At 46.8% G+C, this 288,358-nt stretch overlaps 2 protein-coding genes and 1 long non-coding RNA gene across 4 annotated transcripts; all 3 read left to right on the forward strand.

Moving 5' to 3' along the window:
• Nucleotides 1-102,187: 102,187 nt before the first annotated feature.
• LOC126531931 (uncharacterized) lies at nucleotides 102,188-212,345 on the forward strand. Of its 2 annotated transcripts, XM_050179652.3 has the most exons (9): nucleotides 102,188-102,408; nucleotides 142,314-142,515; nucleotides 147,521-147,624; nucleotides 148,770-148,972; nucleotides 153,389-153,557; nucleotides 161,511-161,786; nucleotides 173,922-174,066; nucleotides 207,634-207,903; nucleotides 212,195-212,345. In XM_050179652.3, the coding sequence occupies exons 1-9, from the start codon at nucleotides 102,286-102,288 to the stop codon at nucleotides 212,320-212,322; spliced, it is 1,620 nt and encodes a 539-aa protein (XP_050035609.2). In that variant the 5' UTR covers nucleotides 102,188-102,285; the 3' UTR covers nucleotides 212,323-212,345. The 2 variants fall into 2 exon arrangements, with proteins under 2 accessions (XP_050035609.2, XP_072144085.1); XM_072287984.1 differs by lacking the exons at nucleotides 207,634-207,903; nucleotides 212,195-212,345 and adding an exon at nucleotides 174,622-174,849.
• Nucleotides 212,346-218,467: 6,122 nt separating this feature from the next.
• LOC140217182 (uncharacterized) lies at nucleotides 218,468-224,348 on the forward strand. The gene has a single exon (XM_072287581.1). It carries the CDS (start codon nucleotides 218,610-218,612, stop codon nucleotides 223,014-223,016), a length of 4,407 nt encoding a protein of 1,468 aa, XP_072143682.1. The 5' UTR covers nucleotides 218,468-218,609; the 3' UTR covers nucleotides 223,017-224,348.
• A 38,851-nt stretch (nucleotides 224,349-263,199) lies between these two features.
• On the forward strand, nucleotides 263,200-270,032 carry LOC140217406 (uncharacterized). Its single transcript, XR_011893970.1, has 2 exons — nucleotides 263,200-263,290; nucleotides 269,882-270,032. It is a non-coding gene; the product is annotated as an uncharacterized lncRNA (long non-coding RNA).
• Nucleotides 270,033-288,358: the final 18,326 nt, after the last annotated feature.

Below are 288,358 nucleotides of genomic sequence, written 5' to 3' on the forward strand. Positions count from 1 at the left end.
CGGCTGTTTCGGGGTGCCTTCTCTCCAACAGGCATCATGACCTCTGCCGCGCAACTCATCAAAACAGCCAGGCTCGCACATCAGTCGAAGACTAGCAGCTGAGTCAGCCAATGACTTTAACGGATAAACGTCGCACTTATCGTCGTTAAAGCATTTTACTAAAATGTGCGTCATGATGACCGAAAAGAAAAAAATACTTTTATCAGAAAGCACGAGGCGTGAACCACCACGCAACGGCAACCAACTAACTGAGTCCGAAAGCCGTTCACAGCTTCACTATCGTATGGAGTTATAAAAACCTTTCAAACACAAAATAACCGCACGGGAAAACCACTAATTATTTTTAATAATTTTTCATGCACTAACCTTCATAAAGTTTTAAGAACAACCTCATTTGTAACGTAAACTATAAATACTACGACCAAAATATTCGACTACGAAACTAGCGGTAACGATGTGTACTGTTGAAAAAGTGTGCTCAAAACGAAGCTACAACGGTACCAACCGCGTGCGCGCACACACACACACCCGAACGCTGCCTTGACGTTCGTAGCACCATCTAGAAGTAAACATTACTACTAATTTTTTTATCTTTACAAAAGTAACGCTACTAGAATAGTTTATTGCGCCTTTGCAGATGATGAGGTGACAAGTAAGGTGTGATAAGAGTCCGCTACCTGTATTTCTTTCATTTCCCTTTGGTGTTCTTCTATTTAACTGAACATACGGGACCTGTCCTGCGGACGACAGTTCGGCAAGGCCCAAATAAATCGCATGCTTCTTGCAAGGCGAGAGTCGGGAGCAACCGCAGATACAGCGATTAGCTGCGATACTGTTGCGGCTGTTTCTGAATCAGAAGCTCTTTGAAGTCAATGGTTATAGCGGTTGCGCGCTGCGATCTCAAAGCGTGTTCGTTGTTTAAACTCTAGTACCACGGCCGTTGGATAAAAAAAAAGCTATATTTACTTTCCGGACTGAGGGTGCGTCGCAGGAAATTCGAAGATCTCTCACGTGTATGTTTGCAGCATGTGCGCCGCTTGGATCCTACGGTTCCCACAGCGCGTTAGATGCTCGAAGGTAGTAGCGTCGTCGCGTGTCGGCGCCTGTCTTATCGCCGGCCACGCTGCCGCCGTGTCTACTTTTGGGGAACTCCACATGCGCGTAGTCGCCGTGTTTGCGAGTGAACTTCGCATTCTTCTGCTCCCCGAAACGTGCTCATTTTGGATCGTACCAATTGCTATGTCATCTAGTGTATGTTAAAACGACGATGGCATTTGTACACCGGCGAAGAAATAAATCGTTATGAACTTGGGCGATCATGAAGCTAGTCTAACGCTGCAGTTTTTACAGAGAGAAAACGGCTACGAAAGTGGGGCAGTCCCGGAGATAGGCGCTTGAAAGCGTCAGCTTTAGCGACAGCACGAGGAAGTGGCACGCTGCGCACGCGCCAAGCCTTTCAGCACTTACTGGCTTTCGAACGAGAGGAGCATGCGCGCGTTCGTGGGCTAATGGTTAGAGCACCGGGCTTGACGGCCGGCGTTCAATGCCACCCCATCGGTCACACATTATTTTCTTTTTATCAAAACGAGGCGAAAGAAGAACCTACCTGCCGCAAAGTGACAGCAATGAGGTTGGAACGCTTCGCATTTAATTTTTGGTATGTCTTCATATGCGAGTCCTAATTATTGATACTGGACTCAACTGCCGCACAACAAAAAAACAACTACAAAAATCAACAAAAATTACCCAATAAATTGTTTATTGAGAACACTCAACGGTAATATTGTTGTGCAAGTGTTGAGCGAACTCAATTGCTTTTGAAAATTTGTTGAAGTCCGTTGTTTCAACAATTCCCCAATAATATATCAATGGTTATTCAACAGTGATTTTTGCACGGGTTGAGCGATCGAAAAGCGCGTTTCCCCCTCGTGGCCGGCGGAGAGGGGAGGCTTTGTTTCCGGCCGCAGAGGCCTCCACGTATCAGTAAGGTGCCTGGTGGTGGTCTCGTGCCGACGATGCCCTCTCGGTGAGAGCATATTCCCCCCTCATCTTTTACGAGGTTCAATACTTACAAGCATTTGTCTCGCAAACCATATTTATTTCATGGGAATTTTCCGCGTCTCAATAATTTCTCTCGTCGTATTCGAATGCTGATTGCCGTGTTATCGTTTGATAACGAAGCTTTCCGCTCAAGTCTAAATATTTTAAGGCAGTTTGTCGTGTGCGTATCCTGGCCACGCACGCTTATATCGCCTTCCGTTTGTCTACCACGGTTGCGCTTTAAAACCACGGCGCTGCAATTTTGCTTCAGAGAGTTTCCTTTCCTTCCTTCTTCTCCGCCCTTAAACTGCCTGTGTTAACCACTACACGCTGAGACAAAGCAACAGCGCGCATTAGATCCCATAGATGAGATGAATATTTGCAATTATTATTAGGGTTATAATTATATTCGAGTGCTGATTGCTGTGCTATCATTTGATAACGAAGCTTTCCCTCAAGTCTAAATGTTTTAAGGCAGTTTGTCGTGTGCGTATCATGGCCACGCACGCTTATATCGCATTCCGTTTCTCTACCACGGGTGCGCTTTAAAACCACGGAGCTGCAATTTTGTTTTCCTTTCCTTCCTTCTTCTCCGCCCTGAAACTGGCTCTCTTAACTACTAGACGCAGAGACAAAGCAACAGCGCGCGCATGCGATCCCATAGATGAGATGAATATATTGTCACAATCTGTCTTGAACCACGCCTGCCGCGGAGACAACCAGAAGAAAGAAGAGATCGACGTTGGCCAAGCTGCCGCGAGACCGCTCTTCAACAACCGCGCCTATCAACCAGATTCATCTGGTTCTGCGTTAAACACCTCGTGTGTAACATTTGGTGGAGCTGTGCGGGGTAACTTCCACGACCTACAACGGAACCACCAGCACAAGAGCTACGCCGAAGCCGTCGCCTCGCCGGACTTTCGCCGTCGCTCTCAATCATGGCTACAGAGCAAAATACCCTCACCAGCAGTGCCTCGGCAAGGCAAGTCCCTATCCAGTACTACCGAGAGCCACGCACGTTCTCGGCGAAGGCAGAGGAAGATGTGGACGAGTGGCTAACCCAGTCCGGAAGGGTAAGCCAATACAATAACTGGAATGCTGCCAGTCTGCTTAGGAACGTTGTTTTCTTCTTGGCCGGCACGGTGCTGGTATGGTATGACAACCACGCGGACATGTTAACTACATGGACACGCTTTGTTGAGGAGATCAAAAAGTGTTTCGGTGACTCGGACGCAAAGAGGAAACGTGCGGAACTCACATTAGCCCAGAGAGCTCAGGTACCCGGCGAGACTTGCACTACCTATATCGAAGAAATTTTGAAGCTGTGCCGAACCGTGAACCCTCACATGACAGAGGAAGATAAAGTGGGACACGTGGTAAAATGAATAGCGGAAGACGTGTACAACTTCCTCATTGGTGAAGAGAACTTGCACACTGTATCAGAACTGATACGGCACTGCCGTACGTTCGAGGCGCTGAAGACTCGCCGAATTACACCAAAGTTTGGACAGCTGGCCAATGTAACAACTGTAGCAAGTGTTGACACGAGTCCTCCGCTCCCAGTCCTTTGGTCCGCCATCCGCCAGATAGTCCGCGAGGAGCTACAGCGACATGACGAACAGGCACGTTATGCGGCGCCACGTTGCAGCTCCTCCGTTTTCCAAGACACTCTTTGGGAACCCCCTTCGGCTACTTGGAACCACTCGGTGAACGTCGCGGATCTTAACGGCTCCAGAGACGAATCGCATTACATTACGACCGAACCACCACGCAATGATTCGCCCCCTCAACGTTTTGATCCATGCCCACGCAACTTTCGTCCACGAAGACTCGCCGCTACCTACGACTTTCAAGGGGAAGAGCCTCGTTACCCTCAACCGATGTCTTCGGCAGAATACTTCAATCCGCATTCTGAAGTTTGCCCTTCGCCAGTGTGTTACTGCTGCGGCATGCCTGGCCATATAGCTAGGTACTTTAGCCGACGCCGAGCATCGAACTACGGATCGTCAGTGCCGACTATGCGGTCTAGCGGTCGTAGACTGCGCACTCAGTGGCCAGGAGACTCCACTTCAGGAAGCCACTTTCGAGAGGACCGATGCAGCGCCCAGGAGACTAACCTTGGAGAAGAAAGAACCCGGAACCGCTACCGCTCTCCTGCCTCCGACCGTACTCTGAGGCCACCACCAGCCTTCCGAGCCTCCCGATCACCATCCCCTCGGCCGCGATTCACGTCACCATCGCCTCGGCGCCGTTTCGTGTCGCCCCCGCCGGGAAACTAGCCAGCGCGGCCGATGGAGGTGAGGTCGCTGGAAAATGTGTGCTGCCGACTCAACTGCCTCCAACTATTTTCATGCTAAAGAATAAGGTTCATGTACTGATTGATGGGGTCTCTACAATGGCTTTAGTCGACACGGGAGCAACTGTCTCGGTCATGAGTGCGGGGTTTAAAGGCCTTCTGGGACGCAAGGTTATGTTTCGTTGGGACCAGTGCACAAGTTTCCGTGGAGTCAGTGGTGAATCATTATACCCCGTTGGTGTGTGTAACGTGGATGTGTCATTGGGTGGGAAAGTTTTTAATGCAGAGTCTACTGTTCTTCCTCGCTCCTCGCATGACGTGATTCTGGGGATTGACTTTTTGCAATTGAGTGGTGCGAATGTAGACTGCCGGACGGGAGAACTCAGTGTCGACACCAGTGTTTCACCTGTGCTCTTTGAAGGTGAAGCTTGCCCGGAGAGTGTGCTGTGCGTGTCTGAGGATACAGTTGTGCCCGCCTTATCCGCGATGCGTGTTGCCGTCGCCCGTTCATCTCCGGCTCCTATCTCGTTGGACGCTGCAGTGGAACCTGTGCATCGGAACTGCCTCAAGAAAAAACGTGTTAGTTCCGCACTGCGTAGTCTCAGCGACCAATGGATGCGCGGGGCTGTGGGCGCTAAACTGTTCCACTGAAGCGGCAGTGCTACCTCAAGGCCTAAAGATTGCCACGTTTCAGGAAGGCTCACCCGTATCGGTGGCAGTACTTACAGAGCTCCCCGATGGAGGAGCCACCAGTGTCTCGAGCCCCGGGAGCTCGAAGATACTTTCCATGATTGACAAGTCACTCAGCGATCACGAGCGTCGAGTTTTGATGGCCCTGCTTACGAAACATACCTCGGTATTCGACTTTGCGCAGCACGATGGCCCGCCATCAATTCCTGCGCCCAGAACTCGTCACCGCATCAACACAGGAGCCGCCCAGCCAATCCGACAAAAACCCTATCGTGTATCTACGTCAGAACGCATGATAATCAGTGATCAGGTCCAAGAAATGCTATGCAAAGGCGTCATTCGAGAATCATCTAGTCCTTGGGCAGCCCCCGTGATATTGGTGAAGAAGAAAGACGGTACGTGGCGGTACTGTGTTGATTACCGTCGCCTAAACGCCGTCACTAAGAAAGATGTATATCCGCTCCCACGAATTGACGACGCCATCGACTGTCTCTTTGCGGCATCTTACTTTTCCTCAATCCATTTACGGTCAGGTTACTGGCAAATTCCTATACACAAGGACGACAGAGAAAAGACAGCATTTGTAACACCCGACGGACTATTCGAGTTTAACGTGATGCCTTTCGGGTTGTGTAACGCACCTGCAACGTTCGAAAGGTTCATGGACACGATATTACGCGGCTTAAAATGGGAAGTTTGCATGTGCTACTTAGACGACGTTGTGATCTTCGGGCGAACGTTTAGTGAGCACAACAAACGTTTGGATTTGGTCTTGAACTGCTTGGAGAAAGCGGGCCTTGTGCTCAATTAAAAAAAATGCCGTTTTGGGGAACGACAAGCTCTTGTGCTAGGCCATCTGGTCACTAAAGAAGGCATCCGACCAGATCCACAAAAGACTGCGGCCGAAGAAGCATTTAGAGTACCCAACTCTGTCAAGCAGTTAAGAACTTTCTTGGGCTAGTGCTCCTATTTTCGCCGATTCATTCCCCGGTTCGCTGACATGGCTCATCCCCTTACACGCCTTCTCCAAAAAGGCGTTCCCTTTGAGTGGACTGCAGATTGCGACTCATCGTTTCGCCAGCTCAAGTTCCTGTTGACATCCCAACCAATTCTTCGGCACTTTGATCCTTCATCACCAACTGAGATTCACACCGATGCCAGTGGCGTAGGCATCGGTGCTGGGCTAGTTCAGCGTGTTGACGACAGTGATCACGTGATCTCTTACGCTAGCCAGTCCTTGAGCCGCTCCAAGCGCAACTACACAGTCACCGAACAAGAGTGTCTGGCGGTCATCTTCGCCGTGCAACGGTTTCGTTCGTATCTCTATGGGCACCCCTTCACTGTGATAACAGATCATCATTCGCTATGCTGGCTTGTGAATCTGCGGGATCCCTCAGGACGACTAGCGCGCTGGGCCCTCCGTCTACAGGAATACGATTTCGTTATTTGCTACAAAAGTGGCCGGCGACATGCTGACGCTGATTGTCTCTCTCGGATGCGACTTCAAACAACTGAATGTGATGCGGACAATTTTGATGAATACATCGTTTTTGTGTCCCCGGAATTTCCGGATATGGGTACCGTCATATCCGAGCAGCACAAGGACGAGAGCTTACAACCGCTCTTCGCGGCAGCACAGCAGTCACCTGCAGGCAGTCGCTTTCGCCTACGTGATGGTGGCGCGCTGTATAAGAAGAGCTACTCGACCACCGGTGCACGCTACCCTTTAGTTGTCCCCAAGAAGCTTCGCCACCAAGTATTACACGCCATGCACGATGACCGAACTTCCGGTCATCTTGGTTCCACGCGTACACTCTACCGGGCTCAAGAACGCTTTTACTTGCCTAAGGTGCGGAAAGATATCGAACGGTACGTCGCCAGCTGCTCTCAATGCCAGCGCTACAAGCGTCCGCCACAAGCGCCACATGGCCTGCTTCAACCAGTTCTCCCTTCTAGCGTCCCCTTTGAGCAAGTTGGTATAGATCTTCTGGGCCCTTTCCCGCGATCCTCCAAGGGTAATCGTTGGGTTATCGTTTGCGTAGATCACCTTACCCGCTATTGTGAGACCGCCGCATTGCCATCGGCCACAGCTACAGAAGTTTCTATCTTCTTGCCGGCTAACGTTATACTCCGACATGGACCTCCTCGCATAGTAATCTGCGATCGTGGGCGACAGTTTACCGCGGACGTTGTTCAAAAAACCCTTCGTCTGTGTCCATGTAGCTTCCGTCATTCTACGCCCTGCCATCCACAAACTAATGGTCTGGTCGAGCGCACAAACAGAACGCTTGCCAACATGCGGTCCATGTACGTCGATTCAGCACACAAGAATTGGGACAGTATCTTGCCTTTCATTACCTATGCCTTCAATACCGCGAGACACGAGACCACTGGTTACTCACCATTTTTCCTTCTGTATGCTCGTCCGCCGCGCTACACCCTCGACACCATATTTCCCTACTTCGCTCATGACAACGAATCAATTGATGAGATCCTATGTCGAGCAGAAGAAGCGCGACGCCTCGCTAGGCTACGCACCTTACCATCGCAGGACCGGTCCAAGATCCGCTATGACGGGCGTCACCGCCACGTTTCCTTCGATCTTGGTGACCTTGTGTGGCTCTGGACGCCGTTGCGGAAGCGTGGCTTGTGCCAGAAGTTTCTCGCCCACTACGTCGGCCCTTACGATATTCTGGAGCGCCTCAGCGAAGTAAACTACCGCATTGCGCGTCTCACGAGCAGTGGACGACGCTCGGCCAAGGCTGAAGTAACGCACGTGGCGCGTCTGAGGCGTTACAACCCACGAGATGACTTACTCGCCCGGCGGGCTTCGTCTGCAAGCAGGGAAATGTCACAAGCTGTCATGAACCACGCTTGCCGCGGAGACAACCAGAAGAAAGAAGAGAACGACGTTGGCCAAGCTGCCGCGAGACCGCTCTTCAACAACCGCGCCTATCAACCAGATTCATCTGGTTCGGCGTTAAACACCATATATATATATATATATATAGAGAGAGAGAGAGAGAGAGAGAGAATTATCAGTCATAGCTCTCGTAGTATAGCCCTCTGGGGCGTTTCCTTTTTTCTTTCGAAAGTAGTCCTATTAGGGTTAATATAATTACACGAATGTATTTCGCCCTCGTCAGCAGCAGTCCTTGTGATAGTTATTCTGGCGGCTAGCTTCCCACGCTATGCGTCCCGCCCCCGCACGTGGTTAAGCTGTTCCTAGACGCTAGAGTTATACTATGTCCGCGCAACCTTGAGCGATCGGAAAGCGCGTTTCCCCCTCTTGGCCGACGGAGAAGGGAGGCTTTGTTTTCGGCCGCAGAGCCCTCCACGTCTCAGTAAGGTGCCTGGTGGTGGTCTCGTGCCGACGATGCCCTCTCGGTGAGCGCGTATTCCCCCCTCATCTTTTAAGAGGTTCAATACTTACAAGCATTTGTCTCGCAAACCATATTTATTTCATGGGAATTTTCCACGTCTCAATAATTTCTCTCGTCGTATTCGAATGCTGATTGCCGTGCTATCGTTTGATAACGAAGCTTTCCGCTCAATTCTAAATATTTTAAGGCAGTTTGTCGTGTGCGTATCATGGCCACGCACGCTTACATCGCCTTCCGTTTCTCTACCACGGTTGCGCTTTAAAACCACGGCGCTGCACTTTTGCTTCAGAGACTTTCCTTTCCTTCCTGCTTCTCCGCCCTTAAACTGCCTCTGTTAACCACTACACGCAGAGACAAAGCAACAGCGCGCATTAGATCCCATAGATGAGATGAATATTTACAATTATTATTAGGGTTATAATTATATTCGAGTGCTGATTGGTGTGCTAACATTTGATAACGAAGCTTTCCCTCAAGTCTAAATGTTTTAAGGCAGTTTGTCGTGTGCGTATCATGGCCACGCACGCTTATATCGCCTTCCATTCCTCTACCACGGGTGCGCTTTAAAACCACGGCGCAGCAATTTTGCAAACCACGGCGCTGCAAATATCTTAGGGCAGTTTTCCTAGTCTCTAACGCCGCTCGAGTTCGCTCTTCTCCTCGGGCGGCCATTTTTCCAAGAAAGTATGCCTTCCGACTACTTTCTACCGACTATCGCGGACAACATCAGTCCCTTTACATGTAAGTATGAGGCTCGAAGCAGGAGCTATGGCGCTTGAAAGTAACCTGGGGCTTGACGAACCAACCGACTGAGCTATCTTTCCGGGTAACATCCAACGGTCACGAGTTCAAATCACGTGTTACGTTCCGTTTTCTTTTTCCTTTTATTTCCTTTTTTTCTTTCTTTCTAATGTCTTTTCCTTTATTTTATCACTGTACGGGAGCCCTCCTAATATAAAAGAAAGAAAGATATGTATCTTCAATTATGTGTGGCCACACATGTGGAGGTCATAAATACCAGGTTCTCTAGCCGAGTGCCATCCGTGCGGTATAACCGAGCTCAGATTGGTCCACCTTGACTGATCAAATAGGGAACAACAGTAGCTTAAATGAGGCGTACAACTCCTGCGGGGCCCGCCGTGGTTACTCAGTAGCTATGGTGTTAGAATGCTGAGAACGAGGGCGCGGGATCGGATCCCGGCCACGGCGGCCGCATTTCGATGGGGGCGAAATGCGAAAACACCCGTGTACTTAGAATTAGGTGCACGTTAAAGAACCCCAGGTGGTCGAAATTTCCGGAGTCCCCCACTACGGCGTGCCTCATAATGAGAAAGTGGTTTTGTCACGTAAAACCCCACAATTTAATTTTTTAATTCAACTACTGCGCGGACGGTAGAGTATCCGTCTCCCGTGCAAGAGGACCGTGGTTCAAATCCCGGTGCCGCGCAATTCTCCACCGGGAAATGCAAAAAAATAAACCGTGTGTTGAGAAAATTGCACCAACAGGCCTGGAGTGCGGCCTGATCCCGGCGACCAGAACCGGTAACGCACTCTCTCACCAGAGCAGGATTGGCCACCCTGGTGCAGTACTTGGCCACAGCCTCCTATATGAACCCCACAATCAAACCCCGGCCCTCAGTCACCTGCAGCTGCGAAGCAACTGACCACGGCGGCGGTCAGACCTGCGACGCTGCAGAGGGCGCTAAGAATCCCTGGCTCCGGACAGGCCGCCATTGGAATATGAACCTGGCAACGTTTAACGCTAGAACGTTATTTAGTGAGGCGAGTCTAGCAGTGCTATTGGAGGAATTAGAGGGCAGTAAATGGGATATAAGAGGGCTCAGTGAAGTCAGGAGGCCAAAAGAAGCATATACAGTGCTAAAAAGCGGGCACGTCCTGTGCTACCGGGGCTTAGCAGAGAGACGAGAACTAGGAGTCGGATTCCTGATTAATAAGAACATAGCTGGTAACATACAGGAATTCTATAGCATTAACGAGAGGGTGGCTGGTCTTGTTGTCAAACTTAATAAGAGGTACAAATTGAAGGTCGTACAGGTCTACGCCCCTACATCTAGTCATGATGACCAGGAAGTCGAAAGCTTCTATGAAGACGTGGAATCGGCGATGGGTAAAGTCAAAACAAAATACAGTATACTGATGGGGGATTTCAATGCCAGGTTAGGCAAGAATCAGGCCGGAGACAAGTCAGTGGGGGAATATGGCATAGGCTCTAGGAATAGCAGAGGAGAGTTATTAGTAGAGTTTGCAGAACAGAATAATATGCGGATAATGAATACCTTTTTCCGCAAGCGGGTTGGCCGAAAGTGGACGTGGAGGAGCCCGAATGGTGAGACTAGAAATGAAATAGACTTTATACTCTGCGCGAACCCTGGCATCATACAAGATGTAGACGTGCTCGGCAAGGTGCGCTGCAGTGACCATAGGATGGTAAGAACTCGAATTAGCCTTGACTTGAGGAGAGAACGGAAGAAACTGGTACAAAAGAAGCCAATCGATGAATTAGCGGTAAGAGGGAAAGTACAGGAATTTCGGATCAACCTATAGAACAGGTATTCGGCTTTAACCCAGGAAGAGGACCATAGTGTTGAAGCAATTAACGACAATCTTATGGGCATCATTAAGGAATGCGCAATAGAAGTCGGTGGTAACGCCGTTAAGCAGGAAACCAGTAAGCTATCGCAGGAGACGAAAGATCCGATCAAGAAACGCCAATGTATGAAAGCCTCTAACCCTACAGCTAGAATAGAACTGGCAGAACTTTCTAAGTTAATCAACAAGCGTAAGACAGCGGACATAAGGAACTATAATATGGATAACATTGAACAGGCTCTCAGGAACGGAGGAAGCCTAAAAGCAGTGAAGAAGAAACTAGGAATAGGCAAGAATCAGATGTGTGCGTTAAGAGACAAAGCCGGCAATATCGTTACTAATATGAATGAGATCGTTCAAGTGGCTGAAGAATTTTATAGAGATTTATACAGTACCAGTAACACCCACGACGATAAGGTGAGAGAGAATAGTCTAGAGGAATTTGAAATCCCACAAGTAACGCCGGAAGAGGTAAAGACCGCCTTGGGAGCTATGCAAAGGGGAAGGCAACTGGGGAGGATCAGGTAACAGCATATTTGTTGAAGGATGGTGGGCAGATCGTTCTAGAAAAACTGGCCACCCTCTATACACAATGCCTCATGACCTAGAGCGTACCGGAATCTTGGAAGAACGCTAACATAATCCTAATCCATAAGAAAGGGGACGCCAAAGACTTGAAAAATTATAGACCGATCAGCTTACTGTCCGTTGCCTACAAAGTATTTACTAAGGTAATCGCAAATAGAATCAGGAATACCTTAGATTTCTGTCAACCAAAGGACCAAGCAGGATTCCGTAAAGGCTACTCAACAATAGACCATATTCACACTATCAATCAGGTGATAGAGAAATGTGCGGAATATAACCAACCCTTATATATAGCCTTCATTGATTACGAAAAAGCATTTGATTCAGTCGAAACCTCAGCAGTCATGAAGGCACTACGGAATCAGGGTGTAGACGAGCCGTATGTAAAAATACTGAAAGATATCTATAGCGGCTCCACAGCACCCGTAGTCCTCCATAAAGAAAGCAACAAAATCCCAATAAAGAAAGGCGTCAGGCAGGGAGATAAGATCACTCCAATGCTATTCACAGCGTGTTTACAGGAGGTATTCGGAGACCTGGATTGGGAAGAATTGGGGATAAAAGTTAATGGAGAATACCTTATTAACTTGCGATTCGCTGATGATATTGCCTTGCTTAGTAACTGAGGGGACCAATTGCAATGTATGCTCACTGACCTGGAGAGGCAAAGCGGAAGAGTGGGTCTAAATATTAATCTGCAGAAAACTAAAGTATTGTTTAACAGCCTTGGAAGAGAACAGCAATTTACAATAGGTAGCGAGGCACTGGAAGTGGTATGGGAATACATCTACTTAGGGCAGGTAGTGACGGCGGATCTGGATCATGAGACGGAAATATTCAGAACAATAAGAATGTGCTGGGGTGCATTTGGCAGGCATTCTCAGATCATGAACAGCAGGTTGCCATTATCCCTCAAGAGAAAAGTATATAATAGCTGTGTCTTACCAGTACTCACCTACGGGGCAGAAACCTGGAGGCTTACGAAAAGAGTTCTACTCAAATTGAGGACGACGCAACGAGCTATGGAAAAAAGAATGATAGGTGTAACGTTAAGCGATAAGAAAAGAGCAGATTGGATGAGGGAAGAAACGCGAGTTAATGACATCTTAGTTGAAATCAAGAAAAAGAAATGGGCATGGGCAGGACATGTAATGAGGAGGGAAGGTAACCGATGGTCATTAAGGGTTACGGCCTGGATTCCAAGGGAAGGGAAGCGTGGCAGGTTGCGGCAGAAAGTTAGGTGGGCGGATGACATTAAGACGTTTGCAGGGACAACATTGCCACAATTAGTACATGACCGGGGTAGTTGGAGAAGTATGGGAGAGGCCTTTGCCCTGCAGTGGGCGTAACTAGGCTGATGATGATGACTGATGCGTTGTCCCATACCTTTACAAGAATTCATCACGGAATCCAAATAAAACTTGTGTTTACACCTTGTAATTTTCTGACTACGCAAGTATACTTGCGTAGTCATGAATGAGTTTATGGAATATCAGAAATGAGACATTCCATGGGCTCAGACAGAAGATCTTTCTATCGAACGAATTTCCTCGATTGCAATGGGGAGGTTGCGTCCTTCCTTCAAATACACATGGTGGGGATGCCCATTGCACATCGTGTATGTCATGAAAGGCGTTGTACAGGGCATCGTCACAAGCGGCCTTATCATCCTCGGCATGTTAGCTTTAAAGGGTTAGTGTAGTGATGTCACGTGCGGTCGTTGTCAGTGGCGGTTGGTTGTAAAGGGAGAGACTTCAAAGAGAATGAGCACTGTCGCCTGACGTCTATGCCTGGTTCTCAAGACGGAGAAACGAGCGAGGGAGTGAAAAGGCACAAAGAGGGAAAAAAGGACACCAAGAGGCAAAAAATAACAAGAAAACGAAAAGAAAGGCATGCAGGGCGTTGCGGAAGCGAGAGGTTAGGGAGCATGCAGGGGTGTCGTTCCCGAGACGTTTTTAGGGCTTTAGAATAGCCAGTCAGGCGGTCAGTGCGCCAGTAAAAAAAAAGACCCAAAAAGACAGAAGTTGAAAGAATGATATAGAAAAAAAGAAAGAAAGGGATAAGAAAAGATCACATTGGACGAGGGAACAAACGCGAGTTACTGACATCTTAGTTGAAATAAAGAAAAAGAAGTGGGCATGGGCAGGAAATGTAATGAGGAGGGAAGATAACCGATGGTCATTAATGGTTACGGACTGGATTCCAAGGGAAGGGAAGCGTACCAGGGGGCGGCAGAAAGTTAGGTGGGCGGATGAGGTTAAGAAGTTTGCAGGGACGACATGGCCACAATTAGTACATGACCGGGGTTGTTGGAGAAGTATGGGAGAAGCCTTTGCCCTGCAGTGGGCGTAATCAGGCTGATGATGGTGATGATGATGATGATGATGATGATGATGATGAAAGAATGACTTGAGTAGCGTAAATGTAATGCATCGGGTAATTTTGAAAGGGTTAAGATAACGATAAGGTGTCTGCGGGGCAATGTATGGGGTGGCTGGAAAGCAGTGACATCGCCTTTCAATGGACGTTACCGCAGTAGTTCAGTGTAAGTCTCATCACGGCGGTATGCAGAAGTGGGAATACGCTGTGTGGCTGAGGCGCCGAAAAAGGTATCCTGGCATCTTCGATTTTGGAATGTGTAGGTGAGGCTGTTTTAAAAAAATATAATAAAAACAGGCATAAAAGGGGGCTTAATCGAAACCAGAATAGTAGGGTGGCATGGGCAGAAGCAAGCGGGGGCTGGTGTACATGGGAAAAGGGGTCGCACAGTTGATATAAACGTAAAAACATTAAAGAGTGTAATAAATTGAGTAGAAGGCAGGAAAAAAATTGGAAATGGAGGAATAGGTGTGGTTAAGAATTAATGTTAGTTGGTGGCACAATGTGTTTTGTGCTTTGGTTGATGATATGAGGATTTTAGATTTAAGGTCCAGCTTTTAAAGATTCTAAGCTGCCACGTGCCAAATTCATTCCCGTCGGGTGTGCGCATTTAAATTGTGTATGAGCCATGATACCATTGTTGTGAATCGCACCTCTGGCACGAGTTGTTGGAACCTCAGTGCTGATGCCCGTTATTGCAAATGGGTCGCAAGCCCCAAGGGTAGCGTTGGCCTGGCGGCCTGGGGCACTGGAAGCATCCGAAGGTCCCGGCAAAGCATGAGTCGACTGGTAACAGAACAACTGGTTTATTCTAACATCGCAAAAGAGCGCGCGGTCAGGTCGACCGAAGTGGAGAGACGGGAGAGCACGTAACTCAACGGATGAAATCGGAGCCTCTCTCCTGGCGTCCGGGGGCAGCTGCTCTTATACTCTCGGCGTCGCGGGCAAGAAGGAAGGTCACGGGATGAGACCACGTGACGGCGGAGCTCGGACGAGCTGAGAGACAAGTTGAGACGAGTGTAGTGACGCATCGCCTGGCCGGCGCCTGTCAGACCTCCTCGCTTCACACTTGGGGAGCTCCTCTCCCCGGCTGCTGCGCTTTGACAAGCGTGGCACACACACACACACGCACACACGAAGACACGTGGCACTGAAACACGCCTGGACGCGCTTGGCGGGGAGGCGTATCGGCGGCGCTGAACGGGCCAAAATGTCCGCTGCTTGGAACGAAGCCCCGGCGTCCGTTGCATCCGCGCCGGCTATACCGCGCGCCGTAGGCGAAACGTAACAGACCGCCCCGCCGGGGGAAGGAGATCCCGATGGTCAGGGGACTGCATCCGCTGTCCGGAGGGATGTCGCTTGATGATGCTCATAACCGAAGACGGTCGTCCTTCGGCGTTTCTTGAGCGCAGCGCACAGAGAAGGCCTCGTTCTCTCGTTCAGGTTCATACAGGACACTGCAAAGTAACTTAGGGAGAGTTGACATTTTTGTTCTCGTTCCCGGCAAGCGTTAGAACTACGCCGAAACTCAACCGCTCAGTCAGCAAGCACGAAACAACCCTCACCAAGTCCTGCCAGGCTCTTTCCCCTTTTATACCACTGCCTAGTTCCTTACAGTAGTTTTGCAGCACTCAGAACACATCCACAAATTGAAAAATTGCACTAGAAAGCACGTCATCACTTTAAAACACTACACAAAAGCAATAGGTTAAAAAAAATCCTGCCTCAGGAAGAAAAACATCAGTAACAAACAATTTTGAGGCTGATTCCCACGTTAGGGGCTTCGACTTAAGCCATCGGCGTTACCGTTGAGACTCCCCTTTTTGTAACGCACCTCAAAGGAATATTGTTGCAAAGCGAGGCTCCAGCGCAGGAGGCGGCCATTTGTGGAAGAGATAGTCTGCAGCCATTGGAGAGGGCAGTGATCCGTATCGAAGCATGCGAAGCGGAGAACGCAGCGAGCGACCGTACACTAGCTCAGCTGGCGAAAACCCCGTAGCCGCATGCGGCGCGGTCCTTAATGCAAACTTCACCCCAGGCAGACACAGCTCCCAGTCAGTTTGTTGTTCAAACCACAATGCTCTCAACACGCGCTTCATGACGGAGTGGAGCTTCTCAACGGAATTCGACTGTGGGTGGTACACTGAGCTGTCTAACAGCTTTACCCCACACCTTTCGAGAAAGGCTGTCGTCAAAGCGCTCGTAAACACCGTGCCCTGATCTGACTGGATTTCCGTAGGAAAACCAACTCGCGCAAATATGGACAGTAGTGCATTGACTATCTCAACTGAGCTTAGTTCTTTAAGCGGCACTGCTTCAGGGAACTTTGTCGCTGGGCAGATCACAGTCAAAATGTGTCTGTACCCCGTGGTTGTTACCGGCAGAGGTCCCACTGTATCAATAACGAGCCGTCTGAAAGGCTCCGTAATGATAGGTACCAACTTCAACGGCGCCCTCGATTTGTCCCCTGGTTTGCCTACCCGCTGACAGGTGTCACATGTCCTCACAAAGTGGTCTGCGTCCCGAAAACACCCTGGCCAATAGTACTCTTGCAAGAGACGGTCCTTAGTTTTCTTAACTCCTAGGTGTCCGGACCACGAACCCCCATGCGACAAGCGCAACAGATCCTGACGGCAGCACTGAGGCACGATCAGCTGATCGAACTCCACTCCTCTGCGGTCTAGATACTTCCGGTACAGGACCCCACCTCTTTCCACAAAGCGAGCATTTTTCTTGGCGATACCTTCCTTGACAATGCAGCGTATGTTTTCTAGGCTGCCATCCTTCTTTTGCTCGGCTATCAAAGCCGACCGGCTGACTTTTAGCAACCTGTTAAGTCCATCTGACGTAGGCGCGATGAGCAAATCTGCAGATAGCTCTTCTAACTTTCCCGTGTCGGGCATTTCCTCTCCAGTATCTGGTGCCTTCAACGCTACAGGCTCAATTTTATTCAGTTCGGGCGTGCTCTGAATACCAGCTTGCTGCGCTTCTGACTCTTTCTCATTGTTCGACAACGTCGGCCCCGCAACTACTGCCTTTGCAGCGAGCTCCCGAACCTTCGATCTGGTTAAGGCCTGAACGCTAGCCTCACCAAACAAAAGCCCCTTCTCGCGCAGGAGGTGATCGGACCTGTTCGAAAATAGGTACGGGTACTGGGGGGGCAGCATAGATGGCACTGCCGCCTCCGTCTCAAGCGCTCCGAAAGGTCCTTCAATCAGCACTTTTGCTACGGGCAGACACACGCTGTGAGCTTCCACGGCTTGCTTGATCCATGCGCACTCGCCCGTGAACATATCGGGTTCTACGTAAGAGGGGTGAACTGCATCCATTGTAGCTGCGGAATCGCGAACCACTCGGCACTCTTTCCCGTTCACGAGGAGGTCTCGCATGTAAGGCTCGAGAAGCTTCATGTTCTCGTCAGTGCTGCATAAAGACAAAAACAAGACTTTTGTTTTTGTTTCTGGACACTGCGCCGAAAAGTGACCCGGCTTCTGACACGTATAACACACGCGCACTTGCCTCGTCTCGAACCGCTTTCTGCGTTCGGCTTCGGTTGCCGCCGTCTCCTTACGTTCGGTCGGACTGCTTTCACTCGCATCCGAACTACGTGTGTCCCCCTTTGCTCTCATGGGTGTGAACTTTGGCCTCTCAAACTTGGAGCCAAATTCACCCTTTTGACCGTCCTTAGCTCCGCGAGCCCGACGCGTCACAAACTCCTCGGCTAGCTCAGCGGCTCGAGCCACCGTACTAACGTCTGGCCTATCCAAGACCCAGTACCGCACGTTCTCAGGTAACCGACTATAAAACTGTTCTAGCCCGAAACACTGCAGAACTTTCTCGTGGTCACCAAACGCTTTCTCTTCTTTGAGCCACTCCTGCATGTTTGACATAAGCCTGTACGCAAACTCTGTATATGACTCACTTTTGCCTTTCTCATTTTCCCGAAACTTCCGACGGAACGCCTCCGCGGACAGCCTGTACTTTTTTAGCAGACTCGATTTCACTTGGTCGAAATCCTCTGCCTCCTCTCTTTTCAAGCGAGCGACTACGTCGGCCGCCTCGCCGGGTAACAAAGTGAGCAAGCGCTGTGGCCACGTTTCCCGAGAGAACCCCCGCTTCTCGCACGTTCGCTCAAAGTTAACCAGGAACAAACCAATGTCCTCTCCAAGCTTAAACGGCCGCATCAGGTCAGTCACTTTGAACAATACTCGTTCTCCTGCACCGTGTGCCTGACTTCCATTACGAGCGCGTTCCATCTCTACCTCGAGACGCTTCATTTCCAAAGCGTGTTGACGGTCGCGCTCTTTTTCTTGTTGCTCTCGCTCTATCTGTTCTTTACGTTCACGCTCTTCTTTTTCTTTCTGTTCTTTTCGTTCGCGCTCATCTTTCTCTTTCTGTTCTTTAAGTTCGCGCTCCTGTCTTTTTGCCCGCTCCTCAATGGTCTCAAGGCAATCCGACAGCTCGTCATCCTCAGCTTCTAACTCAAGAATAGCCCTTAGCAGTTCTGGTTTTCTGAGTTTGTCTGAGACATCCAGACCCAACTCTCTTGCAAGCTCCAGCAATTTCGGTTTGCGCAACGACTTCAAATCCATGGCTGCTCTGAATGCTGCTTTCTCTACTGCCTACTATTGTCTTGCCGCAAACTAACCCGGCAGCAATGACAACCACAATTACCAGCTCTGTTTCTGACACTAACAAAAGCCTGGCAAAACTCAGAAGAAGAAAGTCCCGCACTCACCAAACCTCGCAGCCAAGAATTCAGCGCAGTCGTTCCGCTGCAGGCAACCAGTCATCACACAGGGCTCGTTGCACTGCTCCCGGATGGTCGTTGTGCTGCTCAGCATTCAGTCAACTGCATATCTTCGCTGCTGGCCTCCGTTGTCGCGATCTCACCGCTGGCAGACAGTTGATAGAATCGCACCGCTGCCACCACCTGTTGGATATCGCACCTCTGGCACGAGTTGTTGGAACCTCAGTGCTGATGCCCGTTATTGCAAATGGGTCGCAAGCCCCAAGGGTAGCGTTGGCCTGGCGGCCTGGGGCACTGGAAGCATCCGAAGGTCCCGGCAAAGCATGAGTCGACTGGTAACAGAACAACTGGTTTATTCTAACATCGCAAAAGAGCGCGCGGTCAGGTCGACCGAAGTGGAGAGACGGGAGAGCACGTAACTCAACGGATGAAATCGGAGCCTCTCTCCTGGCGTCCGGGGGCAGCTGCTCTTATACTCTCGGCGTCGCGGGCAAGAAGGAAGGTCACGGGATGAGACCACGTGACGGCGGAGCTCGGACGAGCTGAGAGACAAGTTGAGACGAGTGTAGTGACGCATCGCCTGGCCGGCGCCTGTCAGACCTCCTCGCTTCACACTTGGGGAGCTCCTCTCCCCGGCTGCTGCGCTTTGACAAGCGTGGCACACACACACACACGCACACACGAAGACACGTGGCACTGAAACACGCCTGGACGCGCTTGGCGGGGAGGCGTATCGGCGGCGCTGAACGGGCCAAAATATCCGCTGCTTGGAACGAAGCCCCGGCGTCCGTTGCATCCGCGCCGGCTATACCGCGCGCCGTAGGCGAAACGTAACACCATATATTTCCTCTCGCGACGGGAACAGATATTCGACAGCCTTGCCTTGTCGAATATATGACCATGTTCAATAAAATCTTTAGGTAAACTGTGATGCTATCAACGTCGTAACACAAACAATTCGCTCAAACGCACACATCACTGTACAACTGTCGCTCCCCACCTATAAAACAAACACCGCCCACTAATCCACCAAACTAACGCACTCATAAAACACAATGAGGAGACCAGCAAACTCAACTGATTATTTTCTAGCTGGAACAATTCCACACGATCGTTGACGCGATGCCCCACGCAGAAATACACGAAGCACCGCAGGAACACCTAGCTTGGGACGACTTCCAAAAAAACCGCAGAGGAATGCAGCTGGTTTCTCAACACATGAAATCCTTTATTAAGGATAAGTACTGAACTACACTTTAAGTCTACCTGAGAAACCAACCCCCCCCCCCTCCCCCTACTCTTCCGACCGTTCCACCGCGAACAACCGAACGGCGACAGTCAACTCAGGAACACTCGGAACACAGGCAGCGGAATGTGACGCAAGCCATTGCATAAGTGCAACAGTCACCTCAAGAACACTCGGAACACAGGAAGCGGAATGTGAAAAGAGCCACAAGACACACACTACACCAAAAACGGCATAAACGAGAGTGCAAACAGACACAAATCTAACAGACGACAGAAAATCCACTACCGAAGTGTTTGCACAAACACTGACATGCCCGCATGCACACGCACAAAGTCAAAGAGAAACCGAGCTGGAATTAAAGATGGCTTGAGGGACGAAACGTGCCAAACATAAACACATCCCGCGCAGATCAACCCACAAAAATACAAATAAATGACAGCCATCGCACGTCCACAACTTTTCTCTGCCATGAAGCACCGAATTCCTACAGGCTAGAAAGCTTACCAAAAAACGTGCGAGCTTCACCTGCCATCTGAAAACGTACACAGTCTACGCAGAGAACCATACAATCCCTGAAGGTCTAACACTGAAGGAAATACAAGCTCTAGGAACGCTCCCACCCCACCATGGCGCAAACTGACAAACATTGAACAATGCCTCACTTTCACTTTTGAATATCATCAAGGAACACTGCGAACAATAACTCAAAAGCTTTAGCCACAGACTTCAGAACACAGTTCTGACAGCGGATGAGAAAAAAGATTTAGAGCATTACGAAGCAAAACAGTCTGGCAAATTGGTTCAAAAGCAATGAAAAAAAGCTGACTATCATCAAAAAACAACCTTCAAGGAAAACAGCCGCCTCACGCCAGCATGAGGGACTTCAATCCTAGAAATGCCAGACGTGGCGGAAGCTTCCACAAAACTAAACCAGTCTATTGTTGTAGACATTTCAAAAACATTAAGTAAAGAAGAAATAGCCGTGCTCACTAAGGGCATCAAATATTGTCCGACAAACAACATAATAAATGCATTCGAGCTTCACAAAGACCTTTCAGAATTTTCCCGACAAATGCGTATGAGATACTTTTTCGCAGACAACCCACCAGACATGGGGAGGACACCAAATGGAGACCAATCGATTTTTCACTATCGAACCAAAACAAGCCATAGAACTTCACCTTTATCTTAAAGCTATTCGCAAAGAAATTATAAGACACTCCAAGACATCTAAGCGACTTAAAACATACCTGCGGCGGATTTGAAATCCTAGTTGCGCGAATGACATTGTTATTAAGGAAGCAAATAACATTGGAAGTATAGTTACTTGGCCAGTAGAAAAATACAACCACGAGGTTTACAGACAACTAAACAACGCAGAACCTCACCGTAAGCTAGATAACGATCCGACGTCATGTTAGTACACACTGACAATTACCAACAGGCTGAAATCACTTGTGGCTGATGAATTGACAACACTGTCCAAATACAAATATCTTAAACCAAGCAACAAAAGTACCGGGCGCTTCTACCTCCTTGCGAAAATTCATACCTTTCCATGCACGGCACAATAGACCCCTAATATCCCAGGCCGTCCGATAGTAACAAAGAACAACACTCCAACGGAGAGTATCTCCACATTCCTTAACCACTTCCTTGGTGACTTTCCAAAAATACTTCCGTCATTTGTACAACATAGGCCCAACCTACAGAAAATGATGGAGGAAATTAATACTAAAGGCACACTAAGCCAAAACCTAATTCTAGCTACACTAGACGTCATGGCCCTGTACACCAACATTCCAATCCCCGATGGTTAATCTTCGATTAAACAAACGCTATCCTAACACAATGCTCAACACTTTATTGAAGTCTACTTGTCTGTCCTTGAAATAGTTCTAAATAGTTATTACTACTGGACACAGAAGAGAGCGGAAACACGAGCAACTAAAAGTTTATTGCATTCAAGCAGTTCAGAAATAGAAAAAGCTGCGCGCGGTAATTAATAATAATGCAGATATACTGACTCGCCCAGCTGGCTACCATACTACAGCATCTTTAGGCAGCTTTCAAGTGTAGTTTGAGTCGGCTTATTCGGTGCAAAGAGGCTCCAGAGGACCGAGTAGGTGCATGAGCCGCAGCAGCTGGATGCGTTTCCTGTGGTGCGGCACCTCGTTCGCCACAAAGAATTCCTGCATGCGGTCTGGATACGCTTGGCAGGGACCACAGTGTGGATCTAACGGGTCGAGGAAACCATACTTTGGCACATTTTAACTTATGGAGTTTTACCCTCGTCACCAAAATGTGTTGCAATCTCAGCCTGCAGAATTGGTACGCACGACCATACTTGCTAGTGCTGATGCTCAAAGGGCCCGCCCAGATCTATCTGTTTCGTGCCCAGACCTATCTCTCGTGCACAATTCTCGCGCTAGAAGGGCGCCACCAAACAACTACACATATTTAACAACTTCTTTAGATGAGTTCTTGTTCCAAGGTAATATTCCAGAACTGAAAGCTAAATGCATCGCTATCAAGAATTTTTTTTTCTAATACGAGCCCCCTATGGTACAACGCACATATGAAACATATTTCTAATATAAAAAAAAAACTATTCTTGAGCGCTGCTGTCGACGCTCGGTCTGATAAACGTTGGTCAGCCTATGAAGCTATAAAGTCTTCTTACTTATATGAAATAAAACAAGCAAATGTTTTCCTTTTCAATCAAACCCCTTCCACCTATGCCTAACCTATTCGAGAAGGCTTTAGAGTGTTCTACGAGACAACGAACGCAGCACAATAGCACTTTTGTAAAAGAACAGAACCTGGACCTCGTAACTTAAGCAGAGTATGCGTCTGTCTTATATTTCCGATTTATAAGAGCGTTTGCTCGTCTTGTAGGTACTGCAGTAATCACTTCATGCCATTACCCGTTATATTATACATTGACGCCATTGTTATCGGTTCTGAAAATGTTTGGGGCGTTATCAACAACCTTAAATACTTATCGTCTTGTGACGTGGATAGTGTCCCCAGGAAATTCGGCAAAACAAACGCTGTGGAATACTATTCGATCATATTTGTATGCACATTTCCACTTTCTTTACATCATTCTAACCTTCTGGATAACTAGGTGACAGGTAAAGTTGTCTTTGAGCAAAAGTCTGGGGTCACACACATTCCCTCACATTTCCGTCCAATCTCGCTAACATCTATTCGATGTGAATTTATCAAACAAAATATTTCCACCCCCTTTGTTAACATTCTTGAGTGCTATCAGTTTTTGGCAGCCTCACAACATGTCCTCCACAAAAATTGTTTACTTAAACGCAGCTTCTTGTCTGTGCTAATGCCCTGCACCTGTTAGTCGACTCTGCATTCCTACATAACTTATTACCTTTTAAGCTTGATCAATTAGGTATTTTTCCGCTAAGGATACTGATTGCCCTGACCAGTCGTTGTTCTCTCCTGTTCCACGGAAATCTCTCTGGCGAGCCCCATTTTAACGTGACAGCGTTAATGAGCTCGTGTCGCAGAAAAACCGGTGTCGTCAGTGTCGGCGTCAGCCGTGAGCGATAAATCCCAGAAGGCACTTCATAAAAAAACCATTCTTGCAAGATGGGCTGGCGGGAATCGAACAGCAGTCTCCGGAGTGTGAGACGGAGACGCTACCACTCAGCCACGAGTTTTTTTTTTCTTTATTGCCGGCTTTGACATACACAAACAATACAGAAAAAGGAAAAAAACCTGTCAACAAGGATTTTGCTGGCACGACATATCAAAATTTTTTCAATGCTGCAAGTTTATCTAGCATGTCAATCCATGTTGGTTGTTCAGGGAGTGCCCGATGGACATCCCTGAACCGTACTACAGATTCAATGAAGTGATCACGTGTAGGTCGCGAATTGACATCGGCATTTTTGAATTGAGTTCTAGCTTTCCACAAACTGTGGAGGCCCAGGAGCATTAGAGCGTCATACGGAAAAGCCTGCGTTTCTACCGGTAAGAATCTTATTCCATGTGGATCTAAAGGTAACTCTTTCGTTAAAGTCCTTTGTAGCACATCCCAGAAAAAGATGGGATCCCAGCAATCTAGAAAAGCATGCTCTATCGTTTCAGGTTTCTTGCATAAGAAGCAGTTAATGGACCACGGAACAAAAATACCCCTGTTATGCATCCATGTTTTAACTGATAATGTGTTAGTGTGTAGTTTAAAGAAAAAAGTTTTTACCGAAGGGTGTACTGGCATTCTTTTAACCCTTTTGAGGACATCTCCTGGGCCTCCACGGTTTGACATACGGTAAATCGGTACAGGGAGCATAGTGTCAATTAGGTCCTTATACAGTTTTTTCCTAGTAATATTGGCGAGATATTGCACAGAAAACCGCACATGCAACATTCTGTACGCAAGCACGACTTCTCGCAGGTAACCTTTAACGGAACCATGCATTGCTTCACACGAGCATACAACAAATCCTGGAAGGTGACGACATAAAAGCACTTCCATGACTGTGCGAAGGAACACATCATTCTTATCGCGAAGGTACATTAAGCGCGACACAACTTGTCGCACAAATAAATGTGCCAACCCAAGGCCCCCTTTCTTTACTGGCAAGAACAAGTTGGTGCGGCTGGTCCTTTCCCAAGTCGATGCCCATATGAAAACGGCGAAGATACGGTGGATTTTTTGGATGTTGATCCGCGAAGCACACAGCACATTCATGACATACCATATCTTGGACGTAAGAAATAGGTTACAGACCGTGGCGCGCGAGAAAATTGACAGCTGTCGCCCCTGCCACGCGTTAGTCTTTTCCTTTGCTCTCGCCACTTGTTCATTCCAGTACGGCTCAGGGTCGCGATAAGAGTCGAGAGGCACGCCTAGGTAGGTTGTTGCGGTGGTTGACCACCGAAGTCGAGCGTAGCAGTCTGGCGTTTCTTCCCATTCACCATGCCAAAACCCATAACTCCTGTCCCAGTTTATTTGCGCCCCGGTGCACTTGCAGAAGGATTCAACTACCGCCAGGGCCTCACAAATACTATTTCTATTTGAACAGAATATGGCGATGTCATCGGCATACGCCAATATTTTCACCTGTGTGGACTGTAACCTGAAGCCAGTTATCCGTTCATTGCTTTGGATGGCCTTGCACAAAGGCTCAAGGTAAGCCGCGAATAGCAGGGGCGACAGCGGACATCCCTGCCTCACAGAAGACAGCACTTGCACGCTGTCTGTCAGGTCCCCGTTTACAATGACCCGAGTTGAGCAGTTAGCATACGCCATCCTGACACCGTTTGTTATTACGCTTCCCACGTTGGAATGCTCTAATATGGCGAAGAGAACATCGTGGGAAACACGGTCGAAGGCTTTAGCGAGATCTAGTTGCATCATAGCCACTCGATCGCCAAATACATCGCAACATTCTAGCACACTTCGAGCTACGTGTATGTTCGTGGCGATGCTTCTACCCTTTATACCACAGGTCTGATGCGTGCCAACAAGCCTCGTTATCACACCCTGCAATCGTTTGGCCAATACCTTCATAAATATCTTGTAGTCGACGTTGGTAAGGCTTATCGGGCGATAAGACCCCACCAACTGACTTTTTTCAGGTGTCTCAGTTTTTGGGATGAGAACGATGTGCGAAGTTGTGAAGGACAGTGGCATATGTTTTTGCTGATACGATTCGGCGATAACTTTGAGTAGAATCTGGGCTACAATTGTTTTGAATGTTTTATAGAATGCTACTCCTAGGCCATCAGGGCCGGGTGCCTTGCCGACAGGTAGTGCATCTATTGCATCCTCTATTTCTTTCATGGAAATTGGCTGTTCCAAACGCGTTCTTTCTTCTTCTTCCAGCTTTGGCAGTAACGACAGAAATTCTGCTTTAAAGCCCCCTATAATGGTGCGCGGTTGACCGAGCAATTCTTTGAAATGATCAGCGACGACGCGTTTGATTACATTGCGGTCCTCCGAAACGTCATTACCGTTTCTTATTTGCCTTATTTCCTTATTACAGGCGTATTGTTTTTCGTCCGATAACGCACGTTTTGTGGGCGTTTCACCGGCCCACAGCTTCTCGGCGCGTGCACGGATAACCGCCGCTCTGTACTTTTCTGTATCAATTCTCTCTAACTGAATTTTTATGTTTCTTAATTCGTTGGTGTAAGTACCTGGTTGGGAGCATTCTATACCCGTAAGAAATTCAAGTTGCTCACGAAGCAGTGTTTCGTTTCGTTTGTCTTCATAACGCAATGTGCTACTTCTTTCGATGGCTTTCATTTTTACTAATTTCTTAAACTCCTCCCACTCTACACCAATACATAAAGATTGCACTGTGAGTAGCTTCTTTAGCTTCTCATCTACATCCTTAACGAAAACCTGATCCTCAATCAATTTCGCATTAAGTTTCCAAAGTTCCCACTTGAAGTACTTTTCGTATTCTTTTTTACCAAAGGTTGCAATAACTAGACAATGGTCACTGAAAGACACTGGCTTAACCTCGTACGATGTGAATAGTGGCACAAGTTCAAGCGACACATACAGCCTGTCCAATCGTGCATGGCTATCGCCTTGAAAATGTGTGAATTGCGGACGCGCACCATTTGTGACAACACTTCCGATATCTTCAAAGTTGTGGTCGTGAAATACAACATTCAAGACCTCCGCACTCTTATCTCGCACTGACAAACCTTTTACACGGTCTACCGAACGACAAACACAATTGAAGTCACCCAACAAAACTAGTACTTTTTTACAATCAAGATACATCTGAAAACGCTCAAAAAACTCTTTTCTCTCCGCCTCTACATTTGGAGCGTAAGCACAAATGACACGGAAATTCAGACCATAGTATTACGATATGCTCAAGCGATGCTCAAGAAATTAGCCGCCGCGAGAACGACGACGAAGTTGGTCGGTGCGCTTGGCGCGAGCGAGTGTCAGCCTGGCTGCCTGGCTCCAGTGTAAATAGCCTGTAAATAGCCTCTTCTGTCTGTGTCTTTAAACACGCAACATTCTGGTGGAGGTGCCGCGAACTCGAGGCCACCTGTTCGCCAGCTTTCTCCACGACCCCTCCCGATCCGCCAGCAACCACCATTGCGATGATCCAGGCCGTCGTCCGACAGGAATTTCAGAACATGGGTCTGAACTCTGTGTGTTCCACGTCTCAACCCAACGTTTCCCGGTTCTCTAGCGGCCCTCTTCGTCCTCGGCAGTCTTTTTCCGCCACATCTCGCCGCAACCCGTCCGATTGGCGTACCCCTGATGACCGGCCGATCTGCTTCCACTGCTGTCGCATCGGCCACGTCGCTCGTCACTGCCGCAACCGATGGCCACCAACTCCTCGGACATACACCGCCGCTTATTCCCGCACCGTTGGACCTTCCGTTCCCTATACCAGCCGCCATGAATCCACTGCCGCTGATGCTCCTGCTCCGAACCTTCGGTACAGCCGCTCGCCCTCACCTCGACGCCATCAGTCTCGTTCGCCCCAACCCCGTCGCTTCTCTTCGCCGCCTATCGCCTGCCGGATCCAGCCGGAAAACTAGGCACTGCAGCTTCTGGAGGTGAAGCTGCATTATCGACCCTGCCCTCAAATCCTCTGCTCACGTTACCCACGAACCGAAACCTTCTTGACGTTGACGTTGACGGCTATCCTGTCACGGCACTCATCGATACAGGAGCACATCTTTCAATTATGAGTGCTGCCTTCCGACGACGACTCAAAAAGCTCCTCACCCCAGCGTCGGCCCGCGTCGTACGCGTTGCGGATGGCGGTACTGTGCCTATCATCGGCATGTGTACAGCACGCGTCAGCATCGCCGGCCGCCACACTCCTGTCCTCTTCACCGTAATTGCTCATTGCCCCCACGACCTCATTCTCGGCCTCGATTTTCTCTCCGCACATTCTGCTCTTATTGACTGCTCTTCCGGTACCCTTCGCCTTGAGTTGCCGATGCTCGCAGAACCTTCTGACGCACCCCACTGCCGCTTACGTCCCACCGGTTTTCTTCGCCTGCAGCCAAAGTCAATAGCCTACATTGAACTGTTGTCTTTCCCACCAGTTCCTGATGGCGAGTACCTCGTCACTCCTCTGCCCGACATTCCAATAAGGTATGACGTTACAGTGCCTCACAGTATACTTAATATTACTGGCAACCGCACTCGAATGCCTGTCTGTAACTTTGGATTGACAAAGCAAATTCTACCGCAAGGTATTTGCCTTGCCACCGTTGATTGTCTGGACGACCAATACGTGGCAGCGTTATCGGCCGATGATTCTCGCGAGCTTAGCAGGCCCCTCGCGCCAGCCTCGGGTGCCGATCCCAATATAAAGAAAATGGTTGCAACGGACCTGTCCTCGGCGCAGGCTGAAGAGCTTTGCCAAGTATTATCGTCCTACCGAGATATTTTCGACATCGACGATCGCCCTTTAGGCCAGACGCTCGCGGTCAAGCATCGTATTCTTACTGGCGATGCTACGCCTATTCACCGACGACTGTATCGAGTTTCTGCGTCGGAACGCCGAGTAATTCAAGATGAAGTCAACAAAATGCTCGATAAAAACATCATTGAGCCTTCTTCGAGTCCCTGGGCGTCGCCTGTGGTGTTGGTTAAGAAGAAGGACGGCACGTGGCGCTTCTGTGTAGATTACCGTCACCTGAACAGCATTACAAAAAAGGACGTCTACCCGCTCCCACGTATAGACGACGCCCTTGACTGCCTGCACGGTTCCAGCTATTTCTCGTCTATTGATCTTCGTTCGGGATACTGGCAGATTGCTGTTGACGATATGGACCGCGAAAAAACCGCGTTCATCACACCTGACGGCCTATACCAATTTAAAGTAATGCCGTTTGGATTATGCAACGCCCCTGCCACCTTCGAGCGTATGATAGACTCCTTGCTCCAAGGTTTCAAATGGTCCACATGCCTCTGCTACCTCGACGACGTCATCGTCTTCTCGCCAACGTTCGACACTCACCTTGAACGTCTCACAACTATACTTGATGTATTTCGAAAGGCGAAGCTGCAACTTAACTCATCCAAATGTCGTTTTGGCCACCGGCAAATTATTCTTCTGGGCCATCTCGTTGATGCTTCCGGAGTACAGCCTGATCCCGACAAAACTCGCGCTGTCAGAGAGTTTCCGGTTCCGAAGACAGCCGCAGACGTTCGCAGTTTTGTAGGGCTATGCTCGTACTTTCGTCGTTTTATTCAAGATTTTGCGGCCATTGCTAGACCCCTCACTAATCTTTTGAAGAAAGGCGTACAATTCTCGTGGGGTACTGCAGAAGCCGCCGCCTTCTCTCGTCTCGTTACTCTTCTCTCCTCACCGCCCATTCTCGCCCACTTCGACCCTGATGTCCCTACAAGAATTGCGTACAGATGCCAGCGGTCATGGCGTAGGTGCCGTCTTAGCCCAGCGTCAGCGTGGCCAGGATCGCGTCATTGCTTATGCGAGCCGCCTCCTCACACCATCGGAGCGCAACTATTCCATTACGGAACGAGAATGCCTTGCTGTAGTCTGGGCGGTTGCGAAGTTCCGACCTTACCTTTACGGTCGCCCTTTTTCCGTAGTAACTGACCATCATGCTCTCTGCTGGCTCTCTTCGCTAAAGGATCCTACAGGTCGGCTTGGTCGCTGGGCTTTGAGGCTACAAGAATTTTCATATTCCGTGGTGTACAAGAGTGGCCGCCTGCACCAAGACGCTGACAGCTTGTCGCGTTACCCTGTTGACGACTCTGACTCCTCTAATACTGCCAGTGCTTCTTGCGTATTCTCTGTATTACAGCTGCTTCATTTCGCCGACGAGCAATGCCGTGACGCCTACATCAGAGCACTCATCGACCGTTTTGAGCACTCTCCGGCCGATGCTACTCTACGCCTCTTCGTCCTCCGCGACGGTACTCTGTACCGTCGTAACCTTCATCCGGACGGCTCTGAGTTCCTACTTGTAATACCTAAACACCTCCGCTCCATCGTTATAGAAGAGCTCCACGACGCACCAATGGCAGGACATCTCGGCGTATCTCGAACCTATGACCGTGTACGTCGCCGTTTTTTCTGGCCTGGTCTTGCCCGTTCCGTACGACGTTACGTCGCCGCTTGTGAAGTTTGCCAACGACGCAAGAAGCCTTCCCAGCTCCCCGCTGGTTACCTGCAGCCGCTCGACATTCCTGCCGAGCCCTTTCATCGTGTCGGCTTAGACCTTCTCGGCCCATTTCCGGAATCTACATCAGGAAACAAGTGGGTTGCAGTCGCGGTGGACTACGCGACCCGCTACGCCGTAACCCGTGCTCTTCCGACCAGTTGCGCAACTGATGTTGCGGACTTCCTCCTACATGATATTATTTTGATGCATGGTGCTCCGCGTCAATTGCTAACAGACCGTGGCCGTACGTTTTTGGCCAAAGTCATCGACGACATCATGCGTGCCTGCTCAATACGTCACAAATTTACCACCTCCTACCATCCCCAAACGAACGGCCTCACTGAGCGCTTGAACCGCACCCTTACAGACATGCTATCCAAATACGTTTCCGACGACCACCGTGACTGGGACCTGGCTCTACCTTACATTACCTTTGCATATAACTCTTCCCGTCTCGAAACTGCTGGCTTTTCCCCGTTTTACCTCTTGTATGGCCGCGAACCAACGCTACCACTGGACACTGTGCTTCCGTCCGCCACAGCTTCAACTAGCGCTTATGCCCGTGATGCAATCGCCCATGCTGACCACGCTCGCCAACTTGCGCGCAGTCGTCTGCAAGTGTCTCAAGACAAGCAGAAGCAACGCTACGACCGCCGTCACCGTGATGTCCATTTTGTGCCCGGCAGCCTCGTGTTGCTTTGGTCACCTTCGCGTAAAGTTGGCCTATGTGAAAAACTCCTTTCTTGTTACACAGGCCCATATCGCGTGCTCCGCAAAGTGACCGATGTCACCTATGAAATCGTTTTAGCCACGCCCACTACGTCCTCCGCTGTGACAACCAGGGACATCGTCCACGTCGCCCGACTCAAGCCCTACAACTCTCCACGCGCCTTAGATATTTAACAGCGCCGTGACGGTGCTTTTGCCGCCGGGGGGTAGTATTACGATATGCTCAAGCGATGCTCAAGAAATGAGCCGCCGCGAGAACGACGACGAAGTTGGTCGGTGCGCTTGGCGCGAGCGAGTGTCAGCCTGGCTGCCTGGCTCCAGTGTAAATATCCTGTAAATAGCCTCTTCTGTCTGTGTCTTTCCACACGCAACAATATTGCAAAAAATCGGCAACCAGGAGGCGTCCACTTTGGCACGAAAAGAGCAATTGCACAGTTATACCGACACTATTGCGGATGAAAAGGGCACAACCACCAGAGGCACCGACAGAATGACACACACAAACATCGTAATGCTGACGGAAAGTGGACACCATTCGATCAGTCGCTTCCTGGCTATCAATTTTGGTTTCTTGGATTGCCACCACGTGTAGATTATTTTCTAAGAGAAGGCGACTAAGTTGACACTGTCGCCTTCTTGCTCCAAGACCTCGTACATTCAGAGTCGCTACACGTAGTGCTTCAGGAAGGTGGATCGCCATATCGAGAGAAAAGAAACCCTATCTTATGGTGTCCACCCTCACGACAACATCGCACGCCCCCATACCCCATTTCGGGATCTATAGCACGTTACTATGGAGGCGGTTTCCCGCCTGCCGTGATTCGGCCGGAATGTTCGGCCGCAGTTTCCAGGACGCTCGCCTCATACCTGCTGCTTTAAATGGAGGCTCATCACCGCCTATTTCATCCGGTTGCGACGCCTTGCTCACGGCCTCCTCGTGCGACCGCTTTCCGGCCATGTGGCGGACCCTTCAGGGGAAAAGTCCATGGGCTCCGCCACCGGTTGGGTGGCGTTCTCCGAAGACGCGTCAGGCGTTTCCGCTGTGTTCTTTGACGCCGCCCCGGCGTCCTGTGCCGGAAGTAGAGGCGTCTGTCCAGGAGATGCGCGAGCCTTGGGTTGCGCATCCAGCTGATGCGCCCTAGGAGCAGCCGACGTGGTCTCCTGCACCGCTGATCCGCTAGCTTCTTTCGATGCCTCCTCCGCGTCGGCCTCATCCATGAGAAGTGCTGACGTCTCATCACTGCTCACTGGCCCGGCGACGCTGGCGTACGTCCGTGCGCAGTGGCCCTCGTCGTGTCCAAATCGACGGCACGAACCACACCGTGGAATTTTACAGTCACGCCGAATATGACCTGTGCCACGGCAGCGAAGGCACAGGGGTGGCCTGCCCGATACGACAACAAGCGCCAGCTCTCCAGCAACGTTCACCTGGTGCGGCAGGTCGTCGAGCTTCACGCCAGCGTTCAACTTCAAGGTCACCATCCTCGTAGTTGACCCCTTATCAGACACGCCGTGAGCGCGCCACAGCTCTCTTGAGACGTCCGTCACCTTCCCAAATGGCGAGAAGGCAAGACGCACGTCCTCGTCTGGTATGCTGTGAAGGAGCCAGTGCAGCTTCATTCGAACATCCCGGTTTGCAGGGTCGATCGCGAGACATCTCGCATTCTTCGCTTTCAACTCGCCGATGTTGAGAATCTTCTTCGCGGCATCGGCATCCTTGAATGTAACCGCCCACACATGAGTCATGCGGTACGCGCCTAAGGCGATAACTTCCGGCAGGAGCGAAAGTGGAGCGAGCGCGTCACGAAAATCTTCCACCCGGTATGGGCGGGCACTAATGTCCCCGTGCAGGAAAACGGTATTTAAGACAAGACGACCTGTAGGCAAAGTAGGCAGTACGACCTGGTATTCGTTGTCCGATGCAATAGCCCTGTTTCCGCGACCAGGCATGGCCGCTGTAGCCGCTCCGACGGAGCCCGTCATCGCACGTCCGTCACGCTCGGTGGCCGGAAGTAGACTGCAGCCACGAGTTCATTCCTTCAAAACGGGACAAAATCGCCTCTAGTGAAGGCGGTGTTGCCTTAGAAACGTGCCGTAGAAAGTTATACTGTAGTGTATTTCGGTAATTATGACCATGTAACTTGCAGAAGTCGCAGTTTCACGAATAGCGAAGTACGTTTCCCCTACATTTCTTCTGCGCTTTCCGCACACGCAGAGCCATCTTGCGGCAAACACAGAATAGCCCCTCCTCTCAATGTACAGCGCTGCCCCGACAGGTGGCGCGCCACGCGCTCATTGTGGCTGTGCGGGGACCGGTGCGAGGCGCGTCGCGGCCCGGACCCCCTCCCCAGGCGACGCTTCGCCATGCTCCCCCACGGGTTGCAGAATCAAGCGCCCTTCCTTTCTTTAGATCACTATCTGTTTATCTCTCTGCCCGTGCCGATCACGACTTTTGGCTGGCGTACATCGTTTCCCCCTCCGCCACACCGAGTTCTTTGGTTCGTTCCGCTTGCTCAGGCGCACGTTTTCTTGCCGCGCCGAACGCTGCGTTGCTCGACGCTCACCGCGTGATTGGTGGGTGCAAAGTCCGATGCGGGGCGCCGCGTAAGTGATCCGCCGTAGCGCATTGTCTTACGCCCCTTGGCGGGTCGACGGGAACGCTATCCCGTTCCAGTATTGAAGGCGAAGCTCAAGCGTCCTCCATTTTTTTTTTCTAATCTTTACCAATGACTTACCTGCTAACATCTGACTAAATAATTTCCCGTACGGGGATGACTGCATGATTTACACTAAATTACTTAATAAAGACTACGTTGCTCGTCTTCAGATAGACCTAACATCGGGCCCTATAACGTAAAACTGTTCCAACATGTTATTATGCCAATATCCTGACTTCAAGTTAGCGTAACCGCCGACGCAAGGATCGAGCGTTCACCGCCAGGGTTGTCTCAACACCTCAATCAAACGGTCATCTCGTTCATAGGAGGTATCTTTTGTTAACTCGAAAAACTAATAACATTGCCCACACTGAGGGGCTTGTCTTATCTAATTTGCTCACCAGAGGCGAGAAGCACGCTCAAGTGGAGATCGATTCAATGGGGCCGAGCCACTACACTGAAAATCGATAACCGGATGAGGAGGGAGAGAGAGATTCTTGTTGAAGGAAAAATTGGGGTAAAGTGCAGCGCAGTAACTGTCTCTCAGGTGAGGACACCTCAACCGCGCTGCACAAGAGGGAGAGGGAATTGAAAGAAGGGTGAAAGAGACGCGGCGGCAGCTGCCCAAACAGCGCGCGTAGGCAAGTTGGTGCCGGCGTCGGCGATTGGTCCCCATTTCCCTTACTTCGCTTACGGTGGCTCTTCGACAATCGCGGCGTCATGCAACGGAATCTTAAGAATGACGCTAAAACGGATCCTCAGCAAAGAAGGGTCGGCAGAAGGAGGTTCTAAACGTGCCGAAACTGCTCGAAAATGGTACACGGCCACGCAAAATGTTTTATAATACGCAGATAAACCCATGCTCTCCAGCAGGTGCGAGTAGCCAGTGCGTGAGCGATGGGCGGTAGGCATCTTTTATTCCTTTCGGAACGGGGCAGCCTCCGGCTATTCAGAAGAAAATTCAGGTTTGTTCGGTATATTAATGCATCTTTAACGCATACACGTTACTTTTATACGGGGAGTTTTTGCGGTTTTAGGACGTCGCGTGACAGGCAAGTGAAGTAGGCGCAGCCCGAAAACCTTTGACCAATAACCGAGCGCTAATGCGAAAAGGCGTCGAATGAGAAACAACTATTTTTCTTTCGTTCGGTAAAAGCATACATAGTCAGTATGTACACGTGATGTCAGATGGAGAGCTATCGCGATTTTCGTGATGTCGCGTGACATACAGGTGAAGTGGGGCTGGTCCAAAAAGTGTTCCACCAATCGCAAAGGGCTCATTTCAGAATTGGAATAGAAAAGTTTGGAATAGGTTTACGTTAGAGCGCGCATACTTGCCTTACGGAAATCACGGGACATGAAATTAAACATTTCTGAATGCAACTCAAGGCGCGTTTCTCGCCCCTCATTAACACATATCCGCACCGTACCCTTGATAACGTGTCTCTTGAGCCGTTTTCTTCTTACAAATATCTCGGTTTCCATGCCCCTGGCAACCTGACATGGAACTATCACGTCGACTACATCATCGCCAACGCAAAGTGCGCACATTTTCACTTCCGAATAAACTACGGTGTGGAACCGCTATCGCTCAAAAGCTTCTGTACAAAACTTGTATTTGCCTGTCACTTGAATATTTAAGATTTCGGTGGCACAACAATAACATTGGAACTAAAAGCAGTGCGGAATCTTTCCATTTCGTTCACCATATCAAATTATAGCCGCAGGGCCAATGTTACCTTGATCAAGTCACAGCTCACAGCTTAACGTTCCAGAAATTACTTTGTGGAGTAAAACAGCCCGACTTCGTATTTTCCATAAAATTATTATCAAAAGAATCATGTGCGAGAATTGCTCATTGAACGTCCTTCATTCATATCATCTACACTTGACACACTTACAAAAAGTTATGTAAAATTGTGACCTATTCTACAGAAATATTGCTTAGAGCTACTTCTGAATTAGATGAGCTACCAGGAGTACTAACTTCTATCATGCATACATCTCATTTGACAAGTTTTTTTATTAACATGCATATACCTGTTCGATGGTGTTATTTCATTTGTTCTTTATTTGTTCTTCTGAATGGCCTTTTTTATCTCTTCTGGATACCGAGCGCGCACTGCTACGCTGGTACTTTTGTTTTTGTTGCTTTTGTCCGGATGTACTCTTGCGCAATCGTGCCAATTTTTTATCTTGGCTGTTGTGTGAAGCGCTTAATATATGCACTGTAATATGTCACTTCCTTCTGCAATGCCTAAAACCTGAGGATAAAATAGATAAAAAAGGCTCATTACAATAAATTGTGGTTATGACGTTAAAATATTACCGGGAAGGTTAGACCTCGGTGTTCTCACAATTGTGCTCCACGTAAGCTCTGTTTTCAGGCTGTTAGATTATTCATGTCCAGCCAACTATCTCAACCCTACTCTTACATATATACTGAACAACGCTGTTCAATTACGCCGTGCGCAGTGTCACCGGAGCGAGGGCACTGTGATAGACTTTGTATCGTTACACCCTGACGCAGCCATTGGTCTCCTGTAATACATCGCTGTACCAATGCACTGTCTTCCCTTGACCCCGCATGTGTGCCCATTACTTTCATCCGTGTCCATTTCGTTTTATTTCACGCAGCTCTGCTGCAGGACCCTCCTAATTGTCGACGACAGGGTCAGAAAAAAACCTCGACAGAGTTGTGAGACGTTGGATAATAGAGTCAGAGCGTATTGTAATGAGCAGATTTGTGCCAGGTATATCAAATTACCCTCCTAATGACCTTACGAAGGAACTAAAATGATAATTTTAATGCGTGCCGGTATGTAGAGGATTTGCATGTTCCTGTGGTGAAGCAAAGAATTATTGAAGAAACCATCTCAGGGTGACAGTTAACATCAATGTAATTAGCAATGAAGCAATGTAATGCCACATTGCATGGCTCTCCTCGAAACAGGTCATGTATGCGGTGTGTACTGCAGCCGGGTGCCTCTTTCACTACTCTTTCTGTGAACGCTGCGCCACCTAGCCACAGCGCAGCGAAGTTGGCACCTCGCGCGCGTCGGTATATCGACTTATACAAGACAGTCCGAATATAAGCGACACGGGTTTGATTTCTCCAGCATGAGTGAAATTTTAAATAATTTTTTGTGACCTAACCATGGCACATAATCGGTGGCACACACCCTGTAACCCAAACTGTTGTCAAAGATGTTCGTTGAAGAGTATACTTCTAATGGCAGATACCGAGTGACTAAATATATTTTGGAAGAGGTTCATTAGGAGTGGTAGGGACCCGGTGAGACCGAATGGATCATGTTAGCCAAACGGTTTCATTTCAAATGAGGTATCCTCAGGGCCGCAGGCCGACGCTCCGCTTCTTATACCGTGGACTGCGACGTGATGCTAGTTGCCAAGAAAGAGGTTAGATACGGGCAAACAGATAGGCAAACATACCGCAAACTGGGTTCGCAAAGAATGGTAACCTCATTAATAGCAAGAAATCCAATTTATTGAAACCTAAATATCACTTACTAGGCAGTAACTTCTGCCTGTCCATTGAACTGTCTCAATAATGTCAAAAACGTTTTATTGCATACATTATTTACAGTCTTCTGACTATCCTCCATTTTTATTCTTACTCTGCCCTCACTGACGCCTTTCGTCTTCTTTTTTTCCGATACCTCACATATTCTCGGACCCTTATTTTCATCTATCCTGAGATGATGAGGCACAGCGTTTGCAACTGTCGTTATTTCGATGTCACCGTTTGAAGCCAAACAATAGCTTACCTTCATGACGCCTTGTTGGCTGACTGTTTTTACCACTGTGTAAGGTCCTACTCGAAACACGAACTTTCCCTTTTGGCACAATTACAAGCACACGCGTGGCGTGTTGTCGGTGGTAACCTTTTTTCAGGTGGACTTCTAGCATACAAGCTGCTGCTGTGTTTTCTGCTGTTTCGGGAAGCCGACTTTCAGTAGTGCAAAAGCTGCAATCTGCCGGTAACCGTGATAGTGGACCGAATGCAGCAAAATTGGACTACATGCTAAATTAGTCGTCTCGGAGTAATTATGTCGCTTGACGGCAGCTCATAACGCGCCATGCACTAACCACAGACGTTGTGGTAAAGTGAGATGAACGTCGTATACGTTTTCCAGGGAGTCAATTTCCGTCGGGGTGATAGGACACGGAGAATATAAAATGTGATGAGCGAATTTCCTGAGTTTCTTTCTGGGGAACGCTGCGACGTTACCGAACACCATATTTTCCTTGAAGGAACTTCATTGCAAGAGGAAAATTTTCGATGGGCTAGTTGGTTCAGAATAATCAACACTGTTGCGCTCAGGTGTCGTGTCTTGTATTCTCGCGTAAGTCATGCCCAATCACGTAAGTCATGCCAGTGTTAATTATTCGTTCCAATAGCACGATGACCAAGTTCGCATCTTCTTCCACCATTTCACCATACGTGTGCACTCTAAGAACTAGGGAGGGTATCGCAGGAGTGGAGCGGCCAATTTACTTTTCAGGGCGTTCTTCTACTCACCCAAAACGCGGAGTGCAGTGAAATTCTAACTGAGGTGCACATTCTGCGTGTATGACATGCTATCGCCAGTAAGTCATCGCTGCGCTTAGCCGATGCGGTTGGAAACGGACTAGGCAAGTGCGCTGTGTCTCTCCAGCCAGTCGTCGCGGTAACTGCATGTAATTTTATCACTTGCCGCTATCCGTAAGTGCTATGAAAATCGCAAACGCTGCCACAACGGTGGTAGGTTGAATAGGACGTGAAGCGAGAGGACGCTTAAAATGCTTTGTTGACCAGCCCACGATTCCGAGTCTATGCGGAGCGTGCATAGCGTGCGTTTTGTGAGTTTGAATTTATTTACTTTGGCAGTCTACTGTGTACGGAACGATGTTGAAATAAGGAGTCACGTAACAGAAGGCGTCATTTTGCTGGCGGCATGTTTTCGTTATAAAAAGCTGCGCTCTTGACGGTGCCTCGCCCATGGGGAATCGGCGACCACTGAAGTTCGTGCAGCACCAGTGCTAGTTAGAACTTTGCCTCAGGCATTCAGCTGCATGCTGTAAGAGGTCAATTGGTCGCGTTATCTTGAAGTTACTGCAAAATGCACTAGGAAGCCATGTTTCCTGCTGAAAAACGTATAAACCCCATATAAGGGAACTTGCGCGCGCGACAGCTACAAGCGATGCGATGGAGATGGCTGTTGGTTCGCTCGTCCCCTACAAGTCGTACTCCGTGCGAGCGGCAATATTGAGCGACGTCTCCCCGGTTTTGCCGGTATGAGGGCTGCAAATACGCGTCGAAACTAGCGTGACGCGTGCTTTAGTAATTAAACTGTGATGTATTTTACTATAAAAAAGTAGCATAAAATATTTCCGAAGGTCTTGCAATAGGTTCTTATTCTTGCACGTATAAAAAATTCAATCGTTTGCTCGTCCCGCGCGCCAATCGGTAGTATTTGAGCGACGTACATCCAGTTCCAGCTTCGCGCTATTGGCTAGTCGCTCATAGCGTTTTCGGGGGACGAGCGACGATTTCTAGGTTTCCAGACCCAAGCGATCTGTTCAAGCGACACCCCGTATTGTCGCTCGAAGCCCTTGCTCGTCGCTGTCGCGTGCTAAATCGCTCTTATGGTGTTTAGCCCTAAGATTGAACGGTTTTTGCTCAAGTATTGAAATTAGGTGACTATATATCCGATTTTATGTTTCCTGTTGCAGTTTTCGAGCACGGTTCGGATCTGAAAGGGTGCTTATGTCTACGACCTCGGTGAATTGTCAAGCAGTGAGTTATGCATCGGCACCTAATATAATGGCTGCTGTGTAGAAATAAAATTGCAGGGGCCATTAGCATACGCTTATTCTTTTGGACATGCCTGTGCATTTGCTAATATGCGTTGGCGTTTCAGTTATGTCATACGAACAGCAAAATCACCCTTGCTCTGGGGGTTATAAATGTAATGTGTGCATCTTGCTACTGTATCGCAGATCAAAATGTGTATATCGCTTTAATATTTTTAGTGGAGAAATAAAGTATCAAAATAAAACATTCCTTGAATTCCGCGTTACCAGTCGTTTGTCGTACACAAAAGAAAGAGTTGGTCTAATAAACTAATAACTGCGGTCTAACTGCAACATTTACATGCCTTCAAGAAAGTAAAATGCTAGATTTCAAATTGCAGTAGTAGTCAAGTCTGTCAAAAATGAACTCCATTGCGCACCTCATCAACGAAAATAAGTTCATGCCTTTTAGTGAGCTTTGGTGCAGGCCGCAATGAACTTTCTTTTTATTATTGAAATGTGCGTAAGCTTGCCATAAAAAGGCTTGTTGTGCTTTCTTATAGGCACACCCAGTCGTATCCATTGAGCTGGATGACCATATTTGCATCGCTACTGAGCATCATGCTTGCAGATATGATCCTCAAATTATGGCTTAAGCAGTGGCACAACCAGAGATAATGCGGGGGGCACACTGGGCACGTGCTGAGGATGCGTCACAAGTGGTGATTGCGACACACCAGACTAATGACAGACTTAAGACATCTGACAATGACCAATATTCTATTTACATGAAGCAGTATTTTAACATTGGTGCAGAATGAGGATGAACTGTCGGTTCATTCTTTTGTGTTTAAATCTAAAAATTCAAGTTAGGTGAGCAGTTCACTGCTGCAGTCATTTAGATGTTGCGCATGCATTTCAGTAGGAAGTCTAAGAGCTAAGACTTTCTTTTAGTGCCATGGCCTTGACTGTCTTGATGTTGTTTTACACCATGTCCTCGTGTTTACCTTTGCACACGATATGTTTCAGGCACCCGCTTTATATCTCGCAAGAAGGCCGCTGCAATGACCCAAGGATGTCAAAGCGCGACTTCACATAGTGCAGATGAGCGCACGCCAAAGAATCAAAATACATTGCCATGCAATTTGCCCAAGAAAACTAGAATGTGGGTATATTGGGTGTACCATTTGACTAAATGTCAACAAAATAAGAATACAGCATATCACACCTAGACGAAAATTGTCATGTGCTCTTGGCAATCATCTTAACATGGAATATTTATGTGATGTCTCTGATGGGAAAATCAAAATTAAGGAAGCTCTCTGAAGACAAACACATAGGAGCAAGTTCCATCGGAAAGTTACAATCTGTTTTAGAAAAAGCTGATAAGTTGGGGAAGTGACTGCTTTTTGTCTTGCTTTAACGTATATATACATGTGGTAAAAAAATAGTGGCGCAATGAAATGGCATATTTGCTTAGTGATATGATGCGCTTGCAATGTGCATGGTGACCGTGTTCACCATAAAAAGCAAAAGCTCAAGCTTGGTAAGGTGCTTACATGCATTTAACGGCTTTAGTAGCTTACATTTAGCAGCACGTGAATGCAAGGCGCAAATACAAACTACTGTGATTCTGTATTTTAAATGCTGACTTGAAGGAGGCAGATTTTCATGTCTTCCATTTTATCTATTTTTTACACCCCAGTTTAGAATTATGGCTTTGTTTTAGGTTCCAGAAAGGGGAAGCATTGTGAGAAGCGAGTCCCATGTTTAAGAAGTCATTATCGTCTACGTGCATGCTCAAGAAACCAGCTCATTAGAACCGCTCGTGCCTCCAGAAGCGAAAGCAAGGAGCAATTCAGGCCTTGAACTGTGTAAACCGTGGTGCACACCTTACGTCTTAGAAGCCGGAAGGGAGGAAGGAAGGTAGGAAAACTTTATTTGGTCCTGCAAGTAGTGATAATTAATCACTAAGCGGGCCGCTCCCACGTCGGGACCGGAAGGCCAAGCCTCACGGCCACATCGTGAGCCCGCTGGACAGCCCAGAATTGTTCATGCAGGTCCGGGCTGCGAAGTGCAGCCTCCCACCTGGACGCATCCTTGATCGCCGAGTCTTCAATTCTTTCGCAAGACCAGAGCATGTGTTCGAGCGAGGCTAAAGCACCACAATCTTGGCAATAAGGCTTTGTATACGTCTCTGGATAAAACATGTTCAGTCTCCGTGGGCAAGGATAAGTACCTGTCTGTAGCAGCGTTGCCATCTGGTAAAATTGGCCACCAGAATTCGGAAATCTGGTGAAAATGTAGAGCTCCTGGTGGCCAGGCCAACAAAGTACTACACCAGACAAAATCTGGGGATATCTGGGGAAAACCACTCTACCGAAATTACCGTCTACCCGCGCTGCTCTTCCAAACATTTACCACTAGGTAGCGCCTGCGGCCGCCACGATTCTAAGGCCTATATTTGTATTTGTTTATTCCTCATGAAATCCCTGTGTTGCTGTGCTACTGCTAGGGTACATCGAACTATATAAAGCTTACTGTAGCTAAGGTTTGTGCTAGTGTGTGATGGGCTAGCGCTAGGTTTCAACGCACGTATAGTTATAAGTCGTTTCAATAGACGGCACCAGCTGTTCTAGTGGAAGAATTAATTTACCGTGGGAAGCACGGGAAGAGCAACGCCGGGCCACCGGCAATGCGTCAAGTGGCCAGCCAACACACGTGCTGACGCTCCGCTCGTTTCGTTGTCACAAAAACCTGTTGCGCAGGCCGTCTTCGACGGAAACTTCCTGAGGATTCTGCAACATTCTGGGCTAGAATTTTCAAGTTTAAGAATGCCATGAGGGAAAAGCCCTACCAGGAACTTGCATTGTATGCACTGGCATGTCTTTCTTGCCCAGTGTCGAATGAAGTGGTGGAGCGTGTCTTCACTCAGGTCACGTGTGTTAAGACGAAGTACAGGAACAAGATGCCGCTGAAAACTTTGGATTCCATTGCACGAATTCGCACAACGTTGGCCTCCAGAGAGGGGTGTTGCGTGAAGTTCACTATCACAGACGATATGCTACGCAGGTTTCGTTCAGGCGTCTACGATGCTCCAAGGGATAATTAAAGGCTTCTCATCGTGATTTTATATAAATAATAAGATGAGTGCTTGACGAATGTTAATTCTTGGTCATTTTTGTGCATTTTAAGGCAATTGTATTTTCTGGTGAAATCTGGGGAAACTTTAGCGAGTTTCTGGTGTCGTGCCGACTTTCCAATCTGGCAACGCTGGTCTGTAGTAAGCGTAATGTAAGTGCCTGAGCCCTGTTTAGTTTAGGATGCTTCAAACTGTAAACCCTGCGATTAAGAAGGTAATACTTCGTGATGTCATTGTATGTGGAAGGGAAGTCTCTATTCTCGGGGAGTACCCCCACGCCGTTACGCGGGGCAGAGCGGAGGGTAAGATCTCGCGCTACCTCATGAGCGGACTCATTGAGATTCGGAGGGGCTCCCTCGATCATCCCAAGGTGAGCAGGGAACCAACACAAGTAGTGTTGAGAGATCTCGCATGTCTGCATAATTTTAAAAGCAACCTTAGCCACCGAGCCCTTCTCAAAGGCCCTAACGGCCGACTTTGAATCGCTATATACAAAAGGCCTGCAGCTGTCAACCAAGGCGAGCGCAATAGCCGCTTGCTCCGCCACCTCTGGCCTATCAGTCCGAATGGTAGCAGCGTTAACGAGACTGCCCTCGTTGTCCAGGACAACTATGGTAAACACCTTTCTCTCCTCGTTAAAAGAAGCATCGACGAAGCCAACCTTCTGATCCTCATCACGAATGAGTCTCAGTAGGCAAGCTCCCATGGCCTTTCTTCTACCAACATTTCGCTCCGGATGCATATTCCTGGGAACAGGCTTGACGTGATACCGATTACGGACTTCACGGGAATACCGACATGAAGCTGCGAAATGTTCTCCTGAGGAACACCTAACTCTCTCAGAATCTGCCGACCCGTGCTAGTCGTAGAGAGACGCACCATCTGCGTCCTCTCCTGAGCCTCAGCTATCTCATCCAAGGTATTATGAATTCCCAGCTGGAGAAGTCGGTCGGTGCTGGTGCACATTGGCACTCCCAACACTTTCTTCGTGATCTTCCTAATCTTTGTGTCAAGCTTCTCCTTCTCCGATGGTTTCCACTTGTGCATGGCCGCCACATAAGTAAAGTGACACAATACAAATGCGTGCATAAGTCTAATGAGACTATCCTCCTTGAGCCCCGTCTGCCTGTTGGCCACCCTCTTCACTAGGCGTACCGCATTTTCTGTCCTGGCAATGATCTTCTGGATCGTGAGCGTGTTGGCGCCGTTTGACTCAATAATCATCCCCAGAACCCTGATTTTATCAACCCTAGGTATGAGATCGCCATTTCTTGTACGAAGCTGAATGCTCAGCTGGTCCACGGGGATCCATCCCCTTGGCTTGCGTCCCCTTCTAGTGGGACTGTACAGCAACAGCTCCGACTTGGAGGAGGAGCACCTTAACCCCGTCGGGTCCAAATAATTCTCAATTACATCTACTGCCTCCTGTAGAACACTTTCGATATAGCCATCACTACAACCGGGACACCATATGGTCACGTCATCTGCATACATGGTGTGCCTAATCCCCTGAATCTCGAAGAGCTTCTTGGTCAATCCGACCATGGCCAGATTGAACAATGTGGGCGAGATGACGGCCCCTTGAGGAGTGCCCCTGTCTCCAAGATTGAACATCTTTGACTCCAGCTCAGCAACCTTCAAGGTAGCCTTCCTGCCTGACAGGAAGGACCTGACATAGTCATAAAAGCGCGCGCCGAGGCCAAGATCCGAAATCGAGTTAAGAATATAAGAGTGCCGAACGTTGTCAAAAGCCTTCTCCAGGTCCAGCCCTAGGATGGCCTTAACGCCCCTTCCATCTCCATCAATGACCTGATGCTTCATGAGCTTCATTGCGTCTTGAGTCGACAGCCCGGCCCTAAAACCAATCATAGTGTGGGGGTATACCTGGGTCTCCTCAAGGTACCTTGTAAGCCGATTAAGCACCGCATGCTCGGCTACCTTGCCCACACACGAAGTGAGCGAAAAAGGCCTTAAGTTATCGATGCTCGGGACTTTGCCAGCCTTGGGAATCGGCACCGTGAGAGCTGTCTTCCACTGCTCCGGTACCACCCCGTCTCTCCACATAGCGTTAATCTCCCCGGTAGAAGCCGGAGAGTCACTTGAAATTGAAAATTATTTTTAAAATGTAAAATTGTGGTTTCTCCTTCTGTGAAATAGTCAGATGATAGATTCTGGCAGGTATTTGATATTTTGATTAGGGTGACTCAATCTACTGGACATCCAAGTATGCTAGAGGAGGTAGAGATGCGTGCAATGCAATGAACTGAGAGCATCTGAGTAGAACACTTGTTCGTCAATTGACGGATGTGAACATATAGTGTTAAGCAAGATCCCCGTAGTTTCGTGGCTTCTGTAGACATAACTTTTATAAGGCAAAATAAAATTAAAACATTTGTTACATGGTAAATTTCTGGACTTAAGATAGCGTGCACAGTCAGGAGATACATTAATTTTCCTAGACATATATGTACTTGTTTTGAGACGAAGATTCTGTGAAGTGGGATAAATTATTTTACTCACTTTAGCGCATGTTAACCACTTCGGTAGAAATAAAAGGTTTGGTTTTAGGTAGTTGGTTCATTGTGCAAGTATATGCATAGTCGCATGCAAAATCAATGTGCACAGAAAGGATATGTGAAACAGGATGGTGCCATTATCAATTTACGTTTTGCTTCTTTGTTTGTCTTTTTCGTGCACTGCCCTGCCTGTTCTTATGCGCATGTCGCCTTTGATGCATCATATTCATCACAACTGATTTTTGGTCCACATCTGAAGCCATGCTATAGTTTAGTTAGATTGCATACTCAACGAGTCACAATAATTAATCATGTAATTATGCAAGCTGCTCCTCATAAGTATGGCATTCTTATCGCAATGGGATTGAAAAGTTACCATATATGAGAAGAAATTTGATGCGAAAGATTCTAATGCCAATGCTCCTGGCAGTTTTATACTCATTTGCTACACACAGTACCGGGAAACTACTTTCGTGAAGGGGCCACCCGAATAGAAATTATAATACGCCTCTGTACCGGTTTGAGACCAGGCAGGATATTGCTGCAGAACCCCGACAAGACACACTTCCTGAGGTATCCTGTTGTCCAGGGCTTTGTAGGGTTTTGTCGCGGCCGAGAACCAGTGAGTATCCTGTGTTCGGCTGGTACACTTTGAGTAGATGCTTCCAGCTTTGTTTCTAAATCACCGGAAAACCAGGGTTAGGTCTGGTATTGGAAGAGTCGGGTTCCAGTTGATTTCTGCAATCTGAATAATGAAGTTAGTGGCGTGAAAGTTAAGTCGTGTTATGCCGCGTTGGTACGGTGGTTTGATAGATTTTAATAAAACGAGCACGAGATAGTTGTCCAATATGGGAACGGCGAAAAAGCCAGCGCATTGCTCTAGGTAAAAGGTTGATAATACACTGTCCGTTAATGAGTTAGATCATCCGGACGGAGGACGTCTTGTGGGTACAATTATTAGGGAATCTAGGGCATATCCTGCATAGCAGTTGCTGTAATTGTAGCAATGACAATCAGAGGGGTTAGTAATATCTATGTTTACGTTACGAAGGATAACGACATTTTTGTTTTCGCTTCAATGATCTTCAAGATGGCATCTAGTTGGGAACAAAAACTAACGAAACAAGAAGATAGGGAAGGATATACTGATCCAATATTGTATTTCTATTGTTAGCTGAAAGGTAAGATTTATCGAATTCCAAGCATACAAATTCAACGTTAATTCAAGCAAAAGAAAGATGTTGGCGACGACGATGTGGCTGGTTATCTTGAACGAGAGAGAGACAGAAGAAATATGAAAGGCAGGGAGGTTAACCAGATGCGAAGGTTCGGTTTACTACCCTACGCTAAGGAGAGAGGGCAGGTTAAGTGATAGCAAAGTAGAGATAAAGAAAGAAAGAAGCATAGACATACAATCACAGTCGGTAACGGTCACCGCAAACCGTCACCGCAAAGCACAGTAGCATTTGCAGCACTATGGACATCTGTTCAGGCTACAGCCGTTTGTCCAATTCTGCTGCCCTTAAAAAGTGCAACATTGCCCTCATCACCCTCCGTTGCTTTGGCTTGTCATGTCGACATTCCAAAACAAGTTCGTCTGTTATAGGACATTGTTCAAAGCGCGCTATCGCGATTGCGAGCGATCGTCTCTGTAAATTGTAGCGAGGACAGTCACAGAGAAGGTGTTGAAGAGTGTCCTCGCTACCACAGCCAACACACGAGGCGTCGTCCGCCCATCCAATTCGGTATGCAAAAAAAAAAAAAAACTTAGTGAAGGCCAACCCTAGCCATATTGGACTAAACAGGGTAGCTTCGCGACGGCAGAGTCCAGCTGGAATGCAAATGCGTAAACAAAAGTCTAGGTTGCGCAGCCGGTTGTTTTAAAAACTACCTCTGTTCCACAAGGAGAACGTGACATCACGAGCGAGCATTGGAAGTTTTCTAGCCGCATCTGTTCTTGATAAAGGTATCGGCTTGTCTTCGTCACCTTGAAGAGCCGACCGAGCAGCGTTATCGGCGTGTTCGTTCTCTATGACGCCGCAGTGACATGGAAGCCACTGAAGTGTCACATGTTTTTCTTTCTCAGGCAAGGCACTGATTTCTTCTGTAATCTCGAATACCAGTTGTTCGTGCGGCCCACGCTGCAGGGCTGATAGCAAAGGCTGCAGTGCTGCCTTCGAGTCTCTAAATATTTACGATCTCCGAGGTTATTCTTGCCGGACGAGATGAAGTGCAGCGCGAAGAGCTGCTAGTTCCGCAGCCGTCGGTATCATTGGGTGACACATCTTGGAACTGATGGTGGTGGCCTTCGCTGGGAAATCCACGGCTTCAGAGGAATACTGGAGAGTTGCTAATCCATCAGTATAAATATGTACGTGATTGGCGTAACTCTCGTGCAAAAGGAGCAGAGTTAGCTGTTTAAGAGCAGGGAATAACAGCTCAGATTTTTTCCTGATTCCTCGTACGTTGAGGTGCACTGCAGGTCAAGTCAAACACCAAGGAGGAGTCAATGGCTTACTTGCGGGGGTGAAGCCTGATTGAAGGTGGGTGTAATAATCCGAATTCGTAGTACAAAATGATGACTGCGGCTTTTCTGGCGGTAGTGTTGGCAGATGATGGGAACGGGCACAGGCAAAGTGCCTAAGGTGCAACCTGAACACTTTCACAGCAATGTGTGTTTGTATGCGTTGGTCCCGGGTGATTGCAATAGCTGCCACTGTCGATGTGCATTTTGGCATAGCATGACAAACCCTGAGAGCCTGAGCTTGAATAGCCTATAGAGCACGAAGACTTGCCTCTCAAGTTTTGGTCAGTACGGGCACACTGTATCTCAAGAAACCCAGAAAAAGAGCCCTGTACAATTCCAACATTGTATGCACTGACATTCCCCAAGTCTTTCCGCTCAGAAAGTTCAAACGCTGGTAGATTGCTGTCAGACGCTGCTTCAAATCGGTCACGTGCGGGCTCCATGAGAGATCTCTACCAATGATTATGCCAATAAATATGCGAGTCTTTTCATAAGAAATTATCTGGCCATTTATTGAGATGGCGTGGGTGTCTTGGACGAGAATTGCCGAGCTATCATACCGAACGTCCTTACGTACACATACTTCTCTTGTGTATCCGGGAATACCAAATAACTTGCTATGAGCGTTAGTCAGGCATATTTCTTATAGGCAGATGATAGTGAAATCTATATTTAGGTTAAAAAACGCGTCGGTCGTGATATGATAGGTAATTAAGCTGCTACGTACGCTAAAGTGTATCAGATATTTATTAGTAAGCCTGGTGCTATTAAGTTAAAGTTTTATTTCTTCTGAAGTATAATGCATTGTCTGAAATATTTATTTGATTAACTATTAAACGGTACGAACCGCTACGAGGTGATTAGCTAAAAGTGGTGTGTGCTAGAAAGGACGTACACGCGGCTCCCTTCTGTGTTTCGTGCTTTGATCCGGTGTTTCTCCGTCCATAAGAATTTCCAGTGGTGCTGTGTTTTATGTTGGTGGGCTTGAGCAAACAGACATTTGTTGTCTTGTGTTCAGTGGTCGTTAATAAAGACCTTGGTATGTGCAGACCGGTGGAAGGAGGCAGTGTTAGTGTTTAGTCGTGCTTTCTGGGCTATGCTTAAAAATTTAGCCTTTTTAGTGCGGGAACAGAAGCGCGCTATATTATGCTTATCCTCCTTTGCAGGGACGCGGTGAACAATGTCTATGTCAGATGGTGCCACAGGCGACTAATCTTGTCCCCGATTTCTTGCAGAACAGCGGCATAGTTATTGCCCTATCACACGCCACACCCTTGACCTAGAGAGTGTTTGTACGATAATACTGATCGAGGTCCGCCACCCTTCTAGCCAGCATTTCGTAATATTTTGCGAGCGTCTTGCTCTCCGCACTCACATCGTCTCATTTTCCCCTATGTTCTTGATATAACTGGTTGGTGATGCGCAAACTTGCACACATTTCTACGATTTCTCGCCTAAGGGAGTCAACATCGCGGGCGAGTTGTGCATTACTAGACATGGCTAAAAAACCGCGGGAGTCACCCTGGCAGCAGTAGGCGTGACAGAACCGACGTGACAAATGCCGCATAAAAGCGAATATTAAGCCGCCCAGCCAATGAGTACGGCTTAGAGGCGTTTTAGAGGCCAATGAGGTAGCTATAGGGGCTTCTTGGAACGCCATCTTCTCCTTTTCATTTTTACCGGAGTTTTTTCACGTGTTGTATGACGTTTCGACCATGTATATAAAGCGACGAGAAATGCAAATAAATCTATTGTAGAAAGTTAGTGTTGTATACATCAGACGTGCCTTTCTGTGGTCCTTGTTCAGCTTGCGCTACAATAAAATAAGCTATGCTGCTGCCAAGTGAAGCATGAGCCCAGGCAGATCCTTTATTGTGGTGCTGGTAGCTCCACATCGAGATCAGTGGTAGCGCTGCAAAATGTCACTAGGTGTTCCCGGTGATGTTAACTGGTGGTGCTGGTGGGCGTGAAGTCCACGTGCCAAGATATTTGAATACATGTCACCGCAACGGTGGTGGAAATCAGCGCTTGCCAGTGACCGCGCTCCGATGTGCGCAACCAAAAAGTATGACTTAGCGTAGTTTCCTTGTTGCGACGGCTGCTGCTGCTGCCAAGTCTGCAATCATAATATGCCTATTACGTGCGCTACACATTCCATGGGCTGGCCAAATGTATGTCTTCTTCGTAATCTTAACTAGAATATCGGCTATAATTCCAGTAGGTATCTAATCCACACCACGGTATTTTTGTGGCGTCTATTATTTCTCATTCCATCGGTCCTCACCTAATTCTGAACTTTTAATTCTGAACTGCTTCAACCCGTACATTTGTACCAGCAGCATGCAGTGACCTTACACTTCCCTTTTCAAGGATAGCGGTTAACTGCCAGTCGTCACTTGGTAATGTCGTCCGTTGTCGTTCCAACGCATTTATATTCGTTTGTACGCTTCCTTCTCATAATCACAAAAGCGTAGTAGAGGACGGGTAAGAATGTGGCGTAATGAAATTTTGACATTCCAACGCGTATTATGGGGTCAGCTAGCACAAGAGAAAGGGTAATTGAGATAATTAGTAGATGCTTCGTTCAGTACTATACGTAAGTACGCTGATAATGATAATAATGATGATGATGTTATACTCTGGGCATACTCATGAGAGCACGAGCTTTAGAATACACCAAAGAGCCATATTAGCTAATTATGTAACGTAGCTAGGGCTTGGCGTTGTCGAGGCCGAACATAGGCGACCAATTGGACCAGCACTCCGAACCACCGATTCTCTCACTACAGCGCTAGCCTAGAACCCGGTCTTGGCACTGAAACGTGTGGAAATAAAGCTAAACGATAAATAAGGCGGCGAGGCCTCTTCACCAGAAAACGGTTATATCACAATTTTTGTGGAATGCAAGCATGAATTAAGGCTCATGAAAATCATAATAAAATAGTGGTTGCATAATATCAATAATGCGTCACTTGCACTGACAAGCCCAAGTGCACTGCGCCTCTTGCTTTCAGCAATAAAGAACTTGGTGGCATTGGTGGTACATCGCAATGATGTGCGCGTTCAACGGCTCGGTGGCAGGTCAGCGACACTAAAAAAATTTTCCATGAACGGTTGTAGTTTCAACGCCACGCCAGCAAGCACTTTCTGGAGAGAAACTGAAGATTACTATGCCGGCTCTGCCGTTAGTGCTGCCTTAATACAAACCTTAGAATGCGGAAATTCACCCTGATAAAAACCGCATTAAAAGTTTTCTCAACGACATAAATTATTGAGATGGTAACTGTTACAACTGCAGACTCGGCACAAAGAGCGCACTTTGGTACCGATGGTATTTTGAAGGCCTTAGGTTCTTATAAGCTTTGGCAAAAGTTTAAGGCAGCTTTCTCAATAAACTTTCTTTTTCAATTTTGCAGGCAGCCTCGCTGTGCAGAAACACCTCTACGGCGGCGTTTACTTCGTGGACTCTCTACCGAAGACTGAGACAGCGAAAGTGAACAGACCGGCACTGGTTCGCTCTCTCATGCGAGCCTAAATCTAGTGTGACTTATGTCGAATAAAAGATTCGGTATGACAATGCTTAACACGTTAGGATGAGTGGCGCAAAGATGACTGTACGCTGCCAACCACTCATCGGATGTGGGTATTATCGCGTCTAATAAAGGGAACAACATACTGGGTCTCTATTGAAGCGTCACCCTGGCCAAGCCGTATTTCCTCTTTTTTTTCTATAGACTGGCACTTGAGGATGAGCATCCGGTGGCCAGAGGAGGCAAAGTGACAATTCAGCATGTTGAAGGAGTTGAAGAACAAATTCGGTGAACATTTTAGGGCTTTTTTTTTTCAGTGAAGGTAGGTGGGGTTTCTGGTCGTACTATATGATGCTGTGTGCTGCTGCTCCGGTAATTATATGTATTTATAGATATATATGCGATAGGTATGTTTATGCCTCATGAAAATATCAGCGAACCGGTTTACGAAACCCATGTAAGGTCCGCTTACAATGACGCAATAGTAAGCGCAGCTCTTTCTGTTTAGCATTCGAAAGTGTACCGGCCTGTTAATAAATAATGAAATATATTCAACAGCTTTTATATATATTTGACTTTCTTTCAATTCGCCATTTGGTATGTGCAACTGGTTCTGTATTATTTCATGACCATATCATAATGTCCACTAATAAGGACAAGGACAGGAGGAGAAAACACAAAACGATGACACGGGCGGTAACTTTCAACTGATTGAGTCACGGCAACACATGCCAATATATAGACAAAAATAGCATGCGCAGAACGCAGCACCAAGACCACTCATCAGCCTAGCGGGGTATTCTCTTATGAAAAAATTGATCTCGTATTTTTTATTGGCTCGTAACACCAGCAAGCATGCTTCGTGGTGAACATGAAATTGTTATGTAAGATTTGCAGCTTATTTTTATTGGGTTGTTGAAGTTGAAAGTCCGATGAAATCTTGTCTCGCCGTGAAGGGTCACGGCGCTAATGAAAACTGTCGCCAAGCGAAGTGAAAAATTATTGAAACGCTGGACTTTTGCGCTCCTGCACAGCATCCTTGATTACAATCTTTTCACTATGCCAGCCTGTGCAGCATGCAATAAGGCTAGTCCTTTTTCGTGCAAATAAAAAGAAGGATCTAATCTACCATATTCTCATGCATGATATTATTGTGAGGCTGTAAAAGAACTATAACATTGTGAAGAAGAAGACGCGCCTCGCGGCACAGCCGCATCGCCAACACGCGGCTCGTCTCCGCTCGCGCTGTTGATTGCTGGCGTCCGTTTGGACAGTGCTTCGGGCTGCCTCGCCGTTCCCGGTCGCTGTGCCTTCGCATTAGGCGCCACCAATAAACCTTCTCACAATTGGTGGAGGTGCTGGGACTCAAACCCCGTCGCTTGAAACCCTGGAGCTAAGATCAAGAACGCTACCGCCCGCCATGACCGACAGCTCATCCCAAACGGCACCGACGCCACAGTCCGTCACCTGCACCGGCGTTCCACGACAACGGGACCCCAAGATCTTCAGCGGTGCAGACGACGAAGACGTAGAAGACTGGTTTGCGTCATATGAACGGGTGAGCGCACACAACAAGTGGGATGATCCAGCCAAGTTAACGCACGTCATCTTTTATCTGGCTGGTGTTGCCCAACTGTGGTTTCACAACCACGAAAGTGACGTACCCACATGGTCACTCTTCAAGACCACCTTTACGGAAGTGTTCGGCCGACCCGCTGCTCGGAAGCTGCGCGCCGAACAACGCTTGCGCGCCCGAGCACAGCAGACGGCAGAAACGTTCACAAGCTACATAGAAGACGTCGTGGACCTTTGTAAACGAGTCAACGCCGCAATGCCCGAAGCTGAGCGAATTCGCCATATACTGAAAGGCATCGATGACGGCGCATTCCAGATGCTCCTAGCCAGGAATCCGCGCACTGTGTCTGAAGTTGTCAGCCTATGCCAAAGTTACGATGAGTTAAGGAAGCAATGGGCTTCGACTCGGCGTCCTCTGGGAAGCGACGACTTGTTGGCGAGCCTTGACAACATGTACGACCCATCCTCATTCCTTCAGCGAGTCAAGGACTTCGTGCGTGAGGAAGTTGCCCGCCAACTTTCTCTAGTCCCCTTCACTCAGGAGCCCACCTCCCGTATTCCAAACACGCTCCGCACCCTCATTTCAGAAGAGGTCGCCCAAGTTGTCCCTTCCGCACACCATCAGGCGCCTGCAGCCGCGAATCTCAACTCTGCGCTGGCAGTGCAGCCTGTCGCCACGCCTCTCACCTATGCGCAGCCAGTCCTGCCTGTGGCCGCGCCTCTCACGTACGCGCAGGCAGTACGCAGGCCTCCACAGGCGTCTTTCGCGACCCAGTCCCAACCGCTGCCACCGGCAACCCATGCTGCATCTTGGACCACACCGCGAGCTAATCCTTGGAGGACACCTGACAATCGACCTATCTGTTATTCTTGCTGCACTCCCGGACACGTCTTGCCGCCGTCGCCCTCAAGCGTTCGGCGACGCCTCGCGGCCCTTCCAGTACGGCAGCCAGCCATTTCGACAATACGCCGCTCCTTCCCCCCAACCGTACGCTCGTGCTGACATCCCAGAATTTCCTTCACGTCGCTCGCCATCCCCTCGCCGACGCTCGCTCTCCCCAATGCGTCGGCGACCCGCACCACCTGACCAGGAAAACTGAACGTCGCAGTTCAAGAGGCAAGAACTGCGCCCCATTCGAACTGTCTAAGTCCTCGCGCCTCTCCTGCTAACGTGGTCGAAATTTGTGTAGAAGGTGTTCCTGCATTCGCTCTTGTGGATACCGGCGCAGCCGTTTCTGTGATAGCCGCCAAACTGTGCCGTTCGCTGCGCAAGGTGACCACGCCGCTTTCTGGACTGTCGCTTCGTACGGCAAGCGCGCAGCACGTCACTCCGCACGCAGCCTGTACTGTACGTGTGCTTATTCACGGCATTGTTTACATCGTCGAGTGTATTGTCCTTCCCACCTGCTCACATGACGTCATCCTCGGATGGGACTTCTTATCCAGCCATAAAGCCGTGATCGACTGCGCACGCGCCGAAGTTGAATTTTCCCCTTGTGACGCGCCCTTGGACGAAGATTGCGACCGCCCTTCTAAACTTACCGTGCGCGAGGACACAGATATTCCACCTGGCTCCTTCGCCCTCGTACCTGTCTCTTGCGATGTCATTACTGATGCAACGGTCCTCTTCACACCGTCCGACGTCTTCATGAGCCGTAAATCTCTCCCACTACCCTTCGCGACGCTTGACATGGCTGGCGGCTGCAGCAATATATACTTTTACAATCCCCTCTGTGCGCCTATTACGTTGCTCGTTGGCGAATGCCTTGGCTTCGTGGAACTCCTCGACTCTTCGTCTTTGGTTGACGTCCCCGGAGACTCTTTTGATGTCGACTCCGGCCAACCGTCTTCGATGTCCGCGCTTGAGGAAACGTCCAGGGATGCGTTCTCGAATGCCATCGCCGATACCCTCACACCTGCCGAGCGCGCCGACCTTCTTGATCTCCTGCACAAATTTAGAAATTCATTCGACGTTTCACAACCTCGCCTGGGCCGCACGTCGGAAGTGCAGCACTACATTGACACCGGTTCACATCAGCCGTTACGTCAACGACCGTACCGCGTTTCTGCCGAAGAGCGTCGTGTCATTACCACCCAAGTCGAAGATATGCTGCGCCGTGATGTTATTCAACCTTCGCACAGTCCCTGGGCATCTCCTGTCGTTCTCGTTCGCAAGAAGGACGGGTCTATTCGCTTTTGCATCGACTACCGTCGGTTAAATAAGGTAACGCGCAAAGACGTCTATCCTTTGCCGCGCATCGACGACGCCCTCGACAGTCTTCAGGGAGCAGAATTCTTCTCGTCCCTTGACTTGCGTTCAGGGTACTGGCAGGTCCCGATGGCTGCTGCCGATCGCCAGAAAACCGCATTCATTACACCTGACGGCCTATATGAATTTAAGGTGATGCCTTTCGGGCTTTGTAACGCCCCTGCCACCTTTGAACGACTCATGGACAACACGCTGCGTGGCCTCAAGTGGTCTATATGTTTGTGTTACCTCGACGATGTCGTGGTTTTCTCGCCTGATTTTCCTACTCACCTGCTCCGCCTCAGACAAGTTTTGACCTGTCTAACGAACGCTGGCCTTCAACTCAACCTCAAGAAGTGCCGCTTCGCCGCGCGAGAGCTTACCATTTTAGGCCACGTTGTGTCCAAGGATGGCGTTCTACCCGATCCTGCAAAACTTCGAGCAGTCGCTGAATTTCCGAAGCCTCAGACCATCAAAGAACTTCGAAGCTTCGTGGGCCTATGCTCATATTTCCGGCGCTTTGTTCCAAATTTCGCATCGATTATGGCGCCATTGACTCAGCTTCTACGCGGCGACGCCGCCCTCTCCTGCTGGTCCCCTGCATGTGACTCCGCCTTTGCGACGCTGCGTCGTCTTCTCATCTCCCCACCTATTCTTCGCCATTTCGACCCGTCAGCTGCAACTGAAGTACATACAGATGCCAGCGGGGTTGGTCTCGGCGCCGTCCTCGCCCAACGAAAGCCGGGCTACCCCGAATACGTAGTCGCCTATGCGAGTCGCACGCTGACGAAGCCTGAGGCCAATTACAGCGTGACCGATAAAGAGTGCTTGGCTTTAGTATGGGCACTTGGCAAGTTTCGACCATATCTGTACGGGCGCCCATTCGACTTGGTCACAGATCACCATGCGCTTTGTTGGCTCGCCAACTTGAAAGATCCCACTGGCCGCCTAGCCCGTTGGGCACTACGCATTCAGGAGTACGATATTCGTGTCGTATACCGCAGCGGACGCACACACTCCGACGCAGACGCCTTGTCTCGTTCACCTTTACCTCCAGACTCGGCCTGCGGAACAACCTCCGCACATTCCGTGTCATCTCTCGACATGGACTCCTTTGTCACCGCACAACGTCGTGACCCGTGGATCGCTTCTCTTTTCGACTATCTTTCTGGATCATCGACCATCCCTGTATCCCGAACCCTCCGACGCCAAGCAGTTCATTTTGCCATTCGCGACCAGCTGCTGCACCGACGCAATTACACCCCTGAAGGTCGTCGGTGGCTCCTGGTGGTTCCCCGCAGCTTAAGGTCTCAAATATGTGCCGCCTTCCACAACGATCCGCAGTGTGGCCACGCCGGAGTCTTCAAGACGTACGAACGAATTCGCCACCGCTACTACTGGCGCGGCATGTACAATTTTGTACACAAGTTTGTTCGGTGCTGTCTTGACTGTCAACGCCGCAAATCGCCGCCTTTACGCCCGTCTGGTGCCTTGCAGCCGCTCCCGTGCCCTGCCGCACCCTTCGATCGCGTCGGCATCGACCTATACGGCCCGCTTCCTATGACACCAGACGGCAATCGGTGGATCGTAGTTGCTGTTGACCATTTGACACGCTACGCCGAAACTGCTGCTTTACCAAGTGCTACAGCGCGGGATGTAGCCTCTTTCGTCCTACATCGCTTCGTGCTTCGACACGGCGCACCTCGAGAACTCCTCAGCGATCGAGGTCGCGCCTTCCTCTCCGAAGTCGTCGAAAGTTTGCTTTCGGAATGCCACATTATTCATCGGACAAGCACGGCATACCATCCACAGACTAACGGGCTCACAGAGCGATTTAACCGCACACTTGGTGATATGCTCTCTATGTACGTGGCATCTGATCATGGTAACTGGGACCGCATCCTTCCATTCATCACGTTCGCGTACAACACCGCGATTCAGGCCACTACGGGATTTTCACCTTTCTTCCTCCTGTATGGCCGCGAGCCCACGCATACCATCGACACGCTCCTTCCATACCGTCCTGACGCCTCCGAGTGTCTACCTGTGTCCGACGTCGCCCGACAAGCCGCAGAATGCCGCCAGCTAGCGCGCTCCTTTACGGCAGAGCAACAGCAGCGCCAGAAAGAAAACCGCATCGACACGCGTCCAAACACCACCTACGCTCCAGGCGTTCTTGTGTGGTTGTCGGTCCCTTTCCAAACGCCGGGGCTTTCCTCCAAACTCGTCCCAAAATTCGAAGGGCCTTACCGAGTCTTGGAACAAACGTCCCCGGTGAATTTTCTCATTGAGCCCCTGTCACCACCTGAAGACTTGCGCCGGCGTGGACGTGATATTGTCCACGTCTCGCGTCTCAAGCCCTACCACGACCCTCTACCTCCCGATTCTTAAGGCGCCAGGATGGCTCTTTTTGTCCGGGGGGAGATTGTGAAGAAGAAGACGCACCTCGCGGCACAGCCGCATCGCCAACACGCGGCTCGTCTCCGCTCGCGCTGTTGATTGCTGGCGTCCGTTTGGACAGTGCTTCGGGCTGCCTCGCCGTTCCCGGTCGCTGTGCCTTCGCATTAGGCGCCACCAATAAACCTTCTCACAACATCTATAAAAACACTTTGAGAATGAGGACATTTTATAATATCTGACGATGTAATGTCAGAAAGCACAGCAGAGTATCAATGCCCATGCTGCAAACGCTTAAAGTGCAAATGCAACGAAATTTCATTTTGGCTAAATAAGCAATAAAGGAGCAGTAGACACTACTGAGTAATGCGGAGATTTGGGTCTGTTGGTACATATATAAAGATGCCGAGGTTTTCTGACGAGTCATTATCTTACCAGCAAGGACTGTTCACCTGATGTTGTAAAAACTTCTCTTAGTAAGAACAGTTTAACGTGTGTGGCACGTGAAATCGCAGAATGTGAAGGGATTTCTGGACTCGGGCAGGGATATGTCAGCATGCCCGCTTTGACCTTCTCAGGTAAAGAGGTGACCTATTAGCACATGCGCCGATTATTACCCCTGGCTACAACGGCATGTACATTTTCTGATTGCGTTTTCACTGGTCGATTCGGAGTAAGATTTCTTGCTTCGTGGCAACGAATACAAATTTCACTTGTCGATCTGGAGCGGGTTCGTGCTTCCCGCTCGTCGTTTCGGATCAACTCGCTCCGCGCCGGATCGCTCTCACTTGCTCCATCACCTAGGCGCGGATTCGGGCGGAAATAGCTCGCGTCGCTTCCGTCTTCAAGTGAAGTCGGTACTCGCTGGGTACGCAAATATTGTGTTGCTTCGCTAAATGGCTACGTTCGGCGGTGCTACAGAGCTCGCGCTTAGCGATGAATGCTCGCACGACAGCGACTACAAGGTGACCCACATGCTGTATGAATCCTTCTATGCCCGTTGTGAACGTGGGACGGTGTCTTTGCTCGTCGTGGAAACGTACAGAGCGGAAGTCGGGCATGGTTTCCGGAACCGGTTTGTGTCACGTGTACGCACACTTCTGGTGTGATCCTCCGCGGGGCGTTCTTGCGCTCCGCTGGCCGATTTGGATTTGTGAAACCCAGAGTACATTCTAGTGAAACCCGAGGGCTGCTCGAGGATTTCAGCCGCCGCTCCAGATCGACCAGTGAAAAACGCCATGAATCATTTACAATAAAAGTTGTAGGAAGTTCCGCGCTCATCGTTGTCCCCTCGTCTCAGTCCGTATTTTGTTACGCTGATGCCTTTTCAATTACTATTGATACCCGGCAAGTAAACATGAATTCATGATTGCTAGTCATCCTCTAGAGTCTGTACACGAGTACATTTATCTGAGTCGATTACTAACAGGGGAAGCTTACCATCAGAAGGAAATGTGCAGAATAATAAATATGGGTTTGGTTGCACACGGCGGGCATTACCACATCACGAGTGGGAACTCACCACTGTCGTTGAAAAGAAAAGTGCACGATAATTGCATTCTACCCGGAATGGGGCAGAAACTTGCAGGCTACTAAAGGACATCGAGAGGAAGTTAAGAACCATGCAAAGAGCGACGTTGAAAGAGAGAAACGATGTTTCGTGAATCAGAGAGCGAATCGGGATAGCCGATATCATAGTTGACATTAACAGAGGAAAAATCAACTAGGCAGGATATGTAATGTGCAGAGTCTATAACCGGCGAACCGACAGAGTTACAGGATGGGTGCCACAGGAATGGAGGCACTGTCAGAGAGGGCAGAAAATTTCATTGGGTGACCAAATTAGGACATTCGCAGGAACTGGTTTCAATCAGACAGCGCTAGACCAAGGTAATTGCTGGTTATTGGGACAGGTTATCAAAATAAATGATGATGTTGAGATACTGCTCAAGCAACTTTGACAGAGCCTCTGAACTAAACGTAACAGCGCAAACAACTAAGACGATCCACAAAAAAAAAAAGACACGACACACACTGGCGCTGACTAACAACTTCTTTTTTTCCTTTCGTCGTCGATGCATATATATACCTAGGCCACACAACCGCGCAGGCGCAGGGAATACATTACTGACATCTGCCAACTTATCGTATACGCAAATGTAGGAAATCAAATTCTGATGGGTGTAGGGAGAAAGATGCGTCACTAATGCAATTATTTCCTTGCCTTTTTATGAGATAGGCCTCTAAGGCAAGCCGCGCTTGTTCATTCTTGCTTTTTCCAAGGATTATCGTCCGATCAAGTCGCGCCTCACAATTGCTCCAAGAGTTTATATGCGCAACCAGGTGCACTCCTTTATCTACATTTTTGTTTACTTTTTGCGCATGTTCCCTGAGTCGCTCATGAGAGTGGAATGCCACATGAGAGTGGAATGCCATAAACCACGCCGACAGCGCACGACACGTATGAGGCATCATGCCGAATTTGGCATCCTCCTCTGCTCTCTCCGCAGGTGCGAGAACATAGCTTTGAAAGCTTGTTTGGCGCAGAAATTGCCAAAGGAACACCATGCCTGCAAGCAACTTTCTTGAGTTTATGGGTCACCTTATGTATATAAGGGACCACCGCAGGCCTTCGCGTTTCACGTTCGGCGGCCGGCCTTTTGGTGGTTTTACTTCTCTGGATCAGAGCTTCAACCACTGCAGTCAAAAGCGACATAGGGAACCCAGCTGCCAAAAGTCGGCTGATCTGATTGTCAAAACTTTCTTGAAGCAAGATGGAATTGCATGATAAAGATTTTGTGTAGATCTGGTGCAAAAATTACCCTAGATGAAACAAAAAGTGTTAAGGTGCTTGGTAACGCTGTTCTACCTGATGACGTTAACCGTTTGCTAGTGAAAGGCCCTAAGTTCTGTGTTCCTTCTAGTGTCCATGCTCATGAACTCATAGCTATTAATAGAAATGTTCCTTCCAAGGCGAATCAAGAAGACCGCGATCACTGCTTTCTTGAAGATGTCGAGCGTTTGGAAAACGTAGTACCTAAAGGACCTTGACGCTGTTCTGACGTCAGTGTTCGACAAACGTTGTCTTTCCTAAAAGATAACAAACTGAGCCTTTTGGAAGCAGATAAAGAAGGTGGGTTTGTTGTCGTCGAGAAGGGCATCCTTAACGAGAAAGCGTTGCAGGCTGTGCTAAAAAACTTTGTTCCTATTAAGAAAAGTGCGCAGTTTGGATAAAAACGAAGTTTGTTGACTTTTGTAAAAAACTGGAATTCATGCCGCTTGCAAAAAACATAGTGAATAGTAGAGGCAGGTGCCTATCGGTATTCTTTACGGCTAAGACCCACAAGCCAGATTCACCATTCAGGACCATTATTAGTGAATCTGGTTGTTGGCAGAAGAATGTGAGCCAATTCCTGAAAAGGAACCTAAAGTTAATAACAGTGAACCACCCTTTCCGAACAAAGAATTCGAATGACGTGGTGCAGTTCTAGCTTGGGAATAAGTATGTAGGTTAGGGTTTTTCTGTTTACGTTGAAGATTTATTTTATTCAGTTCAACAGCGTGAACTCCTGTATTCGGTACATGAATGTATTGAGTATAGTGGTACGATCTCGTTCCAGAATCATGCCGGACTTTCAGTGGGAAATTTTTAATGTCTTTTAGAATATTACCTTCGAGCTACCTTTATTGTTTTTAATGACCAACCGTATTTACAACGGAATGATATTTGTATTGGATCATGTGTTGCTTCCGTCCTTGTGGATATTTTTTGTCTAGTGTGAATCATTCTTCAGACCATGCTTTTATTGAGCGGAAAGTTTTAAACGTTTGATGATATGTCGATGATTATTTGGTATTTTATCGCTTGACTCGTCCTACCAGGATACGATATAAGGTTTTAGAGGATTTTAAGGTACATGGACAAGGTCTTATGTTTACCCAGGAGAGTCCACAAAACTGTGTATTGCAGTTCTTGGAACTGAAGCTTGAATTCTGTGAACGCCATGTGTGTTGGGTGTATCAACCCCGTGCGAAAAAGGAACTGTTGTCCTTCAGGTCTGCGCACTCGAAGATTGTGAAAAGAGGTATTGCGTCGTCATGTATAGAATTGGCACTTAATAGTTCGTGTGTGCACAAGATGCAAGAAAAATTTGACAATCAGATCAGCCGACTTTTGGCAGCTGGGTTCCCTATGTCGCTTTTGACTGCAGTGGTTGAAGCTCTGATCCAGAGAAGTAAAACCACGAAAAGGCCGGCCGCCGAACGTGAAACGCGAAGGCCTGCGGTGGTCCCTTATATACATAAGGTGACCCATCAACTCAAGAAAGTTGCTTGCAGGCATGGTCTTCCTTTGGCAATTTCTGCGCCAAACAAGCTTTCAAAGCTATGTTCCCGCACCTGCGGAGAGAGCAGAGGAGGATGCCAAATTCGGCATGATGCCTCATACGTGTCGTGCGCTGTCGGCGTGGTTTATGGCATTCCACTCTCATGTGGTAAGACATACGTTGGCCAGAAAGGGCCTTGCCTCAATGAGCGACTCAGGGAACATGCGCAAAAAGTAAACAAAATGTAGATAAAGGAGCGCACCTGGTTGCGCATATAAACTCTTGCAGCAATTGTGAGGCGCGACTTGATCGGACAATAATCCTTGGAAAAAGCAAGAATGAGCATGCGTGGCTTGCCTTAGAGGCCTATCACAAAAAAAGACAAGGAAATAATTGTATTAGTGACGCATCTTTGTCCCTACACCCATCAGAATTTGATTTCCTACGTTTGCGTATACGATAAGTTATCAGATGTCAGTAATGTATTCTCTGCGCCTGCGCGGTTGTGTGGCCTAGGTATATATATGCATCGACGACTAAAGGAAAAAAAGTTGTTAGTCAGCGCCATTGGGTGTCGTGTCTTTCTTTTTGTGGATCGTCTTAGTGGTTTGTGCTGTTACGTTTTGTTCAGAAGTTTGTACGAACTAGGCCCAAATGAAGTGTTATTGGCAGAGCCGAGGGACTGGTAACTAATTTTCTTTTTCGCAGTCTTTTAATACTACCTTTGTAGCTGACACATTCACCTGGTGGGTAGTGGCGATGACCCGAATCCTCGTCGCATCCATGCTTTTTATAGCATCGCAGGCAGCTGCCGGCGATCCTTTATCTCAATGCCAACGAGCGTGTTGTGACTCATATCCTCGTTTTACCAAGGTAAAATGTAGCACGAAATCTATCCTGTACTTGCACTTTTGATAAATGTTTCCAAGCCATCAACATTATTTCAGTTGAGCTTTATGCCCTTAAAAGCAGCAACAGCTAACAGTGCCCAGTTTAAGCAGCTGTAGTTTGTGCCTCATGTGCGACAAGTTTCCAACTCACTGAAGTAGGTTGCCGAGAAGTATGGCGTTTTAGTTGTGGGGCCGCACGTTGCGTTGCTAATATAGAGGGCGCGGGATCAAATCCTGGCCGTGGCAACCGCATTTAACCGCAGTTAAATGCGAGGACGCCCGTGTACCCTACATTGGACGCATGATAAAGAGCCCCTGGGGATCAAAATTATTCCAGAATGCTTCGTATTACTTGCCTCATGATGTTATCGCAGCTTTGGCGCGTAAAACTCCAGAATTTAGTTTATCACTTAGTGCACTTTCATTTTTCAATCGTTTCTTCTTCCTTACAAAAGGTCTGTTGTCCCTAGAAATGAAGAATTTGTATTTATGAAGACTAAATTTAAATATAACTTAACTCTCTTTTCCTTTAAGGTCGCTTTAACGTGCGCTAAGAGCATGTACCATGAATGCTTTTGCACTAATCCCTATTGAAGTCGTGCTGAAACAGCTCGATGTCATAGGCGCTGAACTACTATTGTACGCTTCAAGATATTACGTTTCCATACAAAAGCTTGTCTTTTCTGTTAGAAACAAAATCACTTATACCTGGTCTTCTGTTTCAGGTATACTGCCAAGCAAGGCATCAAGTACTTCTATGAGATTTTGCAGGGATCAGTTAAAGTTGTGTTCAGTTTTTGCTCCCAAGAAACTGAACACAACTGTACGTTATAATTGCAGGAGTTAAAAATATGAATTCAAGTGCACTTCACCCTTTCCCCACTGAGGACAAGCCAGGTTTGCCGTCGAAATTTATACCTGTCCTACTGAAAATAAGCTGGACCCAACAGAAGTAAAACCTGCAAATATAAGTTTGGCTTAACCGCTGATAAAATTGGCGTCCTTGCATGCTTTCGTCTTTTGATGCACATAGGTGACACCACAGTGCAGCATGTTTCTATACTTGCAGTAAGCTTTGCAAGATGACGTCATCGTCTTGTAAAGGCTCTGATTAGCAACTCCCGAACTCAACCTCACACACAAAAAAAAAGCAGAATGCAAACCCTTCGCACCTCAAGTCACCGGTGAAAAAATATTAAATTCTACGGTTGTAAGTAGCAAAATCACGATTTGATTGTAATGGACGCCATAGTGATAGACTCCAGACTAGTTTTTATCACCTGGGCTTCTTTACCATTCACCCAATGCAAAATGCGCGAGCATTTTTGCATTTGACCCTCATTGAAATACAGCGGCCGTGGAAGGAATTCGATCACACGCCCTCGGGATTAATAGCGCTACACCACAACGTCCACACAACCACGGCGAGTATGTCACTGCTTCCCACTGGCCACTTTTTCAAGTGCATTACGCGGACAGCTAAAAATCGAAAGCGAAGGAGCAGATACTTCGTGTGCTTAATGTTCCTTGGGTGATTGAAAGAGAACCACTTGCAAGCAAATCAAGACAAGGTGCGAACACTGCGGCATGATACTGTGCACTATGTCTTACGTTTAAGTTTTCAGAGCAGTTGAAGCCAGGTTACCCGGGCGTTCATCGAAGTGATTGTATTGCTGCTTTAGAGCAAGGAACCCAACTTTTCAGATAACCTTACAAATTGAAGCTGCGCAGTACAGTCTTTATTAGCACTGCGCGGAAGCAAACTCACTTTTCTTTTTTCAACATAATTTTTTTAAAGGCCTCCCTCTCAAGTAAATATATAGGCGGCATATTTTATGCTATTTCTTTATGTTTACGTTTGTTTCAATGACTAAAAGCAATCGGAGGATATTTGGGTGCTTTTCCCAGGGAGTGCTCAGTGTTGCAAGGGTTAACAGAATCTTGAGACGAACTGGTATTAAAATATATTCCCCGAAGCTTCCTGAGTATGGATCAATATATCTTGTATTTTTCAAATATTGTGTTTCTTAAATTACCGAGAAAGGCTTTTGAAACATAATTAACTGAACCAATAAAGTGATTCATGGCATACTTTGGGGACGGATATCTCCCCGCTGGTTCTAGTCTAAGATTCTGCGTAGCTCATGTGTTTGACTTCATTGTTGCGCAGCTGAAATTCCTGTGAACGGGTTTTATATTTTTTCTACCTGAAATATACCCACTGGTGTGTATTCCGTCCCCTTCATTTGCGTTCATTGATGCGCACAACCAACCGAGTGCGTTAGAATGTGTATGATGCACTGCACTGATGCGAGTTTAAGACTCAGCGTAGACATCCCGTTTCTCTAGGCTCAGACAAGTCCCGTCTCATCTTGGTCGGCTGTGTGACAGGAAGGAGTGCCCTCTTAGTATCAGATTCCTTAGATATTCGGGAGAACACCAAATGAATTGGTGGACGAACAGAGCTCGCACGAGCAAATGCTCAGATTGACGCCAGTTCACTCAAACTTCAAACCGATTCAAAGGAGTCCTTGCCCTTGACAAGAAGGAAATTAATGAACCCCGACGCGTTCATCACACTTGAAGTGTATAATGGGCCAAGCTGACTAATGAACAGCACGGCCCTCAGCAAATGCTCTTCCGGACAACCGGCCATTCTAAACCTTTTTTTCACGCTCTGCCCCCGTTTCATATAAATGTGAAATGACATGCCAGAGGTGGAATTATACCCCTGTCGCAAACATTTCTGCTGATGTGTCAAAAACTGCATCACACGGCATAGCGTGACTCGTGATGATGTGTACATCACAATACAATCCACAATATTTAATTGCAATGGTTACAGCAAGCGTGCGTCAGTCCAAGAAAGCCCGCCCACTTTTCCTTAATGTATTCCCTTTCTCCTCTAGCCTTCCCTTCAGTAATAAATGGCAATATGGAAATTAATGTTTTCTATTATATGAGGTTTTAGAGATACGGGCAAAGAAAGAGAAATCCTTTCTTTTGCCCACCAAAATGGCGTAGACATTCTTTTCTACAGGAAATGAATTTTAGAACACTGCGTGATGTATTAGAACTGCAAAGCAGATGCAGTGCTGTAACATTTTTCTCCCTGACTTATCCCCGCTGCTGCTGTAGCGGACGTATCTTTATATCAAATAGACACAGAAAACGTGCACACTGCACATGAGACAAAAGGCCGGGTAATTACCGTTGACATCGTTTTCACCGCACGAACAGCGAGGATCTTAAACGTCTACGCACAGCTACTACAACTATGACCAATACCTTCCCTAAACAGATAAAAATAATAGATGTTTAAGCTGATAGCATAGTAATACTGGGATACTTTGAGTACTAGACTCAATTCTTGACATACGAGGTTTGCGACAAGGCAGTTCTACTTCTATCGCAAAAGAACTCAAGAAATTGCTGATGCGCAACCAATTGCCGGATGCATGGATTACCAAACGCGGAAAGAACTTTGCACCAACAAGAACATTGCAATATACAGCAAGCAGGATAGACAGAATTTATACATACCAAGCAATAACTCACAACTTAGAAGACTGTAGCTTACCCTCCGTACCACAGGAACTTTTACACATAAGTAATTACTGACCCGTAGCATTACCAGTAACAGGAAAATCGGGAAAATTAGGTAATCTAAACAAACGCAGCAGTCCCTAATGGGGAAGTTGAATGCAGCTCTATATGTGTTTTCATTTCGTGTCTGATCATTTTGCATTATTATTATACAGATACACCGTATATATCAGGAATAAAAGGCTGCGAGTAGCGTAGCTCGCGCGGATAATCTGTCTCGCATGGCACATTGCAAATGAAGCGAAGTGTGGCGCGACTGCCTCGCTAATGGGAGATTGGGAGAGTCAGCGCGTTGGTGACGCGTGGGCGCCATGCACAGCAGCCGCAGCAGACAGACCTCCACTCATGCAGCGTTTTGTTTTCATACAGGTGACGGGCGCTACTCTGGCGTAATATTGTGGCCATCGTCCGCACAGAGCCCGTCTTGTTCAATACTATGCTTTTCTTCTCAAGCTTTCGTCCCACCAACGACAAGAGCGGCCCTTCATTGCGAGGAAATCGAGCCACCAGTGTAAGCGGCAAGAACACCCAAGGAAGCGTCATGCCAAGCCTTACTTGAAGCCGCTGGCCATCGCCCCTTGCAGGAGCAGTGATCCCTCTTACACACACTCACACCACTGAAGAGCGCCTCCTTCCACCCCTTATGCCAAGCCTTAAATAGTTAATTTCAATGTTTATAGCAAGCGTACGTCAGTCCAAGAAAGTTAAGGGGCGTGGCGTGAGATTTTTTTGCGAATGGACGTGTTTTCAAGGCTCCGTGGCGGCAGCGAAATCATAGGTTGCAGTGCATGCTTTGAGCTTGCTTCTGTTTATTACTTGCTGATTTTTTTACACTTTAAATAATAATTGGGTAGCTTTTTGTCTCTCTTTTTACGTGTGTGCGGGTGTGTTTCGTGCACATTTGGTTTTGCAGGACAGTAAGAGCGTCCTTTCGCGCCACGTTCTTCAACACGTGCAACCGGCTAGGATATAAAGTATTTTTAACCTTTAAATGGTAGCTTGGATGTAGCAAGAATAATAGCTATTAGTGATTTTACTGTGTGTGCTTTGGTATCGGGAATTTTGATTTGGTAGCAAACTGAGCGCGTGGCCGCGTGGTTGAACACGTGCGAAAACATGTCACACCTTAAATCTCAGCGGCATTGTTTGCTTTTAAAACATTGCTGACGATTACTTTGCGACATTTTAAGGATTTAGATCCTTTGTGTATTGGTTTTTGCTAGAAGTCACGTACTCTGCGTTATTATAGTATTATAGGATTTGCATGAGAAAAAGCCGTGCAATACATGGCAAGAAAGCCAGGAAAACGTGCAGTGTAAGGGGTGGGGGGGTGCCTCAAGGCAGATGAGGAGAGGGAATCAAGTCAATCGACATACATGGTGATGCCGATGCTAGGGTAAAGCAAGTGGAGGCTTTCCAGGATGACCTTATCAAAAAGGTTGAAGAGCTCAAAAACAAGATAAATAGGGAGCGTGGTTCACGGAAGGCAGTGGAACAAAGAATTCAAGCAGCCGAGGGAAAGCTAAACAGGGCCGTCATTGGGAACTAGAATGGCCGTGCCAATGGAGCGCAGTCCCCCGATGTGATAGAAGAGGGAGTGTCAACAAAGAACGTGGAATGCATGCAAAGTGGGGAGGAGGTAGCTGTAAAGTGCGGCACCTACCTTGAGGCGGCCACACACAAAAAGCAGGAGTGCAGGGATCAGTGCCCCTTGTCGAGTCCGAATCACGCGGAAAAGGTCATACGAAAGCAGTGAGAGGTAGGAGAGAGTGAAATTGTTATTATCGCCGGTGACTCAAACCTGGCTAAGTGCTCAGAAGCAATTGTGGAGAGTGTGAAAGGCGATAAAAGAGTACCGGTAGGGACATTTACAAGGTAGACACTGGGTTCTGTCATGAAGAGAGCAAAAGCAAAGCTGACATCAAACAGGTAAGCGACTGGACTAGCCCATCGCTTGGCGAAGGGGGTGGACGACTTGCGCCAGCTATTCCCTCAGGTGCAGATCGTGGTGTGCATGGTGCCGGAAGTGCCTGTACGTCACATTTACGTACAAAGAGCCGGAGTGGCTGTTAATGAGGCGATAAGGAAAATGACCCGAGATAAAGCTGCCGAGGTTGTCGAACTAAACAACGAAGTAAAATGGTGTGGTGGTTTTGAACGAGACGGGATCCACTTCAATTACAGGCTTGGGTGAAAACTGGGCTGGCGACTTGCGGGTCACACTGTTGTTTTTTAGGGGGCCCTCAGGCACTCAGGAGGCCAGAGTAGGTAGTAATAAAGAAGGTCCTCAAGGGAACCTCAGAATAGTATCGCCGTCAATAACAGGAAAAGTAAGAAAGCAAGAAAGAAAGCCCGGCATGCAATAGGCTACATAAACACGCAGGGCCGCAGATGAAAGAAAAAGTGGGCAGAGATTTAGGAGCAGTTAAATAGAAACCAAAGAGGGGTGTGTGCGGTTACAGAAGCGCAGCTTAGAGACTCAGAAAAGCCGCCAGTGATTGAGAAATATGCTTGGGAAGGATGCAACAGAACTAAGTCGGAAAGAAAGGAAGGGGGATTCAGAATGCTCATCCATCGGGGAGCCACATGGAAAAGAATAATTCAAAATGTGAAGAGCCTCTTTGGTTATTAGGTACAGTGAGTGGGAAAACAAACTTGGCAGGGCGGTACGTCTCTGTTGACAAGAAATAATTGCACAGAGAAGAATCAATTTTATTAGAGAATAAATTATCCTATTAAGTGACATGAATGCCCACATACAGCATTTAGATGGTTATACCGACAACAACGGGAAGTCAATTCTATACCTTTGTGAGCAACATAGCTTCGGTACCATGAATACAGGGCCTAAGTGTGAAGGGAAGATCACGTGGGAAGTGGAAAAGCGGAAATCGACCATTAATTACTGTCTGATGACAGAAGGAATTCATAATAAGTTGATAGGAATAGTCATTCACGAGGAAATGTATACCACCTTAGGAAGTGACCACAAACGCATGGTTTTGAAAATTGGATATGTAGTTGGGAAAGAGAGCAAGGAGTGCAAAATAGCCAGTCCAAATTTGAACGCTCAATAAATAACAAATATAGTCACTAGAGTAGAGGAAGAACTTGGCCAAGGGCCCAGAAAAGAGTGGGAATATAGTGAGCGTCTAAGCGCAATAACGACAGATATACAAAAAGAAAAATAACATGGTCATTGGAAAGCAAAAAAAAGGAAACCAAAAAACTGGTGAAATAGGTACATGCGAGAAGCGATCGCTGAACGACAGAAAGCACCCCGAGAGCACGGGCAGGCAAAGAAGGCACAGTTGCCGGAGGATGAAGTAGCCAGCAAATCGGAAATATAGCGGTAGAAAAAGTGCAGGGTTCAAACACTGGGGCGAGCGAAGATAAAAGGTGAAAGTGAACGTTGGTTGTCAGAAATACGTGAGAAAAAGAATGACGCACCTAGAATATTTTGAAACCACATAAAATTATTAGGCAGGAAGTCAACAATACAACAACATATCCTGGGCGAAGATGGAAACAAAATGGAAGGGGAAGCGGCCATAAATTACATCCGAAAAATGACAGCTGAATCTTTCCAAGGCAATGACGAGGTTGTATTTGAAGAAGAGAAGAACATGAAAGAGAAGCAGATGGAAAAGGAGCTGGTGCTGACAAATTTCAACTGGATGGAAGCCGAAGAGAAAACTCCAAAGGGCACAGTCACAGGGCTAGACGACGTTCCCGTTAGGATGAATAATTACCTCGGACCAAAAAGTAAGGAGCGGTGGTGAAAGCAGTGGAAAAAAATTTAAAAGACAGACGAATGCCAGACAGTTGGCGATAAGTAAAGTAGAATTGATTAATTTATGAAGGTAATGTTGAGAACAATAGAATTCCCTCGTATAGACCGACGGATCATTACATCGGTAATATGCAGGCCAGCAATGCAGGCAATCAAATTAAAGCTGCAAGCATAGGCCATGAATAATGACATTTTGGAAGAACTTCAGAACGGCTTAACATTAGGTAGGCGTTTGAATGATAACTTATTTGTTCTTACTCAATGTATTGCGATGTTAAGAGTAGAAAGCAGACTGTTATATGTGGCATTTTTAGACATCAAAGGGGCGCATGATGACGTGAACCGCAACATTTTCAGGGATATTCTGGAAGGGGAATGCTTAGCTGATAATTGTCTGCAGCTTTTGAGAGAGATTTGCCTCGAAAATACCATTTGCGTTAAATGGGAAGGGATGAGGAGCGAGGACAAAATTGATATCAACAAGGGACTGAGGCAAAGGTGCCCTTTATCCCTACTGCTGTCTATTATGTACGTGGTGAGAATGGAGAAGGCGCTAATATTCTGGAAGGGGAATGCTTAGCTGATAATTGTCTGCAGCTTTTGAGAGAGATTTGCCTCGAAAATACCATTTGCGTTGAATGGGAAGGGATGAGGAGCGAGGACAAAATTGATATCAACAAGGGACTGAGGCAAAGGTGCCCTTTATCCCTACTGCTGTCTATTATGTACGTGGTGAGGATGGAGAAGGCGCTAGAAGGAGGTAATACCGGGTTTAATCTTTCATACGAACAGGCGGGTTCAGTAATAGAGCAGCACCTTCCAGGTTTATCTTATGCCGACGACATTCGTGTTGCCAGCTAACAAGCAAAGTTATTTGCAACGTCCTGGCTGATATCTGTGGACAGTGGTGCGAGAATTTCGTTTGGAAATACAGTGTTAGAAAATCAGCTGCTATGGTTTTCAATATAAACAATGAACAGATAGTCACAACACAGGGCCAGGAAACACCTGGGGTAAAATATTATAAATACCTTGGTATAGTCATAAACGAAGGCAATATATATATGGGCACAGGAAAAAAGAATAACAGTAAAGAGGAAGAGCAATGTAGCCATAATGAAGCACAGAGCGCTATAATGATACAATAGTGGCTTGGTGCTCCTGGGTAAGTGGTACGGTATAATGGTTCCAGCACTTACTTTTAGAAATGCGGTTCTTTGCTTGAAATCAGGGGTACAACTGGGTGTCGATGGGCGCCAGAGGTCAGTGGGACGCCTCGCATTGAGCGCTCAAGGGAAGACTAGAAATGAAGCTGTGGAGCGTGGTATGTGCTGGACTAGTTTTGAAGTGAGGGAAGCTCGCAGTAAAATTGATTATGAAGAAGGACTGAGGAATATGGAAGAAAGTGAAGGGGCTGTGAGAGAGTTGAGTCATCTGCAGGAAAAACATTGACTCAAAGTGAAGGTAAAGAACTAAGAAACTTATGAGAAAGTATGCGGCCTGTAGGGTGGGCAACACAGCAACAAAGAACGTCAAGCGGAAAGTCAGAGAGGCTAAACACTCTCATGGGTGGCGGCAATGGAAAACAAACCTGCCATGAGTAGCTACTTAAGAGGAAAAAACGAATTCATGAAAGAAACAATTTATGATAACTCAAAGGAGGCTCGTTGCTTTTCAAAGCGAGATCGGGATGCCGTAGAACACGCACCTATAAAACGAGATATAAGAAGGAAGAAGAAGCATGAGCTTGCTTCGGTAAAGCTAGGGAAACGATGGGGCATGTTTTATCAGAATGTGAAGACGTCTGCCCAGCAGTCTATTTAGACACCACTGGCCTCTTTGAAGCCCTTGGGTTCAGCGTGAGTAGTGGAAAAGTAAACATGTCCGCAATAGAGATTAGTCAGAAGCGATATGAAGATTAGTGGAAGAGAAGTAGGGAAATGACAAAGAACGGAGACGTACAAAAGCAAATTTCGCAATAAGGCTCCGAAAATTTAGTTGGGGGAGATCGTGTCTTTTTTTTTTCCTTTTAACCTAGGTAGGTCATTAGGCAGTATATTAGCTAGAGCTTTGTGGTGGAACCCACCGTTCCGTTTCAAAGGGGACGTTCATAACATCTATCCAGCCACGCCTCCCCCCTCGGAAGCGCAGGTGAGATCTCCCCCGCGGCTGCGGATGCTGTGGCTGCCGGTAACTCAGCGCATGCGTAGGCCGTCTCCCCTCCGCTTCGCCACCGCATTCCGCCTCATGCTTTCCCTGCAGTTTCCTCATCCACTTTACTCCTCGCAATCTTTCTTTCAACTCCCCTGCGCTCAGCGTTTACTTTAAGCTTTCAGCACGTTGGCACGGTTACGAGGTGCAACAACGCTAAGGCACGCCTTCGATCAACGCTGAAACGGGCACCTAAGTGCCGTGCTCTCATAAAACACAAATACCAGCGTCCACTCGAAGGCGAAACGCAAGACAAAACTAAAGAAAGGGATGAATTCAAAAAGAAATGGCAAGACATGTTACAAAGAGTTGTAAAAACAGATGTAAACGTAAAACAGACAGGCCGTCAGAAATACTAAGAATAAGTATAATAAAAAGTGGCGGATAACCTACTTTCACAACTCAAGAATACCTCGAGTGCATGGGACTCAAATATTACAAAGCACTAAAGCCGTGCACAAGCGACACAAAACACGCAGGAAAAACAAAACAAGCAACGGCACAACGGCCAAAAAATCCGAACGCGGAAGAAACACTTACAATAGACCCCCAAAGGATTCAAGCAATATTCGTTAACCATTTTGTGAACACATTCCAAATTGAAAAGAAAGCAAAACTTTAGAATGAAAAAAATATATGAATTCCGAAATTTTGATTCCCAAGTCAAGATAGACAAAAACGCCTTATGTGCGCTTTAGAAGGCTAGAATTAGGAATGGTCCAGAAAGCAATGAAACAAACCACCTCATCACGTGCTGGTTGCATCTCGACAGGTTCTTCATTTCTTCGAGGAAATAGGAGACACGCTGTTAGAAATGTTAAACCACTTCATACTTAACAAGCCCAAAGTAAAGTCTACCAATCCAGGACGTGCCACTCTAATACTTATAAAAGGACGAGGCCCCACTTACACTGGAGTGTGGAGACCATTCATTCTATTTAATACTATCTGTAACATATTAACAGCACTTTATTCTCAATGACTTGCCAAGTTCTTTCCGAGCATTATATCTCTTTACCAAGTATCATCGGTCGCGTGAGGGTGGATGTTCGCGATATTATGACTCCCTACAGACAGTTTCGCTTATAAGCAACACAAGGATCTGAACAATTTGTGTATTACTAATGATGCAAAGACAGCTTTCGGTAGTGCACGGTATTATTGCCTTATCATCATATTAGAAGTGCACAGGCTCCTGCCAAGGCTACCTGGAAACTAGCCACAATATAACTTTACACCTAGACAAGTCTCAGAAAAAGAAAACACACCAAAGAAATGAAACGTTCCTCAGCATCTTACTAATGATTTTTATATCCAAGGAAGTTGTGAAGAAGCGACAACAAAACCGCTCAGAGCCACCTTCCCAACTGCGCCGAAAACAAGACTCCTTATGTGCGCATCAAGCCATAGCGCATCACTGTAGACTGTAGCGCATCACAAGACTGTAGCGCATCAAGCCGCCCGCATTCATACCTGAACAAACATGCGAGTTTGAGCGCGGGCGTTTTGAACGCTGGGTGGTACGAGTTACACCGGCTGCGCTTATCAGGGTGGCATTTTTTGGTTGGTTCGTTGGCTGGTTATTTGGGGTTTCATGCCGCAAAGGCTACTCAGGCCATGTTATGCCAGTCACAAGTCTGCAACGCAACGCAATGTTAAATCAGGTAAACCTACCGTGCACTATAGTTGACTTAAATAGCCAGTAGTCTCTAAAAAGTCAAACAAGTTAGTATATGGCGCTAGCGGGTCATGTGCAAGTAATAGGACAGGGTACAAAGGTACATCTAAATTATATAGGTTTTGTAAGAGCTTCCGTCTCTGTGTTTCAAAGTGTGGACTTGTCATAAGGATATGTATTGCTGCAAGAGGTTCACTGCATTTTTCGCATGTCGGCGGGTTTTCTTTTCGGAGGAGAAAATTATGTGTTAGATGTGTGTGTCCAATCCTAAGTCGACACAGGATAACCTCATAGAACCGTTGCTGGTTAGTGCACGACTTCCACTCGCCAATCATTTGTTTAGTAAGGTGAAGCTTGTTGCTCATACAATTGTGCCATTCTTGTTGCCATTTTATTATGAACGCCTTCCTAATAGCAGTGATACCATCCTTATATGGAAGCGTTGTGTTTTTTCTGTATTCGTGCGCTGCCATTGATGCACATCTATCTGCTGCTTCATTACCCGGTATACCAATATGGCTTGGTACACAGCAAAACCTAATTGATATGACGTATTGGTTTGACGTTACCATGTTTAAAATATCCCCTAACAGGGGTTCACATTCGGATTTCACGTGTAGAGCCTTTAGTGTGATTAATGAATCAGTGTATATTACTGTCTTTTCGTGTTTGTCCGCGGTGATCTTTTTAACTACAGTCTATACTGCGTAGTCTTAGGCTGTGTAGACAAAAGCATGTTGTGGAAATTCAATACTTATTTACCAATGTTCCGTTACGGCCCCCATACCCACGTGTTCTTTTGTTTCAGAGCCATCATTGTAACATTTTTGAGATTTTTTTCCTGAAGAGCGCGGAATTCTTGGTTAATATGTTCGTGTGGGGTGTCTTTCTTCATTAAATGTGTCAATGTCCTGTCACATTACGGTGCGAAACAGTACCACGGGGGCAAACGCTATGGCTATCTGGCCACCTGGAGGACTTCGCCAGGAATGTCATAGTCCCGAATATATTCCTCATATCGCAGGACAAGCGGCATAATCATGTTCGGTTTGTTTGCATTGTCTAAGCGTGAGTTTCACCGTGTGACAATGTTGAAGCATGTGTGTTGAGGTGAGGAGCGAATTCTGAGCACGTAAGAAAAAAGATAGTAGACTCTGCGCTGCTGTAAAGGAGGTTCATTACATTCAACATATAAACTCTGTGCAGGAGATATTCTATAAACTCCACTTGCCAGTCGTAGCCCAAGGTTATGAACTGGGTCAAGTCGTCGGATGTGAGAATGTCTGGCTGAACCTTGTATGATGAAACCACAGTCTAATATACTACGCACCAAAGTACGGTAGATGCGTAGCAGGCATTTACGGTCAGAGCCCCAGTGCTCCCCTGACAGGACTTTGAGGGAGTTAAGTGCATTGTTCGCTTTAATTTTAAGGCCATTTATTTGCTGCGAGAATGTTCAACATTTTATAAAACATATTACCCACAAACTTCTGTTCTTGTTTTACCGGCAGTGTGGCTTCCTGCAGCTTAAGGATGGGGTCTGGTTGTAGGGCTCTTTGTTGTGTAAAGGCAACACTGATAGATTATTTCACTTGAGAAGCGAAACCCGTTTTCAAACGCCCACTGTGTTAGCATGTTTAATGTAATTTGAATTTGCCGTTCGCAGGTTGCCAGGTTCGATGCCCAACACGCAATTTGTAGATCATCCACATGTAATGAATGCATTACAGAGGATGGAATTACATTATTGACCGAGTTCATTTTCAGCACAAACATTGTTGTGCTTAATACGCATTCCTGTGGCACACCATTTTCCTGAAGGAGTACACGTGACAGCACCGTTCCTAAGCGTACTTGGAATGTTCGGTCCGACATGAAATCGGCTAGACATTTGAGCATTCTACCGCGGATTCCTAAATCTGCTAAGCCCCTTAAAATACCAAACGTCCATGCTGTGTCGTGCGCCTTTTCTAGATCAAAGAAAGCAGTTAGACAATATTGCTTGGGTGATCAGTTGTAGAGCAACCTTTCTTTTATTCACACTTAAATTATGGGGTTTAACGTGTCAAAACCACTTTCTGATTATGAGGCACGCCGTAGTCGAGGACTCCGGAAATTTCGACCGCCTGGGGATCTTTAACGTGCACCTAAATCTAAGTACACGGGTGTTTTCGCATTTCGCCTCCATCGAAATGCGGCCGCCATGGCCGGGATTCGATCCCGCGACCTCGTGCTCAGCAGCCTAACACCATAACCACTGAGCAACCACGGCGGGTTTTTATTCACACTAATGGTTATCTAGCAGGTTCTGCATTTCAAGGACGTATGTGTACCTTATGTTTATAATGGCTTAATAAGACTGTGCAAGGCAACTTGTGAGTGTTATAGGTTTGTAGCTGGTTGCTGTTGTGGGAGGTATTCCAGTTTTCAAGAAAGAGATTAGGATGGATTTCTTCCACTCATTCGGTATTTTTCCCGTTTCCCAGATTATATTAAGAAAACGAAGCAAGGTTTCAACTGCATTAGGAGATAGGTGAGCGATCATAGCGTCATGTACTCTATCCGGACCAGCTGCTGTTTTTTATCACTGGTGAGTACTCTCTTGATTTCCGGTAGTGTCAAGGGGGCATTATGCGATCTCTCTGAACTTCCTGTGGTGGGAAGGTTGAGTTTTTCTGCTGATTGCCTATATTTTAGAAATGTAGCAGAATAGTTTATTGAGCTTGGTATATAATGAAAATGCTGCCCTCGTGTGTCTGCTTATTCTACTAAATTTGTTTGTGTCCCTGCGGCTGAAAGTATGGGAATTGTATAAGGAGCGTAGTCGCCTCTAAACTTACTAACCTGATCCCACATTGTATAACAAGTTATCGAGCTATGTATGGGCGAGACGTAATTTTTCCAGGACTGCCTTTCGGCTCGTCTGCGTGTGTACTTGGCTTTCGCACTTTCTTTTTTAAGAGAGTAGATTATCTTGTGTTGGGTATCGCCGACAGATACCCCACGCTTTGTTTTGTAGTTTTTTTGTCTGCGTACATTCCTTCGTCCACCAGAGCTTTAGGTTTTCCTTAGGAAGCCAGAGGATTGTGGGGTTGTCTGTTCTACTGCAGCAAATATGCGTGCGATAATCTTATCATTCATTTCGTCTGTGGTTAACTCATCTGATATGTTATCCAGAGTGGCCTTTTCAGTAAAGAGGGGCCCGTCTGCTAGACGGAGTTTCCAACAGGGTGGTCTTATGGTACGGTAGAAAGGAGATTTTTTTTAATGATAGCACGCATATGGCCGCTACCATAGGGGTTATCAATAACACTCGATTGAAAATCGCCAAAGAGAGATGGAGAGCATACTGCCAAATCTAGTCAACTCATAGCTCCTGTGCTTGGGGAGTAGTATGTTGCCACAACAGTGTTTGAAAGGCATATTTCGTTTGTTAGTACAAAATCTTCAAGTATTTGACCCCTGGTGTCAGTTGTTTTACTACCCCATAACGTGTTATATGCGTTATAATCACCGCCTATTAAAATAGTTCAGGTAGCTGGTTTAAAATTAACTCTAGATCTCTCACAGTAAAATGCCAATGCGGCCGAATGTATATTGAACAAATGGTGACGGTTTTGTGAGCTAGAATGATCACAGCAAAAGCTTCTAAGTATTTTAACCTTTAGTTAGCTTGGAAGTGGCAAGAATAATAGCTATTAGTGATTTTACTGTGTGTGCTTTGGTATCGTGAATTTTGATTTGGTAGGAAAGTGAGAGCGTGGCCGCGTGGTTGAACACGTGCGAAAGCATGTCACACCTTAAATCTCTGCGGCATTGTTTGCTTTTAAAACATTGGTGGTGATTACTTTGCGACATTTTAAGGATTTAGATCCTTTGTGTATTGGTTTTTGCTAGAAGTCACGTACTCTGCGTTATTATAGTATTATAGTATTTGCATGAGAAAAAGCCGTGCAATACATGGCAAGAAAGCCGGGAAAACGTGCAGTGTAAGGGGTCCCTCAAGGCAGATGAGGAGAGATAATCAAGTCAATGCGGCATACATGGTGATGTCGATGCTAGGCTTTAGCAAGTGGAGGCTTTCCAGGAAGACCTTATCAAAAATTTTGAAGAGCTCAAAAATAAGCTGAATAGGGAGCATGATTCACGGAAGGTACTGGAACAAAGAATTCAAGCAGCCGAGGGAAAGCTAAGCAGGGCCGTCATTGGGAACTAGAATGGCCGTGCCAATGGAGCGCAGTCCCCCGATGTGATAGAAGAGGGAGTGTCAGCAAAGAACGTGCACTGCGGGCAACGCCGGGAGCAGGTAGCTGGAAAGTGCGGCACCTACCTTGAGGCGGCCACATATAAAAAGCGGGAGTGCAGGGATCAGTGCCCCTTGTCGAGTCGGAATCACGCGGAAAAGGTCATACGAAAGCAGGGAGAGGTAGGAGAGAGTGAAATTGTTATTATCGCCGGCGACTCAAACCTGGCTAAGTGTTTAGAAGCAATCGTGGAGAGTGTGAAAGACGATAAAAGAGTAGCGGTAGGGACATTTACACGGTAGACACTAGGTTCTGTCATGAAGAGAGCAAAAGCAAAGCTGACATCAAAAAGGTACGCGACTGGACTAGCCCATCGCTTGGCAAAAGGGGTGGACGACTTGCGCCAGCTATCCCCTCAGGTGCAGAACGTGGTGTGCATGGTGCCGGAAGTGCCTGTACGTCACATTTACGTACAAAGAGCCGGAGTGGCTGCTAATGAGGATATAAGAAAAATGATCCGAGATATAGCTGCCGAGGTTGTCGAAGTAAACAACGAAATAAAATGGTGTGGTGGTTTCGAACGAGACGGGATCCACTTCAATTACAGGCTTGGGTGAAAAGTGTGCTGACGACTTACGGGTCGCACTGTTGTTTCTTTAGGGGGCCCTCAGGCACTCACGAGGCCAGAGTAGGTAGTAATAAGGAAGGTCCTCAAGGGAACCTCAGAATAGTATCGCCGTCAATAACAGGAAAAGTAAGAAAGCAAGAAAGAAAGCCCGGCATGCAATAGGCTACGTAAACACGCAGGGCCGCAGACGAAAGAAAAAGTGGGCAGAGATTTAGGAGCAGTTAAATAGAAAACAAAGAGGGGTGTGTGCAGTTACAGAAGCGCAGCTTAGAGACTCGGAAAAGCCGCCAGTGATTGAGAAATATGCTTGGGAAGGGTGCAACATAAATAAGTCGGAAAGAAAGGAAGGGGGATTCGGAATGCTCATCCATCGGGGAGCCAAATGGAAAAGAAATAATTCAAAATGTGAAGAGCATCTTGGTTATCAGGTACAGTGAGTGGGAAAACAAACATGGCTGGGCGGTACGTCTCTGTTGACCAGAAATAATTGCACAGAGAAGAATAAATGTTATTAGAGAATAAATTATCCTACTAAGTGACATGAATGCCCACATACAGCATTTAGATGGTTATACTGACAACAACGGGAAGTCAATTCTAGACCTTCGTGAGCAACATAACTTCGGTATCATGAATACAGGGCCTAAGTGTGAAGGGAAGATCACGTGGGAAGTGGAAAAGCGGAAATCGACCATTATTACTGTCTGATGACAGAAACGAATTCATAATAAGTTCAGAGGAATAGTCATTCACGAGGAAATGTATACCACCTTAGGAAGTGACCACAAACGCATCGTTTTGAAAATTGGATATGTAGTTGGGAAAGAGAGCAAGGAGTGCAAAATAGCCAGTCCAAATTCGAACGCTCAACAAATAACAAATATAGTCACTAGGGTAGAGGAAGAACTTGGCCAAGGGCTCAGAAAAGAGTGGGAATATAGTGAGCGTCTAAGCGCAATAACGACAGAGATACAAAAAGAAAGATAACATGGTCATTTGAAAGCAAAAAAAAAAGGAAACCAAGAAACTGGTGAAATAGGTACATGCGAGAAGCGATCGCTGAACGACAGAAAGCACCCCGAGAGCACAGGCAGGCAAAGAAGGCACAGTTGCCGCAGGATGAAGTAGCCAGCAAATCGGAAATATAGCGGGAGAAAAAGTGCAGGGTTCAAATACTGGTGCGAGCGAAGATAAAAGGTGAAAGTGAACGTTGGTTGTCAGAAATACGTGAGAAAAAGAATGGCGCACCTAGAATATTTTGAAACCACGTAAAATTATTAGGCAGGAAGTCAACAATACAACAACATATCCTGGGCGAAGATGGAAACAAAGTGGAAGGGGAAGCGGCCATAAATTACACCCGAAAAATGACAGCTGAATCTTTCCAAGGCAATGACGAGGTTGTATTTGAAGAAAAGAAGAACATGAAAGAGAAGCAGATGGAAAAGGAGCTGGTGCTGACAAATTTCAACTGGATGGAAGCCGAAGAGAAAACTCCAAAGGGCACAGTCACAGGGCTAGACGACGTTCCCATTAGGCTGAATAATTACCTAGGACCAAAAAGTAAGGAGCGGTGGTGAAAGCAGTGGAAAAAAAAACTCTAAAAGGCAGACGAATACCAGACAGTTGGCGACAATTAAAGTATAATTGATTTATTTATGAAGGTAATGAGGAGAAAAATAGAACTCCCTCGTATAGACCGACGGATCATTACATCGGTAATATGCAGGACAGCAATGCAGGCAATCAAATTAAAGCTGCAAGCATAGGCCATGAATAATGACATTTTGGAAGAACTTCAGAACCGCTTAACATTAGGTAGGTGTTTGAATGATAACTTATTTGCTCTTACTCAATGTATTGCGATGTTAAGAGTAGAAAGCAGACTGTTATATATGGCATTTTTAGACATTACAGGGGCGTATGATGACGTGAACCGCAACATTTTCTGGAATGTTCTGGAAGGGGAATGCTTAGCTGATAATTGTCTGCAGCTTTTGAGAGAGATTTGCCTCGAAAATACCGTTTGCGTTGAATGGGAAGGGATGAGGAGCGAGGACAAAGTTTATATCAAGAAGGGACTGAGGCAAAGGTGCCCTTTATCCCTACTGCTGTCTATTATGTACGTGAGGATGGAGAGGGCGCTAGTAAGAAGTAATATCGGGTTTAATCTTTCATACGAACAGGCGGGTACAATAATAGAGCAGCACCTTCCAGGTTTATCTTATGCCGACGACATTCGTGTTGCCAGCTAACAAGCAAAATTATTTGCAACGTCCTGGCTGATATCTGTGGACAGTAGTGCGAGAATTTCGTTTGGAAATACAGTGTTAGAAAATCAGCTGTTATGGTTTTCAATATAAACAATGAACAGATAGTCACAACACATGGCCAGGAAACACCTCGGGTAAAATAATATACATACCTTGGTATATGCATAAACGAAGGCAATATATATATGGGCACAGGAAAAAAGAATAACAGTAAAGGGGAAGGGCAATGTAGCCATATTGAAGCACAGGGCGCTATAAGGATACAATAGCTGCTCGGTGTCCCTGGTTATGTGTAACGGTATAATGGTTCCAGCACTTACTTTTAGAAACGCGGTTGTTCGCTTGAAATCAGGGGTACAATTCGGTGTCGATGGGCGCCAGAGGTCAGTGGGACGCCTCGCATCGGGCGCTCAAGGGTAGACTACAAATGAAGCTGTGCAGGATGATATGGGCTGGACTAGTTTTGAAGTGAGGGAAGCTCGCAGTAAAATTGATTATAAAGATGGACTGAGGAATATGGAAGAAAGTAAAGGGGCTGCGAGAGAGTTGAGTTATCTGCAGGAAAAACATTGACTCAAAGTGAAGGAAAAGAACTAAGAAACTTATCAGAAAGTATGCGGCCTGTAGGGTGGGCAACACAGCAACAATGAACGTCAAGCGAAAAGTCAGAGAGGCTACACATTTTCATGGGTGGCGGCAATGGAAAACAAACCTGCCATGAGTAACTACTTAACAGGAAAAAACGAATTCACGAAAGAAACAATTTATCATAACTCAAAGGAGGCTCGTTACTTTTCAAAGCGAGATCGGGATGCCCTAGAACACGCACCTATAAAACGAGATATAAGAAGGAAGAAGAAGCATGAGCTTGCTTCGGTAAAGCTAGGGAAACGATGGGGCATGTTTTATCAGAATGTGAAGACGTCTGCCAGCAGTCTATTTAGACACCACTGGCCTCTTTGAAGCCCTCGGGTTCAGCGTGAGGAGTGGAAAAGTAAACATGTCCGCAATAGAGATTAGTCAGAAGCGATTGGAATATTGGTGGAAGAGAAGTAGGGAAATGACAAAGAACGGAGACGTACAAAAGCAAATTTCGCAATAAGGCTCCGAAAATTTAGCTGGGGGAGATCGTGTCTTTTTTTTCTTTTTAACCTAGGTAGGTCATTAGGCAGTATATTAGCTAGAGCTTTGTGGTGGAACCCGCCGTTCCGTTTCAAAGGGGACGTTCATAACATCTATCCAGCCACGCCTCCCCCCTCGGAAGCGCAGGTGAGATCTCCCCCGCGGCTGCGGATGCTGTGGCTGCCGGTAACTTAGCGCATGCGTAGGCCGTCTCCCCTCCGCTTCGCCACCGCATTCCGCCTCATGCTTTCCCTGCAGTTTCCTAGTCCACTTTACTCCTCGCAATCTTTCTTTCAACTCCCCTGCGCTCAGCGTTTACTTTAAGCTTTCAGCACGTTGGCACGGTTACGAGGTGCAACAACGCTAAGGCACGCCTTCGATCAACGCTGAAACGGGCGCCTAAGTGCCGGGCTCTCATAAAACACAAATACCAGCGTCCACTCGAAGGCGAAACGCAAGACAAAACTAAAGAAAGGGATGAATTCAAAAAGAACTGGCAAGACATGTTACAAAGAGTTGTAAAAACAGATCTAAACGTAAAACAGACAGGCCCTCAGAAATACTAAGAATAAGAATAATAAAAAGTGGCGGATAACCTACTTTCACAACTCAAGAATAGCTCGAGTGCATGCGACTCAAATATTACAAAGCACTAAAAGCCGTGCACAAGCGACACAAAACACGCAGGAAAAACAAAACAAGCAACGGCACAACGGCCAAGAAATCCAAACGCGGAAGAAACACTTACAATAGACCCCCAAAGGATTCAAGCAATAGTCGTTAACCATTTTGCGAACACATTCCAAATTGAAAAGAAAGCAAAACTTTAGAAATAAAAAAAAAATAAATGCATTCCGAAATTTTGATTCCTAAGTCAAGATAGACAAAAACGCCTTATGTGCGCTTTAGAAGGCTAGAATTAGGAATGGTCCAAAAAGCAATGAAACAAACCACCGCATCACGTGCTGGTGGCATCTCGACAGGTTCTTCATTTCTTCGAGGAAATAGGAGACACGCTGTTAGAAATGTTAAACCACTTCATACTTAACAAGCCCAAAGTAAAGTCTACCAATCCAGGACGTGCCACTCTAATACTTATAAAAGAACGAGGCCCCACTGACACTGGAGTGTGGAGACCATTCATTGTATTTAATACCAGCTGTAACATATTAACAGCACTTTTATCTCAATGACTTGCCATGTTCTTTCCGAGCATTATATCTCTTTACCAAGTATCATCGGTCGCGTGAGGGTGGATGTTCGCGATATTATGACTCCCTACAGACAGTTTCGCTTAAAAGCAACACAAGGATCTGAACAATTTGTGTATTACTAATGATGCAAAGACAGCTTTCGGTAGTGCACGGTATTATTGCCTTATCATCATATTAGAAGTGCACAGGCTCCTGCCAAGGCTACCTGGAAACTAGCCACAATATAACTTTGCACCTAGACAAGTCTCAGAAAAAGAAAACACACCAAAGAAAAGAAACGTTCCTCAGCATCTTACTAATGATTTTTATATCCAAGGAAGTTGTGAAGAAGCGACAACAAAACCGCTCAGAGCCACCTTCCCAACTGCGCCGAAAACAAGACTCCTTATGTGCGCATCAAGCCATAGCGCATCACTGTAGACTGTAGCGCATCACAAGACTGTAGCGCATCAAGCCACTCGCATTCATAACTGAACAGAGTTTGGGCGCGGGCGTTTTAAACGCTGGGTGGTACGAGTTACACCGGCTGCGCTTATTAGCACGGCATTTTTTTTGGTTGGTTGGTTGGCTGGTTATTTGGGGTTTCATGCCGCAAAGGCTACTCAGGCCATGCTACGCCAGTCACAAGTCTGCAACGCAACGCAATGTTAAATCAGGTAAACCTACCGTGCACTATAGTTAACGTAAATAGCCAGTAGTCTCTAAAAAGTCAAACAAGTTAGTATATGGCGCTAGCGGGTCATGTGCAAGTAATAGGACAGGGTACAAAGGTACATCTAAATTATATAGGTTTTGTAAAAGCTTCCGTCTCTGTGCTTCAATGTGTGGACTTGTCATAAGGATATGTATTGCTGCAAGAGGTTCACTGCATTTTTCGCATGTCGGTGGGTTTTCTTTTCGGAGGAGAAAATTATGTGTTAGATGTGTGTGTCCAATCCTAAGTCGACACAGGATAACCTCATAGAACCGTTGCTGGTTAGTGCACGACTTCCACTCGCCAATCATGGGTTTAGTAAGGTGAAGCTTGTTGCTCATACAATTGTGCCATTCTTGTTGCCATTTTATTATGAACGCCTTCCAAATAGCAGTGATACCAGCCTTATATGGAAGCGTTGTGTTTGTTCTGTATTCGTGCGCTGTCATTGATGCACATCTATCTGCTGCTTCATTACCCGGTATACCAATATGGCTTGGTACACAGCAAAACCTATTTGATATGCCATGTTGGTTTGACGTTACCATGTTTGAAATATCCCCTAAAAGGGGTTCACCTTCGGATTTCACGTGTAGAGCCTTTAGTGTGATTAATGAATCAGTGTATATTACTGTCTTTTCGTGTTTGCAGGCGGTGATCTTTTTAACTACAGTCTATACTGCGTAGACTTCGGCTGTGTAGACAGAGGCATGTTCTGGAAATCGAATACATATTTCCCAATGTTTCATTACGGCCCCCATACCCACGTGTTCTTCTTTTTCAGAGTCATCATTGTAACATTTTTGACATTTTTTCCTGAAGAGCACGGAATTCTTGGTTAATATGTTCGTGTGGGTTGTCTTTCTTCATTAAATGTTTCAATGTCCTGTCACATTACGGTGCGAAATAGTACCACGGGGGCAAACGCTGTGGCTATCTGGAAACATGGAGGACTTCGCGAGGAATGTCGTAATCCCGAATATATTCCTCATATCGCCGGACAAGGGGCATAATCATGTTCGGTTTGTTTGCATTGTCTAAGCGTGAGTTGCACCGTGTGACAATGTTGAAGCATGTGTGTTGAGGTGAGAAGCGAATTCTGAGTACGTAAGAAAAAGATAGTAGACTCTGCGCTGCTGTAAAGGAGGTGCATTACAGTCAACATATAAACTCTGTGCAGGAGATATTCTGTAAACTCCACTTGCCAGTCGTAGCCCAAGGTTATGAACTGGATCAAGTCGTCGGAAGTAAGAATGTCTGGCTGAACCATATATGATGATACCACAGTCTAATATGCTACGCACCAAAGTACGGTAGATGCGTAGCAGGCATTTACGGCCAGAGCCCCAGTGCTTCCGGGACAGGACTTTGAGGGAGTTAAGTGCATTGTTCGCTTTAATTTTAAGGCTATTTATTTGGTGAGAAAGTTCAACTTTTTATAAAACATGTTACCCACAACCTTATGTTCTTGTTTTACCGGCAGTGTGGCCTCCTGCAGCTTAAGGATGGGGTCTGGTTCTAGGGCTCTTTGTAGTGTAAAGACAACGCTGATAGATTATTTCACTTGAGAAGCGAAACCCGTTTTCAAACGCCCACTGTGTTAGCATGTTTAATGTAACTTGAATTTGCCGTTCAAAGATTGCCAGGTTCGATACCTAACACGCAATTTGTAGATCATCCACATGTATTGAATGCATTACAGAGAATGGAATTACATTATTGACCGAGTTCATTTTCACCACAAACATTGGTGTGCTTAATACGCATCCCTGTGGCACACCATTTTCCTGAATGAGAAAAGGTGACAGCACCGTTCCTAAGCGCACTTGGAATGTTCGGTCCGACATGAAATCGGCTAGACATTTGAGCATTCTACCGCGGATTCCTAAATCTGCTAAGCCCCTTAAAATACCAAACCTCCATGCTGCGTCGTGCGCCTTTTCTAGATCAAAGAAAACAGTTAGACAATATTGCTTGGGTGATCAGTTGTAGAGCAATCTTTCTTTTATTCCCACTAATGGTTATCTAGCAGGTTCTGCATTTCAAGGACGTATGTCAACCTTATGTTTATAATGGCTTCATGAGACTTTGCAAGGCAACTTAAGAGTGTTATAGGTTTGTAGCTGGTTGCTGTTGTGGGAGGTTTTCCAGTTTTCAAGAAAGAGATTATAATGACTTTCTTCCACTCATTCGGCATTTTTCTCGTTTCGCAGATTATATTAGGAAAGCGAAGCAAGGTTTCAACTGCATTAGGAGATAGGTGAGCGATCATAGCGTCATGTACTCTATCCGGACCAGCTGCTGTTTTTTATCACTGGTGAGTACTCTATTGATTTCCGGTAGTGTCAAGGGGGCATTATACGATCTTTCTGAACTTCCTGTGGTGGGAAGGTTGAGTTTTTCTGCTGATTGCCTATATTTTAGAAATGTAGCAGAATAGTTTATTGAGCTTGGTATATAATGAAAATGCTGCCCTCGTGTGTCTGCTTATTCTACTAAATTTGTTTGTGTCCCTGCGGCTGAAAGTATGGGAATTGTATAAGGAGCGTAGTCGCCTCTAAACTTACTAACCTGATCCCACATTGTATAAGAAGTTATCGAGCTATGTATGGGCGAGACATAATTTTTCCAGGAATGCCTTTCGGCTCTTCTGCGTGTGTACTTGGCTTTCGCTCTTTTTTAAGAGAGTAGATTATATTGTGTTGGGTATCGCCGACAGATACCCCACGCTTTGTTTTGTAGTTTTTTGTTTGCGTATATTCCTTCGTCCACCAGAGTTTTAGGTTTTCCTTAGGAAGCCAGAGTATTGTGGGGTTGTCTGTTTTACTGCAGCAAATATGCATGCGATAATCTTATCGTTCATTTCGTCTGTGGTTAACTTATCTGATATGTGATCCAGAGTGGCCTTTTCAGTAAAGAGGGGCCCGTCTGGTAGATGGAGTTTCCAACAGGTGGTCTTATGGTACGGTAGAAAGGAGATGTTTTATTAATGATAGCACGCATATGGCCGCTATCATAGGGGTTATCAATAACACTCGATTGAAAATCGCCAAAGAGAGATGGAGAGCATACTGGCAAATCTAGGCAACTCATAGCTCCTGTGCTTGGGGAGTAGTAAGTTGTCACACCAGTGTATGAAAGGCATATTTCGTTTGTTATTATAAAATCTTCAAGTATTTGACCCCTGGTGTCAGTTGCTTTACTACCCCATAACGTGTTATATGCGTTATAATCACCGGCTATTAAAATAGTTCAGGTAGCTGATTTAAAATTAACTCTAGATCTCTTAGAGTAAAATGTCAATGCGGCCGAATGTATATTGAACAAATGGTGACGGTTTTGTGAGCTAGAATGATCACAGCAACGGCTCCTATGTGACTGTTAGTGGGAACTTCTCTAGCTGCAATACCACCCTGCAGAACAGTGGCTGCATCACCTGGGAGCCGGTTCGCCTGCGTACGGTCTCGGCGTACAACAGTGAAACCTGTTAAAATGTTTTGTGTGTCCACCTAGATTTGTTTCCTGTAAGCAGAGGGCCACAGGAGAGAAGTTCTTAACATGTCTTCGATGTCACCCAAGTTGTGTAAGGGATATCTATCCTTCCACTGGATAATAAAAGCCATTCTGTATCTGAAAGATAGGAAGGGGCATTGAAGAACGAAAAGATAATTGATAAGATGTTAGGTGACTGATTTAAATAAAACTAATACAAATGGGCAATAACCTTTAGGTTATCGCTTTCTTAGTTAAGGTGGTTATCCGGAGTTCAACCCTCCTTCCGCGCACGAAGGAGCGCTTGTCCTTCGGCGTCGATGGCACCGGGGTTTTCGGGTCGATCTCCATCGCTCTCTGAAACACCGGAGGACCGAGAGTTCGGCGCCGAGACACGTGTGTCGGGCCTTGCGGATCGTTTGATTTTAGGGCCCTGTGGAACTGGTGTCTGCAGGCCCTTCGAAGAGGATGAAGCTGCACTGGCTTCTGCACGCCCGGGGGCGGGAGGGGTCACTGCGGCACCATTGTGCTGGGCTCAAAGGACTCCTAAGGCCTCTGTGACGCTGCCCCCTTCTGCGTCACATCGGCATACCTTCTTCAACGAATGTACAATAGTCGGTTTCTGGCTTCATAGCACGAGATGTTTTCTTTCGCAGTTAGCGCAATTACTTCTTTTTTCTTTTTTCCAGCAAGGGCAAGACCGCGAGAAAGATGGATTGTCTCGTTTGCAGTTATTGCAATGTGGGGAAGATGTGCAGAGCTCAGATTAATCATTAGTTTCATTTAGCACAAGTTGTTTGGCCTCAGTATGCATGTGAAGCATGTCCGAACATTTTGCACTTAAAATACCGTCTTGGGTTCAGGATATATGGTCTGACGTTCACTTTTACGTACCCTGCATCTGGCGAGGTAGGCATTAGGCTTGTTCCAAAGGTGACATGTTTTGTCGGGATTTCTTGGTAATTTCTACGAATGACAATTCTTTGTACTTTTGTCACCTTTTGTTCCTGGAAACCCTCAAGGAGTTCGTCATCGCTCAGGCCAATAAAATCTTCCTCTGATATCAAAGCCCGGCTTCTGTTTAGTGTTCTGTGTCGTGAAATTGTCGTTGTCGCGTCGCCAATACTGGTGAGCTCCGACGAGAGCTTTTAGGTCTGATCTTTGTCATTTAGTTCTAGGAGGAGGTCCCCGATAGATATTTTTTAGACTTTGTATGTCGGTCCGATTTTGTGTTTCACACACTTGGTCACTAGGAGTAGAAAGAGCTTCCTTACTAGTATGTTGTTTTCACTGTGCACTACATAATACTGGGGAAATGATGGGACGTTGCTCCGAAAGGAGAACTGGAACGGTGCTTCTGTGCGGCATCTTTTCAGACGCCCATCATAGACAGAAGTTTGCGCTGCCATTTGACAACAGCGCCGACCGCCCACCACGCAGCCAAAGAGGGGACGCAGCAGAGCTTGCGTACAAGCCTGCACGACGCCAGTCTTACGCCGCCACTATAGTCAAATATGTTGTACCCAAAGTAGGATAGCCACACAGGGTTAACTCTTGCCGTCAGGGACAAAGGAAGTAAATGGAAGAGAGAAGAAAACAGAATGGCCAGAAAGTCAGAGAGAAAGACCAAGATTTGAGGAGAGAGAGACAGGAAGAGGCGATTGCCGATTTCCCCCAGGTGGGTCAGTACGAGGGGGGGCGTCTACGTGAAGGAGAGCGCAAAGAGGTGTGTTGACTCCACCGGGGTGCCTTAAAGGTCCGAGCCCCCAGCATCGCCTCAACCCCCAGGATCCCCCTTTCCCCGGACACGGCTACTTCGCGCCCGGCTACACGCGGGAGGGTCCAACCCTCGTGTACTCGTGTACGTGGCTTCGCAACGCACCAAACACCTGTTAACGCAGACGCCGCTGCGGTTTCTTCTTTGTTTTTCTTTTTTATTCTGCGGCTCACCTGCGCGCGGTCTTGTTATGGAATTGTTTTATTATTTAGTACAAATGATTGCGAACAGTCTTTACAAGCTTCCATCGAATCTGTGCCACGTGCAATTTCCTGAAGTAGACAAAAGACGCCTTCTGAAATAAAAAAAAATATTGTTTTGCTTTACATAAAGGCTGGTTCTGGGCTTTTCGTGCATTCATCCAACGTTGTGGCATCCAACATTGTAATTCCCATACGAAGCTCCGCCGGAAAGCATCAGCTGAAAAAAATTTAATTACGAGCGTGTGTCATTTTGGTATTTAGACCTCACAGCAATGCTGCGTGTAGAGGCGAAACGCGAGAAGCCGGTCGATGGGTGGCATTATAAAGAAAAGCAATTCGCTTTTACCTACATGGCGTAGAATTTAGCCGACTTATCCGCAACAATACGATAAAATAACAAGAAAACATCTGATTTTCAAGCATTCCCCCAATACTAGGCATTATTTCCTGCATTTTGGGAGCACAAGTACATGGGCGCCAGAGCTTTTCGAAAACAACTTGGCCTTAGCCGACGTAACTGTACCCTACGCAGAATGAGGTCGCCACAACACAGGCTCTTAGCCAGACATTGGTAGACTATCGTAGAATGCTTTCTACTCGCACTCTGGACATATGCGTGGGTGTAAAGCCTACTTTAAGTCGTTGAAACGAATGAAATCTCGAGTTACGAGTTCCTGGTTTTGGTGCTCCTGGCATTATCTTATTCCTGTTCTGCCGGCGCATGCAACACACTCCCGTGATATCAATCTTGACAATCACTGGTTGCCATTTCGACAAGCGCGAGTATACCGAAAGGAGGTTTATGTTGTAGCGGACCCATAAAACGTGCCACAAACTTTTCCCACTCAGATTCAGTACACGCCAAACTTTGTCACCGTGGGCGAGCGTTTTGCTAACTGCATCGCAACCACAGGAGCGACGAGCGTGCCTTAAAGGTATCCCGAAATGTAACTAAATTATTTACCATAATGTTGGGGGTGAGAGAAAGCGTCACCAACTTCTCCCAGTAACATTCAGTACGCGTGAAACTAACTGCGTGAACCGACCAAGCTACTTTTCGTTACCTGCGTCACAAAGCCGAGTGCTGCGAGCGCGCCGAAAAACTACCGAAATAAATTGAAATAATGCTGGGGCGCGTAGAAAACGTCACAAACATCACCCAGCACAAGTCATTACCTGAAATTACCCGCGCCAGAACGGCCGAGCTGTTCCTCGTTAACTGCGTGACAAGTCTTGGTACGTGCAGTAAGTCTAAATTGTTTGCAATGCGTCGCGGGCAGTCAAACAATTTTCTTACCTTGCCATAGTCTAATAGTGTAGTGGTGCCGCGTCGAAGTGCAGAAGGAACGCCAGAGTACGTCGGGAACTCAACTGACGAGGCGACATCAAAAATGAATAGCCCGTAGATCCCACGCTTTGTGGGAATCGATGTTATGCTTAGCAGGGTGGGGGCAGCCTGCCAAGTTAGGAAAACGACCATGAGAGCACCAAAATGAAGGTGGCTGTTTCATGACCTACATGACACGTACGTCATGACATTCATGTCATGGCCTATCATTTAAGTTTGTCATACATTCTTGTAATACTATGTCTCGCTCGCTGCTATGGTTTGTCTGGCGCATGACGCAGGCATCTGGCGCATGTGGCGCACCGATATCTCGTGCCTAAGTGACACAAGAAAACGAAGTCGCAAAGTATCAGCTCATTTACAGTAAAAACTTTTTTAGTTTTAGCGGGAAGGAATGAAAAAACTAAAGCAATGTCGGCTAACTTTATTTCACATTCTTTTTTTTTTCGATGCTTGCGGCAGCTAACGCGCGGCATTCATACTAGCGTGACGTATTTCTTGTAGCCAGTTTTCGCCTTTTGTCCCCTCTTGTTGAATTTCTTTCTCTATGCACAAAATCTGGATGCAGCCTGGAAAACTAGGCGCACTCTAAAAATAAGCAACGAGGCTGGAAGCGTTTAGTGGCGTGTAACATGGTTATAGGCGTTCTCTGGCCTCGCACCGTACGTGTACAACCACCGGTGGTAGCTCGCGTTGCCGGCGTCAACCCGTCAAGACAGAGGTAAGCCCCTGACTTTGTTCGCATCGTAGGTGACGCGGATTATCCAGCGGACATACTTCACACCGTCCAATTCGAACCAAAGTGCGGCGTTTCACGTAGGAAACACGCGCCGGAACTGCTGGCGATGGTGCTACAAATAGCAAACTCGCAACGGAAGATGCGAAGAGCAGCTGTGCTTACCAGAGATTAGACGTCTTTGAACGCTTCATGTGGTATAGTCGTACAGTGTCGTTGAACAGAGTGTCTCACTTTCTTGACTGTCTGGAATAGCCGCCTTTGTGTTCTTTCGGAGGATAAAGACTATGGGTATTGCCGTTTTTCCTCATGACGTGTTCCGAAAGAAAGCTGCCGAAGCCACAAACAGGAATTTGAGTTAGATGGGCCAAGTACGCCTTAAAAATGTAAAGGATGTAGTAACGATACTCTGCGGACGGTAAGGAATGTAATCATTTGTTAAGCAAATGCGCGACAAGAAAAAATAAACTTGTAAAGTTGTTGTTTTTCTACGCAGACTAGTAAGGAAGGCTGCCCGTTTGATGCGATTATTTCAGAGAAGAAACATAGCAAAAATATTTGTCTTTCTTCTTCTGCAAGATTAGTTGGCCATGCTTAAGATTGAAGACCCATTCATAGTTGAGGATTCCCTGCAGGTTAATAAATGTTTGCGGTAGCATTAGAATGGAAATTTGTCGGCCTTTTCGATTCATATAACAGACCTTCTTTAACTAGTCTCAGCAAGATATCGTGAACTACTATTGTGTGCTTAAGAGGTCATTGACAGGTTAAGTGCCGTTCCCCTTCAAAACTGTTGTGGAGTGCTCATTAGTGTTCCTTTTGGAATTGATTGGCGTGTATATGAGATCTAGCGTTGCCACTTGGGACGTACGCAATTACCTGCAAAACCTCAGAATTGGCACTGGGTCATGTATTTCCCCTATCCTTAGCGAAATGTGCTTGCGACCCGTGTTTTCGGCTCCGCTAAATACTTCAATCAGTTGTGAAAAAACAAACCCTGCAAGGAGAAAAAATCTTGCATGAATCGACATCACATTGATTTTGTCTCTTGCGATCAGGGCGGCCTATATGGCGTGTCGTTGTCTTGCGGAGGCGAATAAATTGGGCAGACCGGCAGATTCAAGAACACCACACTAAAAGACCACAAGAGCGATATAGGTGACGGTAATCAGAGCCTGCTTAGCTTACACTGCCGTAATTGTGGTGATGCGTCTACACGTCATCGTAGCAAGCCATGCGTACCTGAGTTAAAAAAAGCGGGATTGTTTCTTGACACCGCAATCAGTGCTCGAGAGCGATAATCGAGGCGATCAAGGTACTTGAAATACTTGTAATGAAGGGCTTGAGTGCGTGTTTGCTTTTATTGCTCAATTACCTTGCTTTAGGCTGAGCTTCGGTGTGTGCAAGTATTGGACCATCTGTGTTATAGACGAGGTGCAATGTTAGTTATTTTGCCGGCAAACTGTATTTATTAATATGAGTATTACAAGTACAGGCTATTAATGCTAATTAAGTACGAGCTGGTGATCCCCCTTGCGATGAAGCGTGTTATTAAGTTTCTGGTTTCTATAAATGAAGGTTCTCTGCGCTCCTAGTGTATAGAAATATCGTCCTAGTACTCATTGTTCATTTCTGTATATAGGAACATGACGCAAAGTATGACGATAGACAGATTATATGCGCCTGTAAGCGCTATAGAAATAGGCTCCATCGTTCACATGTAGTTCAAACAATGATAGCCATTATCAGCTATTTCCTGTGCCTGCGGATGCCTGTACCCAGTTTGAAATTCTTTTAGCCCTTACTTCTCATACTGTCAATGAAATTCCTGTATCTACTCTACCTTCTCTATGTAAGTCACAAAATGTGTCGTGGTCATAACACACGTGATAGTCAAGTTCCGTGTGACCAGCCCGTGATCGTTAATTTTCGCATTGGTTTCGATCTTGAATCTATGCGCACTCATTATTTACAAACTTTAGTTTAGATGAAAATTGCTTCTGCCGATTGAAGCCTTTGCACTGCGCGGAGGTCAGTCTCTTTCCAGCAAGGAATGCTCGAATAAACACAAAGAAACTCAGTGACCTTCCACTCTGTGAAGGAGAATGACCACCGAAGCTGTCTGTGTATGTGGGCCCCTTAATGACGAACTGCACCTCCGCCGAGGGACTGCCCGGCATTGCACATGTTCAGTATCGGCCCACATATGGGGAGTGCTTTACGCCTGCGTCACCTCCACCGCAGGTCGGGCCGGTATTGCACTATTTTTGAGATCGTCCCACGTATGGGGAGTGCTTAACGCCTGCGTCACCTACGCCGCGAGTAGGCCCGTCATTGCACTAATTTCGGGATCAGCCCACGTATGGGGAGTGCTTAACGCCGGCTTCACCTCCGCCGTGGGTCGGGCCGGTAATGCACTACCTCCGGGATCGGCCTGCGTAGGGGGAGTTGTTCTGCTCACGACGCGGAAATTTCCATAGAGGGTAGAGGTAAACGTTCCACTTTTACTTGTGTTGAGTTTTGGCTGACTGAGAAATCGTTCAGCTGTCGTTGATCCACTTCACCACACAAGAACAAAATTAACAATTGATGGTGTCCGGAAGGTATTTGCGTTTTACTACCCCACGATATCTGTGGACTACTTAAGCTGTAGCCCCTAACTTAACCCCACGTTTGGAATTTCAAAGCGGCTACTATCACGAAATGACGAAAGGTAGGATATTACCTGCGAAAATAGGTAGCTCACGGTGGTTTGGTGGTGGTGGTAACAACTTTATTAACAATCCGGCAAATTCGTGGCCTGGGCCTAGGCCACCTCCGAGGAGGTCCGGAGATCCTGTCTCACGCCTCACGGCCTTGCTGGATGGCCCATAGTTGATTTTCGAGGTCTGAGCTGCGCAACGCGGCCGTCCATCGCGCCGCAGCTTCATCAGGGGAAACTGCATTTTCTTTGCATATAATTTCACATTCCCAGAGAATGTGTCTAAGAGATGCGTGAGCCCTGTTGCATAATTTGCAGTTATCATCTGAGTAGATGTCCGGATATATCCTTCTGAGATGGACGGGGATGGGGAAGGTCTTTGTTTGTAGCTGCCTCCAGTCTACCGCTTGGGCCCTGTCCAGTTTGAGGTTAGGAGGCGGATAAACCCGCCTTGAGTTTTGATAAAATTTTGTAATATCACAGTATCTGGTCATTCTGTCCCTCTCTGTCCATGCCTCCGTTGGGTTTCCAACCCCAAGGGAGGATCCTTGGGTTGGAAACGTGAGATCTCGCGCTACGCAGTGGACCTCCTCGTTGAGGTTGGGTACGGGGGTGTCGGGGGATGTGTGAGCCGGGAACCATATAATGTGCCTTTCCTCCGTCTCCTAGGAGGTGACATAGTTCGCGTTGGCTTTGAGTATAGCCTCAGCCTTCGGCGAAATTCCGCCTTGTGCATAGTTTCTGACCGCCGTCTGCGAGTCACTGAGTACATATCTACAACTGGAGTTAACGATGGCTAGGGCTATCGCCACCTCTTCCGCTACCTCAGGGTTTTTTACACGTATGCTACAAGAACTGACCAATTGTTTTCCGGTATTGAGGACGGCCACTGCAAAAGCACGTCGATCCTCGTATTCTGCCGCGTCTACGTACAGCGCTTCCTTGTCCCTACCGAAGGCTTGGAGTATAAAGCCTTGGCTCTACTCTCTCTTCGACCCTGATTGAATTCGGGGCTCATGTTCTTGGGTATATTAGCCACCTACAGCTTTTCCCTGATCGCGCTTGGAAGGGATGTCTTGTCGCCGTGCTGCTTGTGATAACTTATACCGAGTATGCCCAGGATACTCCTGCCCGTTCGTGTCTTCGCTAGTCTTTCGAGTTGCGAGATTTGGTGTGCCTCAATTAACTCTTCAAGCGTGTTGTGGACGCCCAGCTGTAGCAGAAGTTCCGTGCTGGTGCTGTCTGGAAGGCCCAGTGCCATCTTGTGTGCTCTTCTAATGAGGGTGTTCAGTTTGGCATATTCGGCCGCGTACCAGTTGTGGTAGGCGGCCACATAGGTAATGTGGCTAATAACGAAGGAGTGTATGAGTCTGACGACGTTGGACTCCCTCATACCCTGATGTCTGTTGGTGATTCTTCTGATGAGCCTCATCGTATTCGTGATCTTATACTCCAAATGCCTGACCGTTTCTCCGTTGTTGCCGTTCGATTCTATGATGAGTCCGAGCACCTTAATCTGCTTCACCCTGGGTATTTCTTGTCCGTCTTTGGTGCGTATGCAAATTTCTTCGTATGCAGCATGCTGGATGTAAGCCTTGGGGGGTCTTCCCCTAAGCGTCGGGCGGTAGAGGAGGAGTTCCGATTTTTCTGGCGAGCAGACGAGACCGGTTCCGGCTAGGTACTCTTCCACCACCTCGACCGCGGTCAGTAATCGCTGTTCGATTTCTCCGTCGCTTCCCTCGGATACCCAGATCGTAACGTCATCTGCGTATATTGTGTGATGCACTCCCCCGATGGCGTTGAGGCGCTCGGGTAGGCCGATCATTATGAGATTAAAGAGCATCGGTGAGATGACCGAGCCTTGCGGGGTGCCGACGCTGCCTATGTTCCTGTCTTCGGATGCGAGTTTGCCCAGCGTTAAGGAGACTTTCCTGTTTGTGAGGAAATCCTGAACGTAGCTGTGCGCTCGGTTTCCTAGATTTAGTGTGCCAATGCTGCGTAATATGGCTGCGTGAGCTGCATTGTCGAAGGGTTTCTTGAGGTCTAATCCTAGAATGGCCCTGGTACCTCTTGTCTTGTTGTCGAGTATCTGGTGCTTGATTTGCAACATTGCATCCTGCGTGGAGAGATGAGCTCGAAACCCGAGCATAGTGTCTGGATACGCTTCCACGTCGTCCAAGTGTGCGTTGATCCGGGTGAGGAAGGCGTGCTCCATCAACTTGCCGACGCACGACGTAAGGGATATTGGTCGATGGTTGGCCAGATCGGGGGGTTTCCCTGGTTTGGGGATGAGCACCATTTTTGCTCTTTTCCACTGGTCGGGGATGCATCCTCGGGTTCAGCAATCGTTAATGTACTTGGTCAGGTCGGAGATGGTCTCGTTGTCCAAGTTACGAAGGGTCTTATTAGTTACGCCGTCCGGTCCCGGGGCCGACTTGGTGTTGAGCTTTTGCAAAGCGGCCCGGATTTCCGCCTCGCCAAAGTCTCTGTCCAGAGAGAAATTGGGATTTCCCGTGTATTCCCCGTGTTGAATAGTCGGGCTGTGCGGGGCGTATCTATCGCAGAGTTCGGAAAGGATTTCTTCCTCGCCCTTGGTGTGTGTGTGTATTAGCTTGCGCATGGTTTCCCTATGTGTTGCCTTGGTCTTGGTCGGGTCTAGCAGGTGTCGGAGCAGGCGCCATGTGTGACCGGTGCCAATCCGTCCGTCCATCTCGCTGCAGATCTCATCCCATTGTTGTTTACTAAGAGTTTTGCAGTGTTCTTCTATTTGTTTGTTGAGTAACGCTATGCGTTTCCTCAACTTCCTATTGTGTCTTTGTTTCTGCCACCTGGCTTGAAGCGATCGTTTGGCCTCCCACATGTGCACCAGGCGGCTGTCGATCTTCTCGACGGGAAGTTCTGGCGTCACGGTCTTTGTTACTTCATTGACGTCAGCCATCACTTTTTCTGCCCATTGTTGAATGTCTGTGATGGGCACGTGCGTCATTCCGGCTCGATTCTTGCGGATCTGGTCCCAGTCCGTCCATTTGAAGGTTTTGTTGGGTTCGACCTTTATATTCTCCAATAATTTCGTTTCGAGAATTCTGTGATCACTACCAAGGACTTCGAATGTGTTATTCCAACTCACTCCTCTTGCGTTCTTCACTAATGTTAGATCGGGCGTGGTGTCTTTTTTCAGCCCTGTTCCCATTCTGGTGGAGGAGCTGGGGTCGGTGATGAGGGTCAGGCCTGTTTCCTGTATATCCTGCCATAAAGCCTTGCCTTTCGCTCTCGTATAGGCATAGCCCCACGCTCCGTGCGGGGCGTTAAAATCTCCCCCGATTAGTAGGGGATGGGAGCCCGCAATGTCGGTGGCCCTCCTAAAAATGGTTAGAAAGCGCTGTCGTATGTGCGCTGGCTTGCTGTATAGATTGAGGATAAATGTGCTGCATGGGCTCTTGCTTTTAGGTATAATTTCTACGAATACTTCTTCAATCTGCGCTACCTTAATGTCGTGACGAACGACCACTAAGCCTTTCCTGACCAAAGTAGTTACCGCTTGGTTCTCCCCGGATGGGGGACCGATGGCTTGGTAACCGGGTAGTTTTGCTAATTCGTTGTCTCTTGTAGCATTATTACATCGGGTTTCGATTTGCTTTTAAGGTGTTGTTGCAGGACCGCTTTTTTTGCCGCGTAACTCCTGCAATTCCACTGCCATATCGTCAGCGCGCCTCTTTTACCGTGCTTGCCTATTTTGGTCTGGTCGTGGGATGGAGGTCTGAACGACCCCAGATGCTCCTGCGGTGTTTACAAGGGTGTCGTGGAATTGATTAGATGCGACCCCAGTTATGGGGGCCCCTGCGGTGGTAACTGGCTGCAGCTTGGCTACTCTAAGACTTAGGTTGGCAACGTTGCTTTCGAATTTGTCAAGTCTCGACATTATGGTCGAGACCGCCAGCGTGAGGTTGCCGACGGCTTCCGCTTGTTCTTTCAGTGCATTTTGCATTTCTGGTAATTTCTGCTTTAGGTCTGCCAGTTGTGATCCGGTTTGGTTGCTAACGGCTGGAGCCTTTCTCTTAGGTGGCGGAGGGTTGTCGTCCTCCTCCATGCTATTATTAGGAGCTGTCGCAGCTGCACCTGAGCTACAAGTACTGAGACGGGGCGATATCTCCACAATTCGACTATTCTTAAGTTCCTGGATTTCTCTCGTGAGGTGTGAGATTAATTCTCTCAACTGTGCATTTTCCCGTCTCATTTCTGCTATTTCTTTAGAAGCTGCAGTCTCCTCAGTTCCACCGAGGCTCGACGAGCCTTTGACCGCGTCTGCCCAGCTCACCTTGTTGGTGGCCTCTTCTACCGCCGGGAACGTGAACGCGTACGGCTCCTGGATCTGGTTCGGGCTGGTCCGGGTGTGCGGCTCCGTGATCTGGACTTTCTGGTTCTCGAGCGGGCCCTCGAGCGTGAACGGGGCCTGGTCTCTCGGGAAGGGCGTCCAACTGATTCCCTCGTAGCCTCCGATGCCAGAAATTCTCCCTGTTGTCGTTGTCTTTCCCAACGTCGTCTCTTGACTATATATGGCGTCTTGAAGCGAGCCTTGCAATTCTTATCGGCCGTTAAGTGCTCACCCCCGCAAAGTTGGCAAAGGGGGTTGCACTGGTGGTCCAGATCTGGGTTGGCCGTGCCGCAGCCTCTACAGATGCGGTCCTGCGGACTGGGACACACGTCCATGCGGTGGCCCAGTCTGCCGCATTGGAAGCACAGGTCAAGTTATTTTCTGTACAACGCGCACTTGATGAGAGCGCCTCCGTAGGGGATGAAGGAGGGAACTTTCAGTCCGGAAAACAGCACGATGACCGTGGTGGTATTGCTGAGTCGTTTCGCAGCGATTGCCGTAGGATTCTTGGGGGTAACGACCTGGGCGCTGATGTCCCGGGGTGAATCCTCGAGTGGTATGCCCCTGATGACTCCTTTGGAAGTCGGGTGCCGATTCATATGCGTTGGTCTCCTAGGCCTGGCCGATGACCACGAGGCGCTTGACTCTTCGGTATCGGTCTGCGTTGGTTTCACTGGGGGTACTCACTACGATGATGTTCTGTTGTACGTTGAGGCACACGGTGTTGTCTTCCCTGTGCTCCCTGGGTATGCCAGCAGCTTGGTAGACGCACGAGGCTACTCGGGCCGCTCCTACTTCGCCAATCTTGAGGCCTCCCTTTGGGCGGATGATAATCTTGAAATCACCCTTCGGTAGATATGGCATGCGGCTGGCCTTGATTAACTGCTGTTTCAGTTTCTGCTCGCGCTTCTTCCTTGCGCCGGTGCCGAGGTGGGCGCCGAAACTGTTCGTATTGGATCTCTCAACGGCTTGCTTTTTCGAGCCGACGGTACTCCAGCCCCTGCCGGCCTCAAATTATTCTTGAGAAATGTTCTCCCCTCGCACGAGAAACTCCATTTCTTCCGTCTGCGAGCGAGCGTGGGCGCGCGCCACGTGTACTTTTTTTTTTGCGTGGGCGCCTATATTCCTAGGCTCGCGGCAGCCACCGCCGCGGCTGCCGGTGTGGCACAGACGAAAATTTGGCGTAGAAGTTCAAAAATTGGGATTCCCACCTTGAAGTTGATATCGGCAGAATCTTGGTAACTTGCTGCGTGAGATGGTAGCAAAAACTCGATGATTTTTGGTGACTTCCCTGCGAAGTCATTGAACGAAGACGGAGCCGACGTGAAGTGCATCTACCTTCTTCTGCCACCTCTTGTTCCTCCGGTGGTTCGTGTATAAATATTTTTCAGGATAATTTCTTGGCACTGGTGCCAGCGAGCGCTTTCCCAGTGCTTTCAAGGATGAAGGGAAGCTTCCAAAATAAACGCGGTAGAAAAAAAAAACGCGCTTCTTAAACATAGCACTCTTCAGCGGGTTCTGCTCCGCGATTTGGTCAACGTCGCCAAGAGACCAGCAGACCTTCAGGAGAGAACGTAGACAGGCCGCTTGCATGCGATGTGAGAAAGGAGGGCCTCGCAAGAATCCTCCTCCTCTCGGCGGGGCGCCCTCTCCCTCTACCTTCGGATTTCATCAGTTACGTCATGGAGGAATTTTTTTGTTTGTGAATTATTTCCATCCGGATATCCGCCAACTAGCACTGCTGGAAGCCTCGCTGCCGCCGAGTATCTGCATGGAACCGAGGTTCCAAGGAACATGTAGGGAGTTTCTGCACCCTACTTAAGCGGAAGCTTTAGCTCGGGCACAACTCCGACACGGCCTATTCAAATACATGTAAATCGCAAGAACGTTTTTCTGAGGTAACCCCTGGAGCGATATTAATGAAATTTGTTAGATTTGAGAGACCAAGTTAAATTATCGGATTTTCGATTTAGGGTCTGAATTTAATTGAAAAGTTTCAGAAATTCGAAAGTTCGAAAAAAAAAAACAGAAGCACGAAGTTTACACATCGATAGCTCTCCCTCAAGAACAGATATCGCGATTCTGTAAACGGCGCTCAATAGATCATTCAAAGCGGTCAAATTCAGTATACCAATTTATAAGCTACGTGACTTCGTTAAGTCCTGTACGAGTGTTCTGCAAAGGCTGTATTTCCGTATTACTAAACTTTTGGTGATTCATGTGTAACATACCAATTTAGTCCGCTTTAGATTTGCTATGGGTGCAATTCACACAAATGTGACAACATTTTTCATTGCGGAGTGACAGAGTTGTGAACGCGAGAGTTTCGTTTTCTGAAAATTTGCGGCTTTGCCAATTTTTAATAAAAATGTACGATCTAAATCAAAAAATAAAAACCAACAGTTACTAGATTTTAAGCTTTTCTTTGAAATGCAACAAACCTCGTCAAAGTCGGCGCATTGGTTGCCAAGAAAAACGAATTCTCCTTTTGCATTTATTTATATAGAAGCAACCGAGCTAAAGCTTCCTCAAGGTTATTGCCTTAATATTATTTGGTCTAAAAAGTGCCATAGAAAACTTGCACACCTGCTAAGAGTAAGAGAGGTATAAAAGCTTATAAAGGTACGTATTTCTAACAAACGTGCGAAATCATAGCGTGCAGGTATTTACTCGCGTGTCTGTTCATCGCTATGGGAACTACATAAGTGGGCGGCAAAAAGTGCGATTCGTATTGAAGTTTATGATGGGCAATGAAACGGTTCAAGTTGCTTGAAGTGTTAAGGCGAAAGGACAATGTGGCTCGCGGGTCGAAAGACCCGATATTAGGCTTTATCTAAAAATTCACCGTGCCGCGTTCTGGCACCAATATTCACTTGGTCGGTGGCAACTTTATAGTTCTGTAGAGCTTTCGCCGACGGGGGCTTATTCAACGCCATCAAAATTTATAGAAATCGAACCCACGACATTTGGGGTTAATTAAAGCGGAATGAATTAAAACAGTTAATTAAGATATATTAATTTAGAGCACTTCAATCCACGACTTTTTTTGGGAGAAACCATAGGAAGTAATAACACATTCGAATGAGAATGTCAAGTAATTTACTAAATGTCACTTGAACACGATGCTTTTTGCCTTGATGCTCTTGAGCGTATGCAAAAGCGACTGTCAAGCTTTTGTGCATGCGTAGTTTGTAGGCGTGTCTATGTTGGGGGGCTGAACACTAATGTTCCAACCGTAACACGATCCAAGGGGGCAAGAGTTCCGGTTCTTCACACTGATAGTGTATGAATTTCAGTTTTTCCGCGATTTATCCCTGTATAAACGTAAATCCTAAAATATCGAAGATAAACACGCAAATAAATTGTTTTACACTTTGAAATCACGTCCTCTCGCATCGACAGACTGCACCGGAATTTACGCTTTTGCCTGTCATATTAAGTGCCAATTCAAACGACCACGATAACACAGAGCTAAGGAAAGCAATCAATGCCGAAAGCGCGATAAGGGGTTCATTGCTGTGGCGCGTGTTATCACTGTGGTCCGCACAGGCGAGACGAGAAACCTGACCTTGAAGTTGCGTTCCGCCGGTAGGGCGTCGCGAACCCAAATAACAACTGTTCATATTCCTCCTCGCCGGTGTGCTAGGTTTCCCCGTCGGTAGCGGCTGTGCCGAGTTGTAGTAGGCAAAGTGCAGCAGAATCAGTGCAGCCCCGACGCAACATGAAGGCGCGCATAGAAAACGGCGTCGTGTACTCACCTTTTCCGAGTGTAGATATTCCTTTGTGTTCGGCCTACACACTCATCAAGGATGCTCTGTCCAAATCTCCGGAACGGGTGGCATTCGTGAGTGCTTTCATGACATAAATTGTCAATGTATGTTCAGGGCGTGTTGATTGCTACCTAATTGTTTCACGCCACAAATTTGCTGGAAGCTTAAAACGAAATATCGCACTGAACTTTAAACATTTTCAGTGTTGCAGCGCACCACAGGGGAAATTCCAATTTGTCTGAATTTGTGTGTGTGTGTGTGATTGAATTCATGGTATTATGTAACAGATGAACGGGCTAACGGGAGCCATGACAACTTCACCAACAAGTGCCACAATAACAATGATAATCAGAGAGAACATGCGTGAAGAAAACTGTGTTTAACCACTTTGTAAAAAAGGAAACATGCCAACTCTGCTCAGGCAATCTCAGTCTTTTGAAATAAATTACCGAATTTAAATTAGCTAACAAAGCGCAATTTCCTTGGAAATAATGTTAAATCATTTCAGTAAAAAGCACCCCAATCAAAACATTTCGCGCCGGAAAACTAGGCACGCGTCCCCCCCCCCCCCCCCCCAGTTCAGCTTTATCAATAAAAACTACCGCCTTGCGTGCCAAATTCGTTTCAATAGGTGTTATTTCTTGCCGGAGGGAAACGGACTGGATCGCCTTATGTGCAATACAGTGTGCGCGGACGCTGGAAAAGGCTGCACGTGGTCCAATGTTTCGGCGCCATTCAGAGAGTTCTCGTAAAATTCACTACGCATACATTATGACCTTTGGCTCTTCTTCCGCAAACCTGCAAACTGTAAAACAAGATGGAGTTCCAACGCAATGTTGGAATGGAAATGGCAAAAATTTGTTTGAGTTAGCGAAGTGGCAGCAGTATTGGATGGCACGACAACAGTTTCGTGTGTACCGATCAGCTGCAGGCGTAAATGAACGCGGCGTAAGACGTTTGTCGACGGACGTAGCTTGATGAGAGACAACAGCACACAAGTGCGACGCATATTTTGATGCATTTATGGCTTCGTAAACCATGTCGCACAATGTCATATTCATTCTGGGAAATTGGCCTAGAATGGGCACATACTCGTCAGTCACTCGTCTGGCGAAGCCGACACGACCCCGATTTTGGCCTGCCTACTGCGTGTGGCCGCGTTTCTTGTTCTTTCGGCGCCACTGTCACACTGCATGGACGCAAACACTGTGCAGACGAATCGATCACGGCAGGGTAAGCGGAACGTCTCGGCGAATGCAATGGTGAGCAGAGAGTCGGGTGATTCTCTTCTCACAGAGCATGGACATCGCCCTTACACGATGGTTTAGCGTGGGAAGCATGGCGGCGACATCGAGGTGACAGCCGGTCATGTCAGATCTATTAAGGCATCGTCCTCTGCTATTTTGTCCGACCACTCTCTTATTTGTATTTGCTTTATATTTGTGTAATGTTGTTTGGACAACAAACTATTAGCGACAACTGGGCGCTGTTTCGGAAATCCGTTCGTGGCTTCTTGTCGCATTACGCTTAACAAAGGCGGCTGTGTTAGCTGGACATAGCCTCCAAGATTTTATGCGCCATTATAGGTTTCAGACTCCCTAAGTTACGAAAGTTCTCTTGCTTCTTGTGCGAGTACTATTGCCACCACTTTCGCGTTGTGCTAATAACGATTTAGTGCAGCCACGCACGGGGGAACATTTCTTTCTACTGGCAGCTATGCGGCGGTCGCTTGTGATTTGCTTCAAGTGCAGTGGACACCATGCAGCGCTGACCTGAAGTATTGATGAAATGTTGCGAAACAACGATTTGAGCATATGATTAGCGTCGCAATACACAGACACAAGCTGATAGAACGGACGGGCGTCGCAAAGCGCAAGCCCTCGGTCCCGCTCTCGTGCATATATATATATATATATATATATATATATATATATATATATATATATATATATATGTGTGTGTGTGTGTGTGTGTGTGTGTGTGTGTGTGTGTGTGTGTGTGTGTGTGTGTGTGTGTGTGTGTGTGCGTGTGTGTGTGTGGGTATGCATGTGTAGTTAAATATGAGTTCCTGGCGACTGTATAGTTATTTCAAGAACTCGACGTTCAAAACAAACTTAATTTCGACGTTTCAATCGGTGACCCACCTTTACAATAATGGTTTAGACTAGCTATGACAGCGCTGTTTTATATATTTCGGTTACATTGTTGTTGAAACATTGCGCAATAAATAGTTTGCTTGTAATGCGCCGTGCGCCGTCATATTCTCGTTCTGAAGTAGTTATGGCGCAATACCAAAATATTTAAAACAGTGGTCGTTATGCGTGCGAAACCACTTTTCATTAAGACCGGGCCCCGGCCGGAATGACGGAACTAAATTTGTCTTTCAACGCAGATTTCGGCGAATATTTAATGTGTGTTTATGAGTTTACATTATGTATATATCGTCATGTTGTCGCGATGGCGAAAAGTCGGACCGTGACATAACTGCGAGTATCAAAACTAACTCTTTATTGGGCGAACCTGTAGCTACAAGACAAAAGTACTTGCTCCAATCATGCAAATCCCTTCTGTGGGTCAAAGGCGTTGGCTATATATGGATGACCCGTCGGGGATTACAGCGAAATCAACAGGGCTCGCGTGCATCCACGAATGCACAACGCAATGGGCGTGACATATTTGAGATCATTACATAAGGCTGGACGACATTAAAAACAGATGGAATCGGTCATATTAATTAGATATTTTCTATGCACTCCTAAGCAACACACGACGGACCACGCGCAAGGTCGAACCATGTACCTCGGGCTTTATTCACTTTTTCCGGACGAGGCTTTCACTTGCCCAGCATCGAGGCTGCCAATGGCTTACATGGGTATTCTCATGGGCGACTGCCATTTTCTAGCTGACATCAAAAAAGGTGTTAAAATCAGTGCGTTTCTTCCTACTCTGTGTACAATTGTTGATGCAGTAAACGTGCCGAGGCAACTGAAAATGTGCGTTTCGAGTTACGATAACCATGACGTACTAATACTGATAACCGCCGACCCTACATCCTGATTACACAGGTACCGACAACAGCCTCCTAGACGCCGAATTTTCCATCGAAGAGATACGCCGGGCTCTCCACGAACTAAACGGCCGTTCCGCCCCGGGCCCCGATGGCATAACCAACAAGCTCCTGCGGAACTTAGACGAGCCCTCGGTCGTGTACCTCACGGGCACCATCAATGACGTGTGGAGGCGGGGCGAGTTACCTGATGCCTGGAAACTCGCCCAGACGATCCTCATTCCGAAACCGGGCAAGGCGCCTGGCCTCGATAACCTTCGCCCCATCTCGCTCACGTCGTGCGTGGGTAATGTGGCCGAGCATGTCGTACTCAACAGAGTCGGCCGGTATCTCGAAGACCAGGACTGTTACACACACCACATGATCGGCTTCCGACCCGGGCTCTCTACTCAGGATACGATGCTTCTCCTGAAACACCAGATCATAGACGCCGGGGCTACTTGGGGCACCCGCGCCATACTCGGACTTGACCTGGAGAAGGCTTTCGATAACATCCAGCACTCGGCAATACTAAAGGCGATCACGGCCTTAGGGCTCGGGCGCCGGTTCTACGAGTTCGTCCGCTCCTTCCTAACCCGTCGCAAGGCCGTGCTCCGTGCCGGAGACCTCACGTCGGAAGAAGTCGAGATCGGACAGCGTGCCACCCCCCAGGGCTCCGTCCTTTCGCCGACGCTGTTCAACCTGGTGATGATTGGGCTCTCCGAACGCCTGTCGAAGATACAAGGCCTCAACCATACGGTATACGCGGACGATATCACCATCTGGTGCTCCGCGGCGTCGGACGGCTTCATCGAATCCGCTCTGCAGGTGGCAATCGAAACTGCCGAATCCTACCTCGACCACACGGGCCTCAAGTGCTCCTCCGCCAAATCGGAGCTGTTGTTGTACAGCCCAAAACGACAAGGCAAAAGGCCTAAGGGATGGAAACCACCGACCGAGCGCAACATCACTATCCGCACCAGAGACGGTCGCCCAATCCCCAGGGTCGATTCCATCCGAGTACTGGGAATGATTATCGAGGCGGGCGGATCAAACATCCAAACGGTCCACAAGCTGACGACAAAGACGGACAACGCAATACGACTTGTACGCAGGGTGGCCAACCGTCACCACGGCCTCAAAGAAGACAATCTGCTGCGTCTCGTACACGCGTTCGTCCTATGCCACTTCACCTACGTCGTAGCAATGCATAAGTGGAAACAATCGGAGCGTGACAAGCTCAATGTACTCAGACGAAAAGCAGTGAAGCGGGCCCTTGGGCTCCCGATCACGACGCCGACGTTTCGACTCCTCGAGCTCGGTGTGCACAATACCCTCGAAGAGATCGCTGAGGCTCAGGAGAGAGCGCAGATGATACGTCTGACGATGACGAAGACTGGCCGTCACATCTTGCGCGAGCTGGGGTACTTTCCACCGAACACCCAGGATCCACCGGAGCTTACGCCGGTTCCCCGCGAGCTCCGCGACCTGATCACAATCGCACCCATTCCGCGAAACGTCCATCCGGAACACAATCGAGGCAGGCGCCTAGCCCGCGTCACCGCGTTCCTCAAACGAATAAACGAGAAAGCGGACGACGTCGCTTTCGTGGACGCCGCCGCCTACCGGTGCAACCGAGCCTACGCCGCGGTAGCCGTCTCGTCCTCGCAACGGACTTTAAACGCCGCAACGGTACGCACACGTGATCCCGAGGTGGCGGAGCAAGTGGCCATAGCCCTGGCAATGCTCGACGATAAGCGAACGACAATATTCAGCGACTCGAGACCGGCCATCAAAGCGTTCGAGAGAGGAGTCGTCTCCGTCAAGGCGTTACGCATTCTCCGCGGCGCTGATCCAAGCACCCTGAAACACCACACCGTCGTCTGGTTTCCCGCCCACCTGGGTCGGATCCCGGGTGCCCCGCCCAACCTCAACGAGACAGCCCACGACGCTGCGCGCGCGCTTACCGTCCGCGCCGTCACCCCCGGGCAACCACGTCTCGATGAGTTGGAGGCGAACAGGGACGCCCCAGTAACCTACAATGAAATAACCAAACACTTTTACTTGGGATGACGTCTCTTTCCGCCCCCGCACCCGAAACTAAACAGGCCACAGGCGCTAACGCTACGCTTATTACAGACAGATACCTATCCGAACCCCGCCACTTTACACATCATCTACCCGGACGTCTACCCAGACAATGCGTGCCCCTCGTGCGGGGTCACGACGACACTCGCACACGTGCTCTGGGAGTGCAGAAACGCTCCGCCCGACTCTACGTCCGACAAGTGGGAGAGGACGATACGAAGTCCGCTCCTAGAAGATCAGCAATGGGCCTTCCAGCAGGCTCCCGCAGCGGCCGCCAGGTACTCCCTGTCGGTCCCTGCGTGGGAGACGCCCACTGCGCACTGACGTGCGTCCTGCAGGACTTCTATTAAAGTTTTTCCAATCCAATTCCGGAAGAAGCCGACTATCGTCTGCTCAAGCTGGGCCGCGGCCACCCACGTAGGAATGAAGCTATCGCCAAAGTGCATATACCGCTGTCATAGCCGTCGGGTCTCGCAACATTCAATTTTTTTTTTGTGAACGCTCAACTAGCCTCAAGCCATGTGGAGCTCAACTCATTAGCACCCAGCGTACTTTTAAAGCTACAGTAACATTTTCATTTGAATTAGAAAACATTCTAAGGTGGTGTAATGTTAACATGTCATCTATTAATATAACTAAGACTAAATTTGTTGTATTCTCTTCACATCAGCGAAACAGAGCTTCCATTCCACCTATCAGTCTTGGTCCCTACTGCCTTCATCCAAGTTCATGTTCATCTTTCCTTGGCATTCTACTTGATTGTAATATGAAATATCTTATTGCTCCCATAAAAAAGAAAATAGCTTATGGTATAGGCATCTTAATTAAAGCGCGCCCTTACTTCACACGTACCACATTGCTCTCTCTTTACCACTCTTTCGTTCACTCTCACATTACCTATGGTATAATATGTTGGGGAAACACCTATAATACTCATATTGCGTCTTTACAAACAGTTTAGAACCGAGCCATCAGAATTATAACACATAGTTTACGGTTTTCAGTTGCCAATTCCTTACTACACGAGAATAACATCCTTACTATTTCTGGGCTCACTGAATCGAAGCAACCATCGATCACATTTTTACCATCTAACCTGACAACTCATAGTACCACCAGATTCGCACTGAATAACAATTTTCTTTGACCACGAACCCGCACTAACTACGGTACACAAACCATGGAATTAACTTGCTTATCAGTATGGAACACTCTTCCTCTCATCATGAAAAATACATCTTTGCACCAACTCAAAAAGGAACTAAATATGCATTTAATATTGACAAAAAATTTTACTGTAACCGTTCGTGTCCGTTCGTTCTTGCTTTTATTTCTCTTTTGTTTCTTTTTGTTTTAAATAAACTACTGGTATTTTCTTCCCATAGAATTCTTTATGCTACCATGAGATAAGCTATACCTTGTTATTATTTGTAATGATTTCTGTATTTTGCGCTGTAAACGTTCATTTCCTGTTGCATGTATAATGCCTTATTATATGCTGCTGTTCGTTTCAGATGTCAATTATCATAACACTTCTTGTACAGGAAATCCCGATACAGCCTTTGACTATGGGACCTCCTCCTGCATACTAAATATTCGTAATTTGACCCACCTTCTAACAATAAATTTGATTCTGATTTTGATTTTCATTTGTGATATGACCTAGTGGCCACAAACAAGAACACCTTTATTCACAAAGCGCATACATTTTATAGGCAGGTGTGACGTCACACATTAGATAGTATCGGCGCAGTTTACATACACCGCACGTTATCACATGTCCTTCCATCTAACATTTATTTGTCCATTTTGCAAAGTCCTCTTGCTTGAAATGGTCCGGTGGCTTGCGGGTGCGCGTGCTGCCCCGTAACGGTTGTCTTTCAGCTGGCGGTGTAGCTAACCGTGCCTCCGGCTGTGACATCGACATTAATGGTGTAGATACCGTTGACGTTGTCGGGCAGTCTGTGCGGACAGGTTGGATAGGCTGTTGAGCTTGCTGAACCGGATGCGTTGGCGCTGCGTTTTATGCGGCCGACGATCTGCTCTCTCCTGCAGTGTCGCTGTGCTGCGTCAAAGGATGTCCTAGTCTCGACTCGGTTTCCAGCCTTGCTGCCGCGTCATCATAACACGAGCGCAACTGGTCGGCGTGTGTAAACCGCAGTTGCTCGCGCAGTTTTACAACATAGGTCACAGCACTCACAACCTGGTGCACAACACATTCCTCCCACGAGGCAGATTCACCGCGCACAGTTTTCACAAACACTGGGTCACCAACCTTAAACAAGCGCTCACTCCCGCGACACTTATCTCGCTGTTCTTTGAGCTCCTGCTGCTTGGTTAGCATTGCTCTCGAAAGGTCTGGTTTCAACAATGCAATTTTTGTGCCTGGCTGTCGCTTGAGAAAAAGCTCAGATGGTGTCATTCCTGTCACACTACTGGGTGTGTTGCGGTAGGGCAACAAAAAACTGTCAGTACATTCCTGGAACAAATAACGTGCACCTTATCTATATAAGGCTCGCCTTATCAGAGCACGTTTGACAGTTTGCACGTTTTCTTCGGCTGTGCCGCTTGAAGCTGCATGATAAGGAGGAGTGCGAATGTGTCTCACGCCGTTGGTGGCCATGAAGTTTGTAAACTCGACTGCAGTAAATTACAGCCCATTATTGCTTACCAATGTTTCTGGGAAACCGTAAGCTGCAGAAGTACTTTGAATTTTTTTCAATTGTCTTTGCAGTAGACGTGGGCGACATTGGCCATACCTCGACACACTTAGAAAATGATTCAAGAACAAGAAACAAATTCATACTCGTTTGAGCAAAGTCTACATGCACGCGTGACCAGCATCTAGTAGGATAACTCCATAGATGAAATGGTACAGGCTGGGCTTCGGGTTGCACTGCCTGGCATATTTTGCACTTCCTTACGTACTCTTCAGAGGCTTGGTCAATTCCACGCCACCAAACAAAACTGCGGGCCTGCATTTTCATGCGACTTGCCCCAGGATGTTCACTGGGTCACAGGTCGAGCACGCAATACCTCAGCACTTCAGGGATAGCAACCCGGACGTTTGGTGTGTTGCGACCCCACATACCCGAGCACACCGGGGTTGGCCCCTCCCGCGTGTAGCCGTGCGCGGCTTAGCCATGTCTGGGGAAAGGGGGATCCTGAGGGTTGAGCCAATTCTGCGTGCTTGGACCGTTAAGGCCCCCCGGTGGAGGCAACACATCCCTTTGGCCTCTGCTTCACATAGACGGCACCCCCAGAATGGCCCACCTGGGGGAAATCGGCAGTCGCCTTTTCCTGTCTCTCTCTCTCTCCTCAAACCTTCGTCTTTATCTCTCACTTTTTCACCTTTCCTGTCTTCTTATCTCTTCTATTTACTTCCTTTCTCCACGGCGGCAAGGGTTAACCTTTTGTGGCTATCCTACCTTGGGTACACCATATTTGGTTATAGTGACGGCGTACGGCTGGCGTCGCGCAGGCTTGAACACAAGCTCTGCCGCGTCCCCTCGTTGGGCTCCGTGGTGGGCGCTCGGCGCTGTTGCCGCACATACACATTTTTCTATGGCAGCGCAAGCCTCTGTTGTCTATGATCGGCGTCAGAAAAGATGCCGCACCGAAGTACCATTCCAATTCTCTTTTCGAAGCAACGCTCCATCTTTCCCCAAATACTATGTAGTCCACAGCAAAACCAACATGGCAGTAAGAAAGCTATCTCCATTCCTTGTAGACAAATGCCTGAAAGATCAAATCGAACCGACATGCAACGTCTCCAAAATGTCTAGCGGGGACCTTCTCCTAGAACTGAATGGTAAAGATCAAGCAGGGAAGCTCTCTAAACTTACCAGTATTGGCGACGCGACAATGGCAGTTTCAGCCCACAGAACACTTAATACAAGCAGGGGAGTAATATCTGGAGAAGACTTTATTGGTTTAAGCGATGAGAAACTGCTGCAATGTTTCCAGGAACGAAATGTTACTAAAGTACAAAGAATAGTAATCCGCGGAAACGACCAAGAAATCCCCACCAAACATGTTATACTCACCTTCGGAACAAGGGTAATGCCTATGTCACTCGATGCAGGTTATGTTAAAGTCAATGTGAGACCATATATCCCGAACCCCAGATGATGTTTTAAGTGCGAAAGGTTTGGACATGCTTCACATGCATGCCGAGGACAAACAACTTGTACTAAATGCCGCTACAACGATCACCAATCTGGGAATTTATTTATTTATTTATTTAAAATACTTTCAGGGCCCAAAGGCACTACAGAAAGGAGTGGGGAAGAAATGGCAAGGCGTGCAGCAAACAAACAAACAGAAGTATTACAAGGCGTCTTGTAAAGCGATCTTGAACTGGTGGTCATCAGCAATGCTGGCGATTGTGGAGGGAAGGTGGTTCCATGCGACACTTGTTCTAGAAACAAAAGAGTCATTACACAATTTTGTGCGACAAGAAGGTAGCCCCACCTTGAAGCGATGATCGGTCCTTGAAGATATGTAATGAGGTGGATGGAACAAAACGTCCTTCATCTCGTTGTTATAATAATAGATTTTATGAAAAAGGCTAAGGCGAGATGACTTTCGACGCAACGAAAGGTCAGGCAAGTTTAGGGTTTTCTTCATAGATGTGACACTGGAATGACGTGAATAATTCGACAAGATGAATTGCACCTCTTCATCACATTGTGTTAACTGCAAAGGAGATCCTCCCGATTACTCGCGGTCTTGCCCTAGCTGGAAAAAAGTAAAAACGTGTAATTGCACTGACTGTGAAAGAAAAAATGTAATTCTTTGAAGCCAGAAAGCGACTGTCGTACCTTTAACGACGTAGTTATGCCGGTGCGACGAAGGTGGGGGCATCGTCACAGAGGCCTGAGGAGTCCTGCGAGCCCATGCACAGTGGTCCCGTAGTGGCGCCTCCCGCCCCCATGGTGGAAGCAGCCAGTGCTACTCTATCATCTTCGAAGGCTCTGCAGACACCAGTCCCACAGGGACCGAATATCAAACGAACCCCAAGGCCCAAGACACGTGTTTCGGCGCCCAACACTCGGTCCTCCAGCGCTCCAGAGAGAGCGATGGAGATCGGCACAAGAACCCCGGTGTCATTGACACCGAAGGACAAGCGCTCTCTCGAGCGCGGTAAGAGGGACAAAATCCCAATAACCACTCAAAATGAGAAAGCGATAGCCTAAAGGTTATCGCTTATTTGTATTAGCCTTTTTCAATTCATGTCACCTAACATCTCACCTATTACTATTTCGTAGTGCCATTTCTAATTACCTTTTCTTTTCAAAATGGCTTTTATTATCCAGTGGAATTGTAGAGGTTTCGTACAAAACCTGGGTGACATTAAAGACATGTTAAGTAACTTCTCTCCTGTGGCCCTGTGTTTACAGGAAACAAACCTGGGCGAAAAACAAAAACATTTTTAAAGGTTTCACTGTTCTATGGCGCGACCGTACTCAGGCGAACCGGCTCTCAGGTGGTGTAAAAAACTATTTGTGTTGTCTTTACACAAAAAAGTGGCCTACAACCAGACCCCACCCTTAAGCTACACGAAGCCACACTACCGGTAAAACAAGAACACAAGTTCCTAGGTGCTCTGTTTGATAAAAAGTTGAACTTTCTCGCGCACATAAATATCCTTAAATATAAAGCGAACAATGCTCTTAACGTCCTCAAAGTCCTGTCCCGGAAGCGCTGGGGCTCTGACCGTGAATGCCTGCTACGTATCTACCGTACTTTGTTGCACAGTATATTAGATTATGGTGGTATCATACACGGTTCTGCCATACAGCCGACGACTTGATCCAGTTCATAACTTTGGATAAAGACTGCCAAGTGGTGCTTACGGAATATCGCCTGTCCAGAGTTTGTATGCTGACTGTAATGAACCTCGTCTACGGCAGCGCAGGGTCTACTAACTTCTTCTTACGTACTTATACTTCAGTCCTCACCACAACACATATGCTTCAACATTGTCACACAGTGTAACTCGCGCTTACGCTGTACAAACAAACCAAACATGATTAAGCCACCTGTCCTATTATATGAGGAATATGTTCGGGATTATGACATTCCTCGCGAAGTCCTTAAGGTTGCGAGAAAGCCACAGCGTTTTCCCCCGTGGCCCGATTTCGCACCATTATGTGATTGGACATTGACACATTTAAATAAGAAAGACACCCCCCACGAACATATTATACAGGAATGCCGCTTTCTACAGGCTAAATATCAAAATTACACGGAATTTTACATTGATTGCTCTAAAACAAAAGAACACGTGGGTGTGGGGGGCGTAACAGAAGATTGGGAAAGAAGTATTCGTTTGCCACCACACGCCTCTGTCTACACAGCTGAAGTCTATGCAATATGGACGGTGGTTAAAAAAGATCATTGCTGAAAAACACGAAAACAAACATATACACTGATTCATTAAGCACGCTGAAGGCTCTTCACGTGAAATCCGAATGTGAACGCCTGATAGGGGATATTTTAAACATGATAACAATAAACAAATACGGCAGGCCAATTAGGTTTTGCTGGGTACCAAGCCATGTTGGTGTACCGGGTAACGAAGCAGCGGATAGATGCGCATCGATGGCAGCGTACAAAGACATAATAAACACAACACTTCCATATAAAGATAGTATCCGTGCCATTAGGAAGGCCTTAACGTCAAAGTAGCAACACGAATGGGACCATTGTACCGAAAACAAGCTACATCTTATTAAACCTGTAATTGGCGAGTGGAAATTATGCACTCACCAGCAACGGTTCTACGAGGTGATCCTGTGTCGACTTCGAAATGAACTCACACATCTGACGCACAATTTCCTCCTCCGAAAAGAAAACCCGACAACCTGCGAAAAATGCCTTGAACCTCTTACAGTCATGCACACCGTAATAACATGTCCACACAACGACACACTAAAACGGAGGTTTTTACAAAGCCTGTATAATTTGCACACTCCCTTACAACCGGCCCTATTACTAGCAGATGAGCCCCTAGTGCCATTTGCTAACCTGTTCGACTTTTTAGAAAAAACTGGTGATTTACACCAACTATAGTATAATACAGGTTTACCTGCTCTAACGTTGTGTTTCATTTTGTCTTTTGTCTGGCGCAGCATCGCCTTAGTTGCCGTTGAGCCATTAACCCCAAACTAACCAACCGACCAGCCGGACTCCCCACTTTACGTAGCCCTGCTCCAGTGACAATTCATCTCGGCGTACGTAATACGCCTTGAGCTCTTCTGAGTAGCAACTAGGCCTACCCCTGAGAGTAAAGTCAGCTACACGGCTTAATATCAAACATCTTCTGGACGCTTTGGCAATTTTGTCGGCTCTTAATGGAAGACATTGAAACGCTAACAAACATTCTGCCTACTCTTCTTCAGCCGGCACTACTTGAGGTAATCTGGACAAGGCGTCAGCCACATCCATGTTCTTTCCCTTACGGTACTTAAGGCGGTACCTGTAGGCGGCAAAGGTCATTGCCTAGCACTGCATGCGTGCTGCTTTTAAAGCTGTTGTAGGCTTTTCTACGCCAAAGATACAATGGAGCGGCTGGTGGTCAGTGTATATTGTAAAGTTCCGCCCGTACGAATAACGGTTATACTTTTGAAGTCCTAATATCAAAGCCAACGCTTCCCGTTCACACTGTGCTTACTTTCTCCGCGGCGCTGAGAGCTCGCGTAGCAAACACGATAGGCCTTTCTTCTCCATCAGCAGTTTCATGAAATATGACTGCGCCTAAGCGGTAGGACGACGCGTCACAAAGCACTCCAATCGGTTTTTCAACGTCGTAGAACGTGGTAGAACGTGGTTTTTCAACGTCGTAGAACGTGCTGTAGCATGTGGTGGCCCACATGCTACAGCGACCACCTGGAAAGGCGCTTGTCCCGGGTTGGAATCCTGTACCAGGACGAGTTTTTTCTCAACTGTGAAGCGGTTTTTCTGAAAAACCCGTGTGGATTTCTTTAGTAGCTTCGTGCTACATTCGGGTGGATGACAGTTCTACCTTTCATGAATGATTCCTCCGCCATGACGGAGTTCGCAGAACTGATTTGCCGTTAATTTATTAATAGCCGATGGACCTCAACTGTGGCACAGATTTTCGGGGACTGCAGCTGGTACGATGATAGCCGCTGAATTCTCAGGTGCAACGCACCGTGGCCGTGAACGTGCCATCAAATGAAAGGGATGCTAGTGCTTGCTTTCTCAATCTGATGGCGCAGCTGTCAAATTTACGGCTTAACAAGCTGTACTCCATCATGTGTGAAATAAGGGCGAACAAGACAGCCACGTGAAGAATTTAGTATGTTACACCTGCAAATGGTAGAGGATAATGCACTTACAGTCAGATGGCAGAGTTCCTGCAAAATACAATAATGACAAACTCTTAAGGGAACATGTCATCTTAAGCCACATTCCTACAAACTGACTGCTGCCTAGCCCAAACGGAAGATCGAATCTATAAGGCACTTCACTGGAATAATATCTTGGTATTAGTGACACATATGTTTCCTTATAAGTGAAGGCTGACAAGAGTGGGCTCCACGAACTACAGAACTAAATAAGGTGGATACACAAAGGAACGAAAAATTTGCTTTGGGCAGCTCTGCCAAAATTACAATGTGACCACACATATCCGTTGAGGAATAATTGCTTGCAAGAATGCTCAAGTATTTCTCCGAGGAGAACATCGACTCCCTCTAACATATTTACGATATCTTCTCGGACAGTTCTTGGCATTTACGTGTTCTTTTTCACACGCATATGATTCCTATCAGAAAACGCAAACTTGCAAATAATGAATAGGAATCTTCCACTTATATTGACACGTGTACTTGTCTTTATCGGGCAACACGTTTCACCGCCTAACGAATGTTATATCACAGCGCAGGACGCACCTGCATGTATGGGAAGTTTCTGGAATGTTATCGATGGTTCCATCCGCTGTGTGTGACCGAACATTGTTTAATCTGATTGCATGTGTACGCGGCGCGAATAATGTAGAACTTTGTGGAAGGCACGCGGGTCTCAGCGATTACTCTGGAACATTCGACGACTGATGTATAAAAGCCGACGCGCTTGACCCGCTCATCAGATTTTCGACGATCGCCGATCGTGTCCTCCGCTTTGTGCTATAAGTGTAGCCTGTTGTTGTGGGCAGAGGTTCGCCTGATAGAGTTAGTTTTGTGTTACACAGTATTGCTACTGTGTTCTTCAGCGTCACCACCGCGTGACAATATGCTATAATGATTTCGATAATGTATGGGGTTTTGTGACTCAAGGGCCAATGATGACCAAAGCACAGAAGGTATAATGGAGTCTATAGATCGCTCAATAAAGAATGGTAATTGTGAAATGGCTGTATATTTGCGTAAAATACTCTATTGAAACAGCGTTAGATATGCAAATAATGTATTAAATTTGTGGCGATGATACTGTCACGTGGTGGTGACGTTGAAGGACACAGTAGCAATACTGTGAGCGACAAAACGAACTTTTTTTGGGCGAACCTGTGCCCACAACACAGGCTAGACTTATAGCAAAACAATAGCGGCGAAAACGGTCGGCGATCGTCGAAAATCTGGTCAACGGCTCAAGCGCGTGGACTTTTATACATCAATCGTCGAATGTTCCAGATTAATCTTGGGGACCCGCGTGCCTTCCACAAAGTTCTACACCATTCGCGTCAGGCAATGAAATCAGATAACATAAGGTTCGGCGAGAACAGACAGCGAATAGAAGCATCGATAACTTTCCAGAAACTTCGGATACATGCAGGCGCGTCCTGCGCTGAGCGATAACATTAGTTAGGCGGCGAAACGTGGTCACCCCATAAAGATAAGTACACGTGTCATTACCCCCTCTTAAAAAGCATCGACCCAATGCTGCAAACAAACGAAAGTAATAAAGAAAACCACCAGTAGCAAGTAAAACAACAAAATAAGGAAGTTCGTCAGCGTCCGTAAAAGGGGTTTAAGGTGCACCACGTGGACCACTTCAGATCGTGCGCGGCGCAGCTGTGAATGCGAAATGCCGTGTGTCACGACCTCATAGTCCAGTGCGCCAATACGTCGGATGACCTTGTAGGGTCCGAAATAGCGTCGCAGTAGTTTCTCACTGTGTCTTCGTCGGCGTATCGGGGTCCATAACCAAACACGGTCGCCGGGCTGGTACTCGACGAAGCGTCGTAGGAGGTTGTAGTGTCGGCTGTCGGCCCTCTGCTGGTTTTTGATCCGCACGCGGGAGAGCTGTTGGGCTTCTTCGGCGCGCTGGAGATAGGTAGCGACGTCAAGATTCTCCTCGTCAGTGACGTGCGGCAGCATGGCCTCGAGCGTCGTCGTCGGGTTCCTGCTGTAAACTAGCTTAAATGGCGTGAGCTGTGTTGTTTCTTGCACCGCCGTGTTGTAAGTGAATGTTACGTATGGCAGGACCCCATCCCACGTCTTATGCTCGACGTCGACGTACATTGCTAGCGTGTCGGCGAGGGTCTTGTTCAGGCGCTCCGTGAGACCATTCGTCTGCGGATGGTAGGCAGTTGCCCTCCTGTGAATTGTCTGGCTGTATTGCAGAATGGCTTGAGTGAGCTCTGCTGTAAAAGCCGTTCGTCTGTCGGTGATGAGGACTTCTGGAGCACCATGTCTCAGCAGGATGTTCTCGACGAAAAATTTCGCCACTTCGGCTGTACTGCCTTCCGGTAGAGTTTTAGTTTCAGCGAAGCGGGTGAGATAGTCAGTCGCCACGACGATCCACTTATTTCCGGAAGTTGATGTCCGAAACGGTCCCAACAAGTCCATCCCGATCTGCTGAAAAGGTCGGTAAGGAGGCTGGATCGGCAGTAGTAATCCCGCTGGCCTTGTCGGTAGTGTCTTGCGTCGCTGACAGTCTCGGCATGTCTTGACGTAACGGGTGACATCGGCGGTTAGGTGCGGCCAGTAATACTTTTCTTGTATCCTCGATAGCGTCCAGGAGAAACCGAGGTGCCCAGCGGTCGGATCGTCATTTAGGGCGTGCAGTACTTCCGGAAGCAGCGCCGACGGAACAAGAAGGAAGTTGGCGCGGACTGGTGAGAAGTTCTTCGTCACGAGTAGGTTGTTTTGAAGCGTGAACGAAGACAATCCACGCTTAAATGCCCTAGGGACAGCGTCGGTGTGCCCTTCCACATACCCGACTAGGGCTTTTAGGTCTGGGTCTCCTCGTTGCTCTTCGGCGAAGTCCTCCGCACTTATTATTCGAAGGAAGGCGTCGTCATCCTCGTCATCTTGCGGCGGCGGGTCAATGGGGGCGCGTGATAGGCAATCGGCATCCGAGTGTTTTCGTCCGGACTTGTATGTTACAGTGATGTCGTATTCTTGTAGTCTGAGGCTCCACCGTGCCAGCCGTCCTGAAGGGTCCTTTAAGTGAGCTAGCCAACACAACGCGTGATGGTCGCTGACCACTTTGGATGGCCTGTCATATAGGTAAGGGCGAAATTTCGCTGTAGCCCAAACGATGGTGAGGCATTCCTTTTCGGCTGTAGAATAATTGCCTTCCGGCTAGCGTAAGCTATCACGTGTTCATGTCCATCTTTTCTCTGGACTAGGACGGCACCGAGGCCTAGGCTCGGGCGTCAGTGTGTATTTCGGTATCGGCGTCCTCGTCGAAGTGTTCAAGTACCAGCGGCGACTGGATGCGTTGTTTGAGTTCTTGAAATGCATCGGCCTGTGGCGTTTTCCACTTGAACTCGACATCACACTTGCTTAGACGTGTTAGCGGCACCGCGATGCATGAAAAGTCCACGACAAAGCGCGTGTAGTAGGCACACATGCTAAGGAACCTACGCACTGCCTTCTTGTTGATGGGCTGCGGGAATTTTGCGACGGAAGCTGTGTTCTGCGGGTCGGGGCGGACTCCAGATTTGCTGATGACGTGGCCTAGAAACAGAAGCTCGCCGTAAGCGAAGCGGCACTTTTCTAGGTTCAGAGTGAGCCCTGATAACTTGATGGCCTCTAGTACTGTCGCAAACTACCTAAGGTGATCGTCGATATTTCCGGCGAAGACAACGACGTCATCCAAGTAAACGAGAGAGCTCTGCCACTTCAATCCTGCTAAAACCGTGTCCATCACGCACTGGAACGTTGCAGGCGCCGAGCGCAGTCCAAATGGCATCACCTTGAACTCGTAGAGGCCGTCTGGGGTGATGAAGGCGGTCTTTTCGCGATCTTTTTCGTCGACTTCTATTTGCCAATAGCGAGACTTGAGGTCCATCGACGAGAAGTATTTGGCCTTGCAGACCCGATCCAATGCGTCGTCTATCCGTGGGAGGGGTATACGTCCTTCTTCGGTGATCTTGTTCAGACAACGATAATCGACGCAGAAACGTGGAGTTCCGTCCTTTTTCTTCATCAGGACAAGAGGGGATGCCCACGGGCTTTTCGACGGCTGGATGATGTCGTTGCGCAGCATTTCGTCGACTTGCTCTCTTAAAGCTGCATGTTCTCGCTGCGAAACTCGGTAAGGGCTCTGGCGGAGTGGTCGAGCGCACTCCTCGGTGATTATGCGATGCTCTGCGACTGGTGCTTGTAGAATCCTCGACGACGTCGAAAAGCAGCCTTTGTATCGTCGGAGCAGACTTCTGAGCTGCTGTTGCTTAATCACGGGGAGACTTGGATTAATGTCGTAGTCTGGTTCGGGAACCATGGTCGTCGGGGTAGATGCGGCGGAATCCGAGAGGACAAACGCATTACTGGTTTCCAGAATGTCCTCGATGTACGTGATCGTCGTGCCCTTGTTGATGCGATTGAACTCCTGGTTGAAGTTTGTCAGCAACACTTCAGTTTTCCCTCCATGCAGTCGAGCGATCCCTCTTGCGACATAAGTTTCACGGTCTAGCAGTAGACGTTGGTCGCCTTCGATGATGCCTTCTACGTCGGTAGGTGTTTTGCTGCCGACGGAAATGACAATGCTGGATCGAGGCGGGATACTGACTTGACTTTCGAGCACGATTAAGGCATGGTGACTACGAGAGCTCTCCGGCGGTATCGCTCGATCTTCCGACAGCGTTATCGACTTCGACTTAGCTCGCTGATTGCACCGTGTTGGTTCAGGATGTCCATGCCGAGAATGACGTCTCGTGAACACTCTTGAAGGATAACGAAGGTGACAGGGTAAGTCCGATCATGAACGATAATTCTTGCCGTGCAGATTCGAGTCAGCGGGATGAGGTGTCCTCCAGCGGCCCGAATATGAGGGCCTTCCCATGTGGTCGTAACTTCCTTCAATTGGGCGGCGATGTGTCCACTCATTACTGAGTAATCAGCCCCTGTGTCCACTAATGCGGTAACTGCATGGCCGTCGAGAAGCACGTCGAGGCCAGTCGTTCTTTCCCTGGCGTTGCAGTCAGGTCTGGGCGTCGGATCACGGGTTGAACTGAAGTTAGAACGTCGCGTCCTCAAGTCGTCTTTCGTCGGTGTAGTCTTGGCTTCCTGACTACGTCGGGACGGTGGCGTGTCGTTATCATGTTGTCGAGATGGTCTCTTCGTCGTCTTCGTCGGCGGCGGAGGGTCTTCGTCAGTTCGACGAACAGCAACCGCACTGTCATCGGTTGCTACTGTTAGTTTTCCGGATATGGGCTCGCAGAGCGGCCCCGGGCTAGGCCGGTGTATGGTCGGCGCTGCGGCGACAGGTAGCGGCCTAGTGACGGCTAGGTAGCGGCCTAGGTAGCGGCCGTCGAGGGCTCCACTGAGTAGCGACAAGGTACTCGGCGATGTCACGAGGGCGTTCACCTTCCCGAGGGCGCCGTGCGCTGACGGCGTACCCTCGCAAACCCGGGTCGCGGTATGGGCATCGGCGGTACACATGGCCGGTTTCCCCGCAGTGATAGGCGAGCGGGCGGTGGTCAGGAGCACGCCAAACGTCTGTCTTCCTCGGGTAGCTGCGCTGGGCGACGGGTGGGCGTGCTGGCGGCAGGGGCGGTGGTCGACGGAATTGCGGCGTTACAGGGTCGTGGCGCGGTCATGGAGGGGGACCTTGACCGCGGTCGACGGCGGCGTAGGTCATCGGTTCTGGCTGGGGCTGCGATGATTGTGGTTGTACCTCGGGAACTCCGAGCGATCGCTGGACTTCTTCTTTGACATTTTCGGCGATTGAGGCCACTTGACGTTGCGATGAAGGGAAGATTCTTTGAAGCTCCTCTCGTACTACAGCCCGGCTGGTCTCCCGCAGGTCGTCAGTGGCCATTGATTGAACTCCGGCGTAGCTTGTTGGCTTGGTGCGTCGGTCGAAATGCCGGTTCCGCAATTCCAGTGACTTCTCGATGCTCGTAGCCTCACGAAGAAACTCGTCGACGGTCTTCGGTGGGCTTCTTACCATTCTGGCGAAAAGTTCCCCCTTTGCACAACGCATCAGTAGGCGGACTTTCTTCTCCTCGGACATTTCCGGGTCGGCGTGGCGGAACAGACGGCTCATTTCCTTAGTGAAGATCGCGATCGTCTCATTCGGCAGCTGCGCTCTGGTCTCCAGTAGAGTTTGGGCTCGGCTCGCTCTTTTCGCATTACGTTTGTAAATGTTTGCAGGAAGCCGGTTCGCAACAGGTCCCACTTCGTAGAGGTGGCTTCTCGCCTCTCAACCTATGTCTTGGCGGCGTCCTCCAATGCGAAATGGACATGCCGCAGCTTGTCGTCGCTTGCCCCTGTTAACCGTAGCGACCCTCTCATACGTTTCCAGCCAGCTTTCGCGGTCCTCAAATGTGGAACCGCTGAACGTCGGTGGTTCACTGGGCTGCTGCAGCACGATGGGGGACGCTGGGGCTGCCATTGGGGTTGCCTTGGCCACAATCTTCTTGGTCTTCTCAGGTAGAAGTCCGTGCTTCGTGGGCAGCTGTTGAAGACGGCGGCTTGCTCGAAGGTCCGGGACTACGTTGGTGTTCTCTTTGTTGTCCGGGCTTGGATCACGGCTTCTCGGGGGCATCCGGTACATGAACAAAAGCAGCTACACCAGATGTCACGTGGTGGTGAGGTTGAAGAACACAGTAGCAATACTGTGAACGGCAAAACTAACTTTTATTGGGTGAACCTGTGCCCACAAGACAGGCTGCACTTGTAGCACAACGATAGCGGCGAACACTGTCGGCGATCGTCGAAAATCTGATCAACGGTTTAAGCGCGTCGGCTTTTATACATCGATCGTCGAATGCTCCAGACTAATCGTTGGCACCCGCGCGCCTTCCACAAAGTTCTACACCGTTTGCGTCAGGCGCTGAAATCAGATAACATAAGGTTCGGCGACAACAGACAGCGAATCGAAGCATCAATACCTTTCCAGAAACTTCGGATACATGCAGGCGCGCCCCGCGCTGTGCGATAACATTTGTTAAGCGGCGAAACTTGGTCGCCTGATGAAGATAAGTACACGTGTCAATACGAAAGTCTGCTCATCTGCGATGCCACAGGTACCCGCACTAACAGCTTGCGTGCTTGGGCACCAGCAAAATCGCGCAGTTTAGGTCGTTGTGAATGGAAGCTGCTTGTATCCCCGAAGGTAAACATTTTTACTTAGCTTAATCAAACGATGCATCTTATGATTCCTGATGTTCACACCAATTTCAGCACGACAAAATTCAAGGCTGCTTTAAATTTGTATTCTTGCTACCAGAGCTATAAGGCGTGTCGTGGTTTCACGACACGTGGTATGAGGAAACTTTTGCAACACCAGTTTTCTCTAAAAATGTCTTTAATATAGTTTATGTTCTTATGCAACCACACGCGCTCTTATACCTATCACAAGAATAAACACGGCTCTAGCTTGCGCACCTGAAAGCTTAAGGTTATCTTGTGGCATACATGATACTTGGTGAAATCAAAACTGCAAGTTTTGGGTTAATTTTTTAATCCTTTTTGAACAATAATATGAAAGCGAAGTATTATTTTTTGCTTGCATCAAATATATGGACGTCAAAACATATTTTATAGCATTTTGGCAATATTTTGCTTCACGGTCTCTTAAGGGGCACTTCAACGGCCTCATTTGGGTGAGCATGCTAAATTGAAAACCATGTATGGCATAGCTCATTAACTCAGCCAGGCTAGATCACTGAACAAGCCATCTATAAAAGAGCAGCAATCACCTTGAGCGATCTTCAGGCTCAGCGGCTGCGCCACGACACAGTTATCGAATCTGGCTTTATTCATCGTACAGGTTAGTCAACGCGCAGATTTTTGCGACAAATATCCTGTAGATATTTTCTGATAGCGCTGCCGAGCACTCAGTGCTTGATTGCTGTTGATGTGGAATGCTTTTACAGTGTATAGTCTTCGTTACTGCTTGCTGGTTACATCGAAGCAAACCCTGGACCTGACAAGTTGGATATCGCTCTGGTTGAATTGAAAAAAACCTGTCTGCTGGCCAGGGAATACTAATCAATGAATTGCAAGAAACCAAGGGACACATCCTTTGCATAGACAGAGTGATATCTGACTTCAACACTCGCATCACCGAAATTGAAGAACAATCCCAGGCTAAACACTAAATCGCGACTGTTACCGACCGACCGATAATAGTACCGACTTCCTCTGTAAACGGAAGAATGTTTTGTTAGGAATAACGGTCAAGTATCCAAACGCGCGAATTATTCTCTCTGGTGACTTTAATTATCCCTCTAATAACTGGTGCCCTCTGCCTCATGTTTCGATACTAAAGGTGCCTCGTGAATTTGTGAGCCTTTCTCTAACTTTAATCGTTCCCAAACAATAACCGAACAAGCACGCGTTACGGACACATGAAAATAGATTCTATACCAGATTTTATCTTGCCACCCTGACACTTTAGCTTTGATTTCTTGCCTTAGGGAAATCAGCAGCGATAAAGTAAGTAAGGCCGAATTTAACATTACTACAGGACGAAGGATCGAAAAATGCGCAAAAAAGAGGGCTCTATGTTTATTCTGACTAAATCGCAATAAATAATTAGTTAAATTCCTTTTCCCGAGATGTAGAACTACACCGCTGTCAGAACTCAATCCACTATAATTGGTCGACCTTCAAACTTAAAATTAGTTATCGAATAAACATGTATCACTTAGCACCATAACGCTGATCTCAAAAATCCTTGCTTTACCAAAACCCTCAAAAGAAATATAAACACGAAATACCGGCGTATACCGCGCAGCGAATGTTAGGCCGAGTTCTGTTGCGTCTGAAAAATGCTATGCGTCTGAAAATCAATATTTATATCCGCTTCATTATGTGAAAAGGCCATTCTTTCACCAAGACTTACCCCACATGATACCCAATACCTCAAGAAAATTAGGCAGTCAAAAAATCCGCATCAATCATGAAACATCACTTTTACCAACGATAACGGTGATACTGAATGGGATGCTCTGTGTGCCGACATTTTCGACACGGCGCTTTCATCAGTATTCACAAGTAAACCTGAAAAACCCCTTCTTTTGTTGCCTTCTACTACTGAGTGGGCGATGCCAGCCATCATTTTTCTTGAAAATGGGATTTAGTATATAGACATATGAAATTTCGTCATAATCCGGAATCGGTGAATTTAATCAAAAATTTCTCAAGAATACCAAGGACATTTCTTCGACGTTTCTGTCCTTCGTGTTTTCCTAGTCACTCGCCACAGGTATAGTCCAAGAAGACTAAAAGATGGGAAGGTCGTCGCTGTGTTCAAATCAGATACCTGAAATTCGCTGCTCCACTACCGATCTATTTCACTATTTGGCATCCTTACAAACTCTAGAGCACGGCATCTACTCTCAGGTTATGCAGCATCTAGATTTAATACTCCTTTCTACTTCATCCAACAAGGATTTCGAAATGGCTTGTCGTCAAAAACGCAGCTTCCCATCTTCCTTCACGATATCCATTCTAATATTGTTAACGTACAAACTGCTGCCATATATTTTGGACCTTGCCAAACCATTCAATAAGCTAACGCAAAAACGCTTACTCTTAGGCTTTCCCAACTTGCATGCAGACATTATTGCATGAATAACAGAATTCCTCACAAATTGCTCACAGTCGGTTGTTATCAATAACTCCTACTCCAACAGTTTACCAGTAACATCATATGCTCCGCAAGGAACTGTGCTTGTACCCTTCCGATTCCCAATTTATATTTTCGCGTGAAAATGACGGCGAAGAAAGCAGCCAAACAGCGAGTGACGAAACATGCGTTTTATTGTGCCAAGCTGTGCCCTCAAAAGTAGGCTACGTTCAAGAAACTACGACAGCGGCGAACACCGTCGGCGATCGTCCAAATTCTTATCTACCAGTCAGGCACGTCGGCTTTTATACACGAGCCATCGAACGTGCCAGAGTAATCCCTGGTGTCTTCGTGTCTTCCAGAAAGTTCTGCACCACTCTCGTCGCGCACATATGCAGTCAGATTACGCAGCGTTCCGTGACAACAGGCAGCGGATAGAACCATCGATAACATTACAGAAACTTCCAATACAAGCAAGCGCGTCCTGCGCTTAGCGATGAAGTTACTTACACGGTGAAAAGCGTTTACCTGAAAAGGATGAACAAGTCCACGTGTCAATGCCCTCCACTCAAAATGCATCCCCCCGCCCTATGCAACAAACATAACAGGAGAGCGAAACACAAAAGGACGCTTATCAAAGTCCAAGGTAACACAGTCCTAAAAAATTATGCATCTCCCAGGAAGTGCGGGATACGATGTAAGCGAAGCTTTTCGTGCTGAATGCTTTGATTGACAATAATAAGTGGTGAGGTTGACGGCTAAAGCTTAATTTGTTCAACGTTTATTCTAACACGAGAGTGGTGAGTTGATGTTAAACGTTACCTTCCGTGCACTGCTGCTGTTTGTCTGCATAGTACACAGAACACAAAGGGAGAGGTGTTTGCTTGAGGCGTTGTTGTGCGCCATATTTGATAACCTCTGAGTGGGTTGAGCGTTGTCATTTTTTTGCATAGCACATCGCATCGTGGCAGAAGTAATACAGTTGAATTGGATTATGGGGCTGTACGTGCCAAAACCACACTGATTATGAGGCATGCCGTAGTGCCGGACTCCAGACTAATTTTGACACCGCGATGTTCTTTAACGTGTCCCAAAATTTAGGTGCAGGTGCGTTTTCTATTTCGCCCCCATCGAAATGCGGCTGCTGTGATTCGGATCAAATCCACGACCTCTAGCAATGCCATAGCCGCAAAGCTAACGCGGCGGGCATATAAGTGTTGATTGGACGGTCGACCGCTTTCGTAGTGTCTTCTGGACCCTGCGAGTGCTTAAATAACTCTACTCTGCTTCTTTACGCCCAGGATAAGTTACCCGCTTGACATATTTACATGACATCTATTTTTCAGAAATAGCAGCTACATACTGTACCGTACCTTGAACTTAACCTTATCACCGAGATAAAGTGTCAATACTGAAGGCTTGTCCGAAACTAAAAGGAAGTGATTATTCAATATCAGAGGACTCTTCAAAAAGCGGGCGCGAAACAAGAAAGAAACTTTGGCTTAGCGCAGTAGGAAAACGAGCTGAAGGCGCGAGAGTTAAGCTGGTCTTCGACAAGGTAATCCTGAATGGCGCACTGTACGGGAGGAATCAGAAGGGAGGGCATTTCAATGTAGCAAAAAATAAGACCTGACCTATAATATTAGATAGGCGCAACATCACCATCCTTAATGTTAACTGCCGCAGCATCGTTAATAAAATCGAGTGCCCCAAAGCGCTGTTGGTCTGCCACGATCCTGATTGAGTTGTGCTCACAGAAAGGTGGTCGAGGGAAGAAGTTTTTGACAGTGAATTCGTTCCATGAAACTACAACGTTTTTCGAAAAGACCGTGATTGAAGAGGAGGAGACGTAGCAGTTCTTTCAAATGTTCATTACATGTTATAGCAATGCCTGACGTAACAGGCGTGGAAATCCTATTTTGCTAACTGTACATAAATAAAGCCTGCTACCTTTTAGTAGCAGTTTACAGGCCTCCGAATTCATCTGCCAAAATATTTGAACAGCTAAACGAGTATATGCATTGCCACGTAAAGCCTGAAGACAATGTGATTCTGAGAGGTGATTTTAACCTTCCCAATCTGCTCTGGAACACCCTTTTGATAACCAGTACCAAAAGTGTCGAGAATGAAACGTTAGACATTGTGTTCAATTTTGACCTCTTACAAGTTATAAATGAGGCAACCTGAATTCAAAACGGTTCTGATTCAATCCTTGATCTTTTCCTTATAAGACGGAATATTAAAGACAGAGTGATCTGCAGCGTCCCCTCTTGCATTTGAGATCACAAAGCACTAGTCTTGACGTTAGAGGGCGTCGCATTGGAACAGCGAGGCGATGTCAAGTTGTTTCCTAGTTTTTCTAAAGCAGAAGACGAATCAATTCTTGATGCACTCAGATTTAATTATGACTCTTTCAGAAACACTTGTTCGGTGAAGTCCTCGTCGCCGTATTGGGGTCCGAACCCAAACACGGTCGCCGGTCTGGTACTCGACGTAGCGTCGTAGAACGTACTGTCGGCGGTTGGTCCTCTGCTGGTTCTTGATCCACAGGCGGGTGAGCTGTCGGGCGTCTTCGGTGCACTGTAGATATGTGGCGACGTCGAAATTCTATTCGCCGGGAACGTGCGGTAGTATGGCGTCGAGAAAAGTCGCCGGTGTCCTGCAGTAAACCAACTGAAACGGCGTTATCTGTGTTGTTTCTTGCATCGCTTTGTTGTAAGCGAAGGTTACGTACGGCAGGATGGCATCCCAGGTCTTGTGTTCGACGTCGACATTCATTGTTAGGGTATCGGTGAAGGCCTTAATCAGGTTCAAGAGGGGGGACCTTTGGCCAGTTGGTCCGACATGTTTAAAGAGGAAAAGAACCGTGACTTCAGACGGGACGTGACGAAGGAATGGACAGGGTTCATGCTAGATACCGCTCGTCCTGGTCACGCCTTCAACACGTCCCGTTTGAAGTAGCGGTTCCTTTCCTCTTTACAGAAGCCTCGATCAGGTGCTGCGTGAGACCATTCGTCTGTGGGTGGTAGGCAGTTGTCCTCCAGTGGTTTCTCTGGCTGTATTGCAGAGTGGCTTGGGTGAGCTCCACTGTCAAGGCCGTTCCTGCGTTCGTGATGATGACTTCTGGGGCGCCATGTCGCAGCAGGATGTTCTGGACGAAGATTTCGCCACTTCGGTTAGGCTACCTTTTGGCAGAGCTTTCGTTTCAGCGAACCGGGTGACTAGTCCTTCACCACGACAGTCCACTTATTTCGTGATGTCGACGTCAGAAAGGGTCCCAACAGATCCACCCCTATCTCTTCAAACGTTCGGCAAGGAGGCTCGATCGGCTGTAGTAATTCCGTTGGCCTTGTCGGTGGTGTCGTGCGTCGCTGACAGTCTCGGCATCTATTGACGTAACGGGCGACGTCGGCGCTCAGGCCTGGCCAGTTATACTTTTTCCTGTATTCTTGATAGCGTCCTACCTAACCTATGGAGCCCAGTGGTCGGATCGTCATGTAGATCATGCAGTACTTCTGGGCGCTGCGCTGAGGGAAGAACAAGAAGGTAGTCGGCACGGACTGGTAAGAAGTTCTTCTTTACGTGTAGGTTGTTTTGTAGCGAGAAGAAAATTCTCGCTTAAATACCCCAAGGACAACGTCGGTGTTCGCTTTCAAATATTCGACGAGGCTTTTTAGCTCCGTGTCTGCTCGTTGCTATTCAGCGAAATCTTCCGCACTTGTTATTCCAAGGAAGCTTAGGGTCTTAAGCCTCGTCATCTTGCGGCGGTGGGTAAATGGGGGCAGCGATAGGCAATCTGCATCAGAGTGTTTTCGTCCGGACTTGTAGATTACAGTGATGTGACATTATTGCAGTCACAGGCTCCACCGCCTATGAATCCGGCAAACAGTTGTTCTTTGACACGCCGCATCAAGAACCGAACTTTCTTTTCTTCAGACATATCGGGGTCGGCGTGGCTCAAGGGGCGACTTATTTCCTCTGCAAAAATTGTGATGTTCTCGGTTGGCAGCTGCATGCGGGTTTCCGGTAGAGCTTGGGCTGCCTCTTTGCGTAGGATGGTCGTGAAGCCTGCAGGAATCCGTTGCGAAACAGGTTCCATGTAGCCAATGCCGATTCCCGGTTTTCAAACCACGTTCCTGGTGGCGTCCTCTAAGGCGAAATACACATGCTGTAGCTGGTCGTCATAGTTCCAGTTGCTGAAAGCAGCGATCCTTTCGTATCTTCCCAGCCGGTTTTCAAGGGTCATCAAACGATGATCCGCGGAAGGTCGGTGCCTCCCTGGGCTGTCGCAGAACGATGGCAGATGCTGGGGCCGCCATTGCGGCTGTATTGGCCACAATCTGCTTGATCGTTTCAGGCAGAAGTTCGTGTTCCATTGGCAATTGTTGTAGCTGGTGGCTTGGTAGATGGCCTGGGATGACGTTGGTATTGTCTTTCCAGTCATGGGTTGGATCACGGCTTATCGGGAGCGTCCGGTACATGAACGAAAACCACCTGCACAAGATATCACGCGGTAGTGACGGTGAAGAAAGCAGCGAAACAGTGAGCGACGAAACTAGTGTTTTATTGGGGGAACCTGTGCCCTCGCAAATAGGCTACACTCCAGAAACAACGACAGCGGCGGACACATTCGGTGATCGTTAAAATATTATCAGTGGGTCAAGCTCGTCGGCTTTTATACATCAGTCGGCGAATGTCCCAGAGTAATCGCTGGTGCCCTCGTGTATTCCAGAAAGTTCTACACCATTCGCGGCGCCCATGCATGCAATCAGATTACACAACGTTTGACGACAAAAGATAGCGGATAGAATTATCGGTAACATTCCAGAAACTACCGATACATCCAGGCGCGTGTTGAGCTGAGCGATAACATTTGCTAGTCGATGAAAAGCGCTCACCCGAAAAAGATAAACAAGTGCACGTGTCGATATTAATGATTTCCTGCAAAAATGATCTTGTCATGGTCGCCTGTTCGCCGACGAGTGCGTTATTTAAACTCCAGCTACTAATAGCGCTGATGAATTATTCCTCCAGGACAAGCTTCATCGTATTAAAGCATGGTGTAATCTCTGGTTGATGTCCGTTAATGCCACTAAATGAAAGATTATGTGTTTTAATCACCATCGTAACCCGCATTTGTTTACATACACCATTTCTGATTCTCCTGTCTAACTTTTGAAATCGAAAATTTTCTTATGCATCACAACGATCTGTCTTGGCGTGTACATGTGACAAACCTAACCTCACCTGCAAACAGAAAAGTTGGCTTCCTTCAACGGCATCTTTTTGACGTCCCTCCTGATTTAAAATTATTGCTTGCAAACCACTGATCAGACCAAAACTTGAATATGCATCCGCCATTTGGAATCCACGAGGCGCATAATTATTGATATTTTAGAAGCCGTGCATAAGAGAGCTTAATTCTTTGTTCATTCTAACACAATATTAGTGCGTCATGTCTCAAAATCGCCATTATCCGCTCTTATCATCACTCGCCCAATTTGTAGAATATCTCTATTTCAGAAATTATATCATTCCCAGCTCAACCAAGTACCCTACATCCACGCAACTGCATTACGCACGTCTCAACGCACCGGTCATCTGTCTAAAGTCTCAGGCCGACGTCTGAGTACGACTTCCTTTGCCAAAATTTTTTTTCATCCAAACAGCAAGTCACTACAACGACCTTCCCACCTGCTCATCAGCATTCCTAGGCAAAATTTCATCGCACCTGTCAGCACAAAGGAACTGTTATAATTTCCAATGTTAACCCCACCCTTTATGCGATACCCTCAAAACGGGGCTCATTGAGAAGAAAAAGAGAATGAAGTGACTGTTTGTCGCCGCCACATTTGAAAAGAGATGCCAATTATTCATCGTAATCATCATCATTGCAAGTACCCGCCGGAATCGTCCGAGTTTCAGAAGCGGGGAGAATCAAAGCGGATTCTAGCATATACTGGTCTGCAGCCGAGAGAAGTAAGAGACACTTAGAGAATTGATGTAGAAAGTGAGGGAATAAAATGGTAGAATCGGAGTCACTAGAACCAGACGTCACTGTAGAATATGTTAACACCACCACCTTTTATCTTTACGTGCACTGCAGGAAAAACGCGTCTCTCAGCCACCTACAATTGCACCTGTCTTGCGCGATTCCAACGTGTACCTGCAAATTTGTTATTCATCACCCCATTGAATTTCCACTCATGTTCGACTGCACGTCCATGCCCTTGGCATCTACTCTGTAACTATAATGGTACACCGGTAATGTGTCCTACGCATAACACGGCAGGAAGAGCTCCATGTTTAGAGTGCGGCTCTTAGGCGCACGTTCCTGCTTTGACCATCGCTGTTTGTCGGTGTCGTACTTCGGTGTAACTGAGCGAACGAGCACAGCGAAAAATGAAAGAGCGAATGCGGAGAGCAGTGGCGGATGAAAGACGGCGACAGCAGAGAGCACGAGAAGGATAGCGGCGGAGGAGGTTGGAGAGGAAGCATTATAGGAAAGGCAGATGACGCTACCTTGAAGCACCACCAGATGGTGCTCACGTCCAGGCAACTTTGTCAGCAGCTGTGCGGGGGAAAGGAAAAACAAATTGTGGGGCTGCAACATTGATACGGGGATGGATCATCCGCGAATCTGTTTATGTTGCATACATGGGCTGCATGCATTATGAAGTCATACATTTTCTCCATACGGCTCCACACTACGCAGACACAAGCGCCGCCGCAGTCACCGCACGTCCCCTGCGTCTGCCGCAACCGATGCTGCAGCCGCGCCGGCACCTCCGACGCGCATGATGTGATAACCACAGAAGCGCAGGCCACGTGACAGGCGCCGTCGCCGCACCCTTCCCCCTCTCCCCCTACCTATCTACATTGCTACAGTGCCATCATCACACCATTTTCCCATCTGTCCTACCATTCTCTATTCAAGCACGGCCTGCACCTCTGACACGCCTGACGTTATAACCACAGAAGTGCAGGCTACATACACAGGCGCCATCCTCACACTCTTTCCCCACTCCCGCCAATGGCCGGCTGCGTGCCTTCCTGTACACGATACGGTCGCAGGCAGGACATGGTACCAGCTGTGGGAACGCATTCGGGGGATGCTTATGGGGGCCACAGGAAAACAGCTTTGCTATAAAAGAACCGGAAAGCTCGCCTTTTGGCAGCGTTCGTCGCAAGCGTTTTCCGGTAAAGATTACGAGTCCAGAAGTGGCAGTTGCCGGGTAGCAGAAACTGTTTGGCTGGTCTTTACATAGCGCTGCTCGTCGAGGCTCTGCCAGTTAGTGCGCGAGGTCGATTTTTTTGTAATCTTCCTTCGTGTATGTTACTTTAACTATGCTTACTATTTTAAAGATCGCATCATTTTTTGAAATCTGTGCAGCAGTGGGTATTTTTAAATTTTGGTAATACAGTGCTCCATAGGTTTTCAGCAAGCATTGGATGGTACAGTGCGCTTACAAAATATATGTTAGCGATTCGTCAGTGCAATAGAAGCAGCACGGTGCACTGAGCTAACATGTGATAATTGCTCTCATCGAAAGAGCGTGCACAGCAGGAGAGAGCTTGGAATGGGTTTCGCATGCAAAACACATACAGGTAAAGGTTTTAGGTGTAGTTTTTCTCAGAGAACCTGTCAATGGCTAGGTTCCGGAAAAAAATTGCGTATGCCTGTCGAGGCGTGTAGATAGACAATTTCTCCCCACACGTGGGCCGATGGCGAAGGTCATGTAATACCGTGCCGACGCTCGGTGAAGGTGAAGCAGGCTTTAAGTACTACGCCAACTTCCCAAAATAGTTTTAATAACAGCCGCCGTGGTTGCTCAGTGGCTATGGTGTTAGGCTGCTGAGCACGAGGTCGCGGGATCAAATCCCGGCCACGGCGGCCGCATTTCGATGGGGGCAAAATGCGAAAACGCCCGTGTACTTAGATTTAGGTGCACGTTAAGGAACCCCAGGTGGTCGAAATTTCCGGAGTCCCCCACTACGGCGTGCCTCATAATCAGAAAGTGGTCTTGGCACGTAAAACCCCATAATTTAATTAAGTTTAGTATCTTAGGTCCAAACACAAGCCGAATTTCATATTAAGCTCCTAAGTATAGATACCGCACTTGACCCTCGTCAGCCATGTCTACGTTCGCACCGCCCTCTCTTTGTTGGCATTCCAAGAGCTTGCGTATCTCCTTTCCTTTCCGGCCCCTCTCCCGAGGCGGCGGCATAGGCGTATCCACCGGAGGGGGGAGCAAGGGGGGCACTTGTCCTCCCCCCCCCTTTCTCAGGACTGGGAGGGCAAAGTAGGCAATTTGCCCACCGTCTTTTGAAACCCGGGAATATATGCGACTAGAGTCCGAAGCAAGATACTCGGGTCTATAGAAAGTGGCTTGAAGCACTGATAATGGGGTTCTGGCTTCGTCACCAGCTGCACGTGAAGTCTCGGCCTGATTGTTTCTTCAGCACGCTCATCACTGCTAGTCTAATCGGAGTCTAATCGGTGACAGTTCATAAATTTCCGCACCTCTGCAAGGCTGCAGTAGTCTTTCAAGTCTTAATCTAGACATTGATTCGGGCTACTTGGTCTGTCAATAAAGCAATTTAACCTCAATAGTTCAATTGAGGTTCTCAGAACTTTTAAGACTGCTTTCCCTTATTTGGTCCTGAAAGGTGTTCTCGTTAGAAACCTGAGCCCGCACGAATTGTTGGCTTCTCGCTGCCGGCGGACTTCATCACGTCAGCGTTGTGACAGCGAGTGCTCGTGGCCATCGAGTGAGATGTGTTTATATTTCTCTGTACGTACCATGCTTGTCAACGATGCAAAAACCATGCGAAAAACCATGCTTGTCAACGATGCATCTACCGGTTCGAGGGAAAGTGCGCCCCTCCTCCCACCGTCAGAATCGTAAAGGAAAAGTGAGTCATTTATCTGCTCCCCTACGCGCACACACTTGTGAAAGTGAGCCCTGACGGCTGCACACTGCGGAAATACAACAAACCCACAGCTGAGGCCAAGTTTTCTATCAGAATTGGGAACACATAGGTGCGATTTATTTATTACGTATCCCCTGTATTCGAACCTCGCCTTCACCTGCTGTAGAAGATGACGCGTAACTCAGAACTTTGCGGTGCGAGATGCCTACGGGACGTGCCTTGCACCCCTGCATTGCTGAGTAAGCTATCGCTAGGCTGTCCAAAACAAGTTTAATCTAGCATCAACTGCATTACCTCGTGTTTGTTGGGGCCAACCAACCTAACTATCGTTAAAAGCACAAAATCAAAATTGATTATTCAATTTACCAGTATTTTATCCATGTTACCTTTTTAGCGATGTCTACGCTAGATCTTGCGACTCTTTTGCCTGTTTACGGCAGAGTTTACCGTGAAGTAATCAGTCACATATTTACTAGCTTGAATGAACAGTTGCCGATATTTTGACTACTTATTGTTGGTGATGGTGAGATCCGAATCCACCAACTCTGCATTCGCGTGCGTTGCAATACAAATTGTGCTACGGCGACGACTGCAGTTCCCACGTTCTCCAGTCTTGGGTATTTATGTGTGTATTTAGGTCTGACCCACTACTGTTAGCTGCGTAAAACTTCCACAACAAAAGCACAAAAAATAACTTATGTGGTTTTACGCGCCAAAACCACCATCAGATTGTGACGCACGCCGGCTCCCTCCCACCCGGAAGCAGCCGGGTGAGAGGGAGGTTGCGTAGATGCCGCTAACCAAACCTGCGCTCCCCTTGTAAGGAACCCTCTATGTTGGGCTTTGCGGTAAAGCATACGAAAACCGGTGGGTTGCCCTCCCACTCGAAAAATAGTTGGTGCGCCACTGCGTGGCGTTCCAGTAAACGTGCCACCCGCCAGTACCCAGAGGCGGAAAAAAATGCGAACCGTCCATGTGGCCCCGATGCCGCAGACTTGGTACTTTTCACTGGAGCAACAAGCAGGTTCCAGAGGAAGTTTGTGGGGAACCCATTTTGTGTAGCCTGTCTTGTGTGTGACCACTTGTGGTTTTCGAGGAGGAGGAGGAGGAAAAACTTTATTTGCTCTAATTGATTATAAATTAGCGGTGGCAGATGTGGTTGGCCGTCTTCACGGTCTTATTCCCCATCTGCGCAGGGTCGACGCCCCTATTCCAGGGCACCACTGAGGGTGGCTACTCGGTGAGCGTGCCTTACTAGTCCATGCAAGACTTTCGGGTCGCTGCTGGAGAGCACCCTCTCCCACTGCTCCGCACTCGGGTCTTTTATTTGAAGGAATTGGTTCGGAACGCATTCCCATGTAATGTGTGTGGGCTTGGCGCCGCACCAGGGGCAAATGTCTCTATACTGGGTTGGAAACATCTTGCCTAGTGTGTTTAGATTTGGGTATGTTCCTGTTTGCAGCCTCCTCCAAGAGGTTGCTTCATGCTGATTTAGGCTGTTGTGGGGTGGAGGGTATTTGATTCGGACTCCCTTATAGTAATTCAGAATGTCTGAGTAGCTTGGGTTGACTGGTATGGGTTCCTCAGGGTCGGTGCTTGTGGCCGCTCGGTTTGTGTGCTCTGGAGCTGCCTTGTCCGCCCTTAGGTTCCCTTCTATTCCAGCGTGTCCCGGTACCCAGAAAATTGTATGCCTGACTTTGTTGTTAGCCCTGCAGGAGCGGAGGATGTGAAGCGCTTTGCGTCCTATTCTGCCGTTCACGTAATTCCGACACGTAGCTTGCGAGTCGGTGAGTATCGTTAAAGACATTTCGGATCGGTAGCACTCCACTGCCGCTAGAGCTACGGCTATTTCCTCAGCTTCCGTTACCGAGCAGTCCTTCATTGACGCGCTGCTGATCTCTTTGTAGTCATGGCTTATTACTATCGCAGCTGTCTTTATTATGTTTGTGCCTCTTTGCTTGGCGTATACTGCAGCATCTGTGTATACTGTTGTGTTTTTTGTGGCCAGGTACTTTTCGACGTATTTCGCCCTTGCGTCCCTTCGCGCCGTGTGGATGTTTGGGTACATGTTTTTGGGTAGGGGGCTAACAGTGTATGTTTTCCGATATTCATCAGGAATCCCCTCCGTTCTTTGGGTTTCTTTGATTGATTCCGCGAAGCCTAGCCTTATTAGCAGTTCCCTTCCCGTTTTGGTCTGCTGGAGTCTCATGAGCTGTGCGATACTTTGGGCTTCTTTTAGTTCTTCGAAGGTGTTGCTTAAACCAAGTGTCATTAGTTTCTTTGTCGATGTATTGTTCGGCAGGTGAAATGCTGTTTTGTACGCTTTGCGTAAAATTGTGCCCGCTTCTTGTATTTCCTGTTTGGTGCAGTTGAAGTACGGGAGTGAGTATGCGACCCTGCTGACCACCAGGTTGCCCACCAGCTTAAGTGTGTCTCCTTCTTTCATCCCATATCTCTTGTGTGACACCCGCGTGATCATGCGTGCTAATTGGGTTGTTGACTGCTTGAGTGTTTTCAGCGTGTGGGTGCAGCGCTGGTTGGACTGCACTCACATTCCAAAGATCCTGATTTGTTGGCTTTCCGGTATCGGCTGTTTCTTTAGCCGTATGTTAATGCTTTCTTTGCTTTTCTTGCCCCGTGTAATTCTCAGAATCTCGGATTTCTCCGTTGAGCACTCAAGGCCTCTTTCCCCGACGTATTCTTCCACGCAAGTGGCTGCTTCTTGCAGATAGCTTTCTTTTTGGCACAGCGAGTCTTTAGTGGCCCAGATGGTGATGTCATCTGCATATATGACGTGTTGTATGCCTTCGATTTTGCTTAGTTTATGCCCTAGGCCAATCATTGCGATGTTAAAGAGTATCGGGGACATTACTGAACCTTGGGGTGTCCCCTTGTTTGGTGTGGGGAATTTTTGCGATCGGATCTCTCCCAAACCTATTGTTGCTGTTCTATTGGAGAGGAAGGCTTTGACGTATCCGTGTACTTTCTTCCCGCAGTGTACGCTGTTAAGGCCTTCCAGGATTGCCGCGTGGCTGACATTCTCAAAAGCTCCTTTTATGTCTAGTGCCATTAAAACGTCTTCTCCGTTGTATGGTATGTTGCTGAGAACCTCATGTTTAATTTGGAGAAGGACATCCTGTGTCGAAAGCTTCGATCGGAAACCGAACATACTATGAGGGTATAGCTCGTTTTCCTCCATGCAATGTTGTAGTCTTTTTGTTACTATCCTCTCATATAATTTGCCTAAGCACGATGTGAGGTAGATTGGTCTTAAGTTTGTTACCTGTAGCTTTTTGCCTGGTTTGGGAATCATTACAATCTCGGCGTGTTTCCATTCCTCTGGTACCGTTTCTGCAGCCCAGTGTTGGTTGAGGAAGGCGGTGAGTTGTTGCACCAGTTCGTCCCCGAGGTTTCGAATAAGTGAATTTCTGATTTTGTCTGCGCCCGCTGCTGTATTCTTTTTTACGCTTCTTATGGCCGCGTACACCTCTTCTTTTGTGATTGGCCTGTCCAGCAGCTCGTTTTCTTTCCCTTTGTATTGCTGTGTGTAGGCCGCCGGGCTGTCATGTCCGAAACATTTGAATCTGACCTGCTCTAGCAGTTCAGAGTCCGGTCCCTCGAATTGGTGTACCAGGCGGTGTATGACCTTATTGTTTTCAGATTTTGATTTTGTTGGGTCCAGGAGCGCCTTGAGTATGTGCCATGTTTTTGCCGTGCTAAGGGTTCCGTTTAGGGACTCGCTAAACTGTTGCCAGTTTTGCCTAGTCAGCTGAGCCGCATACTCCTCCGCCTCCTTGGTTATCTCTGCGATTTTCTTTTTGAGCTTCCTGTTTAGCCTTTGTTTTTTCCATCTTTTAGTGAGCCCGCGTCTTGCCTCCCATATCTTGAGTAGTCGCGGGTCCACCTCAGGTGTTTCCTCTGTTCTTTCTATTTCTTTGGTGTACTTGTCGAGCACTTCCCTGAGCTTGTTTCCCCAACCTTCTAGGGACTCGATGTTTCCCTCTATAGTTTTGCATTCCTTCCTGAAGGCATTCCAATCTGTCACCTTGGTGGTGCCAATTGCGTTTTTAGGATGTAGTGATCGCTGCCCAGATTCTCCAGCAGGTTTTCCCATACCGCCTTGTCTGTTCCCCGGATGTATGTCAGGTCGGGGCATGTGTCGGAGCTTATGCTGTTACCTAGTCTGGTTGGCGTACTGTCGTCTGTTATGAGGTTGCAGCCGTACATATCTGCTGCTTCCTTGACTTGCATGCCTTTCTTGTCTGGTTTTTTGTAACTCCAGGTCAGATCTTTGGCGTTGAAATCTCCTACAATCACTAGGGCGTTTGTTTTGGCTAATTTGCTCGCTCCTGCAAAAAGTTTGCGGAAGTCCGCCTCTTTTTGACTCGGAGGACTATAGAGATTTATGACAAAGACACTGCTGTCTTTTCTTTTCTTTTTTGGAATGATTTCGACAATACCGTGGTCTATGTCTGTGTCGGCTATGCTGTCGTGTGCTATGGCGGTGAGGGATTTACTGATTAGTATTGCTGTGCGTTCTTTTTCATAGCACGTGTAGCCTTTTAGCGTTGGTGTGGTTTTCCCTCTCTCCTGTAGTGCTATGATATCTGGTGGTGTGAGTTGTCTGTTTATGTACTGTAGGAGTTGCCCTTGTTTTTTGCGATAGCCCCTGCAATTCAACTGCCAAATTTCTACTGTTTCGTATCTGGTCATGACTAGTCCTCGGTGTTAGACGCGTTGTAGTTTTCGAGGCCCTGTCTTCTTAGGTTGAATTTGTCTTTAGCTTGCTGTGAGATTTGTTGTTTGCGTTGGTTTCGGATCTCCTGATCCATTATTGCCATTTTCTGTTCTATTGCATTTGTTTTCTCTTGTATAAACATCATAAATTTTCTCATTTGGTCTTCGAAAGATTCTGGTTGCTGTGGTTGTTGTTGGGGTGGAGTCTGCGGTCTAGGGGGACTACCGGTCCTTTGATCCTGCAGGGCTTTAATTAGCTCCTCCAAACGTCTTTCTAGCTGTTCTATGCGTTGGCGATATGCTTCGTTTTCCTTTCTAAGATTTTTATGTTCCTCTCCATTATTATTATCTTTCCCCGAGAGCGGAGGTGGGGTCTTGGGTGGTCCCCAGCTCACCTTAGCGTTGTCTTGGGTCTTCTTAATCTGTTGTTGTCCCTTGTGTTGCTGCTGCACCCTCGTGGGCGGAGGCTGCAGTGGTGGGAAATAGCTGTCGCTGGCTGGGTCTCTCGCCTGGCTCCTCGACTGGCGCCTCGACTGGCTCTTGGCTCGGCTCCTCGAGCGGCTCCGGCTGGCTCGATCGCCTTCGGAGCTCAGCCATCTTCGTCAGCGCCTGCGGCTGCGGCTCCGGCCTCGGCGTTGTTGCTGCTGCTGATACGGTTGTGGGCGGCCCCGGAGCTCCTTGGTGTCCTTGAGGCGCCGCTGGTAGTCCCTGGTGCCGGTTAGGTGGGCTCCTCCGCATACCAGGCACTTCGGTTGGCATTGGTGCCCCTCTGGGGGGCCAGTTGCTCGGCACTGGCGGCAAATTCTCGTTCCCGGCTTTGGGCACACGTCCGAGCGGTGTCCTTGCTTGCCGCATATGAAGCATACTTGTCTAGTTGGTATGTAGGGGTGGGTCTTGTACTCGCATGCCCCAAAAATGACGTATTTGGGGAAGAAAGGGCCGTCGAAAGTGACGAGTGCAGTCTCCGACTTGCCCAGCATTCTTGCGCTCAAGATCTCCACTCCTTGGGTGCGTAGGCGCAACTTGGATTCGAGTAGGTCCGCCGTGATTCCCGGAGGTAACCCACGAATAACAGCTCTTTTGATGCCTTCAGGCAGCGCCACGTAGGCGTTCACGTCGTAATTTTACCCGTCAAAGTTGAGGCAGTTGATCTTCCTGATCATCCCGCCTGCTCCCTCGTCCGAGGCGCTTGCGATGATGATGTTGGAACCTGGCCGGAGTCTCACCAGGAACTTGTCTTCTCCGAATTTTCGGCCACACGCTTCCACGATAGCGCGTGCCGCTTGGTACGTCTTCAGCTCCTTAACCTTCAGCCCGCCCTTTGGCCGAATAATGATCTTAGCGTCGTTCAACGGGAGGGGCGGGAGTCTCTGCCTCGACTGCCTCGCCGCGCCGCTCTTTTGTCCTTGTGTCGTTGACGTCACGCCAGCTGCTGTCACCGGCGCCATCTTGATATTGTTCTCGGCGGCGTGAGGCTCGCCCGGTTTCAAAATGGCGGCGCTCTGAGTAGCGCGCTTAAGCCCTTTCTTCTGGCGTCGGGAATAGTAAATTTGCCAGTTTTTGTCTTCTTCCTGCTGATCTGCCGTGTCTGCCGAACTCGGCATATCTTGCTGCATTGTTAAATCTTCTGATACTCCGCTCCCTAGCCCGCTCTGTCCCGAACATGCGGCGGGATAGGCTTTCGGCGGGAGGTTTTCGAGTCACCTCACATCTATTACGGCAGTGCGGGACGTCGACCGACGCACGATCCCCTCCGCTGCCGCGGCAGTGAAGCATTGTGTGTGCCCTTTGAGCGCGGTGAGCAGCGTGTCTGTTCTACGTGCCGGGATTCGTTATCAAAAGGTGTCGTGCCGCGTTTTACAACAATATATGCATATAGAAAACCCCTCTCCCCCTAGTGCCTCATCATCTTCGGAGGCTCAAGATCGTGGAGGAGCGACTAGCTGCGCCTCGCCTTCCATTTATGTGCATACGACGTCTGAGGCACGGCAATGGAGAGTTCGCCGTTAAGGGGCGCACATACACAGCTTCACTGGTCATCCACCTTCACAGAGAGGAATGGCACTGAATTTTTTTACCTGTGCTTGTCGGCCTACATTGGCATCGCCTGAAACAATCTTGAAGGGGTAGTAGTTCATACTGAGGAAGCGATACTGTTGTATTTTTTTTTTGCTTATTTGATAAAGCGCACGTTGTTTCACCGTATGCTACGTGGACAGCAAGTGTGCAGTGACAATATTGAGAGTTAGGAATGAGTTTGGGAGTTTAACGGTTCAGGCTGTTGCAGCGGTTTGCAATCTTTCTCTGCATAGTCATCACCGAAACAGGTTCATCGTACTGGATCCGGCTGGAGCAGTGCCAAAGTCATTCAGTCATGCGCATGAGGGTAGTGAATGAAATGACGCTGGATGGGGTAATCGGGAGCGCTCCCTAAGCCGTTCCGTAAATCGATTGCGAAATACACTAGGGAACGTGCTTGGTAAATGTAACACACCACTATGGGATCTTGTTAAGGGAGAAAGGAATTCCCGTTGAGTTCGGCTTTTCGACATGTTGTGCCACAGAGGAGTAAGGACTGATAATAGATTTCAAAGGCGTGTGATGACTGGCGGCAGCTGGCAGCGCCTAACTTGAAATGCTTGCGCGGTGGGACGAACTGCCGCGTTGCTCCTGTTGGGACGGGAGCAAGCAAGCGCAGGTAAAGGTTGAGAGGAAACATCATTTGTTGTTGTGGATATCTGACTCCACTGTAGTGTGTGGAATGTGACACAGGAGAGTTAGACCAGCCCTTTTAAAAAACTGACGCTCCGAGAGAGAAGCGTCTAGGCGCAGCCCCTCCAGGCGCTGTTGGTGAAATAAACTCTTTCCTCTAGCAGACGTCGGCTCTTCCATCGCGCTGCCATCGTGCACTTGAGACATCGAGGGGCGCTGTATCGGACGACCACCTATCAACATCACATCTTTAACTCCAGTATTTAATGCCAACTTTGTTCATCTCCACTGGAGGTTTGTCGTTTGAGGAACGAACCCTTTCCCATTCTCAATGTTTAAAGTTTACATATGTCTTGTTTACAGTATACTGCGAATTTTATGCTGGTCTCAGCTTCAGGGCAGAGAGCCGGTAACCTTCAAGTTAATGTATGGTAGACGTGTATTAGAATTATTCTTTATTCGCAGGTGGAGGGTTCTGTGAGAACCACGAGGGGCGACTTATTGGCGTTGATGGAGAGTTATGCGGCTGGCTTCCAGCAGCACGGTGTTGGTCCGGGGGACCGTGTGTGCACTCACCTGAAGAACAGCTTGGAAAATCTCGCTGCCATGTACGGTTGTATCTTCGCCGGGGCTACATTGGTACTTGCGAAGACTTCTCTCACGCAAAGTAAGTAGATCATTTGCCATTAAAAATCTACTGTTAAAACGTTAAAATTCCCATTTATATTATCTCGTCTTCAAATATCACAAGGTAATCTAACGAGCCGTTGTCCGCACAACATTGTTGTTACCGCAAACTTGTCGGGTCACGACATTCCGTTTACTTGTGCCGTTGGTGAAGGCTTTTCTCACCAAAAGCGTGCACGTTATTCGCGGCTCGAAAGAGTTACCACTGCAGTTAACTTCTAATATTGGTTGCAAAAACAATTTCCAGCTGTTTGGTGCATTCTCTTGCGGTCGCCGTAGCAATCTACTGTAGACTCTGCTTTAATGTTTCAGACCACGCACAATCTTCTGACTGATCTGCCACGGTGGCTTAGCGGCAACGGGGCTGCGCTGCTAAGCACGAGGTCACGGGATCAAATCCTGGCCATGGCGGGATTTCTCCGGAGGCGAATTGGTAGAACACCAGTGTCATGTGCATTGACGGCACGTTAAAATCCCCTGGTAGTAAAAATGATTCCGGAGTCGCTCACTACGGCTATAGTCCCTAGATCGGCTTTTCCCAAGTAGCGACAATTCCCTACCCTCCTGACACAGTTTTCCTTGCGGCTCGCGTCGGCCTCCATGTTCTTCCCAGCGCAGTGCGGTGGCAAGGTTGTACGCGCTGTAAGCACTTGAACGGTATGCAGTTGCAGTCACGGCTTTTCTGTGCGAGGCAGTAAAGGAACGTGGCAAATGAGTTAGGTGCTGACAAAAACGGAAACGTGCCAGTAGTGCGTTCCAGCTGTTATGTACATGCTGGTGTGTCATAGGTGGTGCGATCGGTGAAACTTCGTAGTCGTAGTGTGGCTGCCTAGTTCGCGGGAGAACAGTGCGCGCGCGCATTTTTGTATAGGCCGAGTGTTATTGCAGATGCTTCGATCAGTCACTCCTATGGAGTACAATTCAGAAGTTTGCCTGCACCTTTGCATGTCAAGTGTGTTATTGCAGTAATTTGCAATGGTCACTCGCCCGCGGTACAATTGAGACCTGTGCCTGAAAACTTGCGTGCAAGTGATGCAATCTTATTTTCGTACTTATTAAAAAGTGTGCATAACTCTTCCTTGTCCTTGTTCACCATCTTCAGTCCGTCCCTTTGCCATCTTTTCCCTATCCGTCTTATTTCTGCCAGCTGCAGCTTGTGTACGAAAAACTTCATATAGCAAATACCATGGCCGGCAGCGTCTTTTCCTTTCGTTTTGTACTGTAATAAAACCACTACCGAATCTGTTATATGTTGCTGTGTATATATGCAACAATAGCTTAAGTGGGCGATTTTGAGTAGGATTTAGTACAGCGTGGTTACGCGTCACTTGCGCTCAGGGACGAGCCCACGATCACAAAGCCAAATTTGCCGTTCGCAACAAAATCTGATTAGCGCTACTCAGACTGATGCTGGGCTCATTGAAACGGGCATTGCGGCCGCAGTTGTGCTATCTGTGCATTTATTAATCGTAAATCATTGTCTCGAGGCGAACAATGAAACATTGCAGCAGCAGCCAATAAGAAACGTTCGAAAGGTACGATGACTTCCAGCAAACAGCGACAAATCTGCAGAAGTCACCTTCGATGAAAATCTATAGCCGACACAACTCCACACGCAAGAAAGCAAGCATGCTGACGCCGTCGAACTCAGCAGCTGGACTGGCCTAAAAAGAACGTGGCGGATGGAAGAAGCTCCCAGCTGGCAGTGGGCGCTGTCCAATAAAGTGCGTCAGTGGCGCCGCCAACATTTCGGTACATAGATTTTAAAGATCATAAAGCGACTTCAACTAACGCATGCCTCAAACTCAAATAGTTGTTTTAGCACGTGAAACTCCAGAACTCATTCGGTGACTTTTTCGCCAAGAAGTTCTTACGGAAGAGTGGTTGGTAGAGTGAGTAGCTAGATAGTCGCGATGTTATAAATATTATCTCCTAGTAGTTTCGGTCAAGGACACTGTAGCAAAACTGTCAATGACAAAACGAGATTTTTCGTTGGGTGAACCTTACCTCACGAAAACAGGCTACACTCAATGTACTACGATAGCGCCCAGCACAGTCAGCGATCGTTGAAAATTTTATCTGCGGAACAAGCACGTTGGCTTTTGTACGTGAGTCGTCGAAAGTTCCAGAGTAATCGCTGGTGCCCGCGTGTCTTCCAGAAATTACTACGCAATTCCCGTCGCACCTACAATGAGATTACACAAAGTTCGGTAACAAGAGACAACCGACAGATCCGTCAATAACATTCGAGAATCGTCGGATACATGCGGGTGCCTCCTGCGCTGAGCGATGACTTTTAACATTTGTTAGCAGATGAAAAGCGGTCACCGGAAAAAGATCAAGAAGTACACGTGTCAATATGATCACGAAGCCGCCTGCCGGTGGGTGACCACCGATACAGACGAAAAGCTTTTTGAATTCGGACCCAATGGTAAATACGTCTCTCACTCCACATGCCAATTGAGGCCGTATATGATTTTACAGCGGAGCTGTATTGCGCTCGTTTCCAGCGTTTCGTGATGTGCGTAGCCAAAAACGATGGCGTCTTCTATAGAGATAAAATATCTTAAGCATACGCCAAAATTTTATCAGCCTATGTGTCCTAGCTGCTTTAGAGGCCAGATGGGTCAAAACGGGTGATAGATAATGGATGATGGTTTGATGCGTTGCGGTCTACGCAAACAACCACAGTGCGGCCGTTGTACTCTATGCATAACCGACGACGAGCGAGAGCCCTGCTGTGGAATGGGTCACGCGTGCGCCATGCAGACTGGGGGCGGAATCGCTGTCAACACCATATAGGTTTTTCCCGGAACGTCAGAGAGGGACCTTCAAGAGTTTGTGATCAACACGTTTGGGTGGATCCTCCCACTGGACCTCAATCCTATTGTCATTGTGGGTGACTTTAAAGGTCGATGTGTCTCAACCCGATGGTAAGTTGTTCTAGGCTTTGCTCCTGGTTAGGTTATGTCTTCATTAATACACCAAAACTAATGCCTCCACGACGCGCCATCGGTCGTGTGCATAGACTAACGTTTGTTAAGAACATCTTCAGTGTTGTCAAAGAGCCCATCCTGTCTATCATTGAAACCATAAAGTCCTAATTACTGTGGTCACGAGATAAACGTAGAAACAAATAACCATAACAACGTGCACAATTGTGCTACATTGTATTGTTGTTTTATTTATTTTATTTATAGTGATATGCAGCTTCAACGATCAGCCACCTTAGTAGAGTGGAATGGCTCGGAAGTTTTCTTCTACAGGCATCATCTGCTTAACTTAGATAAGAAGAACAGGCAGCTTCTGCAAACGAAATACTTCTGGAAGGTGCCACGTTCGTCTGTGGATTGTAGTGAAGCTCGTCTGTGAAACAGGAAACATAGTTTGTATTTGTGGACGAGATCGTATCTGGTAATGTGTGACAGCGGCAAATCGCATTGGTTGTTAACGCAGAAAGTTGGGCTAGGTGGTGTTGATGCATTAGCTTTGACAAAGTTACTAGCGGTAACAAGAGAAACGAAAAAAAAAAGATTGGAGACCCGCCTTTTTTTTTGTGTGTCTTGTTAGCTAGTAACTATATCACCGCGCAGTGGTTGTGTCCTTTCTTTATTGTTCTTTTTCTCTGCTAAAATGTAAGTCGGTTGGTTATCCTGCTAATATATTTAAAATAAGGTGTCTTAATGGCCGAATTAGAGCTATAAGCTACCATGCGCAATAAAACGGTTCAAGCAGCTATGACCAAATCTCGATTAAGAGTATTATACACAAAAAAATAATGTATTTCGAAAAAGCCTGGCTAGGTATCGATTCTTCGGGATTTGTCTGTCAGCCTCTTGATGTTTCCCAGTTGTTGAGTTACCTCGGCGAATAGCCACGGTACACCATATTCACAGTAAGGAATTCTCCAGGAAATCTGCTCGCAACGTTTGCGGTGTAGTACTGCCTTTTCTGTGTTAGTTTTGCATTGTACACTACTAGCTACGCATTGACTGTGAATTTATATCGGCCACATTTATAGGAATTTTATGTTGAACAATGTTGGTCAGAAACTGTCACTCTTGTGACAGTTTCTGACAGATTTTGTATGCCTCGCTGTAAGGTCCGATGTACGACTTTAGAAAAGTCAGTGCAGCTTCGGCTTCAAATGTTTGTAGCAACATTAAACCGACAATGTTCCAGAATTGAGAATCTAAAGCACGTCTTTTGAAATATCAATATGCCTTTTGCATGAAAAGTCTATAAGAACTTTATACCCGTTAAGTTTCAGAAATGAAATTCATGCGCCCCGTACATTTCGTGGCATCCGCAAGATGCCCACTCGCCATCAAATTGCGTTTGAAACTGTGCTCGGATAGGGCTCCTTACGTTACGATATGCGACTCCCGGTGCATGGCCGCGGCCGTAAAATCAAGCCCGATTTCGCGATGGTCGCACTGAAATGTCTTTGCGAGCATGAAAAGCACATTCTGGACAAAAGGCAGCATTATTTTCGGTACCGGGGTTTGTTTTGCTCAGCGGCGCATGACAGCACAAAAAATTTCGGGGGGGCTGTAGCCCCATAAGCCCCCCCCCCCCCCCCCCCATCTGGCTACGCCCCTGTTTATGGCACAATGTTTCCAATACAGTAGGAACACGTTACCTTAAGTGTTTAGTAACAAGATAGTTTTTTTCACAATAGGTAATCTTAACCGAAGCCGTCGCGGGTCCTTTTGATAATGTGTGACCACACTAGCCACCACGAACTCGTAGTGAAAAAACTTACTCCGTGAAGTAAGAAAAAATTAAGAATGTGCACCAACCAACCATCCATTCCCACTTATTCGTTTTTATTTCTTTTAACACTGACACTGCATGTTTCTTCGTCCATGTATTTGGTGAAATTGCGTAAAATATAGGCTTCAACTTTTTTCGCTTAGAGAATGGTCTCGCAATTTTTTTTTTTTTTTTGTGGTACACATCTTGGTATCTATTCTCTTGTGCAGAGGAACTACGGGGTCAGATCATCGACAGCGACAGCACGCACGTTCTCACAGACGTTGAATTGACTGAAAAAGTGAAGAAGGCAACTTCGGGCCTCGAACTTAAGGTATGCGGATAGCAGACATAAAATGTCTGAACGATGAAAGAACAAGTCTTTCTTAGAGAGGCATGGTTCCAGTACCTTCCCTTGGGCGGATCTCGGAGATATATACATATATACGCATATGGGAACATCTTTCGATCGTACGACTATAAGCGGGCCCCGCGGCTTACTTTCTGCTTGTTCATACATATGAATTTCTCTTGCAACGTAAAATTTATGTGGTGCTGCTTGGATCCATGAGATTAAACTTACATTTAGAAGTTCGTGGAGTGCATGAAGCCTGCTGCACGTGTGCCTCGCGTCGGCCCGATATCGTGCAATCTCTCGGATAGGCTCACGTGCCGTGATACGGACGTAAGCCGGCCATGGCTACACCGTGCACCCCCCCCCCCCCCCCCGCCTCTGGGAACACACGTCCGGTATTGCGCCATGTCCGTGATTGGCACACACATTCCTGTCACCTATACGGATTTTAGCCGAACAGACTTAGCGCTCGTGGAAAGGCATGCCCGGTATTGCACCACCTGGAGGATTGGTTCCCACTTTCCTGTAGCCCAAACGGACATAACGCGGCCACGCCCCCCCCCCCCCTCCCGCCCTGGTGCCCATACGGGGATGCATACAGAGGCTAGAAGTAAACAGCTTCGTTGTATTAAACCAATTCAAAGTCATTCATACTGCCAGATTCTTTTTGCTTTCAGTTAAGAATTATTGGGCCTAAGGGGCACTCAAGCTCTCCTTGTGTAGCATTTAATATGAGGTCCTTTCCCCAAAGTTGTTGGAAGTGCGAAATAACAGAATTTTAGTTTTAATGAGCCATCGATATAGATGGGTATTAGGTTAACTTAGTTCTGTGCGTCAGTTATTTTACAACTGTATTTACATCTCCCAGTTCAATCCGTAAAGGTACAAGATTTACCACGCAACGTATTCGAATGTAGCGAACGCGTCTTTAAGTGCTCAATATCCTCGTCCTAAGTGTTTTATTATCGCTTAACACTTTGCATTTGCAACTGTAGTGAAGAATATTACCTGAGACTGTTTCTTCCTACAAGTCATACATCTCTGATACTTATGCACCGACATAACAAGCACAGTCATTTGTAGTAACGCACCGAATGACTAATCAAAATGTGTAATTTATGCAGCTCTTATTCGCAATGGACACTGTAAGCGGATTTGTTTCTACGGCTTCCTTCAAAGACTTGGACAAATCAGCCTTCAGAGGGTGTCCTGTTGAAGATCCTCGTGAAGCGATCATCGTCGTCGTCTACACGTCAGGTACCACGGGACTTCCGAAGGGCGTGGAGCACACGCACTACAGCTTCGTCGCCAACTACTTCACTTCTAAGTACGCAGGGCTACTGTCATAAGGTTGAAGGTTCCGGACGTTGCATGTGCGTGGCCGACGATTGTATTATTGCTGGTAAAGTACCGGCACGCCGTGCTTAAACATTGGTGTATGAAGCATCCGTACAGATAGACTGACGCATAATTTTTTTTATTTCGAAAAGCTTATGTAAAATTCCTTTGTACTATTGAATACTGCACAAGCAACACAGAAGTGTGCTGACAGTGGGCGAGCCTAATTCAGCAGCCGTATTACGACAAAGCGACGACGCAAGTTACCAATGTAAGTTTATAAGAAATTTAAGAACTTGTGTTTGCCGTGTTGTGGCATATTAGCAAACAGTTTTATAACTGCGCGATCAAACGACCACAAAGAGAGCACACAGGTACAGGCGCCTGTCCTTGTGTGCACTCTCTTTGGTGGTTTGTTCCCGCAGTTATAAAACTATTTGCTAACCAATATGAGCAAGGCCTAGTGGCAGTCCGCCGGATTGCTGAACATTGAGACATATTCTTTTCTTCGACGTGGGAATGACACAGGAAAGAGCAGTTACAGACGCCCTTGAGTCTTGCTTTGAAGAGTAATGGGCACGCTAACAGACAAAGTGAGTCGCTGGTATTAATCCGGCAGCGTTAGCCGTGCCCAGTGTACTGTTGTAAAAGCTGCAGTCCTGTCGGAAATAGATGAGCAGGTGAAGAAGACCTTGTGCTCGGGTTCGGAACAGGCCGGGACTATCATGCCGAATTTGTCCTTGTTTGATGCTTCGATGCGTTGTTTGTCGTTGTTTGACGCGGCGAACACAACGAAATTGAAGAGCATAAAGAGACAAATTCACACGGAGAAATACGACTGTCGTAGAGCGGAGGCTGTGTCTATAGGGCAGTTCTTGATGGGAGCGCCTGAGTGGAGAAACGAAAGGTCAGCGCTGCAAGACAGACTGTTTTCGCAGAAGGTACCCATGGTTTCCGCAAGAGTTACAGAGCGGTTGAAAACGATGTTAAGGACTGCAGATAAGAAACTGTCGCCATCTAGAACTTGAGGTATGATAGCGAAACCGACCGGAGTGGTGCCTATGAGGCTGTGGGTGGAAGAACTCTAGAAAGCATAGCCGGCATGTTACATCGGGGACATCAGCATCAATTGGAAGTGCAAAATGACGGACGCTGGTTGCGCACGCCAACTAAAACACGGTTCTGGTAGCTGGCTATGCTTATACTGACGGTGCACAAAAACAAGAACAAAACAAATTAGTTGTGTTATAAATGTTCTCCGCAGAATTTCAGGCACGAAGTGGGGTGGTAAAACAGCATCCCTACTTCAAGTCCACTCAGCACTTGTGCGTCAGAGAATTGCTTAATCCGCCCCTATATTGCATAAATTATCTGCGACGACCTTCCATCGGCTAAAGCTGTTGCAGGCTCGGATATTACGAGTGTGCCTATGAGTCCCGCAAGCTACGTCCATTCACCTCACTATTGCAGAAGATCGGGAACCGCATTTCACGGTGATTCGCAGCCTGGAAACTTGCAGACATCTCTTCAGAATTTCTACTTAGCATTCTGCACATCCCTTTCTCTCTCTGATAGAGAACCGTGCGGATGCACAGAAACACGCCATGTTTCAGGAGCATAAATCACATCTCCCACGATCACTTTTTTTGGTACTCATACCTCTGCTACCCAACATGGCTTCTACAAGCGCCGAAAATAGAAACGTCAATCGAAGGGCTTAAAAATAAAAGCAACCTTTCCACATTAGCAGCAAAACAATTAGCGTTACACCACATATTTGACAAGTACCAGGAATCTATTCACGTCTACACGGACGGTTCAGTAACCAAAGAAAGTGCGACTGCAGCTTATGTTATACCATCCTTAGAGGTAGAGTACGCTTGTCGACTAGGATGCATGTAATCACCAACAATAGCATAATTAGTGGCGATTCTGCAAGCCACTCATTTTATGAAAAGACATGAGACACCAACAAAGTGGGTAATTTGCACGCACTCCTTATCGGCTTTAGCATGTCTTGAAGATATTGATGACAGCCAACCACATGCACGAATAACATATGCAGTACTGAACAGTTTAACTCAGGCTAATGAAAGCAGATATGAAGTGATATCACAATATGTACCGGCCCATGCTGGTATAGCAGGCAATGAATTAGCGGACTCATTGGTAAAACCAGCCCATAAAGATGCAGAAATTCAACCCATCCCTTTATCAACAATGGACACAAAACGGATATTGAGAGTACTAAAGAAAGAGTACTGAAACCGTGTATGTCAACACGGTTTGATAAAAACACTTAGGAATCAATTCTTTGCGAAGTGGACCCTCAGCTCAAATACCAGCTGGATGTACAACTTCGCAGAATTACTGAGACACTAATTCATCGGCTGCGCCTTGGGACAGCATACACCAAACATTTCCTATATCGCATCAAACGGCCTCCTTCCCAGGCTTGCTCCTGGGGCCACAACGATGAGGGTCTTCGCCATCCGCTCCTCTAATGCCCCACATACGAGATGCAAAGACGGCAGCTAGAACAAGAGCTACCAGCCATTGATCCTCACCGGCCTTTCTCACTCGCAAAATTCCTGGGCCCATGACCATCTAAAATAGCGCATTGAAAAGCATTGAACGCACTTGAACATTTTTATGAAGAAACAGGCATCCTTAACAAGTAAAGATATTGCACTGAATGAATAAACGATGTTACTATAACCTTCTTCAATTATTTGTAATTATTAGTGCTTGCATATGACATGTTATACATTGTTTTTTCTGTGCGTGAATTATTTTAATACTGTGTAAAATAATTCATCTGTTTATACGCACGTCGATGTCTACATCACGGCCTTCGTGTGTGTTTGTGGCTTTGTTTTTAAACTCATTGTGGTGTAATTTCCATTTGACTTTTATGATCGTATGTTCATGGGCGTAGATGACTGTGCTGATGATTTCTAACCATATGAAGTGATTTCTTTTTCATTTTCCTAGATATTTCTTTATATTGTTGTTTCCGTTATCAGAAAACGAGTAGCCGTCACAATTATAAGGTGACTACGTCCCTTTCATTCATTTTCATTTCAATAAAAACAAAGAACTTGTCGACGGTTGCGCCGCCGGTATAGATGCTTTTCGGAGCTGATACCGCAGATCAGCCCTCATTGCTGAGGTCTGAGCTGAGGTATCCGCGAATACCGTAACACCATCTCCATGAACGTTGAGTCGGTTAAGCTGGCTAAGTACAGTAAAGAGGAGATGAGCAGCCATGTCAGTCACCTCCGGGAGCTGTATTTCGTAGCTGCGCGAAACGTAGCGGCCAAGGTAGAACATTGAGATGGACTGACCGGTTAGCGGCGAAGAAGACCGGCTTCTTTGCAGTTTTGGCAAATGGTTGGTGGCGGGTGTAATGGTTGCTAGAACAGGGCGCATATATTTCACTTGAGGACGGCAACAAAAGTTATGGGACCTGCTTTGTTGACGAGGGTCAGTTTTTGAGCTCGAATGAATGCTAGCAGCCAGCTGCTGTAGCATTTGACTGCATGAGCCGCTCGTCACGAGTACATGTTGTGGTAACGGAGGAGGAGTGTTAGCACGTTGTTTCTCGGTTCAGGACGCCAACAAAAGTTATGAGATCTGTTTTGTTGACGAGGGTCAGTTTTTGAGCTCGAATGGATGCTAACAGCAAGCTTCCGTGGCATTTGACCGCAATGAGCCACTTGTCAGGAGTACGTGTAGTGGTAATGGACAGGGAGGGTTAGTTGCATTGAATCGAATAACCGTTTTGATAAAGCTTTGCGTTACATACATTGCAAACATCTGCGTTCTATATGCATAATTTTACCTCATCCTCCAAGGGAGCCGTGCTTGTGTAGGCAGTATTGGCAAACTCTGAAGTACTAGAAAAGCAACATTGACATTCCCTTTGCTAGGAGGGCAAAGAAAGGCCATGGTTCGATCGCGTCTAACTAACCGTTCTGTGATGTGACCCTTTATGGTGCTAGATGACACTCCTTACTTGAACAAGCACGGCCCATTCTCGTTCTTGATAGATCGAATGAGCAATTTGGCGCATAACAGCAGCATGCTATGGGATTTGGCGCGAAGGTACTGCGACGTGGAGTTATTGCTGCAACGTTGCATTTGTTTGTTAACACCGTGGTTTGTTTGCTGCCAGCTTCGTACCCTAAGGATGTTTTCCTTGGAATATCAGATAGCACTGAGGAGTACGGGAGCGTGCTATGCTATTAGAAGGCAACATTGGTACAGTCAAGCACATAAGGTCGGACGAAACTGTGTACCAAGGATGTCTAAAGAGCAAGCCTTGAATTTTCATCACGCGTATGTAATAAATTTGTAACAATAGGCCAGACAACTGTAGAAAGCAAACCTTCTTCCTTTTCAGACCATGCAATTCGTCCGACGAAAAAGATACTGTGCTCGCTTCAGCTCCTATCACCCACGTATCTGGGTTGTATCTTTCTTTGATGCCAGTGCTCGATGGATCAATGTGTGTACTAACGCAGCCAGGTATCAAGTTGCAGGAGATGGCCAAACTTGTCAAGGAGCACAACGTGAGTACTTTATCATGTGAAAAGAATATATTCTTTAACCAACCTACGTAAATAAAGTCGCACTTTCGCCCTAAAGGAAAAGCATAGATTGGGATAGCACATTAGTAGACGTAATAGTACTGCGGCAACCCGCAAGGTGGAGAGAAGTAATTAAATAAAGAGAAAATCAGACATCCACCCGTTCGTAGCAAATGCTACAAAGGAAACCAATATGGGTTCCTCGAAAGAAACGCCACGCAGGTGAAGAAAAATTCGCCCTTCTTCAACTGCGAGGCTTTTCTTTCGAGGAACCCGTATGGGTTTCCTTTGTAGTATTGGCTACGAACGGGTGGATGTCTGATTTTCTCCATATTTAATCATATTAGTAGACGCACAAACAAAGTGAGGGTAGTAGTTGGATAGACCGCATGTACTTGTAAGCACTCGCTTACAAACTAAATTTAAAAAAAACATGGTGTCAGCACGCACAGGTAAACATGCACACATTTCACTCGATGACCACGGACACTCGCTGTCAGTATGCTGTCGTTAGGAAGCACTACAGCAGCAGCGAGCGAAGCGGCATTCGTGCTGTTTATCGATTCAACGCAAACTGAGCGGCGAGAACCTTTTATTCTTATTATTTTTATTTTATTTTATTGTACCCTCCAGACCGAAGTATTACAGAGGGGAGTGAGTAAAAAAAACATACACAAGTAAATAAACAAAGCAGCAATAAACAACAAATTTGATTAGTTAATTGGATCCGGGAGTAACGATGTCTGCTAAGGCCGAACGAAACTGAGTTGTCCTTGATTGCGGCAACTGCGCCGGGAAGGTGGCTCCATTCATGAGAGGTCCTAGGAATAAATGATTCGTTACAGGTTCTGGTGCGGCACTGAATGATTCCAACCTTATGGCTATGGTCGATGCGAGAGGAAATGTAGGTAGGAGGCGATATTAGATTATCGCGTAGATACGAATTGTGGAAATATATTTTATGAAATAAATCAAGGCGAAAGCACTTCCGCCGGGCTGAGAGAGGAGCAAGCAGCAAAGAGTTTTTCATGGCAGTTACGCTTGATGTGCGGCTGTAATTGCTATGAATGAAACGCACGCTATTGTTTTGGATTAGTTCAAGTGATTGAGTAAGGGTTTCGAGGTGCGTGTGCCAGATGGATGAGGCGTACTCCATTTTACTCCTAATAAGCGTTTTGTATAGAATTAATTTTAATGATGTAGGAGCGGAAGACAAATTTCGGCGAAGATAACCTAGCATGCGATTAGTATTGTTAATTACGTTGTCGATGTGCAACGACCAGGAAAGTGACGAGGTTATGTGGACGCCTAGGTTTATATAGGAGGTTACGACCTCCAGGGAAGTATCATTAGGGTAATAGTTCGGTGGAGGAATATGGCTGCGAGTTACACGCATACATTTACATTTAGTTACGTTAAGTTGCATTAACCATACGTCACACCGATTAGAGATAGCGTTTATATCGTCTTGTAAGAATTTGTGATCACATTTGTCCGAGATTTCACGGAGGATAACACAGTCATCTGCGAAACGGTAAATATTAGAACTAACGTCATTAGGTAAATCGTTAATGTAAATTAAGAAAAGAAGAGGGCCTATAACTGATCCTTGGGGCACACCAGAGTCTACTGGATTAGATGGGGACATATGATTATTTAACACAACATACTGTGACCGATTAAAGAGAAAATATTCAAGCCACGCAAACAGGTGAGAATCAAGATTAAGTTTACTGAGTTTAAATAGAAGTAATTTATGACACACTTTGTCGAAGGCCTTGGCGAAATCAAAGAAAACACAGTCTGCGAAAGAACGTTTGTCGAGAATAAGATGAAGGCTGTGAGTAAAAGAAAGAAGTTGGGTTTCGCATGACATGTTTTTTCGGAAACCATGTTGTGCTTTTGTAAAAAACAAATTATTGTGTAAGTGCTTTGCTAAATGTGAGTACAGAATATGTTCAAGAACCTTGCAAGGAATGCTTGTGAGGGAAATGGGGCGGTAGTTGAGGGGCGAATGTTTGCTACCGGACTTATGAAGTGGGACCACCTTCCCGACCTTCCAATCCGCAGGTAGCCGATGGGTATCTAAGGATTGCTGAAAAATTTTCGAAAGCAGAATAGATGAATAAAGAACAGTATTTTTCAGGAATTTCGCGTTAACCAAATTAGCGCCAGGACATGATGACAACTTGAGACTTTTAATTACATTTTCGACCCCGAGTGGTTCAATGATAATAAAGTCCATAGGTGGGTAATTGCAAGACTCGAGAGATGGAAGCATAGGGTTACTACATACGATAAAGTTGTTACAGTACACAGAGTTAAGGATATGGGGACATACATATTCGGGTACCGGTTAACCAGTGGAATCAATCAACATGATTGAATTATCTTTGGAAGGGTTAATAATAGGCCAAAACTTTTTAGGGTCATTCGCAAGCATTGTGGGCAAAGTGTGTACTGGGAAAGTCTTCTTGGTAAGTTTAATAGCTTCTGTGTAAGTACTGTTTGCCTCCTTATAAGCGTCCCATTTCGACGCCAGTGAACTTTCATTCGCTATTCGATACAGTCGTTTTTTTTCGGTTTGAAAGCCTTTTTAATTTTGAATTGAACCAGGGTTTCTTAACATTGCAGGATATTACGCTTCATGGAATAAGCTTGTCGGTGAGCTCATGTATCTTATTTTGAAAACGGTCCAGTTCTCATCAACCATGCGATCATCAAATTGGCTTAGGAAATGATGAATAAAATTAGCTAGTTTAATATTAAAATCGTCAAAGTTTGCCCTATCGTAGCGGTAAATTTTTTTTTCAACAATTGGTTTTATCACAGGAGATAATATGTTGAAAGAAAGACCCATGTGATCGCTTAAGCCCGGTAAGCATCAACCATTAGTAACTATGTCAGGATGAGAGCATAATATTAAATCGAGGAGGTTAGCAGCGCTTCCCGAAATCCTCGTTGATTGTAATACTAATTGTGTTAGGGAAAACAAAGAGCAGAGGTCAAGAAAGTCGTTACTTTGCGAAGAAAATGGATAACAGTGCGGAGGTTAAGTAGTCCAGCATATGTTGCATATGTTGCAGTCCAGCATATGCACCTTTTGCATTGACATGCGGGGGTACTCCATGGATGAGAGATATAAACTGTAAAAATAAGCTTGCTCTGAAATGAATTAAAAGATATGGAGTAACATGCTGGCATCGCTAAGACTTTTTTTCGAATTACGTGAAAAGTTGAATAAGTAATTTTTTTTAGCAAACGTTTCAAATCTATGAAAATGCACTGGGTCATAAAACTAAAATATGAAAGAGGAATTCACGCTTACTAGAGAGCGAAAAAATCCGGATAGAAAGTTGGCTACAATTTTGAATCGTGCTCCCTGAAGTCTTAAGCATCACCGCCAAAAGAAGTCATGATGTGACTGCTTTTTGATGGTATTAGGGCACTACAAAAAAACCTACTTAAACCAAAACCTACTTAATTTGACCGAATCTAGATTCTAGGCTAACTCTCGAAATTCGGGATCTTAAGATAATATGATTTCCTCAAATGTAAGCCGAACCAAAAAAGGCCTTCCATCTTGAAAAGTGTGTAAATATGTGTCGAGATGTGGCACTTTTGCAAATCGACCCTTATAACGCAAACTTCATTTTTATCTCGTTCCACCGCGACCCAGTTCACAAGCTAATCTAAATAGACATGTCGCAAAAAATTGGCGTCTCACATTGTTCTGAGTGGCGCCTCAAACATTTATGGCCTTCTTCGCGATGGCTTGTATGATCACCGTACTTTAGGACAATCCCACTTCCCTTTGTCTCCTCATGAAAGCACCAACATTATTCACCTCGTGCCATCAACCTTTTTGCAGTTAGAAGCGTCTACCAGTTGCGGCAAATACGCACACATAAATTCAAGCCTACCCTCATGTTCTGTGTAGCGTTTTTTTTTCTAATGAAGACTGTCCATCATCGTCATCCACCATGTTTCCCTTTCTTTCCCACTTACCCTTTCGTAGCGCAGAGTAGCGGAATAGAGTAATGTACCTGCGACCATCCTCTCTGTCCTCCAATTATTTCCTCTCTGTCTCTTTATCTATCGACCAAGATTCCAAGAAATACAGCTCCGCTGTCGCGATTGTTATTTCTTTGTTTTGATAAAACAATTATTAAACTATTGCTAAAACTATTTATTTGATAAAACTATAAACTATTGAATACCAGAATCTTAGAAAGCACCAAACACTCGAATATTGGTGCTAAGCTCTAAAATAGTCGAAACTTAGAAAGTGCTGACGCTCCTTTCTCAGAGAAACTGATTCTACGAGAAGTTTTTTCTTTATCTTTAAGAGGCTCCACGCACCAAATATACATTTTCGTAAACAGCGCCTAACAGCATTCCTTCGCAGACTTCAGCTTTCCTTCGGTTAATTCCCTAACTGCACATACCAACGGCCTCTTTATGCTGAGGTACCGGGTCAACAACTTAGAGAAACGATCTTCAATACATGCCACAATTTTCTAAAGTCAATGTGTACGCTTTTGTTCCAGTAGTGTTCAAAACAAATAAAAAGACTGAGATAAAGATGCGCAATAATCTCATGAGTGTCACGTGGAAAGTACACGTGTTTCAATAGACAAGAACATGAGTAGTCTTAACCTATGTGCTATCCTTTTGAGAAACGCCACAAGATAAGCAAATTGCACGTGAATATAAGTAGCTTTTCACTCAGCTCGAACTCTTTAAGAGATACTCTTCAGTTAAGCGGATTTTAGCTCATAAAAGTGCTTTAACCTTCACATTCATTTTACTATGATAAGGTACTTTAATAGTTGCTCCATATTGTTAGAAATTGCCTGTAGCATATAGCTCAGTTCTAACATTTGAAATAAATTGCTCTATGAGGCGGCCATTATTTCTACGAGAAATCTAGATGCATAATTGATGCTTAACAATAACATACATAATAACCTAATTACACTAATTACCTGTATAAATAATTATTTACGGCAGATATTTCAATCTACGAATTCTCAGGATGACGCCTGTTTCGAAATTTGTGCCGCCAAACTTGCATACGAATTTATTGTTGTTCCACTTACATTTTAACGAAGATCCTGCTTTATACACTGCAGCACAAAAGTACCTGGGACAACACTGCGTTTCTTCAAACAGTTGGAAAATTACTGTCTTGATACTGGTGTAGCCCTGAAAATTATTTCTCCGTGGACAGCCTTGCGAACTCGCCAGCTATATTTTGTTTATTGAAGAAAGTGCCATACAGTCCTTAATCAGAACTTATTTATGTAATTAGGTTATTTTCTCAAATAATCATTTTGATTACTCTTAGAATTTATGGCCGCCTCATCGTGTAAGCTATCTGGAGAGTTAGAATTTGGCTATCTGCCACAAGGAAATTTGAGAACTTTCGTTCAGGTAATAAGACATGGTATTTTGTAGCTGGTGAGATCGCTTACCGATTATCACTGACTTCCATGTACACAGGTTAGCATCATGCGAACAGTAGGAGATATTAGCAGTTTCTTTATTTTGAGCATGCAATCTGAACGCCAGAACTCCAACATAAGATACACCAGAAGGATTGTGAATTCAAATCAATTGGTTAGCCGCAGAGCGCATAATAAGTTCTAATGGATCACCGCAGTACTAAGAAGAAGGAGGGCGTTTTCTGCAGAAAAGCAATTTATTGCGTCAGAAGCGAAATCAGTTTTCCTTATTTTAATGCGGACGCCCTTCTAACGCCGTTACCGTGAGCGCAATCGCTTATGCATCGCTTCTGCATTGTGAGGTTATCAGCTTTCGTCCAAATAATTCACGTGCTAGAGAAACACAAATGTTCACCCGCGGTTGCCAGTCGACACCAAAATAATGTGCAGTTTGAGCAGCACGAGCCCTGAGAAATTGCGCAATATTCATACTTCACAGCCTAGGCGTTTCATTGCGCTGCTCTCAATGGGTCAGCGGTAACGTAGATGCCTGCATTTGGCGCTATCAGCAGGCCGTACCGCTGCGAACTAAGGTGACATCGACGCTTTGAAGATCCCACATACCTTCTTTAAAACATGCCGAGGGGCTCTCGTAAAGCCGGATAATTGGCCAAGTTCTGCCCGTTTCTGCAGAAACTATTTGGAGAGTAGCACACAGTAGGGGGAATATAGATCAAACTTATGCACGCTAGTAGGTTTTTGCCATTTCAAAGGTCATACTATCTGCTTGAATTCACTGCACTGGCACACATGTTTGCCGCCGTCATGAATTTCTTATAACGACGACGGAAAAGGCTCCGGCATCAGTGTTACTAACATTCATACACACGCTGATATTAATGCTTTAGCATTCCTTGGGTACATCACATACTTAAGGTAGGACATCTGTCTAGGTGTCTATGTATATATCTAACCGTTTTGCTGCCTACCTGGATCACGGGTAGTGTGGTCGGATTGTTACCGCATCGGGCAGGTGTTTTGATGTAAAACGGTTGGAAACAAACCACCTGTCAAATTGCGTAATAAATAAGTGCTAACGGTGCACATACGCGCCTATCTTCAACGAATCTGTTTCACGTCGACATGCTTAAATGTAGACGGGGGACTATGTAGTCACCGCTGTTCGAAGAAACTCTTACGCCTAGCCGTGTGCCACTCGATCTGTGCCCGTCTTCAATGAACATCTTTGATGCCAACTTGTGTCAATGGAGGTATGCGCCATTAAGCGTGTGCTGCTCTTCAGTGAACTTCTTTCACGACAACTTGGGTAACTAGGTGTGTTCCATGAGGCCTGGCGAATTGGTGGGCTGTAAATACAAATCAACAGGGTACGTGTCACTACTCAATGAAGGTCTCGCCAGTTTGGGTGATTGAGTATATGCAACTCTGTGTTCGGCTAGAGAGGGAACAGTTACATGCCTTCGCAGGCACCGGCCTGTCATGCTTCTTGTCTTGGAGGCAACCCGCGGACTTCTCGGCAGTGCAACTAGGTGGCGCAGCGTGCTCAGAAAGAAGCATGAGACACGAGACCGGTGGACGCATGACGCGTTTCATAACGTTCCAACGCACCGGCGCGCCATGCATTTAGGAGGTCACGCGCAGGCTTCGCAGCGGCGGCGTTAGTTGGCAGCGAGTGTTTCTTTGAAGGCGGGAAAGGGGATTTTCGTTGCATTATATTCATCGTTCATAGCTCGTTTCGGCGGTGGCAATACGTTGTGTCGCTATATTGATCCATTGCTAACGTATTACCGTCGGCAGTCATCGTGAGATGTGTTCTGCCGGCATTGAGGTTCCATCATTGGTATTGACAAGCTTGGCAGAGATGCTGACATTTCTTTGCTGGGCATTCTTTCCTGTTTTTTATTTATTAGAGAAAAACAGCCGGAAGTCCTAACTACAGTCCATCCGCAACAATTTGTAATTTGAATCTACATGGCCCGGTATATTTAAAGCTAAGGTACGGCTTGCGAAGTGGCTCCGACAGATTTATATCATGGGTCACTAGAATATTTTTTTCACTACTTGATGGGCGTAGTTAACACTTTCTTGTATGCACATCGAACATAGTCAGAGACCTTTATGAGTATCCGAAGATATTAAAAATCGAAGGACCGCTTTAAAACGTGGCGGAGCGCCTATGCACTACAATTCCGAAGCCACGGTTGCTAGTGATTCGTGCTCTTACAACAATAACAAACGCGTTTTTCATTGCGGTCTCATTTTGCTTAAACCTTAGGTTATTTTCTTAAACTGTAAATTCACTGATTGTCGGTTCCAAGCGTTCTCTTCAAATGAAAAAGATACCACGGATTCGCCTTTACAAGTTATGTCTTCGCACTTCCACTATGATTCTTGATATATAAAGGCCTACAACGAATTTCGTGTCCATGTTTCACCTTCTGTCGCCACCCTGCACTTTTCCACGCAGACCACTTCCATGTTCACGTTCCCAACCCGACTTCACGCTCTCATAGAGGAGATGCTGCGTACTGGAGAGCGGCTCAACAGCTTTCGTCGCATCGGAGTTGGTGGAGGCGCACTTCCGCAGGCAACGTATGACGCCGCTTTCAAAGCTTTCGCTAACCTTGAGTGCATCGTCAACATGTACGCAATGACGGAGAGCGGCGGCCTCGTCTGCTCGCCTTCCATGCGGAGTGCGAAAGGAACCGACATGGGATTTCCCGCCGTCATGACTGAAGTCAAGGTATTTAACATCATTTTGAGCCGCACAGCTCTTATACTAGGAATGAAACTTACTGCCAATTGTGTAGATGAAAGGGAGTGCGAATTTCATACGTTTGAAATGTTGGCACATGGAATTACGTTGTCAAAGAACGTAATAATTTGCTTTACCTCGGCAGGTTTCATATTCCGAAGCGAAGCTTAACTTTTCATACTCCTCTTCGGTTTTGCCTAAAATCATCGTTTCTCGCACCGATTAAAGATGAGCATGGCTGGGGCAGTCGGTTTCTCTCCTTGACTCCTCAGCACTGTGCTGTAACTACCCGCTGTGGTTGCTAAGTGGATATGGTGTTGTGCTGCTAAGCACCAGGTCGCGAGATCGAATCCCCGCTCTGGCGGCCGCATTTCGAAGGGGACGAAATGCGAGAACACCCGTGTACTTATTAAGGTGCCCGTTAAAGAACCCCAGGTGGTCGAATCTTCCGGAGTCCCCTACTACGGCGTGCCTCATAATCAGAAAGTGGTTTTGGCACTTAAAATCTCATAATTTAATTTTGAACGTGCTGTGGCTAAATAATAAATACACGAGCCAGATGATGGGTTTATAATATTGCCACGTTGTAGTGACGCTAAAGAACACCGTAGCAAAACTGTGTCTGGTTGCTTAGTAGCTATGGTGTTTCATTTCATTTCATTTATTAACACTGTTACCCATTTTTGGCCCGTTACAGAGTGCTATATATTTTGCAATGCAGTAAATGCATTGGCAATCACAGCCTTGGACACATGTAGATACAGAATAAGTACAGAATAAAAGAAACAAGCTGCGATTCACAACAAAATACAAATGCGGTAGTAGAAGCACACACAGGAACATTCATATTTCCGTGTAGGTGAAATTATCTACAAACGAGCTGTCGTGGTTATTTTGGTAGGTCAAGGTAAAGGTGTATTGATTTTTCAAACAAACTAACAGAGTCTGCTTGCGTTATGTGCTGCGGCAACGAGTTCCATTCTTCAATTATTCCTGGGAAGAATGAATATTTGAATGTGTTGATCCGAGCTTGGAGGGTTGTAAGTTGTTGATTGCGACTGTTCCTTAATGTTCGGACCGAGCGCTTCGTTATGTGCAGTCCAGTTAAAGAAGTTCATGTTAAAGAAGTTACCCCGCAAAAGATAGAGGAACTCAAGTCTAGACTCTTCTCCGCTCTAGCAGTGGGGGTAATTTATGTTCTGACAACATCCCCGAGACTGAATACATGGACTAACATCTAGACAGAATAAATCTAGCCACCCTTCTTTGTACTTTTTCAATCCTTGCTATCTGGTTTTTCGTGTAGGGGTCCCACACGATACAGCCATATTTCAAAGTTGGAATTACAAGTGTAAAATAGGCGGTTAGTTTCGCTGTCGTGGCTGCCTGCCCTAGTTTCCGGCGTAAACACACACATTTCTCTCGGCTGCACTACATCAGCTATGAATGTGCCTATCCTAATTTAAATTTTCACTTATCGTTATGCCTAGATATTTAAAGTAGCTTACTTTCTGTAATTTGTGTCCTTCGATTTCGTATTCAAAAGGAAGAATACCTTTAATTTTGCTTGTTATTCTTATAAATGACGTTTTGCTATGATTCGTTTTCATTTTCCATATTGTGCACCAGTCATGGATACTACTTAATGCCGCGCTTAAGGTAATTTGATCTTCTTTGGATGTTATATGTGAGTAAAGCAGGCAATCGTCTGCGAATAACCGTACCTTAAAGGGAAGCTGAAAGGTTTTCCAGAAGAAATGAGTGAACATCTGTACATAATGGTTTTCAACCCTCCGAATTCCAATTTCGTATCAAAATTGAGCGAAAGAAAGCGCAAATATATTTTATTTTGACGAAAAGTGCAGCAGTGGACACGCCCAGCTCGCGCGTCTCGTTCCCGCCTGTGATTGGTCGGGCGCCTCGCGACGTCAACACTAGTAACCGACCGCTGCCGCTACACATGAAGCGCGGTGCCAGGTAGTTTGGTGCTGTTTTTCTGAGACGGTAATGGAAAATTTAGAGAGACTGCGTTTTTCTGAGGAGTTCGGCGTTACTCCCTACATGTACGAGCCGATTGCCAAGAGCCGGCCTCTCGAAGAAGAAAACGATGCTGGTGCGAGCAGTGCTTTCGACGCGAACAAAAGCAAAGTCTTAGGATCTCCTCGTGTTGGAAATGCTCTTTGGTGAGTATGTTTTTTGCAAAGCGATCTAGTGATCTCGCCGATCTTTGGCCGATCTAGTGAGCTCGTTTCCTGTCAAACAACTATAGTGTTGTGTTCCTGCATGCCTCCTCGTGGAACGTAAGCGGGGATGTGGTCGTCGGCATTTGTGCGCTGTCCAAAGCTGTCGGCAATCTACAAAGATGGTTTAAACGCGTGAAAAGCTTCCCGGTTCATGCAGTACGTGTAGTGACCGTCATCTGTTGACTACCACGTTGACTACCACTCACGTTGATTACCACTCACGTTGACTACCTCGCACGTTGACTACCACTCTACATACACGCAGACGCACCAACAAAGGAATGCAGGGTCGATCGAAGCAGATTACGATGGCACGCACGCAGAAACAAGTGCGGTCAGGCACGGTCGCGGACGCTGCGAAGGAACGAAACACTAGAGTTGACGTCACAACACCGCGGTTTCCGGTCTCCGCTCGCATCGTCAGCGTCAGCAGCAGCGCGCGGCATTCGACGGGGGGCGGAGCTACAGCGCAATTTCAACCCACGATTACGTCGCTCCTAATTGAAAAAAAAACCCCAAATTATACCTACATGGTTCATAAGGTTCCCGCATCCGTATATGAGCGTCTTATTGAATTCGACAGACTCTTCAGCTTCCCTTTAACACCTGAAGAAACTGTCTCTGCAATGTCTTTGATATAACACAGAAATAAGACACCTGATAAAACACTCAGAATGCCGGATTTCGCTCTGTTGATTTCCACATACTGCGTTTTACTTTACTGCGTTAGGCTGCCAAGCGCGAGATCGCGCGATCGTATGGCGGCCACGGCGGTCGCATTTCCATGGGGGCGAAATGCGAGAACATCTGTATATTTCGATGCAGGTACACGCTAAAGTACCCCATGTGGTCCAAATTCTGGAGTCCCGCACTACGGCGTGCACCATAATCATATCGTAGTTTTGGCACGTAAACCTCCATAAGTTTTGTAAAACTTTGACTGACGAAACTGACTCTTTACTAGTCGAACTAGTGCCCCATAAGCGACATTTAAGGCACAGCGATAGCTGCGGACACAGTTGGCTATTGTCAAAAGTTTGATTTGCGGGTCGTCCAGCTCGTCATTGTGCAACCTAGTGCCTTCAGTAGCTTGGTATATGATGTGTGTTGATTAGCGAAAATGAAAAAACAAAAACTAAGCGAATTCAAGTCTTAGTAGAATACATTTAGGTGCCCGTTGCCTTGTCTTGGGCAAGGGTAGCCGCTAAAGCGGGCGAGCTTTGACCGACCTCTACACCTTCTTTCAAATAAGTTCTCTCTCAGTGGGACAAACCTTCTTGTAGTAGAGGGATATTGAAAAAAAAATTTAAATTATGGGGTTTTACATGCCAAAACAACTTTCTGATTATGAGGCACGCCGTTGTGGAGGACTCCGGAAATTTCAACCACCTGGGGTACTTTAACGTGCACCTAAATCTAAGTACACTGGTGTTTTCGCATTTCGCCTCATCGAAATGCGGCCGCCGTGGCCGGGATTCGATCTCGCGACCTCGTGCTCAGCAGCCCAACACCATAAAGAGGGATATTGGCTAGTGAACGTTTCTTTGCAGGGTTGAAGGGCCAAAGACGGTAGAGTGAGCGCTCACTCGGTCGCCATAGGATGTGCTTTCGTTGCCGCCATGCGCTGCCCATCACTTATGAATAAGCAGAGTTTTACCTTGCCTGCTCACTATAACTTTGGCTAGACAACTTCCAGCACTGCATGGAATCGGCATATTCTTTCAGCGTAATAGGAGGGTGTTATAGATAAAGGTTGACTTCCAACTTGTATTCATCCTTTCGCACTTAAACTGTAATCAACTTGTGCGCGCCGAGCATTCACAAAGCGCGTTCTTATCCAGTGTCCCATCTGCATCCACTTGGGGGACCTTTATGTACACAAATTACATTTGTCAGATATTAGTCCTTAAGTGCTGCACTAATTGAGTTGTGGCATTGTCACGTACCTTCTACACGTGATTCAATTGCTTTTCACAGGTAGGTCACAAAACCTGCTACCATTCTAGCGATAATCCCATTACACTGACTGTAAAGTGAACAAAAAACCTTAATCATCGATGTTTCCTAAGAAGGTAATTTCAAGGCAGTTTTACGTGGTCTTAACCTGGACTAGGTAATCTGAAGTAATCTGGAATCTGAATCTGGCAACGTTTAACGCTAGAACGTTATCTAGTGAGGCGAATCTAGCAGTGCTATTGGAGGAATTAGCGGGCGACAAATGGGATATAATAGGGCTAAGTTAGGTTAGGAGGACAAATGAAGCATACACAGTGCTAAAGCGGGCACGTCCTGTGATACCTGAGCTTGTCAGAGAGACGATAACTAGGAGTCGGATTCCTTATTAATAAGCATATAGCTGGTAACATACAGGAATTCGGTACCATTAAGGAGAGGGTGCCAGTTCTTGTTGTAAAAATAAATATGAGGTACAAATTGAAGGTCGTACAGGTCTACGCGCCTACATTCAGTCATGATGACCAGCAATTCGAAAGCTTCTATACTGATGTGGGACTTCAATGCCAGGGTAGGCAAGAAGTAGGCTGGAGACACGTCAGTACACAATATGGCATAGGTTCTAGGAATAATAGGGGAGAGTTATTATTAAAGTTTGCAGAACGTAATAATTTGCGGATAATGAATACCGCCTTCCGCAAGCAGGATAACTAAACGCGGACGTGGAGGCGCCCTAATGGCGAGACTAGAAATGAAATGGAATTCATACCCTGCGTTAACCTTGGCGTCATGCAAGGTGTGGACGTGCTCGGTAAGGTGCACTGCCATGACGATAGGATGGCAAGGTCTCGAATTAACCTAGATGTGGGGAGGGAACGGAAGAAACTCGTACATAAGAAGCCGATCAATGAGTTAGTGGTAAGAAGGAAAATAGAGGATTTCCGGATAAATCAACAGAACAGGCATTCGGCTTTAACTCATGAAGAGGTCTTTGTGTCTAAACAATGAACGACAATCATATGTGCATTATTAAGGAGTGTGCAATGGAAGTAAGCGGTAACTTTGACAGGATAGCTGTTAGCTATCACAGGAGACCAAGGATCTGATTAAGAAACTCCAATGTATGAAACACTCTAACTCTACAGCTAGAGTAGAACTGGCAAAATTTTCCAAGTTAATCAACAAGCGTAAGACAGCTGACATAAGGAACTATAATATGGAGAGAATTAAGCATGCTCTCAGGAACCGAGGAAGCCCAAGAGCAGTGAAGAAGAAACTAGGAATAGGCAGGAATCAGATGTATGAGCAAAGAGACAAAGCCGGCAATATCTTTACTAATTTGGATACGATAGTTCAAGTTCCTCAGAAGTTCTATAGAGATTTGCGCAGTAACAGTGGCATCCACGTCGATAATGGAAGAGGGAATATTCTAGCGGAATTTGACATCCCGGAAGTAACGTCGGAAGAAGTAAAGAAAGCCTTGGGAGCTATGCAAAATGGGAAGGCAGCTGGGGAGGATCACGTAACAGCAGATTGGTTGAAGGATGATGGGCAGATTGTTCTAGAAAAACTGGCCACCATGTATACGCAATGCCCCACGACTTTGAGCGTACCGGAATCTTGAAAAAACGCCAACACAATCTTAATTCATAAGAAAGGGGACGCCAAAGACTTGAAAAATTATAGACCGATCAGCATAGTGTCCGCTGCCTGGAAAGTATTTACTAAGGTCATCGCAATTAGCATCAGGAACATCTTAGACTTCTGTGAACTAAAGGACCAGGCAGGATTCCGTAAAGGCTACTCAACAATCGACCATATTCACACTATCAATCACGTGATAGAGAAATGTGCGGAATATAGGAAGCCCTTATATATAGCTTTCATTCACTACGAGAAATCGCTTGATTCCGTCGAAACGTAAGCTGTCATACAGGCACTGCGGAATCAGGCTGTAGACGAGCCGTATGTAAAAATACTGAAAGGTATCCATAGCGGCTCCACAGCCACCGTAGCCCTTCATAAAGAAGGCAACAAAATCCCAATAAAGAAGGGCGTTAGGCAGGGAGATACAATCTCTCCAATGCTATTCATAGCGTGTTTACACGAGGTGTTCAGAGACCTCGATTGGGAAGAATTGGGGATAAGAGGTAATGGAGAATACCTTAGTAACTTGCTATTCGCTGATGATATTGCCTTGCTGAGTAATTCAGGGACCGATTGCAATGCGTGATCACTGACCTGTGCAGGCAAAGTACAAGGATGGCTCGAAAAATATATCTGCAGAGAAGTATACTAATGTTTAACAGCCTAGTAAGAGAACAGCAGCACTGGAAGTGGTTAGGGAATATATCTACTTAGGGAAGGTAGTGACCGCGGATCTGGATCATGAGACAGAAATTGAAGAATAAAAATGGGCTGGGGTGCGTTTGGGAGGCATTCTCAGATCATTAACAGCAGGTTGGCATTATTCCTCAAAAGAAAAGTGTATAACAGCTGTGTCTTATCAGTACTCACCTACGAGGCAGAAAACTGGAAGCTTACAAAAAGGGTTCTACTTAAACTGAGGACGATGCAACGAGCTATGGAAAGAAGAATGGTGGTTGTAACGTTAAGAAACAAGAAGAGAGAAGATTGGTTGAGGGAACAAAGGCGAGTTAATGACATCTTAGTTGAAATCAAGAAAAAGAAAATGGCATGGGCAGGGTACGTAATGAGGATGGAAGATAACCGATGATCATTACGGGTTACGGATTGAATTCCCAGGGAAGGGAAGCGTAGCGGAAAGTTAGGTGGGTGGTTGAGATTAAGAAGTTTGCAGGGACAGCATGGCTACAATTAGCACATGACCGGGGTAGTTGAAGTATTGGAGAGGCCTTTGCCCTACAGTGGGCGCAGCCAGGCTGATGATGATGATGGTGATATACTTGGTCTATTCTGTTCCGCGTTGAGCAGCAAAGGCTCCTCTGACCCAAAAATTAAATCGCTCATTATAGACTAAGCGGCCACGACTTCAATTCAACTCTCGGTGATTACTTTCAAAGTTGTACCTTACAACTGAAGCAAGTAACCTTTACTATTTTGTACATGGAGAACAGCATGTTCAAGACGTAATAGTCACTTTATTTGCGCGTTGAAAAGAAAACACTATTATAGCCAATAAGAATTGAATATTCTAAAGCATGAAATGAAAATGAGACACTGTGTTTCAGCTCAAGTTTGTGGAAGGGTCCTAAGCTACGTCGAACGTATGTGCGAACAATCCACTTCGTCGCTTTAAATGTTGACGGAATGGCGGATCCATAAGGAGAGCGTTCATCCGCAACCACTTTCCGTAAGACTTCACTCGACTTTAAGAATAAAGTGGTTAAAGTACAAATATGCATGTCATACACGTAATTTCCCGTCATCGCATGTGTGAGCTAAGAACGTGAACAAACATGAAAGAAACGTAGGTGCCATAGCGTATTTCAATAGCAATCAGTGCTAGCGCGGCACGTGTCAAGCTACCCTAATGACAGAGGCGTTTAGAGGGGGCACTAGGACTTAAATGTGTTATAGGACTACATGTTAGAATTGAATGCACGTAAAGCTCACAAGAATCGACCTTCCAAAAAACAAAATGAAGAAGAAACAGTGCGCGTATGAACCAACCGACGTTGTGGCAATGGTTATTAAGGCAACTGGAGAGCAAGCTCTCGCTCAACAAGCTCAACAATTCAACAAGCTCTACTGTAAGTTACTCTAAATATCTGCAGCGCTTTTTTTTGTCGAAACTACTGCACGAATCAAGTAACTGACAGAAATCTGGCGGTGGCGCATCGATAGAGATAGAATGCCATGTTGTAGACCCGAGTTCGATATCCCCTATCATATTTTTCTTTCTCTTTTTATTTTTTTCGTTTCCTTTTTTTCGCAGCACATTGTATGACATGACGGACGCCCTTTCGCCACATAGACCTGATAAAGGCAATGAGATCAAGCAGCGCGTTTTTTCGTGCATTTATTCCACCATCGGGCCATGTGTATTGTTAGCTTTATTGCACTGTTTACACAATGTTTATTCCGCTGTTACATGTGCTCTGTAGCGCAAGTAAGGATGGTGCAATAGACTGAAACGCATGACCCGATGGGTGTAGCTGTCCTGGACCAGCAAGGTGACCTTGTTTCGTGTAATCTTGTTATATTTGGGAGACGAAAAAACTTGCCGACACGTGAGGAAAACTGCCGCAGACAAAAATTCACAGTTTCCGCCGAAAGGTGAATCATTGATTGCGATACCAAATTAGCGGCGAGCTATACAAAGTAGGGATGGTTGTTTTATCGCCTATATTCTTGTATGCATTCGCATACTAAGTTAAGAAGAATGGTATCACTGGCGCACAAGCAATCATGAACACATCTCACTCGATGACCGCGGAAACTGACCTTCGTGCTGTCTCTTGCTTCAACGGGAAGAAATCGGCACAAACACAGCGCATACGAAGCTATCAGCACTCGGCACGCTTCCCGCCGCAACTTATGGCGGCTACGCACCATATGTAGAAGCCGCCAAAGTAGAATACACCTCAACAAGCACATGTCCTTAGCAAAGTTCAAACGAACCCTCTACTCGCGCGACCAGTGCCCTACAACTTCGATTGGCGTAGCACAGTTCACTGCCTCAAGTGTCCGGAGATAAGGGCACATGCATAAAACATTCTGTACTCATGTAACACTGCCATTACCTCTCCTCATTTTCCTTACTCTTCCCCTCCTTCCTGGGGTGCTTGGCTCCACTGGGACTCGACGGGTCAACAACGGGCCTTAGCGGAGCAAGCGTTCTACGGTACTGGGTCTTAGTGTTGGCCTTAAATAAAGTTTGTTCCTCCTTATCTGTCAGCCCCTTTCTTGATTTTGTGAGAATGGCGGTATTTTTACGACCACATAGCCGGCTACAACCGATTAATGGTTTTGTGTGCGATCGTCATCGGGTCCCAATTACGGTATATCTAGCGTGCATGTGAACGGGCAAGAGCTGCGCAGGGGATCGAGTTTTCTCAGTAATGGCAAGGTAGTCCACTGTCCGGCAGAAATGCCGTCAATAAGCCGAGATTTCGTGGAAACATTCTCGCAGCTAGTGTGGTGGCCACTTGCAGTAGAAAAGTTGAAGACATCAAGGCTGATACTCAGAGCCTAACATAGGGAGGCTAGATGACATGTGTCTTTGAGCAAGCCTATTCCCTTGCGTGTTGTAAAGCGTACCATTTTTTCCACCAATACCGTATGTTTCACGAAGGTTGTGCTGTTGTTTGCAATGGTGTAAACACGCATGTCGGATTGGCTGGTTTGCGACTTTTTGTACAACTGAGGGTTTAAAAAGTCATGTTTTCGCTGTGTTGGGAGAGCGTAGGTTCGGGCTTCGACCCGGACAGACGCCCTGGCGTTCGATTAAAGCGTCTCTTTACGAGACAACGGCTCTTTCTTCGCGCTGCCACCGTGTACTCGACTGGTCGAGGGGCTCCAACTTCGAACCTTAAACACCTTCGCCCCCTTACTTGTGTTGAAGCTAGCAGAGGATAAAGGAAAATGAAATTAACTAACATGATTCAAGAAGCTACGGCTTTTGTTGTCGCAGACATAAGCATACCAATCTGCGTGGGTTAAAGAAGTTGCTAAAGAGAAAGTTTGGGGGCTTTTGCTCCTGGACTATCTGACGTCACCTAGGGAGTGCGTAAAAATTTCTTTGCTCGTGTCGTATGCGTTTGTCCCTAGATCTAACGGCATTGCAGAGTGCAGTCGAGTTTGTTTTCGCTCCAATGCTAACTGCCGGCATGGTGAAGCAAGTGAAGCAGCGGGCACTGCCGCTTCATTTGGTGAGCGCTATGTGTAAAGCTACGTTGGACGTATGCGAATTCCAGAAGGTGAAGGTATGTAGCAGTCTTTCTCGCGCTTAAGCGCTTGTGCTGAGTTAGTCACACAGGGTTATAGCTTTCTCGCGCGTTATGGTGTTCTGCTTTTACACACACACACACACACACACACACACACACACACACACACAGCCATAGTTCTCCGTCACCACGTTGTCGCTCGCTTTCCCCCTTACGTCCTCGCCAGTAACCTAGCGAGGAAAAGTAGGTGCTGCTCTTCTGCAGACATGAACTGTAGGCCTCGCGATTTTTTCAAGACCTGCACAGTCGCCACACAATTTCCTGGACGTTTTGATCGAAAGAACCACTGCAACTGCGCTGATTAATACGGGGGCTGCAGTTTCGGCTATATATGAAAATCTTTGTCGTAACCCCCCACAAGGTCACAACGCCGTTGTCTGGTGTGTTTTTACGCACCGCGACTGTGCAGCCTATAGCTACGCTTACTCAATGTACCCAAAAGATAGTCATTGCCGGCATTGTCTAAGTTGCTGAATTTTTCATGTTGTCTTCATGTTCACATGACATCATTCTCAGCTGGGACTTTTCACACCATCGTGCAATCACCGACTGTGCCCTGGTCGCAGTGGCGCTTTTATCGCTTGCCGATGATACGCTGCCTCACGCTTCTGTAAATAAAGCTGCCAAGCTCATCGTTGTGTCCGATACGGACACACAACCCGAAAAGTCAGTTCTCGTGCCCGTCTTTTGCTCCACAACGCCAGACGCTACAGTAACATTTAAACCGTCACCTTTTTTTTACGTCGAAAGGCTCTATGCCTCCCGTTTGTTTTCCGCAACACTGTATCTATATTGTCCGCTATGTTTGTGTATAACCCGTCTCAATACCCTGTGACCTTACGGCGCGGAGACTCACTAGGTCGTGCTCACCCCCTTGACCCGCTTCACATTGATCCGCTTCACGACACGCCCAGTTGTCAAACGTCAAATATCGTGGCCCCAAAAGGAAAATTCATGATTGATAGTAAGCCTCTAGAGTGCATGCTACAACACCTTTATCTAGGCCAAATATTCACAGGGGATCTGATTATAAGAAAGAAATTTATAGAAGCATAAACGTCCCAGTAATTTTACAGCTTTTTTGGAACAAGAAGTGTACAGTGATTGTCTTGTATGGTTTCTACCGTATGTGGCGGAAACTTGGAGGTTAAGGAATCCTGAGAAAACGTTCATGAACGTTAAAAGAATGATACAATGAAAAATATTTGACTGATATTACCCTAAGAAAGAGAAAAATAGCCGCGTAGATCAGAGAGAAAAGAGGCGTAACCAAAATTGCAATGAAGTTTAAAAGAGAAATATTGAGCTCGGCTGCCCGCGGATAACCAATGCTATAACAATGTTAACGATTGTGTCTGAAGAAAACAAAAGCACACTTCAGTACGGGAGAGAATCTGTGGTGCGATGACATTACGACGTTCGCAAACTTACGACGTCATCAGCTAGCGCTTTTGAAGCAGTGGGTAAGACAGGGGTAATAGCAGTTTTCTTGCAGAAGCCTTCGTCACGCAGATGATTTAGGCACTCAAGTGATGGTTCTGACAAAATAAGTTATTTCTTAGAGCGGAATTACAGATGCTTGCAGTGGGGCAGGTATCCATGTTTATGGCAACGAGTTTTCAAGCGATAAATGTGCTCCACAGAACTGCCTCTTTTGCTTCAGGTTTGGATAACCAACAGCCTGTGACAATGGGCAGTGCGCACTGTACATTGAGTGCGCAGTGCAGAAGCTGCGGAGGGGGTGGCCGGTTGCTGGCAGACCGCCCGCATCCTTTACCTGGTCCTTGTCCTCGAGTTCGTTAAGTAACTTCACGAACGATGATATTTTAGGGAACAGCGTAGCACAGCAGTTCTTTGAGTACAGATATTTTTGCCATGTGCTTCCATTGATAACGCGAGTATATATGCATAGGCAGAACACGTCCGCTCTCTCGTGAAATAACTGATAGAATACAGCCATTGAGATGCAGACAAAACCTATCTGACATGCGCAGGTTGTTGACCCTGTGACTCGAATGAAACTGGGTCCGAACGAGACCGGCGAGATTTGTTTCCGCAACCCGATGGTGATGCCCGGCTATTACAAGCGACCCAAAGAAACTGCAGAGTTCTTCGAAGGAAATGGCTGGTGCAGATCAGGTGAGTGGCGACAGATTGTTTCACCCAGTAATTCTTGACGGAGCGTGTCGGCTTCCCAGGCAGTCAATGTAGCCAGCAGGGTGAACCGATTCGAAACCATGAATAAATGCGAGCGGGCATATATTATATGTAACCGCAACCTCGCTAACAAATGGTTCAGTGCTATGCAGTGTTATCTCCATGGACTGTGTGGCTTTTGGTTCTTATTCGGGGATTTGTCAGGTTAGATGAAGTAAGTTTCTTTGGCAGAGGGGCCGCTAAAACAATCTTACACCTAAAATTCACGTGCTGTATTCTCATGAAAACCTTAAGGGCACGACCGACCTAAAAGATAAATATTCTATAAACGATAATCGGTTGACGTTGGTCAATCAGGAACGGAGCTTATGTTGAGGAGTTCAGTCATTTTAGGGTTTTGTGAATGAACGATGCTCATGGTATTTCTAAGTGCGTCATTAACTTTCGATAATATTTATATACCATCATATATATTTTTTTTCTTTAAGACATAAAACATGCTATATATATTACCCGATGATCTTGTTCATCTTATAGTGGCAAAGCGTCGCGGGGGGACCACGAAGTTGGAAACGTCAACACCTCCATCGCAAATTAATGGCGAATTCAAAACTTAATCACTGCGCGATGCTATGGTTTACAACTAATAATTTGCATAAAACAACAGGTATGAAATTCAGATTTTCAAATAATCCTGCTATACGCGGAAGTGCGCGGGACCAGAGAGTTTCATAGAACTGGCTCAAATAGTACAAGCCTCAATGTAAACGCGGGTGCGCGAAGTTGACTCGAGGTCTAGAAAAACGGCTAGAAAATTGGGCTATACAAAGATCAACAGCTTACGACACCTCAACTAAGTGTCGTTTGATTTAGTTAGTGTAGAATACGACACCATTAGATACACGGAAAGCTGTCAAAACCTTCGGCAGACAATCACAGTCTGCAGAATGACTGAATCGAACCGAGAACTGCTCGCTGCCAACACAGTGCCTAACGAAAAGTGAAGCGAGGCACTCAACGCAAAATAATGTGGGCAATAGTGCGGTTGTGGGGATACTATGAAACTACCTGGTGAAACAAAAAAATTTTGAGCTTACCGCCAAGGGTATGCCGCTACATGTTGCGTAGTTGTTTCATTTTACAATTTCTCGACGAGATCAAAACAGCCATGGAATTTTTAATACCGGAGTTTTCTACGAAGACTTAAAGCAATTTAAAAGAAAAAATGGCAGGTCCACTCCACCAATTATGTATTTAACTAGAATAGCACAACTAGCAATTTACAAATTCCAGTAGGGCAGTTTGCAACGCGGATAAATTGGAACGTATTCTCAGGACGGCATCGCTTTCGAGATATTATTGCTGAACTTTGCGAAGATATGCATTCGCGGTACAGTTGCTGTTCTCCTCCAGTGAATAAAATGACCCAATGTTAAGAAAATAAGTGGAACTACAGTGGATTTTTCACGCAAGTTTGAAGGCGCATATCTCGAAAATGGGGTCGTTTAGACAACTCTTTTCAAGTGAACATGCCTTGCAGTCTACCCAGCTACAACTTCTAAATTGCTCAATCGGTCATGACCTGTAGTAAAGTTTTGTTTATTTCTGTAATATATTTCAATTTTCCGACTTATTGAAGTCCGCCTCTTCCGGCAGTATAACTCAACGATTAAAATTGTGCTAGCTGCTACAACCAATATTTAAGAATATAGTCTTCACAGAAACATGTGGTACTTGCTCCGCAAAAATGATGCGCACTTTTGGCGGTGCCAATTGTAACACTTTGCGCAGAGAATGAACGCGGAGGCAGGCAGGCAGGCAGGCCTGTGTGCATGGCTGGCTGACTGGCTGGTTTGACTTGGTATAATTCGCTTAGTTTGGCTAGCTGGCTGGCTGACTTAGCTTGGCTGGTTCGATGGCTGCCTTCTGTTTGCTTGGGAAGCTGGCCGACAACTCCGCGTGGCTTTTTAGGAAGCTGGCTTGCGTGCAGGTGTGTGGACACTGCCTGAACATATTTTTTCTTTAAGTTCACCTGTGACAGGGCGTTGTTATGCCTTTCAGCTGCAATTCACTTTGTACATGTGGACAAGCCTTAACTTCCGAATGTAAGCGGAGAAGTAGTCAAATAAAGATTATATAGAAGAAAGCGTACAATTAGCGGCACTTTGAAAATTATCCTCACCACTGTCAGCCTAATTTAAGCCCACTGTAGGCTAGAGGCACTTCCTGTCGTTGTTCAATTGCCCCTGTTTTGCGCTAGCTGAGCCGATTATGCACCTGCGAATTTTCTAATGTCATCGCACAACTCATATATCTGCAATACTCCAGTGCGCTTCTCTCCTATTGGTGTCGAGTCCGAAACTATTGAATATCTGCCCTACAGAGCACTTAGCCTTCCTGAAGGATCTACCTGAGGGAGGGGCATTTTCTTTAAGTGTCGACTTTCGGCAAAACTGATTGGCTGGAGCTTTGGAGCGTTAAGGAGCTTTGGAGCGTTAAGGAACTAGAGTGCAGGTCTCTTAGCAGGCCTGTGCACTCTAGTTCATCACGTCAGGCTATTTGGAAGAAAGTTGCTATTGCAAAGCCCGGCGTGACGAAAGCGTTGACGTCAAAATTACCGCAGCTTACTCGGCAGCGTCCCAATAAGGTTCTATTGTAGTTGGGCAAGGTAAAATGACGCCTTACATGGAGGTGCACCACCCTTGTGCTATCAAGGAGGCGTTGGCCTGCATCGTTCACGAGCGTACCTCAGTCCACAAAATCAGCTCTTCATCATCATCATCAGCATAGTCATCACCATCATCAGCGTGGTTACGCCCACTGCAGGGCAAAGGCATCTCCCATACTTCTCTAACTACCCCGGTCATGCACTAATTGTGGTTATGTTGCCCCTGCAAACTTCTTAGTCTCATCCGCCCAAACAACTTTTTGCCGCTCCCTGCTATGCTTCCCTTCCCTTGGAATCCAGTCTGTAACCCTTAATGACCATCGGTTATCTTCCCTCATCATTACATGTCCCGCCCATGCCCATTTCTTTTTCTTGATTTCAACTAAGATGCCATAAACTCTCGTTTGTTCCCTCACCCAATCTGCTCTTATCCCTTAACGTTACACCTATCATTCTTCTATCCATAGCTCGTTGCGTCGCCCTCAATTTAAGTAGAACCCTTTTCGTAAGCCTCCAGCTTTGCGCCCCGTAGGTGAGTACTGGTAAGACACAGCTATTATACACTTTTCTCTAGAGGTGTAATGGCAACCTGCTGTTCATGATCTGGGAATGCCTGCCAAACGCACCCCAGCCCTTATTCTTATGATTATTTCAGTCTCATGTTCCGGATGCGCAGTCACGACTTGTCCTAACTAGATGCGTTCCCTTAACACTTCCAGTGCCTCGCTACCTATCGTAAACTACTGTTCTCAGACTGTTAAACGTTACTTTAGTTTCCTGCAGATTAATTTTTAGACACACCCTTCTACTTTGCCTCTCCAGGTCAGTGAGCATGCATTGCAACTGGTCCCCTGAGTTACTAGGCAAGGCAATATCATCAGCGAATCGCAAGCTAGAAGGGTATTCTTCATTAACTCTTATTTCCAATGCTTCCCAATCCAGGTCTCTGAATACATCCTGTAAACACACTGTGAATAGCATTGGAGAGATCGCATCTCCCTGCCTGATGCCTTTCTTTATTGGGATTTTCTTGCTTTGTTTACTCTTGAGCAGCCCAAATAGACACGTGCAGCGTACCCCCCCCCCCCCCCCTCCCTTCCTCCAGCTCGATTTCATGCTTTTAATCTCACCTAAAATATCGGCCATCCCGGCTTTCTAACTAGTTGCCACCATTGTTCCATATTTTGATATACCACCTTCGTTTTCTCACTCCTTGCATGTCCCTTAGCTTCTTTTCAAACTCATTTTTTACACTCCTTGTATATACCTCATACTTTAGTATCGATAGAATGCAATTATTGTGCAGTTTTCTTCTATAGTATAGCGGCAGGCTGATCGTCATTGTTTTGCCGCGCCTGTCATATCAACTCCAAGATATTTTTATTGTTCTGCTAATTTCCTTCCCACGATTAGGTCTCGTGTGAGAGACTGGTCTAGATAAACGTGCCCTTGCGCAAATTCTAGATGTTGGAGGCCAATCTTATATACTATTTCGTCTTGCCAGGCTATTGAGCGTTACCCTTGCTTTCTGATTAATAATATTCAACGTTACACTTCCACTTTCTTGGCTAACGTCATCAATAAAATTTTTCCCAGTCATCAGCAGCATTGCTGAACAGCACGATGTCGCCAGCGAACCGCATTTTGCTGAGCCATTCACCGTTGATTCTGACTCACTTCAATATTTTCCCTAATCACAGCTTGAAACTTCCACACGCCACGAACCAGCCTACTACACATGGGAAAATGATAATATCCGCTTCATCGACGAACGAGTAAGGTTTCGACCTCTCGCGTTGTGTTATTCCTGTAACCAGCGTATGATCACGTGGTATGGCCAGCCCTCAGAGTTCTCTCGGCCCTCCGAACGGCCACACGGTGCCCCGTGGCCAGCACCCGTATCATCTGGCAACGAGTATTGGTCGAGCAGCTCCCGGAATCGCTCCGCGGCATCTGACAGGAGTTTATCCCAACCGCAACGTCGTGCTCCCCGTTCTCCCTCACCGCTGCGTCGCACCACGTCCCCTTCGTCACCGGAAAACTAGCTAGCGCGGCCGATGGAGGTGAAGTCACTGGAGACCTGATGCTGACCTCCTGTGTTGATGCTGAAAAACAAAGTGCGCGTTCTTGTAGATAATGTCCGTGTGATGGCTTTGGTGGACACAGGCGCAACAATTTCGGTCATGAGTGTCTCTTTTAAACACGTGTTAGGGCGAAAGGTTTTATTCAAATGGGACCAAGATTCAAAGTTCTGTGGAGTGAGCGGCGAGCCCTTGCGACCAATTGGGGTGGGTAGTGCTGACGTGTTTTTGGGAGGCCATGTTATTACGACAGGATTTGTAATTATTCCTCGGTTGACCCATGATGTTAATCTCGGCATGGACTTCTTGCGGGAGTGTGGTGCTACTGTCGACTGCCGCACAGGGATGGTATTCATAAGTGGTAGGATTTCATCAGGACTCCTGCAGAACCCTGTAGATCGCGAAACTACACTGTGTGTTTCTGGTGATACGGTCATACCTGCATCATCTACCATTTGCGTCCCCGTTGTATGTTGCGGCGCCGATTCCGACAGCTTCGAAGCTACCGTAGAACAGATGCACTTTAATTGTATGAAGAAGAATATGTTGGTGTCACAGTGTATGGTGTCGATCAAAGGCGGACGCACTGGCTTATGGACCGTAAACTGTTCTAAGGAGCCCGTTATACTATCAGACGGCATGTAATTAGCCTTCGTCAGGGAACACGCGTCCTTATCAGTGGCTGAACTTAAAGATGTGCCGGAAGAACCTGATGGCCACAGTTCGAAAACGGCCCTTTTGTCGATGGTAAATAAATCGCTAAGCACGAGTGCACGCCGAACGTTAGTGGGTGTGCTTTCGAAGCACGTTTCGGTATTTGACTTTGCGCAGAAGGACAAACTACCTGCAATCCCTGCATCTCGAACTCGCCATACCATCAACACGGGTTCGGCAAATCCGATTAGACAAAATCCATATCGTGTTCCACCATCAGAGCGCCAGACTATCAACGAACAAGTGCACGATATGATGAAAAAGGGAGTCGTACAAGATTCAGCGAGTCCGTGGGCAGCTCCTGTGATTCTTGTTTAAAAAAAAGGTGGATCTTGGAGATTTTGCGTGGACTATCGCCGTTTGAATACTGTAACAAAAAAGGACGTGTACCCACTCCCGCGGTTTGATGACGCAATAGACTGCCTTCATTCCGCCTCTTACTTTTCCTCAGTTAATTTACGATCCGGCTACTGGCAAATTCCGATGAATCCTGACGACAAAGAGAAGACTGCCTTTGTAACCCCTGACGGGCTGTTCGAATTTAATGTGATGCCATTTGGATTGTGCAACGCTCCAGCAGCTTTCGAGAGATATATGGACACTGTTCTGCGCGGCTTGAAGTGGAACATCTGCATGTGTTACCTCGACGACGTCGTCATCTTTGGCCGCACCTTCAGCGAACGCAGCTCGCCTCTGGATATTGTCCTGAACTGCATCAGAAACGCTGGTCTAGTTTGAAACTCTAAGAACTGCCAGTTCCGAGACTGCCAATCCCTTGTGCTTGGGCACCTCGTCGATAAGGATGGCGTCCGCCCTGATCCCCAGAAAACAGCAGCCATTGAAGCGTTCAGTGCACCGCGCTCTGTCAAGGTGTTCCGTAGTTTTCTGGGGCTTTGTTCCTATTTACGCCGCTTTATTCCTAAATTCGCCGACGTCGGGTATCCGCTGACATGCCTACTCCGAAAGGACACCCGTTTTGGGTGGACTCCGGAGTGCGACTCTTCGTTTCGTCAGTTGGAGTTTCTGCTGACGTCACAACCGGTTCTTCAACACTTCAGTCCTTCAGCTCCGGCGGAACTCCATACGTATGCCAGTGGCATAGGTATTGGTGGCGTCCTAGTTCAACGCTACGGTGACCGCGAGCACGTATCGCATATGCAAGCCACTCATTATGCAGCCCCGAGCAGAATTACACTGTCACGGAAAAAGAATGCCTCACGGTAATATTTGCGGTTCAATGGTTTCGTTCTTACCTGTATGGACGCCCCTTTACAGTGGTCAGCGACCACCACTCATTGTGTTGGCTTGTGAACCTTCGTGACCCTTGTGGCCGCCTTGTGCTCTGGGAACTCTGACGGCAAGAACACACCTTCACCGTCTCTTATAAGAGTTGTCGACGACACGCTGATGCCGACTGCCTCTCACGTATGCCACTTAGCACTACGGACTGTGACGCCGGCGCCTTCGATCACCTTGTGGCTTATGTGTCGCCCCGTTTTCCAGAGTTCGACTGCTTCACACCCGAACGGCGAAAAGACGATAAATTAACACCGCTCTTCACCGCTATGAGCGCCTCGACGACAGCAAACCATTTCTGTGTACGCGATGGACTCCTGTACAAGAAGAACTTTTCCAGCACTGGCGCACGTTTTCTCCTAGTGGTACCGGAGAGCCTTCGCAGAGCGATTATGAGTGCTGTGCATGACGCCCCTACGTCTGGCCATTTAGGTTCGGCGAGGACGCTCTACCAGATTCAGGAACTCTTTTATTGGCCTGGAATGCGACAGTCTGTTGAGACGTATGCGGCCAGCTGCAAGCAGTGTCAGCGCCACAAATGGCCATCTACTGCTCCAGCTGGTCTCCTGCAGCCGATCCCGCCTCCAAGCACGCCTATCCAACAAGTGGGCATTGCCTTCGTAGGCCCTTTTCTAAAGTCAGACAAGGGAATCCGTTGGATAGTTGTTTGCGTCGACTACCTCACACGCTACTGCGAAACGGCGGCCGTGCCCTCCGGAACTGCCACTGACGTTTCAACATTCCTGCTGCAATATCAATCAATCAATCAATCAAGTTTTATTTTCGCCGCAGACAATACATTGTTACTGCGAAAATAGGGGGCCAGAGACAAAATTGCATATGTGCAGCTTGACCAAGCTCTAGCCACCCCTTACAACAGCAGTGACACCTGCGACATGGTCCGCCATCATCCTGCGACATCATCTATGTCATCCTGCGACATGGTCCGCCTCGCGTGATCATCAGCGATCGTGGACGACAATTCACAGCGGACGTCGTAGAGGAGCTGCTTCGTTTGTGTGAATCCCACTTGCGTCACTCGACACCATACCATCCACAAACGAATGGGCTTACGGAGCGCACCAACCGAGCAATTGTAAACATGCTATGTATGTATGTTTCATCCGGCCACAAGAACTGGGTTGACGTATTGCCTTTTATCACGTAAGCGTTCAACACCGCTAAGCATGAGACTACCGGCTGTAGCCCTTTCTTCCTGCTGCACGCGCGGCCACCCCGGTACACAATCGACACTCTTTTCCCTCTCTGTAGAGACGAAAATCCCACTCTCGCCGAAACTCTCTGCCTTGCCGAAGAAGGTCGTCGTATTGCTCGTTTGCGCACTTGGGAATCGCAGGACAGATCAAAAGCACACTACGACATTCGCCACCGTACGGTAACCTATCGCCCTGGTGATTTAGTCTGGCTGTGGACTCCAGTACGGAAACGCGGGTTATGCGAAGAGCTTTTGGCCACCTACGATGGACAGTTCGTTATTATTAACAGACTCACAGAAGTCACCTATAACATATCTCGCCTCGCGGCGAGAGGTAGAAGAGCTGCCAAGACACAAGTGGTCCATGTCGCCCGCTTGAAATCGTTCACGTCAAGACAAATGGATTGACTCGCCCGGCGGGCTTCGTCTGCGACGAGAGGAATGTAACGGGTGAAGGAAACGAAGACCGGTGAACGTGCTTGGGTCCTGAGTGGGGAAAGGAAGAAGAGAACGACGCTGAATTGATCAACCAGCTGGCCGCTCTAGCACTCACCTTCGCGACCTAAAGTAAACGGTCCCCTTCATCCGTAAGGGTGATAAACGGTCGCCTTCGCGCGTAACCATATATATATATATATATATATATTGTGAGCATTATTCATACGCTTCATATTCTCACCTGTACATACTCATCATCACCGTTTTGGGGCCTGGTGGTGGGGCTCTCACTCGAGAACATAAAGGGACTGGCTGCCTAAACCTCGTCTCACAAGTGGTGGAGTGTGCTGCCCGGTTCCTTCGCCCTCTCGCTCCAGGTCTCTCTCCAGCCTCACCTACGCTACATCCCTGGAGCTCCGCTCGGGTCGCCGCCTCTACCAACTGCACTCAACCATGTCGCAAGACCAGCAGACCAGTACCACGACATCCACCTTGCCTACTCCTGCGGGAACTCCTTCTTGGACAGTCACCACCCCTCAGAAGGATCCACCGGTATTTGCTGGGCTTCCAGGCGACGACGTTGAAGACTGGTTGGAGCTCTACGATCGCGTGAGTGACTTTAACCACTGGAACGAATCAGCAAAACTTGCTCACGTCGCCTTCTACCTAACCGGAGTTGCGAAAACGTGGTTTTCCAATCATGAGCTCGATTTGGTCAACTGGAGCATCTTTAAACACCATCTACGCCAGATTTTCGCGAACTCGTCTGTCCGCTCCGATATCGCTAAGAAGAAGCTTTCTGAGCGTGTGCAGCACTCAGGCGAGTCCTACACTTCGTACATAGAGGACGTCCTCGCCCTCTGCCGCCGCGTGAACACCTCGATGGCAGAGGGTGACCGTGTACGCCACCTGCTCAAGGGTATTGGGACTGCCGCATTCAATGCTCTTGTACTGCTGAATCCCACTACCGTCGCCGACATCATCACTACGTGTCAGCGTCTCGATGACCTTTATATGCTCCGCTTACGCCCTGACACATCTGATTTCCAGTCGTCCAACGACAGCGAGCTACGTGCTTTGATTCGCTCCATCATCCGTGAGGAACTGCACGCCCAAGCTTCGTCAAACCCTCCTGAGGTCCATCTGACGCCCACTGGTGGCGGCCTACGCCATATCGTGAGGGAAGAGATAGCTGCCGTGACCTGCCCGCAAATCACGAGCCCGCACCCTATCCATACGCCAACGTACGCTCAGATTGCCTCTATAGCGCCACCCTCCCAACAGCCACCACAACAGGCGCCTGCACCGCACATGTCCCTGAATCCTATCACTGCAAGACCATCGCCTGTTCCGTCTTATAACGCATGGAGCCCACCTCGACCGGTTTGTTACTACTGCGGCATCCGTGGCCACATTTCCAGGTTTTGCCGACGCCGTCAGCAAGATGAAAGACGTGGCTATGACGGCTTTGAAAGGGATCAGTTTTCTGGCCCTGTACCACGACGTCGGCGTTCTGACTACGATTATTATCCACGACGTTCCCCATCTCCACAGGACTTCAACACTGCCGGTTCATTGCGTTTCCCGCGTCGTCGCTCTCCATCACCGATGTGGCGCTCTTCTTCCCCTCTACGACCGGCTACTTCGTCCCCCGATCACCGCCCGGAAAACTAAATGGTGCAGCTTCAGGAGGGAAAGCTGCATCTTTTGGGCAACGTGAAACTCCTCCGGAGCGCCCATCAAATGTACTTCTGGTGTGTGTTGAAGGTTTCCGAATCGAAGCCTTGGTTGACACAGGTGCATCGCTTTCCGTTATTAGTGCTGACTTGTGTTCTCGATTGCGAAAAGTGAAGACACCGTATAATGGCCCTCCCCTTCGTTGTGCTAATGCCGTTCTTGTTCAGCCCTCCAGTGTTTGCACTGCGCGCGTTTTCATTGATGGCATCCTCCACCACATTCAGTTCGTCGTGCTATCTTCGTGCACTTACGCGATGATTTTGGGATGGGACTTCCTGTCCTCCGCCTCAGCTTTCATCTCTTGCCGTCAGCGAACTATTCATATGACAGACACTGAATCTTCATCCGCTGTCAATGATCATAGCCTGCGTTTTGTCACGTCTACCGACTGTTTCATTCCCGCGGGCAATGAGCATATTCTGACGCTGACTTCCGACACTATTATTAATGGTGATGTGTTCCTTGCACCGAGCGGTTACTGCATTTCTGGTGGGCTTAGCCTTACTCCTAGCCTAGTTCGGTTTCAGGGCGGTAGAGCGTTAGTCGCTGTTCATAACCCTACTTCTTCGCCAGTTGTGCTCTCCCAGGGCTCTACTGTGACATGCTTTACTGACACCGAACCTCTTTCGCTGGTACCGCTTCACACCGAATCACCACCTTTGTCTACCACAACTGATTATCACACTGCTGCCGCTGCTTTAACGGCCGCGATAAATCCCGATTTGACCGCTGCGCAGAAAGAAGACCTTCTGGCACTCCTGCACAAACACAGAGCCTTATTTGACGTCCACTCCAAGCTTCTGGGGCGCACTTCCGTCGCAGTACATCGCATCGAAACCGAAGGCAGTTCGGTTGTACGCCGCCGCCCGTGTCGCGTGTCTTCCGCAGAACGGAAAATCATTGCGGATAACGTTGATGACATGCTAAAAAGAGACATCATTCGGCCATCCTCCAGTTCTTGGTCGTCTCCTGTCGTGCTGGTTCGCAAGAAAGACGGCTCTGTACGATTCTGCGTCGATTATCGAGCCCTTAATAAGATCACGCGCAAAGACGTACATCCGATGCCTAGAATTGACGATGCCATTGACTCCCTCCAGGGTGCAGAATATTTCTCTAGCCTAGACCTCCGATCCGGATACTGGCAAATCCCCATGCACGAAGCGGACAAGGACAAGACAGCCTTTGCCACACCAGACGGACTTTATGAGTTCAACGTCATGCCATTTGGTTTATGTAATGCCCCTGCAACATTTGAACGCATGATCGACACAGTTTTACGTGGCCTTAAGTGGAAGACCTGTCTGTGCTATTTAGATGACATCGTTATTTTTTCTACAACTTTTCGTCAGCACCTTCAGCGCTTGGACGAAGTTTTCACATGCATTTCCAACGCTGGACTCCAACTCAACACAAAGAAATGCCATTTTGCCAGAAAGAACATCAAAGTGTTGGGCCATCTTATCAGCAAAGATGGCGTTCGACCAGATCCCGAAAAGGTTGCTGCCGTGCTTCGCTTCCCTCGCCCTGAAAATCAAAAGCAATTAAGAAGTTTCTTGGGCCTGGCATCCTACTTCCGCCGCTTCATCAGTCATTTTGCGGCCGTGGCGTCGCCGCTCCACAAGTTGCTCACGTCGGGCACTGCTTTCCCTTGGACAGATGAATGCGAACTTTCTTTTCAAGCCCTCAAGCAGGCATTAACCACCGACCCTGTCCTCTGTCACTTCGATGAGAACGCACCAACTTGCTTGCACACCGACGCTAGTGGCCATGGGATCGGTGCTGTACTTTTACAGCGTGATACCACCTCACGAGAGCGAGTTGTTGCCTATGCCAGTCGCGCACTAACACCTGCCGAAAAGAATTACTCGATCACAGAACAGGAATGTCTCGCAGTAGTTTGGGCGATCCAAAAATTTCGACCATATCTTTATGGACGCCATTTCACGGTCATAACCGACCACCACGCCTTATGCTGGTTGTCGTCAATCAAAAATTTGTCCGGACGACTTGGTCGCTGGGTGGTACGCTTACAAGAGTACGATTTTGACGTTGTCTACAAGTCTGGGAAAAAGCATCAAGATGCCGACGCTCTCTCTCGCTGCCCGCTGCCACTATTAGCTTCGAGTACACCTCCCCATTGCTCGCCACTTGATGATGAGACTAAGTCGTCATTCCCGTTATTACCGTTATTACCTCTATCGGTTACTGACACGTTATCTTCCAATCGCGTCACTCACCTCGCCTCGTGTCAACGTTCTGACCCCTACTGCAACAGCATCATCCAACGCCTGTGCGGAACTACATCTGCACCAAATGCCAGATTACGTCGACAACTGCGACTATTTAAGCTTGACAACGATGTGCTGTACCGCTACATATACAACTCCGACGGACACCGCTGGGTACCTATTCTTCCACGTTCGATGCGCACACAAGTCCTTGAAGCCTTGCACGACGACTCATCTGCTGGCCATTTGGGATTCCACAAAACATACCACCGCGTTAGGAGCTGTTTCTTTTGGCCAGGCATGTCTACCTTTGTGGCCAAGTACGTCGCTTCTTGCGTTCAGTGTCAACGGCGGAAACGACCGACTTCGCCTCCTGCTGGGCTTTTACAGCCCATTCCATGTCCCGAGACACCGTTTGCCATCGTTGGGATAGACCTAGTCGGCCCTCTGCCCATAACGCCAGCGGGTCCTCGATGGGTCGTGACAGCTGTTGACCAGCTCACACGTTACGCAGAGACCGCTCCTCTACGCTCTAGTTCGGCCTCCGACGTTGCCACCTTCTTTCTAGATGCCATTGTGCTGCGCCATGGTGCACCTCGTGTACTGTTAAGCGACCGCGGCAAGACTTTCATGTCAACAATGCTAGCAGAAGTACTCGGAGCTTGTGGCACAGTTCATAAGACAACATCCGCATATCACCCACAAACAAACGGCTTAACCGAGCGATTTCATCGCACACTAATAGATATGATATCAATGTATATCGGGCCAAACCACGACAATTGGGACAAACTTTTACCTTTCGTGACTTTTGCTCACAACACCGCTATCCAACGAACTACGGTATACTCACCTTTCTACCTAGTTTACGGCCGTTCACCGACATTCACCATCGACGCCGCCTTCTTCAATGCCCCAACTATCACCTCGGCCAGTATACCCGAACAGTTCGTCTCGAGACTTGAGGAATGCCGTCAACGTGCTCGCTTCAACACAGAAGTCAGTCAGCTAGATCGCAAGCAACGTTACAACATTCTCGTCGCGACGTCTCCTTTCGTCCTGGAGAGGAAGTGCTCCTTTGGACGCCCATTCGTACACCCGGTTTGTGCGAGAAGTTTGAATCCCGCTTTCTTGGACCCTATATTATTAACGAACAAACATCCCCCGTGAAATATCGCGTTACTCCCGTAGACGTTTCTTCCGACCATCGTTGTCGTGGTTCGGAGATCGTTCACGTTTCGCGCCTAAAACGCTTCGTTCGGCGTTCCCCTCCTGGCTAAGTCGCGGCCTGGCTGGCCGCTTGCGCGTGCCGGGAAATTAGTGTGAGCATTACTCATACGCTTCATATTCTCACCTGTACATACTCATCATCACCGTTTTGGGGCCTGGTGGTGGGGCTCTCACTCGAGAAAATAAAGAAGGGACTGGCTGCCTAAACCTCGTCTCACAATATATATATATATATATATATATATATATATATCTTCACCAAGGTAACTAAGACGGGCTCGCCGAAACATATCAGCCTTATTTTAATGGCCGACACCCCAAAACCCGGAGCACAACTGCGCCCTTCGTCGTCTTTGGCGACTGACTTCTGGCGATCGGGACTCATAGTGGGCTGCTTACTTCGCGTCATTACTCCCCACGTGAAAAGCGACCATCCCGGTCGCTGATCGGAGGGGGACAGAGGGCGCCGGAGAAAGTCATAGTGGTTCGTTACAGCGCAATGCAAAACAAGGACACAAGAAGGTATGAAAACGACGACACGGCGCGTGTCTGTCTCATAAGTCTATGAGACGGACATGTCTACACGGGTGTAGTGCGGTTTGATCCAACTACGGGTACAAGCTACGTGGGCAGCCGTCGTCGGCTCGAGCTCATAGTAGTACTCTGAGAGACTACCTCGTAGTTCACTTCGCTGAGTCGCCTAACGATCTTGTACGGGCCAAAGCATCTACGCAGTCATTTTTCCGACAGCCCTGATCGCGGACGGCTGTGCAGACCCAAGCATAGTCGCCGGGTTCGTACTCGATGTTCCTTCGGCCACTGTTGTAATGCCGGGCGTTGGTACCGTGCTGAAGGCGGATGCGGTTGCGAGCAAGCTTTCAAGCTCCTTCGGCCTTCTGGACGATGTCATCAGCATTGTTGCTTCTTTCTTCGTTGTCGACCGGGAGCATGGCGTCTAAAGGTGCTATGCTGGCCTCGCGCATCGCACTTGAATGGGATCAAAGCGTTCGCTGTCCAGCTAGATAACGGGTCGAACACAATTGAACATTTAAAACAAACTTTAATTACACTGAGAAGGTCAAAAAAGCCAGTTAAAAATACACAAAACGTTCAGTTTTAGCCCATAAAAAAATGGTCCGGTCTCTAGGGCCGGTGGGGCGAGACTGCCCGTCCCGCGCTTTTCTAACCGCGGTTTCCATCCCCGTTGCCTCCCCCAGGCCCGGCAAACAACACCCGACATCCCGAAGCGTCGTCACTGGGTCACTTCCAGGAACCGAACGGAGGGAGCGGGCCCTTTCTTTCGCGCACAGCTCGGAGTCCGCGGGGGGTCAGTGAAAGAAAAAGCAATAAAAGTAACGAAGGCTCGCTTCCCTCTTGAAGGAAAAGTCTGGCCGTGCATTCGCGATGCGCACAGAACACTCCCCGTCTGGTGTCTTTCGTTGTTAAGACGCCACCACTATATCACGGTCACAGAAAACGCACAACTTCTGTTGTAGGTCGGAAGAATGTTTTGACAACCCCGTCTTTGGCTGTTTTCAGCTCGACCTTGCGCATCCTTCCGTCTGTGCTGGGCAGGCTTCGTGTAATCACTCCTACGGGCCAGTCGTTGCGGGTTGCTTCTCTATCCCTGAGTAGAACGACATCGCCTTCTTTGAGGTCGGGTTTTGCTGCTTGCCATTTTCGGCGTTGCTGCAAAGTAGTGGCATACGTTGTGCGCCAGCGCTTCCAGAACTCGTCAGCCAGGTTTTGCACGAGGCGCCAATGCCGTTTGTAGAGGTTGCTCGTATCCAACTGCCCAGTTACAGATGCACTTCCGTGTTTTTGGGTTAAGAGTGTCGCCGGAGTTAGGATTGTGGGATCTTCGGGGCCAGACGAAGTAGGAGTTATGGGCCTGGCATTAATGATGGCCGCAACTTCTGCCAAAAAGGTTGCAAGAATGTCATGCGTGAGTCGTTGATGACGTGACTGCATGAGCATTGAGTCACGAATGCGGCATGCAATGCCGATCATCCGCTCCCACGCACCGCCCATATGGGACGCGTGCGGTTGATTGAATATCCATTTGGAGCTGTTTCCGCTGAGGAACTTGCCTATTTGTGAGCGATGAATGCCCTCTGCGGTGATTCCAAGTTCTCTGCAAGCTCCGATAAAATTGGTCCCGCAGTCAGTGCGTATTAGCTTGATGGGCCTTCGCACTGCTAGGAACCTTCGGAAGGCATTAATGAAACTCGACGTATCCATTGATTCGATCAGCTCAATGTGCACTGCGCGAATGCTTAAGCAAGTGAACATGACTGCCCAGCGCTTGCTGTTTGCAAGACCACGTCTCGTTCGGCGAGAGCCAATCATCCAGGGACCGAAAACATCGATTCCAATGTTCGTGAAAGGATGATCTGTGCTGATTCGGTCTACCGGAAGGCCAGCCATCTTCTGGTCGTGAAAGCGCCCTCGCAGCTTCTTGCATGAAATGCATGCTTGCCGCACGGATGAGATGCACCTTTTACCTCCGACGATCCGATACCCAGCAGCTCGTACGGCTCCTTCTGTGAAGTGTCGGCCCTGGTGTTGCACGCATTCATGGTGGTGGCGCACGAGAAGCGTCGCCACATGGTGCCGACCCGGCAATAAGAGAGTGTGTTTCTCATCGTCTGGAAGGTCGCTTCTGTTCAAGCGGCCGCCGACGCGGATCAAGCCGTTGGCGTCTAAGAATGGGTCAAGCCTTCGAAGCGAGCTTGTCTTGTAAACCTGCTCTCCTCTCTGGATACAGCATATCTCTTCATAAAATGCGTTCTGCTGTACATCGCGAATGATCACGAGCCTGCCTTTGGAGAGCGCCTCAACGGGAGCTACCTCTCCTTGTGATGCGTTCTTTGTGCGATGGGCAACCTGGATCAGACTTGCTACAGCACGAGTGAGAGATTTCTAGTTCGAGAGTCTATGAAAGCGTTCGGCTCCGAGTCGCTGTCGTTTGTTCACCTCCGTCGCCAGAGTGCAGACTTCAGGGCGTATTGCTTTGTCTTCGTCAGGATTTAAGAGGATGAAGCTCGACGACCGTGCTTCCTCTTCTCGTCGCGAGAGAAAATCCGGTCCGCACAACCAGTTCGTGCTCTTAAGCTGTGCCGCTGGAATCGCTCTAGTGGCGTGGTCTGCTGGATTTTAGTCTTTGTGAACGTATTTCCATTGTTCAGTTTGCGTGCTGCTACGTATCCGCTGCACCCTGTTGGCCACATACACGTAGTACCTTCTTGTTTCGTTGCATATGTAACCCAAGACCACTTTTCTATCCGTGTAGAACGTGACTGAGTTCGGCTGGAAGTCCAATTCTCGTAGTATAGAATCGGTCATCTCTACAGCAAGCACTGCTGCACACAACTCAAGCCTTGGGATGGTGTGTTCTGGTTGTGGAGCAAGCTTGGCCTTTCCCATGACAAATCCGACGTGTCTGTTTCCTTTCTTGTCAGTCACGCGTAGGTATGCCACCGCTGCGACGGCCCTTGTGGACGCGTCTGAAAATACATGAATGTCCCTACTTTCGGCTTCAAGCGTCGAGACTGGCGCATACGTTCTTCGAACGTGAAGGTGCTGTAGTGTCTGGAGAGAGTTCTTCCACTCGTCCCACCTCTGCTTCTTCTCGTCCGAAAGCGGCGTGTCCCGGTCATAACCCTTCGTTACGAGGTCACGGAGAAGGTACTTGCCTTGAACCGTTATTGGAGCCACAAACCCTAGTGGATCGTACAGGCTGTTGACGGTCGATAGCACTCCTCGCCGCGTATATGGCCTGTCCTGACGAGGAGCCCTGAAGACGAAGCTGTCGTCGCCTATGTCCCACAGTAGACCGAGACTTCTCTCCGTAAGCGACGCGTCTGTGCCGAAGTCGAGGTTCTTCAGTCCCTGGGCGTGGTTCTCTCGAGGAAACGCACTCAGCACATTCTGCTTATTCGAAGCTATCTTGTGCAGCCTTATGTTAGCTGTTGCAAGTATTTTCTGCGTTCTTTGTAGCAGACTAACGGCATCTTCTTCGCTCGGAAGAGACTTTAACGCATCATCGACGTAGAAATCTCTTTCAACGAACTTCCTGGCATCTTCACCAAATCGTGCGGCAGCTTGTTGGGCAGTCCGTCGAAGGACATACGTTGAAACAGCTGGCGATGGGCTGTTGCCGAAAACGTGAACCTTCATTCGGCGCTCTATGATTTCTCTGGAGATATCGTTGCCCTTAAACCAGAGGAACCTCAGGTAGTTCTGATGGTCCTCGCGAACCATGAAACTGTAGAACATTTGCTGGACGTCCGCTGTAACCGCAACTGGTTCTTGCCGGAAGCGTATCAAAATCCCCACACGGTTATTCGTCAGGTCAGGGCCGGTCAGGAGAACGTTGTTCAGAGATACCCCTTCATACTGAGCGCTGGAGTCAAATACGACTCGGATTTGATCAGGCTTCTGGGGGTGGTGAACGGCGAATATGGGCAGATACCAACATTCTTCGTCCACGTGAAGTGGTGGAGCTTCCTCTGCATGACCCTTGATGAATAGCTCGTTCATGAAGTTCACGAAACGTTCCCTTGTTTCAGGATTTTTTCGCAGGGTACGCCGTAGCGAGAGCAGATGCGGCAGAGCTTGTTCTCTGTTGTTTGGAAGTCGACTTCTCGGTGTGCGAAAGGGGAGAGGGGCAACGCAATTGTTCAATTTGTCTTGGGTGAATTCACTATTCATTATCTCGAGGAATGCCTTGTCTTCGATGGAGAGAGCACGCTGGTTGTCAAGTTCTGTTGTTTCGAAAAGATTCGGGGCCATGGTGTCATCCAATGTTCCTGCCAATTGTAAATCTTTTGAGAACTTATCCGCAGAGTAGAGAATCGGCGCCTCCCTTACAAAGAAATGTCTTGGGCACGACTCAAAAAGAGATGGTCGCCCACTGTCCAGCACAGGGGTCTTGAACACGTTGACGCTGCCCGTTTTCCGCGTTTGACCAACGCTAACGTCGCCGACAATGACCCATCCGAGGTCGAGCTTCTGAGCATACGGCGCCTCGTGGGGTCCGTTGATTGTCGGACGAACCTTGTGAGCTCTTAGGATGTCCCGGCCAAGGAGGAGCAGTATTCCAGCCTCCTCAAGAGGCGGAATGTGATTTGCTGCAGACTTCAAGTGCGGGTAGTGCTTTGCAGCGTCAGGCGTTCAAATTTCATCTCTGTTTTCTGGAATTGCCTTGCACTCGAGCAGAGGCGGAAGAGGGAACTTAACTTCGCCTGAAATGCTCTGCACGAAAAAACCATGAGCGACTCTTCCAACCACTTCTGTACTGCCGGAGCAAGTGCGGAGCGTGTATTGCGTAGGCGTCCCCTTAACTTTGAAATCGTTTAGAAGTTCTGGCCTAACCAACGAGCGATTACTCTGGTTGTGAAGAATCGCGTACGCTCTGACTGTCTTCTCAGGCTGAGTCTCATGGGTCACCTTTACCAGGCAGATTTTAGCACATGACTTTGTGCTGTTGCCAGCGTTTGCCACTTCAGTACGCCTAGACGTGACTCTTCTTTCTGAGCCATCTGTGGTACTGTCATCAGACCCACAAGCCCTTGACGGCTCTGAGGTTGGCGATGCTGGGTGAAGCGCTCTGGCGTGGTCGGCGCTGTCGCATATGAGGCATATCACAACTGCCTGACATTGCCACTGCATATGGTTCTTGGATGATCAGCATCGTAGGCAGATTCCTTGCTTCTTTATTAATGATTGCCGCTCCTCCAAGGTTTTCTCATGGAAGGCGCGACACCTTTCCAAAGGGTGAGGTTTCTTGTGATATGGACACCACCTTTTCAAGTCCTTCGATTCCGACTGCTGTTCGTTAGCAGTGGCATCTTGATTAATCTTGACAGAAGTAGGATCCACTTCTGTTTTTCTCGCTGACACAGACGATCTTTGCCGCGTGGTCTTGGTAGCATTGTCTTGCTTCCTTTCATTGCATTCAGACACAGAATTTTGGGATTCAAGATGAAACACGGGTCGTTCCTCATGCTGGCCTGATCTCTAACGAATTTGCTAAAGAAAGAAAAGGGTATAAATGCAGTGTCATGGTCTTTCTTGTATTTCGACCCCGCCGACATCCAATTTTCTGGAAGTCCAGATGGCAACTTCGAGACAATTTTGTTCACCCCTCTTGCTGTATACAAATAGCCAAGACCGGCGAGATACGGGTCAGTTTTCGCAGCCTCGAGTTCTAGCACGAGGTCGCCAAGTTCTTGGAGTCTGGTATTTTCCCGGTAAGATATCTTCGGGAAGTCTTCCAGCCGCTTCAGTAATGCATCCTCAATTGCCTCAGGGCACCCGAAGACGCCGTCTAGCCGTTTCCACACGACGTTGAAGCTCGTTGAAAAGTCATCTACGTGCACCGATTTCAACCTCCGAGTCTGAATTGACGATTCAGGGCCAAGCCATTTGATGAGAAGGTCTAGCTCTTCTTGGGCAGAAAGACCTAGATCTCTGACAACACCCTTGAACGATGATTTCCAAGCGCGAAAGTTCTCAGGTCGATCATCAAACTTGATAAGACCGCTTGAAACAAGGTCTTTGCGGCACAGGGATTTAAGGACACCGGCTAGCTCTGAGCTTGAACTGTTGTGCGCCGGGGCGTACACAAGCGGCTGCGGATCAACTCGTAAGTCCATAGGATGACTCGTAGCTCCAGCATGCTTATAATTTGGGTTGTTAGGGGCAGCATGGTAGTCAGGTGGACGTTCATCAGCTCGCAGACACATCGAATTATTCGCAGCTGTGTTGGCCCTCGGCGACGTGCGAGCATTGTTTACGTCGTCGCTTGAGTTGGTAACGGCCTCCTCAGTAAACACGAGCGTAGAGTGGCGTAGGGCATGCTGCTCATCGATATAACTCCTAGTCTGCAGCGTTCAGTCCACAGGAGGGAGCGTGTGCATGTACTCCCCGCCATCCTGCTCCACGGCTGCCTCGAGGGCATTCGCCTGTGCGTTTGCAGCTGCCGCTTCTTTTTCATGCTGCAAAATATCCAATTCAGCCTCAATATTTGCCTTCTCAATACGCATCGTGGCCTCTCTGCGACGAAACTCTGCTCTGGCCCGGACGGCTTCAGCTTGTGCGCGTGCTTGCACGGTGGCTAGGCTGATTGTTGACGAGCCCGACCATCGTGACCTCGAAGAAACGCTTGGGTGGGCCGATAGAGAGTGCTGTGACGTTACCTCTTGCAAGCGGTCGTGTTCTTGTTCTGTAGCCTCACGTAATTTGTCGCTTACAGTCACATAACGATCTGCGTCGATTGCTCTCTGAAGATCTAATTTCTGCTGGGTTTCAGATCTGCTCGTTTTGGCGAGGAAGGTAGCGTATCTGGCGGCAACGTGCTCGTAGCACTCATAGCTTGCGCGAAGCTGCGTTGAGGCGCTGTTAATGTCTTCCTCTTTCGCACATGACACTTTGAAAATAGCTGTCTCCACGTTCTTCCAGGCAGCGTCTATTCTCCGGCAGTGCCCTTCGCGGCTCGTTTCATACGTTTCTTTAGCTTTCATGGAAAACGTAGTTCCTCTTTGGGATCGAATGTTTGCCGTGGAAGCTTCATGCTCTCCTGTCATAACTTGAGACGTTTCAGGCGTCAGCTTGTCCTGATCCATTTTGGCGTGCGTGCTTCACGACGTATCTCACTCAAAGCGGGCGTATGTGGTGAAGCCTGCTAAGCTGCACGATGAAATTTGAAACGAGCCCACCTTGTCGTTGCCCTGTGTGCCGTCAGCTGCTCAACTTGTAGGTGATGCCGTGTCCTTGAAGTTGGCGGATGTCATGGTCAAACCAGAGGTCTTGCCGTGCGACGTATTCCACTGCAGCGGGGGTTGAGTTGGCGGCCGATGGCAGTCGTCTGCACTTTTTTACTATGCTGGCCTCGCGGATCGCACTTGACGGGATCAAAGCGCCCGCTGTCCAGCTAGATAACGGTTTGAACGCAATTGAATATTTAAAACAAACTTTAATTACACTGACAAGGTCAAAAAAGCAAGTTAAAAATGCACAAATATTCAGTTTTAGCCCGTAAAAAAGTGGTCCGGTCTCTAGGGCCGGTGGGGTGAGTCTGCCCGTCCCGCGCTTTTCCAACCGCGGTTTTCATCCCCGTCGCCACCCCCAGGCCCGGGAAACAACACCCGACACCCCGAAGCGTCGTCACTGGGTCACTTCCAGGAACCGAAAGGAGGGAGCGGGCCCTTCTTTCGCGCACAGCTACGAGTCCGCGGGGGGTCAGTGAAAGAGAAAGAAATAAAAGTAACGAAGGCTCGCTTCCCTCTTGAAGGAAAAGTCTGGCCGTGCATTCGCGATGCGCACAGAACAGGTGTTGTTACGCAGCGCGCATAAACGAGTTCAAATGGTATGAATCGACTGGTTTCCTAAAGTGCCGTAGTGTATGCGAATATCACGTACGGTAAAATTTGGTACCATAACTTGTGTTCTACGTCAACGTACATCGAGATCATATCGGCGCTAGTTCTATCGAGGCACTCCGTAAGCCCATTAGTTTTTAGGTGATAGGCTGTAATTTTCCGACGATTGGTGTGGGTCAGTGCGACGATCTGCTCTATTGAGTCAGCAGTAAATGCAGTCCTTCGATCGCTTATTAAGACGGAAAGGGCCCCAGGATATAATACGATTATAATTAAAAATTTAATTGGCTGGTTTCACGTGCCAAAACCACTTTGTGATTATGAGGCTTGCAGTAGTGGGGGACTCCGGAAATTTGAACCACTTGGTGTTCTTTAACGTGCGCCGAAATCTACGTACACGGGTGTTTTCGCATTTCATCCCCATCGAAATGCGGCCGCCGTGGCCGGGATCCGATCCCGCGTCCTCGTACTTTGCAGCCCAACACCAAAGCCACTAAACAACCACGGCGAGTGACGCAATACGATGTCATGCACAAAGAACTTGGCAACTTCTGTAGATGTTCGGCGGGGTATAGCTTTTGTTTCTGAATACTGCGTTAGGTAGTCCCTTGCGACAACTATTCATTTGTTGCTTGTGGGCGACGTAGGGCATGGACCGAGAAGATTAATTCCAGCCTCTTGAAACAGTGCTGTAGGAGGGTGCAGAGGTTTTAAAAGACCGGCAGGTTTAAAAGGCGGAACCTTGTGCTGCTGATAATCACGGCAGTCCTCACGTAACGCTGAACGGACGACAACAGCCGCAGTCAGTAATACTTTTGGTGCATGCACGTTAACATCCTGGCGAAGCCTAAGTGTCCAGCACAGGGGTTGTCCTGACACGCTTGCAACACTTCTAGGCTCAGTGAAACTGGGACGACGAGGAGGAACGTTTCTTGGCTATTTTCGAAGTTCTTTTTGTAGAGAACGTTGTTGCGGAGGCAGTACGAATTTAGCCCTCGGGACACCGGTGGTGGGACAGCAACGTCGTATACCCGGAGGCATAGGATGACGGCCAGCAATGTACTGTCTGCACGTTGGAGGTCACCAGGAAATGGGAAGTTTTGCTCTATGTCACTTGGCTTCAAAAGTATAGGTGTACGTGAGAGGCAGTGGGCGTCGCGATGCTTCTGTCCGGTTCGATAAACCACTGTGACGTCGTACTCCTGAAGGCAGAGGCTCCAACGACCGAGGCGGCTTGAAGGGTCCCTAAGACTCGCAAGCTGGCACAGTGAGTGGTCGTCACATATTACTAGAAAAGGTCGGCCGTACAGGTAGGGTCGGAACTTTCCGATGGCCCAAACGACCACGCCACTCCTTTTCAGTCGAGCAATAGTTGACCTGCGCCTTTGTCAGACTACTGCTCGCGTATACTACTACTCGTTCGGCGCCGTCTTGCCACTGGACAAGTATGGTATCGAGCTCCACGTTGCTGGCGTCGGTGTGCATTTCTGTTTCAGCCTTGTCGTCGAAATGGGTGAATACGAGAGCTGTTACCAGTCGCTTGCACAATTCAGTAAATGCTGCTTGTCGCTCGTCCGTCCACTCAAAGGGCACATCTTGGCGTCGTAATCTCGTTACTGGTTCGTCGATCCTTGAAAACCCTTCGACGAACGACGATAGTAAGCACCGAGACCTAAAAAAGCGTTGAACTTCCTTCTTGTCAGTTGGACGCGGGAACTGTGCGACGGCAGCGAGCTGCTGTGGGTCTGGCCGAACACCGTGGGGGCTGGCTACGTGTCCAAGACATTTGGACTCCTGAAAGCCAAAATGGCATTTCTCAGGCTTGATATTCAGATTTGCTTTGCTCATGGCGATGAGTACGTGCTTCAGTCGTTTTAGATGTTCATCATACGTCCTCGAAAACGCGACAACGTCGTCTAAGCACGTCTGCCATTTCAGTCCAGAGGGAACAGTGTCCATTATCCGCTGAAATGTGGCAGGTGCGGAACACAAGTCGAATGTGAGGGCTTTAAATTCATATAATGCTTCAGGCGTCACAAGTGCTGCTTTTTCGTCGTCGCGCTCATCTACTCCGATCTGCCAGTACCCTGACTTAGGATGCTAAGACGAGAAGAATTGGGCGTGGCGTAGACGGTCCAGAGTGTCATCGATCCATGGCAGGGTATAAACATCGCGTTTGCTGACACGGTTAAGACATCGATAGTTTACACAGAAGCGTAGTGTACTGTCCTTCTTTTTAACCAACACGACGGGGGACGCCCATGAGCTTATGGGCGGCTGAATCACGTCATCATTGATCGTCTCTTGAACCTGGCGCTTTATCACCTCCCATTCCGTAGGCGAAGCGCTTTACGGATGTTGACGAACGGGGCGTGCTTACTCTTCTGTAGGAATACGATGTTTCGCAATAGAGGTGCGCCGTACTTTAGACTCGGTAGAGAAGCAGGCAGAGAAGTCGTTGACAAGGTCGAGTAGTTGCTGTTTCTGTCCTTCTGATAAGCCGGAATGAATCTGAATGCGATCGCTCAGGTTAACCGCTTACAATAAATTAGATGAAGCAGTTCCGAGCGAGGCGACATTTCGTGAGGGCAGCAATTTCATGGAGGAAAGCGACAGCTGTGCATTGCGGTAAGGGCTGATATTCGTTGCTGAAGTTGGTCAGCAGGACTAACGAGTGTCCGTTCCGAAGCTGGGTGAGGCCCCGTGCAATGCAGATGTTCCACTAAAGTACTGATGGAATGTTTGCCTTGGCCATGCCCTCATAGCCGTCGAATCCGTCGCACGTTACCAGAGTCAGTAGGCTGCTTCTTGGTGGTACCGTTATTCTGTCATCGACGATGCGCAGGGCGTTTCCGGTGCTGTTCTCATTGCCAGCGTCACTTGCTATGGTTTCCGCCGTAGAAAACGTCACTTGATTCTTCCAAGTTAATTGTGGCTCCATTCGCCTGTAGAAAGTTCATGCCGAGTATGAGGTCCCTCGAGCAACTGGGCAGAATAATCAAGACCCCGGCATACGTAAATACGTGAATATTCACTCTAACATTGCATCTGCTCCCCGGAATTAGTATATGACCACCAGCAGTACGGGCCTGCGACCCAGTGCACTGTGTAAGAACTTTAACTTTGACGCAAGCTGTCTGCTCATAACCGAGCTGTCAGCACCAGTGTCAATTAAAGCTTTGACTTCGTCGTCGTCTATGCTAACCAGTATGCCCGACGCTACAACTTGTCGTTGATTACCGGAATGCGTTTGAACGTCGTTTCGTTGTCGTCGTTGTCGTCGTGATGGAAGAAATTCGATGCACATGACGCCAGCGGCCTCACCTCCGGAGGTCGCTTAACTCCATTTTCCGGGTTTGTAGGGCTGGGCGAACGACGCCTACGAGCGTATCGAGGAAACACGGGACTGGGCGATCGGTATCGAGCGGGCGATGAAGAACGCTTCATTACCATGACGCGCTCGTGCCTTCACTACTCGGATGAATTATCATGACGCGCGACAAGTTCTCTATCTCCATAGGGTGTTCAACAGGTCGTGGACGAGGAGCACCTGGAGAGAACCCATGGAGACCCACGAGCAGATAGGGACACATCCTGCAGACGTGGCCAGACTCTCCGCAATGAAAGCATAGGGGCCTGAGGTTAGGAGACCGCCAAACGTCGCTTTTCCAGAGCTTCGACTATTCGATGGACGGTGGACTGCGACGCCTAAACGCTACTTCCGTTTGTTCGGTGGGGCGAATGACGTTCATTCGGACTGGCTCCCGCCGTTGTGATACCTCGTAACGTTCAGGAGCTTGGATGGCTTGCCTTATCTCGTCTAGCACTATCTCTGCCACAGAAATTCGTGCTGTCGGCGCATCGGTTACTTGCAGTTTCTGGAGCTCTTCTCGTACCACAGCCCTAATCATTTCGCGTATGTCCTCGAGGTGGTTTCCCGAAGTCATGGTAGGGGGGCTGTTCGAAACTTCCATCATGTTGCGGTCGTATTGTCTGGCACGCTGTCGAAGGGCCTTTCCATAGCTGTCGCTTAAGCAAGGAATCCCGCAAGTGTAGTGCGTGGATTTCGAAGTCCAGCAAAAATCTGTTGCTTCACGCCTCGCATCAGAAATCGGACCTTCTTGTCCTCGGCCATTCAGGTAGCCGAACGTGTCAAAAGCCGATCCATGTCTTCAGTATAGGCGGTAACACCCTCGTTCGGGGCTTGGAATCTTGCCTGTATGGCCAACTCCGCTTTACTGTCCGTCTTGGAGTATGTGGCGCTCAGCTGCCGTCAAAATTCGTCCCACGAAGTCTATGCCGCTTCTTGGTTATGAATCCACGTCCTCGCAGAGTCTTGGAGCATGAAGTACACGTTGCACAACTTGTGCTCTTCGTTACATCCATTACATTTGGCGACCCGCTCGAAATGGTCTAGCCAATTTTCCACATCTTCAGTAGCATCTCCGTGGAATATAACCGGCACCAGCGGCTGGTTGATGATGGACGGCCGTGGCACAGCACCGCAGCAGAAGGCAGTGGGATTGGGTTCATCGTCCGGATACGCTGGGGCAAAAAACAGCGCTCAGGTCGGAGCCCTTGCAGTTGGCGGGTGGTACGTACATGCACGAGGGTAATCTCTCCCGGACTACTCACAGCAGGCATGTAAGGGTACACTGCGCCTTCGGCACTGGTAGCATGTACTCCGCACCTCCACCAGTAAAATGTTGCCATGATAACTAAGACGTGCTCGCCGAAACAGAACAGCCTACTTTTAATGATGGCCGACACCCGAAAAACCCCGGACCCACAACTGCATGCTTCGTTACCTTCTGTCTGGCGATCGGTGCGTGTAGTGGGCAGCTGACTTCTGGCGATCGGAACTCGTAGTGAGCAGCTTACTTCGCGTCAATATATATATATATATATAGTTCATAGAAAATAAGAACTTCGGAAAAAAGTTCACTGAGACAGTCGTCTGGGAATTGTCTTTACTATGTGTAACGATTGTGTCACTTGCTCAACTGAACGCAGCTCGCTCTCACTATAATGCTATGAACCTTGATCCGACCAGTAACAACCCTTATCATTTATAAACCTTATGAAACTATATCGGACATTATTGAACCATTATTGTTATCAATCTTATAGGACAGAATCCGAGCCTTATCAACCCTTACAGTATCAACCTTATCGTAATCTATGCGGTAGTGTTTCTGGCCTTATCAACCTTAACGCTCATGATCTGGTCCCTACCAACAGTTATTTGACCTTATCAACCTTATCAGACTTGATACGATCCTTCACAACTGTTGTTCGTGCTTACTAACCGGATCAACATTTGCTCCGGCGATTATACGCCCTTATTGCTCTTTTGCACCTTATCCATCCGCATAGGATCATTATCAACCCATACAGCCCCTAATGAGTCCTTATCATCCCTATGAACTCATTGACTGGTTTTCTGCTTGTGTTGCGCGACGCGAAGCGCATAAGCCCTCAGAGATTGGTGGCATTTTGTACGGTGAAGGAATGCCCGCGCGAAGGGACGCATCGCGCGACCACCGAGATGCCTCGGGGTATGGCATGTTTTGAAATTTTCCTGATTAATACACAGATCCAATTGGCCTCTACATGTGCTCCTAGATAAGGCTTTTATTTCGCTATCACCAAATTAAGCAACAAAGTCTTCATAACAACTGTTCTTAAACACGTGGTTTTCACTGCCAGTACAAAACAAATAGATTGACCTCTGGCTAGCGTGCCTGTTTAGCACAGTAAGGTCAGCCACTCGGCTTGTGAGCGTAGGGTAGTAGGTGAAATAGCCACCACAAATGCATTTCCTTTCGAATCAATTTTGTTTTCTACCTTCATTTTTGTATAGCGGGTCGCCTTACGAGGGTTTAAATGTGGGCTTGTTGGTAATGCATCTTCAAGGGGAATACGTTGCGCGATTAAAAGAAGGGACAAAAGAGGACACACAGGGACACACACAGCGCTGTGTGTGTCCCTATGTGTCTTCTTTTGTCCCGTCTTTTAGTCGCGCTACCGTACTCCCCTGGAAGGTCTTCTTACTTTACGGACGGACGGGCAGGTTTTCTCACTGGGTTGCCATAGAGGTGCATTTACAATAAAGGCTCCAATGGACGCGGTGAATTTAGTGGTCTAGAAAAGCTATGGCATAACTTGATCGTATGGACCAGAGTGACATAGCGTTTAACTAGGTCTTGCCGACCGTGAGCAAAACGCCGTCGTGTATATTGATGTTGCTTTTCCTCTCATCGCTCACTCTACTGCCGCAGCTCTGTAGGCATCCTAACTGTGGGTAGCGTGCTGTGGGCAGAACCTAGCCTGAGCAAGACGTCATTGTGCATATTGTTGCGACAAGGTGTAGCGTTTAGGCCAGGCTGGTTTCTGGCACAGGGATCAGTACGTTCGGAAGTAGGAGCTAAAGAAAATGGTTTATTTTAGATTTTTACCATGGCTGAAGATATGGAAGCTCACTACTTGTCTGAGTAAACATCAAGACACGTCAGGACACATGCATGCAGACGACAGGACACAAACTGTACCAAAGGTATCCACTGTTACAGCGTTTCGTTTCAGTAGGTGACTAGACCATAGGATTTGATCACTCTCTCTCGTACTATCTTTCGCAAAATCCCTCCCATGATGTCACACCCTTCCGTCGGATTTTACCTCCAATGCAACGCGGTCGTCCTTGCATACGAGCAACAACTTGGCAATCTGAGAACCTAGTGTCGACGTCGTACCAATGGTAGCCCTCCGCGTTGTCCCCTTTCATCAATTTCTGTGCTCTCCGTGATGGCCCGCTTCTGAGGGTCAGGTTCAGGTAGAGTGGTTTTTGCGGTAGTTACCACATCCCCTGAGTGCGGTGGTTGTCACCTCAAAGTGAGCTTCTTTCTTTTCACGTCACAGTCGATGTCGGGCCCCGTCATTGTTTAAGCGGGTTGCCTCGTGGGAAGCATCGAAGCGATGCTCATCGCTCTTTTGAGAAGTAACAATATCGAAGTTGCTTCTCCTGATGCCGCTCATCGTCTTCACGCTGCTCCTCTGGAGTCCTAACTGTACATAGTCTTTCCATGGTGCTATTGAGCACAAGAAATCAATTACTAAGTGCTTCTGCCTTTACATACGAAATTGCAGTTATGTCACACCCTGCTTCGTATGCTACAATTGCCGCTTCCAATCAACTGCAGTTCATGCAACCTCAATCTTTACCGGTACATGCTTGCGGCGAACACTATGCGCGCAGTCGACCTTTCTGGTTCTTTTTTTTTTGTTCCGCAACGACGGCGCCTTAGCTTCTGCGGATTCGCGGTCGCAAGCGTCAGCTGGTGGTGCAGCAAGGAACTCAGTGGCGAGTGCCTCCAGCTGTGATTTGTTAGCTTTTTGCCCACAGGCGGTTCAAATTTATGGACACGTAGAGGTATAAAGCTTCGCTGTGATAATGCGACACTACTGACAAAGGGCAATGGAAACCGACCCTTGCAACGTTTAACACCCGAACACTTTCGAGTGAAGCTAGCCTAATAGGTCTCTATGATGAACTATCAGGCATTCATTGGGATATTATTACCCTTAGTGAGGTTAGAAGAGCTGATGAGTCATGCAGTGCTGACAAATGAACACGTCCTCTGTTGTAGGGGAATTCCAGATAAGAAGCAGTATGGTTTAGGATTCCTAATCCATAAGGGCATAGTGGGCAACCTTTACGAATTCCACACCAATAATAAGAGGGTAGCAGTAGTCGTAATAAATTTGAATAGGTATAGAATAAACGTTGTACAAGCCTACGCTCCAACCTCCAGTTACGGTGATGAAGAGATAGAACAGTTTTATTAAGGTTTTCAATTATCGATGCCAAAAGTGCAAGCTTAGTATACTATAGTCATGGGCGACTTCATTTCGAAATTGGGCATAATCGAGCTGGCGAACAAGCAATTGGCTACTACGGCGTCGATTCTAGGAACATTCTAGTAGATCGAGATGTTGGTAGAAGTTGCGGAAAGCAATAAGCTGCGAATAATGAATGCCTTTTTCAATAAGCGTTGGAACAAAAAGTGGACCTGTAAAGGTCCTAATTGTGAAACAAGAAATTAAATTGATTGCATTCTTCCTGCCAATCCCAGCTTAGTGCAGGATGTAGAAGTGTTAGGTAGGGCAAAGTGCAGTGATCATAGGTTAGTGAGGCACAGGATTCACCTCAATTTGAAGAAAAAAAGACTCAAATTTGTCAAGAAACAGGCCTACCTAGATGCAGTAAGGGTGAAAGCAGACCAATTCAGGTCAGAACTTACAAACACATATGCAGCGTTAGAAGAGAAACATGAAGATATAATATAGAGGTTATGAAGGAAACCATAACTAGGCTGGAGTCAGAAGTAATCGAAGTGGGAGGCAAGACACCAAGGCAACCACTACGTGAGCTCTACCAAGTAATAAAGGATCTACTAAAGAAACGACAAAGAATGAAAGTGTCCTACTCAAGCGATTAGATAGAGTTCGCGTAAGTGTCAAAGCTGACCAACAAGAAAAAAATCTGGGATATTCTAAATTGTAACGTGAGAAAGACGGAGGAAGCACTCAATAATAGGACGAAATATTAAGTTTGTGAGATGTAAACTTGGTATAGAAAAAAAACAAGATGTAAGCACTGAAAGATACGCGCGGTAATATCATCAGCAATCTCAAATATATATGAAAGCAGCGGAAGAATTCTATACAGGCTTGTGCAGTGCCAATAGCAGCCACGATACCTCAATTCGGAATTGTAATGAACAGGTTACAGAGGCTTCTTCTATAACTTGCGAAGAATTTAGAAGGTCCTAGCAAGACATGAAACAGGGGAATGCGGTAGGAGAAGATGAACTACCGGTCCATGTAATCTAAGATGGAGGAGACATATTCCATGAAAAACAGCGGCATTTTATACGAACCGTCTATCGACTTCAAGTGCCCCAGAGAACTGGAAGAATGCCACCATTACACTAATCCACAAAAGGTGAGACGTCAAACAAATATAAAATTATAGACCCGTTAGCTTACTTCCAGTACCATACAAAATATTCACGAACATAAACTCCAAAGGAATAAGGGCAACACTGGATTTCAGTCACCCAAGGGAACAAGATGGTCTCAGGAAGTGATTCTCTAAAATGAATCACATCCATATCATCAATCAGGTAATCGAGAAATCTGCAGAGTACAATCAGCCTCTCTATATGACTTTCATAGATTACAAAAAGGCATTGGATTCAGCAGAGATGTCAGCAGTCATAGAGGCATTACGTAATCAAGGAGTACAGGGCACTTACGTAAATATATTGAAAACTACCTACAAAGATTCCACAGCTAACTTAATTCTCCACAAGTAGGAAGATACCTATGAAGAAAGGGATCAGACAAGGAGATACAACCTCTCCGATGCTATTCACTGCATCCTTGGAAGAAGTATTCAAACTATTAAACCGGGCATGCTTAGGAGTAAGGGACAACGGCGAATATTTCAGCAACCTTCGATTTACAGATGAAATCGTCCTGTTCAGCAACACTGGGGACGAGTTACAACAAATGATTGAGCACCTTAACAGATAAAGTATAAGAGTGGTGTTGAAGGTTAATATGCAGAAGACAACGATAATGATCAATAGCAGAGCGAGGGAACAAGAGTTCAGGATCGCCAGTCAGCCTCTAGAGTCTGTGAAGGAGTAGGTTTACCTAGTTCAATTACTCACAGGGGACTCTGATTATGAGAAGGTAATTTACAGAAGAATAAGAATGGCTTGGACCACATACGGCAGACATTGTAAGATCCAGAATGGAAGCTTACCATTATCATGGAATGCTAAGGTCTACAATCAATGCATTCTACCGGTTTTAACATATGGGGCCGAAACTTGGAGACTGATAAAGAATCTCGAAAACAAGTTCAGGATCGCGCAAAGAACGATGAAACGAAGAATGTTAACCTTAGCGTTAGGAGACAGGAAGAGAGCGGTGTGTGTCAGAGAGCAGACGGGGATAGCCGATATTCTATTTGACATCAAGAGAAGGAAATGGAATTTGGCAAGTTATATAATGCGTAGGTTAGAGGACCGGCGGACCATTACGGTTGCAGAATGGGTGCCAAGAGAAGGTAAGTGCAGTCGAGGACGGCAGAAGAATTGCTGGGTTGATGAAAAAATGATAATTCGCAGGTGCTACTTGGAATTTGTTGGCTCAGAAGCGGGGTAATTGGAGATTGTAGGGAGAGGGTTTCGTTCTGCAGTGGACACAATATAGGGTGATGATGATGATGATAATGACGATGAACCAGGGCTAGGCAATATAAAATATTAACATAGTTGGGTCCACATTAGCAATAGTAAATCAGCGTGAAAGAATGGACTAAAAGAGGACGTGGGACAGACACAGACCCTCTCTTTGTTTTTCTGACTGCTTGAACCGTCATAATGCCCTTACCTTCCATGCGGTGACGCCATGGCATGAGGTACGCTGCGCTCAAGAAACGAGAATTTATTTGAACTTTCCGTAAATATGTTCTCAAACACAAATAATTATCTTGAAGTCATAAATGCGATGGTTGAAGGGAGACCTATATGAGAAATTCATGACAACCTTATTATGCACATCTTGTTCTGAAAAACTAGACTTGCGCATCAAAAACAGGTTCTATGCAATTATAGCTTTATTGCTCCTTTAATCTCCGGAATATCTCTACAGCACACGGAATAATGCTTGCCAGCCCAAAGCAACCCTAATGCTTTGCCCAGGTACATTTCTCAAAGTTATGAACAAGAGCGGAAAAATATTTTCCGCGATTACCATACTCCCTTATTTGAAATTTAAGCGCAGCTCTATAGGTGTTTTGATTTCGCGATATATTGAAGCAAAGAATTTGAAAGAGGCATGTAGCAGAGCCGGTAAGTGTGGAAAACCTTTTCTGCGGGTAAAGCGGGTCGGCTTTTATGCGTGCCTTGTCGAAGGTTTCACTCTAATCGCTGGTGCCTCGTGGCTTCCAGAAAGCGCCGCACAATTGCCATCGCGCGTGCAATCAAATTAAAAAACAGTCGCAAACTTTGACAATCGAAACATGCGCGAACGAGACCAAGGAAGCAAATCAAACGGGCGCGATCGAGAGCTGTCACGAGCAGATGATAGTAGGACACGAGCGGTCCGGCTCCGATTAAACATGAATACGCATAGAACGGTCGGGCGGGTCAGAATGACCCCAGTTTGCCGCACGCACGTCATTGACTGAGCCGCTCGCCTTGGTCGCCGCCGTTCGTGGCTCGCATCTTTCATGTCGCTCCGCGCTCGCTCCTTCATCTTTCGCTGTGGTCGTTCGCTCCGCTAGTCCGCCGACGCCGACGCTCGTAGAACGAATAGGCTCCTAAACGCTGTACTCTAATGTCAGGTAATAAAAGAAAGGGTAACATTTTAGGAGGTGGCACTTTTTTTTTTGCCTACGTTCATTTACCACCAGCGCCCATATAGGAATTCTCGTATGCATGTCAAGAAGCGTCGCGCTCTTCGTTGAATTATTTTTTTCCAGGAGACGCTGGCTACTATGACGAAGATGGACGCTTTCATTTCATCCAGCGAATGAAGGAGTTAGTCAAGTGCATGGACAACCAGGTTGTCCCGGCAGAACTCGAGCAACTGCTTCTTCAGGAGCACCCGGCAGACATCGCGGAAGTTGCAGTGGTCGGAATACCGCACTCTCAGTACGGCGAAGCACCAGCTGCTGCTGTAGTGCTAAAGGAAAAACCCACAACCTATAGCACCTCGGAGCTGACGGATAAGATTAAAAGAACCATCGCAGGTAGGGCTATGCGTCTGCGCGCATTATGAGCTGTGTTGAATTATTCATGCTTTGTGATAGTCTATAGCTTAGAATGGGTGTCGCCAGCTAAGACTGAGATGATTTTTAAAAGGACACCTACATTTGGATGAAAATAACTGTGTGTCTTTAGGAAGTGTCTAAATCTATGTCGCACGTACGTGTGAACAAACAAGCTTGGCGGCTCAAAGATCGGCAGAATGGCGGATCCGATTGGCTAGGGGAGTTGGTAATGACTCTTCATGTGAGCAGCGCAACAAAAACCCCAGAATACGGTGGTTAAAATGGGTATAGAGCTGCTTCACATGCCCGAATACGTTCCAGTCATCCGATGTGCGAACTACGAACCCGTAGAAAGAAAATGGGGGCACGTGCCTTGTTTTAGTCATGCTATGTCAGCTTAGTTCTCTTTCGAATATATGTTACTTATGGCTCCTTCCGAAATATTGTTTTATTGCGCCATGCGAGAACTACCTTCACCATCTTAACTAGCCAGGCTCCATTGCCCAAATTTCCTGATCTAGTGGTTCCCATTATTTCTGAGGTAGAAGACGTGGCCTGCATTCGAATGAGATATAATGCAGTGTTCTTTGGCTCTTTTCTTTCATGTATGTTTATTTTCTATCCAAGGTACAGAGAACTTCTCTTCTCGGTGACAACCGTCAAAGCATTTTTAACTAATTCTTTATGCCCCACTTTTTCATAGGCTAAGTGTGTGTTGGATAATATAGGGCATCCAATTAGTTGTCTCAGGGTTACTGTACAATTACATCAAACTCTCATTTCAAGTTTCAGTTGCGAAAATAATAGGTTAACTTTCATCAACATCATCACCGTCACCATCACCCTACCTATGCCCACTGCAAGACGAAGGCCTCTCCCTGTGATCACCAGCTACCCCGGTCCTCAGCCAGCCAATTCCATCTTGAACCCGCAAATTTCCTTTCATCATCCCACCTTCATTTATGCCGTCCTGGAATGCGCTTCCCTTCTCTCGGCACCGATTCCGTATTTCCAATGATCCAGAGGTTGTTCATCCTTTTTCATTACATGGCCCGCCCAGCTCCATTTCTCTATTAATGCAAATTAGAATATCCGCTATCACTGTTCGCTCTCTCATTCGTCAGCGCTCTTTTCCTCGCTCTTTACGTTACGCCTGCTTTTTTTGTTCCATAGCTCTTTTCGCCGTCCTTTACTTGTTTTCGAGCTTCTTCGTCAATCTCCAAGTTTCTGCCGCTCATGTTAGCACCAGTATAGTACAGTGATTGTACACTTTTTTTTTCAGCGATAGTGGTAAGCTCTTAGGATCTGGCAAATGCCCGCCGTATACACTCCAAAGCATTTCATTTTCCTGTACATTTCCTTCTTATGATCACATTGCCCTGTCAGTAATGGACCTAACTTAACTTACTTCTTTACGTACTCTAAAGCCTCACTAGCGATCCTGAAGTATTTGCCCTTGCCAGGCATTATCTTGGTCTTCTGCACAATAATTTCCAACCCCACTCTTGCACTTTCTCCGAGTTCCTGAGTAATTTGTTGTAATTCTTTCCCTGTTTTACTGTACAGGACAATGTCGTCTGAAAACCTTAGGTTCCTGAGAAATTCGCCGTTGATCAACACTCCCAAGCCTTCCCAGCTTAGCCTTCTTAAGATTTCTAATGTATGCTTATTATTGAAGAAATTCTTGGGTTTTACGTGCCAGGACCGCGATATGGCCATGAGGCACACCGTAGTTAGGGACTTGGGCATAATTTTTACAATACGGGGTTTTTTTACGTGCATCTCTATCGGAGTACATGCGTGGATTTAAAAATGAGGATACCGCTGCCGGGATCAAACCCACTACCTCCTGCTCACCCACGCACCGCCATAGCGACTTAGCTATCTCAATGGGTATCATAGGTTTAACCATCCGCAGAATTACACAGGATGTGCGTGCATGCTCAAATAGCTATTGACATAAAAAATGATTACTGTGGTGTTTTCTTATTCTGGAGAACCGTCAAATAGCTTGTAGCTTGTAGGTTGCACTAATATGACGCCATCTACAGTTGTGGTGTTTCTCACAGCACGCAAGAGGTGGCCTCAGCTCGGGTCCAACTCTGACGCCGCCTGTTCAAATACACGTAGAACGCAAAAATGCTTGTCTCAAAAAGTCCCTTGGCCAATATTAATAACATTTATTGCGCTTGAAAGCTAAAGCTAAATTCTAGTGGCTCTTTGAATCCAAATCTTATATTAGGGTCCGGATATTTTTAAAAATCCGCTAAGCTTGAAAAAGCACAAGCAGAAAGTTTACGAATTCTTAACTAGGCACCAAAAAGAGATATCGCATTTCTGTAAACTGCATGAACTAGATCACTGAAAGTGGACAAATTACAAGGTTTACAAGGGTTTAGCGGCAGTTCGACTTCCATATAATTGGTACGATTCTGAGCAATGTAAAATACTTAAATATATGTCAGCTTTAGATGTACCATTAGATGCAATTCACAGAGTTGTGGTAGCTGTTCTCATTCAAGAGTTAGAGTTATAAACTAGAGTTTTGTTTTGTGGACATTTCTAACATTCAGCAGGTGTAGTAGAAACAATTATGGCCTAAGGAAAGAAATCCCTTCCTTTTGTTACTAAATTTGTGCTTTTTGTTTTAAATAAGTAAGCTTGAAAAATTTGGTGCTGTTTGGGCGAGAAAATGCAATTTCTTCTTTTCCATGTATTTACCTAGCTAATAGAGCTGCCTCTTAACTAGTTTGCAACATAAATAGTCTCGTGCTTTCGCCTCCGAAGCTTGAATTCCAGCTTATGCTTCAAAAAAAGGTTTTACGATGCTCTGCTTTTGTGTTCTCCCATACCCCCACATCATCAATTGAGGAACCTTGGCCTGCAAATCTTTTAGAAATATGAGACATCGGTGCTATGAAAATATGAGATTGGTGGTACAAGGGCCACACTCACGCAGCTTGCACAGCAGTGCCAAAGAATGTCGGCAGACAAACGTGGTGTTACGAAAGTAATCGTCTCATGGCTCCTCAAGGACAATCCAACTTACCGCACCAGGATGTATCACCTCGTATTTAAGCACATTTCACCTGCGACTTCATGCACGTGCCACCACGTGCTCACCGTTGGGTAGCAGGAGCACCCGACACTAACCATGTCCTTACTAGACTCCTGTAAATCCACACATATCCAGAGACATTTGTCATTCATGATAAGCTAGAGTGGGAACTTCTTGTGTTGTTCTGTGGTTTAGCCATAGCATTTGCAGGAGCTCTTGTTGCTCCTGGCTTAAAATGTCTTTTGTACAATGCTGATAAAGGTTTTCATAGTCCCAAGCACAAAAATTATGCACCTCTAGTCGTAATATAAACAAACCAAAGGCTGGGACCAATAAAAGCGACAATAAATTTGGAATGAAATATAAGACACGTCATTCACTCTCGAAATATTTATGTTCGTGCTGAAGAGCCGTATTTCAACACGTGCTTATTAATGTTTTGAATCCCATGAAGGAATTTACGATTTTTGTGTATGCGAGTACAGTAGTGGCGTACACTTGTTATGCCAACTTGGCGCATTGTGTAAGCTTCGATGATATGTCTAGCACTGTCGAACGTCCTGACGAGGACTAGCTTCACCTCATCAGGCTCTTTCCCGCTTTCGGCTGCGTCAGCGACTAGCAGGGCTTTTAGATTGAACATTTTTTAGCACTTTTATACCTGCAGGACATATCTTTATAATGATTGCCAAAAATCAAAACATGCTCTTTGTAGCGAAATGTTTGAATCTTGTGGCGCGCGGCGCCAACCTTCATTTGTACAGGTAGCTATTTTGGTTCGCATTGTGCTGCAGAATCCAATGCCTTATTAGCTACTTTGCAGCATATCATCTCCTTTTTTCTAAAGATTTCGGTCCATGAGAAGAGCCACACTAAGTAGCTCAGATCTCCAGGCCCAACTTTGGGCCCTCCAGCAAGTGCGGGGAGCGGTCGGGAGCCAGAGTGCTTGTGTTGCCCCCCGCGTCGCGATGGAGCGCGGGTGTTGCACCTAGGCCATCAATTTGCAGGATGTTCAATAAAGTTGTCACACTCACACGAGTCCACACACACGGCACTGCGATTAGAAAGACAGAAGAAGATCAATAAATGTATGAGCACAGTAATAGAAAATGGTAGTACATTATCAACATTGAAAGTTCTGCACTATTTCTTGCCCATATTTTTTATGATGCTGTTTTGTTTGTGATGAACTCTATTCTTCTCGCTTTCCAGAAAATTTGGCTGTCCACAAGCAACTTTATGGAGGTGTCTTCTTCCTGGACTTCTTGCCCAAGAATGAAATGGGAAAAATAAACAGGAAAGCACTCGTGGAACAGTGTGCTGCTAAAATATGTTTGTAATAAATAAAGAAGTTTTGAGGGTACGATGGCCCGTATCCATTTCATTGTCTGTTTTATAAAAGGACCAGAACACAAAGTCGGCTCATGATGCTCGGCCCATAACTATTTCTCAGATTGAAGGCTCGAACATCTTAACGCATGCTACTGTATTCTCATGGAGATATTACTGATCAACAAATTTTATTATGTATCGTAATGAAAGTGCTTGTGACAATTTCTGTGAAACATTTCCGGTGAGTTGCATTGACATAATAAAACTTGTAGAATAATTAAGTCTGAAGAACACATAGCCTTCCTCAGACATTTGTTCTGGGTGCAGAACATGTGTTTGCGGTAAGAGGTGTCATATACACGCATAATTCGGCGTTCTTTTCAAAACAGAAAATCAGTTTATTGGTTTAACCTGCCTGTCATGAACAGGGCCAATGTAAAGCGTTAATGGCGTTGCTTTATCTGTCTATTACGGGCCGTGGCCGCGGTATTTTGATGGCGGAGGAATGCAAAAAAAAACAATGTAGAAATTTGCACAATTCACCATCACTAACTCAAACTCAGTGTCTAATTTGGCTGTGGAGGCAGTTTCGCAACGAAGTACACATGAACGCTTCCAAGTACATGTTGAACTAGTATATCGTGCAAAGATCGGAAGTTACGCTACAGTGTTTGGCATCACGACATTAGGATGAGAGCGCCATGAGTATGACCGTTATTTGAGCGATATTCAGACAGAATCCTGCACTGAATGTTGCACTGAAATAATAATAATAATAATAATCTTTATTCAGTATAGTAAAAACAGTATACAAAACGGAAGCGCCGAAGCCACAAGAGTGCTTGTGTGGCGACAACCGGCAGCCGCGGCAATCTACGCGCCACACCAGAACTCCATCAGAAGCTGGTTGTGCATTTGGCACAACCATCACACATTATCAAAGATGCACTGATAACATCAGTACATATTAAAGGTTCTCTAACGCTTGAACAGCAACTCTCAGTGTTTTGCGGGTGGACAAAGAAAATACATCGTCCGGTAGTTCATTGAAGATAGCAGGAACATAATAGCGTCTTGTTGCTTTACCGTAGTGAGTGCGCACTCTCGGTTTAAGGTAACGAGGAACATGTCTCAGCGGTACCGGTTTCGTATTTATGTGCCTGTATGCACTGCTCCAAAAATATTTCAGTACTACGATTTGTTGAAAAAGATTCTCAAAAGAAGGCAAACCGGCTCTTCTAAAGACACTGCTGGGCAAATTCTCCTGTGGCATGTAGAGGACGCTTGTAGCGATGTTTTTCAAAATCCTATTAACTCGACATTTCCATGTGAAAGAGCACTTAAAAGAACAACACATACCGTATCTTAAAACACTATACCCCAGAGCCTGGGCGATTAGTTTTCTGATAGAAAAAGGCATCATGGTTTTTAAATTAAACAACAAACATGCAACACTTCTAAGTTTCTTACAAATGTGGGTCAAATGAGTATTCCACGTCAGATCATTGTCTATGTGCACACCAAGGTACTTAACCGACTGGACGCTAGCTATAGGTTGACAAGAGCACAAAGAGCAATATGAAGGGTGTAAATATATGGCAGCGACGCTGGTACATCTTTGTGCGGGTTACGAAAACAGACAAGTCTGGATTTGGTGCTATTTATTTTTATTAAGTTTGAGGCAAACCAATCACTAACTTTAATAGCGTCGTCTTGAAGGTTAGCCAGGGCACATGAAAAATCAGGGTTGCTTGACACTAGTAAGGTGTCATCGGCATAAAGGAATACGGTGAATGCTTTCACGTGGTCACATATATCATTCACATATAAGTTGAACAACAAAGAAGATATGATAGACCCTTGCGGGACACCGCACACCAGATTTACCGCGTCATTGCAGATAGGCCCAAACCTGACTACTTGTGAGCGATTGTGAAGATATTATTTAATTAGCGACAAAAAAGGACCCCTAAATCCATATGAATACAGTTTAGAGATTAAAATTTGATGATTTACTGTGTTGAAAGCTTTTTTTACGTCCAAAAAAAGCCCAAATGCCACCTCATTGTTTTCCAGGCTTTGGTGCAGTAAATCAGAGAGATTTTCTGATAGCACCTGTGTTCCAGACCCACTAACAAATCCAACAAATGATTGTCGAAAGAATGTCGCCCCATGAGAGAACGATTGTTTCGCCATGCAACAGCTGTACATCGAGCGCATGTTTGCGCTGTAACTTTCATCAAAAGACAAATAAAAGTTCGGCATAACCCATCTGACGATGACTGTAGACAGTAATGAGTGTATAGCATGGAACGAATGTAGCGACACCACCTGTTGCCATCGATGAAGCAAGTAATGTATGAGGCACGTACTGCAGCACGATTACTCTCTCACGATTCCCTAACTTTACTCGGCCCGATGAGCCTACACGACTGCGAAGCCTGCGCGTGGTCTCCAAAATGTCTGGCACGCTGATCCGTGCGAACGCTTTGAAGCGGGTCGTGAGGCGAACAGATGAGGCAATCTAGCGGCACTGCTGGGAAGTCCGCTCATGGTTTCTGAGACAAGAAACGTCGCACCGGTGCCTTCGAAAGTCGAGAAGCGTTCCTTCGCATACCGCACACTGAGTGAGCACATAAACAGTGACCCAAGAGGTCAAGAGGCTCATTGTAGAGCGGCACATACCCAGTCCATTTATGGCGGTGTTCGCTAAGCTGTTGGCATTAAAGATGTTCATTTAAATGTGACACGTACCCCCGGCACTTGCGACGCAGCCCGCTAATGCTTCTGGTCGCTGTTCTCGAGGAAAGCTTCCGACTTGGGTTTCATTCTGCTCAGGATTGGAAAAGCCTAAGTAATTTTTTTCATCACTGTAGAACGGCCCATTCCGAGTGGCAGATATCTGGTTTGGCTATTTGGCGTCAGATACGTTCATTGAAGGGCGGAACACATCGACAGGCTGATACCCAATGACTACAGACTAGCGCCGACAAACTGGCACATACCCATTAATCAAAGTAGGCGTCAACAAAGTGTTTCTTCGTACACCGATTAACTACCCATTCGTCCATGGACATACATACATACATACATACATACATACATACATACATACATACATACATACATACATACATACATACATACATACATACATACACACACACACATATATACATACATACATACATACATACATACACGCACACACGTACATACACATACGAAGTTACTTGGCCGCCCAAAAGTGTGTAAAGTAGACAAAGACGCTCACCATAATCACACACCTCCTTGCACAGCCTCTTCAAACTTATGCACAAAATTAATGCCCAGTTTAGCAGTCGATCATGTTCCCAAAACTCAATTTGAACATTGTTCAGTCGGACTCATCCTTATTTGAGACTGATCCAGCTTGTCTCGTTCAACCTCCATATTACAAGAAATCATGCCAACCTAGGCTCACTCAAACTAAAGCTCGCGACGATTGTATTCTTGCAGGATCACTCAGACACGTGCTCACGAAATCACGCATGCTCGCAGGTGCACGAAATCAGATTTATAATCATGGAATTCAGGTTTCCATCCAACTCATCCGACTTGGAAAACCACCGACTTGTCCTTTCTCATTATATCATGGAGTGAGCCTTACTGAGATACATCGGATAATGAATAAAAGCCTAGCAAACTTGCTTAGTTTACCAAGGTGTGCAAGTTTGCAACTCACCCGGAGAAGTTAGTAATCACCAGTTAACTGTATACATATTTCTCATGTTGAACATACATGTGCCATGGCACCCAAAAGAAGCGTCCGGCCGCTAAAGATGTACCGGATTGCTGGGCGTTATAGTTGCGGACTGTTGGCGCTCGACCTTGGGTATTTAAAGAATATTCCAGTGCTTCAATGATGATTCACGATCCACGAAGGAACTGAAAATAAAAAGCTAGTGCTTGAAACATAGGAAGAATAACAAAAAACGGAAATAAAAAAAAATACAACTTGCCAAGTGGCAGTGTCACGCATGTTTATCTAGCACTTCAGCTACGATGGCGGAAGTCTTCCTGCAGACTTTCTTGTTGTCTACTCCCAATTGTTTAACCCATTAGTGCCCACTGTAATAGAGCTACTACACTTGGTGTCCCACCCTTACCTTTTGAAGAATTGAATATTTCCTTTTGGCTTTTTCGGTATCTTGTACGCAGAGGACATGCACACACACCCTAACAAAAGGTACATTCTCCTGTTTAACCTAAATCTAAAAATTTCGTGCTAATTGCACCAAAACGACAGACTGGTCACGAATTGGGATGCGTACTTGCTTTTAATGAATTTCTGCTCTCCTGCTTTTTATACATCCATTGTGTTTTTAACGCTGTTTTAATTAGAAACAAACTCTCAAATCCGCGGCTTCAATACAAAGAAAGCAACACGCATTCAAAGTCTGGTGTACTTGATATAGTTAGGGGGGGGGGGGCGTGGGCAGTTACAAATTGACGCTACCTTTTAGTTATTTTCCAGCATGGATGCAGAGTTCTTTCTTTGCAACAAAGTGATTTTTTGCGCTTGCGCTATGCTCTTAATGCATTAGCGAGTGCAGCAAACATAAAAGAGGACATTGATATTGTGATTGTTCGGCCAGAAGGAGCTGAAGATACGGACGAAGAGGAAGGTGACGACAACGACGGCGATGCCCTTTCTTATTTTTTTATTTAAAATACCTTACAGGCCCTATGGGGGAATTGTGTAAGGGGGTTACAAGATCAACGCATAAAAAAGAGTAAGCAGCCTTCTGAAGTCTAGTACAAAAGACACGCCTCAATGTAGGTGTAAGGTCGCTCTGATTGTTCGTGTGCTTAAGTGTCACGAATCGGGCCACGTGCGGTGTGTATAGAGAGGGGGTTCACTCCCCCCCCCATGTCAGCGGGGCAACCGTTTCTGTATTATGTGGGGTCACGGACCGCGCGGTTTTCGGTGACGCGTCGCGGCAGAGGCCAGGCGGGCGAGTGCCGATTCCGGGAAGTCGGTATTGTGCGCAAGGGGTTGGCAGTCTGCCGACGGTCGCACGAGTCTGCACAGTCCTGCCTGGAAAGGGACCGCTGTACGCGGTATCGTGGGTCTGCCGCCCGAGTGCCTGACTAATTGGAGGCGCCGGCGAGGTTAAGAAGGGCTTAACAAACTTGACCCTGTGCCGCATATACGGAGAAGGAATCTATTCTTCTACGCGTCCGGAACGAAATCGCCAGCCGTGTTGTTGGGTGCGACTGCCTGTGGGGTGTCGAAGGTCAGCTTACAGTGCACGCTGTAGGGGTGCGGTGTACACGTGAAGAGTGCATTCGGACGGCGGCGTCTTGTAAACACGCACTCGGAGAACTTTGTCTTGTAGACAATAAGTTTGAAGGACAAGGAGGGCCATCCGTCTCCCACACGACCAAACTTTGAGTACAGCGGCACTACGTGGTGTCGATGCCCCTGCTTCCGAGACATTTGCGGCCTAGACGCCGTTGGGATTTGAGGCGGTCTAGCGATAACTTGTTCGGGCCTGGCGTGTTTTGCTGAGCCCGTCACTAACTACGTAGAAACGAGAGGGCAACGGAGTTTTGGGGAAAAAGGAAAAGAGCTTTGTTTTCCAATATGTTTATTTTTAAGAGTAAGCCCATCCCTCTGGCTTGTGGCTTAACAAACGGTTGACTCTGATTGGCAACTGAACCTGTGGGACGGGCCAACGGCCCTACCGCCTTTTTTTTCTTTGTATATTTGGGCTATAAAAATCGGGACGACATGCTGTCCCTCAGACTTGGCTGAAATCAGGATTGCTGATAGATCAGTGAGCCTCCGTACTATGTACGTTAAAACGAGTCTGGGCTCTAACAGTCATTGAGACAGTCGATGAGTGAGACTTTGTTTCTCAATTTTTCATGTTTGTAATGTATTTGTTTTACCTGCCATGTATATAGAAAAGTTCAACTATAAATATTTCTTGTACATCTGATCTGCATCGTTTCCTGCCTGCGTTTGATCAACAACTGCCGATCATCGTCCGAGAAGCTTCAAGTTCCAGCGGTGAAGCTAGGACAGAGAACGAACGAAACATTACTGGCGCAGCCGACAGGATCGGCAAGCCCCACAACGAGCAACGAGCAGCGAGCCAGGCGCAAGGCAACAGAGGGCCACCAGCCAATTCCGCAACGGTTGCAATTCATCTGGACGAGGACGTCAGGCGGCGCCCCCAGCAGCAACGGGTGAGCGGGATTCCTTGCGTTTTGTCTAGGTTGGCATGGCTGTTGTTCAGTGGGGTTAATGGTGTTCACGCGCAGAACAGCAAATGCGATTGAGGCTAGCGTAAACATTGATACGACATCTGAACAAAGAGAGGGTCAGAGACGGCAGGAACTACAACGCGTCGGAGAGACCGAGTCTGAGACGTCGGATACTGAAATGGATAGTGAGACGCAAGGCGCTTCGCAGGCTCCGAGCACGACAGATCCAGAGGCCATGGCGGTGAGACGCCTGGAGATGGAGCTAGAAAAGGTGCGCCTACAGCTAGAGTGCGAGCGCATTGCTCTACGGAGAGTGGAGCTTGAGCAGTCGGGCAGGCCGCCTTCGGTGTCGGAAGGAAGTGATCTCCGCCGTGCCAGCACGGATGGAATATCACAATGTGCTAAAGTGCTTAAGGCATACCGGTTGCCGTGTGACGCTGACGTTCCGATATGGTTTGATGAGGTTGAAAAGTTGTTTTTATCTTTTCAAGTACCGGAACACAGCCGTGTACATTTGATCATGCCTGCGCTGGCCGAGCGGGTCCGTTATCTGTTGCGTGGCCTCAATGACGAGGAATGTACAGATTACGAGACTGTAAAGAAGGCAGTATTAGATGAACTTAAGCTCACGCCAGCTGAATACTTGGGGAGGTTTGAAAGGGCATCGAAACGAAAGGAGGAAACTTGGGCTCAGTTCGCGTCTCGCGCTAGAACTTATTTGGCCTACTACCTACAATCTCGCAATGCAAACACAAAAGAAGCTATGACGGAGCTTATGGTCGCTGACCGTATGAAAGCCAGTATAGGCTCAGAAGCCCTGGAATATGTTCTTTTGCGGGAGGGCGAAGAGTGGTTTAAGCCAGTGGAGGTGGCAAAGGTGCTGGAGACTTTCGAGCAAGCTAAAGGGAAAGGACGAGCAACTAAGCCGGCCGCAACAGCCTCATTGACGCAGCAAGCAAAACTAGCTAGCCCGCAGAGGACAAATTTAAAATGCCACGTGTGTCATATACAGGGACACCTAGCCAGAGACTGCCCAAAAACTTCAAATAAAGAACAACAGGGGAAGGCACCGACTGTGCAAAAACAAAGGGTACAGAAGGTTGCTGTTGTGAGTGAAGAACCTCCACCAGAGCAAGAAAGGGTGCTTAGCGCTAGAGTAGAAATCTTGGCTCAAAATGCTAGCTCAGGGAGGTCAAAGCTGGACCTTATCCCTATCATGTGCGGTGATATAGCAACGGAAGCTGTATTGGACACAGGTAGTGAGATAACGGTCGTCCGTAAAAGCATGCTGCCCGTCGTTTTACAGGAGCCATCGGGAACAGTAAGACTCGAGTCGGCATTCGGAAAGACCATTCGAGCTAACCTAGCTACGCTGCCCGTAGGCATGCATTGCCCGGGGGCTGTGATACAACCGCAGAGGATCGACCTGGTGTGTGCAGTTACAGACGAACTTGCAAATGGGGTTGACTGCCTGTTGTCAAAGGAAGATTGGGAACTACTGCAGGCGCAGGAAAAAGACGAGTTTGGACGAGAAAATATTCCGCGGGTAGCCAATTCCGTGGGAGTCCGATCAGTCGAAATAGTCGATAACACTGAGCCAGACTGCGGTCTTAGTTGCGAAGAAACGACAGACAACATCCCTGCATTGCAAGAGAATAGTTTGATACAAGATGTCACTGGGGCGCCCAGTCAGCGGGAGAAATTTCGAGCTGCTCAGCTTGCCGATGAAAGCCTGAAAAAGGCCTGGAATGATGCGAGAAACGGTAAAGCTGGCATGTTCGTGTCAGATGGACTTTTGTACCATTGGGATTCCTTAGCGGGAGTCAAGGTCAGACAACTGGTCCTACCAGAAGAAAAGCGCAATGAGGTATTGCAGCTCGCGCATGAGTCATTGTGGGGTGGACACTTAGGGACGAAAAAGACAAAGCTCCGGATAAAGTACAGTTTCTTCTGGCCAGGAATGGAGAAGGAAATCGCTGGGCATTGTCAGACGTGCCACCAGTGTCAAACACGTTCAGATAGCCGTCAGAGCGATAAAGTCCCCATCACGCCGCTTACGCGACCGGAGCATCCATTTCAGGTGGTCAATGTGGACGTCATTGGGCCTATTGAGGTGCCATCTGCGAGGGGCCACAAATATGCTTTGTGTCTTGTCGATCTTTGCACGAGATGGCCTGAGGTAGTGCCGCTCCGATCCCTGACAGCGAGGGCCACGTGCGAGGCTTTACTGGAAATTTTCAGTCGTACTGGAGTGCCGGAAACGATCTGTTCAGACCAAGGCACGAACTTTAAAGCTCAACTGACACAGCTAATGTTAGAAAAACTGGGTTGTTCACCCAGGTTCTCCACTGCCGAACACCCTGAGAGCAATGGAGTGGTTGAGAGATGGAACAGAGTCCTCAAAAATATGTTGTATCATGTAATGGAGCGGGACCGAAGAAACTGGGACAAGCTCATCCCATTTGTTCTGTGGGCTTATCGCGAAGTGCCGCATGATACCACCGGGGTGGCGCCGTTCAGGCTATTGTACGGTAGAAACCCAAATGGGCCCCTATCAATATTGCAGCAAACTTGGACGGGTGAGATCGCGGTGCCCTCAACTCTGAGAGAGAAACCTGCCAAGTATTTGCAGCAGCTGCGGGAGCAACTAGAACTAGCCGCGAGTGTAGCTGAGTTGACAAGCACCGAGCGCCAGAGCAAATATGCTGAAGCTTACAATAGGAGGGCACGGACTAAAGAATTTAAGGTCGGGGACCAAGTACTCCTCTTTGACACAGATCGGGCAACCAAGATGGCCGCCAGGTGGTTGGGTCCTTTCACAGTTATTGGGAGAGAGAGAGAACACTCGTATCGCTTGCAAATAAATGACAGAAAGACTTCGGTAGTGCACGCTAACCGACTCAGGCCGTACTACGCTAGAGTGAGTCATGTGGGGGTAGTGTTCGAGGAAGACGGAGAATTTGGTGAGGTGGAATACGCGCCGCAAGCTGTATGCACTTCAGTGAGCGAGCACGCAATAACTGAAGACAAGCTAGCTCATTTGGGTTCAGATGCACGCACGGAAATCGAGGCGGTATTTGAGAAACATCGCTGCGTCTTTGACGGAAAGCCTGGGAGGGCGCTAGTAGGGCGACACCGCATCGAACTGGAGGAAGGATGTAAACCAAAGAGGACGTTTCCTTACAGAGTCCCTGAACTACTAAAGAAAGAGGTTAGTAGGCAAGTGAAAGAGCTTCTTGAGTTGGGCCTCATATATCCTGTGGAGAGCGAATTTGCACACCCGGTTGTGTGTGTTGGTAAGAAAGACGGGTCAGTGCGCATGTGCGTCGATTATAGAACGCTTAATGCCGTGACTAGGGTAGACGCCTTTCCAATGACCAATCCACGGGAGCTGATCTTCCGAGTTGGTCACTCGAATTTTATAACAGTCGTCGATCTGAGGAGAGGCTACTGGCAGGTACCGATGGAACCCCAGAGCGAACATCTTACGGCATTCGTGACACATGATGGGCACTACGCATGGAAGGTAATGCCATTTGGGCTGAAAAACTCTGCGGCTACCTTTCAACGGATGGTTAATTCATTGCTGGCTGCACACCAAGCTTATGCGTCAGCGTACCTAGATGACATTGCAATATTTTCAAATACCTGGAAAGAACACCTGCAGCATGTAGACATAGTGCTTAAACTGCTAAGTGATGCTGGGCTGAAAGCCAGCCCTGAAAAATGCCAGGTAGCGCAAACTCATATCCGCTATTTGGGACACATAGTTGGCTCTGGAACTCATGCACCAGACCCTGAGAAGATAGCTGCCATAGAAGGCCTTGTGCCACCTCACACAAAGAAAGAGTTGCGAAGTCTGTTGGGGCTTTGCGGGTATTATCGGGACTATGTCGCAAACTACGCCGACGTGGCGAGCCCGCTTACAGCTTTGACAAGGCGAGGAGTTCCTAATTCAATTCCATGGTCGGAAGAAGCGCAGTGCGCGTTCGAAAGTCTGAAATTAGCTCTCTGTCAGGCTGTCGCCATGAACACTCCTGAGCCTCATCAGCCGTACTGGCTATTCACTGATGCGTCGGCGACGGCGGCCGGTGCCTGTTTAGCTCAAATGTCAGCGGACGGAAAAGAAAAGCCAATCGCTTTTGCTAGCCATCGCTTTAACCCGACACAGGCGCGCTGGTCGACTATAGAGAGAGAAGCCTTTGCTATTATTTGGGCACTCAAGAAATTTGACTACTGGCTTTTCGGAGCAGTGGTGAATGTTGTCTCTGATCATAACCCATTGTCATATTTGACAACCAGCACCCCGCAGGGGGCCAAGTTAGCAAGATGGGCGCTTTCACTACAGCGCTACAATGTAACGGTGCGTCACCGGAAAGGAACATGTAACGCCAATGCTGATGCATTATCAAGGCTCTCGAATCGTTCATGGGAGCCAATCGAGTAAAGAGCAGAAAAGAAAGGATAGACAAAAACAGCCATGCCAGCTGGGACAGGCGTGAATGTTCCCGTTCACCCGAAGGACGTGTGCGTGGGACAGTTCAGCCTTGATCAAACTTTTTGTGGTTGTTGTCGTCCATGTGTGTGAGGGTTATAAGACTGGACATACTATATATGTATATAACCTGCATATGTCACTTTTCTGCTGTTGTGCCGTGCAGTGCGTTGGAGTGTTACTGTACATACATGAGTATTTCTTTTGCATGCTCACTGCCATGAATGTGTTGATCTTTCGCCCTTTTCTTTTATCGCTGTGAGAAAATTGTTTTTTTTTCTCGGTCCTTTCAGTTCATTTTCCTGTTCCTTACGGACTCCGCAGCACCCGTGTTGGGCAGCATATGTCAATTTTCTTTGACGGAACTTTCAGAGCCTAAATTCTAGGATACAGCACCCTTTGGCTCTTGTAGTATAGCTGGGAACATTGTGAGCCCAGTATACTCTTTAGGAGGGACGTGTAAGGTCGCTCTGATTGTTCGTGTGCTTAAGTGTCACGAATCGGGCCACGTGCGGTGTGTATAGAGAGGGGGTTCACTCCCCCCCCCATGTCAGCGGGGCAACCGTTTCTGTATTATGTGGGGTCACGGACCGCGCGGTTTTCGGTGACGCGTCGCGGCAGAGGCCAGGCGGGCGAGTGCCGATTCCGGGAAGTCGGTATTGTGCGCAAGGGGTTGGCAGTCTGCCGACGGTCGCACGAGTCTGCACAGTCCTGCCTGGAAAGGGACCGCTGTACGCGGTATCGTGGGTCTGCCGCCCGAGTGCCTGACTAATTGGAGGCGCCGGCGAGGTTAAGAAGGGCTTAACAAACTTGACCCTGTGCCGCATATACGGAGAAGGAATCTATTCTTCTACGCGTCCGGAACGAAATCGCCAGCCGTGTTGTTGGGTGCGACTGCCTGTGGGGTGTCGAAGGTCAGCTTACAGTGCACGCTGTAGGGGTGCGGTGTACACGTGAAGAGTGCATTCGGACGGCGGCGTCTTGTAAACACGCACTCGGAGAACTTTGTCTTGTAGACAATAAGTTTGAAGGACAAGGAGGGCCATCCGTCTCCCACACGACCAAACTTTGAGTACAGCGGCACTACGTGGTGTCGATGCCCCTGCTTCCGAGACATTTGCGGCCTAGACGCCGTTGGGATTTGAGGCGGTCTAGCGATAACTTGTTCGGGCCTGGCGTGTTTTGCTGAGCCCGTCACTAACTACGTAGAAACGAGAGGGCAACGGAGTTTTGGGGAAAAAGGAAAAGAGCTTTGTTTTCCAATATGTTTATTTTTAAGAGTAAGCCCATCCCTCTGGCTTGTGGCTTAACAAACGGTTGACTCTGATTGGCAACTGAACCTGTGGGACGGGCCAACGGCCCTACCGCCTTTTTTTTCTTTGTATATTTGGGCTATAAAAATCGGGACGACATGCTGTCCCTCAGACTTGGCTGAAATCAGGATTGCTGATAGATCAGTGAGCCTCCGTACTATGTACGTTAAAACGAGTCTGGGCTCTAACAGTCATTGAGACAGTCGATGAGTGAGACTTTGTTTCTCAATTTTTCATGTTTGTAATGTATTTGTTTTACCTGCCATGTATATAGAAAAGTTCAACTATAAATATTTCTTGTACATCTGATCTGCATCGTTTCCTGCCTGCGTTTGATCAACAACTGCCGATCATCGTCCGAGAAGCTTCAAGTTCCAGCGGTGAAGCTAGGACAGAGAACGAACGAAACATTACTGTAGGGCTCATCAACATTACTACGAAGATCAAAACATGAAAAAGGAAAAAACTCGAAAAAATCAAATGCCACAAAGGTACACTTCAAGGAAAGAACACGAGTAAAATTTAACGTAAAACACTTATACTAGAAAGTGGACGAAGAAATGTCTGATAGGCCAATTTGCGTATGTTGGAAGGTGAATTACCTAGATTAAGACGTAGGTAACCTAATGTCCTTGAAGCTTTTTGCGCAGATGGCTGAAATGTGATCTGCCCAGGAGAGGTTTTCGGTTAGGTGAACACCCAAATATTTATACGATACTGTATGTAACAATTATTTATTTTTGACGTTGCATAAAGAAATCTTGTACGAAAAAGAGTCGACGTCTGCGGTTTTTGTCAGTTAGCAAAGCCTGCAACAATATTCCGCCAAAATTCATTAACTGAAATAGCATAGTTCAGGCACCTTAGCCGCAGTCGCGTTGTAGGTGTTGTGATTGCCGTGCTTGCTGGATATTGCTATATGTGTGTTTGGGCGCTCATGGTGGAGGGTAACGGCCACTACCAGGAAACAAATCGTAAAACAGCTGAGATGCGGACATTGTCACGGCCGATCATCACTGAGATGTGATAAGTGCGCGGGCATTTTGTGCCTCGAATGATGATGCTTTAATAGTTTCACACAAGTCGATGGCAGCGCAATGTCAATAGCTTTTATAATTGAAGCCCCATGCGCCCATTTTAGTAGACGTAGTATATTATTGTAACTTCAGAACGAATACATATTTGTCGATAGTATATTTGAAGATGTTATCTTTGGGCTTTATTTCATTGTTTAAGCCCTCAGGTAAGTTGTACTGGCAGTTCTAACGTGGGTCTTAATGGGTTAATTTGCAGCACAAATCGCTAAGTGTGTAGGATACCTCGAAGCAAACTGTTTCGACTTGTCCTGTCCGTGATAGTAAGGTGGGAAATGCACTCCGAGATACTTGCATGTGAATGTATTTACATGCTGTACAGGCAGTATCAATTTCTTTGAGTTTAACAAAGCCCCTATGATCATTTACGGGTTTGTTTTGAAAGGTTTGCAAAGTCAGCTGTAAACGTGGCTACTGCAATCATTCTGCCGGCGCGACCACGTGCCTAGTTGAGAATGCATTTTGTTCACTCTATATTGATCGGGAGGTTTCAATGCAAAAGTGCACTGCACGACCTTATGATCGCTTATTGGTTCTAGTACGTGGGCCCCAGCGTGGCCTCGAAGATTTGTTAAGAGGACGTCTAGTACGTGGTCACCCCGCGTTGGGTTCCCGCATGGCTGGACTTAACTGATGAAAGTGCAATGTTTGTAGACAATTATTATTTTCAGGTATGTTGCAATGCAGGCAGGCCTCTTGCAAGTGTCGTTGAAAAGAGTGTGTGACTTTCTTGTCTGTCTCAAACAACCGCCTTTGTGTTCTGTCGGACGATAAACAGAGTTGGTCTGCCGTTTTTCCTCATGACGTGTTCCGAAGGAAAGCTGCCGAAGCCACAACCAAAAATTTGAGTAAGATGGCCAAATGCGCTTTAAGAATACCAGGGCAGCAGCAACGAAACTCTGGAGACGGTAAGGAATGCAATCATTTGTTAAGAAAATGCGGAAGAAAAAGACTTGTTAGTTAATTTTTTTTTTCTGCAACGACTCTTAAGGAGGGCTGTCCGCTTGATACGATTATTTCAGAGAAGGAACCATAGCAGAAATGTTTGGATTTTTTCTGCAAGATAAGTTGGCCCTGCTTAAGATCGAAGACTCATTCATAGTTGCCGATTCCACGCAGGTTGTTGAATGTTTGCAGTAGCATAAGAATGCAAATGTGTCAGCGTTTTCGATTGATATAACCGACTTTTTTTTACTATAGTTTTAGCAGGATATCATGCACTACTATTGTGTGTTAAAGAGGCCACTGACAGGTTAGGTGCCGTTCCCTTTCAAAACAGTTGTGGAGTACTCGTTAGTGTTTCTTTTGGATTTGATTGAGGTGTATATTTCCTACGTCCTGTTTTTGCGACCTGTTTTTGACTCCGCTAAAAGGTTCAATCATTTGCAAAAAACAAATTCGTGCAAGGAGAAAAATCTTGCATGATTCGACACCAAATTTTTTTTTGACCTATATGGCGTGTCGTTGTCTTGCGGACGCGAGTAAATTGGGCAGACTGGCAGATTCATGAACACCAGACTAAAAGAGCACAAGAAGAATGCAAGTGACGGCAACCAGAGCCAGCTTAGCTGACACTGCCGTAATTGTGGTGATACGTCTACATGTCGTCTTACCAAACCATGTGTGCCTGAGTTAAAACAAGCGGGATTGTTTCTGGACACATCAATCAGTTCTCGAGAGAGATAATCGAGGCGGTCAAAATGCTTGAAAAACTTCTAATGAAGAGCTTAAGTACGTGTTTGTATTTATTGCTTAGTTACCTTGCTTTACGCTGAGCTTCGGTGTGTGCAAGTTTTTGACCATCTGTGTTATAGACGAGGCTCAATGTTATGCCGGCAAACTGTATTTAATAATATCAGTAATACAAGTATAGGCTAATAAGGCTAATTAGGTACGAGCTGGTGATCTCCCTTGCAATGAAGCGTGCTATTAAGTTTCTGGCTCTTTTAAATGCTCGTTCCTTGCGTTCCTGTTTTATCAAAATATTGTCCTAGTACTCATCGTTCATTTCTGTATATAGGAATATGACGCAAAGTATGACGATAGGCAGATTATATGCGTCTGTAAGCGCTATAGAAATAGGCTCTTTCGTCCGCATGTAGTTCAAGTAATAACAGCCATTATCGGCTACTTCCTGTGTCTGTGGATGCCTGTAGCCAGCTTAAAATTCTGTGGGCCCTTACTTCTCATACTGTTAATGAAATGCATGTATTCTTCTCTACCTTCTTTGTGTAAGCCACAAAATGTGTCACAGTCATGACATACGGTATAGTCAAATTTCTTGCGACCATCCCGTGATGGTTCATTCTGGCAATGGTTTGGATCTTCTGGAATCTATGCGCGCACATTATTTTCAAATTGCAGTTTAGATGAAAATTGCTTCTGCAGTTTGGCACTTTCCCACTGCGTCAGTCTTTTTTCAGTAAGGAATGCGCGAATAAAAACAAGAACGTTCAACTTTTACTTGTGTTGAGTTTTGGCCGACTGAGAACCCGGTCAGCTGTAGTTGATATACTTCACAGCACCAACAAAATTAACAATTGATGGTTCCCGGAAGTTATTTTATTTCTACCATCCTCCGCTATATCTGTGGACTAGTTAAATTGTAGCCCCTAACATAAGCACACGTCGGGAATTTCAAAGGGACTACTTTCACAAAATGACGAATCGTAAAACATTACCTGCGAATATGGGCAGTTCACGGTGGTCTGTGCATGAATATTTTTCATGAAAATTTCTTAGCACTGCAGGGTGCGTACGAGCCCTTTTCCAGTGCTTTATAAAACAAAAAGAAGCTTCCAAGGTAAACGCGGTAGAAAAAAAAGAAGGGTTTCTTAAGCCTGACACACTTCAGCGCGTACTGCTACGCAATTTGACCAACGTCGTCGCGCGACCAGCGGACCTGCATGAGAGCACGACCACAGCCCGCTTGCATGCGAAGTGGGAAAGGAGGCATTCGCGACAAGCCTCCACCTCCCGGAACCGGGCCCTCTCCCGCTACCTTCTTACTTCATGAGTGACGTCATGGAGGCATTTTTTGTATGTAAATGATTTCCAGTTCGGTACTCGACAACCACCAGTGGTGGAAGCAGCGCTACCACCGCGTATAGCCATAGGACCGAGTGTCCCAAGGGACGTATAGGGAGCTTCCGTACCCTGCTTAAATTAAAATTTAATTATGGGGTTTTACGTGCCAAAACCACTTTCTGATTATGAGGCACGCCGTAGTGGAGGACTCCGGAAATTTTTGACCACCTGGGGTTCTTTACCCTGCTTAAAGGGAAGCTGAAAGGTTTTCCAGAAAAAATGAGTGAAGAGCAGTACGCCGTGGTTTTCAACCCTCTGAATTCGAATATCGCATCGGAATTGAGGTAAAGAAAGCGCAAACATATTTTATTTCGACGAAAAGTGTAGCAGCAGACACGCCCAGCTCACGCGCCTCGTTTCCGTCTGTGATTCGTCGGGCTGGGTTGCCTCGTTGGTTGCCAAGTGGGTTGCCTCGTGGGAAGCGTCGAAGCAATGCTCATCGCTCTTTTGAGAGGTAACAATATCGAAGTTGCTTCTCCTGATGCCCCTCATCGTCTTCACGCTGCTCCTCTGGAGTCCTAACTGTACATAGCCTTTCCATGCCGCTATTAGAGCACAAGAAGTCAATTACTAAGTGCTTCTGCCTTTACATACGAAATTGCACTTATGTCACACCCTGCTTCGTATGCTACAATTGCCGCTTCCCATCAACTGCAGTTCATGCAACCTCAATCTTTACCGGTAAATGCTTGCGGTGAACACTATGTGCGCAGTCGACCTTTCTGGTTCTTTTTTTTTTTCCGCAACGACGGCGCCTTAGCTTCTGCGGATTCGCGGACGCAAGCGTCAGCTGGTGGTGCTGCAAGGAACTCAGTGGATAGTGCCTCCAGCTTTTTGCCCACAAACGGTTCAAATTTATGGACACGTAGAGGTATAAAGCTTCGCTGTGATAATGCGACACTACTGACAAAGGACAATGGAAACTGACCCTTGCAACGTTTAACACCCGAACACTTTCGAGTGAAGCTAGCCTAATAGGTCTCTATGATGATCTATCAGGCATTCATTGGGACATCATTACCCTTAGTGAGGTTAGAAGAGCTGATGAGTCACACAGTGCTGACAAATGAACACGTCCTCTGTTGTAGGGGAATTCCAGATAAGAAGCAGTATGGATTAGGATTCCTAATTCATAAGGGCATAGTGGGCAACCTTCACGAATTATACAGCAATAATAAGAGGGTAACAGTAGTCGTAATAAATTTGAATAGGTATAGAATAAACGTTGTACAAGCCTACGCTCCAACCTCCAGTTACGGGGATGAAGAGATAGAACAGTTTTATGAAGATTTTGAATTATCGATGCCAAAAGTGCAAACTCAGTATACTATAGTGATGGGCGACTTCATTTCGAAATTGGGCATAATCGAGCTGCTGAACAAGCAATTGGCTACTACGGCGTCGATTCTAGGAACAATCTAGTGAATCGAGATGTTGGTAGAAGTTGCGGAAAGCAATAAGCTGTGAATAATGAATGCCTTTTTCAATAAGCGTTGGAACAAAAAGTGGAACTGTAAAAGTCCTAATGGTGAAACAAGAAATTAAATTGATTGCATTCTTTCTGCCAGTCCCAGCTTAGTGCCGGATGTAGAAGTGTTAGGTAGGGCAAAGTGCAATGACCATAGGTTAGTGAGGCGCAGGATTCACCTCAATTTGAAGAAAAAAAGACTCAAATTTGTCAAGAAACAGGCCTACCTAGATGCAGTAAGGGTGAAAGCAGACCAATTCAGGTCGGAACTTACAAACACATATGCAGCGTTAGAACAGAAAGATGAAGATAATATAGAGGTTATGAAGGAAACCATAACTAGGCTGGAGTCAGAAGTAATCGAAGTGGGAGGCAAGACACCAAGGCAACCACTAGGCGAGCTCTACCAAGTAATAAAGGATCTACTAAAGAAACGACAAAGAATGAAAGTGTCCTACTCAAGCGATTAGATAGAGTTCGCGTAAGTGTCAAAGCTGACCAACAAGAAATAAATCTGGGATATTCTAAATTGTAACGTGAGAAAGACGGAGGAAGCACTCAATAATAGGACGAAATATTAAGTTTGTGAGAAGTAAACTTGGTATAGAAAAAAAAACAAGATGTAGGCACTGAAAGATACGCGAGGTAATATCATCAGCAATCTCAAAGATATATAATAGCAGCGGAAGAATTCTATACAGGCTTCTGCAGTGCCAATAGCAGCCACGATACCTCAATTCAGAATTGTAATGAATAGGTTACAGAGGCTTCTTCTATAACTTGCGAAGAATTTAGAAGGTCCTAGCAAGACATGAAACAGGGGAATGCGGTAGGAGAAGATGAACTACCGGTCCATGTAATCTAAGATGGAGGAGACATATTCCATGAAGAACAGCGGCATTTTATACGAACCGTCTATCGACTTCAAGTGCTCCAGAGAACTGGAAGAATGCACCAATACACTAATCCACACAAGGTGAGACGTTAAACAAATATAAAATTATAGACCCGTTAGCTTACTTCCAGTACCATATAAAATATTCACGAACATAATCCCTAAGGGAATAAGGGCAACACTGGATTTCAGTCATCCAAGGGAACAATTGGTCTCAGGAAGGGATACTCTAAAATGGATCACATCCATATCATCAATCAGGTAATCGAGAAATCTGCAGAGTACAATCAGCCTCTCTATATGACTTTCATAGATTACAAAAAGGCATTGGATTCAGCAGAGATGTCAGCAGTCATAGAGGCATTACGTAATCAAGGAGTACAGGGCACTTACGTAAATATATTGAAAACTACCTACAAAGATTCCACAGCTAACTTAATTCTCCACAAGTAGGCAGATACCTATGAAGAAAGGGATCACACAGGGAGATACAACCTCTCCGATGTTATTCACTGCATCCTTGGAAGAAGTATTCAAACTATTAAATCGGGCATGCTTAGGAGTAAGGGACAACGACGAATATTTCAGCAACCTTCGATTTACAGATGAAATCGTCCTGTTCAGCAACACTGGGGACGAGTTACAACAAATGATTGAGCACCTTAACAGATAAAGTATAAGAGTGGTGTTGAAGGTTAATATGCAGAAGACAACGATAATGATCAATAGCAGAAGAAGGGAACAAGAGTTCAGGATCGCCAGTCAGCCTCTAGAGTCTGTGAAGGAGTAGGTTTACCTAGTTCAATTACTCACAGGGGACTCTGATTATGAGAAGGTAATTTACAGAAGAATAAGAATGGCTTGGACCACATACTGCAGGCATTGTAAGATCCAGAATGGAAGCTTACCATTATCATGGAATGCTAAGGTCTACAATCAATGCATTCTACCGGTTATAACATATGGGGCAGAAACTTGGAGACTGATAAAGAATCTCGAAAACAAGTTCAGGATCGCGCAAAGAACGATGAAACGAAGAATGTTAACCTTAGCGTTAGGAGACAGGAAGAGAGCGGTGTGTGTCAGAGAGCAGACGGGGATAGCCGATATTCTATTTGACATCAAGAGAAGAAAATGGAATTTGGCAAGTTATATAATGCGTAGGTTAGATGACCGGCGGACCATTACGGTTGCAGAATGGGTGCCAAGAGAAGGTAAGTGCAGTCGAGGATGGCAGAAGAATTGCTGGGTTGAAGAAAAAATGAGATTCGCAGGTGCTAGTTAGAATTTATTGGCTAAGGAGAGGGGTAATTGGAGATTGTAGGGAGAGGGTTTCGTTCTGCAGTGGACACAATATAGGGTAATGATGATGATGATGATAATGATGATGAACCAGGGCTAGGTAATATTAAAATATTAACATAGTTGGGTCCACATTAGCAATAGTAAATCAGCGTAAAAGAATGGACTGAAAGAGGACGTGGGACAGACACAGACCCTCTCTGTGTTTTTCTGACTGCTTGAACCGTCATAATTCCCTTACCTTCCAAGCGGTGACGCCATGGCATGAGGTACGCTGCGCTCAAGAAACGAGAATTTATTTGAACTTTACGTAAATATGTTCTCAAACACAAATAATTATCTTGAAGTCATAAATGCGATGGTTGAAGGGAGACCTATATGAGAAATTCATGACAACCTTATCATGCACATTTTGTTCTGAAAAACTAGACTTGCGCATCAAAAACAGGTTCTATGCAATTATAGCTTTATTGCTCCTTTAATCTCCAGAATATCTCTACAGCACACGGAATAATGCTTGCCAGCCCAAAGCAACGCTAATGCTTTGCCCAGGTACATTTCCCAAAGTTATGAACAAGAGCGGAAAAATATTTTTCGCGATTACCATACTCCCTTATTTGAAATTTAAGCGCAGCTCTATACATGTTTTGATTTCGCGATATATTGACACGTGTACTTATCTTTATCGGGCGACCACGTTTGGCCGCCTAACAAATGTTATCGCACAGCATGGGACGCGCCTGCATGTATCCGAAGTTTCTGGAAAGTTATCGATGCTTCTATCCGCTGTCTGTTGTCGCCGAGACTTATGTTATCTGATTTCATCACCTGACGCGAATGGTGTAGAACTTTGTGGAAGGCACGCGGGTCCGAACGATTAGTCTGGAACATTCGACGACTGCCCTATAAAAGCCGACCCGCTTGATCCGCAGATCAGATTTTCGACGATCGCCGAGCGTGTTCGCCGCTATCGTTGCGCTATAAGTGTAGCCTGTTTTGTGGGCACAGGTTCGCCCAATAAAAGTTAGTTTTCTTGTTCACAGTATTGCTACTGTGTTCTTTCTTCAACGTCACCACCACGTGACATCTGGTGGAGGTGCTTGTGCGTTCATGTACCGAACGCCCCCGCAAAGCCGCGATCCAAGCCCGAAGCCCGAGGAGAAAACCAACGTCGCCCAAGACCAGCGTGCTAGCCGCCGACTGCAAGGACTGCCCCCAGAGCACGGACTTCTACCTGAGACGAGCAGAAAGATTGCCACCAAGTCCACCCCAATGGCAGCCCCAGCATCCCCCGTCGTGCTGCAGCAGCCTAGGGAGCCCCCCACGTTCCGCGGTTCAACATTCGAGGACCCGGAAACCTGGCTCGAGACGTATGAGAGGGTCGCCGCATTTAACAGCTGGAACGGCGACGACAAACTGCGTCATGTCTATTTCGCCTTGGAGGACGCCGCCAGGACGTGGTTCGAGAATCGAGAGGCCACCTTGACGACGTGGGACCTTTTCCGAGGCGGCTTCCTGCAGACCTTCACAAGCGTCGTACGCCGAGAGCGAGCTCAAGCGCTGCTGGAAACCCGAGTGCAGCTGCCTAATGAGACGACCGCGATTTTTACAGAAGAAATGAGCCGCCTATTCCGCCACGCCGACCCGGAGATGTCGGAGGAAAAGAAAGTCCGGCTCCTGATGCGTGGTGTAAAGGAGGAACTTTTCGCCGGTATGGTACGAAGCCCACCGAAGACTGTCGACGAGTTTCTTCGCGAGGCCACTAGCATCGAGAAGACACTGGAAATGCGGAACCGGCAATTCAACCGGCGCACGAATTCAACAAGCTACGCCGGAGTTCAGTCACTGGCCACCGACGACCTGCGCGAGACTATCCGAGCGGTCGTGCGGGAGGAGCTACAGAGGCTGTTCCCGTCATCACAGCCTCAAGTGGCTTCGATTGCCGACGTCGTACGTGAAGAGCTCCAACAGCAACTCGGAGTAGCCCCTGAATCGCCGCAGCCTCAGCCGCAAGCGATGACATACGCCGCCGTCGCCCGCCGTCAAGGTCCCCCTCCGCGACAACGCCAGGGCCCTGTAACGCCGCAAATCCGTCGTCCACCGCCGCCGCCGCCAGCACGCCCACCCGTCGCCCAGCGCACCTACGCGAGGAAGACTGACGTTTGGCGCGCCCCCGACCACCGCCCGCTTTGCTATCACTGCGGAGAAGCCGGGCACATCTACCGCCGATGCCCATACCGGGAGATGGGACTCCGAGGGTTCGCCGTTAACGCGCCGCGTCCACAGATTGGCGAACGACCTCGCGATATCGCCGACTACCTCGCCGCCACTCAGTGGAACCCTCGACGACCGTCCCGTTCGCCGTCACCAGGCCGCTACCTGTCGCCGCAGCGCCGACCATACACCGGCCCAGCCCGGGGCCGCTCTGCGAGCCCATATCCGGAAAACTAAAAGCAGCAACCGATGGAGGTGCGGTTGCTGTTCGTCGAACTGACGAAGATCCTCCGCCGCCGACGAAGACGCCGAAGGAACTAACTCGACGACATAACGACACGCCGCCGTCCCGACGAAGTCTGGAAGCAGAGAATACGACGACGAAAGACGATTTGACAACACGACGTTCCAGCTTCAGTTCAACACGACGCAGCCGTGATCCAACGCCAAGACCTAACTGCAATGCCAGACAAAGAACAACCGACCTCGACGTACTTCTCGACGGCCACGCAGTCACTGCCTTAGTCGACACAGGGGCCGATTACTCCGTAATGAGTGGACACATCGCCGCCCAGTTGAAGAAAGTCAAGACCGCGTGGGAAGGCCCTCAGATTCGCACCGCTGGAGGACACCTCATCACGCCGACTGGGATCTGCACGGCAAGAATAACCATTCATGACCGGACTTACCCTGCCACCTTCGTTATCCTCCAACAGTGTTCACGAGACGTCATTCTCGGTATAGACTTCCTGGACCAACACGGCGCAATCATCAACCTGAAGTCGAAGTCAATAACGCTGTCGGAAGATAAAGAAATGCCGCCGGAGAGCCCTCGTAGTCACCACGCCTTGAGTGTGCTCGAAGATCAAGTGAGCATCCCGCCTCGCTCCAGCATTGTTATTTCGGTCAGCACCGAAACACCCGCTGACGTAGAAGGCGTCATCGAAGGCGACCAACGTCTACTGCTAGACCGTGAAATTTGCGTCGCAAGAGGGATCGCTCGACTGCATGGAGGGAAAACTGAAGTATTGCTGACAAACTTCAGCCAGGAGTTCAAGCACATCAACAAGGGCACGACGATCGCGTACATCGAGGAAATTCTGGAAACAAGTAATGCGTTTGTCCTCTCGGATTCCGCCGCGTCTACCCCGACGACCATGGTTCCCGAACCAGACTACGACATTAATCCAAATCTGCCTATGATTAAGCAACAGATGCTCAGAAGTCTGCTCCGACGATACAAAGGCTGCTTTTCGACGTCATCGAGGATTCGACAAACACCAGTCGCCAAGCATCGCATAATCACCGAGGAGTGCGCTCGACCACTCCGTCAGAGCCCTTACCGAGTTTCGCCGCGAGAACGTGAAGCTATAAGAGAACAAGTCGACGAAATGCTGCGCGACGACATCATCCAGCCGTCGAAAAGCCCGTGGGCATCCCCGGTTGTCCTGGTGAAGAAAAAGGACGGAACCCTACGTTTCTGCGTCGATTATCGTCGTCTGAACAAGATCACGAAGAAGGACGTATACCCCCTCCCACGGATAGACGACGCATTGGATCGGCTCTGCAACGCTAAATACTTCTCGTCGATGGACCTCAAGTCTGGCTATTGGCAAATAGAAGTAGACGAAAGAGATCGCGAAAAGACGGCCTTCATCACCCCAGACGGCCTCTACGAGTTCAAGGTTATGCCATTCGGACTGTGCTCGGCGCCAGCAACGTTCCAGCGCGTGATGGACACGGTTTTAGCAGGATTGAAGTGGCAGACCTGTCTCGTATACTTGGATGACGTCGTCGTCTTCGCCGGAAATTTCGACGTTCACCTTAGGCGGCTTGAAACAGTACTAGAGGCCATCAGGTCATCAGGACTTACTCTGAAGCCGGAAAAGTGCCGCTTTGCTTACGAGGAGCTTCTATTTTTAGGCCACGTCATCAGCAAATCTGGAGTCCGCCCCGACCCGCAGAAGACAGCTGCCATAGCAAAGTTCCCACGGCCCATCGACAAGAAGGCAGTGCGTAGATTTCTTGGCATGTGTGCCTACTACAGGCGATTTGTCAAGAACTTTTCACGCATCGCAGAGCCGCTGACGCAGCTAACTAGATGTGACGTCGAGTTCAAGTGGGAAACGCCGCAGGCCGACGCATTTCAAGAACTCAAACGACGCATGCAGTCGCCGCCCGTACTTGCGCACTTCGACGAGCACGCCGATACCGAATTCCACACTGACGCCAGTAGCCTAGGCCTCGGTGCCGTCCTAGTCCAGAGAAAAGATGGACATGAACACGTGATAGCTTACGCTAGCCGGTCGTTGTCAAAAGCGGAAGGCAATTATTCTACAACCGAAAAGGAATGCCTCGCCATCGTTTGGGCTACAGCGAAATTTCGCCCTTACCTATATGGCAGGCCATTCAAAGTCGTCAGCGACCATCACGCCTTGTGTTGGCTAGCGAATTTAAAGGATCCCTCAGGACGGCTGGCACGGTGGAGCCTCAGACTACAAGAATACGACATCACTGTAACATACAAGTCCGGACGAAAACACTCAGACGCCGATTGCCTATCACGCGCCCCCATTGACCCGCCATCGCAAGATGACGAGGATGACGACGCCTTCCTTGGAATAATAAGCGCGGAAGACTTCGCCGAACAACAACGAGCGGACCCGGAGCTTAAAGGCCTCGTCGATTATTTGGAAGGGCACACCGACGTTGTCCCCAGGGCATTTAAGCGCGGATTATCTTCCTTCACGCTTCAAGACAGTCTACTCGTGAAGAAGAACTTCTCACCAGTCCGCGCCAATTACCTTCTTGTTGTCCCGTCAGGACTTCGTCCAGAAGTATTGGACGCCCTACATGACGATCCGACCGCGGGACACCTCGGATTTTCCCGGACACTATCGAGGATACAAGAAAAGTATTATTGGCCGCGCCTGACCGCCGACGTCGCCCGTTATGTCAGAACATGCCGAGACTGTCAGCGACGCAAGACACCGCCGACAAGGCCAGCCGGATTACTACAGCCAATCGAGCCTCCTTGCCGACCCTTCCAGCAGATCGGGATGGACTTGCTGGGACCCTTTCCGACGTCAATAACCGGAAATAAGTGGATCGTCGTGGCGACGGATTACCTCACCCGCTTCGCTGAAACAAAAGCACTGCCGAAAGGTAGCGCAGCCGAAGTGGCCAAATTTTTCGTCGAAAACATCCTGCTGCGACATGGTGCCCCAGAAGTCCTCATCACCGACAGAGGAACGGCTTTTACAGCAGAGCTCACCCAAGCCATTCTGCAGTACAGCCAGACAAGCCACAGGAGGACAACTGCCTACCATCCGCAGACGAATGGTCTCACGGAGCGCCTAAACAAGACCCTCGCCGACATGCTAGCAATGTACGTCGACGTCGAACACAAGACGTGGGACGCGGTCCTGCCGTACGTAACCTTTGCGTACAACACGGCGGTGCAAGAAACAACACAGATCACGCCGTTCAAGCTGGTCTACGGCAGGAATCCGACGACGACGCTCGACGCCATGCTGCCGCACGTCACTGACGAGGAAAATCTTGACGTCGCTAGCTATCTCCAGCGCGCCGAAGAAGCCCGACAGCTCGCCCGCCTGCGGATCAAGAACCAGCAGAGGACCGACAGCCGACACTACAACCTCCGACGGCGCTTTGTCGAGTACCAGCCCGGTGACCGTGTTTGGGTTTGGACCCCTATACGCCGACGAGGACTGAGCGAGAAGCTCTTGCGTCGCTATTTCGGACCGTACAAGATCATCCGACGTATTGGCGCACTGGACTATGAGGTCGTGCCAGACGGCATTTCGCTGTCACAGCGGCGCCGCTCGCGACCTGAAATAGTCCACGTTGTGCGACTCAAGCCTTACTACCAGCGTTAACGAACTTTGTGGCTTCGCGTAACTGACCTTGGGACTTTATTTCTTTTTTGTTACTTATATTTAAGAAGTGTCCTTTTGTGTTTCGCTCTTATATTTGTAGCATCGGGACGATGCTTTTTTTTTTAAGAGGGGGGTATTGACACGTGTACTTATCTTTATCGGGCGACCACGTTTGGCCGCCTAACAAATGTTATCGCACAGCATGGGACGCGCCTGCATGTATCCGAAGTTTCTGGAAAGTTATCGATGCTTCTATCCGCTGTCTGTTGTCGCCGAGACTTATGTTATCTGATTTCATCACCTGACGCGAATGGTGTAGAACTTTGTGGAAGGCACGCGGGTCCGAACGATTAGTCTGGAACATTCGACGACTGCCCTATAAAAGCCGACCCGCTTGATCCGCAGATCAGATTTTCGACGATCGCCGAGCGTGTTCGCCGCTATCGTTGCGCTATAAGTGTAGCCTGTTTTGTGGGCACAGGTTCGCCCAATAAAAGTTAGTTTTCTTGTTCACAGTATTGCTACTGTGTTCTTTCTTCAACGTCACCACCACGTGACAATATTGAAGCAAAGAATTTGAAGGAGGCATGTAGGAGAGCCGGTAAGTGTGGAAAACCTTTTCTGCGGGTAAAGCGGGTCGGCTTTTATGCGGGCCTTGTCGAAGGTTTCACTCTTATCGTTGGTGCCTCTTGGCTTCCAGAAAGCGCCGCACAATTGCCATCGCGCGTGCAATCAAATTAAAAAACAGTCGCAAACTTTGACAATCGAAACATGCGCGAACGAGACCAAGGAAGCAAATCAAACGGGCGCGATTGAGAGCTGTCACGAACGGATGATAGTAGGACACGAGCGGTCCGGCTCCGATTAAACATGACTACGCATAGAACGGTCGGGCGGGTCAGAATGACCCCAGTTTGCCGCACGCACGCCATTGACTGAGCCGCTCGCCTTGGTCGCCGCCGTTCGTGGCTCGCGTCTTTCATATCGCTCCGCGCTCGCTCCTTCATCTTTCGCTGTGGTCGTTCGCTCCGTTACTCCGCTGACGACGACGCTTGTAGAACGAATAGGCGCCTAAACGCTGCACTCTAATAGGAGGTAATAAATGAAAGAATAACATTTTAGGAGGTGGCACTTTTTTTTGCCTACGTTCATTTACCACCAGCGCCCATAAAAGAATTCTCGTATGCATGTCAAGAAGCGTCGCGCTCTTTATTGAATTATTTTTTCCCAGAAGACGCTGGCTACTATGACGAAGATGGACGCTTTCATTTCGTCCAGCGGATGAAGGAGTTAATCATGTGCATGGACAACCAGGTTGTCCCAGCAGAACTCGAGCAACTGCTTCTTCAGGAGCACTCCGCAGACATTGCGGAAGTTGCAGTGGTCGGAATACCGCACGCTCAGTACGGGGAAGTACCAGCTGCTGCTGTAGTGCTAAAGGAAAAGCCCACAACCTGTAGCACCTCGGAGCTGACGGATAAGATGAAAAGAACCATTGCAGGTATGGCTATGCGTCTGCGACCATTATTAGCTGTGTTGAATTATTCATGCTTTGTGATAGTCTATAGCTTAGAATGTGTGTCGGCAGCTAAGACTGAGATGATTTCTAAAACGACACCTACATTTGGATGAAAATAACTGTGTGTCCTTAGAAAGTGTCTAAATCTATGTCACACATAGGTGTGAACAAACGAGCTTGGCGGCTCAAAGATCGGCAGAATGGCGGATCCGATTAGCTAGGGGAGTTGGTAATGACTCTTAATGTGAGCAGCGCAACAAAAACCCCAGAATACGGTGGTTAAAATGCGTATAGAGCTGCTTCACATGCGCGCATACGTTCCAGTCATCCCATGTGCGAACTATGAACCCGTAGAAAGAAAATGGGGGCCCGTGCATTGTTTTAGTCATGCTATGTCAGCTTAGTTCTCTTTCAAATGTATGTTACTTATGGCTCCTTCCGAAATATTGTTTTATGGCGCCATGCAAGAACTACCTTCACCATCTTCACTAGCCAGGCTCCATTGCCGAAATTTCCTGATCTAGTGGTTCCCATTATTTCTGAGGTAGAAGGCGTGGCCTGCATTCGAATGAGATATAATGCAGTGTTCTTTGGCTCTTTTCTTTCATGTATGTTTATTTTCTATCCAAGGTACAGAGAACTTCTCTTCTCGGTGACATCCGTCAAAGCATTGTTAACTAATTCTTTATGCCCCACTTTTTCATTTGCTAAGTGTGTGTTGGATAATATAGGGCATCCAATTAGTTGTCTGAAGGTTACTGTACAATTACATCAAACTCTCATTTCAAGTTTCAGTTGCGGAAATAATAGGTTAACTTTCATCAACAGCATCACCGTCATCATCACCCTACCTATGCCCACTGCAAGACGAAGGCCTCTCCCTGTGATCACCAGCTACCCCGGTCCTCAGCCAGCCAATTCCATCTTGAACCCGCAAATTTCCTTTCATCATCCCACCTTCATTTATGCCGTCCTCGAATGCGCTTCCCTTCTCTCGGCACCCATTCCGTATTTCCAATGTGGTATGATAGTTTTTGATCCTTTTTCATTACATGGCCTGCCCAGCTTCATTTGTCTATTAATGCAAATTAGAATATTCGCTATCACTGTTCGCTCTCTCATCCGTCAGCGCTCTTTTCCTCGCTCTTTATGTTACGCCTGATATTTTTGTTCCATAGCTCTTTTCGCCGTCCTTAACTTGTTTTCGAGCTTCTTTGTCAATCTCCAAGTTTCTGCCGCTCACGTTAGCACCAGTATAGTACAGTGATTGTACACTTTCTTTTTCAGCGATAGTGGTAAGCTCTTAGGATCTGGCAAATGCCCGCCGTATACACTCCAAAGCATTTCATTTTCCTGTACATTTCCTTCTTATGATCACATTGCCCTGTCAGTAATGGACCTAACTTAACCTACTTCTTTACGTACTTTAAAGCCTCACTAGCGATCCTGAAGTATTTTACCTTGCCAGGAATTATCTTTGTCTTCTGCACAATAATTTCCAACCCCACTCTTGCACTTTCTCCAAATTCCTCAGTCATTTGTTGTAATTCTTTCCCTGTTTCTGTACAGGACAATGTCGTTTGAAAACCTTAGGTTCCTGAGAAATTCGCCCTTGATCCCCACTCCCAAGCCTTCCCAGCTTAGCCTTCTTAACCTTTCTAGCGTATGTTTATTATTGAAGAAATTCTTGGGTTTTACGTGCCAGGACCGCGATATGGCCATGAGGCACACCGTAGTTAGGGACATCGGGATAATTTTTACAATACGGGGTATTTTTACGTGCATCTCTATCGGAGTACATGCGTGGATTTAAAGATGAGGATACCGTGGCCTGGATCATACCCACTACCTCCAGCTCACCCACGCACTGCTATAGCAACTTAGCTATCTCAATGGGTATCATAGGTTTAACCATTCGCAGAATTACACAGGATGTGCGTGCATGCTCAAATAGCTATTGACATAAAAAATGATTACTGTGGTATTTTTTTATTCTGGAGAACCATCAAATAGCTTGTAGCTTGTAAGTTGCACTAATATGACACCATCTACATTTGTGGTGTGTCTCACAGCACTCAAGAGGTGGCCTCAGCTCGGGTTCAACTCTGACCCCGCCTATTCAAATACACGTAGAACGCAAAAAGGCTTGCCTGAAAACATTCCTTGGCCAATATTAACAACATTTCTTGCGCTTGAAAGCTAAAGCTAAATTCTAGTGGCTCTTTGAACCCAAATCTTATATTAGGATCCGGATATTTTCAAAAAACCGCTAAGCTTGAAAAAGTACAAGCAGAAAGTTTACGAATTCGTAACTAGGCACCAATAACAGATATCGCAGTTCTGTAAACTGCATGAACTAGATCACTGAAAGTGGACAAATTACAATGTTTAGAAGGGTTTAGCAGCAGTTCGACTTCCATATAATTGGTAAGATTCTGAGCAATGTAAAATACTTAAATATATGTCAGCTGCAGATGTACAATTAGCTGCAATTCACAGAATTGTGGTAGCTGTTCTCATTCATGAGTTAGAGTTATAAACTAGAGTTTTGTTTTGTGGACATTTCTAACATTCAGCAGTTTTAGTAGAAACAATTATGGCCTAAAAAAAGAAATCCCTTCCTTTTGTTACTAAATTAGTGCTTTTTGTTTTAAATAAGTAGGCTTGAAAAATTTGGTGCTGTTTGGGCGAGAAAATGCAAGTTCTTCTTTTCCATGTATTTACCTAGGTAATAGAGGTGCCTCTTAACTAGTTTGCAACATAAATGGTCTCATGCTTTCGCCTCCGAAGCTTGAATTCCAGCTTATGTTTCAAAAAAAGGTTTTGCGATGCTCTGCTTTTGTTTTCTCCCATACCCCCTTTCATCAATTGAGGAACCTTGGCCTGCAAATCTTTTAGGAATATGAGACATTGGTGGTATGAAAATATGAGATTGGTGGTACAAGGGCCACACTCACGCAGCTTGCAGAGCAGTGTCAAAGAATGTCGGCAGACAAACGTGGTGTTACGAAAGTAATCGTCTCATGGCTCCTCAAGGACAATCCAACTTACCGCACCAGGGTGTATCACCTCGTATTTAAACACATTTCACCTGCGACTTCATGCACGTGCCACCACGTGCTCACCGTTGGGTAGCAGGGGCACCCGACACTAACCATGTCCTTACTAGACTCCTGTAAATGCACACATATCCAGAGACATTTGTCATTCCTGATAAGCTAGGGTGGGAACTTCTTGTGTTGTTCTGTGGTTTAGCCATAGCATTGGCAGGATCTCTTGTTGCTCCTGGCTTAAAATGTCTTTTGTACAATGCTGATAAAGGTATTCATGGTCCCAAGCACAAAAATTATGCACCTCTAGTCGTAATATAAACAAACCAAAGGCTGGGACCATTAATAGCGAAAATAAATTTGGAATGAAATATAAGACACGTCATTCACTCTCGAAATATTTATGTTCGTGCTGAACAGCCGTAGTTCAACACGTCCTTATTAATGTTTTGAATCCCATGAAGGAATTTACGTTTTTTTTGTATGCAAGTACAGTAGTGGCATACACTTGTCATGCCAACTTGGCGCATTGTGTCAGCTTGGTGGATATGTCTAGCACTGTAGAACGTCCTGACGAGAACTAGCTTCACCTCATCAGGCTCTTTGCCGCTTTCGGCTGCGCCAGCGACTAGCAGGGATTTTAGATTGAACATTTTTTGAGCACTTTTATACCTGCAGAACATATCTCTATAATGATTGCCAAAAATCAGAACATGCTCTTTGTGGCATGTTCTGATTCTGATCTTGTGGCGCGCGACGCCAACCTTCATATGTACCGGTAGGTATTTTGGCTCCCATTGTACTGCAGAATGCAATGCCTTATTAGCTACCTTGCAGTATATCATCTCCTTTTTTCTAAAGATTTCGGTCCATGTGAAGAGCCGCACTGAGTAGCTCAGATCTCCAGGCCCAACTTTGGGCCCTCCAGCAAGTGCGGGGAGCGGTCGGGAGCCAGAGTGCCTCTGTTGCCCCCCGCGTGGCGAAGCAGCGCGGGTGTTGCACCTAGGCCATCAATTTGCAGGATGTTCAATAAAGTTGTCACCCACTCACACGAGTCTACACACATGGCACTGCCATTAGAAAGACAGAAGAAGATCCATAACTCTATGAGCACAGTGATAGAAACTGGTAGTACATTATCAACATTGAAGGTTCTGCACTATTTCTTGCCTATATTTTTTATGATGCTGTTTTGTTTGGGATGAACTCTATTCTTCTCGCTTTCCAGTAAAGTTGGCTGTCCACACGCAACTTCATGGAGGTGTCTTCTTCCTGGACTTCTTGCCCAAGAATGAAATGGGAAAAATAAACAGGAAAGCACTCGTGGAACAGTGTGCTGCTAAAATATGTTTGTAATAAATAAAGAAGTTTTGAAGGTACGATGGCCCGTATCCATTTCATTGTCAGTGTTCTAAAAGAACCAGAACACAAAGTCGGCTCATGATGCTCGGCCCATAACTATTTCTCAGATTGAAGGCTCGAACATCGTAACGCATGCTACTATATTCTCATGGTGATATTACTGATCCACAAATTTTTAAGATGCATCGTAATGAAAGTGCTTGTGACAATTTCTTTGAAACATTTCTGGTGAGTGGCATGGACAGAATAAAACTTGTAGAATAATTAAGTCTGAAGAACACATAGCCTTCCTCAGACATTTGTTCTGGGGGCAGAACATGTGTTTGCGGTAAGAGGTGTCATATACACGCATATATGTATGTCCCTCAGTCCCCAGCGGCCCTCAGTCCCCGGCAGCTGCGAAGCAACTGACCACGGCGGCGGTCAGACCTGCGACGCTGCAGAGGGTGCTAAGAATCCCTGGCTCCGGACAGGCCGCCATTGGAACATGAACCTGGCAACGTTTAACGCTAGAACGTTATCTAGTGAGGCGAGTCTAGCAGTGCTATTAGAAGAATTAGAGGGCAGTAAATGGGACATAATAGGGCTCAGTGAAGTTAGGAGGCCAAAAGAAGCATATACAGTGCTCAGAAGCGGGCACGTCCTGTGCTACCGGGGCTTAGAGGAGAGACGAGAACTAGGAGTCGGATTCCTGATTAATAAGAACATAGCTGGCAACATACAGGAATTCTAAAGCATTAACGAGAGGGTGGCATGTCTTGTTCTGAAACTTAATAAGAGGTACAAAATGAAGGTTGTACAGGTCTACGCTCCTACATCCAGTCATGATGACAAGGAAGTCGAAAGCTTCTATGAAGACGTGGAATCGGCGATGGGTAGAGTGAAAACAAAATACACCATACTGATGGGCGATTTCAATGCCAAGGTAGGCAAGAAGCAGGCTGGAGACAAGGCAGTGGGGGAATACGGCATAGGCACAAGGAATAGCAGGGGAGAGTTATTAGCAGAGTTTGCGGAACAGAATAATATGCGGATAATGAATACCTTCTTCCGCAAGCGGGATAGCCGAAAGTGGACGTGGAGGAGCCCGAGCGGCGAGACTAGAAATGAAATAGACCTCATACTCTGCGCTAACCCTGGCATCATACAAGATGTGGACGTGCTCGGTAAGGTGCGCTGCAGTGACCACAGGATGGTAAGAAATCGAATTAGCCGAGACATGAGGAGGGAACGTAAGAAACCGGTACATAAGAAGCCGATCAATGAGTTAGCGGTAAGAGGGAAAATAGAGGAATTCCAGATCAAGCTACAGAACAGGTATTCGGCTTTAACTCAGGAAGAGGACCTTAGTGTTGAAGCAATGAATGACAATCTTGTGGGCATCATTAAGGAGTGTGCAATAGAAGTTGGCGGTAACTCTGTTAGACAGGATAACAGTAAGCTATCGCAGGAGACGAAAGATCTGATCAAGAAACGCCAATGTATGAAAGCCTCTAACCCTACAGCTAGAATAGAACTGGCAGAACTTTCGAAGTTAATCAACAAGCGTGAGACAGCTGACATAAGGAAGTATAATATGGATAGAATTGAACAAGCTCTCAGGAACGGAGGAAGCCTAAAAGCAGAGAAGAAGAAACTAGGAATTGGCAAGAATCAGTTGTATGCGTTAAGAGACAAAGCCGGCAATATCATTACTAATATGGATGAGATAGTTCAAGTGGCTGAGGAGTTCTATAGAGATTTATACAGTACGAGTGGAACCGAACCCACGATGATAATGGAAGAGAGAATAGTCTAGAGGAATTCGAAATCCCACAAGTAACGCCGGAAGAAGTAAGGAAAGCCTTGGGAGCTATGCAAAGGGGGAAGGCAGCTGGGGAGGATCAGGTAACAGCAGATTTGTTGAAGGACGGTGGGCAGATTGTTCTAGAAAAACTGGCCACCCTGTATACAGAATGCCTCATGACCTCGAGCGTACCGGAATCTTGGAAAAACGCTAACATAATCCTAATCCATAAGAAAGGGGAGGCCAAAGACTTGAAAAATTATAGACCGATCAGCTTACTGTCCGTTGCCTACAAAGTATTTACTAAGGTAATTGCAAATAGAATCAGGAACACCTTAGACTTCCGTCAACGAAAGGACCAGGCAGGATTGCGTAAAGGCTACTCAACAATAGATCATATTCCACTATCAATCAGGTGTTAGAAAAATGTGCGGAATATAACCAACCATTATATATAGCTTTCATTGATTATGAGAAAGCGTTTGATTCAGTCGAAACCTCAGCAGTCATGGAGGCATTGCGGAATCAGGGTGTAGACGAGCCGTACGTAAAAATACTGAAAGGTATCTATAGCGGCTCCACAGCCACTGTAGTCCTCCATAAAGAAAGCAACAAAATCCCTATAAAGAAAGGCGTCAGGCAGGGAGATACGATCTCTCCAATGCTATTCACAGCATGTTTACAGGAGGTATTCAGAGACCTGGATTGGGAAGAATTGGGGATAAGAGTAAATGGAGAATACCTTAGTAACTTGCGCTTCGCTGATGATATTGCCTTGCTTAGTAACTCAGGGGACCAACTGCAATGCTTGCTCACTGACCTGGAGAGGCAGAGCAGAAGGGTGGGACTAAAAATTAATCTGCAGAAAACTAAAGTAAGGTTTAACAGTCTCGGAAAGGAACAGCAGTCTACGATAGGTAGCGAGGCACTGGAAGTGGTAAGGGAATACATCTACTTAGGACAGGTAGTGACTGCTGATCCGGATCATGAGAGTGAAATAATCAGAAGAATAAGAATGGGCTGGGGTGCGTTTGGCAGGCATTCTGAGATCATGAACAGCAGGTTGCCATTATCCCTCAAGAGAAAAGTTTATAACAGCTGTGTCTTACCAGTACTCACGTACGGGGCAGAAACCTGGAGGCTTACGAAAAGGGTTCTACTTAAATTGAGGACAACGCAACGAGCTACGGAAAGAAGAATGATAGGTGTAACATTAAGAGATAAGAAAAGAGCAGATTGGGTGAGGGAACAAACGCGCGTTAATGACATCTTAGTTGAAATCAAGAAAAAGAAATGGGCATGGGCAGGACATGTAATGAGGAGGGAAGATAACCGATGGTCATTAAGGGTTACGGACTGGATTCCGAGGGAAGGGAAGCGTAGCAGGGGGCGACAGAAAGTTAGGTGGGCAGATGAGCCTAGGAAGTTTGGAGGGTCAACATGGCCACAATTAGTACATGACCGGGGCAGTTGGAGAAGTTTGGGAGAGGCCTTTGCCCGGCAGTGGGCGTAACCAGGCTGATGATGATGATGATGATGATACACGCATAATTCGCCGTTCTTTTCAAAACAGAAATTCAGTTTATTGGTTTAACCTGCCTGTCATGAACAGGGCCAATGTAAAGCGTTAATGGCGTTGCTTTATCTGTCTATTACGGGCCGTGGCCGTGGTATTTCGATGGCGCAGGAATGCAAAAAAAAAAACAATGTAGAAATTTGCACAATTCACCATCACTAACTCAAACTCAGTGTCTAATTTGGCTGTGGAGGCAGTTTCGCAACGAAGTACACATGAACGCTTCCAAGTGCATGTTGAACTAGTACATCATGCAAAGATCGGAAGTTACGCTACAGTGTTTGGCATCACGACATTAGGATGACAGCGCCATAAGTATGACCGTTATTTGAGCGATATTCAGACAGAATCCTGCACTGAATGTTGCACTGAAATAATAATAATAATAATAATCTTTATTCAGTATAGTAAAACAGTATACAAAACGGAAGCGCCGAAGCCACAAGAGGGCTTGTGCGGCGACAACCGGCAGCCGCGGCAATCTACGCGCCACACCAGAACTCCATCAGAAGCTGGTTGTGCATTTAGCACAACCATCACACATTATCAAAGATGCACTGATAACATCAGTACATATTAAAGGTTCTCTCACGCTTGAACAGCAACTCTCAGTGTTTTGCGGGTGGACAAAGAAAATACATCGTCCGGTAGTTCATTGAAGATAGCAGGAACATAATAGCCTCTTGTTGCTTTACCGTAGTGAGTGCGCACTCTCGGTTTAAGTTAACGAGGAACATGTCTCAACGGTACCGGTTTCGTATTTATGTGCCTGTATGCACTGCTCCAAAAATATTTAAGTACTACGATTTGTTTAAAAAGATTCTCAAAAGAAGGCAAACCGGATGTTCTAAAGACACTGCTGGGCAAATTCTCCTGTGGCATGTAGAGGACGCTTGTAGCGATGTTTTTCAAAATCCTATTAACTCGACATTTCCATGTGAAAGAGCAGTTAAAAAAACCACACATACCGTATCCTAAAACACTATACCCCAGAGCCTGGGCGATTAGTTTTCTGATAGAAAAAGGCATCATGGTTTTTAAATTAAACAACAAACATGCAACACTTCTAAATTTCTTACAAATGTGGGTCAAATGAGTATTCCACGTCAGATCACTGTCTATGTGCACACCAAGGTACTTAACCGACTGGACGCTAGCTATAGGTTGACAAGAGCACAAAGAGCAATATGAAGGGTGTAAATATATGGAAGCGACGCTTGGTACATCTTTGTGCGGGTTACGAAAACAGACAAGTCTGGATTTGGTGCTATTTATTTGTATTAAGTTTGAGGCAAACCAATCACTAACTTTAATAGCGTCGTCTTGAAGGTTAGCCAGGGCACATGAAAACTCAGAGTTGCTTGACACTAGTAAAGTGTCATCGGCATAAAGGAATGCGGTGGATGCTTTCACGTGGTCACATATATCATTCACATATAAGTTGAACAACAAAGGAGATAAGATAGACCCTTGCGGGACACCGCACACTAGATTTACCGCGTCACTGCAGATAGGCCCAAACATGACTACTTGTGAGCGATTGTGAAGATAGTTTTTAATTAGTGACAAAAAAGGACCCCTAAATCCATATGAATACAGTTTTGAGATTAAAATGTGATGATTTACTGTGTTGAAAGCTTTTTTTACGTCCAAAAAAAGCCCAAATGCCACGTCATTGTTTTCCAGGCTTTGGTGCAGTAAATCAGATAGATTTTCTAATAGCACCTGTGTTCCAGACCCACTAACAAATTCAGCAAATAATTGTCGAAAGAATGTCGCCCCATGAGAGAACGATTGTTTCGCCATGCAACAGCTGTACATCGAGCGCATGTTTGCGCTGTAACTTTCATCCAAAGACAAATAAAAGTTCGGCATAAACCATCTGACGATGAGTGTTGACAGTAATGAGTGTATAGCATGGAACGAATGTAGCGGCACCACCTGTTGCCATCGATGAAGCAAGTAATGTATAAGGCACGTACTGCAGCACGATTACTCTCTCACGATTCCCTAACTTTACCCGGCCCGATGAGCCTCCACGACTGCGAAGCCTGCGCGTGGTCTCCAAAATGTCTGGCACGCTGATCCGTGCGAACGCTTTGAAGCGGGTCGTGAGGCGAACAGATGAGGCAATCTAGCGGCACTGCTGGGAAGTCCGCTCATGGTTTCTGAGACAAGAAACGTGGCGCCGGTGCCTGCGAAGGTTGAGAAGCGTTCCTTCGCATACCGCACACTGAGTGAGCACATAAACAGTGACCCAAGAGGTCAAGAGGCTCATTGTAGAGCGGCACATACCCAGTCCATTTATGGCGGTGTTCGCTAGAGTGTTGGCGTTAAAGATGTTCATTTAAAAGTGGCACCTACCCCCGGCACTTGCGACGCCGCCCGCAAATGCTTCTGGTCGCTGTGCTCGAGGAAAGGTTCCGACGTGTGTTTCATTCTGCTCAGGATCGGAAAAGCCTAAGTAATTTTTTTCATCACTGGAGAACGGCCCATTCCCGGTGGCAGATATCTGGTTTGCCTATTTGGCGTCAGCTACGTTCATTGAAGGGCGGAACACATCTGCAGGCTGATACCCAATGACTACAGACTAGCGCCGACAAACTGGCACATACACATTAATCAAAGTAGGCGTCAACAAAGTGTTTCTTCGTACACCGATTACCTACCCATTCGTCCATGGACATACATACATACATACATACATATATACATACATACATACATACACACACACATACATACATACGTACACACACACACATACATACATACATACATGCATACATACATACATACATACATAAATACATAAATACATACACGCACACACATACATACACATACGAAGTTACTTGGCCGCCCAAAAGTGTGTAAAGTACACAAAGACGCTCACCATAATCACACACCTCCTTGCACACCCTTTTCAAACTTATGCACAAAATTAATGCCCAGTTTAGCAGTCAATCATGTTCCCAAAAGTCAATTCCAACATTGTTCAGTCGGACTCATCCTTATTTGAGACTAATCCAGCTTGTCTCGTTCAACCTCCATATTACAAGAAATCATGCCAACCTAGGCTCACTCAAACTAAAGCTCGCGACGATTGTATTCTTGCAGGATCACTCAGACACGTTCTCACGAAATCACGCATGCTCGCAGGTGCACGAAATCAGATTTATAATCATGGAATTCAGGTTTCCATCCAACTCATCCGACTTGGAAAACCACCGACTTGTCCTTTCTCATTATATCATGGAGTGAGCCTTAATGAGATACATCGGATAATGAATAAAAGCCTAGCAAACTTGCTTAGTTTACCAAGGTGTGCAAGTTTGCAACTCACCCGGAGAAGTTAGTAATCACCAGTTAACTGTATACATATTTGTCATGTTGAACATACATGTGCCATGGCACCCAAAACAAGCGTCCGGCCGCTAAAGATGTACCGGATTGCTGGGCGTTATAGTTGCGGACTGTTGGCGCTCGACCTCAGGTATTTAAAGAATATTCCAGTGCTTCAATAATGATTCATGATCCATGAAGGAACTGAAAATAAACGGCTAGTGCTTGAAACATAGGAAGAATAACAAAGAAAGGAAATAAAAAAAAATACAACTTGCCAAGTGGCAGTGTCACGCACGTTTATCTAGCACTTCAGCTACGATGGCGGAAGTCTTCCTGCAGACTTTCTTGTTGTCTACTCCCAATTGTTTAACCCATTAGTGCCCACTGTAGTAGAGCTACTACACTTGGCGTCCCACCCTTACCTTTTGAAGAATTGAATATTTCCTTTGGGCTTTTTCGGTATCTTGTACAGTACATTCTCCTGTTTAACCTAAATCTAGAAATTTCATGCTAATTGCACCAAAACTACGGACTGGTCACGAATTGGCATGCGTACTTGCTTTTAATGAATTTCTGCTCTCCTGCTTTTTATACATCCATTGTGTTTTTAACGCTGTTTTAATTAGAAACAAACTCTCGAATCCGTGGCTTCAATACAAAGAAAGCAACACGCATTCAAAGTCTGGTGTACTTGATATAGTTAGGGGGGGCGTGGGCAGTTACAAATTGACGCTACCTTTTAGTTATTTTCCAGCATGGATGCAGAGTTCTTTCTTTGCAATAAAGCCATTTTTTGCGCTTGCGCTATGCTCTTAATGCATTAGCGAGTGCAGCAAACATAAAAGAGGACATTGATATTTTGATTGTTCCGCCAGAAGGAGCTCAAGATACGGACGAAGAGGAAGGTGACGACAACGACGGCGATGCCCTTTTTTATTTTTTATTTAAAATGCCTTACAGGCCCTATGGGGGAATTGTTTAAGGGGGTTACAAGATCAAGGCATAAAAAAGAGTAAGCAGCCTTCTGAAGTCTAGTACAAAAGACACGCCTCAATGTAGGGCTCATCAACATTACTACAAAGATCAAAACATGAAAAAGGAAAAAGCTCGAAAAAATCAAATGCCACAAAGGTACACTTCAAGGAAAGAACACGCGTAAAATTTAACGTAAGACACTTATACTAGAAAGTGGACGAAGAAATGTCTGATAGGCCAATTTGCGTATGTTGGAAGGTGAATTACCTAGATTAAGACGTAGGTAACCTAATGTCCTTGAAGCTTTTGCGCAGATGGCTGAAATTTGATCTGCCCAGGAGAGGTTTTCGGTTAGGTGAACACCCAAATATTTATACGATACTGTATGTAACAATTATTTATTTTTGACGTTGCATAAAGAAATCTTGTACGAAAAAGAGTCGACGTCTGCGGTTTTTGTCAGTTAGCAAAGCCTGCAACAATATTCCGCCAAATTTCATTAATTGAAATAGCATAGTTCAGGCACCTTAGCCGCAGTCGCGTTGTAGGCGTTGTGATTGCCGTGCTTGCTGGATATTGCTATATGTGTGTTTGGGCGCTCATGGTGGAGGGTAAAGGCCACTATCAGGAAACAAATCCTAAAAAAGCTGCGATGCGGACATTGTCACGGCCGAGCACCACTGAGATGCGATAAGTGCACGGGCATTTTGTGCCTCGAATGATGATGCTTTAATAGTTTCACACAAGTCGATGGCAGCGCAATGTCAATAGCTTTTATCATTGAAGCCCCATGCGCCCATTTTAGTAGATGTAGTATATTATTGTAACTTCAGAACGAATACATATTTGTCGATAGTATATTTGCAGATGTTATCTTTGGGCTTTATTTCATTGTTTAAGCCCTCAGGTAAGTTGTACTGGCAGTTCTAACGTGGGTCTTAATGGGTAACCTCGAAGCAAACTGTTTCGACTTGTCCTGTCCGTGATAGTAAGGTGCGAAATGCACTCCGAGATACTTGCATGTGAATGTATTTACATGCTGTACAGACAGGATCAATTTCTTTGAGTTTAACAAAGCCCCTATGATCATTTACGGTTTTGTTTTCAAAGGTTTGCAAAGTCGGCTGTAAATGCGGCTACTGCAATCATTCTGCCGGCGCGACCACGTGCCTAGTTGAGAATGCATTTTGTTCACTCTATATTGATCGGGAGGTTTCAATGCAAAAGTGCACTGCACGACTTTGCTTCAAATCTCGTGCACAGCACGAGATTTGCTTTGCTCATGGCGATGAGTACGTGCTTCAGTCCTTTTAGATGCTCATCATACGTCCTCGAAAACGCGACAACGTCGTCTAAGTAGACTAAGCACGTCTGCCATTTCAGTTCAGAGGGAACAGTGCCCATTATCCGCTGCAATGTGGCAGGTGCGGAACGCAAGCCGAATCTGAGGGCTTTAAATTCATATAATGCTTCAGGCGTCACAAGTGCTGTTTTTTCGTCGTCGCGCTCATCTACTTCGATCTGCCAGTACCCTGACTTAGGATGCAAAGACGAGAAAAATTGGGCGTGCCGTAGACGGTCCAGAGTGTCATCGATCCATGGCAGGGTATAAACGTCACGTTTGCTGACACGGTTAATACATCTATAGTCTACACAAAAGCGTAGTGTACTGTCCTTCTTTTTAACCAACACGACGGGGGACGCCCATGAGCCTATGGGCGGCTGAATTACGTCATCATTGATCCTCTCTTGAACCTGGCGCTTTATCACCTCCCATTCCGTAGGCGAAGCGCTATGCGGATGTTGACGAACGGGGCGTGCTTACTCTTCTGTAGGAATACGATGTTTCGCAATGGAGGTGCGCCGTACTTTAGACTCGGTAGAGAAGCAGGCAGAGAAGTCATTGACGAGGTCGAGTAGTTGCTGTTTCTGTCCTTCTGATAAGCCGGAATTTATCTGAATGCGATGGCTCAGGTTGACCGCTTACAATAAATTAGATGAAGCAGTTCCGAGCGAGGCGACATTTCGTGAGGGCAGCAATTTCATGGAGGAAAGCGACAGCTGTGCATTGCGGTAAGGGCTGATATTCGTTGCTGAAGTTTGTCAGCAGGACTAACGAGTGTCCGTTCCGAAGTTGAGTGAGGCTCCGTGCGGTGCAGATTTTCCACTAAAGTACTGATGGAATGTTTGCCTTGGCGATGCCCTCATAGCCGTCGAATCCGTCGCACGTTACCAGGGTCAGTAGGCTGCTTCTTGGTGGTACCGTTATTCTGTCATCGACGATGCGCAGGGCGTTTCCGGTGCTGTTCTCGTTGCCAGCGTCACTTGCTATGGTTTCCGCCGTAGAAAACGTCACTTGATTCTTCCAAGTTAATTGTGGCTCCATTCGCCTGTAGAAAGTTCATGCCGAGTATCAGGTCCCTCGAGCAACTGGGCAGAATAATCAAGACCCCGGCGTACGTAAATACGCGAATATTCACTCTAACATTGCATCTGCTCCCCGGAATTAGTATATGACCACCAGCAGTACGGACCTGCGACCCAGTGCATTGTGTAAGAACGTTAACTTTGACGCAAGCTGTCTGCTCATAACCGAGCTGGCAGCACCAGTGTCAATTAAAGCTTTGACTTCGTCGTCGTCTATGGTAACCATATGGTAGCCATGTCCGACGCTACAACTTGTCGTTTATTACCGGAATGCGTTTGAACGTCGTTTCGTTGTCGTTGTTGTCGTCGCGATGGAAGAAAATAGATGCACATGACGTCAGCGGCCTGACCTCCGGAGGTCGCTTAACTCAGTTTTCCGGGTTTGTAGGGCTGGGCGAACGACTCCTACTAGCGTATTGAGGAAACACGGGACAGGGCGATCGGTATCGAGCGGGCGATGAAGAACGCGTCATTAGCATGACGCGCTCGTGCCTTCGCTGCTCGGAATAATTACCATGACGCGCGACAAGTTCTATATCTCCATAGGGCGTTCAACAGGTCGTGGACGAGGAGCACCTGGAGGGAACCCACGGAGACTCACGAGCAGATAGGGACACATCCTGCAGACGTGGCCAGACTCTCCGCAATGAAAGCATAGGGGCCTGAGGTTAGGAGGCCGCCAAACGTCGCTTTTCCAGAGCTTCGACTCTTCGAGGGACGGTGGACTGTGACGCCTGAACGCTACTTCCGTTTGTTCGGTGGGGCGAATGACGTTTGTGGGGCCGTACAGCGACGGTCACCATACGGCGTCCACATAAGTCATTCGGACTGGCTCCCGCCGTTGTGATACCTCGTAACGTTCAGGAGCTTGGATGGCTTGCCTTATCTCGTCTAGCACTATCTCTGCCACAGAAATTCGTGGTGTCGGCGCGTCGGTTACCTGCAGTTTCTGGAGCTCTTCTCGTACCACAGCCCTAATCATTTCGCGTATGTCCTCGAGGTCGTTTCCCGAAGTCATGGTATGGGAACTGTTCGAAACTTCCATCATGTTGCGGTCGTATTGTCTGGCACGCTGTCGAAGGGCCTTTCCATAGCTGTCGCTTCAGCAAGAAATCCCGCAAGTGTAGTGCGTGGATTTCGAAGCCCAGCAAAAATCTGTTGCTTCACGCCTCGCATCAGAAATCGGACCTTCTTGTCCTCGGCCATTCAGGTAGCCGAACGTCTCAAAAGCCGATTCATGTCTTCAGTATAGGCGGTAACACTTTCGTTCGGGGCTTGGAATCTTGCTTGTATGGCCAACTCCGCTTTACTGTCCGTCTTGGAGTATGTGGCGCTCAGCTGTCGTCAAAATTCGTCCCACGAAGTCTGTGCCGCTTCTTGGTTATGAATCCACGTCCTCGCAGAGTCTTGGAGCGCGAAGTACACGTTGCACAACTTGTGCTCTTCGTTCTATTCGTTACATTTGGCGACCCGCTCGAAATGGTCTAGACAATCTTCCACATCTTCAGTAGCATCTCCGTGGAATATAACCGGCACCAGCGGCTGGTTGACGATGGACGGCCGTGGCACAGCAGCCGCAGCAGAAGGCAGTGGAATTGGGTTCATCGTCCGGATACGCTTTGGCAAAAAACAGCGCTCAGGTCGGAGCCCTTGCAGTTGCCGGGTGGTACGTACATGCACGAGGGTAATCTCTCCCGGACTACTCACAGCAGGCATGTAAGGGTACACTGCGCCTTCGGCATTGGTAGCATGTACTCCGCACCTCCACCAGTAAAATGTTGCCATGATAACTAAGACGTGCTCGCCCAAACAGTGCAGCCTACTTTTAATGATGGCCGACACCTGAAAAACCCCGGACCCACAACTGCATGCTTCGTCGCCTTCTGTCTGGCAATCGGTGCGTGTAGTGGGCAGCTGACTTCTGGCGATCGGGACTCGTAGTGAGCAGCTTACTTCGCGTCAATATATATATATATATATATATATATATAGTTCATAGAAAATAAGAACTTCGGAAAAAAGTTCACTGAGAAAGTCGTCTGGGAATTGTCTTTACTATGTGTAACCATTGTGTCACTTGCTCAACTGAACGTAGCTCGCTCTCACTATAATGCTGTGAACCTTGATCCGACCAGTAACAACCCTTATCATTTATAAACCTTATCAAACTATATCGGACATTTATGAACCATTATTGTTATCAATCTTATAGGACAGAATCCGAGCCTTATCAACTCTTATAGTATCAACCTTATCGTAATCCATGCGGTAGTGTTTCTGGCCTTATCAACCTTAACGGTCATGATCTGGTCCCTACCAACAGTTATTTGACCTTATCAACCTTATCAGACTTGATACGATCCTTCACAACTGTTGTTCGTGCTTACTAACCGGATCAACATTTGCTCCGGCGATTATACGCCCTTATTGCTCTCTTGCACCTTATCCATCGGCATAGGATCATTATCAAACCATATAGCCCCGAATGAGTCCCTATCATCCCTATGAACTCATTGACTGGTTTTCTGGTTGTGTTGGGCGACGCGAAGCGCATAAACCCTGAGAGATTGGTGGGTGGCATTTTGTACGGTGAAGGAATGCCCGCGCGAAGGGACGCATCGCGCGACCACCGAGACGCCTCGGGGTATGGCATGTTTCGAAATTTTCCTGACTAATACACAGATCCAGTTGGCCTCTACATGTGCACCTAGATAAGGCTTTTATTTCGCTATCACCAAATTAAGCAACAAAGTCTTTATAACAACTGTTCTTAAACACCTGGTTTTCAATGCCGGTACAAAACAAATAGATTTACCTCTGGCTAGCGTGCCTGTATAGCACAGTAAGGTCAGACACTCGGCTTGTGAGCGTAGGGTGGTAGGTGAAATAGCCACCACAAATGCATTTCCTTTCGAATCAATTTTGTTTTCTACCTTAATTTCTGTATAGCGGGTCGCCTTACGAGGGTTTAAATGTGGGCTTGTTGGTAATGCATCTTCAAGGGGAATACGGTAGCGCGATTAAAAGAAGGGACAAAAGAGGACACACAGGGACACACACAGCACTGTGTGGGTCCCTATGTGTCTTCTTTTGTCCCGTCTTTTAATCGCGCTACCGTACTCCCCTAGAAGGTCTTCTTACTTCACAGACGGACGGGCAGGTTTTCTCACCGGGTTGCCATAGAAGTGCATTTATAATAAAGGCTCCAATGGACGCGGTGAATTTAGTTGTCTAGAAAAGCTATGGCATAACTTGATCGTATGGACCAGAGTGACATAGCGTTTAACTAGGTCTTGCCGACCGTGAGCAAGACGCCGTCGTGTATATTGATGTTGCTTTTCCTCTCATCGCTCGCTCTACTGCCGCAGCTCTGCAGGCATCCTAACTGTGGGTAGCGTGCTTTGGGCAGGACCTAGCTTGAGCAAGACGTCATTGTGCATATTGTTGCGACAAGGTGTAGCGTTTAGGCCAGGCTGGTTTCTGGCAAAGGGATCAGTAAGTTCGGAAGTAGGAGCTAAGAGAATGATTTATTTTAGATCTTTACCATGGCTGAAGATATCGAAGCTCACTACTTGTCTGAGTAAACATCAAGACACGTCAGGACACATGCATGCAGACGACAGGACACAAACTGTACCAAAGGTGTCCACTGTTATAGCGTTTCGTTTCAGTAGGTGACTAGACCATAGGATTTGATCAGTCTCTCTCGTACTATCTTTCACAAAATCCCTCCCATGATGTCACACCGTTCCGTCGGATTCTACCTCCAATGCAACGCGATCGTCCTTGCATACGAGCAACAACTTGGCAATCTGAAAACCTAGTGTCGACGTCGTACCAACGGTAGCCCTCCACGTTGTCCCCTTTCATCAATTCCTGTGCTCTCCGTGATGGTCCGCTTCTGAGTGTCAGGTTCAGGTAGAGTGGTTTTTGCGGTAGTTACCACATCCCCTGGGTGCGGTGGTTGTCAACTCAAAGTGGGCTTCTTTCTTTTCACGTCACAGTCGATGTCGGGCCCCGTCATTGTTTAAGCGGGTTGCTTTGTGGGAAGCGTCGAAGCAATGCTCATCGCTCTTTTGAGGGGTAACAATATCGAAGTTGCTTCTCCTGATGCCGCTCATCGTTTTCACGCTGCTCCTCTGGAGTCCTAACTGTACATAGCCTTTCCATGGCGCTATTAGAGCCCAAGAAATCAATTACTATGCGGGTCTGCCTTTACATACGAAATTGCAGTTATGTCACTCCCTGCTTCGTATGCTACAATTGCCGCGTCCCATCAACTGCAGTTCATGCAACCTCAATCTTTACCGGTAAATGCTTGCGGCGAACACTATGCGCGTAGTCGACCTTTCGGGTTCTTTTTTTTTTGTTCCGCAACGACGGCGCCTTAGCTTCTGCGGATTCGCGGTCGCAAGCGTCAGCTGGTGGCGCTGCAAAGAACTCAGTGGCGAGTGCCTCCAGCTGTGATTTGTTCGCTTTTTGCCCACAGACGGTTCAAATTTATGGACACGTAGAGGTATAAAGCTTCGCTGTGATAATGCGACACTACTGACAAAGGGCAATGGAAACTGACCCTTGCAACGTTTAACACCCGAACACTTTCGAGTGAAGCTAGCCTAATAGGTCTCTATGATGAACTATCAGGCATTCATTGGGATATTATTACCCTTAGTGAGGTTAGAAGAGCTGATGAGTCATACAGTGCTGACAAATGAACACGTCCTCTGTTGTAGGGGAATTCCAGATAAGAAGCAGTATGGTTTAGGATTCCTAATCCATAAGGGCATAGTGGGCAACCTTTACGAATTCTACAGCAATAATAAGAGGGTAGCAGTAGTCGTAATAAATTTGAATAGGTAGAGAATAAACGTTATAAAAGCCTACGCTCCAACCTCCAGTTACGGTGATGAAGAGATAGAACAGTTTTATGAAGGTTTTGAATTATCGATGCCAAAAGTGCAAGCTCAGTATACTATAGTCATGGGCGACTTCATTTCGAAATTGGGCATAATCGAGCTGGTGAACAAGCAATTGGCTACTACGGCGTCGATTCTAGGAACAATCTAGTAGATCGAGATGTTGGTAGAAGTTGCGGAAAGCAATAAGCTGCGAATAATGAATGCCTTTTTCAATAAGCGTTGGAACAAAAAGTGGACCTGTAAAAGTCCTAATGGTGAAACAAAAAATTAAATTGATTGCATTCTTTCTGCCAATCCCAGCTTAGTGCAGGATGTAGAAGTGTTAGGTAGGGCAAAGTGCAGTGATCATAGGTTAGTGAGGCGCAGGATTCACCTCAATTTGAAGAAAAAAAGACTCAAATTTGTCAAGAAACAGGCCTACCTAGATGCAGTAAGGGTGAAAGCAGACCAATTCAGGTCAGAACTTACAAACACATATGCAGCGTTAGAACAGAAACATGAAGATAATATAGAGGTTATGAAGGAAACCATAACTAGGCTGGAGTCAGAAGTAATCGAAGTGGGAGGCAAGACACCAAGGCAACCACTAGGTGAGCTCTACCAAGTAATAAAGGATCTACTAAAGAAACGACAAAGAATGAAAGTGTCCTACTCAAGCGATTAGATAGAGTTCGCGTAAGTGTCAAAGCTGACCAACAAGAAAAAAATCTGGGATATTCTAAATTGTAACTTGAGAAAGACGGAGGAAGCACTCAATAATAGGACGAAATATTAGGTTTGTGAGAAGTAAACTAGGTATAGAAAAAAAACAAGATGTAAGCACTGAAAGATACGCGAGGTAATATCATCAGCAATCTCAAAGATATATAAAAGCAGCGGAAGAATTCTATACAGGCTTGTGCAGTGCCAATAGCAGCCGCGATACCTCAATTCGGAATTGTAATGAACAGGTTACAGAGGCTTCTTCTATAACTTGCGAAGAATTTAGAAAATTCTAGCAAGACATTAAACAGTGGAATGCGGTAGGAGAAGATGAACTACCGGTCCATGTAATCTAAGATGGAGGAGACATATTCCATGAAAAACAGCGGCATTTTATACGAACCGTCTATCGACTTCAAGTGCCCCAGAGAACTGGAAGAATGCCACCATTACACTAATCCACAAAAGGTGAGACGTCAAAGAAATATAAAATTATAGACCCGTTAGCTTACTTCCAGTACCATATAAAGTATTCACGAACATAAGCTCCAAAGGAATAAGGGCAACACTGGATTTCAGTCACCCAAGGGAACAAGATGGTCTCAGGAAGTGATTCTCTAAAATGAATCACATCCATATCATCAATCAGGTAATCGAGAAATCTGCAGAGTACAATCAGCCTCTCTATATGACTTTCATAGATTACAAAAAGACATTGGATTCAGCAGAGATGTCAGCAGTCATAGAGGAATTACGTAATCAAGGAGTACAGGGCACTTACGTAAATATATTGAAAACTACATACAAAGATTCCACAGCTAACTTAATTCTCCACAAGTAGGAAGATACCTATGAAGAAAGGGATCAGACAAGGAGATACAACCTCTCCGATGCTATTCACTGCATCCTTGGAAGAAGTATTCAAACGATTAAACCGGGCGTGCTTAGGAGTAAGGGACAACGGCGAATATTTCAGCAACCTTCGATTTACAGATGAAATCGTCCTGTTCAGCAACACTGGGGACGAGTTACAACAAATGATTGAGCACCTTAGCAGATAAAGTATAAGAGTGGTGTTGAAGGTTATTATGCAGAAGACAACGATAATGATCAATAGCAGAGCAAGGGAACAAGAGTTGAGGATCGCCAGTCAGCCTCTAGAGTCTGTGAAGGAGTAGCTTTACCTTGTTCAATTACTCACAGGGGACTCTGATTATGAGAAGGTAATTTACAGAAGAATAAGAATGGTTTCGACCACATACGGCAGACATTGTAAGATCCAGACTGGAAGCTTACCATTATCATGGAATGCAAAGGTGTACAATCAATGCATTCTACCGGTTTTAACATATGGGGCAGAAACTTGGAGACTGATAAAGAATCTCGAAAACAAGTTCAGGATCGCGCAAAGAACGATGAAACGAAGAATGTTAACCTTAGCGTTAGGAGACAGGAAGAGAGCGGTGTGTGTCAGAGAGCAGACGGGGATAGCCGATATTCTATTTGACATCAAGAGAAGAAAATGGAATTTGGCAAGTTATATAATGCGTAGGTTAGATGACCGGCGGACCATTACGGTTGCAGAATGGGTGCCAAGAGAAGGTAAGTGCAGTCGAGGACGGCAGAAGAATTGCTGGGTTGATTAAAAAATGATAATTCGCAGGAGCTAGTTGGAATTTGTTGGCTCAGGAGAGGGGTAATTGGAGAGTGTAGGGAGGGGGTTTCGTTCTGCAGTGGACACAATATAGGGTGATGATGATGATGATAAAGATGATGAACCAGGGCTAGGCAATATTAAAATATTAACATAGTTGGGTCCACATTAGCAATAGTAAATCAGCGTGAAAGAATGGACTAAAAGAGGACGTGGGACAGACACAGACCCTCTCTGTGTTTTTCTGACTGCTTGAACCGTCATAATGCCCTTACCTTCCATGCGGTGACGCCATGTCATGAGGTACGCTGCCCTCAAGAAACGAGAATTTATTTGAACTTTCCGTAAATATGTTCTCAAACACAAATAATTATCTTGAAGTCATAAATGCGATGGTTGAAGGGAGACCTATATGAGAAATTCATGACAACCTTATTATGCACATTTTGTTCTGAAAAACTAGACTTGCGCATCAAAAACAGGTTCTATGCAATTATAGCTTTATTGCTCCTTTAATCTCCAGAATATCTCTACAGCACACGGAATAATGCTTGCCAGCCCAAAGCAACCCTAATGCTTTGCCCAGGTACATTTCTCAAAGTTATGAACAAGAGCGGAAAAATATTTTCCGCGATTACCATACTCCCTTATTTGAAATATAAGCGCAGCTCTATACGTGTTTTGATTTCGCGATATATTGAAGCAAAGAATTTGAAAGAGGCATGTAGCAGAGCCCGTAAGTGTGGAAAACCTTTTCTGCGGGTAAAGCGGGTCGGCTTTTATGCGTGCCTTGTCGAAGGTTTCACTCTAAGCGCTGGTGCCTCGTGGCTTCCAGAAAGCGCCGCACAATTGCCATCGCGCGTGCAATCAAATTAAAAAACAGTCGCAAACTTTGACAATCGAAACATGCGCGAACGAGACCAAGGAAGCAAATCAAACGGGCGCGATCGAGAGCTGTCACGAGCAGATGATAGTAGGACACGAGCGGTCCGGCTCCGATTAAACATGACTACGCATAGAACGGTCGGGCGGGTCAGAATGACCCCAGTTTGCCGCACGCACGCCATTGACTGAGCCACTCGCCTTGGTCGCCACCGTTCGTGGCTCGCATCTTTCATGTCGCTCCGCGCTCGCTCCTTCATCTTTCGCTGTGGTCGTTCGCTCCGTTACTCCGCTGACGACGACGCTTGTAGAACGAATAGGCGCCTAAACGCTGTACTCTAATATGAGGTAATAAAAGAAAGGATAACATTTTAGGAGGTGGCACTTTTTTTTGCCTACGTTCATTTACCACCAGCGCCCATATAAGAATTCTCGTATGCATGTCAAGAAGCGTCGCGCTCTTCATTGAATTATTTTTTTCCAGGAGACGCTGGCTACTATGACGAAGATGGACGCTTTCATTTCGTCCAGCGGATGAAGGAGTTAATCAAGTGCATGGACAACCAGGTTGTCCCAGCAGAACTCGAGCAACTGCTTCTTCAGGAGCACTCCGCAGACATTGCGGAAGTTGCAGTGGTCGGAATACCGCACGCTCAGTACGGCGAAGCACCAGCTGCTGCTGTAGTGCTAAAGGAAAAGCCCACAACCTGTAGCACCTCGGAGCTGACGGATAAGATGAAAAGAACCATCGCAGGTATGGCTATGCGTCTGCGCCCATTATGAGCTGGGTTCAATTATTCATGCTTTGTGATAGTCTATAGCTGAGAATGTGTGTCGGCAGCTAAGACTGAGATGATTTCTAAAACGACACCTACATTTGGATGAAAATAACTGTGTGTCTTTAGAAAGTGTCTAAATCTATGTCACACTTACGTGTGAACGAGCTTGGCGGCTCAAAGATCGGCAGAATGGCGGATCCGATTGGCTAGGGGAGTTGGTAATAACTTTTCATGTGAGCAGCGCAACAAAAACCCCAGAATACGGTGGTTAAAATGCGTATAGAGCTGCTTCACATGCGCGCATACGTTCCAGTCATCCCATGTGCGAACTACGAACCCGTACAAAGAAAATGGGGGCCCGTGCCTTGTTTTAGTCATGCTATGTCAGCTTAGTTCTCTTTCGAATATATGTTACTTATGGCTCCTTCCGGAATAATGTTTTATGGCGCCATGCAAGAACTACCTTCACCATCTTCACTAGCCAGGCTCCATTGAGATATAATGCAGTGTTCTTTGGCTCTTTTCTTCCATGTATGTTTATTTTCTATCCAAGGTACAGAGAACTTCTCTTCTCGGTGACAACCGTCAAAGCATTTTTAACTAATTCTTTATGCCCCACTTTTTCATTTGCTAAGTGTGTGTTGGATAATATAGGGCATCCAATTAGTTGTCTCAAGGTTACTGTACAATTACATCAAACTCTAATTTCAAGTTTCAGTTGCGAAAATAATAGGTTAACTTTCATCAACATCATCACCGTCACCATCACCCTATCTATGCCCACTGCAAGACGAAGGCCTCTCCCTGTGATCACCAGCTACCCCGGTCCTCAGCCAGCCAATTCCATCTTGAACCCGCAAATTTCCTTTCATCATCCCACCTTCATTTATGCCGTCCTCGAATGCGCTTCCCTTTTCTCGGCACCCATTCCGTATTTCCAATGATCCAGAGGTTTTTCATCTTTTTTCATTACATGGCCTGCCCAGCTTCATTGGTCTATTAATGCAAATTAGAATATCCGCAATCACTGTTCGCTCTCTCATTCGTCAGCGCTCTTTTCCTCGCTCTTTACGTTACGCCTGATATTTTTGTTCCATAGCTCTTTTCGCCGTCCTTAACTTGTTTTCGAGCTTCTTTGTCAATCTCCAAGTTTCTGCCGCTCATGTTAGCACCAGTATAGTACAGTGATTGTACACTTTCTTTTTCAGCGATAGTGGTAAGCTCTTAGGATCTGGCCAATGCCCGCCGTATACACTCCAAAGCATTTCATTTTCCTGTACATTTCGTTCTTATGATCACATTGCCCTGTCAGTATTGGACCTAACTTAACCTACTTCTTTACGTACTCTAAAGCCTCACTAGCGATCCTGAAGTATTTTCCCTTGCCAGGCATTATCTTTGCCTTCTGCACAATAATTTCCAACCCCACTCTTGCACTTTCTCCATGTTCCTCAGTCATTTGTTGTAATTCTTTCCCTGTTTTGCTGTACAGGACAATGTCGTTTGAAAACCTTAGGTTCCTGAGAAATTCGCCCTTGATCCCCACTCCCAAGCCTTCCCAGCTTAGCCTTCTTAACCTTTCTAGCGTATGTTTATTATTGAAGAAATTCTTGGGTTTTACGTGCCAGGACCGCGATATGGCCATGAGGCACACCGTAGTTAGGGACATCGGGATAATTTTTACAATACGGGGTTTTTTTACGTGCATCTCTATCGGAGTACATGCGTGGATTTAAAGATGAGGATACCGTGGCCTGGATCATACCCACTACCTCCAGCTCACCCACGCACTGCTATAGCAACTTAGCTATCTCAATGGGTATCATAGGTTTAACCATTCGCAGAATTACACAGGATGTGCGTGCATGCTCAAATAGCTATTGACATAAAAAATGATTACTGTGGTCTTTTCTTATTTTGGAGAAGCATCAAATAGCTTGTAGCTTGTAAGTTGCACTAATATGACGCCATCTACACTTCTGGTGTGTCTCACAGCACGCAAGAGGTGGCCTCAGCTGGGGTCCAACTCTGACGCCACCTATTCAAATACATGTAGAACGCAAAAAAGGCTTGTCTCAAAAACTCCCTTGGCCAATATTAATAACATTTATTGCGCTTGAAAGCTAAAGCTAAATTCTAGTGGCTATTTGAACCCAAGTCTTATATTAGGGTCCGGATATTTTTAAAAAACCGCTAAGCTTGAAAAAGTACAAGCAGAAAGTTTACGAATTCGTAACTAGGCACCAATAAGAGATATCGCAGTTCTGTAAACTGCATGAACTAGATCACTGAAAGTGGACAAATTACAATGTTTACAAGGGTTTAGCAGCAGTTCGACTTCCATATAATTGGTACGATTCTGAGCAATGTAGCAAGTCTGCTCCTGGTCCCGACGGCATCACAAATAGGACCCTCCGTAACCTGGACGATCACTCGATAGAATATCTGACAGAAGTCATCAACGAGACATGGAAGGAAGGCAAGGTCCCGGAAGCATGGAAGCGGGCACTTACAGTACTGATCCCCAAACCTGGTAAATCATCAAGCCTGGACAACTTACGACCAATATCGCTCACATCCTGCGTAGGCAAGGTCGCGGAACATGTCATACTCAACAGGCTCACGAGGTTCATCGAACACAAGGAACTCTACCCCCACACGATGATTGGCTTCAGGGCAGGTCTGTCCACACAGGACGCCATGAAGCTCATCAAGAGTCAGATAATCGACAATGACACGCGGGACACTCGGGCCATCCTTGGACTAGATTTGGAGAAGGCTTTCGATAAGATAGCCCATCAATTTATACTGCAATCGATATCCGAGCTTGGTCTGGGCGTAAGATTCCATGATTACGTCAGGTCATTTTTGCACCGAAGAAGAGCGACTCTCCGCGCAGGAGACATGATCGCGGAAGAGGTGGAGCTTGGAACAAGCGGCACTCCACAGGGCTCGGTGATCTCGCCCACTTTGTTTAACCTGACCATGATCGGCCTTTCCAGAACACTCTCACGAGTCGAGGGCATCAGGCATACCATCTATGCGGATGACATTACCATTTGGTGTGTTGGAGGAAGTGACGGACAGGTTGAGAGTGCGTTACAGGAGGCCATCGAGGTCACGGAGGGCTATCTTCGACCCACGGGATTAAACTGTTCGGCTAAGAAGTCAGAGCTTTTACTCTACCGCCCCTTAAGAAGAGGTCGTAAGCCCATGGGCTGGAGACCACTGTCTGACAGCACCATCTGTCTTCGCACGGGCAAGGGAGACAAGATTCCTAGGGTCGACGCAATAAGAATACTCGGCATGGTGGTCGAATCTACTGGCTCTAACGCGCAAACAATAATCAAGCTCACGACCAAGACGGACAACGCAGTACGTCTCATCCGAAGGGTGGCTAACCGCCATCATGGCCTTAAAGAGGACAATCTGCTACGGTTGATTAACGCCTTTGTGCTTTGCCACTTTGCCTACGTGGCGGCTATGCACAGATGGCAAAGAGCAGAGAGGAACAAACTCAACACGTTGCTCAGGAAAATAACTAAGCGAGCCCTGGGTATACCGATCTTCACCAACACCAATCGCCTCCTCCAGCTAGGTGTGCATAACACTCTGGAGGAGATTGCAGAGGCTCAGGAAAGAGCGCGACTTGCCAGACTCTCCACGACCGCCGCCGGTAGGAGGATATTACAAGAGCTCGGCTACCCACCATCTGCAGAAGCACCAAGAAAATGCCAGTTACCACGGGACATACGAGATTTGATCTCCGTATCGCCGATACCAAGAAATGTACACCCTGAATATAACAAGGGTAGAAGGAAAGCAAGAGCTTCAACTATACTCAAACAGATCCAGACAGAGGGGCGTAGAGCCTGCTTTGTTGACGCGGCTGCATATCGGAAGGGGTGCTCCTTTTCTGCAGTAGTGGTGGATTCCAAACAGCGACTCACGAACTGTGCATCTGTACGAACCGGAGATCCGGCGATAGCCGAGCAGGTGGCCATTGCCTTGGCGATGCTTGATGACAGCAGCGACGTCATCTACAGTGACTCACGGTCGGCCATTAGGGCATTTCAGTGTGAAGTGATTTCAGAACAGGCTTTTGGGCTGCTTCGTAAGGCAGGTCCGGATAGAATCAAGTATCACTCGCTTACTTGGTTCCCAGCCCACGTTGGGCACATGGCGGGTGTCCCCACGAACCTCAATGAGACGGCCCACGCTGCCGCGCGCGCACTGACTGACCGCGCTGGCGCTGTAACGGCCGAAGAGAGAGTTATGCATGGTAGGGACGCGCCGGCCACTTATAATGAACTCCTTAAACACTTCTATCTCTCGCGGCGACAATACCCTCCTCCTCACCCCAAGCTCACTAGGCCTCAGGCACTGACATTCAGACTGCTGCAGACAGAAACCTATCCCAACCTGTTCACGTTACATGCGATATATCCGGAGATTTACACTGATGACGCGTGCCCTGCTTGCGGGGATAGAGCAACACTTTCGCACATGCTCTGGGGATGTATCTCTATAGCAAGCCCTGACCTCAGCTCAGCTAGGTGGGAGGCGGCCCTCCGCAACCCACTCCTGGCTGAGCAACGTTGGGCTGTCCAGCAGGCCCACGATGCGGCTCGCAGGCTAGGCCTGTCGGTCCCGACGTGGGAGCGGCCCGCGACGTGCTAATACGCGTTCTGCAGGACTGTAAAATAAAAGTTACTCAATCAATCAATCAATCTGAGCAATGTAATATACTTAAATATATGTCAGCTTTAGATGTACCATTAGATGAAATTCACAGAATTGTGGTAGCTGTTCTCATTCATGAGTTAGAGTTATAAACTAGAGTTTTGTTTTGTGGAGATTTATAACATTCAGCTGTTTTAGTAGAAACAATTATAGCCTAAAAAAAGAAATCCCTTCCTTTTGTTACTAAATTTGTGCTTTTTGTTTTAAATAAGTAAGCTTGAAAAATTTGGTGCTGTTTGGGCGAGAAAATGCAATTTCTTCTTTTCCATGTATTTACCTAGCTAATAGAGCTGCCTCTTAACTAGTTTGCAACATAACTAGTCTCGTGCTTTCGCCTCCGAAGCTTGAATTCCAGCTTATGTTTCAAAAAAAGGTATTGCGATGCTCTGCTTTCATTTTCTCCCATACCCCCCCTTCATCAATTGAGGAACCTTGGCCTGCAAATCTGTTAGAAATATGAGACATCGGTGGTATGAAAATATGAGATTGGTGGTACAAGGGCCACACTCACGCAGCTTGCACAGCAGTGCCAAAGAATGTCGGCAGACAAACGTGGTGTTACGAAAGTAATCGTCTCGTGGCTCCTCAAGGACAATCCAACTTACCGCACCAGGATGTATCACCTCGTATTTAAGCACATTTCACCTGCGACTTCATGCACGTGCCACCACGTGCTCACCGTTGGGTAGCAGGAGCACCCGACACTAACCATGTCCTTACTAGACTCCTGTAAATGCACACATATCCAGAGACATTTGTCATTCCTGATAAGCTAGAGTGGCAACTTCTTGTGTTGTTCTGTGGTTTAGCCATAGCATTGGCAGGAGCTCTTGTTGCTCCTGGCTTAAATTGTCTTTTGTACAATGCTGATAAAGGTTTTCATGGTCCCAAGCACAAAAATTATGCACCTCTAGTCGTAATATAAACAAACCAAAGGCTGGGACCATTATTAGCGAAAATAAATTTGGAATGAAATATAAGACACGTCATTCACTCTCGAAATATTTATGTTCGTGCTGAAGAGCCGTATTTCAACACGTGCTTATTAATATTTTGAATCCCATGAAGGAATTTACGATTTTTGTGTATGCAAGTACAGTGGTGGCGTACACTTGTTATGCCAACTTGGCGCATTGTGTAAGCTTCGATGATATGTCTAGCACTGTCGAAAGTCCTGACGAGGACTAGCTTCACCTCATCAGGCTCTTTGCCGCTTTCGGCTGCGTCAGGGACTAGCAGGGCTTTTAGATTGAACATTTTTTAGCACTTTTATACCTGCAGGACATATCTTTATAATGATTGCCAAAAATCAAAACATGCTCTTTGTAGCGAAATGTTTGAATCTTGTGGTGCGCGACGCCAACCTTCATATGTACCGGTAGCTATTTTGGTTCGCATTGTGCTGCAGAATGCAATGCCTTATTAGCCAATTTGCAGTATATCATCTCATTTTTTCTAAAGATTTCGGTCCCTGAGAAGAGCCACACTGAGTAGCTCAGATCTCCAGGCCCTACTTTGGGCCCTCCAGCAAGTGCGGGGAGCGGTCGGGAGCCCGAGTGCCTCTGTTGCCCCCCGCGTCGCGATGGAGTGCGGGTGTTGCACCTATGCCATCAATTTGCAGGATGTTCAATAAAGTTGTCACACTCACACGAGTCTACACACACGGCACTGCAATTAGAAAGGCAGAAGATCAATAAATGTATGAGCACAGTGATAGAAAATGGTAGTACATTATCAACATTGAAGGTTCTGCACTATTTCTTGCCCATATTTTTTATGATGCTGTTTTGTTTGTGATGAACTCTATTCTTCTCGCTTTCTAGAAAAGTTGGCTGTCCACAAGCAACTTCATGGAGGTGTCTTCTTCCTGGACTTCTTGCCCAAGAATGAAATGGGAAAAATAAACAGGAAAGCACTCGTGGAACAGTGTGCTGCTAAAATATGTTTGTAATAAATAAAGAAGTTTTGAGGGTACGATGGCCCGTATCAATTTCATTGTCTGTTTTATAAAAGGACCAGAACACAAAGTCGGCTCATGATGCTCGGCCCATAACTATTTCTCAGATTGAAGGCTCGAACATCTTAACGCATGCTACTGTATTCTCATGGAGATATTACTGATCCACAAATTTTTAAGATGTATCGTAATAAAAGTGCTTGTGACAATTTCTGTGAAACATTTCCGGTGAGTGGCATTGACAGAATAAAACTTGTAGAATAATTAAGTCTGAAGAACACATAGCCTTCCTCAGACATCTGTTCTGGGTGCAGAACATGTGTTTGCGGTAAGAGGTGTCATATACACGCATAATTCGCCGTTCTTTTCAAAACAGAAAATCAGTTTATTTGTTTAACCTGCCTGTCATGAACAGGGCCAATGTAAAGCGTTAATGGCGTTGCTTTATCTGTCTATTACGGGCAGTGGCCGCGATATTTCGATGGCGGAGGAATGTAAAAAAAAAACAATGTAGAAATTTGCACAATACACCATCACTAACTCAAACTCAGTGTCTAATTTGGCTGTGGAGGCAGTTTCGCAACGAAGTACACATGAACGCTTCCAAGTAAATGTTGAACTAGTATATCATGCAAAGATCGGATGTTACGCTACAGTGTTTGGCATCACGACATTAGGATGACAGCGCCATGAGTATGACCGTTATTTGAGCGATATTCAGACAGAATCCTGCACTGAATGTTGCACTGAAATAATAATAATAATAATAATCTTTATTCAGTATAGTAAAAACAGTATACAAAACGGAAGCGCCGAAGCCACAAGAGGGCTTGTGCGGCGACAACCGGCAGCCGCGGCAATCTACGCGCCACACCAGAACTCCATCAGAAGCTGGTTGTGCATTTAGCACAACCATCACACATTATCAAAGATGCACTGATAACATCAGTACATATTAAAGGTTCTCTAACGCTTGAACAGCAACTCTCAGTGTTTTGCGGGTGGACAAAGAAAATACATCGTCCGGTAGTTCATTGAAGATAGCAGGAACATAATAGCGTCTTGTTGCTTTACCGTAGTGAGGGCGCACTCTCGGTTTAAGATAACGAGGAACATGTCTCAACGGTACCGGTTTCGTATTTATGTGCCTGTATGCACTGCTCCAAAAATATTTAAGTACTTCGATTTGTTTAAAAAGATTCTCAAAAGAAGGCAAACCGGATGTTCTAAAGACACTGCTGGGCAAATTCTCCTGTGGCATGTAGAGGACGCTTGTAGCGATGTTTTTCAAAATCCTATTAACTCGACATTTCCATGTGAAAGAGCAGTTAAAAAAACAACACATACCGTATCTTAAAACACCATACCCCAGAGCCTGGGCGATACGTTTTCTGACAGAAAAAGGCATCATGGTTTTTAATTTAAACAACAAACATGCAACACTTCTAAGTTTCTTACAAATGTGGGTCAAATGAGTATTCCACGTCAGATCACTGTCTATGTGCACACCAAGGTACTTAACCGTCTGGACGCTAGCTATAGGTTGACAAGAGCACAAAGAGCAATATGAAGGGTGTAAATATATGGAAGCGACGCTTGGTACATCTTTGTGCGGGTTACGAAAACAGACAAGTCTGGATTTGGTGCTATATATTTGTATTAAGTTTGAGGCAAACCACTCACTAACTTTATTAGCGTCGTCTTGAAGGTTAGCCAGGGCACATGAAAACTTAGGGTTGCTTGACACTAGTAAAGTGTCATCGGCATAAAGGAATATGGTGGATGCTTTCACGTGGTCACATATATCATTCACATATAAGTTGAACAACAAAGGAGATAAGATAGACCCTTGCGGGACACCGCACACCAGATTTACCGCGTCACTGCAGATAGGCCCAAACATGACTACTTGTGAGCGATTGTGAAGATAGTTTTTAATTAGTGACAAAAAAGGACCCTTAAATCCATATGAATACAGTTTAGAGATTAAAATGTGATGATTTACTGTGTTGAAAGCTTTTTTTACGTCCAAAAAAAGCCCAAATGCCACCTCATTCTTTTCCAGGCTTTGGTGCAGTAAATCAGAGAGATTTTCTAATAGCACCTGTGTTCCAGACCCACTAACAAATCCAATAAATGATTGTCGAAAGAGTGTCGCCCCATGAGAGAACGATTGTTTCGACATGCAACAGCTGTACATCGAGCGCATGTTTGCGCTGTAACTTTCATCAAAAGACAAATAAAAGTTCGGCATAACCCATCCGACGATGACTGTAGACAGTAATGAGTGTATAGCATGGAACGAATGTAGCGACACCACCTGTTGCCATCGATGAAGCAAGTAATGTATGAGGCACGTACTGCAGCACGATTACTCTCTCACGATTCCCTAACTTTACTCGGCCCGATGAGCCTCCACGACTGCGAAGCCTGCGCGTGGTCTCCAAAATGTCTGGTACGCTGATCCGTGCGAACGCTTTGAAGCGGGTCGTGAGGCAAAGAGATGAGGCAATCTAGCGGCACTGCTGGGAAGTCCGCTCATGGTTTCTGAGACAAGAAACATGGCGCCGGTGCCTGCGAAGGTTGAGAAGCGTCCCTTCGCATACCGCACACTGAGTGAGCACATAAACAGTGACCCAAGAGATCAAGAGGCTCATTGTAGAGCGGCACATACCCAGTCCCTTTATGGCGGTGTTCGCTAAAGTGTTGAGGCTGCTGGGACCCAAGACCTCCCAGCCTGCATCTGAGGCGGCGGCACTCGCCCCCTGACCTGTGTGTCGGGGGGTGGGTAGATCACCTTTTCCGTTGGACTTTAAGTTTATTCTATCTATCTATCTGGCGTTAAAGATGTTCATTTAAAAGTGGCACGTACCCCCGGCACTTGCGACGCAGCCCGCTAATGCTTCTGGTCGCTGTTCTCGAGGAAAGCTTCTGACGTGGGTTTCATTCTGCTCAGGATTGGAAAAGCCTAAGTAATTTTTTTCATCACTGTAGAACGGCCCATTCCCGGTGGCAGATATCTGGTTTGGCTATTTGGCGTCAGCTACGTTCATTGAAGGGCGGAACACATCTACAGGCTGATACCCAATGACTACAGACTAGCGCCGACAAACTGGAACATACCCATTAATCAAAGGAGGCGTCAACAAAGTGTTTCTTCGTACACCGATTAACTACCCATTCATCCATGGCCATACATACATACATACATACATACATACATACATACATACATACATACATACATACATACATACATACATACACACATACACACACATACATACATACATACATACATACATACATACATACATACGTACATACATACATACATACATACACATACATACATACATACATACACGCACACACATACATACACATACGAAGTTACTTGGCCGCCCAAAAGTGTGTAAAGTACACAAAGACGCTCACCATAATCACACACCTCCTTGCACACCCTTTTCAAACTTATGCACAAAATTAATGCCCAGTTTAGCAGTCAATCATGTTCCCAAAAGTCAATTTCAACATTGTTCAGTCGGAGTCATCCTTATTTGAGACTGATCCAGCTTGTCTCGTTCAACCTCCATATTACAAGAAATCATGCCAACCTAGGCTCACTCAAACTAAAGCTCGCGACGATTGTATTCTTGCAGGATCACTCAGACACGTGCTCACGAAATCACGCATGCTCGCAGGTGCACGAAATCAGATTTATAATCATGGAATTCAGGTTTCCATCCAACTCATCCGACTTGGAAAACCACCGACTTGTCCTTTCTCATTATATCATGGAGTGAGCCTTACTGAGATACATCGGATAATGAATAAAAACCTAGCAAACTTGCTTAGTTTACCAAGATGTGCAAGTTTGCAACTCACCCGGAGAAGTTAGTAATCACCACTTAACTGTATACATATTTCTCATGTTGAACATACATGTGCCATGGCACCCAAAAGAAGCGTCCGGCCGCTAAAGATGTACCGGATTGCTGGGCGTTATAGTTGCGGACTGTTGGCGCTCGACCTTGGGTATTTAAAGAATATTCCAGTGCTTCAATGATGATTCACGATCCACGAAGGAACTGAAAATAAAAAGCTAGTGCTTGAAACATAGGAAGAATAACAAAAAACGGAAATAAAAAAAAATACAACTTGCCAAGTGGCAGTGTCACGCATGTTTATCTAGCACTTCAGCTACGATGGCGGAAGTCTTCCTGCAGACTTTCTTGTTGTCTACTCCCAATTGTTTAACCCATTAGTGCCCACTGTAGTAGAGCTACTACACTTGGTGTCCCACCCTTACCTTTTGAAGAATTGAATATTTCCTTTTGGCTTTTTCGGTATCTTGTACGCAGAGGACATGCACACACACCCTAACAAAAGGTACATTCTCCTGTTTAACCTAAATCTAAAAATTTCATGCTAATTGCACCAAAACGACGGACTGGTCACGAATTGGGATGCGTACTTGCTTTTAATGAATTTCTGCTCTCCTGCTTTTTATACATCCATTGTGTTTTAAACGCTGTTTTAATTAGAAACAAACTCTCGAATCCGCGGCTTCAATACAAAGAAAGCAACAAGCATACAAAGTCTGGTGTACTTGATATAGTTAGGAGGGGCGTGGGCAGTTACAAATTGACGCTACCTTTTAGTTATTTTCCAGCATGGATGCAGAGTTCTTTCTTTGCAACAAAGTCATTTTTTGCGCTTGCGCTATGCTCTTAATGCATTAGCGAGTGCAGCAAACATAAAAGAGGACATTGATATTGTGATTGTTCCGCCAGAAGGAGCTGAAGATACGGACGAAGAGGAAGGTGACGACAATGACGGCGATGCCCTTTCTTATTTTTTTATTTAAAATACCTTACAGGCCCTATGGGGGAATTGTGTAAGGGGGTTACAAGATCAACGCATAAAAAAGAGTAAGCAGCCTTCTGAAGTCTAGTACAAAAGACACGCCTCAATGTAGGGCTCATCAACATTACTACAAAGATCAAAACATGAAAAAGGAAAAAACTCGAAAAAATCAAAAGCCACAAAGGTACACTTCAAGGAAAGAACACGAGTAAAATTTAACGTAAGACACTTATACTAGAAAGTGGACGAACAAATGTCTGATAGGCCAATTTGCGTATGTTGGAAGGTGAATTACCTAGATTAAGACGTAGGTAACCTAATGTCCTTGAAGCTTTTGCGCAGATGGCTGAAATGTGATCTGCCCAGGAGAGGTTTTCGGTTAGGTGAACACCCAAATATTTATAAGATACTGTATGTAACAATTATTCATTTTTGACGTTGCATAAAGAAATCTTGTACGAAAAAGAGTCGACGTCTGCGGTTTTTGTCAGTTAGCAAAGCCTGCAACAATATTCCGCCAAAATTCATTAATTGAAATAGCATAGTTCAGGCACCTTAGCCGCAGTCGCGTTGTAGGCGTTGTGATTGCCGTGCTTGCTGGATATTGCTATATGTGTGTTTGGGCGCTCATGGTGGAGGGTAACGGCCACTACCAGGAAACAAATCGTAAAACAGCTGCGATGCGGACATTGTCACGGCCGATCATCACTGAGATGTGATAAGTGCGCGGGCATTTTGTGCCTCGAATGATGATGCTTTAATAGTTTCACACAAGTCGATGGCAGCGCAATGTCAATAGCTTTTATAATTGAAGCCCCATGCGCCCATTTTAGTAGACGTAGTATATTATTGTAACTTCAGAACGAATACATATTTGTCGATAGTATATTTGAAGATGTTATCTTTGGGCTTTATTTCATTGTTTAAGCCCTCAGGTAAGTTGTACTGGCAGTTCTAACGTGGGTCTTAATGGGTTAATTAGCAGCACAAATCGCTAAGTGTGTAGGATACCTCGAAGCAAACTGTTTCGACTTGTCCTGTCCGTGATAGTAAGGTGGAAAATGCACTCCGAGATACTTGCATGTGAATGTATTTACATGCTGTACAGACAGTATCAATTTCTTTGAGTTTAACAAAGCCCCTGTGATCATTTACGGTTTTGTTTTGAAAGGTTTGCAAAGTCAGCTGTAAACGTGGCTACTGCAATCATTCTGCCGGCGCGACCACGTGCCTAGTTGAGAATGCATTTTGTTCACTCTATATTGATCGGGAGGTTTCAATGCAAAAGTGCACTGCACGACCTTATGATCGCTTATTGGTTCTAGTACGTGGGCCCCAGCGTGGCCTCGAAGATTTGTTAAGAGAACGTCTAGTACGTGGTCATCCCGCATTGGGTTCCCGCATGGCTGGACTTAACTGATGAAAGTGCAATGTTTGTAGACAATTATTATTTTCAGGTATGTTGCAATGCAGGCAGGCCTCTTGCAAGCGTCGTTGAAAAGAGTGTGTGACTTTCTTGTCTGTCTCAAACAACCGCCTTTGTGTTCTGTCGGACGATAAACAGAGTTGGTCTGCCGTTTTTCCTCATGACGTGTTCCGAAGGAAAGCTGCCGAAGCCACAACCAAAAATTTGAGGAAGATGGCCAAATGTGCTTTAAGAATACCAGGGCAGCAGCAACGAAACTCTGAAGACGGTAAGGAATGCAATCATTTGTTAAGAAAATGCGGAAGAAAAAAAACTTGTTAGTTAATTTTTTTTTTCTGCAAAGACTCTTAAGGAGGGCTGTCCGCTTGATGCAGTTATTTCAGAGAAGGAACCATGGCAGAAATGTTTGGATTTTTTCTGCAAGATAAGTTGGCCCTGCTTAAGATCGAAGACTCATTCATAGTTGCCGATTCCACGCAGGTTGTTGAATGTTTGCAGTAGCATAAGAATGCAAATGTGTCAGCCTTTTCGATTGATATAACCGACTTTTTTTACTATAGTTTTAGCAGGATATCATGCACTACTATTGTGTGTTAGAGGCCACTGACAGGTTAGGTGCCGTTCCCTTTCAAAACAGTTGTGGAGTACTCGTTAGTGTTTCTTTTGGATTTGATTGAGGTGTATATTTCCTACGTCCTGTTTTTGCGACCTGTTTTTGACTCCGCTAAAAGTTTCAATCATTTGCAAAAAACAAACCCGTGCAAGGAGAAAAATCTTGCATAATTCGATACCAAATTCTTTTTTGACCTATATGGCGTGTCGTTGTCTTGCGGACGCGAGTAAATTGGGCAGACTGGCAGATTCATGAACACCAGACTAAAAGAGCACAAGAAGAATGTAAGTGACGGCAACCAGAGCCAGCTTAGCTGACACTGCCGTAATTGTGGTGATACGTCTACATGTCGTCTTACCAAACCATGTGTGCCTGAGTTAAAACGAGCGGGATTGTTTCTGGACACATCAATCAGTTCTCGAGAGAGATAATCGAGGCGGTCAAAATGCTTGAAAATCTTCTAATGAAGAGCTTGAGTGCGTCTTTGTATTTATTGCTTAGTTACCTTGCTTTACGCTGAGCTTCGGTGTGTGCATGTTTTTGACCATCTGTGTTATAGACGAAGCTCAATGTTATGCCCGCAAACTGTATTTAATAATATCAGTAATACAAGTATAGGCTAATAAGGCTAATTAGGTACGAGCAGGTGATCTCCCTTACAATGAAGCGTGCTATTAAGTTTCTGGTTCTTTTAAATGCTGGTTCCTTGCGTTCCTGTTGTATCAAAATATTGTCCTAGTACTCATCGTTCATTTCTGTATACAGGAATATGACGCAAAGTATGACGATAGGCACAATATATGCGTCTGTAAGCGCTATAGAAATGGGCTCTTTCGTCCGCATGTAGTTCAAGTAATAATAGCCATTATCGGCTACTTCCTGTGCCTTTGGATGCCTGTAGCCAGCTTAAAATTCTGTGGGCCCTTACTTCTCATACTCTTAATGAAATGCATGTATTCTTCTCTACCTTCTTTGTGTAAGCCACAAAATGTGTCACAGTCATGACATACGGGATAGTCAAATTTCTTGTGACCATTCCGTGATGGTTCATTCTGGCAATGGTTTGGATCTTCTGGAATCTATGCGCGCACATTATTTTCAAATTGCAGTTTAGATGAAAATTGCTTATGCAGTTTGGCACTTTCCCACTGCGTCAGTCTTATTTCGGTAAGGAATGCGCGAATAAAAACAAGAACGTTCAACATTTACTTGTGTTGAGTTTTGGCCAACTGAGAACCCGGTCAGCTGTAGTTTATACACTTCACAGCACAAACAAAATTAACAATTGATGGTTCCGGGAAGTTATTTTATTTCTACCATCCTCCGCTATATCTGTGGACTAGTTAAATTGTAGCCCCTAACATAAGCACACGTCGGGAATTTCAAAGGGACTACTTTCACAAAATGACGAATCGTAAAACATTGCCTGCGAATATGGGCAGTTCACGGTGGTCTGTGCATGAATATTTTTCATGATAATTTCTTAGCACTGCAGGGTGCGTACGAGTCCTTTTCCAGTGCTTTAAAAAACAAAAAGAAGCTTCCAAGGTAAACGCGGTAGAAAAAAAGAAGGGTTTCATAAGCCTGGCACACTTCAGCGCGTTCTGCTACGCAATTTGACCAACGTCGTCGCGCGACCAGCGGACCGGCATGAGAGCACGACCACAGCCCGCTTGTATGCGAAGTGGGAAAGGAGGCATTCGCGACAAGCCTCCTCCTCCCGGAACCGGGCCCTCTCCCTCTACCTTCTTACTTCATGAGTGACGTCATGGAGGAATTTTTTGTATGTGAATGATTTCGAGTTCGGTACTCGACAACCACCAGTGGTGGAAGCAGCGCTACCACCGCGTATAGCCATAGGACCCAGTGTCCCAAGGGACGTATAGGGAGCTTCCGTACCCTGCTTAAAGGGAAGCTGAAAGGTTTTCCAGAAAAAATGAGTGAAGAGCAGTACGCCGTGGTTTTCAACCCTCTGAATTCGAATATCGCATCGAAATTGAGTGAAAGAAAGCGCAAACATATTTTATTTCGACGAAAAGTGCAGCGGCAGACACGCCCAGCTCACGCGCCTCGTTTCCGCCTGTGATTGGTCGGGCGCCTCGTGACGTCAACAATGGTGTTCGTCCGGACCGACTGCTGCCGCTACACACGAAGCACGGTGCAAAGTAGTTTGGTGGTGCTTTGCCGAGACGGTCATGGACATTTTCGAGAGCTTGCGTTTCCGTGAGGAGTTCGGCGTTAAGTCCAAACTCTACGAGAGCGATTTTGAGCACGACGGTGACGGGCGACGGCTTCGAGCGACAAAACGGGCCGTCGCTTGAACAAATCGCTCGGTGTTGTCGCTCGATCGCTTGTTTCTAGAGATCCAGAACTCGTCGCTCGTCGCCCGGTAATGCTACGAGCGACTAGCCAATTGTGCGAAGCCGAAACTGGATGTACATAACTCAAGTACTGCTGTTTGTCGCACGGAACGAGCAAACTATTGAATTTTACACGTGCAAGAATAAGAACCTAGTGCATGACCTTCAGAAATATTTTATGCCCCTTCTTCAGTAAAATACATCAACTTAAATTGATAAAGCATGCGTCACGCTAGTTTCGGCGCGTATATTGCTGCCCTCATTCCGGAAAGTCGTCGCTCAAAGCCGTCGCTCGCGTGGAGTTCGGCTTGCAGACGACGAGTTAACGCGACAGCCATCGCCTCGCTTGTAGCGCTGTCACTGTCGCGTGCAAGATAACTTGTAAGGGGTTTATACTTGTACATACTAAACGTACGTACATACTTGCACATACATGTACGAGCCGATTGCGAAGAGCCGGCCTCTCCAAGAAGCAAAAAATGCTGGTGCAAGCACTGCTTTCCACGCGAACGAAGGCGAAGTGTTTGCGTCTCCTTGTGTTCGAAATGTTCTTTGGCGAGTATATTTTTTGCTAAGCTGCATTCAGCGTTCCAGTGAGCACGTTTCCGGGCAAACAACTGTAGTGTTATGTTCCTGCATGCCTCCTCGTAGAACGTAAGCGGTGATGCGATCTTCAGCATTTATGCGCTGCCCCAAAGCTGTCGGCAATCTACGCAGACGGTTTAAACGCGGGAAAAGTTTACCGGCTGTTGTAGCACGTGTAGTATAGAACCTTCATCAGCGCGCCATCCGCACGCTACTCGTAACCGGCGAATTCCATCGGCTATGTGAGATGGTCGGTTTCTTATGTGTGCGAGAGAAGGGGGAGTGCAGCGTCTTGGCGTGAGCAGGCTTTCCAACACATGCAAACTTTACGCTTGCACTGCGTTGTGGCAGCTGCATGCAGGCTGTTTCACAACACACGTGCGAATAGAAAATTCGCGGCGCTTGGCGATGAAACCTGCGTCAAGGGTGGGCGATAAATATGCACGTACCGTTCAGCGTGCCATTTTTTTAGGAGAAACCAAAGCACGCAATATTGATATACTCCGGTAGTAATCGTCACGGAAGTGGTTAGAGCACAACACTTGTTCTTGAGCGCTTGAAGTTGTTTCGCTTCACAGCAGCCTCCCACTTAGCTGAAAGCTTCTTGTCTTGCAGGAACTAATGGAACATCGGAACATCGTCGCGGCCACTGGTGTTCGTGCAAGTGTAGGCTGCACAGAACGCCGGCATGATCGGCCTACAAGTTCAATTGATGCTGCACACGTCAACTACCACTCCTATATACACACAAATAAAGGAACGTAGGGTCGCGCGAAGCAGATTAGGACGGCACGCAGCAGAAATAAGCCCGGTCACGCACGGTCGCGGAGTCTGCGAAGGAGCGGAACACCAGTGTTGACGTCACTACGCCGCTGTTTCCGGTCTCCGCTCGTATCGTCAGGGTCAGCAGCAGCGCGCGGCGCTCGACGGGGGGCGGAGCTACAGCGCAATTTTAACCGACGATTGCGTCGCCCCTAAGTGAAAAATCCGCCCCAAAATTTTACCTTCATGGTTTATAAAGTTCCCGCATCCGTATATGAGCGTCTTATTGAATTGGACAGACTCTTCAGCTTCCCTTTAAGGCTTTCACCCTAATATTCTCTGAAATAAAAAAGTGATATAGACAACTTTCACATCTACTAAAGTGAAGAGAGGTATAAAAGCTTATAGACGTACATATCTTTAACAAAGGGGCATCGATATTTACACTCGTCTCTGTTCATCGCCATGGGGACTATTTAACTGGGCGGCAAAACGTATGATTCGTATTGAAGTTTATGATGTGCAATGAAACGATTCAAAGTGCTCAAAGTGGTATTCAGGCGAAAGGACTAAATGGCTGGAGGGTCGAAAATACGATATTTGGTGTTATCGAAAAATTGACCGTCCGGAGTTCTGGTACCAATATTCAGTTGGTTGGTAACAACTTTATAGTCCGGTAAAGTTGTCGCCGACGGGACCTTATTCAATGGCACGAAAATTGATAAAAGTCGAACCCACGAACTCCGGCGTTAATTAAAGCGGAATGAATTAAACCGGGTTAATTATGATCAATTTAATTAGCACACTTCAATCCACGACATTTGCTAGCAAAAAAACAATAGCAAGGACTAACACATTCGAATGAGAATGTCAAGTAGTTTACTGAATGTCACGTGAACGCACAGCCTTTCGCCTTGATGGTCTTGATCGTATGCTAAAGCGACTGTCAAGTTTTTCTGTATGCGTTGTTTGTAGGCGTGTGTACCTTGAGGTGCTGATCATTAATGTTCCAACCGTAACACAATCCCAGCCGGTAAGAGTTCCGGCTCTGCGCGCTGATAGTGTAGGAATTTCAGTTTTTCCGCGTTTTATCCCTGTACAAAAGAAAAGCCTAAATCATCGAAGAGAAACATGCAAATAAATTGTTCGTGTACCCTGAAATCACGTTCTCTTGAATCGACAGAGTGCAGCGGCATTTACGCTTTTGTCTGCCATACGAAGTTCCATTTGAAACGATCACGACAACACAGAACTAGGGAAAGCTATCAATGGCGAAAACGCGATATGGGGTTCATTGTTGTGGCAAGGTAAATATACCTGGTAGCGAAGCTTCCATAGCAGCCCATACGTTCAAAACACGGTGGTTCATCGACAGTTCATGACGCTCAGCGCCATCTGTATGTGGAGGGAACACTCCCGGTGGAAGAAAAAATAATGTGACGCCATATCCGTTAAAAGCAGAAGTGACGTCATGTTGTTTTAGAAGGCGCGAAATTTGTTTTGTTGGCCTGACTTTGGACCTATATATTCAAATGCCCCGTCATTCGACTTGATGGGCGTTTCGGGCTTTCAGCGCGGAAATCGATGCAGGAAAAGGCCAGCCGTAATGTTGTCGAAATCGCACCCCTGCAAAGAACATACTTTCTTTGGAAGCCGAAGAAAGCTTTACGCGCAAAATGCTGACCCTATCGTCGGATGCGAAGCCCATCGGCCAGCGCAGTCGCACGAACTAAACAATTATCTGGCGATCATACCTCCCTACTTTTGACTGAACAGTTTAAGAAGCGATGAAGATACCCGCGTCACCAAATTCACACAAACTTCGACAAGGAAGAAAGCACAACGTGTGAGGGGGGCGTATTTCAACAGGTGAACTTTACGAGCGCGCCTTTCTGCACATTTCAAGACGTGCATTGCATTGCGAGTGATAGTGGCGTCAACGCCCCCTGTTATGATGAGCGCTGAAATGAAATGTATATATCAATAATAACAAAATAAATAAACTTGTATTTTCTTAACTCGTCATGAATATATAAAATTGACCAGGAATTTTATTTTCGTTGGATGAATCTAACTGTGTCTCGCTTGAATTAAAAAACGCTTTTTTCTTTCCCAATGTTTGTTCCCACCAAACGTAGTCGCGCTTCAATCGCTGCTCCCATAACCCCCTTGCTGATGTCAGTGAAGATTTGTACTGAACCGTTTTCGCCCGAAGCTTCGCGATTTATTTGGATCGACCGTGTTTCTGGCGCGTGGGATGACTGCGGTGCGCACCGGGGAAACGAGAAATCTGAGCTTGAAGTTTCGTTGCACCGGTAGGGCGTGGCGAACCCAAATAACAATTGTTCATATTCCTTCTCGCCGGTTTACTATGCTCCCCTTTCGGCAGCAGCTGTGCCGAGATGTAGTCGGCAAAGTGCAGCATAGTCAGTGCAGTCCAGACGCAACATGAAGGCGCGCATTGAAAACGGCGTCGTGTATTCACCTTTTCCGAGCGTAGATATTCCTTTGTGTTCAGCCTACACACTCATCAAGGATGCTCTGTCCAAAGCTCCGGAACGGGTGGCATTCGTGAGTGGTTTGATCATATAAAAGGTCAATGTGTGCTCAGAGCGTGTTGATTGCAACCTAATCGTTTCGCGCTAAAATTTGCTAGAAGCTTGTAATGAAGCGTCACACTGCACTTTAAACATTTTAAGCGTTGCAGCGCAGTACATGGGAAATTCCAGTTTGAGTTTTTTTTTGTGTGTGATTGAATTCATGGTATTCTGTCACAGATTAACGGGCTTACGGGAGTCATGACAGCGTGACCAACAAGTGTTCAAAAATAATGATAATCAGAAAGAACGCGCGGGAAGAAAACGATTTTCAACCACTTTTAACAAACAAAACATAACGTCTCTGTTCATGCAATGTAACACTTTCTTGGGTATTTATATTTCCTTGTAGAACCCTGAGATAGATAGATAGATAGATAGATAGATAGATAGATAGATAGATAGATAGATAGATAGATAGATAGATAGATAGATAGATAGATAGATAGATAGATAGATAGATAGATAGATAGATAGATAGATAGATAGATAGATAGATAGATAGATAGATTTTATTAAAAGAATCATCAGAAAAAAACCGCTGATGGTCGGGGCCTCTCAGCTCTCTGTATCAGCTTGAGCTGGTCGTCGAGGGCCGAACTGGTCAGCAGTGCCACCCATTGCTCTCTCGTAGTGTTCGTGTCGGGGTGTTGTATGTTGTGTAGTGTGCACTCCTACGTAATATGGTATAGGGTTGGTGTGGCCCCACACCACGGGCATTCGTCCTTGTAGGCTGTGGTGCGTATGCGATGTAATATGTTTAGGTTGGTGTAAGTGCCTGTGTCGTTCCCCACCTTCGGCAAGTTGTTTTTTTCATCCACTTTCATTTCCATTAATTTATCGTTTCTTTATTTTCATTTATCAAGCACAAGTAATTTCCCCTATGTTGTCCTTGGTGTTAGTATTTGTTGGCTTCTTGTGATATGACTAACAAAAATCGGACCCCTTGGTTAACCCTTTTTCTTCTCGTTTATTACATAACGAGGGTGTCAAATCCGGCAACACTGATGCCTTCAGGTAGCATGCGTGGGATAATTGACCGGTTGCCTTCACCCAAAAAGATCACGTTATCGTGGCGCCTGCGGCAGAAAGGATGTTCCACGTACGCCGCCGAGGTCCGTGAGTGGTGGCGCTGGCTAACACTCCCAGGGTTCTACTAGGAAACATAAATATCCAAGAAAGCTGATGTCAAAACGGTGTCGTGGTAGCTGAATTGGTACAGCATCGCACGCGAAATGCGAAGGTTGTGGGATCGTTCCCCACCTGCGGCTAGTCGCTCTTCCATCCTTCTTTATTTAATTATTTATCGTTTCTTTATTCTCATTTTTTAAGCACAAGTAATTTCTCCTATGTTGTCCTTGGTGTCAGCGTTCGTTGGCTGCGTATGATAATACTAATAAAATCGGGAATTTATTTCCGACATTTTGGTTGGTGACCAACCTTTACAAGAATGATTTGTAATACCTGTGACAGCTGTTTTGTATGTTTCTGTTAGATTGTTTGTAAAACAAGGAGCAATAACTTGTGCACTTGTTATGTACCTTGCGCCCCCATCTTTTCGTTGCAATTCAGTTATGGAGCAATGCTGCAGAAAGAACCATGTCAAAATTCATAAAAAAAAGTCGCTACGTGAGCGAAACCACTCTTGGTAAAAACCGGGCCCCGCCGAAACAGCGCAAATAAATTTGTTTTTCAACTCAGATTTCGGTGAAGATGTGCATATGTGTTTGTCTGTACATTGTGTATATATCGCCGCGTTGTCGTGATCGCGAAAAGGCGGACTGTCACATAACTGCGAGCATCAAAACTAACTCTTTATTGGGCGAACCTGTGCGCACAAGACAAAAGGACATGCACCGATCATGCAGATTAATTCTGTGGGTCAAATGCGTTGCCTATTTATGGATGACCCGTTGGAGATTCCAGAATAATCACCAGTGCTCGCATGCATTCAAGAATGCACAACCCTATGAGCTTCACATATGAAACAAGATTACATAAGGCTTGGCGCCATTATAAGCAAGTGGAATCGATTACATTAATAAAATAGTTTCTACGCACTCCAAAGCGTCGCAAGACAGACCGCGCGCAAGTTCTCACCATGTGTCTCAAACTTTACTCACTCTTTCCGAACGAGGTTTTCACTTGCTCAATTTTGAGGCAGCCGATGGCTTGCATGGGTATTCCCATAGACGGCCGCTATTTTCTGGCTGACATCAATCAAGAAGGGTGTTAGAATCAGTGCGCTTCTTGAGCGTTAGTGTGTATAATTGTTGATACGTGCTGAGGTAAGCAAAAGTGTGCGTTTCAAATTCCGATAACAATGACGTAGTTCCGGAAGAAGCAGACTATCGTCTGCTCAAGCTACGCCGTGGCCACCCACGTAGGAATGAATCTATAGCAACACTGCTTATCGCTGCGAGACCCTGCGACACTGCGAGACCCGTAACAGTCGGATCTCACAACATTCTATCTTTTGTAAACGGTCAACAAGCCTTGAACCATGTGAACCTTCACCCACTAGCCCCCAGCGTTCTTTAAAGTACAGTATCAATTTCATTTGTCAATAATTGAATAAGAAACCTAGTGTGTTCTTTAGTACGCCACTTCGCTAAGATGAGTCCGGCCATGACAACCGCCCTGTAGTTTTTTTGTCAACTGCATGATCTATTTGATCTATTCATTGCTATAATCAGAGAAGTGCTGAACATAGCAGGTGATGCTGTATATGTATCTTTATTTTTGTCAAGCATTGCATATGGTTCTCGAAGCGGAAGTTTGTGTGTAAGTTTTAGAAAAGAATGGCGTAAACGATCATTGTGTGACAGCACATACGCAATACACATTTATAGTACTGCAAGTAAATGAATGCAGGCTTATTTTGTGAAGTGCGTTAAGCCTACGTCTATGCCAGAGGGGTGCGCTTGTTCTTGAAGTACACTCACTTTTTTGCCCATATTCCGACAAAATATTTTTGCTGGCTACAAGAACTTCAGAGATGGTTGCAACTACAAAATGTATAAAGAATTACATCCATATTGTAGTTCTCCCGTCTGGTTCCCATCTTGCTTCCGACAAAGGTGACAATGCTCTTATCTTCTCAGTCAATATAATAACAACAATTGCTGCAGTAACTTTAGATAAATAATATCTGTTAGATGTCATTTCAAGGTTATTTAAAACGATAGGTAATTTATGTAGGACTTTATTACAAATTGGAAAAGAGATAGGAGGCAAAAGAAAATAACAAAGACTATTATATTCCTCTGCCAATCGATATGAGTTATCCAATAAAATTTTATGTTTGCTATTCAATTTTTATGATATTTCCTCTCGCGCACTAGACCTTTCATGTATATTTGGGTAAATTCTAATATAGTATTGCCCACTTCTTTGTCTATTTCCCTTCACCACCAAATTTATGGCCAATTATTGATTGCGCATGTGCGCTACAACGGAAAGGAAAATAAGATGATGGCCTTTACTGGGACAGGCGGCTACTGTCTCCCGAAGAACTGCTCTAAACTGAAAGGATCTGGTTACTCAATCAGCCAAGGTTTTTCACGATATGTCCGGGACGTGAGGAAAAAGTGATGGAATCGAACTAAAGAAAACCGAGACAGGAAAAAAAAGTATGGTTGACGTACGACAAGGTGCGAATAAATGGTCGCCTTTTCGCTTGGGACAATGATAGCGACGACATCATAGAACTGACACCAAAAAACGAAGAAACCAATGCAGAAGCACAATCCACCCGGTGGCGACGACAGCTACTTTGATAAATCTGAATGCGCGCAGCATTATCAACAAAGCTGAAGACCTTGAGGCTATCCTGCTAGCACTGAAACCTGGTATTGTTACTTTAACTGAAACATGGTTGCACACAAATATTTCAGATCACGAAATTGTTCCACCCGGTTATATCATTGAGCGGAAGGACAGCGGGTCAAAGGGTGGGGGAGTTTCCATTCTCATCATAAAAGGCATAACTTATGTTGTAATGCCCGGCGCTCCGGAAGTAGAAGCTGTATGGTGTAAAATTTATCTCCGAGAAAGTTTTGTACACGTGGGCTCAGTCTATAGACCACCAAGAGCGGAAGCAACGTATCTTGATCCCCTGTATGATTTCATGCAGAAGCACATGCCTGGAGGCAAAATTATCTTGGCTGGCGACTTCAACCTTCCAGACGTTAATTGGAGCTCTCTGGGTCCGAGAATGGCAGAAACTAATCGCATTCTAGATTTTATGCTCACATTTAGCCTCAAACAACTTGTTCTAACGCCTACTCGTATTCAGGGAAGCTCCACCTCTGTCTTAGATTTAGTTTTTGTCACTGATAATTGCCTGACAACCGATACCCATGTAGAAGTGCCGGACCACAGACTTCTCCTGTGTACATTGCCTATGGCATGTGTTATTCGGAAGAAGGGCCCTGTCAAATACATCTTTACCTTTAATAGGGCAAATGATGCCGCTATTATGAAGTATCTTACCCATGAATACCATGACTTCTATAATCTTTGTACTGACGAGCAATCACATATTGACGATGTCTGGCGGAAATTTCAGGCACATATTATGTACTGCATTAACTGTTTTGTTCCGAAAATACCAAAGGTGAAGAGAAAACACAATCCGTGGATTACACGCGATATAATCCATTTAAACCGTAGAATCAAGAGGCTAAGGAAAACTAAAAAGTTTTGCACGTTCTCTGATTACAGCTAGCGTTTACATTCTCTTACGACTTTATTAACAGGCAGAATTCGTGGTGCTAAAGAGCATTTCAGTAGCAGCACGTTAAAACATTTCATCCAGTACTCGCCCCATCAATTTTGGCGTTACATCCACTCTCAAAACAGCAACCGCGAAGCATCCCCAGTGAAAAATAAAGACAGAGCAAATGCCTTTAGTAGCTACTTTCAATCGGTGTTTACGAGTGACGCAGATGCCTCAACATACCCATATACATTAATCTTTGGTTCTCAACAGAGCAAACTAGCTGGCTCTCCAAATATATCCGAAACTTGTATACTTTCTATGTTACTAAATATCGACGTAAAACAATGTAGCGGCCCTGATGTAATTCCGAACGAATTCTTAAAACTGTATGCAGACCCTATGAGCAAG

This window comes from Dermacentor andersoni, chromosome 4 (genome assembly GCF_023375885.2).
Source record: "Dermacentor andersoni chromosome 4, qqDerAnde1_hic_scaffold, whole genome shotgun sequence".
Lineage (NCBI taxonomy): Eukaryota > Metazoa > Arthropoda > Arachnida > Ixodida > Ixodidae > Dermacentor > Dermacentor andersoni.

Excerpts from the sequence above, each read along its gene's own strand:
- LOC126531931 (XM_050179652.3), top strand. The coding sequence starts at position 102,286 with ATGAAGGCGCGCATAGAAAACGGCGTCGTGTACTCACCTTTTCCGAGT. Across the intron at positions 147,625-148,769 it reads CTTCGGGCCTCGAACTTAAG|CTCTTATTCGCAATGGACAC; the intron begins GTATGCGGATAG and ends TAATTTATGCAG. Across the intron at positions 207,904-212,194 it reads GATTAAAAGAACCATCGCAG|AAAATTTGGCTGTCCACAAG; the intron begins GTAGGGCTATGC and ends CTCGCTTTCCAG.
- LOC140217182 (XM_072287581.1), top strand. The coding sequence starts at position 218,610 with ATGGTGTTCACGCGCAGAACAGCAAATGCGATTGAGGCTAGCGTAAAC.